Raw genomic sequence first — 288,358 nt, forward strand, 5'->3', positions numbered from 1 at the left:
GGACATTATGAGAAGGACATCTCTGGGTCAGAAAATGAGGCGAGTAAGTGCATCCTCAAGGGTTCCTGAAAATGTCAGGAAAACTAAATGCAAAACCTTTGGTGGAAGCAGTCGTTTCTGCTTTTAGGTTGCTTTGAAAATGACCTAAATGTCTCTATTTGGTGACCCAAGATGTTTAATTGTGTGTGTATTCTTCCCCCAGCCCAGGAAAAAAAAGTCATTGTGACACCCCTCATCTGTCCATAAATGTAACAAAATTAAAGCACACGTACTAGATAAACTTGGCAGAACTTGTAGCTGGAAAATGTCTTGCTTTGTTTTGTTAAAATTTTCACTGTCTCCAAAATTATTTTAGCTGCTGAGAAAAAGAATGTATAACTAATTAAAAACCAATTTCCAAAGGGTCTTTGAGCAACCGGTGTTGACAGCTGAGGAATCCAGTGATTTGTGTCTTCTAATCACATTTCTCACAAATCAGAATACAGTAGTTTCAGAGTGTAACAAATGACAAGTCTGTTATTACAGTTCACCTCGGCCATGGCTTTCTTTTCACTAGAATCAGCTGTTCACGTACTAATATCCTCACGAATGGAAACCAGGAGAGTTCATACTTTGAGAGATTAGGGAACCAGACATCTTTTTGGTGTGTGGGGCATCAATTAAAGCAGAGTAGCATCTAGGGTTGTAGTTCAAAAAAAGAAATAGAGGCAGTTTATGAACTTTAAAGGGGTTATGGAAGATTCAAAAGCAAATTTGTTACTCTAAGTGTCTAAATACAGTGAAGAACTCTGGAAAATCATCAGTCGAGCCTAAGAGAAAATAGTGTGGCATTAACTAAATCCACCTATTCCAACCAATCACATGTGCTTCAGATCTCTCCATGTTAAGGCAATATTAGAATTCCGTATTTCATATAATTCTCTATACCCATCATTTTCTTACTCTTCTACGTATTGATTTTTCTTTATTTTCCACTAGCACCTTTTATAATATAAACATGGTGACATATCTGCAATCAACATATAAATATCATTTCACTATGTTACATAATAACAACACATGAAGAGATAATACATGTAGAGAGCTGATACATAAAGTATAGGGACAATATTATTGTAAATATACATATAATCTAAATTCTGAGTTTTCCCAGCCTGTAAAACTTTATCTGAGCACCTATAATTTCTACTTTTTGTTTCTTTCTTCTTTTTATTTTACATGTCATTACCTTCTCAAATATCAAGACTTGGCATCTTCCAGGCCCCTATCCAAATGAACAGAGACTAGAATCTTTGAAGACGGGACTTTGTCCTAGTGTTTTCGGGCATCCTGTTAATCCATAAATTAGGAGGTGCTCAAAAAGGACTGTAAAGCATTCTCACATTTGTCAAGGCCAACGGACTCTGCAAAATAAGTCTCATTTGACTCCCCATTCCCTCCATGGTATTTACTGAGCACCACCTGAGGGTGTTAAATTAACGCATAATGCTGCAGGGAGCAGCAAAACAAATACTTTCCCTTTTCTGATGGGATTAGGTGGGGAACATTTTTTTTCTAGCTGAGCATGTGCATTCTTTCCAAGTACCAGCCATTACTTTCTATTGACACTTCATCTTTGGGTTCCATAATGTTAGACTTTATCTCTTTACACCTACACTATTGTCTGTCTCCTCAAACCTCTGTGCATCCATCCAGGTGCTGACCTCCAAGACCGCAGCACCCCAAAGTGACTTACATTTGCATTGTCTGAATGCAGAGTTCCATGAATATCAGCTCTTTTTAAGTCCAATGCCATATTACCCTTTACCTACTGGACCTTTTCCCTTGCCTTCTGGACTGGCATCTCAAAATCAACATATACAAAACTTCAGCATTAGCTTCCCCCCAAAATAAGATTCTGTTCTTTAACCCATTTCTTCTCTACCCAATGAGAAGCCATTGTAGACATTGTTTTCTCTTTGCTTAATGATGTTTGCTCAGTAATCGGGCAAATCTGCCAAGCCTCCCTTAAGAGTATCTAACACGCCTTACCTCTCCTTATGCTCACCCCACATAGTTCAAAGCTTCACTATACAAAAACTCAGTCAGCTAACACATTTCTGACTCTGTGGAACAATTTGTCTGAATCTTCTATAGGCTGCCACACACGTGCTCAGTCCTTTGCTGAACATGGACCATGTTTCTCAGTTCATCAAGGAATCCTTTGCCATAGTTAGCATAGGGTATTCTTCCTCATCTCACCTGAGACTCACCTATAGCACATGACCCTCTTCTCGCATGGCAGGCTCACCTGGAAAAAAAAGCAGTGCCTCGTGATGCCCGCCCCACACCCTCTAGCCAAGCTGTGCTTTGTTAATAGATGTTCACAGCACCTGGAATGTTCTTCCTGCATTTTCCTCTGATGGAATCACCCCCATCATTTAGAATCGTGCCATTCTTCATCACCTGTCCTGGCAAACATTCCCTCAAATGCCCAAGCAAGTGCTAAGGTCCTCCTTTCCCTGTCCTGTGATGAGATGTCCACTTTTGTTTTATACTCATGGCCACATGGTACTGCTTAGTCACTCTTCATCTCCTCTAATCCAATGTGCCGTGGCTGATCTGTGAGGGCACCGAGTTACTCCTGTGCACCTTCGGGGCCCAGCCTCTGCGGGATGTCTAGTCCTTAGGCCCCAGCCTGGGGCAGGATGTCTAGTCCTTGAAGCCCCAGCCTCTGCAGGATGTCTAATTCGTAGACCCCAGCCTGGGGCAGGATGTGCAGACCTTTGGGCCCCAGTCCCTGGCAGGATGTCTAGTCCAAGGAATACAGAACAACAGCATCAGTGAACCCCACCAGGGGCTTGGCATCTACATCTGTGATGGCCTTCAGCTTCCTGATTGCTGGGAATACCAGGGAATCGAGCGCAACCAGAGCTTTTGAAAAGCATTTGTATTATTTCTATGCAGGGGATTTCATAATAAGCACAATAATGCAGCAATAATCAGATATGCAAGAATTATGACCAGGCCCGACTACTCGGAAGCACCAGGCCCCTTTGCGTCTAGCGCCGCGCGCTCGGCACACGGAGGGACCCGCGTGCACATCCCGCTTTGGGGGGCCTCGGGAGGAGGGTCCCTGCGCAGGGCTCCTGGGCGCCTCTCCCTTCCCGGGTAGAGGGTTCCTGAGAGTGGTGAGCAAGGACAGTTTGCAGACGGAGGAAGCCCTGCATGCGCCCCTTTAAGGGCACGCTTCAAACTGGGGTAATATCCGCGTACACCCGCGACGGGCGCCCGGATGGGTCGCAGATCCGCGCGGTCAGCGCTCACGCGCGCTTCCCACCGACAGCGCCCATCGCGGGACCTCGCGCCCCGAGTGGCGTCTCGCGGGACCTCTGGCGACCTGGAGTCATCTCGCGGGATCTGGCGGGGGTCTCGCGGCGTCTGGGAGGCGGCGCCTGCGCAGTCGCTCGCTCGTCGCCGGCTCCTAGGGCGTGTCGGGCGAGCGGCCCCGTCGGAGTCGCCGAGGCGCGGCCTGGAGGCGCGAGCCTGGCCCGGGAGCCCCCTCTTCCCCTCCCCCGCCCGGGACCGAGGCCGCGTTCGCCCGCGCCTGCCTGCAGGGCCGCAGCTCCACCTGCCGCGCGCGCCGTTTCCCGCCCGCAGCCCCAGCCTCGGGGCTCCTGCTGGCTGGCTGAGCGCCCCGCAGACCCGCCCCTGGTCACAGCCCGCGAAGCCGCCCACACCCGTGCCCTTGGGATGGTATTGCACGTGCGCCGCCTGCCCTAGGGACAGTATTGCACACGCATCGTCTGCACTTGGGATAGTATTGCACGCTCATCCATGCCCTTGGGACTGTAGCACGCTCACCCCCTGCACTTGGGACAGTATTGCACACGCCCTACCTGCACCTAGGACAGTATTGCACATGCATCCCGTGCCTTTGGGACAGTATTGCATGCTCACCGCCTGCACTTGGGACGGTATTGCATACGCATCCTGTGCTCTTCAGGTAGAATTGCACACGCACCGCCTGCCCTTGGGACAGTATTGTACGTGCACCGCCTGCCCTTGGGATAGAAATGCACACGCATCGCCTGCCCTTGGGATAGAATTGCATGCGCACCGCCTGCCCTTGGAATAGTATTGCACATGGACGGCTTCAGACATGCTGTTATGATCTTACTGCAGTGATTCCTCTAAGCTCTGCCATCACAGAAGGTAAAGGGGAGCCAGGGACCCTAAACGAAAGCTCAGGCGAATGGTGTGGGGTGCAGGCAAGGAATTTCAAGGTCGGTCATGTTTTAGTTCCAGCTGAATTGGGAGCTTTATAAGGTTGCCACTGCCAAGGCCGTTTTAATCGCAGAGCAGTAAAGTCAGAGTTGGTAATGTTGCCCAGTAAAACCATTGATACGACAAAGGAGGGAATGTTCCTGTCGAGGCCAGCAGCATGACATTTCTGCTCGCAGCAAGGGCGGACGGCAGGAGAGGTACAGAGGACCTTTAGGATTTAACTCAGAAAGGCCTTCCTTATTCTCACCTACGCAGTTAAGGAAGCATAGAGTGAAAATAATGCGCAATCCAAAAAGGTGGTACATTTCCTCGTAAGGTTGGAACATTTAGGTATTGAAAACATAAAGCCTTACAGATAAATAGGGAGAAACACACATTTGCCTTACAGTCCTTTCTGACATCCAGACCAATAAACGTCCGAAAGGAAGAGGATTCTACCCCAAAGAGATGAGGGATGGATTGTGAGTCCAAACACAGGTCGTGAAATAATTTGTAAGGTAGGCAGACTTTGACAAAAATTGAAGCAGCAATGGCCCAACTCTGCCATTTCCTACATGGCTGAGAAATTAACACTGTCTGAGGAAATCAGGGAAGCCATTACCATCGGGTCCTTCTCCTAGAAGGCTGCAGGTGCCGGCTGGAGCAGGCTAAGGGAGAAGCAGGTATAGGCCTAAAGGAATTCAGTCGTGGCCTCCTCGGCTTTCGCCCGTGTCCCTTAATTTCTTTTAATTCTCTTTCAAAGGAGTGACTTAACTCTGGGTAAGGCTTTTCATTACCAAACTCAAATCAGTGCACAGTAGACATCATACCAGGCTTGGGATTTCCATCCCATGATGCCCAGTGACTCACCCACATAAAATCAAAGCACGGCGGGCCATGCCATGTCCAGGCCTTTGCTCATTTTTGGTGGTTCTGCAATCCACGTACCCCCTGAATCACACTCTGCTTATCCTGACGTCCCCCCGTCCCCCCGCAGTCATCTCTATCTTGTACCACACCCCTAATCCTTCACTCTGTCCTATCAACCCTTTCTGGGAACCAGCTGTGTGGATTTTCCTTCACTCAGCTGTGTCTCTTGTGTCCCATCAGGTGGCACCTGGGCCAGTGGACATTTGACCCTCGACCTCGGGCAGCTGGTCAAGGCTGACATTATCATGGGCACAGTCATCAGATTATTACGGTAGCTGGGTACACGTGGCACCGACAGATCACCCAGGGTAAGTGGACAGAAGGCTTACAGTGTGGTGCAAGGCACGCGGATGAAACATGCATACTGGTGCGTGGAGATTCGCTCCATAGGGCATCACGGAAATGAGCTACCAGCTCTGGGAATCTTGGGGCCGAGCTGTGGTTTTCAAAGTTATTTTAGCAGTATAGCCTGTCTGTGGGTAAGTGGGTGTGATTTGGGAGGGTGGCAGAAATTGGTGATGTCAGGGAGATGGACAGAGAGACTGGAGGGTGTGTGTGTACAGATGACAGATGGATCGTGTCTGCTTAAGGCTCACCAGCCGGATAGATAAACGCTCTGCTGTTCTTTGCCCAGATGTGACTTATTGACTGTGCTGGTCACCTTCTTAAGGCGCCTCTTTCATTTATGAAATGCGCCTAAGTGTTGGCTGTGAGTTGTGAATCTGAATTCAGACCAAGTGTATCTCTAGTTGTGATTCCAACTGGTGCACAGCTGTCTACAGTGCTTGCAGTGGTAGAAAATTGCCTCATGTTGCCATGTTTTGTCAGTAACGTGAAGTGGCTATTTAAGGTAGGTGACACGGAATGGGGCTCGTCTGCATGTGGGTTTCTGCGTCTGCCTGGAGGACTCTGGTATTTCCTGGCATTTGGGAATGAATGCAGTTGAGAAGGGGATACTCTGTCGCGGTGAACACAGTCCTGGGTTTGGATATGCGTGTGCTCGCAGGCACCCACTCCGTTAGGGGATGTGAGGTCCCCTGATCCACGGCTGCAGAGTGGGCCTCCTATGCCAAGGATGGTCTTGACACGCCTTGCATGTGGAGCAAGTTACCAGCTGCAGTAACCCTACCCCCACGGGGGGCCTTCCATAGGAAGGAAACGACATTCCACGTCCTGGAAGTGATCTTCGGGAAGCATAGGGAGTGATCTGAACAATTCTGTGACCATAATGACGATCCTGCCGGAACTTTTGAAATTAGACCAAAGAAATGACAGGGAAGAAACACATGCCTTTAGAAATTACATCAATCATTTAAAAAGAGGGGCTCAGACAGCCAATTAAACCAGTATTTAATAACTCCTCAGACCCCAAGCCAATGAAGCCCTTTATCAAAACTCATGGGAAAGATGCCACTATTGTAATGGCTGTGGACACGAGGTCACAGTGACCTGTTGGCTTCAGAAAGTGATCACAGGGGGACCTTTAATGGCGCTAAATTATCTGTATTCCTTTCTTTAATTGATTAGCATTTCCAATGGACAGCAGTACATCCCTTTGCAATATGTCCCTCTGCTTCCTTAAAACGAGTTTGCTGCCTTTGCATGAATGTGGCAAAAAGATTTCCACTGTATTTAGTCTGAAATATTTTTGAGAAAAAGAATGCTACATTGTTAGTAATTTTGAAGATAATTAATATATTAGAATTTAGGCTTTCTTTGAATTCAGTTGAGTACTTATTCTGGTTGGCTTATAGAAATTAATAAGGGCTTTTAGAGATCTTTAAAAATTCTGATTTCTAGAGAAGATATTTTATTCCTTATACTTTAAATGTTTTGGTTCCTTAAAAAATGTGTGTGTCTGTATAGTGATAGAAGATTCAAAACACAAACCTCCTGTGTATATGGTATGTTTCATTGTTTTCTGAGTGAACATGCGAGTCACAAAGAAAAGTTCTTTAAAGATGAGTTGAATTAATGGTCTTGGTTGATAGTTTATAGAAAACAACAAAAAATTATGCATCATTCTGCTCTTTTAAATTTTTAACAATATTTGATATATATTTCACAGAAAAAAATTAATTTCATGTAGTATGTTTAGCAAGATGCTTCTTGGAAAATTAGATATATTTAACAGTTGTTTTATAAATTGTTTTTGGCCTCCTCCCATCATAATGTCACATAACACTGCTGTGCCATTCTCATTCGTGCAAATTGCCAGTTTATTGTTTCCTGAAAACCAAAATCATTCAAAGTCCTATTTCCTATATTGGTTTGTCCTGATAATACACCAACAGCACAGACAATAGTCATTACGAATACAAAATAATAATAAATATAATTGTTCACAAAACCTAAGTTATGGCAGGCCCTGCCTAAATGGTAAGGGATTTGTTCTATCACCAAAGAAAAACTATGTAAAAACAAGCAAAGTCATGTGAAAATTTTTAAATGACAGTTTCAAATAGTAAATGAGTTAATCTCTTTATTCATTATAATTAGTCAAGAGATGCTTTTATTTTTCATTCCAATATCTTGAGATGTACAAATTTAAAAATCCATAGCTCAACAGTATGACTACTAAGCAAGTTAAAACAGACTCAATCTGTTGCTTCCACAAAGCAAATGAAATTAAAAGGGAAAAAAGGAGAAAAATGAAATAAAGAGCATAAGAATATGAATATGAATATGAATAAAGATTATCTCAAAGAGAAAGGAGTAGAAGGAAGAGATTAAAGACACAACTCAAAAGAAAAAAATACTGAACAGAAAAACAAACCCTTTAAAGGAAAAAAAAAGTGTGGCAAAACCAAACATTTCCCTTATTAAAATAAACATCTATGTGGTAGAAATAATCATTTATGGAGAAACTGTAAGACCAGCTTGTGCTCTCTGTGCAACGTTCAGACCTATTAAATAATCGAGATGTAGATTTAAGGAGAGAGTTATGTGTGTGGTGTGTAGCTTGTAGGATTTCTAGAGAGGAAAGCCAGCCATCTGTTTTGAGATGGGATTTGAAAAGCTGGAATTGAACTGTCCAGTGAGGCTGGTTTGCATAAGACTCTGGTAATACCAGCATCTATGAACAAACAAGTTTAAACTTTATGAGAATACTCGGATCTTCAGATTATCCCATCATCTGAAAAAGTAACTTTTTCTGGGAGCCAGGCTCCCTGTTAAATTCTGGTGAGTCATCTGCAGAACAGTCAATCCTGGTACATATCCTAGATTCCCAAGGTGGTCATGACATAATTTTTGCACTAACCAGATTACATTTCTGGGGAATATGTAGTGTCAGGAAAGAATGTCAGCATTACCTACTGGAATGTGTTCCCTTTGCTTTTTCTCGTAACTGATTAATTTCTTCTGAATTGGCTTTCCGAGTCTATGCTCAGAAGGCATTATTTTCGCAGCGATTCTTAACTTCTTAACTTCTTTACTTAATGAGCTCCTATTTGTTTGAAATTCTGGTTTGAAGCAAGGTTAGATGCCCATCTTCTTGCTCCATGAAGATGAAGATGTGATGTGCCTCACGAATATTTTGCAAGCTAATGAGGAACATCAAACAAATGGACAGATGTTTTGGGAAGGACTCAATTGCTCTAGAAACAAAATTTATCAATGTTTAAAATAGAGATCTTCGCCAATTATGTTCAAAATACACAGTTCAGAAGAATTTAATTCATACATTAAAAAAAAAAAGAAAATGCAACTTTACTTTTGTGGTGTGGGGTTTTGCTCATGGTGAGTTATTAGAAAAGCTGTTTGCATAAACCAGTGAGATAAGTTGCATGACATAAAATCAGCATTGCTGACATCTGCACAGAGAAACAGAATGAGAAAGAGAGACTGAGAGCATCTCTTGAATATTTATGAAGCTTGAAAGAGAAAGATCTGATTATTCTTTTCACTGACAAACAGACAGAAATATTAATATAGATAAAAGGTGACAGCCTGCAGATCTGCTCTCTTTTATACACTGGATAATTCTGTGAGGAAATTAACTCATATTTGTTGGGAAATTGAGTTAGATTATCTAATCAAGCTTTGATTCTTAAGACATAATATGACTTTAATACAATTTTCAAATGATGAATTAACTGGAAAATTGTAAAGTTACTTTTTTATTATTCAAACTTTGGCAGTACAACAGGTCACATATTCAGAGACTCTGCTAAATAAAATTCGTGATTCTTAAAATAACAATATCACACATTTGTTCATAAAAACGGAAGGTTTTGGGGTGACTGTAGATTTTTTATTGTTTGGTCCCATGGAGACTTAAATCTAGAGAGAAAGGGTTCTAGACATACCGATACTCTGGGTTGGCGATAGTTATATTGCTCTTTATTTACACAAAAGTATCTATTGTCCCTGGGAAATTGTGAATGGGCAGGTCATTGGTATAGAGTGGTAGTTGCCCTGGTGATAGGGGAAGCTTTCTGAGTGAGAAAGGGTCTCGGCACCAAGGGGCAAATGACCATCACACAGATGCACATGCACATACATGCACATGCCAGTTACATGCTTTAAATATTCAGCCTTTAAAGAGGGAAATCCCACCTTTGACAACAACATGGATGAACCCAGCCAACATTATCTTGAGTGAAATAAGCTGGTAACAGAAATAGAAATCCTCAGTAATCTGACCCACGTGCGGAATCTGTGATAGTCCAGCTCATATTTCAGTATTGTGTAATACTGTGTCTTATTTTTCTTAAAGTGTGTTATTCACTTGTTAGCTGTGTTATATACACACACACATGCATATATGCATATACACACATATATGCACATACATGCTACCCAAGAACATATACATACATGTTATATCTATATGGAATGCATATTGATTCATACATAGATATCATATATGCTTAGCTACACATTTGATTCTAATGCAAATTATCTTCTGAAAAATTAATGTAAATTTCTTATTTTTTTCTTTTATTGAAGTGTCTCTGATATACAATCTTACATCGATTTCAAATACACAGCACAGTGGTTCAACACTTACCCATATTATTAAATCCTCACCCCAACTAGTGCAGGTGCTCTCTTGGCCAAATAGGAGGATTTGGCTACAGAAGCACTGGCTATATTCTCTATGCTACATTACCATACCCGTGACCAATTTACAGTATGATTGAGGATTTTGTGCCCCTTTATCCCCCTCACACACCCCAACTCCTCCCCTGTGGTGACTGCCAGCCCCTTCTCAGTGTCTGTGAGTCTCCTGTTGTTTGTTTTCGTTCATTCTGTTTTTCTTTGTTTTTAGATTCCACACATAAGTGAAATCCCATGGTATTTGTGTTTCTCTGCCTGGCTTATTTCACTCAGAATGATACCCTCTCAGTCCATCCATGTTGTTGCAAATGGCAGGATTTCTTTCTTTTTATGGCTGAATAATATGCCATTGTGTACATGTACCACCTCTTCTTCATCCATTTATCTATTGATGGACACTGAGGTTGCTTCCACATCTTGGCTATTGTAAATAATGTGTTGATAAACATAGGGGTGCATGTATCTTTTCAAACCAGGGATTTTTAAACTGTTTCTTTTTAAAATGACACACATTTAAAATACTTGTTGCTGGTATAGAAATCCTTTACTTTGTAAGGCTGAACTCTTCTTACTAAATAAATACTCTGTTCCTAGGCTAATAAAAATATACCTCCAATGGTAAAATCCCTGGAAAATTGCTGAGAAATCAGGGGCAGAGAAGGTGGCAATAAGATCATAAGAAAACATTTTCCCCTTATGTGGGCAATGAATACAAGTTAAAATGTTTTGTCGCGGTATTGTAGGGAAATTAACAGATTGTGGTCATTTAACGACAAAAGAACAAGTTACTGGAGATGGAAGTTGGTTTTGTAAAGTCCGCAGAGTTCTAATAAAAAGCATGAAGGGTGGATCTGGAAGCCACTCACATGTGTTTTGTTTTCCCCATGAACACGTATCCACATTCTGAATTAATCTTTAGCTGGGTTACACATGATTGAATACAGAGCCACCAAGAACTAAGGTAACTTTTTATTCCTACTTAACTGTAATGTAGATGAGCGTAAAGATCACTTAATGATTCCTCCTTACGAGTACAAAACTGTCAGAAAGGGAGTAACTCATTGCTAAAGGGCAGTGGGGAGAGTGAATCCCTTTGGGAATGGAAGTAAATACATAAGCAGTTCAATTCCATGGACACCAGTCCTGTCATGCATATATTCATTTACAGCATTTAGAAGCCACATTCTGAGCACCTCCTTTTGGAAGCCACTTATGTAGATTTCTAGTTCACATAAAAAGACAAACAAACAAGGGATTGTTGTTTCTTTCTGTTTGTGTGACATGTGACTGAGAGTCTATACAGTCCCGAGGGAGAAGTGTTGTGTTTTATTTCTGCCTTTCCTGAATCATCTGTAGGATTTTTACCTTTAATGCAATAGCTAGGTGCCTAACTCTTGTCTGGTGAATATTACGTGTTTTTAAAAACATCCAATTATATTCACATTTCCAAATAATTTCACATCACTATATTAATATCCTGATGCTGAGCCCTTCATGTCTTCAACTGGACTTGAGGCATTTGTAAAGTTGTGGCATTTTGAATCATTTACACTGGAACTTTCTCTCAGTATGAAAATTATATTTTCCTTTCTGTCCTTCTTAAATAAGGCATTATAAAGATATAGCCAGAAAATATATCCTAATGTATTTGACAACTTGAACTTCAGTGCAAACCATTTTGCACTGAGACTGTATTTCAGTACTAAATAACAAAATTCATTTTTTCTGTCGTGTTTTTACTTGATAGTTTTCACATACTGCTTAACACAATGTCATTTACCAATTTATTAATTGTGTTTTTAAATGTTGTGAGTATAGTCTCCTGTTCTCATCTGAGTTCTTTCACACTACAGTCTCTGAGAAGGATTTTCCCCCAGAAACGACTGAACATTTTCCAAAAGGAAAGGCAGAAACCCTGCACTGATAAGTCATGTTCCCTATGTTTTGTCTTGTGTTCCCTTCAAAACCTTACCCACAAGCTTTTCAGGAAAGTGTCCAGCCATGCTAGCACCTAGAGACGTAGAAGGGAGGGATGCCTAATGTTCTGGAAGCTCATTATCATGCCTCTGCATGCCTGAATTCCAGCCCTCTGCCACGGTGTGTGACCTTTCCACAAAGAGGCTGTTCTCACTGGCGCTGATTTAATTGCACAGATGAACTTTAACTGCCGAAGGGTATTGTTCCAGACATTTGACGTGGGCATAGTTGCATCTCGTATCCTTTATTATAAAATATCTGATTAAACTTCAAAGCTGAGAGAATCTATTTGAGTTTTATGGTTTCCTCTGATACGATGCCAGAAGTTTCACCATCTTCTGCTTGCCCTGCTTTGCATTAGGATTTATACTATGGCAGCTAGTATCCTTTGATTTAGGAAGGTGTGCTTGCCACTTTAGACATATCCCTTTAGGTTTTGCTGAGCTATTGAAATCTAGTTGAAAAGATGGGAAAACTCCGTAAGAAGTGGGCTGTGACAGCCTGCAGTATGAAATAAGACACTTCAATGTTTTTCCTCGTTTTGAGGATCATTGGTGTATTGTCTTGGAGCCGATTGATGTTTGTATGTAGTTTAATTTTTTTTTCCTCTGGCAAAGGGAGAAACATCTAGAAAAAGAGGGCAGACAAGGGCTATCCTGAGAGATAAGTAAGAAATAGATTTCCATACATCTGTTCTTAGTACTGTTTATCATTACTGGTGACGCTTGGAGATTCCGAATACAGTTGTGTGACTGTAAGATGAGTGGAGCCATTTAAGTGCATACGCATTGGAGTCTGACATCATGAACCCGTCTTCTGAACACGCCCCCATAGCTGTCAGTGACATGCCGTAATGTAAAATTAAAGTCCATAGACTTTAAAGAGCTGCAGCTGTTATTGTGCGTGATGCCGTGGAGTGAGTAGAGGGTCTCCACCCTGAGCCCTGAAGATGCATGCCTTAGAATATGGCAGTTCAACAAAAAGGAAACATTGTCCCCACTGTGGAAGAAGGAGATAAGAAACCTTCAACTTTCTCTTCTCTTGATTTTGGAAGTGTGTTTCATTGTATATCCACAGCAGATGCGATCCTGAGATAGGATTTTGATTTCATGTTCTTGGAAGTTTCTCTTCTCCCATCTGCTTTGCAGAATGATTATACTTCTTTAGTCCATTTGGGGGATTGTTCATGTGTGTGTGTGTGTGTGCATGTGTGTGTGTGAGAGAGAGAGAGAGAGAGAGAGAGAGAGAGAAGGTATACCATGTTACAATCTGTTGAATCTATTGCCAAGATAAGGCAAAGCCATGTATATTTTCATGTTCACTAGAACCTTTCCTGCCAATACTTAAGAGACATCCTACATGTGTGAAGAATTTGGGGCAATACAGTCAGTAGGCTCACGTTTTACTGTTGAATGTAAAGTGGTGGGTGGCCTGTTTGTCAGAGAGATTTTCAAAAAGATGTTTCCACAGATGGAGAGTGATGGATAAACAAGCCCTGTAGAGTTGGAAATGGGAAGGAACCCAGAGATACTCATGTCCAGTTTTCAAGCAGAAAGCTGAAAGTGTAGACGTGATTTGCCCCCTTCTGGGTGCTGAGGCTGTTGCCTTACAAAGTGTGAGATTAAATTATAAATAATGGAGAAATGGTAACCTAACTGGCACGTGGGCGTCTAGGATGCAATGACCCTGTGTAGGTCAGAGAAAGGAGGCACAGAAATGGACCGAAGGCACAGAGGTACAGATTCTAGAAAGCCTCAGTGGACCTGAGTTTCAGCATAAGGCGCCTGCTGTTTCCTTTATCTGTTAGCTGTTAATGAGTTTTGCCTGGAAAATATAAAATACTTGAGATAAAGACAAGTTGATTAACTCATAGTGAGGAAGAATAGGTTAATAACATAATTATATCCTCTGTACTTAATTCAGGCGTCTATTGTGCATTTTCTTTCTTTTTGTAAAGTCATCTTAAATTTATGTGTCACCCTTCCCCTATTGTTTGGAAGTAATTAAAGGATCCTTCTCCTTAAGTAATTGAATGGGGAAAGAGGTTCCCAGGGAGAAAATTTCCTTGAATCGGGCGCCAAGTCTACAGATCAACCTGCAGAAAGGATGAGACGTCATGATCAAGGGCGTTTTGTTCAGAAATAGAAGGTGGGTCTAACATTTGTAAATCAATCAATGTGTGTGCAATTCCATTAACAGCACAGAAGTGAAAACCATGTAATAAACTTAGTAGATGCAGAAGACATATTTAAAAAATCTCAACAGAACTCACTGGGACAGTGAATAGGAAATTGTGGTGTATTCATGCAGTGGGGTATTAGTCACCCAAAAACCAAAGATCAGGTACTGATGTATGAACAGTGTGGGCAGCTTGCCCAGATGTTAGGCTGAGTGGAGGACACTAGACACAGAAGGGCACCTGTTTACATGCCGAACTTAAGTTTGTAGGACAAAGCTCCATAGCAAGCAGAAAACACGCATATGGTCATAGAAAACAGAACCAGGTTTCCCTGCTTGGAGGGACCCTAAGGGAATTCTTTCCAGAAATGGACATTGAGCGCCTTGACTGAAGTGATACATTCGCAGGGTTATCAAAATACCTAAGCACCCATGTACATATGGTCTGTGCATTTCCCCATGATTTTTTTTAAATTTCAGGGCATTATGAATAAGCAGATGTATATCCACGATTACAGGCACACTAGACATAAGAAGAAAATGAACCGAAACTACTGATCATAACCCCAAACCGCTCTCCTCAAACGTAAAGATCTTTGACATCCTCCAGTAAAATTCTCACCCTTTTCTTTCAACCAGAACGGTTTAATGCGAAAATGACATTTTTGACTATTTGCCTTCGAGCGCAATTATTCTTGAAGATGGGATACGTTTTTCCCTCCCCTTGAGGTGCTCTTCACACACTTGTATCATCTGCAGACTCTGGAAGTATGTATGGAGTGACATATGTCTTCTTAAAGGTGTGGCCCAGGATTTATGGGGAGGGAAGGAGGGAAGGCTCAATGCCTTCAATCTGTCTGGGGCAAGATTTGATTGTTCTGGGGTCACTGTCACTCGATAATGGTAATAGCGAGGCTCCCTGTCTCTTAGTTGGCCAGCACCCTTTATCATGCCCATGTCGGATGCCTCATCTCTGCCAGTGGGAACCATTTAATTAGCGTGCTCTGTCTGATACAAATCCTCTAACGAGTGAATCCCCTCTGGGACTGGAGGTTCTGGGAAATGAAGTTGGTTGTTACACAAACGTCTCATACACCGTGAGAAACAGAGCTGAGATGACAAAGAAGACGTCAGGATGGTATCTTGACTTAATTGTGACCAGCTTCCTTTAATGAGGAAGGTCACGTCTTCTGAATAAAGCTGTTACATTTGCATCGTCTCACCGTGTTCAACCCTCTGGCGTTCTTCTCTGTGTTGACATGACTCTCCTGCAATGACGTGTTCTCCGCTTCAATGTTCTTAAAGTAGTAAAATTATATTTTGTCGAAATACAGAGAAGATGGGCCAGGGTTAGATGTGTCTTCTTACTGTTTGGTGACACATCGGTGTGAATGCCTTGATGTCTCCTGTGCAATGTGGGACCACTACACAATGTCTCCTATGTAGTATACTGTGTCTACTGCCCAATAAAATAACTGGCTCAAAAAATTTCATGTATACCATCACTTGGATGAGTAGAGATAATGGTATTTGTTTAATGTGGAAGAAATCTGCCTTTCCTTCAGTCCCAACCTGTAAATTAGTAGAGAGAGAAAAAAACAACTACCTCTTTGACATGGTTTAAACATCTTAGTCTAATAATATAACTTAAATAGATTCTCTTATTATTGGTTAAACTTTTTTTGGGAAGAGCTCTAAAAACCCTCAGCCTTCTGTCCCTGATTCTGTCTCCAAAGTGTGGAGGAGGGATGTGTGTGCATTCATGGGGTATTAGATGCCATGGGAGCCCCTGGTGTCTGTGGCATTGCCCTTTGTCCATCGGGGACCGATTTGCTGTGCCTCTCTTCTGAATTCATGTCTCTAGGTGGTACTGTTCATGGTCCTTGCTGGCTGATGTGCAGTGACCCTGGGTACCGTTATGGTGGGAGACCCCAGCCTATTACGTTTACCCTCCATCATCTAACCTGGGACTTTTCTGACAGCTTCTATTCTGGGATCCTATGACCCTGCTTGGCCCTCGTGTGCTGGAAAATTCCTGTGGACCCCACATCATGCAGGTAGTAGCCTGAGGGTAAGGTTCCCCATCCACTGAAGACGTCTTTATTTTCCAACGAGTGCCTGGCTGAGACCTAGCTTTACCCTGCTTACGCATCTCCATGCCCTGCTCTGGAACCGTGTCTGCCCAGAACACAGGGTGTCTTTTTCTAGTTTACACCAAGTTCTTCCGAGTTGTCGGGTTTCCTCAAAGGGCAGCTGTGTGTTGTTAAGTGATGATTCGGTTCACATTATTTTCACAGTATTTGGAAATGTATATGACCTGCATGGATAGAAAGGGACATTACTCAGGTGCCTTGAAACATCTACTTTTCTATGTCGGCTGAACAGTCTATGTTGTTTATGAAATGCAGAAAGGTAGATAAACTATATCGCATCTCAGCATTCACCAAACTCTGTCTCAGATAACAGCCCCCAAGCAGAAGATGGCAGTTATTGTCACACGTAAAGGAATCTGTTAGAACCTCTCTTGCATTTGGCTTGACTCACTAAGGTTTGAAGTCAGATCAACATGCCATCTTCAGTTAAGGATAATAGGTGGTGGACGGGAGTGTGGACAGGAGCCTGTAATCGAGTTCAAGTAAAATTGAAATTTGTTATTTTTTATTTTCCTTTGGTCTTAGGCAAATATTTTTTAACCATAGTTTATACTTTTTTTTTGTATTTAAGAAAATCTGTTTATTATCCATATGAAAAGGTGTACCTAAACGGTGGTTCTCTTTCTTCCATATTTTAACTACATTACACACTACCCAAACACACATATGGTAGTAATATATTTTGAAACATTTTTGAGAAGTATTTGTTTTCCGTTTTCTACAATCATAACCTTGTTGACAGGCTTTAAATTCTGGAAGCAGGTCTCGAATTTGTAGTGAATGGAATACAGATGAAATGTCAGGTATTCAAGGACAAAGCTTGCCTATATATTTTTGTTTGCGGGAATAAAAAGAAAAAGACATTAGAAGCCGGCATTAATCAGAACTCTGAATAGTCCTGATACACTTTTCTCTGTTATTTTTAGTTGAAAGTATAATCAAAACTACCATCTCTACAGAAATGTACATATATATCAATTTTGATTAGCTTTTAGAATGAATTCTATTTAACTTGGTTGATATATTTTATTGACCTTGATGGAATCTAAACTAAAATGTTGTTTTCAAAGATAAAAAAAATAACTACAAAATATCTACTGTAGTGCTTAATTTGTGGCTTCACATAAGAGATTCAGCAAAGTCAAACTGCAGTTTAATAAAATATTGATAGAAACAATATTTTTGCTCCAAGTGGAGATTTTTATCCTATCCAGGAAAAATGTTTTCATTAAACTATTTCTCTCTGACTGAAAGAACTATGGTACTATTTTAAAATTACATTGTACATATACCATATATACTACAACTTGTCCAAAATAACATCTTCATAATCAGAAAAGAAACACATCTTGTGTTCTTTTTGTTTTGAGAAAATGTCAAACTGTTACATATACTCATATATCCATGCATATGTGTATATGTGTGTTCTTCTCTTTGATTCAGTTTCTTTGATTTAGTTTCATCTATCTGCTAATAGGAATAGCATTTCTTACACCTTTGTAATTGTAAAACAATTATTAATCTTCCCTTTGTTATACATGTAAGTTTAATTATTTTCACCAATTTTTACAATTGCTATAGAATCCTCAAATGGTGTAAACGGTGTGTGTCCATATCATTTAAAAGCAAAAATACACGTCCATAGAAAAACAACCGTCTTGTTCATACATTTCCAGTCCGACTGATTGGCTGTGGGTGGTTACATCAAATGACCTAAATGTGGTCTCCACACATCCTCATCTCTTAGTAAGGTTTTACCACGAATAAACAATGGTTTTTAAAAGAAGAAACAGATAAAAACTTTATTTGTTGTCATTTTATAAGTACGGCACGAATGAATTGATTGATTCACAAAATTATCGAGTACCTACTTTATGTCAGACCCAGGTCCACACACTAGATATACATCTCTTGGCATGAATCTCACCAAAGTTTTCTGCCAGCACATTTAAAAATTTTTCATGATGAGACACAGGCAGTAGGCTGTAAAAATAAGAAGTAAATTAAATAGTGAGTTAGAAAGTACTAAGCAAGGGTCCCTGTGGATGAGAAAGGCACAACAGAGTATGGACATAATGTGGCTGAACTGTACACTTAAAAGTTAGGAGGATAGTAAATTGAATGATACATGTATTTTACCACAATAAAAAAAAAGGAAAAGTGGGCTACATTGGAAAGAGCATTGCTTCAGGGTCCAATGTTAGATCAATGGCTTTTCTATTTCCCAACTATGCTTCAAAGCAAGACTTGAACAAACTGGTTGCACCTGACGTGAGAGAGGTCCGGAGCAAAGCTCCAGTACACACACAAACACATCCTGTGCCCGACAAGGTGGAATTTGCAAAGACTGGTGTCTGATGAACGATTGCTAACATGCAAAAGGGTCAAAAACTAACTATGACCAGTCATGTGGGGGGGAAAATGTGTGATAAGGGACAGACCAAGAAAAAAAGATAACAGAATTAATAGACAAAGACATTAAACAATTCCTTAGAAAAATATACTTAGAAATATACAGAAGTTTAACATGGTGGCCAAAAGTAACAGGATCAGAAAGAGGATCTAGAAAAATGTTAAAAAAAAAAAAAATCTTCTAGAGTCAAAAGATACACTATTTGAGATAAAGGCTGTGTTGGAAGGATGGACACATTAACAGCAGATGGGCACGGCAAAAGAAAAGGTTCGTGACATGAAAAAAACTATGTGAAATAAAACATCAATGTCACAGTGACTCATTAAAAAGAAAACTGATTACAACGGGACAACCTTAAGGAGAATAATCTGCATATAATGGAATTCCAGAGACAGTGGGAGGGAAACATGTACATAAATAATGCCATTTTTTCCCCCAAATTGAATGAAGCCTATAAACTCATAGCTCTAAAAAATGCCCAATGAATATGGCATGGGAGAACATTGAGGAAAATGAAAGCAGGGTGTATTTTAATCAAACTACTGTAAACCAGTATTAAAGGCACACTTTCAGAAGGAGCCAGTGTAAATACACATTACCTACAGAGATAAAAGGTAAGCGTGACCATACTTTTCTCGTTGGAGACAACAACACAAGCCAGGAAATCATGAAGTGCCGTCTTTCCAGAACTGAACATAACAGTCGTCCCAGAATTCTAAATTCAGTCGAAAATATCAGAAATGAAATTGAAACGGAGACTTGTTTAGACAAACACAAGCTGGAAAGTTTTAGCAGCAGATCAATAAGAAATGTAAAAGGATTCTTACCATGGCAGGACAGTTGTAATGAGGGGACATTGGGATCTACACAAAGGAATGAAGACTGTCAGAAATGATATGTGTGATAGTAGATATGAAGGGATGTGTTTTTCATAAAACTCTGGAAAAGATAGTTGATGAATTAAAGCAGCATAAAAACCATTCTATGGTTAGTTATTTTTATGTTTACACTGGGCATTGGTTAAGAAAGACAATATATGGGTCATGACCCAAGTTTCAATAAGTTGAAAAATGGTTTCAGTTGTACATGTTCCCCCAGTGACAATGGCATTAACCATCGATGACATGATGGTATCCAAACATCCAAATATTTGAAAACTAAGCAGTAGCTTCTAAATAATACATGTGTCAGTAAAGAAATCACAGAGAATTAGAGTGTTGAAGTGAATGAAAATATAAATAGGAAATCCTTAAAATTTTTAATCAAACGTTTAGCTCAACTGGACACAATGTAGTAACTTTAGAGAAGAAAGCCACGTTATTGCTCCGTTAAAAGGCCTTAAAAGGGTGACACGGAACCCAAGCACATTCATTAGGAAAATGAATCCAGAGTTTAGATTTAAATGAACAAATCTCCTGAAGGTTGCAGAGTTCACTCAAGAAGTGATAATAGCCATGTAGGGATTAATTAGATGTTGTTTTTAAAAGCCTTCCCACCAAGAGACCACGGGCCTCAGGTGGCTTCAGTGAGGAAGTCTCCTAAACATTTAAACAGATTAAAAAACAGAAATTCTACACAAACTGTTCCAAAAAGTGAAAGATTGAGGGTACATTTTAAATCTCATTTCCATGAGGTTAATGATACCCTGACACCAAAAACAGACCAAAGTAGTATAATTAGCAAAAAACACTACAGAAAAATTTCCCTCCTCATGCTCATTGCAAAGTTCTTTAAAAATGTTATCCGAATGAATCCGGTTCCATAGGCACATGCGTGATAGCATTGCGTGTGTGTCCAGTGAGACAGTATCTGCCTTTTTTTTGTAGTATTTTTATTTATTTTGGTATCGTTAATGTATAATAAGTATCTGCCCTTTAACTAGGGAGTTTTTATTCATTAACCTTAAGTGTCATTATTCACATAGTTAAATTTAAGTCTGCTTTCTGGAAGTGATATTGGACCACTTTTCATCCCAGAAAAGATGACAGCACGGGGATGCCATTTCTTTCCTCCTCTGATTATTGTTACAAAAATTGATGATACTTCCACGTGACATCATCATCATTGCTTTTAAAAGTATATGATCAATTAAAGACCTTATATTACAAGAAAAAGCTTTGTCCCGTGACCAGTTTCAGTGCCCTTTATTCCTTGGTGTCGATGAGAAGTCCCTCATGTATGACCTTCCTGGGCTTGAAGAATGTCCTTTAGCTTTTTTTGCAAGTGACAGTGAGGAAAGTTTTCAGCTTTTGTACGTCTGACATGGTCTTTCCTTCATCTTCTTCCCTTTCAGGTATTGAAATGTTGCTTTCTTGTATTTACATCTGTTTTGTTTTGTTTTGTTTTGTTTTGACATCTGAATTTCCGCTCAGCTTTTCATGTTTTAGAATTGGGTGCAGGAGTGCAATCGCTGGCTGGAGAATTTTTATGTTTGGTGCTGTAAAATTCTTGTCGGATAATTGCATCTCCGTGTGGGTGTCTGATGAGTGTCTTTTTCCTTCAGATTGTGAGTTTCCAGGTTACTGCTATGGCATGTTTTTTTTTTTTTTTTTACTGCGTCATGGACATTTTGGGTATTTTGAGCCTCTGGGTCCTATTTAAGAGGCAATCAGGCTGCTTAGAAAAGTTTGCAGATCCTGGCTGACTTCTGTGTTCAGGGAATCTGGCCTTTGTGTATACCATGCCCGTTTGCCTGCCCATTCTGTGCTGGTGGGACCCCCACGTTCTTGCAAGTGTCATGTCGCAATGACTTCTACTTCGTGGCTCATTCTGGACTTTATATATTGAAATATTTACGAAGACAGTTAGGTGCATGTGCCCAAATGGGTCACTAGCCTTAGAATGCTGCCCTTCACGAGAAGGCAACAGAGAAACTAATTGTATAGGAAATATCACACCTGATAATATAAAACGTGATGCTATCCATGCCCCAGAACTCAAGTTAAAGAGGCACCGCTCTGAATAAGGAACACTGAACTCTCCCGTGACCCTACTCTCTCTCTCTCTGTCACTCTGCTAGTCATTAATTTTCCCCAGCTCCACGTGGCCTGTCCCTCAGCTCCCCCTTCAACCCACCCTGAGGGCCACTTTCTTTCGTACTTGCAGAACTTCACACTCCGCCCACCCTATACACAGGGCAGCCCGTTCAAATAAAATGCTACTGTTTGTTAAAAATGTTCGCATAGACATGCTTCTGTTCATTCTCATTCCTCCAGGTTGTCTGAGGTTCAGAAGGCGAGGTATTGGCTAAGTCCTTTCCCAGGTAGAGTCCTCATGACCCAGGGAATCCACCTTTGCCTCTGTAGAATTATCACGTATTTAGGGAAGGTGGCTGGTCAGACCCCATGTTCTCCAAACTATGAAATCTCTTACTTTTCTTCTCCTATAAAATTTCAGGCAATACCTGGGTATTAACAGCCTGGGCACAGCACTGACTTTGTGGGTACCCAGGAAAGAGAGGGCAGCGAATCACAGGTACATCCTGGTGATCATGAGAAAGAGGGGTTTATTACTGACTATTCTAGAAGAAATATCAACAGATCTGAGTCTAATTATTTGCACTATGTTTATAAATGCATCTTTCTTTCATCTTAGATTATGAAAGTGTAAAAGGGAGAGAAAAACATGGTAGAAAGCATGCAGGCAGTATTCAGATCATGTTGCTGAAATGTGGTTGAAGTTTTCCCCTTTAGAAGTAATTACTTTACAAAGAAAGCCTCAAGGGCCCTCTGTGTTTCCGTCATAAAGCAAAACACATTTAATAAAAGGAGCCTGAAGGAGGCTTTCGGAACCATAATAATGAGCTTTCAAATGGGGGGGTTAGAATTTTTTGACTCATTAAACCCTATTTTGGATTCTATCTATTCTGTAGTCAGTACTTCACAATTTTGTTTTCTGTGATGAATTGAAACAATGTTTTTTTTTTTAAATTCACAAAGCATAAATAACACTGTGATGTGTGTTATAAACATTGAGAATTTGGAAATTGAAGAATGTTTCAGAGTACAGAATTGACTCAATGGCTTGATGGTATCTCAGATGTTAATAGGAAATAAGGAAAAGAAATACCGTCAATTTTGGTTGGGTGGAAGACACAAAGAAGGCATTTAAGAAATTTTCTGCATTTCTTAATTCTGAAGAATCTCCTGAAATATTTTATAGGTAAATGGCTTATACTGAGTCATGGTTAATTGAGAACAGGTTATATGAATAACATCAGGAATTAATGAATATCAGTTAGGATTTCAGGAAGTGAAATGCAATTCATCGCGGGTATGAATTGAGTCCAGCTTTGCTGGAATAACCTTTAGTTCTCACAGTGACTTGTGAATACTCTTAGGACAAAACTGAATTTACTGCTAAGAAGGTGGGTGCAGGACGGAAGAACATGCCCAGCTTTCCTGGAGAAGGAAGGTTGCTGCTGCAAGCATGGGAGAACTGACGGCTTCTGTGTTCAGCCTGCGAGGCTGTGTTCACAGAGCATGAAAGCGGATTTCCAAGACGTGCAATGCAAACGAACGAGGGTGATGCATTCAGTGGAACAGGCGACGGGGTGTATTTATTTTCAGTCACGAGTGTGCGGAGATGCCCAAGTGTCAAGAATGACTCTGAGGGCAGGGCTGTAGTTATGAGGAAGTTACCTAGAAACATGCCCATGAAGAGGAGGGAATATCTACATTCCTGGCCACATAGTGCTTGCCATCAACATCCATCAATTCATACCCGTGATGAATTGCATTTCGGTACAGTTACATATAAATTAAATACATTTAAATTAAATGCAATCACATTTAAATACAGTATGATCCTCACATGCTTCCTGTGTCCCCCACCATATGTGAATGAATCCAAGCCGAGTCTATAGAGTGACTTGGCACCTCTCACCCAGACATCACCAAGAGTGCCCATCAATGCCAAAATAAAGGTAGAACAACAAAAAACAAACAAACTGGAAGTCCTAAACCCAGTGGGGAAGTCCACCGGAACCATCTAATCCCTCAGGGTGGTTCAAAATTGACATGTTGATCCACGATGGTGGGTCAAAACGTTTCCCCAAATAATGTGCTTTCTCTTTGCCGTCAGTCTTTCTCCGGACATGGTGTGAGGATAAAGATAAGAAGCAGAATGCGGTGGGTGGGTGACCCGGGGACTTCGGGTTCAGACATGAAGGGAAGTGAACCAGGTACATCTCTTCAGGGCAGAGCCCCTTACCAAGCCTGATGAGTGACTTACCCACCAGCCACTTGCTCCCCTCCCTGCAGCCTCAGAGGAAAAGCCAGATTTCCACTTTCAAAAAGCTCAGAGCAAGGTCAGACTGGAAGAATGAAAATATCTGTAGAATTCTTACCATGGTCTATTCCAACTTTAATGCAGCTCCAAGCCAGATGGCACACAGGGACTCCCACAAATTCTTCTCTGAACTTCTTGCTCCCAGAACATCCTAAAAGATCTGTGCGAGTGACAAAGAACGCCCTTTGAAATGGCCATCAGTCACTCAGATGGGACTTAATAACTTCTGTTTCAAGCATGAAAATGAAGAAGTTGATCATTGAATTTGCTCAAAATGCTCATTCAGGTGATCTGTTGGCAGAGTCCCTTTGAAACTCATGTCCTTGAAAGTCTAACTACAAATGTTGGAGTCTGAGAACTTTTGCACTGAGGTGATTTCAAATTTGAATCAGAAGCTGGTGTACAGAAGAGTTGATTCTTTTCCAGCCTTACGTCTTAATGTGGCTCATTCCGGCACTGACGGCTTGCAGTCTCCACTGAGTTTTCCAGTATTCCAGTGTGTGCTAACACTTGCTGTCAGACATTAAAATAAATCTTTACTCCTTAAAGATTTGGGAATTCACCCACTGAAGTCCTCATTCTAGCTGGTAATTTATGTGTTTATTTTACTCCTTGGAGTGTAATCCAGTGATTTTAAGCAGCTGATTGGATAAATGTTTGCAGTGGGCATATAGATAAAAAATATACTGTAATTGAATATTTTGAAAATTTGATCCATGCTTTGGGATATTTAGCCATGTGTTTTATTAATACCTAGTTTCTGCTCATCTTCTGTTTAATGTTTATGCTGGCTTGTAACAGTTGAAGCCCCCTTTTGGATTTGAAATGAAATGTAGACTTCTCTACCTGTGTTAGCGACTCCATTTCATAATTATTCACACCAGAGTACTTATATACTATTGAGTAAAATCCTTTGTAGCTACATCATGAGAAAAAAAAGGTACCGTTCAATTAATCAAGTGACTTTGTTAGCATTATGGATTACAAGGATATCAAATGGAGCCATGGTATTTCCCATTCAATAAATATTTTTAGATACAATCCTGTCTTAAAATATCTTTCAAGGAAAGATTCTTGTTTATCTGTGAGTCCGTGTTTCTCTATTGAACCCAATGTTGTAAAGCCAAATATTTTAAAATTCACATAGTATACAGACTTGGAAGTAGTTTCATGGCCCTGAATTACTTCTTTGAGTTGTACTGTGTTGCTTGTCCACTTGGCCTTTTAGGGTGGCCAGTCCACAAGAAGGTACAATTCTAATACAAATATGGCTGTGTTACAGATAGTTTGGGTATGTGTTTTATAACCCCAGTAAGACCACCCTCACACCTATCTTAAATAACGTGTTTTTAGGGCCACAGCAAAAGCTTTGGTTGCCTTAATGTTCATTATGTACAGCCGTCAGAGTTGTGCCAGAGTGTTTCACATATTGATTGGGCAATAAAAAGTCACAGGATTTTATTAGTTAATTAATTCAGGAGCAAATGTAGTAATTCTGTGGTACATTTGGTTTCCCTTGAAACAGATATAAGGGAATAAAACACCAATAAACTTTGATGATCTTGTATGTAGGTAATCATCAATATTCAAATTAATGAATAGCTCCACTTACTATTTAAAAATGAGCATGCAGATAATTGCCGGTGGTTGTGTACATGCGCACACATCTGCATCTATATAGAGAGGTATATATGCTTTTGCACCTACTGGTTATAGTGTGTATGTATTTGTAAAGGAAACACCAACAGTCAGGTACATGCAACACTATCTTTTAATCAAGGGCATTTAAGTATAATTAATCCAAATCTGTTCACTGTAATACAACGAAAGAAGTCCTCACACCTTTCCTTGGCGTAACCATGCTCAGAGCTGAAACAGTCCTTACCTTATATAAGTCCTTTTATTGCGGAGTTGACAAAGCCATAGCCTCTGTTTATTTTTTCCATATTCATATTTCTGATTTGCAGAGCCTCCTGGCTTACACTTCATGTTTATTGATAAACCTCACTATTTGATTTGTCCCTGATGATTGACACCTGTGAAAATAGAGGAGATAATCTCTTGATTGTTTGGTATGTGCTACTCATAAACTTTAGAAGCAAAGACATCACATTTGTAGTTAACCCATAACATGACACAGAGAGAGAGAGAGAGAGATCCCCAGCCAAAAACAATGGTCATCAGGCATATGCTTCATCCTTTCTAGTCAAGGATTTTCTAGCATCTAATTAAGTTGTTTCCTCCCTTAGTATATAACCTGACTTCACGCCACAAAATTCAGTAATGCCTGTGGATGTAAACCTGTAAAACAGCAGAAAACCCCCCTGTCATTTGTTGTGTGCCAATACTTTAAATCGATACCAAGACCGTGCCTTAGCGTTTGTCTACGTGAGGGAATAGCTTAAAGACCACTATTTGCAGTTTCTTTGACAGGTGAATGAATGTGCTCTTGGACATGTAGAGTTGCATTTCCATCACAAAGTGCATCCTTTATCATTCGCTGCCATTATACAATCTGACCTCACTGCCTAACTGCTCCGGCTGCTTCTCCTTTTCCAGAAACATTCTTTCTCCTCTTGATTGTAAAGTTTATTTTGACCTTGCCCTGTGGGATCTAGGCTCTGTGTCTCTCCCTTAATGGAGCCTCTGCAAGCTCCTAGCACAGGTATGCCCTCTTCCAAACATATAGTAAAGTGTAGGGTTGGAAACAGTGAACACATGTGGATCATTTCGGGGGACATGAGACTAGATGACCTTGTATGTCAGAACTTTGTCTTAGACTATTTTCCCATCTTGTTTTAGCCCAGATACTGGAACAAAGTTTGCCTAGTTACTTACCTTTGACTTACAAGTTCATGATGTCGGGGGTGACCTATAATGGAAGGTTGGCCCCCCTTCCAGTGTGTTCAATTTAGTATAAAAACATAAATGTAAATCACTATCTCCCTTCCCTGGATCATTGTTCATGTGAATCTTGTTTGACTGTCATTTGAACTCCCCTTGAAATCTGTATATGCATTATTTCCAAGAGTCTGTTTTTAGTCTTTAATTATCTGGATCAGTTTATATTTGTTATAACCCTTAGAAATAAAACAACAGTAAAAAAAGAACAGTGCAGAGGAAGAAAGAGACAAGTGGCCTTAATTTCAAACACATCCAGACAACCAAAAACTAGGGCAACTTTCATCCTTTGAAGAGTTTGTTCACAGAAAACCTTGGCTGAAGGCTCCTAGTGGACCTGAGGCATCATAGACCAAATCTCAGTATATGTTTAACTATCTTTTCTCACTTAAAAAAAAAAACCAGAAAAAGGAAACTAAAAAAAAATAATAAGTGGTAACTATTATTAAGTTACACAGAGCAGGATGCATGAACATTATCAGACAAAAAGTTTCCTTATTGCACTGCAACAATGGTTTGTCAAGCACCTGAGTGCAGAGAGGAAAGATGAATAAAAATATTTTGGAACCAACATTATAAGACATGGCCTTGAGATTTTTTCCTTTATGCATTATAGGAAACATTGCATTTATTACAGTGCACAGGACATTTACTGCACTTATTACTGGAAACTAAATATTCATGAATGCATAGAAATCAACATAACGTCTTGTTGATATTTTGTCAAAAGAACTACAACAGTAACAAAAATCAGCTCACATGATACATTTATCCCTAAAATAAAAACAGCTACCCTGCAAAAAGAAGCTGCTCACCTCAAGAGAAAGCCTGATATCTAAGATGCCTTTGAAATACGCTTTAAGTCTGCAAATCACCAAAGAAAACCTTTCTGCTTTCACCAAAAATAGGTCGTTGATCCAGGATTTCACAATCTTGACCCTCTTGATACTTGGAAATAGATAATTCTTTGGTGTGGGGTGTTCTGTGCACTTTAGGACGTCTGGCACCCTCCCTGGTCTGCCCACTCGGAGCTCCACCCTAGTAGTGACTATGAAGAATGTCCCCACGCATTGCCAAGGGACCTGGGCACAGGAGCAAAAATGCCCCCAGTTGAGAGCCATCGCATGACTCAAACCAGTCCATGTTTCAAAATTGTGTTTCAAAATCCATTTTCTTGGTGTGAGCAGAATACAACTGGGTCCCATTCCTTCTTTTGTCGTTACTCTGGATAGATGTATTTATTCCCTCTTCAGTGTTCCCTCCTTTTATCCCTTTCTCTCTCTCTCCCTCCATTTCTCCCTTCTCTCTACAAAGAGTTTTGTGCAATTTCCAGGGCTCACAGAACACCCACAGTCTACACCAGAATCTTAAATAGATGGGATTGAATTCTGAAAATACTGACATTAATACGAGTCAACTAAACGTTTGTTTTACTGTCTGCCAAAATAAGGACGTTCCCCCTGTTCTCCCAGAGTTGTTTTCATTTTCAGTAGCATTGAGTTTGAAAGAGCACGCTGGCTTACGACATGCGTCACCGACACCCCCAGACAGCTGTGCCTTCCCACTGCGTGGCTCAGAAAGGAGGTTCTCAACTTCCAAGTCATTCTGGACCCCGACTGCTTGGTATGCTGTGACTGAAGACAAGAAAGTGTGCCCTTCATATTTAATAATAATGACTTTGCTATACATTACATATGTTATATAATATATAGTATATAAATAAATGGATTTAATTATAATTTAATTTATATATAAACTAATATGCCATGTGAGAGGTGTTCTTAGGCATTACACCACCATGTCCATGCTGCTATCCAATTACCATCATCTTACACCTTTGGGACACTTGAGGGTCAGATTTCTACCTATTCTGCATCAGAAATGTAAACAAAAGCAAACACTTTTCACGTGACAGGCTGCTACACATTCCGCATTCTTCCTTTTGCACACAAGCTGCCTGTCCCTTTGGCCTGAGAATGGCAGTCGCGTGGACTGTTGATCTTGTCAGCTCTGTAAAGAAGGAAAATGCCTTAGGTGGTGTGCTCAGGAGCCTTGGGACCATTACCCGGAGTTTTCCTCAGGGTTTCCCCAAAGAAGAACCCAAGAAAGTTATAAGGCCAGGGAGAAGTGGTCACAGAGGACCCAAGTAGACAACTCAGAAGAGATCTGAAGAATGAGCCACAATTAATAAACGTAAATGCAAAACGTGTGTGTATCAGGGGAGGCTCCTCATGAGACAAAACAGCTGTGAGTTTTCCTGAATATAGGGGAGAAGAGGTGAGTCTTTAGTATGTTTTTACTGGTGTGAAAACCATACGACATGGCAGCCCAAACCTGCCCCCAAAGACAGCCACATCCTAATCTCTAGAGCTGCACATGTGTTATGTTCCAGGGATATGCAAAACTGGGTGGCAGATGGAATTAGGACAGCCAACTGACCCTGTGATGGAAACATGACCCTGGAGTATCCAGGGGTCTCCTATACTCAGAGGCACCCTTAAAAGTGGAAGATGGCTGTAAAAGGGAACATAGAGTGGCGTTGTATGAGAAAAACACGGTTGACCTCAGCTGGCTTTGGAGAGAGAGGAGGGCCCGTGAGCCCGTGGTGGACGGTGGCCTGTAGGGGCTGCAGAAGATGAGAATACAATTTCTCTGCAGGTGTCTCCTAAAGGAATGAGGCCCTGCCCTCTCCTTCGCTTTAGCCTGGTGACACCTGTGTCCTATTTCTGAGCTATGTCACCATATGATAAAAATCTGTGTTCTGTTAAGCTACTAAATTTGTGGTCATTCGTTATAGTACCAAAGAACATACGGAAACCAAGTCTGGGGACTAGTGGGCAGAAAAGGGTCGTGTTTGATGAACCCCATGTTCAATGATGTGGATGTTTTCTTAGGGACCCCAGGTGACATAGAAGAGCTTAACCAGTCGATTGTGTTCACTTCCTCACAGTGAGCTGACAGGAGACGTGGGGAAACCCCTAGCCAACTTTAGGAATAATGATGGCAGCCTGAACTGACAAGTGCCTGGTGATGGGCACGAATGGGCCAGCCTGAGAGGCCCTGCTAAGAGAAGCTGACAGGGGATTATGAAAGGTGAGAATGCTTGCCTTCCTGAAGACACAGGACGCAGTATTTCCACTTTCAGTGTCACTGAAGCGGACACGCAGGAAAGGTGACCTGTCACCTGGGGAAGAAAAAAGGTTAATGTGGATGCATGGATAGGATTTTTTTTTAAATTGAAGTACACTAACCATCAGGAAAATGCAGGTCAAAACCACCATGAGATGTCACCTCACCTCACACCTGTTAGAATGGCCACGTTCCAAAACACATAGGAAGGTGCTGGGTGGGCTTACGTTTGTCAAGGTGCAGATAGATATTCGCTGGACAGGTAGGGGCACGTGGTTCCAACTTTTAGGAAGAAAGTGTACCAGACACCCAGGTTTGGCTGACCTCCAGCAGACAAATGCCCATCAAAGCTGCAGGACTGGAATATTTTGCCCCGGGAAAGTGTATGCTGGGTCCAGAAGATGAAGTAGTGGAAGGTGAAAGCCCAGCATGCACTGATGTTGGCAGGGGCAGAGGAAGAGGAAAGCAGAGAGGGCACATTTCGAAGGATGCAGGAGGGAGGGACAGTCAGGGATGTGGCTGCTAAGGCATCCGAGCATTTGAAGCAACAGGCGACAGTGAGCATTGGAACATGCCGTAGAAAGCTCAGACACTAGAGTGCTTTTACGTTGAGACGCCATCAGTGACCTGCTTTAGAATACACGTGTTTGTTCCCAGAGGAATCAGGATTGCAGCCAACAGAAAAAAAACATGTTCAAGGTGCAGAGGAAAGGAGAATCCATACACTGCTCTTCAGTTACCTTGGCATTGACCCTCTGTCTGTCTGCAGCAGGTGTAATGAATATAGATCCTCTAGACTGAATATACTTTCTCAGTACAGTACCATTAGGAACTGTACAATTAAAACACCCTATTGGGTAGCAGATAATCAGAACAGTGCAAGATGAAAAGATGTTACTCAACGTGATGTCTGTATAGGCGCCCACTATGTGCCACCCCCCAGTTGGCGATAGCGCCACGTTAGTGTCTGTAGATTAGGTGCTTCACTATTACCCTTTAAAAATTATGACTGTTACCAATCAGAGAATATACAGGTATGTAGTTCCAGGCATGTACAAGGTGAAAGAAATCGTACCGGCACAGTAATGAAGTGATCTTTACAGAGTTCTCACGTCTAATTTTACTAGAGAAAGAACACTCAAGTTTCAGATATCCTGCATCTAATAAACTGATCACTTGTTTTGGCATGAACCTAATTTCCTGCCAGATCACTGCATTCCCCTTTGGGGAATTTGTTATTTTCTTTTACCAAGAAAAGTAGAAACAGTAACAAATAGTTTAACTGATTTGTTTGTTTCTTTCTCAAGACTGAAGAACTTAGTCTCAATGTGTTGTGTCTCTCACCCTGAGTGTCAGTAAATGAATTCTCTATACACACATAATATGTACTATATATAATTTTATATGCATAAAAACCTTTACTTCTTTTAAAATTTAATTTCCATTGCATTTTTGTCTGTAGCCTCTGCATGCTGTCTGCATGAACTATCTTTGCAAGATGGCACATTCACCCCTGAAAAAGGAGTACCCTTTACTTTTTAAAAATATGCCGTATAGGAACCCATACATCTTGTAAGAACGTTAGTCAAGAACTTAAAACAGGTCCATTGTACACTTGACTCTTTTAAACATCAGCATGGTGGAATTCACCTAAAATGGTGCTTAATTATTGATGTCCTTTCTTCTTCTCTTTTTTTCTCCTGGACCTTTGACAAATGCAGTGTGCACACAGTAATTGACTGGCTAATGGAACAGAATGGACCCTCTGAAGTTCCTCATTTGTGCAAATGCATCCTTCTCTTGTCTGCCAACATGACTGTCTTTATTTACTTTCACCTCGAGTCGATAGAAGCACATGGTCTGTGAGCAGAATGTAAATTCAGACTCATTTCAGAAAGGACACTGTGTTCATCATGGGAATAAAAGACACACCCTTTTCTTCAGAGTTGGACTGAGTCTCTAGAAATTAATTGGTCTCTGTGTTGCAGATGAAAAGTAGAGAGATGGTGACACTTTTGGGTTGGGACCTCCCCCTCTGGAACCCGCTGCTCTTTGTTCATTTCACAGGTATTTGCAGAGTGGCCACGGCGTGCGGCCACGGATTCAGACCAAAGGTAATGGAGAGAGGGATTTCCTCTCCATTTCTATAGTCTGATGGTTTTTAATTTCTGGGAACAGACATTCAAAATGATCAGATATGTAACATAAAAAAATCAACTGGAGTAGGTGACATACAGCGAAATAAGATGATGAGACTGCTAGGTGTTTTTTGAAGACATTTGGGGTGTCGCTTCTCCCCTGTGGAGACAGAAAGCAATCCTACAGTCAGATGCCCCACAGAGAAGCAGCCTTAGTGTGTTCCGGGAGCTGGAGCCGCCGGTGACGACAACATGCCACGCTGGGGAGAGGGAATGAAGTTAAGAAGGAGCGGTAGGCAGGCTCATCACACAGATCCGTGCTTGTACGCAGATATAAGGGACTTGGGTTTTTTAGTGTAAATGATAGAAAGCCAGTGGTTAGTATTAAGCTTTGGGGTGTGATGATCTTAAACGTCCCTCAAAGGGAAGATGACAGGACACTCCCCCCACCACCAACATACAGGTTCAGCTGCAAGGAACTGTGCCTGCAGTTAACAGATGAGCTAGAAATACCCACCTCCCCTTCCCAGCAACTTCTGAAACTATGGGGAAGAGCATTTCTCCTTGGAGCATGGGTCGGGGCTCAGTAAACGGGAAGAGAGATCACAAGAAATCCTAACCTCAAATGCACAAGGCAGTGAGCAGCCCGCCTTGTTTAAATATATGCTTGAATGTGGGTTAAAGTAGTTAAGTCCCTAGCGATTATTCTGAGACTCCTCTGGGGCTGGAGGGTGTCAGTAATCTGCGTTTATCACGGGTTTCAGAGTTTGGTCCAGTAAATTAACATGGAGTCTGAGTCTGTGGTCAAACTCATAAAGACGTGAATTCAGTGCAGTTCAAATTCAATTCAAAAAGACGTGAAGGAAAAGCCAATGGAAAAAAAAAAAAAAGATATTTCAAATGTGGAATTTGCCAATGGGTCCTATGCACAATATAATTATGGAAGTGAAAAAATGATGAGAAGGGAAATACTTAAATATTTGAATATCAGAAGAAATTAGCCCGCTTTGCTAATACAGAGGGCTGGCAGCTCTAGTGAGGTTAAAGACTATGGCAGAGTGGGAGGATTGAAAATGTCCTTACCCGAGGCTATAGCAGAAGGAAGAAGAAATGGAACAGGGCATGGGGCTCACTCTCAAAAGCATCAATGAAGAGTTTTGCAGAACGGGTTAAAGATACAGACCTTAGTTCAAAATGTTGAACAAATCCAAGCATGATAAGTATAAACAGAGACCACAGGTTATACATTCAGCATGCCAAGGCAAAGAACACATCTTAAAAGGAGGAAAAGGTGTATGTGTAAAGAAAACAAAAACAAAGTGATTGGTTAATTTGGTGAAATTAAAAAAAAGGTCAATGAAGTTTAAAAATTAAACTTTCATGAATTGAGTTGCAGTGTTCCAAATGAAATAAATATACTGTATTTTGATGCAAATCATTGGACAAATGACATGTTTTGCACCGTGATACTACGAACACCCCATGTTTCCAAAAATTGTGTATGATATTTTGAGGGTCATTCTGTCCAAAGGTGTGATTGGGTGCCTAGCTTGCAAGTACTGGTTGACCTGGAGAGTTTAAACCACTTTGGTCTCTGACACTTAGTATATTGTTGAGGTGACACGAGGCAAGGGATGGATTGGGACATCAGTCAAATAAGGGATGCTGTCTAAAACTCCCTCTCAGGACTGGAGACCAGCATTTAGGAACTTAGTGGCATAAATAACCATAGAACATTGATTCAACCATTTTCCCTCCAAAGACATCATCTCACAAAACTAATTTAGCAATATCCTGGGAAGGCTATTCAAAACATTTTCACGTTAGAATGAATAAACAACTTGGCAAGACTGGTATCTAAATCATTTCATGATTCCAGTACCTTGATGGTATCATTCTACCTTTCTGAGAGTCATTTATGTTCAAAAGTACACTTTTCAATACTTCTATTGGTGAAATTGTCTGTATGTGTTTATTATTCAGTTCCTGTGGGGTAGACACTAGTGAGGGTTCATACCTATTATTTTCTTTTAATAAGCTCTCATAGTTTCCTTGCACGACCGTCTAATGTGCTGAGTATCTAATTATAATTAATTGATTCATGCTTTATTCAATACTTTTGGGAAGTCAGGGGTGAATATAAAACTGCTTTTGTGTGTGTTGTGTGTGTGTATGTTTGTACTAGTAGGAGTCATGGTAAAAGGGTAACTTCAGTGTATTCTGCTCTCTCTACCCCAGTGGACTAGGCTAAAAGGAAATTCAGTTCAAATTGTCAGGTTATTACCATAAACACATTTCCTAAAGTTCCCATGTCTACTTCTTTTCTCTCATCTATCAGTATTAGTTATTTGATAAGCTTTCCCTGAGTGTTTACAGCCCATGAAACATAATAGAGTTCAACAACTAAAAAAGGCTGTTCCTGAACCTAAAATGCAACCTTGTGATAATAAAGACCGTACATTGAATACATGAATGATGAGAGAGTAAAAAGCCTGTGGCAATCAAAACAAACTCTGTTTTAAATGAGATTTTTGCAGCCAGCTAGGGCTAATGGATGTAGTCTTTTCTCCCAGATCCATTATAAACTGCGTCTTTTAAAACATTATAGATACCAACTAGAGCCAAGCAGGAGGTCATTCCATCCAGAATGAGAAGAGGTCTTTGCGTCTAGAACACAGGCAGCATCACACAGTCACAAAAAATTCCTCTTTGATTCCCAAAGTCTGATGCAAAAATTGCCTACATAATTCACTTGGTAGTTTTCTAGCATTTACTAATAGAAAAAAAAAATCTGTATTGTTGACTTCTGTTGCTTATGGAGTAATTATTGTCAAAAATACTCCATCTGTTGATGTCCATTTTCACGAATGAAACTGAGCCACTGTTGACAGAATCTGTTTTAAATCTTTCTGGGCCTCACAGCATCGTGCTGTATGCATAGCAAACATCAGCACCTTACCGAACTTTATTTAACTTTTTATCAGAATGAAGACCTATGTCCTAAATCATATTTTGAAATGTTAGCAGTAACTGACTTCCTTTAATTTCCAGTGAAGCACTTAATTAGTATTTATTTTTTAAGATAGATGAAAAGATGTCTGAGGATTGGATGAGAGAAAAAGGAGTTTTCTATAGTCATGAAGATGAAAGCTTGCTGTGTTTGAAAAAAAGCATGTTTAAAGGTTTATTGTGATTCTGTTTAAAAAGAGTGTGAATAATGTTTAGTACGTGAAATGTGTGGAAACACGCTCAATGTTTAAATCCAACATTAGAATGAGTAAGTGCACCTCTCTGCATATTTTAGAAATTGGGGAAATTTCAAAAACATCTTCACTTCATTCTAGAAGATTAGTGAGGATGGCATACAGTCTAAGAATGTTTGTAGAAATGTCCTTCCTTTATATGTTAATATTTGAAATTTAAAAAAGACCTTTTGAAGTATCAATAGTTTTGATAGAATGTATGTGTTTATTTTTATTTTCCAATTCTGTGTCTCCATATCCAAATCACATCCATGATGTCATTTTTTTTCTTGGTTTTCCTCCTAAAGTCTGCAATATATTCTAAGTGAATTTAATACTTTTTAAGTCATCTTCACTTGTGGCCAATTTGAAAAATACACATGCTAGTGATTTCTTCTAATAACCCACAAAACTCATTGTTCTGCCAGACATGTATGTGATTTGAATATGCTGATGAGCTGTGGACACATTTAATGATGTATGATAATATTTCAGTCTTAGCTATGCAGTGTTTTTTTTATATCAGATCTGCATCCATCTGCAGAATATTTGCCTACATCAGCAATGGTCAGCCAGTCAACATTTAATGCAGTTTACACTTTCTCTATTTTTTTCTCTACTTGAACATTTAATATATGTAATGACTATTCAGAGAATCAACAGAATTAGCCAAACTTCAATTACAGTGACTATTTTCCACTTGTAAGAATTATTAAAATTTTTGTTCCGTGAATACTAATTTTAAAGTATAGAGAAAACATTCAACAGATAACCACAAACGTAAAATAATAAGGTTAGCTTTCTTTCTATTGCCATATTACCTAAATATCAAAAAGCATACAAATCAAGCGACTAACTGGATGGGTTGACATAAAGAGAACACACCCATATAATAGCCATCCAGTTCAATAAGTAGAATATTGACAGTACTCCAGAAATGTCTTCCCTATACCGCTGTCACTACTGACTGCATCCTCCCCAAAATCATCTTCAGTTAATGCTGCCTCTTCGTAGACCTTATACAAAGGGAACCATACGCTTTGCTTTGCTTTTTGTTGCATCTTTTACTCAAAATTTGTCAGCTGTGCAAACTGTTGCAACTGTGCATGATTTGTTTGATGTTGTTTTGTTTCATTTTTGCCTCAAGAGCCTACAATTTATTCATTCTATTAATACCATTGCTGTGTATTTGCATTGTATCTAGTTTGGAGCCATTATAAATAATGCTACTCTGTACTCAAATGCCGTGACTTTTATCTGTTGGAAACTTTATACATCTGATGCTATTTCGAATGATAATTTTGGGTGATTTAATTGGTTGTCCCTACTCTTGAAGGATGCTCCTGGGCAGTCCTACTCATTTATTGTTTTGTAGAGTCTCTGGCTTGTTGATTATCGTAAGTGTGTATCATCTAGTAATATTTTTTTTAAGAAACTTCAGATCTATAGACTAATTTCCCCTGCCATTTTGCAGGAAGTACATGCTCAAATATAATATTGAATATATGTGGAATTACCTTTTTCTGAGTGCTTGCATTCTGAGGAATATTTACAAGTTATCCTTTGTGAAATAAAGGAAGCCCCTCATTTTGCTAGTTTGATAAAATGCTTCTGTAAACTAGTCAGAGACTAAAGTTCCTTTGGGGACATTAATTGTTTTTTTAATGGGGGATTTTTAAGCATTTACAAAAGTTGGGAGAATAGTATAATAGACCGGAATATACTTATCACTTGCCTTCAATTATTATTGACTTAGGACCAGCCTGTTTCACCTTCACAACCCTTTACTGTTTCCACCCAGGCAGTGTCATGTATTTTAGCTAGCTATTAAAGGTCATTAATAAAGAGACTTTAAGGACTAACATATCTTCTTGCCTGTGTTGGGCTGTTTCATAGGTGAAATACTTTGTCTATGTGATATAAACATGCTCATTTTATTGTTAAATTTTCTTAAATCCGTGAGCTCCTGTTTCACAGTCAGTGCTGTTTCAGAGCTATTGATCACTTGTGCTTCATTTTTCCTTCCATGGCTGACCTCTGCAGTGTTGTCCATGATGCTGCCTTCTCCCTTGGCCAGCGTTTGACATTTTATTTACTATGTGGATTTTATCTGCCATTTCATTGCAAACCACATTTTCTTTGCTGCGCTTTCTGCCTTCCTTCTTTCTACTATATTTGCATTTAGCACGAGTTTTCTTTTAATTATTTTTGTCTTTTCTTTTCCCCTTTAAATATCTGTGCTAGTCGTCTCTCACATCATTTCCTATATGATATTGTGGATGTCCTTTCCAGCTTCCGTGTTTTTTTCCTTTTGAGCACCTGAATTGTTTAGAAGGGTGTATTTTATGATCCAAGCATGTGCCATGTTTTGCACTGACTTGGTGTTACCAATTTCTGATTTTACTACAGTGTTGTCATACCAGTTTTATAGTATTATTTTGTTGGTATGTGTTAGGGTTTACTGGTTAGTGAAGGGTATTTGTAAGTGTTCTAATACACAGTGTTCTATAAAATTCCATCAGTGCAATTGTTTTAATATATATTTTCTTAATACTTTTCTGCTTGTTGAACCATTTCAGCAAAATATATACTTAAGTCTAACACTGGTTTGGGATTTTCCTGTTTATTTACTTCCTTTTGCTGCACTGTGTGTGTGTGTGTGTGAGTGCATGCATAGTCAGGATTCTGGTGATTTTTTTTTCTTTTTTTACAAATTTCTGGGAGTTTTCTTGTTTGCCAGCTCTGCCCTTCTTTAATAGGCTTTGCAACGCACATCTGGTGAAATGGCAGCCCTCAGGCACTGACACCTCCTAAAAGGAGGTTACAGTTTCATTATTTACAATAATACGACTTCTCTGTCCAGAAGGCTTGCTGCATAATATCATAAATAACATGCAGAGCAGTACGTCTTCACAGAGTAATCGATGCTAGTTGGATGCAGATCTTGCATGCTGCATTGTGTCCATACGGCCTCATGAATACAGAAGCAGAGACAGTTACCAAGGCCAATAAGCTTTAAATGCCTAAAGAAGATGAAGTATGAGACTAGGGATTCAGGGAGATTAAAGTTGTCACTGTTTCTGTCCACAGAAGAGAATGCACACTCACATAGACACATTTACTTGTCCTAAATAAGGTCTCAATTGTGAATACAGACATATTGTACCATACCGTACACACACACACACACACACACACACACACACACACCTGTGCAAACACAGCCACAGAATTTCATATCACATAGTAATTTACAGGAAGATTTGCAAATGCTTAAATATTTAATATCTTAACGTGTCTCTGCTTAAATGAACACAACTTAGACCTAAATTGACTATAGACGCTAAGCACTGCTAAAAATCATCTGAGCTGCTCTGGCTGAGGATCATGGGCTCTGTTGCACATGAAACCCGCCCGTGGGGAAATGGCTGGAGGCCCCTCCCCAGGGGGAACCGCCTCTCCAGGACAGAGGTTCTCCCTTCCTGATGGCTGCACCCTGCCCTTCACACCTGTATTTTTTCTCCCTGTGCCACTTTGTCCTTTGTGCGCTGCCTAGGATCCGAAACAGCCTCACTGTTTTATAATTCAACAGCAACGGCTACTCAGGTCCTGAATTAACATGTGCCAGTTGGAAATTTGGCTGCAGAAACTCAAAGAAGAAAGAGAGAGAAATCCATGAGTGTAGTTGGAGATTTTTAACGAACCTCTTTCAGTAGCTGATAAACAGACGCACAAGCAGTAGAAGATTATAAAGGCATAAATACCACTAAGCAAATTAGCCAAATAGACTTAATTGTCATTTGTAAAGCCTTGCTTCCACAATTTTAGAATACACCTGCTTAGAAGGACGCATGAACGTTTCACCAAAACATAGCCCTGTATATGCTGGGGTATAAAGCAAATTTCAGTAACTTTCAAAGGAATAAAATCAAGCAGAGTTATTTCCTGTGAGGACACACACACAATCAGACTACTAGGAAATCCTAAATATTTGGAATAGAGAAAAAAAACTTGCGTTAACTCATACACATCAAAACATAAACACAATGGGAACTTGAAGGTATTTTTAGCTGAAAAAAATAATGAAAATGCCACAGAGCAAATTTTGTTTCAGAAGGAGTGGGTAAAACAGTGCCGAACGGAATAGTTTTAAATGCTATTAGTTATGTGAGAGTGGGGTTTGGAAGAGGAATAAACAGCGGATCTGTGGTATACACATGGCACTCACTGGTGTGAGACTTTATGAGATCAGAAGGTGATTGAAAGCCAGAGAGATGTTGCAGGATTGTAGCACAGAACCTGCTACAATTAAGAGGTCAGGTAACAAAGAGGGAAGTGACAGAGACAGAAATAGCAGCTGGGGTGAGAGAGAAAAGCCTGTATGCCCACACCCAACACCAGGAAACACCAAACTCAGTGTTGTCCTGAAGGCCAGTGACAAAGAGAGGCGAACTGTTTCCCGAGACAGACTGAGAACTGAAAATCGGATGCAACGCCGTGCGGTTATCAGTGACCTTTACACAAATAACTTCCAGAGAACGGGCGCAGCAAAATCCTGCCTGGAGTATCTGCAGGGGAGGCTGCGCTGGTAGAAGAATCCGAGGCGTATGAGCAGAGCCCCTGTTCTGGGGGGATTTCACGCGGCAGCTAGGTATACTGGGCATCTCCTTGGGGGGAAGGGCGTGAAGAGCATTTTTGTAAAGATGGGAAGTATGGCGAGTGTTTTTGAGGATGGGAAGGCTCCACTGGGGAATCGGTCCGGCGGTTGTATTCTAGGGAACATACAACGGATGACGCGAGCCCAGATGGAGGGACTGTGTTTGGAGGAGGGGTAGGATTCCAGGGGAGCAAACTGCGAAATGTGTGTCTGAGGGAACTGAGGGATCGCAAGCAAGCGCACCTACCTGTCCTGCACAAGTCCAGGAGGGGTAGATGGGTGGCCTGGAGATGCCGCAGAAGTGAATGCTGTTTAGAAATGATGGGGAACTTGCTGTGTGTGGCCAGCTGGAACTCTTATGGCTAAAGATCAGGAGGAGGAAGTTGTCGCACCGGGCTAATGAGAGATTGGTGCTCATTGCAAATAAAAACGTGTAGGAAATTAGGTTGGGGATGGAAATAAGTGGAGGCAAGATTTCAAAGAACTGAGGGGTAAGTGTGTCGAAAGGATAGGGACCTGCAGGTGAGTGTGAAGAAGGAGTTTGGTGTTAGAATCAGAGACCATGGCAGGAAATGAAGGCACACCTGATCTCCAGGGAGGGTTGTGGAGCATGAAGTGCCGAGAAGGTCCCCAGCGTTGGGTGGGGCGGTGGAAGAATTTTACAAGTCGAAGAGAGGAAGGAAATGGGTCGAACTGGAGGCCTATGGCACATTCTAGGGACTGGCATGCAGGCAATGTGCAGGACCCGTCTGGGAGGCAGGGCAGATTCACATGGGCCGTGGAGATCCCGGCCACACGTGGCCATCAAAGAACGCAGTAAACTACACTCAGAGAAAAATTACCAACAGCCCCAGTTTGAATTCATTCAACTCCTGCCACAGCGGGGGTCGTACAGTCCTAACAGTTCACATGTCCCTGCACGATATTGCTCAGTACCTTGTTCTGGCTTTCTTCTGAAACAGCCCATATTCCTGATTGATTACAGAGCCCCCAAACTGGGTTTTGTACACAAGAATTGCCTGATTTTTGTTTTCTTAGCATACATCATCTTTTTAAGCACATTTTTATTTTAGGATTCACAGGCTTTAATAAAAGAAGTCCACACCGTTTTATTATGTTTCAGATACCATCCAGTTTTCTTTCCAGTTTTGGTATATACCACCTGACAAAACAAAGGCCCAAAGGAAGGTCTCCTGTAGGCAGAGATGACGGTGCGCAGACCGCCGTGGAAAGCGCAGCTCCCTGTCCGTATATGTGCAGAAAGAAAGGCCGGCCCCCACCCTACATGGGTGTGGTACGATTTCCTGATCTTTCCACTAAGCTGACAATCCAGAGAATAGAAACTTACTCGATTTGGAGATGTTTGAGCAGAAAAAAGAGCATTTTGTGGGACCAAACCGGTCTGAAACATCCTTGGAAATGTTGCACAAATGGGAATTGTCACCTGCTGCCCCCAGGAGCTGCTGAGTTTTGCTGGGAACAGGTTCCCAAAAGTGCCAGGGGGGAGCAGTCTGTATCTCATCCCCTGGGGCCACACTTATCAGCACCACGGCGTCCACACCTTCCCAGCCGCCCGTGTGTAAGGCACTCTGATGGGCGTGCAAACAGGTTCTGGAATTCTGAAGTCAAGAGTTCATGGTGATGTAAATCAGAGAGGGAATGATTCTGTTTATAGTATGATTACCATTTTTACTAGCAATAAAGAAGGCAAATAAAAGCACAGTTGGTCATGATGAAAATTAAAATTTAAAGTGTTATGTCCTGATAGGACATATGCATGCATACAGACATGGCATATATATGTATATACACTCACACACATATACACCCGTGCGTGACTGTATGTATATGATTACATTTATGTTAACATTTACATTTACAGATATATTTAGAGATATAATTCAATTTACTTATAATTCATGATTTATACATCTTACGATTTACATTGATATTTAGCAAATTTTCTACCTCCTCAGAAGAGCAGATGATGTTAAAACAGAAAAAAATGATAGAATAAAAGCAAATTCCCATGGAAGAACTCAGCTGTTAGACTTCCCCGACCACGCTCAGGTTTCTCATTGTCTGAGAATCCTTTCACACTGATGTCATTATTGGCAGGGCTTCACTATACTCCCATGCATTAGGCAGAAGGCAAAAATGAGGAAATAAAGATCTCCCACGGATTAGTTCTTTTGATTCTTGTAGCATACACTTGGGTAAAGCTTTTCGATTTTTGCTAAGTCAGGTCTATACTGAAATCTCACATGTGTGTTTTAGTTTTTGGATTTTTCTTAACACGGTTACTCTACATTTTGACTCCATTTTAAATTAAGTGTGGTCTCCAGCTCAACTCGTGCTACTGTTACAATATTCTTTTACAACTGCCTCTGAAATAACGTGGTTAAGTATTGTTTTTCCCAGCACTTAGCATAAGCAACTATTAACGATTCAGGGCACGTAACAGAGGGACTCAAAGAATATGCTCAAACAGATGTCTAACTCCAAACTGGTAACTTATACAAGCATAGTTCTAGCTAAGAGCCACACAGAAGTCAGAGATAAGTAATAATCTAGCTAAAGAAATTCCGTAATGCTGGATATATGCGCGCACGCAAGCTTCATGGCCCTCACGCTTCTCCTTCCTGTGTCTTCTTTTAAGGCAGTAAGTTGTGAGACTGACTTTTCCACTTTCCAACTGAACTACACGGTTTTATTACTATCCCTGCGACACGATAAATTACCAAATATTATCAACATAATGTGACCAGTTTTGTGCCATGAATCTTTATGATAGAATTTTCCTCTCTGAAAATGCCCCAATTGGACCGAGAAATATATGGTTGGGTTTCTAATAGGATCAAGGCAAAAATATAAAAGCAAATGCACCTAATATCAACTATACACATAAATACAAATATTTCTAATAATATATAATACTGCTTCTCTGTTTTCATTTCATTGAGATAATTGATAAGTAAATCGAAAGGTGACTTGCACCTTAAGGGGAAGTCAAATTATCTTCTTACGACAAGTGTCGACTTTTCAAACTGGCTTATTACCATCTTCAGTAATCAAGGCACAGACCACTGCATTACATACTGGCAGTTTCGCTTTACTAGGTTTTCCGAGACGCTGTTAGGACTTTCTCACGTATTGCTTTTTAGTAAGTGCTTTGATGGCAGTTAATCCTCACGACACTTGTGATTTGATGTAAGACATGCATGCAGAATAATACCTGAGTGTGGAGAGTGATCGGGAAATAGGTCCTTTGCAGCGTCTTCCCAAACCATTATGCTGCACCGTCCACTGCACTTGGTTGACTGTAGATAGAGAAACAATTCGCCAGTGACTCTGACTCTTAATGGCAGAAATACTGTGTTCACCCTATACAAAGTGAGAAGCGGAAAATACGTCTATTGAAATTTCACTAAGCCACAAATTATTAACGATAAAAATATCAACAGGTAATATCCCGTGGCTTCTTACAGGATTCTGGGCATCGGTAGGAGCTTTCTCCAACCATTCTTGTCTGTTTCTCCTACTAACCCTGTATGTTAGATATCTCTGTTTTCCCATTTCACAGCTGAGGAAATCTAGACTTTGCATGTTCAAAAAACTGTATTCATTATTAAACAGATAGTGACTTCTGGGACAAGAGTGGAAAGTGACAGTAAAAACCAGGGTTTAAGAATAAATGGTTTTACATTGAGCTACTTTCCATTTGTAAAGAAAAGCACCCACTTTTTATTTAATATACCCATCACACAAGGCTTATTTTGATGATTAAACAGGGTAATAATTATACAGACCTTAGAACAATCATTAGACCTTGATAATCACCATCCTATTTTCTCTTATTAACATCAAGATTTTTTCCATAGCAAAGAGGACTCGCCCATCTCATAGAAAGTTTATAGTTTACAATAATCTTTGGTCTAAAGCACGTGCATTTAAAAATAGCAACAAAATTGATTTTGTTGTCTGTTGGAACAGATTGCTTCTACAAATTGTTTCTAAGGAGAATGAATCGGTCAGCTTAATTAGTAAGAGATAATATTTTCATCAACTTCCTGGAAGCTAATCCCATCTGAGATTTTGTTACAGGCTGACGACTTTATTATATGTGTCTCATAAGATACAAAAAACAGAGGAAGTCAGTCAGTCAGCTATGTAATTTTGAAATGATTTTATTATAAGAGACATTGAAAATTTGATATGTTGTTTAAAAACAAACAGTAAATATAATTGGATAGCATGCCAAAAGGAGATTCCTTCTCTTCCTTACTGCATTATTTTCTTCTGCCCTCAGTAACAATTTAATGTTTTTTTATGTCTTCTATACTATTGCTTAAAAAACCTGATTAAACCTTTCTCCAATGAATTTCTTCTAGATTTTCCCATAAACTCGCACAGAAAATCTGTGACTGAAAAAGAATCAGACTGTCACATTGTAAAAAAAAAAAAAAAATAGGTAACATGTCGTTAATCTAGTTACATAGTCACATACATAGTTCAGAGGTCGCTGGGATTGTGGGAAATACCATCAGCTATGCAGCTTGTCAACAGTCACTGCTGAGTATTTTACAGCCATCTACGGCCACGTTTGGAGCCACTTTCTTGTGTTTGCTGATGTCACCATGATGTGAGTTGAGCCTCCGCCTACAACTCAGGTCCGTCTGTTTTTACTCTTCCATTTTGTCAAACACACCTTTTGACATCACTTCTTCCTAAATGAACCAAAGCTACACTACATGCCTCTCCTTGTTGCACACGTCTTCCGTCACCATACACGCTTGCCCTCTGCCCATGTCCTTCCTTTTATTCATTTACATTTTTAAATTAATGTGGAAAAGATCTCGGCCATGTAAAATATGAACAACAATATAAAAATGCCCCTCTGACCAGCAACTAGATAATGAGATCCTTCATTATAAATTTTCAAAGTATATTTTTAAGACATCAAATGTACATCTACTAACTTGCCTACATACATGTTTTTCAACCTTCTCAGAGGTCACCACTTACTAGGTGTCGCTATATATTCATCTGTGTGCATTTTTATATACTGACTAAACACACGTGCCCTTGTGATGATAAAATTCTGGTGCGCATCACTTTGCCATACTTTGCCATTTGCATTTTTCACCCATCCACACAGCTACATATGGGTCTCGTTCTGTGCTCTTTACTATTGTAAAGCATTACATGGTACCAACAGCAAACAATTTGCCCAATATGTCACTAAGACATTTCTTATTTCTTTTGCAATATTAAAAAAATAATAATAACAAGGAATACTTTGCGGAGCACCCACCTTGTGCAGGAATGTGACTTTACCTAGTGATTATATAATTGGCCCTTGAACAACATGGGTTTGTATGTTGTTTTCTTCAATAAAAAAAACTTGCATGACTTTTTTTTTTTTTTCAATAGAATACATAAATAATCTATTGGAAAAGTGTTTGGAGATTTGTGCCAATTTGAGAAAAACATTTTTGTCACTTAAGATAATCTAGCCATAGATTCCCAGGATCAGGATAGTTAGAATCAATCCTGACACACAGGTTTAACCCTGTAATTTATAAGACCTAAGCAAGTTGGCATAAGATTTTCCAGGCTCCACGATCTCACATGAAAAAGGAGATAATGACATGAGTTCGCATCTATGGTTGTGAGGATTAAATTAATTCCTGTGCATGAAGATTGGTGGCACAGTGTACACGGTCCATGAAAGTTGACCCCTGCCTCTTGTTTCCTCTGTGTAAACCTTTGCTGAGGCCCTAAAAACCACCCTGGTGAGAAGCCCAAATCATCTTTTATTATTTCTCTTTTTGGGTATGAACTGACATAAAATATGATACTATTTTTGGGCGCACAGCAAAGTGGCTCAGTATTTGTGTATATTGCTAAGTGGTCACCCTGATAAGTCTAGTTAATGTGCATCATTCATAGTTACAATGTTTTTTTTTAAAAATTCCTCGTGATGTGGACTTTCAAATGTACTCTTAGCAAGTTTGGAATACACAACACGGTGTTATTCACCAGAGTGGCCATGTGGTTGCTTGTGTTCCCTGGACTTACTTATCTCCAAGGTAATGTTCTGAATCAGGGTTTGTGTCTGAGAGCCTAGTTGCCGTGAGGACATGTAATAAAATTGTAGAGCTTGTGCTCTCTCGGGCAGTTCAGCGTGAAGCATGTAGAGAATTTAGCCTTTGCACCTCAGTGGAGGCCAGTGCTGGCTTAACCATCTTCTTACTTACGATTTGTTCACATCCTTGGCCTCCCTTCAGCAACAACATTTATCATGTGCAGGAAGCAATACTCACAGGATTGTTGCTTTGGTTAACAAAAAAAAAGCCTACTTCAGACAAAGAGTCATGACTGGCTAATTTCCTAAGGGCTTTCCAAAGTAAATTTTATTTCCAACAATTTCATCGTGGGCTCTGTGCAAATCATAGGCCGATCTGTGCACAATAACATAGAAGATATGCTGAGTTAAAGCCTTTAAACATTTTTAAAAAACTTTTTGTTGTAGTGGTAGCATACACTCATGACGATCCTCTTAGAAATGTGTGATCAGGTAATCGGGAAGAAAGAAAATTCCTTTTCCCTCATCTCCCCATCCTACGTTCCCATGTAAACCATTTCAGTTATTATTATGTTTGTGTGCTTTGGGATATTTTCCAGGATGGTAGCCATGCCATCAACTCCTTGATGCTTGATTATATAAGCACCCCTGATTTCTCTGGAGTTTTTGAGTGTGTCAGGCATACAAAGGAATCTTTGCTAAGTCCTAGAATACCAGGGCCCAGCGTCATCTTCTATTTCCTCCAAGTCTAAGCCTCCATGTGTAGGATAGGACTATCTGGGTTGGCTACCATCTCTTGAAACCAGACCTCCAAACTCTTCTTAATCTCATTTTTTCTAAAGGAAATTGCTCACTCTCCCCGTGCCATTCACTAAACATAATTGTGCCAATGAGTTTAGCCTTCGGGACTTCAGAAACCTTGACTGCAGCATAAAGATTCTAGAATCTTGAAAACAAGACAGGAAACATACTGGCGAAACATGAAAGGAGAAATAAATAGCTCAACAAATTATGCTGCCACTGGAAGAGATTGACTTTGGGTTCTGAGCCAGGGACCTGTTACCACATTAAGGAAACGAGGAAGCCCTAATGCGTTCCTTAGAAGGCTTGCTGTTCTACATTTCGGTATTTTATTATTTAATCCAAATAGACACATGTCTAATGTTCTCCTGGGATCCAAATTTGCCAGCTACCAGTATTGCTGGGTGGTTCTAATTTTGTGTACATGTAGTTTCCTAAAGGCTTTACCCTTTCTTTGATACACTTCTGACTGGAATTACATGTATCTATTCAGTCTCTGAGTTGCAACCTGATTTGTTGATATGGTATAGAATTTTAATAGCCTTGGGTTATGTGAAATCTTACCTTGTTACCATGATTCTCTCCAGGTGCTGGAACTACTATATTTCATGATTTTATTTGCCAGATTTATTCGATGTTTGAGTGATGGTGGGAGTGAATGCAATATTTCTCTTTTTGTAATTCAAGTATTGATAAGATTTTCATTCATCTGGCCCAGTAAGTTTCAAAAGGAGGCAAAGGACCCCTTCCATTAAAACCACAGTTGAAAAATGCTCTTTGCATTTCAGCAGGACCTGGTGTTCTGTGGATGAGGCTATGGGATTGCACCTCATTCAATTTTAATGATTGGTAATGTCTAAACAACACCTTACTAGAGATTACTCTATGCTAAAATACTATTGGTTATTTTTTTCACTATTGCATAGAATCTGTTGAACACCTGTTGAAAAAAAAACATAGCAACTTCAAAATCTCTAATCACACCCCCAAGTTACATAAAGGTGCAGTATAAGTACATTCAGTTTTATAAGTGAGGTTTAAAAGTTGTTTATTTTCATGGACATAGTTTCTTCAGTTATAAGTGACTTATTTTGCTCATTCTCTTGGTTTGCTAGAGTATTTTTCACAAAGCATTTTTCCTATTGGCTTCTGTTTGTGTTTTGATTAGATGACTTTTAAAGGTATGGTGGCCACGATGCATATGACCAAGCTGTTTATATATATGAATATGCAATATATATAACCATATATAAATGATTTATGTTTTTTTGTTCTTAAATATATATAAAATACAAAAATACAAATATATAAGCATTTATACAGTTATGATTATACACTTACATCTGTAATAAGTAGTTTATATATACATGTTATCATGTGTATACATACACAAATACCTATATATCGCTGAGATAGTTACTGCTTAATGTCGATTGAGATCATATATAGAATTTGTAAGTTGTATATGAATAACAATTATATAAACACATGTATCAATATGATATCTTCAGCGTTTCATGTTGATTGAGACCAAGCTTTCATTTTTTTCGGGAAAACTGGATCATCTTGTATCTGGACTTTGGGAAATTCCCTTGCTTTCTTTCCAATAGTGAACATTACTGGTGTCCCACAATTGTTTCATCACAAAAACGAATCCTGCCCTGCTAATCTCCTTTTCTTCTCTCCCACCCCCTATGTTCTGGCTCTAAAGAACTGTTGAAAATTATTTCCATCTATGGATTTTTACTTGAACATACCTGATATTTTACTTTTTCTGATCATGATGTGTTTTTCTATGGTAATGTTACCTTCATCTGTATTATTCCCAGTGCAGAGAGGGTGTCCATCTCATTGACTGGTCTAGTTATCAGTCGTACTTGACTGTTCTGAGGTTCTCCCAGGGTACAAACCTCTGTTTCCCTTCTTAGAGGGGATTTGTTGGGCAATGTCTAATGTCCTGAGATCCAGGGCTTCATATGTTTTGTCTCCTGTTGTTGATGGAGTTGCTTCAGGCAGAGGGGTGGGTCAGGCCCCTGGAACACCAAAGGACCGAGGGGTTGATTGTCAGACGCAAGTGATAAAGCAGTTAAAATATCCTGTAAGTCCTTCATCCCCAAATGCTCTAGGAAGGTAAGGGACGGACAGAGACTTGACATGGACAAAACTCTGTCCAGCAGCTCAGAGCGCCTTCCTGGGGAAGAAGGTGGGCTGTTTCATGGGGGGAGGGACGGGTTTGTGAGGGCAGAAGGAACTTCACAGGGTGGGGAGGCGGGGTGGGAAGTGTGGCTGATGCAGCAAGGAGAGAGCGTGTCTTCCCCTGACATCAGTGTGTTCCTGGGGGGAAGGAGGCCCCAGAGAGGGCTGAGATGCTGGCTCACATCGAGACCGGCCGGAGGTCACGGCTGTGGGAAGGAGGGTGTCTTAACTGAAGTTTCACCAGCATTTTGTTTCCATAGAGGAGCGAGGAACACACACTCGGTTAATTATTTATGAGGCACTGGATGGGAACTTGGAGGGTGTGTATCTGGCCTTGTTGTAGGGAGAGGAGGGGATTCCTGAGTCTTACCTAAGTCCTAGGAGATGTTTCTGTGCATTGACCCCTTTCCTAGAACACAAAAACGTGGGGAATTTCTAAATCCCTGCTGTGTTCTAGGATCACGAGGCTGGTGTGAAATCAAACACTGTCCATTTCTAGAGTTGGCTATGAAGTATTTTGATACAGTATTTGCACATTAGACATTCAAGGAATAAGGATTTTTAAATTTTATGGGATGGGGTAAACTTGCATAGTTACTCGCAACTTTTTTTTTTACCCCATTTAAGATAAAAGCAATAAAAACCAAGCTTTTATGGAAGGCCACTTCTTTGCCCCAATTTCTCCTTTTCCACCAGCACTTTGCTGGAATTAATCTTAACTGTCAAGATGACAGTGGCCCAAGGCTTCTTGCTACTGCTTTATAACATAAGCCTATTTACAGTCCATAGCTTTCCACATGGAGGTCACTACACCAGGGCAAACATCTTGGAAATGCCAGATAATTGTAGTCACCTGGGTCTAGCTCCCTCTTTTCAAAACAAGATGTGACAATTAAACAGCATTTGGTATCCCCCATAGATTCAAGCCCACCAGAGCCATCACCAGAGGTCAGTGAATCAGTGGTCACCTACTTTAATGTGTCCGTGAGGCTGTAGCATGTCCTCTTTATTTTTAAGGATGTTTTCCTACGTAATTCTTCTATTGTGCAAATAAATCTCCAATAAAAACATAGGAAGAAGGGACTCTCATTAATATACCGGGAAGCACTTTCTGTGATTCTCAGCATGGATAGAACAAGTCTCGGCAGTTGAGGTTGTTAGAGGTTGGGTTTATTCTCCTCTATCCTTGCCCCGCCACAGCAAAGAATTGAAAGGCAGCATTGTAACAGTGAAGCAGGGTGGAAGTTTTATTTGAACGCACTCCAGGGGAGGAGCGGGCCAGAGTCAAGGTAGACAAGGCCCTGAACTTCTAGGCAGGAGGCCCTTGTACTGCATTGTGCCTAGGAGGCGCCTCTTTGACGGACAAGGTGGGGTCGTTTGATCGACGGATCCACCTGTATAGCCTCCCCCTCGGTGAGCATGGCCCTTCCCGCCGTGAGGTGGGGTTTTGCGGGTTCTTAGTCCTGTTGGTGTGTTCCCACACTGGGATCTGGCAGCAGGGGAACTTACCTCCCTGCAAAGCCTTCGTTCCCTTCACGTGGGACCCCCACCTGGGCAGAGTCTGGCTGGGTTTTCCCTTGAACCTTACCCGGGGGTCTTTCTCTTTGAACCTCATCTTCCCTTTCCCAGCTGCTCCTGTCTCTTTCTACCTAGTAAGTTTTGAAGGGAGGTGTCGAAAACATAGAACTTTTTTAAGGCCAAGAATCAAATTCTTACCAAGGCAGTCCTTGAAGTGGCTGGGATGTATGTGAAATCAATTGTTCAGTATTTAAAAATATGACCGAGTCACAGTTCTTAAATACGGGTTTTTTAAATGTGTTTTTTTCAGCTTGCACCGGTTCATGTCTGTCAAGATGCTGGCATCATTTTATTGATCTGAAATATACTACTTTAGAAAAATGAATTATTTAGGCAATGTGTTTTGATTTTCTGTTCCCATGAAAATAGGTTTTCTCTGAGTTTTTCCACCATGTCCTAGAATTACAATCATTTTATCTTTAAAGAGAAACAATCTTTATATCCTGAAATAATGGATGGATAACCAAGGCATACAATAGTTTGCCTCATTCTTCTTTCAGAAAATGAGTAAAATTACTGAAAATTGGCCTGTAATAGATAGTCCAGACTTTGACAGAAAAAGTCAACTCTGTTTCCTGTATAAATTCAGCATAGGACGGTGTTAAAGAACCTTCCGTAAAGCATTGGGTTGCATTTCTATAAGTATCATCACCATTTGAAAATGAAATGGTAAAAAAAAAAAGTAATGTTAATACTTGGATGGGACAGTGCAAATAAAATTATGTAAGCTAAATTAGTAGGCTTGGCAGGCACTGTGCAATGGCTGTCCAAAATACACTCCCCGCCCACATTTTTGTCTTTACAAAAGAAATACAGTAAAATATCTTCCCCCAAGTCACACAGCCATGTCCCCACGTTACCTCTAAAGAGGTGTAGTTGGTCAGGCAGAAAAATAGACATGAGCAGAGATGGACAGAGACTGGGGTCCCCCAAAACTGACCCAGGGGGTTAATCAGATGAAGCTAGAGCCAGAAATGACTCAGACAGTTGATCAGATGAAGCCACAGGGGCCAAGAGGGACTCAGGAAATGTCCGAGGTCTCCCCAGATAGCAAACATCAGAAGCACAGGCACAGTGCAGCCCATATCCTGTTTGACCAATCAGAACAAGCCTGGGGGGCCAACCGCTGTTGGTCAAGGACGTCTCTGCCCTGCCAAAAAGAAGCTCCACAGTAGGCAGCCGGGGCCTGGGGGCATTAGGTTGGGGCCGCTTTGTTACAGTGTAATAAACCTATTTGCTTTTTTGACATTGGTTTCAGTCTAACTTCCCTGGGACTCCTTATTAGTTGGAAGTATTGGAGTGGGTGTTTCTTGAATATTCTCTTCTTCCCTTTCACCTGGAAATCTCCAAATCTGAAAATTTAGGTCTACTCAGATATCTGTGTAAGTATAGACAGACAGACAGTATGTAGATAGATGACAGGTAGATAGCTATATAGATAGATGGTGTATGGATGGAAAGATAGATGAGATTCATGGACACATGCTGGAGGGAATGGATAACAAAATACGTAATTGATAGATATGAAAGATGGATGATACTTAGGATAGATGCTAGATATATATATATACTTTTCTCTCTCCATGTATACATACATACACATACAAAGACCATAGATAGACTCACATCTGTCTATACCATCACATTTTTTTTCTTGTCACTTTTGGGTAAATAAAGTTGACTCAAAGGTTGTATCATTTCGACTGTTTTTGAGGCTCTACGTCATTCCTTTCTGTCATGCACTTGCAAGGAACTTCTATCCCCGCCCATCCCCCACCGCCATTTCTTCAAAGGTTCTGTTCCTCATCTTGGCTGTCTGCACACCTCTGAGCCTGAAGTACTCAGAAAGCCTGGGAGCAAAGTGGCCTCCCCGTGGGCCTTCACGGCAGCCGATTCTGCAGGTGAATGTGCCTGCCTGCTGCCTTGTGAAGGTGCTTTCCACCTTGTGTCCGGGAACCCGGTATCTACCCCAGCAACTGTAACAGCGAAGAGGAGAAACAATAGGCCTGTCCTGCCAGACCCCTGGGGAAGCATCTCCTGGATGATGGCGGTGCGCAGGCCTGGTTGGGATTGCTTTTTTTCACAGCATGGAATTGCAATTTGCATTTACATCCAAAACAATTGTTTTTGGCATTTTCCTAATAATGTTGCCTAAGGGTTCCTGTTAATTCTGCAAGCCTTTTGTTTGCAAGGCCATCTTCTTCCCCCACTCAGCATGCAGAAAGCAGAAAGCTGACCCCACGCAAGGCAGAGATGGGAAGTGCTGGGCTTTTCCTGTCCACGAAGTACAGGCGGAAGGGGGCCCTGCTCCAGGAGCTTTGTCGGGCAATCCAATGACGGAAAAAGAGCACCGTCCACCTTCACATGTTAACGTTGTAAGATTTGTTCATCCCTTCTTCCAAAGTCTGCATAGTCCCCTCTGTTCTCTGCTATGCTAAGTGTGTATTTAAGGGACGTAAGTGCAGATAGTGTTGGTAGATTTTTCTCAGAACTAGGCTGCAGTGTTTTCTCTTCCCCTTCAGGGAAAAATAAGTGGGCTTTCTGTAATTCTCCCCACTGAACTTGCAGCGTTAATTCTTTTAGTACATTTCAGTCCCAATCTCAGTCTCAAGTGATTCTCAGCATCATTTAATAGTTTGAAGTGTTTTGCATGCTACGTGTGCTGCCCTGATGGTATTCTCTGTCGTGTCATCATTCCTATTTCTGCATGAACCTTCCAGAATTTATAGGCTTTTTTTGGTGTTCGTATGATGTCCAGAAAATTTAAATGGATAGGTTGAAGCGTGAGAATTATTCATCCTCCCTTTTAATTTCATTTACCTAAACGGGACTCCGTTACTCCTTTTCATCCTTAAAGCTTCTCCTGGAAATGCCTTTGCCATCCTGATTAGACATCGAAAAATTATAAATTCCGTTCAGGGAAAGACAATTCACTGCCAACATTTTAATACATCGATATGAGGTCCTCAAATGTGAGGCATCGATGCTACGGCTCCCTGCCCATCACAGCCTGCCCTCCTTGCTAATTCAGAGCACATCACACAGACAAGGTGACTTTGAGAGTCCGGTGACTCTGTCCTTACACCGGAAACCCATGTGTTACCTTCTACCTTCAGGACAGTAACTAAGTATTCAATTCTGTACTTTGGGAGTCCCATAGATTTTTACTACTAATGGAAATACATCAATTTTTATTCATGATCTGACGTTCATGTTGCTTAAATATTAAAGGACTTTGTATATATCCAAAGTGAAATTCATCGTTCATATCAGCTTGCAAAGAACGTTTATACTTTTGTTTTAATCTTAAAATTACTGACCATGCAGTGTGGTTTTTAATCAACTGAGTAATTGGTAAAACTGAGACCCACTGGATTTACCTTTGCTAAGTTTACAAATCTCAGAAGTGACACTAATTAAGGTCTGCAGAATGTATCCTACGGTTTCCCAATGGGCTAATTATTTCACAATCTTAATGTTTCCCATTTGTTTTTACTGTTAAAAATTACAGGGGGATTGAAAATGACAACACGTTTAAACCATTTAAACATTTGACATAAGGAAACAAATTGCTGTTATGACTACAAAATGAACCTCAATCACCAAATTACATTAGGAAAATTTACATAGGCCTATAAACATAAAGCGAATATTTGTATTTATATATGTATATGAGGATTCTTACATAAACAAAAGCTTCATGTAAAATTTGACTCACTTCCTCCCCAAATCAATTTCAACAAACCACATTCATCTGTGCATTGCCGCTCTTACATGAATGGGCAAATGCGTTGTCTGCTAATTCTGTAATTTACAGCTAGATCTTTAAAATACTTTTTCCCTACATCCCAGTGCCTCCAGAGCCTTTCTCATCAGTAGCATTTTTGTTTCTTTCATTAAATGGCATGGTTTCCCCTAAGTGAGCAGTGAGTCATAAGAATTAATGCGAATTAACAGGAGCTTCAGCATGAGGAAAAAAAAAAAAGCCATACTCATCTACAGGAAAATGGGATGTCCTTGAGAGGCAAAGAGAGAAATCGTTTCTTGAGTTTGTAAATGCCCATTTTTTTCTCCATGTCAAGCTGTTAGGGCAATTTCTTAACCTTTGTATATCTCTGGCGGATGAAAATAAGATACAGTATTAACTATCTGGGGTACATTAGTAACATACAATTATGGGGTCTCCTCAACTGGTAAGACCCAGAGTCTAGTGCCCTCAAATGGCTGTCACACACAGAAATGTCTTCTGTTGAACTCAGGGCAGAAATATTTTCTGGGGTCTGTATTCTGTGCCTAAAACTGCCATAACCACTGAAAAATATGCCACTCTCTTCTATCTGTCCATCTGTTGGTCTCTCCATCCTGCATTGTTAAATGTTTTGCTTCAAAATGGGTTTTATTATAGAATGTATGCATAGATTCAGTAAGGGTAAAAATAATCACGAATACATTTGGATTTTTAAAATACATGAAGCCCAGAGAAACTGAAGGGAAAACCTTAGACACGGTGTGTTCTGAGACCAGTGCTTAGAGTGGCCCTGACATTGGTTATCAGACCCCAGCTGTGTGTTGTGAGGTTTTGCACTGCTAGGTTGAGACACACAGAGCCAAATTCAGGATCACCAGGAAGAGAACGGTTGAATGGTTTAGCCACACCAGTCTCGCACATCAGCACAGATAGAAAATTAACATACCGACATGAAAAATTTGACTTACAAAATATAATCGGTGTCATGACCAGTTGCGGTTCATTTTAGGGGAACCACTATCCCCCTCATGCTGGAATATTTAAAAAATATAATTCACCTACATTCGTGGATGAAAGCATCAATTCAGAGGAACATTTATCAGTAAATGGCAAAATATATATATATCAATGAAATTCTGCAAATGTTCATGAATAGGAAATTGCAATTCAAAGGAGCTTCCTTACCAAGGGAGGAGACAGCAGGAAATCCTTACAATATTTAATTTACTTACAATAAATAATGTAAGGTAACATACTTACAATATTTAAGATGGGAAACATCTCCTGAAGTCTTCTGTCACCAACTGTATTCTGTATTGTGCTGCCTAGAAAAGGAAAGAAATAGGTTTATGAATTGCAGGAAAATTGTCATTATATATCAATGATGTGAGAGCCCAGAAAATCCACATGAATCTACAGGGAGGCGGTCAGATGACTGTGAGGGTTTAATTGTGCTGTGAGATACAGTATCCACTCAGAAAGGTCAGTTGCCCTCCCTGGAACAGGAGTAATCCTTTGGAAAATATGGAGAAGCATACGATTTATAGTGGCAATAACTAAACATGATTTCCTTGCATAAGAATAAATAAAGGTGGTGATTCTCTCCTGATTAAGCCACTGATTGAATAAAATTCAAATAAAAATGTCTAAAGGACATTTCACAGAAATTGATAAGCTGATTTAGAATTTATGTAGAAAAACAATGGCCTGAGATAAGCCAAGAGCCCTTCCTTTATTTGAAAAGACTAAAGTGGGCAATGTGTTCTATGCGATGCTTTGTTAATAAACCTGTGTTAATTAGAAGAACATGTGTGGACAGTGAGCAGCTAAATAGTTCAATGGAAACGAGTAAACCCATCTAGATATACGGGACCAGCATATCTTTCTCCTCTCATTTGTACATTTCCAGTTAATTAGGCCTGTACAAACATATGCACAAATTATGCTTGTAATCTTGTGAAAAAAAAGGAACCAATGAAAAATAATTACAGGTTTGTTAAGAACTTAGGGCCAAATATCAAAACGCGTAAACCTTGAGGAGACAGTATTTGAGAACAGCTATAATGCAGGTTTGTGAAATGCATGAAAAACCAAAACGAAAATGTACCTTGACAGATGGTAGCTCCACTTACCATGCTGAGCATTTAGTAATGTATATAATTTTCAAATCGCTGTGTTGTATACCTGAAACCAATATTACATGTCAACTGTATTAAAAAAAAAGCAACTAAAATATAAAAAGTTTGATTAAATTCAGTTGCACTGAAATAAAAAATTCTGTCTATCCACTGTTTAAATAAAGAGTGACAAATAAAGCATCCAATATGGAGAATATATTTTCAATATATTTTACCAGCAAATGAAAAATGTTAACAATACCCACGCACACATACACAAACACCCCTCGGTTTAAAAATGGGCAAAATCATAAATAAGTAGTTCAGAGATAATCATTTACAACTCAAAGATATGAAAGGTCTTTAAGTTCATTCATAAAAAAGAAACATAAATTTAAATAGCAATGAGACTTCACGCCTTAGCCATAAAGTTGGCCAAAACACTGTATTTGAAATATACTGAGTGAAGTTAAGGCTGTACATTTGTGTAAACTCTTACCCACATCTGGCCAGATTAAAAATTGTGGTTGTGCCTTCAGTGAGTAACTCATGGACCAAGACTTCTCCTTGAAGGCATATGTCATAGATACTCAGGATCAGAGAGACCCTGAGGCCCCTGGGGGGATGTGTGTAGCAACTTTTTGAAGACCAAAGTCCCAGAACATATACTTGCTTATTAAAAGCAGAAGGGATAGATAATCCGTGTCATATTAATACGAAGAAGTGGGGTATGGCAGTGAAGAATACTAACTGTGTAGTAACTGGGGTCATGTCTGAAAACATAATGTTCGAGGAAAGAAGCAAAGAAGGAAATGTACAACGTGGTTCTCTTGCTCAATGTTCCAAATCGGGCAAAGCTTCAGAATCTCTCTCTACTGATAGAAATGAGCTCTCCATCCAGGAGAGAGGTGTCCTCTGATGAGGAAGCCAGATAATTTGGTTGAAAAGAGGAAATGAGTGGCATGAATCCACTTAGCCCGTTTCTTTACTCACGGGTGTGCGGTGTGAGCAATTGCACAGGCACCCTCTTGTCAGACGGCTCACATACTTGGTTCCCGGTGCTGCTGCCTCTGTCTTGAAATTCTGAAAACTGAAGCTTTCAACTTGGTTTCAGAAGTGCAGTTCAGCCGGGAGATGAAACTTCTTCATGCTCAGAGGAGCTGTGTACTGCCTGCATTCCTGACAGTTGCTGGCTGCTTCCCTAGATGCACCAGTCATGGTGCCCTAGGAGCACGGAAGGCAGATGGACTCACAGGGGCCACGAATGGCCATCCGGTGTGGCGGTGCTTTCTCCTGGAACTACAAGTTGCTTCTAAGAAACCCAGATGTCACAGAACCCTGTCCTATCTTGTGTCCTTCTCGTGTTACTTACGGCAGGACTGCTCATGCTGCAGAAAGATGACACAGAAGTAAAGGGGGAGAACAAGGCAGCTGAAATTCCTTTCGGCTTCTTTGCTCCTTCCTCAGCAGCGAGCTGAAGGTAGAGCATGTTGGGAGCATATATGCATATTGGTAAGTAAAGAAAAATTCCTTGACGTGGCCTCCTGCCGTGCTTCCACTGCTCTCGGAAGAATGACACATTTATTTAGGCACGAGCTACAAAATCCATAATTTACAGGGTAAATCCTCTGATGCTGGAATGTCAACATAGCATTGCCCAGTATAAAAGCTAAAAATCATGACGATGACTAAGTATTTTAATTAGAATATTAAATAGCAAATTCAGAAAACGATGGCGAACTTTTCCTGAAAGGGTCACCTTTTCGGCGCTGTGAGTTATGAAGGCCGTGTTACAATAACTCACGTCCCCCTGTCGCACAGAGGCAGCCACGCAGCATACGTAAATGAGTTGGTAGGACTGTGTTTCAACAGAACTATTTACAAAATCAGACAGTTGCTGGGATCTGGTCCAAGTGACCCACGGATATGCCAAGGTAAAGAATCCACTATCATTCAGACAACAGAAGGGAACTCCTAAAACCTTAGGGTGTGTCTTAAGCATTCTTCAAAGCTCCATTTTTTTTCTAACCTAAGCATTTGCATGATGTTCAACATCATTGTAGATACCTGTTTGCCAGGATTTTGAATATTTAGGAGTTATAAATGAATAGGTGGGCTCACGTTGCTCTCATCTGGATCATTCAGTCTGCATATGGCTTGCAGGACAGAACAGAGAAAAACACCAACACTTGCTTGCATTTCTGATCCCTGTGGGTTATACTCTCCAAGAGCTGTTATCCTTAAAAACAGACTTCAGAATGCCACCCACAGTTATTGCCCATGGCCTGACATTCTCAAGCCCTCCAGCTGCAGAGTCTGGTCTTTTCCTACATTTGTCACTTTGGTTCATTAGAAATATTACAGTGGTGTATGAATACTTGATGCAAAGACTAGGATTTGGGATAATAAATCTCTGCACCAGCACAGCACTGTCTCTTTGCTACGGGCAAGAGTAAAACATGGATGTGTATAACTCGATCTGTGGGGGCATCAGTTTTTTTTTTCTTCCTCCTTTAAGAGTTCAGACCTGATGAAATGTCAATGCAGGAATTATGTTCTGACCTCCTGCAGGATTTACATTTCTTCTCATAGAACCTGCCAGTTCCTTCTTTCCTAAAGGTTTCTTGCTCTCCAAGGAAGTTTCTAGTTTAACCAGAAACTTCTCTACAATCCCTTCGGTGTGACAGCACGTGCTTTTTCTAAGCAGTATACATTTCTTCCAAGAGGGGCTTCTTGGGGCAGCTTACCGAGAAATTACCTGAAATGAGGTTTTTTTCCAACTCTGCAGAAGTTGGAAAACCTGTAGCAAGCATTCGCACACTTGCTAAAACATTTAAAGATGACGCTGAAATTGCCGTTAGTGCCTGTCAATCACCATTTAATGCACTGTGTAAAGGGAGGTAGGTGAATCCGTGTATGGTAAGATTTTTTGTTTTTGAATTCTTAGACATGATTTTTTTTTCAGTGCAAAGACCCAATAATATTAATAAGCTCTATAAAATAGAAATACATTTGAAAACAAGTTCTAATATCATGCTACAGTTTTAAAATGTAAATTTAAAATGTAAAACCACATATGCATATAAATATGTTAAATATAGATGTCTGTAGCCATATTTGAATTAAATTCAGTTGTGGTGGAATCTTAATTCTGTTGTTGTGTTTATATTTCATCTCTATTTCAATATTTTCATGCCGCAAAGCCTCCTTGGGGTTTTGCAATTCCAGGAATGGGTGTGGTATTCTGACAATGACCAGCATGTTGGCTTTTGAGGTAGCTTGTAACCACCAGCTACACAGATACATTGTATAGATTGGCAACCTCAAAAAGGTACACTAGATATTTTCAAATCACTAACAGGTATATAACACTTGCATTTGTCCCCAAAGACACCTTTTGTCTTAAGGTGTTTGTTCAGCTTCAGAGTAAACATTTCATTTTGCAATGAAATGTCCTGTCAACCAAAGAGAACAGGGTGAAGTTTAGATAGAGCACATTTTTTGTTTTTGATTTGGAAAATGTTTGAAAGACGTGCACTGCTAAAGTAATTAGTGTAATTTTAAAAAGCCATATACCCACCACTCAGAATTTCTAAAGGATCAAGTATGCTTTTGCTCTTTATCATTAAGTCAAATTATTATCGATCCATTAGAGGTACGCTAACATGTGCACGTTTCTGCAGATTACTTTATTATCCTTTTTGTTATGCTTTGATCTAGTCAATTCTTTCAGTCCTCAGGGGAGTACAGCCCTTGTATACAGACATGAATTTATTTATTCACTCCTCTTGCTGGATCTAAGCCATTTCCAGGCCTCTTGTACAACATGCCAAGCAAAACATTGTGCCCTTTTATGTACATTTATAAGCATTTCTTCGGGTTTTTTGGTAAAGTGCTCTTTATAAATATTCAACTCATTCATCTTCAGCAAATTACAATTTCCCTAATTTGTGAGTTGGAAATGGAATCTAAGGAATAGTAGCTGGATTCTCAAATCACCCAGAGAGCGAGGAGAAAAATTGAGTCCTTCCTTTTCACTGAAAAGTATTGCTGAGTAACAGGAGAGAAGAGGTCTCTGCCATTTTATTAGACAGGATCAAATTGCTCCCCACCAAATTGTTTATAAATCCCTCTCTTCTTCAGTTTTTCAACAAAGCATGCAATAGATATTTAAATATTTCTGAGCTAATGGCTGCAAAGTTCTGTTTCATTGTTTTAATCTTTCATTTCTTTCATTACTAGTGGACTCATATCTAACTGCATATATTTATTGATCTTTCACATTTTCCTCATGGGGGGAAATTAGCCTTGTTTATGACCAAGGGGTATGTGTCCCATCACCCAGTTTAATTTAATGGTTTTCTAAAAAATAAGTGAATGAAAAGGCAATTGGACAATTATATTTACTTTTATTTTCTAGCTCAATGTTAAAATTCCAGTAGGCACTCTGTTTGATTCACAGAAAAATCAGAGAGGTTTTTAAGACTATGAGAACAGGCGCTGAAAAATCTCATTTTGTTTTGTTGAATGCAGATGCAAGATAGATAGTATCTGCTTTTGAATGTGATTCCCTCATAGCTGTCAGTAAAGAATGTTTCCTATGCTTGAGAAATTCCTTGCAGGAATATGTCCCTTGTGCATATGCAAAACTTGTTACAAAGTAAGGTGCTGAGTATGATATGGAATATTCATATCCCAGGACGGAAGCTTTCAAACTGTGAGAAATACTGTTTTGTGTACCAATTACACAGTCTGAATGGCATACATTGAAGCTACTGATAGAGTAAAAAAAAAAAATTTTCTCAGAATGCAAATTAAAACCACAATAAAATATCACCTCATACCAGTAAGGATGGCTGCCATCCAAAAGACAAACAACAACAAATGTTGGCGAGGTTGTGGACAGAGGGGAACCCTCCTACACTGCTGGTGGGAATGTAAGTTAGTTCAACCATTGTGGAAAGCAGTATGGAGGTTCCTCAAAATGCTCAAAATAGACTTACCATTTGACCCAGGAATTCCACTTCTAGGAATTTACCCTAAGAATGCAGCACTCCAGTTTGAAAAAGACAGATGCACCCCTATGTTTATCGCAGCACTATTTACAATAGCCAAGAAATGGAAGCAACCTAAATGTCCATCAGTAGATGAACGGATAAAGAAGATGTGGTACATATACACGATGGAATATTACTCAGCCATAAGAAGAAAACAGATCCTACTATTCACAACAACATGGATGGAGCTGGAGGGTATTATGCTCAGTGAAATAAGCCAGGTGGAGAAAGACAAGTACCAAATGATTTCACTCATATGTGGAGTATAAGAGCAAAGAAAAACGGAAGGAACAAAACAGCAGCCGAATCACAGAACCCAAGAATGAACTAACAGGTACCAAAGGGAAAGGGGACTGGGGAGGGTGGGTGGGAAGGGAGGGATAAGGGCAGGGGCGGGGGGGAAGAAAGGGGGCCTTACGATTAGCATGTATAATGAGGGAGGGGGCACGGGGAGGGCTGTGCAACAGAGAGAAGACAAGTAGTGACTCTATAGCATCTTACTACACAGATGGGCAGTGACTGTAATGGGGTATGTGGGGGGGACTTGGTGATGGGGGGAGTCTACTAAACATAATGTTCCTCATGTAGTTGTAGATTAATGATACCAAAATTTTAAAAAATGGAGAGAAAAAAATAACATGCTACTAAAGAAATCACTTTGCAAACAATTGCTCATTTATGTGATACATCATTTAATCTCAATTTTCACTTGAGTTTGATGCTGCTCTGTGTGTGTGTGTGTGTGTGTGTGTGTGTGTGTGTGTGTGTGTGGTCCTAGCACTGTGCAGCAAATCACCAGTAATTAAGCTTGTAAGGACCATCACTGCATGTGCTAAAGATTGTATGGGTCAGGAATTCCCAAAGAATTCAGTGGGGATGGCTTGTCTCTGTGTGTGATGGTGGGGCCTCCTCTGGGAACTCACTCGCAGGTAGGTTTGCAGTGAATGCCGTGTCTGCCAGGGCCTCTCCGGGGCTCTCAGAAGGAACACTGTACAGGGCCTTCCCATGTCACTTCTTGGGCTTCCCCCCTGCATGGCGGCTGAGCCCCAGTAGCAAACCAGGGTCACACGGTATGACCTTCAGTGATGCAGCCTCAGCACGGACACAGTCCCACTTTGTCTCCATTCACAGCATCGCCCAGATTCAAGGGGAGCGATGGAGACCTCCTCTGTCTGGCAGGTGTCTTAGAGTCACTTTATGAGAAGCAGCTGTGGGATGGGAGAAATTCTCGTGGACATTCTTGACAAAGGCAGTGGGTCCCAATGTACATGTGTGTGGAGTTTTGAAAAACTGATTCCCGTGGGACATGTAAGTGACTGAAGTGTTCAAATTCCCTTTTGCTGTGTCCTCACATTACTCTGTTCAGGGAAAAAAAAAAATGCATGAGTAGATAACTCCTAAAACTATGAAATAGTGGTATTACATTAAAAGTTATATCAGAAGTTCTTCCAGGAAAGGATATTATGATAGAAATCTTGGGCCTACCCAATGTTTATTCATTACTTATTTTGTATTTTTATGTAGCCACAGGTGAAACGTACATGGAAGACGCTTCTTTATTCCAATGATACGTTTGTCTTAGCAGGTTATTGCCAATCTTGATATCAAACTCAGGGATCATTTTTCATGAAACAATATGGAGTAAGTGTGAAATGTTATCTCAGTAAGAAAATGGCCAGTGAATTTTCATAATGAAAAAAATGCAAGGAAAAAATACACAATGAACACTGACTTTAATAAAATGGTCTTTTTCGACTGGGATGCTTTTGCCTAACCTAGAAACAGCATCGATATGTTTCCAAAAAAAAAAAAAAAGAAAGAAATGCTACAAAAACAAAAGTGAAGTGGGATCACATCCAACTAAAAAGTTTCTGCACAGAAAAAGAAACCATCAACATGAGAAGCCAGCCTACTGAGTGGGAGAAAATATTTGCAAATCATATCCAATAGCAATTAAAATCCCAAACATACAAAGACCTTATACTACTCAAAAAAAAAAAAAATCCAGTTAAAAAATGGTAAAAGGATCTCAATAGACATTTTTCCAGAGAAGACATACAGATGGCCAACAGGCATGTGAAAAGATGCTCCACATCACTGATCACCAGGGAAATGCAAATCCAAACCATAATGAGCTCTCACCTCACACCAGTCAGAATGGCCACCATCCAAAAGACAAGAATGAACAAGTGTCGGCGAGACTGTGGAGGGGAGCCTCCTATGTTGTGGGTGGGAATGCAAATTGGTGCAACTGCTGTGGAAAGCAATATGGAGGGTCCTCAAAAAATTAGTAAGATTACCGTATGATCTGGAAATTCCAGTTCTGGGACTTTATCTGAAAACACTAGTTCAAAAAGATACCTGCACCCCCATGTCCTCTGCAATATTTGCAGAAGCAAAGATGTGGAAACAACCTAATAGTCATCAAAAGATAAAAGAATATAAGTAAGTGGCATATATGCCCAAAATACAGTATTTTCAGCCATAAAAAAGGGTGTAATTTTTTCCACTTGTGACATTGTCAGTAGACCCTTGAGGATATTATCCTAAGTGAAGTAAGTCAGAGAGAGAAAGACAAATACTGGGTGATCTCACTTATATGTGAAATTAAAACAAACTCAGATACAGAGAACAGATTGGTGGCTGCAGTGGTGGTGGGTGAAATGGGTGAAGGGGGTCAAAAGGTATAAAGTTTTAGTTACAAACAGGTAAATCCTGGGAAGTATAGTTAACAATATTCTTTGGCATATTTGAAAGTTGCTAAGAGAGTAGATCTTCTAAATCTTCATTATCAGAAAGTAAGCTTTTTTGTAACTATGTATGGTGATTGTTATTGACAGACTTACGGGGGTGAGCTTTTCTGCAATATGTACAATATCCTGGCCTTATGTTGTGTGCCCAAAACTATTATAATATTTTATGACAGACCTCAATAAAAATAAATGTAAATAAAATGTAAAATTTCAAACAATGTTCTCATTATCTAAGTGTGATAATCTCCTGCATGATGCTTTAAAGTGCCAGACACATAGTAACCCTAAAAATCACATTATTTCTTATTACTGCTTCTTTCTGTTGTCATTTGTGGCTTGAAGCCTGGTTCTTCGATTATAAAATAAATGATAATGAATTTCAAAGCATCAGAATTCAAAAACATGATTTCTTCAATGTAGCTATATCAGGATTCTTAAAAATATACTCTTTATCCTGAAGAATGTTTTATATAAGATATGACATTCAGTCCTTTAAAAAAAACCTACACCCATTTTTTTTTAACAGCTTTAGTGGACCAGTATGTAAATTCTACGTGGCTATGTTTGACGTATTTTGGAATATGCATGTAACTCCAAACTCCTCTGTGCATGTATAATTCAATCCTGGTAGTAAAACGTTACAATTTTATAAGTCATTTGCATTAACATGTTTGCTCAGTAAAGGTCACTGATTTAGATTTTGATCATTGTGCTCAGTCTTTGAAAATAATTAGCAACAAAGCAAAAAGACTAATTGTTTTCATTTTATTCACCAAATGTAGTACAGGAGACAAGAACTCCAGCCTGTGTGATGTCATGGCTCTAACCCTACAAAATGAACGCAAAGCCCGGGCCTTGGTGGTCCTGCTAGCCGGAGCAGAATTACTACTCTTCAAAAGCCATTTGTGATTTTTAATTCCTCAGATGAAATGTTATATCCCTGCTTTCAAGGAATCAAAAATAAACATTGATTGTGCAGTCTGTTCTTGAAGGCAATGGATGTTAGGTAGGGATATTAGCCTCACAGCTGACCTAACATATTATTTAAATACAAGGAAGCTCAGTGTTTGCAGAAACAATACCTTTTTATTTCCTCCACTCTTGATTCTGCTGTTTTCATCACGCTGTGTCACCCACATTCAGGAGCAACAGTCACCCAGCTGATTTGAGAAACATTGCCTGGTGCTTTCTTCTGCCTATTCCAGAAAAGAGGGTTGTCTCCTGTCCTGAGTTGCAGGGCTATTTAACACACATATGCATATAAATCTCTGTTTACTCATGAACACAAAATGTATGTGCACAAACACAATGAAACCAGCCTTCCTCATGTTACTAGCATGAATGGATGTGCAGATTTCACAGGATGTGAAAATCAGCTGTGAATTTGAAAATTGACATGAAGTTTTGCTAATTGCTCTGTGTGTGTGTGAGTGGTTTCTCTTATTATCGTTCTTTTACTCTTTAAATTGTGTTTGGTTCCGACATTCCCTTTTGATATATTGAATCTCAAGTCCCCTCTGCCATCTGATCAGAGCCGTCAGCTCCCTCAATGCAGCTAAATTGGAAATGGACGTGCTGCCAGGGATGGGGGAGATTTATTCAAGATTTCTAAATTGCATGGCCAAGAGAATGGTGCAAATACAATGGATCTTTTGCTACCTGCCACCCTGACCTTCGGAGAATTGATGCCTGTCTGCTTGGAAGCATTTCCTTTTCTATATGAATAAAGCTCTGTGTTGCTCCCCAATTTCACAATAATTAAATAAAGCCTGTGCTTCTGCCGGGTTCTGTAAGACACTTTGGACAAAAGGTCCTAAGAAAAGGATTGCGCTGCTTCCCAAAAGTCGGGAAGAATCAATCAGCCACCTGTCGTGAAGTGACAGTAGCACAGAGCCTGGCGTTTGTCACTGTCAATGTTAACAGGAGCCCAGAGCATGGATGTAAAAGTCCATTGTACCTGAAAACCACATCCTATAACCAGGAGATCCAAAGCAATATGAGTGACTCTTGCACCACGTCCCATCCAGTAAACTCAACTCCCTCGGCATTACCCAAAACATCTCCTCACTTCCAGGACGTGAGTAAGAAAGTACATACCTAAGTCGTAAAAATAACATGCAGCACACCAAAAAATGAGGGGGCCTCTATTCCGGCCGTCACTCTAAAGAATGCTTTGAGGAGCTCCTGGAATTTGTCAGGGAAGTCTGTTTGAAGATTACAAACTTTTGGAAGGGAAGTGCATGTCGTTGTGAACAATAATTAATGCTGTAACATGGGTGACCTTGATTTGCATTTATGATCCCAAATTCTCTTCTTCTGACCTTGACAAGCATGGGCGTTGCACAATTCAATTTTCCCATCTTTAAAGTTTCCCTTTTGCAAAGTCTTAGGGCAGATGAAGACAGGCAGGTCACGTAATCGTCTGGCATAGCATCATTAGTACAGATGGAAAAGCTGGTAGATGCTGTGGAGGTCCATGCCATCATTACAGCTGGGAAAGGCCATAGCACTGAACAGTGAGCTCACCTGCAGAAAGCAGTGGCCGGTTAGAGGCACAAGCCCTCTGAGTTGCACATACCAAGCCCGGACCTTACCATTATTTTACCAAAAGTAATGCACTGTGTGTGTAATAAAGACAACTTATAGCTACCTTCTCCTGAACTTCCATTGCTGAAGTAAAACTCTTAGTAAAGATATTCTTTCATAGGGAAAAGGCACTCAGAAAAAACAAAAGCATATCAAAGCTAAGCTTTTAAAAATAACTTGGATTAATTAAAAAAAAAACTTGTATTGGATGCTGACATTGAATCTTTGAATGCCTACCATCCTTCACGTAAGAATGATCGTTTATATGATGAAGGAATTTCTGAAAGGAAGCCTTCACTTAAGAATTTAAGATTTAGACCAGAATTGGATGCCAGTTACTATAGAATGTAAATTACTGACAAATAAAAAATATTTATTATTCGAAGAATGGACTCCCCAGTCAAATGCTTTGTAATGAAATAAATAACAGTCAGCAGATTGTATCCAGCAGAATCTGACTGCCTGGGCAACATTTGTTAGGTGGAATTTTAGCAAGGTGGGTATGGTAGGTAGAGTAATGCTCTTCCAACGATGTTACATCCTAATCCCGGGAACATGTGATCGTGTTTCCCCATGTGGTGAAGGGACAGGGACTTGCACATGTGATTCCTTTAAGGGCCCTGAGATGGGAGGATTGTCCTAGATTATCTACATGGATTCAGAGGTCCTTATCAAAAGGAGGCACACAGGTCAGGAAGACAGAGGGAGATGGGAAGATGGAAACAGGTGGAAATTATGTTGGATCATGAACCCATACATCCAGGCAGCTGCTAGAAGCTTTGGAGACCAGAAAACAGATTATCGTCTGGAGCCTGGAGAAGGAATATGGTGGTGCTGACCTGTGGTAGACTCACAACATCTGGAAATGTAAGAAAATAAGTGCGTGTTGTTTATGCCATAGAGTGTGGCATCTTGCGAAAGCAGCAGTCGGAAGCTAATACAGTGGTAAACATCGCCACTGGGCATAAGAGTGCAAAAGAATGAGCTTACAGTTTGTCCTGTGGCTTTGGATATTTTTGGGTGCAAGAATATAAAAGAACCCCTCTGGGACTAGGAACCACTAACATTGCGTTTCCTCCATGCAACCTTTAGCCACTCTTTGCTGTCCCATTCTTCCTCTGTGATCCAGCAATGGCTAAGTGGGACCAAAGAATGTCTGACAGACGTGGACAGGAGCATTACTGCCTCACGTGTACTATAGCCACGATTGTTTCAGCGAAGTGCAAACCGTGGAGATTGTTCATAGGAGAAGTTGTGTCCGTATCCAGTGATAGTTGCGTAGACCCAGTAGCAGTTGTCAGCAATACCCCTGTAGTGAGAGGCCCTTGAGTTTCAGTCCATAAGCGAGAATGCAGCATCTAAGTAGTATTTATTCAAAGGAGGAATGGAGGGATGAGAAGAGTCAATTAAATACTCAATTAATTAATTAAATGGAATATTAATAAGTGATAGGTCCCTCCTTTGACTTTTTCCCTTTACCTTTTTTTTTTTTTTGTATCCTACTGGAACCTTTTTATTTGAGTATCGCTGATATACAATCATACTGGTTTCAAGTATACAATACAGTGGTTCAGCCGTTACCCATATTATTAAATTGTCACCCCCACTAGTGTGGTTACTATCTGTCAACATAGGAAAATGTTACAGAACCATTGGCTGTACGCTTCATGCTGTAGTCCTGTCCCTGTGACCAACTGGTATGATGCAGGGGTTCTTGTTTGCAGAGGTAAAGAATGAACCTAGCAAACACTCATCGTAGGAGAACCAGGGAGAGGCTTTTATTTAGAGATAAAGTGAGAGGACATAGCCCCTGGCTCACGCCATGACATGAGATGCAGAAGTAAGCGTAACTTGTATGTGACACAGAATAACAAAGAACTCTCTCTGCCTGAAGTGGTTAAAATGATCACTCTTACTTCCCTCCACTGTCTGGAAGCATATTCCATGTAATGATCCTCCTGGCTTCTCTGTGACCTCACAGACCCACCCAAGTGAGTCATGGAGCAGCTTCAAAGACAGATGTTTCCAGATTGTCCTTCCAAAGCATCCTGTGGGTCGGAAACGAATGTCTTAGATTATAAATTTGATCTTAAGAACACCTGAAACTAGCCAGAGACAGTTCAAATCCTGCGTTCCCTTCTGTTGTTGGGGGCTGCAGTTCTGAAAAGCACAGGAGTCAGGGACTGGATGGCATGATGCCTCCAAACGGCTAAAAATGCTTCCTCTCTGTATCCTCTTCTGATGGGCAGCGCATCTCAGTTCCTGCTGACGCACTTGAAGTCAGCAACTGAATGAAAACATTCATCGCTGGGCAGGACGATGAGCTGGGTAATTCTAGGGCTGCTCTTGTGCAAATAAGTAGTTCATCTATACATGGATTATTGATTGAGAGCATCAGTCGTGGTTACTCCACGTGGGAAGTGCATATTTGAATGCGTCAAATCCTATGTGCTCTGTAAGGGACATTTCGTTCTGTAGAATAGACCGTCCGCCTACAGCTCACGAGGGCACGTGTTGAGTGAGGCTTCCTTTGGCACTTCCCCAATTATTTACAGAACGACAGACTCTCATGTTGCAGGCACGACTCCTCTTGAGAGTTCTTCCAGAGATGGAAAAGGGGATTGTAGATGTGGTACCATTTGTGCAGAAAGAGTAAAGAAACAGTACACGTTTTAAAGATTTAGTTTTCACTCCCCAAGTCCTGTGGGTCCAGAGAACAGCCTTAAGGGCTCACCTCCACCTCATTCCATCTTGTTTTACAAGAAGCTTCGTGTGCTGAGCTGAGAAGAAAAAATAAACTTGGCACACAGATGAGGATCAAAGTGTGATTTCTTGCTTTGCCTCTTATCAATGCTTTGGCCCTCCATGAATTATTGAAATGGCTGTTTAAATTATTTAAATGCCTATTTGAATGTCTATTTTAAATAATAAAGCATGTGTCGAAGCGGATTGTAAATCGCCGTGGGTAAAGACAGCCAATAGGTTTGAGCCTGAGAGGGCTTCTGTCTTTTAAAAGAGAATGAGCATAGTAGGGCAGTTGCTGCCGTGGGAGAACTGGCATTTCACATCCACGGAGATGTCTGGAGATCACTTGCCTGGCTAGACAAGGGGGTGGGGGCATGCAGCATTAATTGGGGTGCAGAATTTAAGGGGGTTCACAAAACTCAGTTATCAGGATAAATATTTTAAGGCAGCTTTTGCAGAAAGCAGAATCAGTGCGGAGAGGTCCACAGTGAGTGAAATTGCAAAACCGTAAATAAAAAGAGGGTTTGGCAGGGCTGGGAAGAGGGTGAGGAAATGGTATGAGGGACACTAAATGCAGGGACAGCATCCCTGGTTCATGGCACCTTATTGCTCAGTTCTGCCCCTTGGACGGCCGGACTGATGTTGGGGTGATTCCCTCAGACGTGAGCCTGCAACGTCACCATGCCTGCTGGTGCCCATCACCAATGCCTAAGCAGCAGGACCCTGAGTTACACTCAGACCCTTCCAAGTGTCACTGGGATTGTTAGGGGTTGAACTGTATCTTAAGATGCGTTGAAGTCCACACCCCTTGGTACCTGTGAAATGTGACCTGTTTTGGAAATAGGGTCTCTGCAGATATAATCTATTTAAGATGAGCTCATTAGGGTGGGGCCCTCATCCAACTGGGCTGGCGTCCTTATAAGAAGCGATTAGGACACATACGGAGGGAAGACCACTCAGAGATGCAGGGGAGATGGCCTGTGACATGGAGGCAGACACTGGAGTGATTTCTCTACCAGCCCAAGTATGCCAAGGGAGGCTGGCAAGCAGGACAGGCTTGAAAAGGCAAGTAAGGACTCTTCCCTACAGATTTCAAAGGCAGTGTGTTCCTACTCACACCTTGATTTTGGACTTCTGGCCTCTGGGAGGCCATTTCTCTTAAGTGTATAGGAGGGAGTACATTTCTCTTAAGTGTATAGGACTTTTTGTAGCAGCCTTAGGGAAATAAAACACGGGTGATCTCTCCTGGCTTTGGCCATGTGAAATGAACTTTACTCAAACTTGTGCTGTCCCTTTGCACATGCCCTTGCTCATCTTGGCTTTGCATCAGGCTTGTCTGTATCACTAGGCATCTACCTGAACCATCACCAGGAAGAAGAAACCTACTATTGTCGCAAAAAGAAGGAAATTACGTTAGCTTTTAAAAAGGCTTAATTGATTCCCGATTCTGCTGGTTAAATCTCCCTATAGAGAACTATGTGATGTATAAAACTGCATTGTTTCTATCAATCCTGGAGGTTAAAGATTATAGCACTGGGCTAATGGGTTTGCCTTCTGTTATAACACAATAGGCAATGTTGTTATGTTCTTCCTGTATAAGTTTCTTAACATTTGTTTTAGGTTAACTTTCTAATTAAGCAGTTTTTTTTTTAGGTCAGTGGCCATCGGTTTGGTGAGATTTTAGCTAGTTAAATCACGTTCAATAAACTATTCTGCTTCCAAGAATCCAATGTGGTGGCTGTTATAATCAGAGTATTACTAGTGAAATGCTAATGAGGCCTTTTCCTTTTAAAAGCGTGACCTTTTTTTATACCTAATCAAGAACAAGGCAGAAAGCTTTTATAGTGATTCTTTTTTTAGCTAACCTTCGATGTAAAAATACATCCTTTTCAGAGTACCTATTTTTAAGTCTCCCCTATCTCAAGTGTTTCAAGTCTAGATATTTCTAATACACACAACCCACAGGGGTTCATCCTTCATGTCCCCACACACAAGTTGGAAATGTCAGAGATTTGTGTTACCACCATACACCATTAATACTTGGATTAAATGACTTAATTTTAAGGCAATTGTTTGAGGAAGAAAGCAGAAGAGAAAGATAGACTCCAATAAAGAACATATATATGTTGATCTATTTCTGCATCAAGTTTGGATAAAGAACATATATATGTTGATCTATTTCTGCATCAAGTTTGGATAAAGAACATATATATGTTGATCTATTTCTGCATCAAGTTTGGAACAGAACCCCAAGTCCTATCTTCAATACAGGACTGTAACTATCCTATTAATGTATTAGTAAGCACTTATTTCATTTTAAATATTATAAGGTTTATTTTAAATAAATGATTATGAATAAATGAATGACTCCTGGGAAATGTTGGAGGCTTGGAAAGGCTGGTGGGAGAGGACATGAGACTGGAGCATTACTAGGCATGGCATGGCAGCCCTGCGTGTCATTTTTGTAGTACTGGTGAGTCAGGAAGGTATAGACGTGTCCTTCAGGAAGACCAGTCTGACTCATTCATATGGTGAGTGGCTTGAAGAGATGGCCAGAGAGGAGGCTGGCCAGATCAGTGAAGAAAAGATGGCCACAAAGCAGGTGGTAGGCTGAGATGTTTGACCCCTGGCATGGTCTCCGATATGAGTGAGTCACCCTGATGCTCTGGGATCCACTGGCTGGGGAGTCCCAGCATTTTGTAACCAGTGTTAGCAACAGATCGGCACTGAATTTCATTACTTTTATAAACAAGAGATGATGGAAGGCTATCCCTGTACATGTCAGTCTTATGTTTCAGACACCATCTGTGTCCATATGCAGGCGTCACTCCACATAAACCGTGGCTACTGTTAGCCCCATTTATGTATGTTCAGGTTCTTCTTTAACAAGTGGATTTTAATGCAATGTATTTCATTCTATCACTATAGCAGCTGCATTAAGCAAATTACTGAATATTTCAAGATCTGTGTTTTTCATACCAAGGTAACACTGATATTAAAGCTGTAAGATGGCATAGAAGATTACGCTCAATGCATATGTATACAAAATACTTAGCAGTTGTATGTGAAGCCAGTGGGTGTTCGATACATAATAAAGTCAAAGGCTGATCCCCTAGAAGGGAGTCTTAAGACAGACATCCCATTAATAGTTTTTAATGAAATGCTAACTGTAAGCCATGAAAATGCTTATGAATCAGAATTTCTGCTCCTTAGTTTTGTCATGCTTTATACGTGTGTGACTGTGTAGGAAACGGTTAACCTAGCAGACCTTGGTTGCTCAAATCCTACCTATTCCCAAAGTCTCCCAGATTAGCTCTGACGTGCTCCCGTGAGATAACCCCTGAGTCCTTGGTGTAGTCTGCCTGATAGGGGTGCCCTTGTAGACCTGGAACCTTGAGCAGGCTGGTGAGTTTACACTAACAGTGTGAGTTATGGTCAATGTGTGTTTCTCTTCGTTCTGTTTTGTGTTTAGTAACTGGTGGCTTTGGACCACACTGCATGAGTTTGGTGTTTGAGGAGATTAGAGATTGAGTAGCTAAGATCATCGAGCAGGGGCTCCTTGCATACACGACTGACCTCCCAGTAAGATCCATGACCACCAAGCCTTGGGTGAGTCTCCCTAGTTGAACTGTCAACACACTGTAAGTGTTGCCAGAATATGTATGGAATAATACTCATTCGGGTTGTTGCAAGAACTTACCATGGCCCTACAACTCTGCTGGGAGAGGGCAACACACCTGACTTCTCCCAGACTCGCACCCATGCTCCTTGGTCCTTTGCTGGTGCTGACCTGTACCCTTTCCCCGTCATAACCCGTAACTACACCTGGAACACCTTTCTGGGGTCACGAGTTCTTCTGGCAGAGCATCCTGCATGGGACCCTTATCACAACTCACCACCAGCCATCAATGTAGAGCCCACGTTTTCCGTGAAGTTTCTGGGGTCTCAGGGACAACCTGGCACTGATTCTAGGAAAATACTATGAGTGCCTTCTTGCGAGCATTCAAGAGTGTTAACTTTCATAGGGGGGTGTCTGTGAGCATTTGTCCGGACACAGGGGGGAGAAGGTGGTGGATTTTTATTAGTTCATTGGGGTAATCACATTCCCACATATATGTACAATCTGGAGGGAATTCGCCTTCACAAAATAGAAAATCCATTGTGCGGCAGCCCATGTGTTCCCTGCATAAGCACTAAGTTGTGTTCCAACTGCATCAATCCCCTTACTAACTTCTTGGGTATAGTGGGCGTCTCATTCTGCTCTATGTGCTGCGGATTAGAACCGACTGTGTATCGTGGTCAAATACGTGGAGTTGATGATAATTCGTCCCGCTAAGTAATATAAATACTTCTCTCCAGAAACTCCAAAAGGTAGTCACAAAGCGTTTCATTTTTCATAATGACTACTTAGCTTCTCTTTCCAAAATGGAAAAATCTCTAGGATTATGACTTGCAAATAATTTTTCTCTCTCCTGCCTCTCAATTCCAGTGATATATTACTTTATGGAGTTATGATATTTGGCATTACACGAGCAGGTCAGAAAAGATTTGATTTTTTTCTTTTGCTTGTATAATAGATACCATATAATACCGATCATGTTACTTCCCTTCCTGTTTTCCTGAGCCTGTAATGGCCCTCATCTAGGAAAGACTCAACTGACATTCACTTACGTGTTTCAAGGTGAAAATAACTCTCTATTGACTTCCTGTGGCAAGCAAACGCTGTACAAATGAAACCTCTAACACGTATAGACATTTGTTTTCCAAACCGTTTACAGGCAGAATTCATAAACACAAAAAGATCTGAAGTCAATGAAGGTTTTATTTCAATATTTATCTCAAGTCTTTTTCTATTAGTGTTGAAATACGATTGTTGGGCATCCTGTCAGCTAGATTTTAAAATAGCTAACTAAAGACAGGAACCCAATCTAACCATGATTAATAAAGGATGTTAAGGTAACGGCAACAGCTTTACTTTGAAAAACACAGTAATCGTCGGAGGGAACAGTCTTAATGGTCACGAATGAGAAGAGAAAGTATTTTGAAGTGTCTATGGTGACAGTGAATTAATTCAGATGAATTAATTTTAACATAACATGAACAATAATAATCCTTTTTTCCCTGTGCTTTATTCATTCCGTAAGAATCCACAATGGACGAGAAATAGATAATTCCATTAAAAACATTGTATTCTCTTTTTTCTGTTTTATTTCAAATCAAGTCAAGATTATCAGAAAGTATTAATACAGAACGTCGGTGTGTGAGTCCACTCAGGCCACCGTAACAAAGGACCGCAGATGCGGCAGGTTAAATAACAGATGTTTATGTCTCCCGGTCCTGGAGGCTGGACACCGAGGTCCATGTGGGGCAGGGATGGCCCTCCTGGGGGTGTGGACGCCGTCTCCTCCCTGTGTCCTCACGAGGTCGTCCCTGTGTGTATGTCCATGTCCTTGTCTTTTCTTCCAAGGACACGAGTCCTATGGGATGAGGACCCGCCTTGGTCACCTGCTTTTACCTTAATCTCCTCTTTAAAGACCCCCATCTCCAACTACAGTCACGTTCTGAGATCCTGGGACTTTGCTTGAACATATGAATTTTGCCAAAGTGGAGGTGGGGGTGCAATTCAGTCCATCAAAATGGATAAACCATATTGGATTTCATTTCAGAAGTCTCTGTCTTCTTACCTATTGGGCATTGTGATAAAAATTCAATTATTTTCCCTCCAAATGTAATAATTGCCTCTTCATATATATGTAAAAACTATATGAGGTGGGGATAGACATTGACCACCTCTTGACACATTTCAATGGGATACTGTGTCCCTTAGGAAAAGGAAATTGGGTTTAGAGTAAGAATTGCATCAGAAATGACATTCTTTTAGAACTTTGAATATCCAGCGAAATAACCAGGAATTGCTTTGAGATGAGCTAGATTAGGACGTATGTCACTAGATAAGAATATCTAGTATATATATTACACTAGCTGCAGACCCACATGTCGAACCACAGAATATCTTGTATGGAGAGAGCAATAGATGGTGGCTGACCTAGAGTTACAGGGTCACATGCCTCGTGGATGGACAGCTACATGCTTCATCTTTCCATTGAAAGTGGTTCTCAGCTGGGGTTACTCGGCCCGTCAGGAGAGAGTTGGAGCCAGCTTTCTGTCTCCCCTGCTCCCATCAGCCGGTCCCTCTGCTTTCTGGCTGGACGGCCCGGAATGACCCTTTCAAATGGTACAGTGACTCACTGTGTGCGGCGCTGGGCAGATCCTGGGTAGATTTTAAGTGTCAGTTCGCATACTTGCTGTAACAGGTAGATTGTATTTCAGAATTACTCCTGCTACCACGTTTTAAATAATGTAAAGGTAAAGGAGTTTAAATGTGTCCTGTAAAAGCATCTAACAGGACATTTCTGTTCCCTCCTGCCTCATTATTACGATGATTTATAGCGAGGACTCTAATCTCATGAATAATAAAAGCCTCAGCTAAAACTTCATTTCAATTAAAAACCAGGCACAAGTCCACGCGGAAAATACTAGGATTTTGGAAATGCCTTTTTAACTGTTTTTTTTTTCACAACTTAGTTCCCTGAGTTATGCTACTAAATAAACTCTGCTGATTTATTGATCATATTGGTTATAGATCAAATAACAAAAGGAGGTATTTTCATTTCTTTTGGAAAGCAGTGCTGGCTTTCATTTCTTCTCTTTACGATGGTGCTGGCATTTGATGGCCACATAAGGTGACGAACAAATATATATCTCTCTAATATATATAACATACAAAAACTCAGATATAAAACCAAATATATCCAGTATTTTTTAAAATGAAAGCTCCATAAAAATAATAAAAGTTGAAGTTGGCCAGTAGTAAGCAGGGGAAATTGAACAGGGCAATCGAGGAAGGACTTTCCAAATTAGCTCATATGGCAGAGAAGAAGTTAGGCAGAGCATTCCTGTGAATTAGAAGATTTGAAGATGTAAATAAAGTGTGTGTGGGGGTCATGGCAGAGGGAAAGAGTCTAAATGAAAATATGCATATGCATATAAATATATTTGGTTTCCTGTCCAAGGGGGGCTGGGTATGTGTCCGATTTCCTCTCTCTAAAACCATGCGTGTGGGTTGTCGTCGTCAAAGTGCCGTGTTGAGTTATGGGCATCCTGTGGCCCATGGGTCTAACTTTTGGTATTTCTGTTTGTCATGAGAAGAACCAGGCTCCGTTGCTGAGCCAAATTGCTGGAAGGGAGTGACTTAGGAGAGCCTCATTCCCAGGAAAGGCTGATGCATCTTTTATATTCCAGCACTTGGGACTCACCTGATTTCCTGCTGGTGCCATTTAAGATCCACTGTTTGGGAGAAGCACCACCTCTTACCCTGTGCATAGTCCCTCCACGTGGCAAATCCTTCAGAAGGTAGGGCCCTTGGCAGCAGTCTGCAAAGCCGTAAGCCCGTTCTGTCATGCTTGTCACGATAGCATCAAGCAACTCTGATATTTGCAAGCGGTCCCTGCACAGCGTCTAATCATCTTCAAGTCCAAACATAGATGCATGTCTTTCTTTTTGCAAAGGTGTTGAGAAACCCATGCCACTCATTTATGTTTACACTTTGTTTTGCAATCTACTGGGGGTCAGTTATGGCCCACTCAGGCAGGTATTTGCCCTCTAAAGAGACACAGGAGAAAACGGTTGTCAGAAGGCACAGTGCTGCATGCAACGTGTGAAGAAGACACCTTATGGGTCAGGCATTCATTGTTATTATTGACATTCATATTATTCTATTTAGGTGATAGACATACGTCCTGGAGGAGAAAAAAAAAAAAATCCTCCAGTCTTCCGTATGTGAGTTGAGGAAGTCAGATTGTCCTGAACTCAGAACCTGCCTTTTGAGCTTTTAACTCGGGATGTAACAGAGATTCTTTTCCAGTGTGCGGTTTTTGATCCGCTTGTACCAAAAACGGCCTGATTTCGACTGAAATTTAGGAAGACAAATTCAGGGTAATTGTGGTACAATTAGAAATCCACAAGTGTCCAAGATGTTGATTTGCCATATTCAAAGAGAGTGAGATTTCTAGTCTCAAACTTTTCAGTCTTTGGGCCTCAAAACCATGTGGTCATTGAGATACAGAAATAGAGATATAGATGGAGAAAGGGATCTATCTATCTATCTATCTATCTATCTATCTATCTATCTATCTATCTATCTATCATCTATCTGTCTATCTGTCTGCCTGCCTGCCTATCTATCTGTCTATCTGTCTATCTATCTATCTATCATCTGTCTGTCTGTCTGTCTGTCTGTCTGTCTATCTATCTATCTATCTATCTATCTATCTATCTATCTATCTATCTACCTATCTCCATTGCAGAATGGTCTGTGGGCCATTTTATATGCTCCGTCCTCATTACTTATAGAATCTATATTTACAGGGTCACTAACTCACCATTATTGACCTGAAAACCCCAAATCAACCGTGGCTTTTAGGTGGTCATTCTTAGACACATGCAGAAGAGCAAACAATGTGTCATTGTCATGGGAGTCTACGGATGACCTTGAACAAGTCACTCCCCCTCTTGTGGGAGATCAAACAGAATACTGCTCACACTTTCCTTACTGTAAAGGGCCTTTTGGGGGTCTACTGAGAACCCCCTATTTCTCGTGTCTCTGCTTTTTGGTGGTGCCTTTGCTGTTTAAAACATCCCCCAAGCACAGTGCCCAGGTGCTGCCTAGCCTTCCAAAGGGCAGCAGGGCCAGGATGTGCTCCAGGGAGAAATGCGTGCATGACACATGGTTCCTTCAGGCCTGAGTTACAGCGCTGTTGGCCGTGAATGCAACGTGGATGAATCAACTCTATATATTCAGTATCGTGTCTATAAAACAGAAGCACAAAGAAAAGAAGGTTGTGCAGTGATCGGCTGATGGGATTGCAATGACCAGAAGCTCCCAGGAACCTAACTCTGTATTTCCTGGGAAGCAACAGTTCAGGATTTGCTAATTCTCAGTGACTTTATGGAACGTCACTACAGTGCATAATGACCGTCGCCTGCAAATAGTTGTCTAAGTAATTCTTGCTTAACTAGTGTTTGTAACAGTTTCCTAGGCTTGCTATAGCATAAAACCACAGATTGGGGGCTTACGCAACAGAAATTTATGCTCCCCTTGTTCTGGAGGCTGGATTCCAGCTGTGGGCAAGGCTGGTCCTCCTGAAGCTCCCTCCTGGGTGTGCGGACACCGTCTCCTCCCTGCGTCCTAAGGGGTCATTCCTCTGTGGGTGTCTGTGTCCTCATCTCCTCTTAGAAGAACACCAGTCCTCTGGGATCAGGGCCCACCCTATGGCCTCATTTTACCTTCATCCCCTCTTTAAAGACCCCATCTCCAAATACAGCCCTGTTCTGAGGTCCTGGGGGTGAGGGCTTCCACGTGTGAATCTCAGGCGAGGACACAATTCAGTCCAAAACAGTATGTCTTACATTTCTCTTGGTCTTGCTCTTTGCTTTTTGGGAAAGATCCTAAGAAAGAGGAGTCCCTTGGTGGGGAGAGATGTATGGTTTTATTGTTCCTTGTCTCCTTTTTAGAGAGAGTCTGCATTAACCTCTGCTGAAAATGCTCAGAGATAGAGGTGCTGGGAAGATAGGTCTTTGAAGTCATGTGGATGTTAAAGACAATATTCAGAAAAGTCATAAAATTGCCACATCACTGTTTCATTGACCCTAAAGAATGCAGTAACCCTCCCGCCATTTCGAGTGTCCTCCTGCCTAGAATAATGCGCACTGTGGGCATGAAATAAAGCGTCCATCATAGACAAACATACACGCAGCACGGGAACTTTAAAACTAGAGGAACAATGTGTATAACATGTCCCCAGAGAGCCCCCAGTATAAAGGGGTGAGCATTTTAATTTAATTTACCTTGGGTCTGCAGGGGAATGAAAGCCACTGCAGGGAAATGAAAGAACAATTTCTTAAAAAATGATGAGTCTTTCTTCTATCTGGGGTTTTCCGTTTTTGGTTAGTATATTGCTTCTGTTTTTGTTTTTTAGGTAATGCTTCAGTCTGTGTCAACAGAGTATTACTCAGTATGTTCAGTGGCTTTAAGAAATTATAGTTTTTTATTTTACAGACTGTAGCATGATTGATGTCTGGCTCATTTCATGCAGGATTTAAAAGAAAAAAGTTCCCCTTATGTATACATGTGGCAGTTACTAATAAACCCTGTGATTATAAATGTGTATGTGCAGAGGCAATTCTGCCTTAATAGGTGACGCTGAGTGATGGTGATCAATACAGTGTTTGAAGGTAGCATTGGAAGATCATTTATTGAATGTTGGTTATGTCCCAGAGACATGGGGTGGGGGGGCAAACAACTATTCTAGTTTATGTGCTTACTCGTAAATGGTTTGACATACTGAGTCGCTGGACTTTACAAAGGTCACATTGAGTCAGTTCAGCAGTAGGGAGAATTTTTGCTGCCATTCTGAGGATAATTGGGACTGCTAACCTGATGCAGTAACTTCACAAATTGCTTTGGAAACATTTAAGTGCGGTCTTAGTATTTTCCCTCAAGTATGATTCTGTGATGAATGAAACGATCACATTAAGAGGAAGAAATACCCTTTTTGCTATTATGAGTAAGAATATATGAGCTTCTGATGACTTTAAAATGAGGTATCTGTAATGCTACCGTTGAACCTGAGAGTGGAATAGTATATTGAGGAAGGGGTTGAGATTTTACTCCTCCGTCTGGATTTTAAAATCTTAAGTGTGTACAGAATATTTAGAAAACTCTAGGTACAAGGTGTGAAATAGTAGAAAATATATGTGTTGGTCTTTTGACCTGGGTTCTTGGCATTGAGATCCTAAATCCCTTGTAATTTCCTAGGTGGTTAGAGCTCTAGGAGCATCTTTTATTCTAATATCTGCTCTTAGACCATTTTTTGTGCTAGTATTTGGTCTTTGATTTTGGTTCCTGGCCCCCATAACCTTAAACCCCTTGGGATGTCCTGAGTAACACGAGGTCTTTGGTTCTACCAAGGTGACTCTGGGGGGCTCCCAGATGGGGGCTGGTCACCAGAAAGAAAGACCAGTCCATGATCACAAGCTTGTCCTCTCTGTCCTCTGGAAAGGAACCGGGGGCTGGAGATTAAGGCAGTTATCAGGCAGGGTTACGTGACCAGCCCTCCGTACCACATCTCAACGGGACGGGCTTTGGGCAGCTCCTAGATTGCTGTGCCGCATCCCCATGCCAGGGGAGTGGCCCGCCCGTGAGAACAGAAACTCCCACATCAGGACCCTTTGGACTGTGTATCCCTTCAACTGGCTGTTCATCTGTGTCCTTTATCGTACCTTTTATTATATAATAAATTGGTAAGTGTTAGTAACTATTTTTCTGAGTTCTGTGAGCTGTCCTAGCCAATTAATTGAACCCGAGGAGGGGGTTTTGGGAACTGATTTATAGCTGGTTTGTCAGAAGTGCAGGTGACAATGTGGGACCTGAAATTGTAGGGGGGACGTCTTGTGGGACTGACGCCTTAATCTGTGGTTCCAGTACCAGGTCCCATTAGTGTCAGAATTGAATGGAATTACAGGACATCTAGCAGGTGTCACAAAGAATGGCTTGGTAGGGGACAAAAGCCCACACATTGGTGACTGGACCTGTCACAGGTGTTCTGTGTGAGTTGTAAAGGGGACACTCAGAAGTGTACTTTGCCTGTATGCCTACATGTATTTTACCATGTTTCTGCTCCTTCTGAGATATGGCTCTCTGTCCGTTCAGGTTTAAAGTGAAATGTACGTGGTCCATTATGGATGAGTAGATGGTTTTTGCATAGAAAAGGCCACATGTCCGAAGTATTAAAAACATAGGGGTGTATTTTGTTTCTTGGGGTCACAGGGTGATGTAACATTACTTTTTCTGGCCATCTGACAAATACATGAGTCAAACGCATCCATTTATAAAACTTTATTAGGAGCATTTTATAACTATATTACAACAGGCTCATCCTCCTTCCTGAACAGAATTAACAGAACTGGGGTCCCTCCAGAAATGCTTGATTTCTTGGTCTGAAAGCGTGTATCATCCAGAGAAATGTTAATTTCTGAGGGCAACTGTATGCCACCGAGAAGGAATTGTGGTTGCAAACCGTCTCTTTTCACGTTGTAGCTCAAAGAATCCAGTGCCTCCTAGAGACTCCCATCCACTCACCTTTTGGGAAAGATTGGTGTTCTGGCTGTTCAGTTATTCTCCCTGAGCGTGTCTGAGATAGCTGCATAAATAGGACTCAGGGTGCATGTGCTCTGATGATAATGCACTCGTCAACCGTGATGTGTGAATCGCCTGCAATAGGGGAAATGGAGTCTTGTGACCAGCACATGGCTTGTCCGGCAGCCAGACCGTTGTGCCGGACGTGGAGAGAGCCAAGCCCATTCTCACGTGGTGGGGAAGAAGTCTTACTCCCGCTGGAAGAAGTCTTCCTGGCTCCTGGCACTGCTCCTTCCCAGCCCGCACTCCGGGGAGCACAGTGAGTGTCCTGCTCAGGGCTGCCTGGGGCACCAGTCCTCTCCCACCAGAGCCGTGCTTTTTTGAGCACAGGCGGGCAGGACAGCTTTGTCTGCAGTTTTCACTCTGGACCTTAAACAATTCGCTCATCTTTACAACCTGACACCGTTGCAGCCCTACATAAGAATCCATCTTCTCACAGTAAACACATTCCGAGGTGGCCCCATGAATTAAAGTTTTTAACATGTGCAAGAAAAATGATTAAGGTTGGGCGTTGCAAAGGTAGTACAAATGATAAAATCCAGTGTCTTTATTTTTCCTGGTGTTCCAGTCGGTGCCCTGATATGTGTATCACACTAGTGAAAAGCTGCCTGATTTTGAAATACGCTTGTGTGTTTCAAAACTAGACGTTTGTATCATCTTGCGTTGTCTCTCAATGACCTTTTTATTGGCAGTTCACTTTTCCTCGGAAATTTAACCCCACTTGTAACCCCACTACTCCCAGCTCTGTTTTTAATTGCAGTTAGGCTGCTACGTGGAATTGGTATTGGGCCAACTTAATTTTGTTTCATTCAGATGATTCTGCTCATTGCTTTCCCCACCCAGATTTTCCAAACAGATTTCATCCTCAGGAGCACACACGTGCTGTCCTAAAAACAAAAATCAGTTTATTAAAATTAGCTGTTCTATTGGAAATGTTAGCAACCAGTCCACAAGCCATGTGATTTAGCACAAAGCACCTTTAAAAATGATAATTACTTACAGGCATTTTCATACGCCCGATGGGTTTAGAATCAAACTGCTTACTGGGGTTTCCATTTCGTTCTGGGTGGCAGGGGTGAAATGGGTGGAGGCTATAAAGTAGTACAAACCCCAAATTATAACATTAATTACTCATAGGATGGAAGTACACCAGAGACAATATGACCGATACTATCGTAGTACCTTGGTATGGTGACAGCGAGGAGCTGCACTTACTGTAGGTAGCGTTTAGTAGTGTATGAATTATCAAATCACGATTTTGTACATCTGAAGCCAGCATAATACTGTATATCAACTATATTCCGATTTTAAACATTTTGAAAAATAAATTTCATTCTGCCCCTAAATGGAATAGGTCTTCTATTACCACTTTTTAAGTCTACCTGCCCATCCAATTCGGAATATCACTGAGGCACAGACATACGATTGAATCGCAGACCCACGGTTCACAGCTGCCCGGCCACAATGCGGGATTTTAAATGCGGGAAGAGGTATCACCCACCCCCTCCACCACCCCGGACAAATAGAGCTTTCTCACCCTAATGACTTTTGGCCCCATTATGGCCAGAATAAGAATCGCTTTGACATCCCTATTAGTTTTTCTATATTTTTATTCATCCAGAGTTTAATCATTGGAGGCATTTCTGAACAATATGTTTTCCATGCCAGGAAGTGATCAATAGTTTCCAATTTCAGTTGTTTGTATATTGAGTTGCAAACCCCACGTAACCAAAGGTGTGAGCAACTTCCATTCTTGTACTAGAAATATGGTGTTCATCAACAAAGTGCATATATACATACATATCTCCAAAAATAGCTTTGTGTGCATATTTATGTATAATACACATGTGTATTTTTATAATGTTTGTAAAACTGTATTTTAGTGTAGCTTTGTTGTTTTCAAGACATAAAGAAATAATGAAAAGTAGAATTTAATGTTTTATAACATGGTTTAATGTGGCACCAGACACAAATTGTCATTTTAAATGACAGCTTCTTACCTTCAGAAACATTCAGAATAAAAACAGTCACTCTTGCTGTTTTAAAATACAAGACATTTTAAAATTAAAATACCATATCTAACAGTCAACTCGCGTTCATAGAGAGAAGAGTTATTAGCAAATTAATGGAACTTCATACCAATGGCTTTTCTATCACAAAGGAGAAGCATTTATTACCTAAAGCAGGGCTTCCTGCTTTTCCCCAAACCGACTATCATTCTGTAAAATCATGGGCTCTGGGTCAATGCTGAAGTCCTTAAAACATGTCAAGCAGTTGTAAGAGTAGCCCGCAATTAAACAGACACGTGATTAGCTTGGCACCGGAAGGAAAGACATCATTAACGATGCATCAGCTTCTACTGACTCCCAATTTTCAAAACAGATCACACATTTAATCATGAGCTGAGGCGCGCAGCCCACAGACAAAGGGTGACCGTTGTCGGATGAGCTGTCCAAGTACCTACCACTCAAATAACGGTTCAGAGACTATTGAAATGTAGCCACTAGAATTTATGTCTCTCTGGTCAAGGTTCAGAAATATGCCCAGAGACTGATTTAAAAAAAAATCTGAAAGCACTTAGTATGAGATCAAGGAAATAATGGCAGAATGATGCAAAGGTTTTCTTTATTATTTTAATATAGAGCTAAGGAAATTGAATAATTTTGGGAAAAAATATCTCTGCTATTTCAGTAATTAGTCACTCAGGCATATCCAAATATTAATGGATTTGTTTTAAATGTTAAACATTAAAATATCTTCAGGGTCGTGATCCTAGAATAAGCACATAGGAAACCTTCCTTTTCAGTCTGAGGTCTTTAGAAATCACATAAAAATGGGGATCTGCTCTGTAGGTAAGCTGAGTTGAAGACGGGGGCTTAGCTATGACCAAGAATGCCGTAATCAGGGTAGGCTCTTTGAGCTTCTAAGAAGAAAGGAGTCAGAAATGCCTTAGTCCTGGTGAGTCACACCCAGAGGGTCTTTCTGGACGTTCAGTGGGCCGTGCAGGGGATGTGAGATCTGCAGTATCATCTTCTGTATGTGTCGGTCAAATCTACTTCATTGATGTGCTGTTCAAATTTTTGAAACTATATTTAAAATATTTTTAATTACTGGGAAAATGAGATTGAAAGAAGCAATAATGGGTATTTTATGGATTTGCCTTTTCTCCCTATTTCCATCCATGTTTGCTTTAGAGTTTTGCTGTCCTCTTATTAGGCGCATAAACATTATAATCACTGTATTTTCTTGACATGTTCATCAGTTTACCCTTTGAAATATGCCACCTTGTCTCTCGTAATGTTTCTTGACTGTACTTGAATTGGCTCTATATCATATTAATGTGAAAATTCCACCTTTCTTTTGATTAGCTTTTATATGGTAAAAGTCTTTTCATTCTCTTTTTTCTTTTAGCCCAGGCCTTTATATTTGAAGTCCACCTCTTGTAGGTAGCATGCGATTGGATCTTTTCCTGTTAAAAGAAATTTTTATAATGTCTCACTTTTACTCAGAGTTGGTAGACCCTAACCAATATGGCAGGTGGCTACTTAGTTTTAAACTGAAATGTGTGAAAACCAAATACATTTTAAAATTCAGTATATTAGTCACATTAACCAAACTTCAAACACCCAGTTGACATACGTGGCTACCGCATTGGAAAGGACACCTACAGGCTATTTCCGTCATTGAATCAGGTTTCATTGGGTGGCACTGATAGAGAGTATATAAGAAACATTGTTGCTCCATTGGCATTCCATATGGAGACAATGTAACAGTTCTCATGTTGACATAAGTGCCAATAGATTAGTAACACAAAGATGATGACCCAAACTGGAAGGTTTTGAAGAATCTGTGAATAATACACATAAGACATCTGAAAAGAAAGGCTTATTTAACAAGATAAAACATTTATGCCCCATAAAGGAAAACACTGATCTTAAAATGTAATAAGAGCATCGATTATGGAATCTGCCCATGGTAGAATATAGTCTGCCATTTGGATTTTGCTTTTTTGATAATATTTGGAATAGTAGTGACGCAAAATATTCTGTATGCATTGTTACATATGAAACACACATTGGAATCCACTGCCAGGACCAACCAGGCTTCTGAATAATGATTCTGGTTATTTTTTACCTTCTAAATAGAACTACTCCACATTTCAATGTTTCTAGAAGGGATAGGGAATTCTTTACAATCAGAAATCTTTCATGTCAAATACAGAAATGTGCCTTGTGAATGTTTAAAACTTTAAAAAATGATGTTTAAAAAGTAATGAAAAGGTGTGTTACGTTAGCAGTGTCTGATTTCTCTGGAAGCTAAGATTCCAGAGAACAGATTGGATTTTTGAAGTTAACAATTATTTTTAAGGTAAGGGTGCATCAATTAGGTTTTAAGAATCCCTAGTTGCATCGGGGCATTTTCATGGTTCCCTCAGTAGGTCCTGAAATGCAGCTGGTGGCTTTGAGGTTTGGTAGGAGCAGAGGCTGGGTGATGTGGGATTTCGGCTGCAGCTGGCAGATCTGGGAAGATAGGTGTAGGTCAGACTGTTTAGAGGGAGTGGCTGTGAGAGGCAGACAGGGCGGTGGTCTGTATATCTCCTGTGCCCCTCGGCTGCTTCTATTTCATCTCCATCTCTGCGGTTTTCTGGTTGGCTCTGATACGACGGCCCCTCTCTTGAGGTCATGTTCAGCCCCATTGACCTGGTACGTGCTGTAGGGCCCCTCGGGACCTAAAAGCCCTCCTCAGCTGCTTAATGCTGTGCTCAGGGTGTCCATGGGACATTTGTATCTAGAATTGGTAGAAAATCCTCGCTAAGGAATCTTCAAATGCCCAAAGCCTCATTGGTAGGAAATCAACAGAATTTTCTGTAAGACCCTCTGATAGCCTGAGGGTCTTGGTCCTAGATTTTCTATTGTCCTTATTTATGGAAGCAACTCTCTGATTTCATATTTTACTTCTAATACATTAAGGTTGTTTATCTTATATTCAGTACTTTTAAAGTTTTAAAAAATACGTATTTTCTCTTTTTTACTGAAATATAGCTGATACCCAATATTATATTGGCATTAAGTATATAACACAGCTATTCAGCAGTTCCCCACATTATTAAATCTTCACCCCCACTAGTGCGGTTACTACCTCTGAACACGGGAAGATGTTACAGGATCATTGGCCATGTTGTCCACACTGTACCACCATCCCCGTGACCGGCTTACATTAGGACTGAGAACTCTGTGCCCTTTTATCCCCTTCACCCCCTCACTCATGCCACCCTCCCACCTCAACTCCACGGTAACCACCAGTCCCTTCTCAGCGTCTCTGAGTCTGTTACATTCAATACTTTTAATTCACATTTTCCCACAGTGAAGGCATTGATGTCTATCGTTGTTGCATTTAAAAATCTAAGTCAAGGTTGCCTCCCTCCGTACTGGAAAAATACATTTCCTAAAGCCTAGGAATGCATCTGTACCTTCCGTATCAAGGAATTTTGGAAATGGAAGGTAGTTTAGAGGTCATTTCAGTCGCCACTTGTATTTTAGTTGAAGGGAAATAAAACTGATCCACAAAGACTATGGAGTTTAGTTGGATCTTGATGCAACAAACAAGCCAATAATTTTTATATTCTGTGCAAATTAAGTCCAGTATGAGCAGTTATGATGGAAATTGTGTAACCACTGAGAAAACTTTGACAGATGTTGTAAAAACCAAAGCAACTTAAAACTACTTCTTTTAATAATGTTTAAACGTCTGAGTTTTCATAAAATACAGAGTATACATTTTAAATTACTAAGCCATATTTAATTTTAAATATGCCATATTTAATCGATTTTATTTGCTTTTCTCTGATTGAAATAGATGCAAAGTTATTGATACTGGGTAAGTTTCTACTTTAAGAAATAAAATTTTAAAATAAATTGAACTTTTGACATTTTTACTTATTTTTTCTCCATAGATGTCTGCACATGTCCGTTATGTGACCTATTTAATGTGTAGCACCTTTCACCAGACATGTGAATGCCTCAGTTAGTTCAGTACAGACAGAAATCCATTTTATAAGGCCTATGCATACACATCTCATTTTTTATTGACAGAAGTGCTCAGTGTATCCTTAATACTCATAGAAGTTAATAAAGAAAATAAGGAAACTTATTCTAAACTCAGACAGCAAAGCGTTTTTCCCTAGGATTTTGTTCAGGGCAACCAAAGTGAGGAGGTGGGGGGATGTTACATCCGGACCCCTCAAAGACGAAAGGCTACAATGGCCACATTTCTGTTGTCAGTCTTGCTGCTCCTGAAGCAACGTAGACTGTCATTCGTGACCAATAAAAATCAGAGTTGGGATAATTATACAAAACAAAACACTCCATGGGCTGTGGCTAATTAGCATCACAACTCTTGGCTAGTGGGCACCAAAGACCGTTTGCAGCATGCACAATTCACTTCCACACTTTTGGGAACTTTCTCAGGCTGGTGGAGGTGTTGGGTCACGTGTGAGCCATGAGCTGAGAAATAAACAAGCCCAGTACGTCCTTCAAGTCCCCTGTGACCTTCATATGGTCTTCACCATTTCAGGGTTTTCCCCACAAACAGCAGGAGATGATGTCCGAGTTCCCGTCAACACACCACGCACATGCACACTCCATCCCAAGGCAACCCTTCTGCAAGCCCAGGCCAGTGTCATCTACGTCACCACGTGTCTGGGGCTCTTGATAGCATTTAGGGAGGGGGTGTGAAGAGACTGGGAAGAGAAGGAGGTGTGTCGGTCAGCTCTTTCGCCGTTTGCATTAAATACTTCCTGTCCCTGTGACCTGCCTGCTGCAGAGGAAATCAGCAGTCATCCTATTTAATAGGACAGCTCTGGTGTCAGCTAATTAGAAATATTCTCATTAGGAGCAATCAACACATGCATTTTCTGTCTCTGAAAAGCGCGTCGCTTGTTTCAGTGTATAAAACCTCTCTATCAAGGATCTCTGCATCAATTACTGGACAGACGAGATAGCCATCGTCTGTTACTTTTCAGGGGTCCGCCCCTGCTGGTAGAATGAAGTGAACAATGTTGTTTTTTGCCCTATGAAGGTGATGATCGTCAATCCAGGAAACAGGCTTTCTTTGGGAAAAATTATTCCAAATAATGAGTATTATTAAGGGAGAAAGCAATCCCTTTATATTTATATTGTTATAAGATGTATTTAGCAATTCTTATAAACTCTGTTTCAAAGGAGAAAAGTGTATTTAACGTAAGTGGATATAATCTTCATAGATGTATAGGGCTAAATACTTGGATGATATTAAACAATCAAAAAAACCCTGTAAAATATTTTAGGCAATTTCTATCCACAAACATATTTTACTGGCCTTATCTTCTATCTTCAACTGCATCAAATCCTTTCAGAAAGAAGAAATTTGCCTTTAGGGTTTTTTTTTTTTTTTTCTGAGTGATTAGGAACCACCTTTTTATCTGATAGACTTCATACTAGAAAATTCTTGCATCAGTTGAATTTTGATAATTTTTAAGTCTTCCTAATGTCCTCTCACATTGTATAAAAAAATCAGTGCAACTTGTAATTATGTATTTTATGAAACCTTTACTATTTTGAAAGAAAATCAGGGTGGAAAATTTGGCATATCTCTTCCTCCAGAAAGTATTCCTAGATCACTGGCTTATTTTTTGCTTTATTGAAGTTGAATTCACATATTTGATAAATAAGTCATTAATGGTTGACCTTCCTCATAGTCATTCATTATTTGCAGCACAGAAATGTGAAGGAACTTTTATGGGGCATCAGAATCCAAATCGTGAATTGAAGTTGAAGGCATGATACAAATGTCTGATTTGTGATCATAAAGAACTCTGGAAATATCCCCAGTATCTCCAAATTTGCATTTCATCATGAGCCCTGCAAACTCTAATGTTATTCTGTGGGTCGGGGTTTACCCAAGAATCAGACCTTTTTCAGAAACGTCCCTGAAGTTCCTCATAGTATGACAATAATGCTCTAAAAACGACAGCATGTCAGCACTTGTCCTCAGGAACCTGTAGGCTCAGATTTGCTTTATTGTAGCTAATCAGTGACGTGAGGCATAGATACACTTACACATTTACTGGCCGATGAGCTACTTGGAGACCCAACTCCAAGCTGCATTTATGTTGCATTTGGAGAACAAGCCTCTAAGTGTTGCAAAGGGACTACCTGCTTTTTGATAACAAAACGCATTGCTTCATTTCGGTTACTATCGCTCTCCGATGATCTTGACTAAGAGGATGGAGGTTCCCAGCACACTCCCTTGGTGTGTCTGGATGGATACAGATACCACACACTGGGCATCGCCCTCCACCTGTGGGGTCTGCCCCTGCAAACGCACAACTCAGACATCATGAGGGGACATCAGACGAAGCCACAACGGAGGGACCTTCTACCTAATACCTGATCATGAGTCCCCCAGACTTTAAAGGTGGTGAAAAACAAGGAGAATCTGAGAAACAGCCAGGATACCGTCTGGCTGTGTGGTGGGGGATGAATCCCCAGGACTTCCTGACCAAGGGCAGCAGAGAGCATCCCTGCCTATGGAAGCTTTGTGCCGACCCCTTCACTCCACCCGAGCCCCCTGCACACATGCTGACAGGCAGCACAGGACTTTCCCATAGGCAATGGCGTGTTTTCCATGATAGGCCTTTTCTCAAAGATTCATTCCCAAAGAGATCATCTTTACCCTAAATCTATATAGTCCTTGTACCTTTCCTAACTAGCCCTAAATGTAATAAAATGTTCTGAAGACTACCCCTGCACAGCACGGTTAACTGTACAGAGGGTGACGATCCCATGAAGTTATATGAAATATGTCTCTTTGGTTCCGCGTGTCCGTGAGAACTTCTTGTGTCATTTGGCTCTGCCTTTACTTCTAGAGAACCCAGCTTATCCTCACAGCTAGGAGAGGACGTTGCTCATTAAACCACAGATGTGATCGGATAACAAAAACTAGAGACATCATTCCATTCAGACGACGTGGCAGCATATATCTGTTATACCTTCTCATTGGGGTGGACTTAGGACTTCTCATTTCTCCATGACTTGTGGAACACCACCTCCCAGTACAGCGGAATGTAAAGACACCTAAAGACTTCTCAATGTGTCACACAGCGGCCTTCCCTGCAAAACAGCCGGTCTCCGCATCTCAGATCCGTCCCCCTCCTGAAGAGGTCAGGCGACACCAGCTTCGCGGTGCTCCCTGTGTCCACCCTTCTGTTAAAGCCCACTTGGATACTGCTTTCTGAAGTTCACTTGTCTCTTCGCTAGTACTGAAGTTATTTGCAACTCTGATATTAGGCAATATTTTATTCATCACAGTTTTATTAGAGACATCAAAGTAAGGCCATTAGGAGGATGGAATCATAAATCCCAAGGATGATCAAATAAACTCTCCGTCTTCAATATCCTACAAGCGGAGACAGGATCTTTAAAGACGGAGGTGTGCATTTGCATTTTAAATACCTAGGTATGTAAGCTGCTCTCAATATGACAGGAATCAGGAAAAACACGAAAATGGAGAAGATCTCAAGCCCAGATAATCCGCCAGCTCCACGTGAATGAGCTCCCAACATATTCCTGATGATCTACAACCAGGATGGTTAAAATTGTTCTCCTTCCTGCAGAAAGACCGCCACTGAGTCCTGGACTCCTACCGATGGGTGTTAATGTGTATGTTTCATTAGGGGGCACAGTTAGACTTGGGGGTTTATGTTAACTATATTTCTATATCATTTTATAATGTATATAATATATAAAGAATATATATGTCTTATGACATCTAGTATATATTATACTTTTATTTAAATTTTCATTTAATCATTTTAATTAGTAATTCGATAAATTATTTTGATTAAGAAAGCAGCTTTGAACATTTTATGGTGATTCTTGCAGTCACTTCACTGGGGCAAGATTGGATGCTACGAAGACTGAGCATCAAGACAGTCAGCTGCTTTTTCGATAGTGGACTCCCTGTATCTTTTGGAAAACATTGCTCAATCAGGAATTATGCAGGCTGCGATCTTCTATCTGTATATATCTCATTTAAACAGTCACTCCATGCAGTGACCACCGAGTCACCTTGTGTCCAGAAAGCATCCTGATTTAAAGCCCCAGCCTAGATTGTATATTGAAATCTAGTATATTGGTAGGAAATTCGAGGTACAGTAAGGCCAGCAAATCAGGGGACAGGGCCATCTGTTACCCTGGGTCCTCAGGAGGTGGGGTGCACCAGCGCTCCACATGGAAGCGCCAGGCCTGGTCAGGAGGCAGAAGCCACAGGGGCATCTGGGCAGGGCCTTTGGTGTGGCTGTCGTGGGAAGGAACAGGTGCGGCAGCTTAGGATAGGCTGGTGTGCGTAATTCCTGTGGGCTCTGGGGCTCCGGGGCTCCACAGAGTTATTCCCTACCTGGCCCTGCAGGGATTAGGCAGGCAGGTAGGAGAACCCTTCAAGGAGAGGGTGAGGGTATAGGCTCTGTGGCGTGGGTGCGCAGCGGAAAAGCACAACCTTCACTGAATTCTTTGCCGTCTGTGCACATCGACCTGCCCTGGAAGGGGCAGTCCCTCCAGGACCAGCAAAGGCCCGAAGAGGCCGAGGCAGCAGAATAGAACTCAGCCTGATACGGGCAGCACACGTCACCCGTCACCCGTCACCTTAGACATGCACACAGCGAGGACCACAGCTGCCCACGGGTGCTGTCATGGCATCTGCCTCTTGCTTAGAAGGTCCCTCCTTGCCCAGAGAAACCAGTGTCCCCTGTAACCATCCCAGAGGTAAGGACCACCGGGCGCTGCAGGGCACCCGCCCCACACTGGAGTCTGACACTCAGGAGAGCTCAGAGCACGTGGCTGCCTTGGGGATTCCTATTCCTTGAGCTCCAAGCCGCAGGCAGCCTTCCAAGCAGGTGTCTGTTTTTACATAAACGATGCAGCGTGTAGCGGCGTGTCAAGGTTCCAGTGGAATAAATTCTCAAGTTAACTAAGGATCATATTTTTCACATGGGAAGAGAGCTTTGTTAACAAATGATAATACAGCCACATGGCTGGTCATACGGTATGAACCCTGAGACGGGTACAAAGAAGGGTAAGTCATGCTATCTGATACCACAGGAGTCATACATGTGATGTTCATTTGATGGGGTTGCCTACATTCATTTAATTTTATACTTTATTGAGACTTATATAGCTAACTCATTAGGATATAGTAATAGCAAATTAGGATATAAAAAAATAATAATACAACCTAGGGCGTACCACATGGCAGAACCTTCATTTACATAATAATTCATTTGATTCTACACTCACACAGTTCTCTGAGGGGGAACATAATATTTTCTCCACATAATGATATGTGGACATGCCACGAAAATACCAGAGCGGAAAGTTGAGTAGATTTTACACTTAGTTTATGAATTGTTTAAATATGAGTGCTGCAAAATCTGCTTATAACAAAAGTAGAATCCAAGACACAATACATATTTTTCAAATGAAAATCCCGTTTTAATTTCACTGAATGCAGATATCTATGTCATTTTAATGACAACAGCTCAGAAATAACACAGACTTGGAAATTTTTGTCCTGTAAGTACATTGGTCAGTTTTGGGACAGTTAACCATCTTAATTTTGAATTCCTAAATAAATGATGCATGAGGCATCTATACAGACACAAAATTTAAGAATGCTAGGTTAAGTTGTGATATATTTTTTTTGATATTTCAGAGTTAGAACATAGCATTAGGATTTGAAAAGATGCAGTGGATAAAAGTCATCTCAAATGTTTTGTGACATGTTATTTCGTGAATTAAGGTGGTCAGTAAGGTGGCTTACTGGTGTGGCAGAAAACACTATTTAAATACCAGAGACAGGAGATTTAGTGCTTATAAAATAGCTATAAAGGTGGAATAGCTGTAAAGGACCATCATCGCACATCTGACTCTCCAGTCCTGGAGTCAGCCAGCAGGTGCCTTTGGGATGGACCTTCTTCTTTCCCTTCTTCCCTCCTGTCTGTTTAGATTTTTCTTATTTAACAATCAATTTAGTGAATGGACTGGCATTTGTATGTCCATAAAAATAACAGTTTGGTGGATAAGCATTGTCTTCCATAACAAGCAGAATACAATGTGTTAAACTTAATACACTGTCAACAGCAATGAAGTAAACACATGACCTGTGTGGATTGAGTCTCTGCATCATGTGAATTACTATTGTCCCATCTAATGAATAGAAGTCATTACTATACTAGTAGGTTTAAAAAATGAAATTATATGTCTGCCTGTACTTCTCAGCATCTGACCACATACTAATGACGATAGACCTTCTATTTCCTGTGGCTCATTGTTTCTATTCCTATCTTTGGTCTCTAAGAGAAAAAGAAAAATGGTTAACCCCCAACCAGCCAAGTGAAATATATATAAAAAGACCAAAATAGAGTCTGGAGGGAAAAGGAGTTAGACGACACCAACTCCCACCATTGCTCCTAGCAGGAGGTGGCTCTCCCCACATGCAGAGAAACAGCACGTTGCAAATGATCTGGCTTCTCAGCCACCACTGAGTGATTCAGGATTCAGGCTTAATTAGGGGACGTCATGAACCTCTTCCTTCAACGTCATGGAAAAGCACCAGTTCAAACCCTTATTTCTGTAGTCATCAAATGGCACGTCCACATTGTCAGACTGTTTCAGGTCAAAGAAAGAAAAATGAAGAAAAGTTACAGTTGCACCAAAGACCCAAACTTACAAAAAAAACATGTGTTGTGGTGATCCAGGCAGAAGTGGTCTTCCAAGGGCGTCAGCTGAATCTCACGGTCCTTCACCTCACTTGTAATTTGTAGCCCATACTTGATGGAGGTCCTCCCCATGCGTGGTCTCTGTTAAAGAGGAAATCACACAGACCCCACAAATGTGGAGGTGGATCCCAAAGTAACGAACAAATGTCTTCCATGATGGAGAACCTGCTTTCTTTATTTCAGGGCTGTAATTATCCCCTCTAAGACTAACCATTTTAGGTTTTGGAAACCTAGGCAGCTCTTATCAGGGAAATTAAAACAAAAAGTAACTAAAAACAAATGATAGGAAAAAGAGAAAAAAAATGAGTGTCATATAGAAGTTCTAGGCCCATGTTTCCTGACACCCTAAATACTGAGAAAGTAGAATACTGCTCTGCAAATTCCTACCTATATGTAAAGAATGGAATGTGCACATACAGAAAGAATGCATATATACTTAAATTGTACCCTGTGACAATTTTTGTATTGTCAGCTTGTAAAAATTTCCTAAAATATTGATATGATTTATCCTTGTCTTTTATATCTATTTTAGTTTTATATCTGTTAACTAACTGTGAAACGTCAGCAAAGTATGATCCATTTTTTGTAAATAGTTTCATTGTGACCCAGGTCTAGCCATTCTTTATGTAATTTCTGGCTGTTCTCAAGATGTAACTACAAAGTCTGGTTGCTGCAGGAAGTATGACATGCAAATACTGAAGTATTTTTCTAATGGGCCCCTTGCAGAAGAAAAAATTCCCATACTTATGAGGGTGTCATATTTGCTTTTGAGTTTTATTTGGGGTCTTTTGCTATAGACATTTTAAAATTATTTTGCATATAGTTATATAAATGATTTTCTTTATGGCTACTGATATTTCTTTTCTGATTATCAAGGCTGCCCAGATATGATCAGCTACATATTACTCACCTTCTGCTCTGATCTGCTTAGTTCTATGTAGGCATAAATACTCAGGAGTATGGCTTTAAGAGCATTACGTATATGGAAATTTTATATATGTAATTCATACATATGTATATATATATGCATATATACTTAATACATATAATTATATGCTATATAATATGTATTTAAATGCAATTTTATATACCATATAATACATAATTAGCATAATATATGTCACACATATTATTCATCATACATATTTTATATTTATTTCATGATCCACACATATAAAATCATTAGTGCATATGATGTCTATCCTGAAAAACAGTATAAAGTAAAACTTGCTCAGTCAAGATTAGAAGGAAGCAGTGAAGACTTCCATTACTCGCAAAAGATGTGATCACCTACATGAGGAAAAAATATATATATGTGATTCAGATTTAATAAAAGAACCCAAAAGATAACTTACGAGAGAAAAGATTAACTTACAAGATCAACTTTAAAAATTCAGTGTATTTTTCAGTTCCACAATAATGAAGTTCTAAGTGCAAGGCAAATAATTTTCACTGTGACATCAATTTAAATGTATTAAAAATCTAGGCATTAACTAAGAACATACAGGGTCAGTAAAGAAAACTAATCAATAAGGAGGATTATCCAAATCTTGAAAAGCTTGATATACTGATGTCAGTTCTCCTCAGAACTGAATCACACCCTCTGAGCCCTAGCATACACTCTGTCAACATATCCCGAAGTTGATATGGATGACAGAAAACACAAAATAGCGAAGCCAACACTAAAGCGTAAGAATGGATAGAGCTGCCTTGCCGTGTAAATATTTTACAAAGCCATATGCACTATTAAAAACAATGTGTTAACGCTCCAAGACTGGCAGAGTTGTGACTCTATGGCAACTTAGTACACAGTTCAGGTGGTGTCACTGATCAGTGCAGACGGACTGCCCACTTAGTATCTGAGAAAGAAGCTCTGTCTGTATAAGAAAGAACAGTGCATCTTTACAGCCCTCTGCAGAGTGGCATTCTAGAGAGAGAAACCTACATGTCAAAAGGAAAGGTTGTATAAATAAATAGAAGAAAATACAGGAATACATCCAAGTGGTTTAGAGTTGTAGAAGCATTTCTATTTAAAATGCAAGGCGAAGGGTAAAAATTAACATTTTACCATCAAAATGTAAGATGGATAAGGGTACACATTAAAATGAGGAATTGATCGATTGATGGAACACTTTTACACTGTCTAGTTTCACCATCAAGAAAATAAGATTGGGATACATAAGAAACCCTGCATATTTATAAGGATAATACAGTGGTTAGAATAATGATGGGCAAAAGAATGAATGGGCAAATGACAGGAAATTCAAAATGCGTACTTTGAGGAAGATAAATCTGGAATGTATTCACCATGCTCGTAATGTCTCTGGGCTCAGAGTTAGACTGGTTAATGTGCATCCTGAATTGTTTACTTGATATGCCTACTCAGAGTCAATAATTGTGCCATTTTTAAGTAGGCAAAAATGATCAGGAAAAAGTCCAAAAAAGTTCCAAGATAACTGAAGAGAAAATTTATTTACTACTTTTTGCAGAAACCTCCTAATTAGAAGAAAAATACAAGGGTTAGGACAGAATTCTGAAAATATGCCAGTGGTAAAAGGCATGATTATGCCCATGTGCTTACAGTTGGTTTTCTGTATTAATCCTTTGGAATTTCAGTTTCTAAAAGTTGTTTAAAATTTTAGGGTAAGTACACATTTAAATATAAATATAAATGTAATTATACCTAGATACGTTATACATAGATAATACATGGATGGATAGATAGATGATGCAGTAGATAGAGATGAAACAATTAGATAGCTAGATAATGGTATAGATCTAGATAGGCAGAACATGGTTGGGCGGAAGGATAGCTAGCTAGCTGGATATATTTTTAGATGATAGGTATATAGGTTATAGATAGATGATAGATTAATACAACAATAGATCAATGAATCAGTAATTGTCAGAGTGAGTTGTTAGTGTTGGGGATCCCTGAGTTACCCCAGATACTTGTAGAATGCCTCTGTGTTAAATTCTATTTTCATAATTATATGAAGATGTTATTTTTGTTTGCTATCTCATTCCATCAACGGAGTTTTCCAGAAACAATGTGGCATGTGATGTTGAGATAAATTGAACACAGGAGCAGATGTGAGAATCCTCCTGTCTTCTATTTAAAACAGACGTTAAGGAGATTTACAAAAGGAAATAAAACACCAGCCAACCTTGCTGCCTTTTCTTATTTTGAAAATACAGTTATATTCATAATGTTGTAAATGATTAAATGTAATGGGATTTTATTGTTATGAGTTAAAAAAGATATATTTTTTCAGTTTAAGTCTTCATATAGTAACTATCAAGAGATACAGCCCTAATATAAAGGTTTTTAAGTTGAAATCTATAATTTTAAGTGAGTCAAATATTTTTAAAAATATTAATCACTGATTTTCTCTAACATGTGTCTATCATCTACCTATTTGTGCTGGTCTATAAATAATTTTTATAGATAAATAATAATGTAATATCTTTAGTATCTATATTGAAGTTTATATGTTGGTAATTGTGTCTGTAATGTCATAATGGGAGGAAATACATATAGTGGAATAGGACATGGGCTCTGGAATGCTGTCTTTGGTTTTCTATTCCAGTTTTGTCTCTAAGGTATGATTTTGGCTAATTTAATCCCTTTGGACCAGATGCCTCTCTGTAAAAGTATAGTAACAATGTATCAAAGTTTTGTAAGGATTAAACAATTGAACGTATTCAAAGCTCCTAGGATAATGCATGCAAATGTTTGCTACGATTATATTAATTTTCATGAAATGCTGGTAAAGCAAATCCTAGATCTGTTTAAATAACAGAAAATAAAATCCACCAGCACATGAAATTAAAACGTAGCCGACCGAAAAGACACAGTGAGGGGATGCATTACGAAGCAGTTTTTCATCCTTATGGTAATATTTTGGCATAAATGTCATCCCACAACTTTCTCTACTGGTCACATTCTCTACATCCCTCCCAGGCCAGCCATGTGCATTTCTCCAATCCGCATATTTTGATGTAATGATCGTAATTTTCTATCTTCTGGTTTCAACCGCAGGTAGGCATTAACACTCGTGTCCAGTAACTGTCACAGGATGCACTTGAGCATTAACAGGTGTGATTTGACTCCCGACTACCCGGATGGCCGGCCACTGCCCTAGATGTGGTACACCAGCTACCAGGTCACCAGCTCCGATTGGGCCACACCTCTCTGCTTGCCTGTCTCTTTCTCGGGCTGGCCGGCTCGCCACTGAGCCGCACGCCAGCCCTGTTTGTTCCCTAACAGCACAGGGGGCAGGGGGCACCTGTCCTGAGCAGACCTAAGATGTCTGGTCAGATTTAAACTGTTGGCTTGGCCAGTGTCCTTCATCACTCACATGAGAAAAAACTGCCACACAGTCCACCCCAAAAGGGTTTTTCCTTTGTAGACAAACCAACTTTTGCTCCTTTGACATGAACAGACATTAAACACAGACTGTTAACTGTGTTTGCACCGTGAAGCATTGGTCATCGTCTTTAGGAGACCCTTTACTTTGTCCCAGACGAAAATGGACATGTGTGGAAACGGAATCATGCATTTACAATATACAATAGAATAGTTACCCTGTATGGTAATATTATAGATATTATGTTACATTATATATTAAATATCTATAAATGTGTCCGTGTATCTAATCAATTTATTAGCTATTAGAAATACATATATAACAGTTCATATTAATATATTGGTATAATTTAATCACATATAATCTGTGAAAAGGCTAGACAGTATTTTAAATATTATTTTTATACAAAATAAGTCCATGCTATTTTGTTTTCTGAATAATTTAAAAACAACCACAGTCAGGGAAAGAACGCCATATATAGCAATTACATTATATTAACCAATAGCATATATATTAATGTATAAATGTATTTATATGTCACATATATTTAATATATTTTACATCTTACCAATATATTATACATATGTAATACACTGTAATTAATATCTGTCAGAAGGATACATTCCTTATTTTACAATTTATTTTTTATATGAAATAGATCCATGATGATTTGTTTTATCTGTGATTTAAGAATCAACGAAGGTCAGGAAAAAGGATCCCAAAGATTCCTAGGCACTCTGTTTACAAAGGTTTTGTTGACAACATCAGGGTGGTGTTAGAGCAAAGGACGGGATGACATATTCCCCGGGGATGCCCGCTGCGCCTGCCCATTGCACTCGGACGTGGTAAGCAGCTCTTCTGGGTTGTGACATAGGAGACATGGTATATGTGACCACAGCCTTTTTCCAGACAACAGCCAGAGCTGATTTTCCTCCAAGCACGCAGCCGTGCTATAACACAGGTCCCACACCTATAAGGAAATCCGTAGGCAGCTGTTCTGTTATTGTGGCAACTGGTACTATTTAAGTCAAACAGCCATGCAGACTGTGAATCAAAGATGAAGCACATATTCCACAACCCAAAACATTAAATCCCTGTAGAAAGTGCATTTTATGTTTACTTACGTAAGGACCTTCCATGTCATGCTTCATGCACTCCATCTGTCACTTAAAAGAAAATGAATGGTCCAAAAATATGGATTATGCAGTGGGTATCATGACTTATATTGTCCTATCATGTCCAGCTTTAAAGTAACTGAAAATTCTACTTTCTTCTCCAAAATAACATTCCAAAGGAATTAATAGTATTGCAAGGTCTCTGTGGTGTCAGGCTAAATAATTTCCCAATGTTGTCATGGAAATAGAGAAATGTAATTATGTTTCCTTGAAGCTGAGTGGCTCACTCCTACCTCCTTGCCAACAGAACCTCTTTCTCCTCATATTTGCGTCACTTCAACCGTGTGCAGTTTACTTGCAAGCTGCCTTCCTGTTCAGATGGTGGCAGGCAGAGGTGACATCGTTGCTGTGTGGCCTGTGGTCAGGGCTGTCTCCTACTGAGTGTTTCAAAAAAAAGGAACTTTTCCCAACAGCCTGATGGGAATGTCTTTGTTGCAAGGCAAGATCAGGATTGGTTAGGCTTGTTTTGGAGCCAAGGGGCAGAGAAATGAATTCAGCTTGGAAAGAAAGAGACAGACAGAGACACAGTTGGATAAAAGATAGATAGATGATAGGTAGATGGATGGATGATGATGATAATAGATGATAGGTAGATAATGATAGGTGTAGATGGATGATAGAAAAGATCCACAGGTAGGTAGATAGATGATGGATTGTTAGGCAGACAGAGATAGATGATCCATAAGTAGAAGATACTTTCCTCAAACCAAGAAGCATAACTGACTCCATCCAGTAGCTCCCAAAATGCTCCTTACAACCTTACTGTCTCCTGCTTACCTCTGGTCCCCTGGCACTTTCTCTGTGATGTAAGGAAAGCTCAGATATTCTCGTGCATCCCCTTGAATGTAAGCAGATAACCCAGCTGCAGTCATATACTCAGTTCTGAACCGGGCATTCAAGACAGACTGCGCGGAGCAGACGTGCTCCGGTCAGAAGCACACGACGGCAGCTTTGGGGTGCAGGATCTCCAGCGAAAACCACGGGGTCTCAGTTTGCGTGGTATCCCTTTGACAAAATCAAATCTCTGAAAACAGGTGGGGACAGGATGCTTGGCAGGTGGTGGTACCAGGTGAGGTCTACAGATCAAACACAGTGTGAGATTTGAGGTTCGAGAGGCTCTCTTGTTAACTTTTTCCAGGTGATCCCGGATGTTTGAATATAGCTTCAGAGGGGATCCTATTACTGCACTAAGGCTGGAAAACATGCTCTCATAGGCTCTTGGCATTTCCTCAGCCAACTTTCACATCCTGGCTTTCTGTAATAGTTCAAGTTTGAAATGCACTTTGAATGGTACTCTTTGTCTATAGGCTGCAAGAACAGAATCCCGGCAACCAGGACACTTACGGAGCACAGACACTCATTTCTCCCAGGTCTGGAGGCTGGACGTCCACGGTCACGGTGCTGGCAGCTTCGGTGTCCAGTGAGGGCCTGCTTCCTGGCTCACGGATGGAAGCTGTGTCCTCATGTGGAGAAATGAATAAGGGAGCCCTCTGGGGTGTCTGTCTAAGGGCACTAATCCCATTCCTGGGAGCACCACCCTTGGGACCGATCACTTCCCAAAGGTCCTACCTCCAAATACCATCACCTTGGCCATTGGGATTTACCATAAATTTGATGGGCCATAAATGTTTACTGTATAGCACCACTTTTTTCTAACTCTGTGGTAGTTCTGATGATGACCAGCAAACAGATCATGCCAATCTAAATTATTAGTTCATCATGAACATTCCGTTGAATTCCATTCTATTAAAATGTTTTACAAAATACCTGTTGGTTCTTATAGTTGTCAAATTAAACATCGCATTTATCAGGAAACACTTCAGAGTTTTAGAATAACAAGGACTAATCATCTTAGATCTTTATAGTTAGACTTCACAGATTTTCTTCATCTAAAAATGAAATTATGAGAAACGTATAGTAATCCACTGTTATGGAATCCAACAGTAGACTAGATTGTTTTTTCCAGAGCTGCTATAATATTCTCACATTGCCCATGCTTTATTTTATTTATTGATTATGTCCATTCTCTATAGCCCCTTGAGTGTAAGGCCCACAGATTAGATGTCTTTGACAATTTGGGTTACATCACTGATGTAATTTACAAGTACCTATAACAGTGTCAGGAATGGAGTACAAATTTGATGTTTATTCATTGTGTGAGGGAAAAGTTCAATAAAAGAAAAAAGCATACAATGAAAAATTATAGAGCATAGATTAATTCTATTTCCACCCAAATTGTAAGATATTCACTGATAGGTAAACACAATGCATATTTCTGTTTCACTGGCTACTCTTCATTTGCTCAAAATTTACGTAGAACTGTTGAGAACACAGAGAAAAAAGAAAGGAAAATGAATGGTATGATTAATAAGTAAGTGAGAGAAATGTCAATTTAAAGTACTAGTAAAGAAGATGATTATAAATTATAGATAAATAAGCTTCAATTAAGTGGACTTCTAGATAAACTATTGCCATATTTTCACAAAATTACATTGTGTATGTATTTAGATAAGGAAAGGCTTCCTTTTTAAGACTGTAATTTGCATCGCCGTGTCCTGCCGAGCTGTTTGTCATGTCCTGGGATGTGAGCACTGCGGGGAAAAAACTTGTCTCATCAAGTATGCTACTGAGATAATATGAGAACCAAAAAGTCTTTTATCCTGGCAACACTTGAGTGAATTAGGGAGGAAAAAAAAAGTAAGAATTAAAATAAGACTTGCCTCCTTCGTGCTGTTGAATATGAGCGTTGATGTTTCCAAGGAAACAGTTTCTGTCTTTAAAAGAGGAATAAAACTTTTCATCGTGAGAACGCTTATGTTAGGCTTTATCATTCCCTTCAAACTATTACACTGTCTTCTGGCTTCCATTCAAACTTGAAACAGTGGCCAGTCATGCAAAATATTCTTTTTACAAAGCAACTGTTTCTAAAATGTAGATTTTTTTTTTTTTTTAGAAGACACTAAAGGCTTACTTAATAACAGGATCCTGCTGTTTGCTGCTTTTCTTCATGTCTGGGAGGACCAAGTTTTCATGAAAAGCAATGGCTTGATGAAACACAGGAATATATAAAAGGAGATTAAATGAATCAACCAATTCATAACAAATTAGCTCACTGTCCAAGCCAATACATATCATAACTTGATTAAAAATACCAAATGATTAAAAAAAGAATATAAATATCACAAAATATGTGAATGGGGAAATGATGTTCTAAATATATCGGTCAGAGGTTCTTTTTTCTTTTTTTTTCTCTTTTTGCCATTTATAATGGGCTGATTTGACATTCTTCTTTACATTTAATTAATAGTAAATGTGACTGTCCCAGTGATGAGCTTTCGCTTGGCAATGATTTGACATGACACTGTCAGTTTCTATCAGGAAGAAATAAATCAGTCCTTGTGACCATGGGGCCCAGGGCATTTATAAAATGTGTAGGTTTGTGTAAAAATGGGCAGGTGGATGCTTTTATTTTTTATTGAGAGGAAGATGCATGTGAGTGAGAAACACATAAAAGTGTCTAGGGTGTTTTGTTCTAGTGGCACTTTATGTTGCATAATGTCAGTAATGAATGATTTTTGCTCAATGGTGAATTACCACAATAACTCCCGTTTGAACTACCCAGCCAGAGAAGTTGAGTCGATACATTGCATCCAAATGCCCTCTGGGTTCTCCAGAGAACTGGATCAAAGGCAGAGCTCAGGGTTGATCAGGAAGGCACACATTTGCCCAGCACTCGGGCAACTTTGTGGTCAATGAAGTCATTCCTGCAGCCACCCTTGGAGTGGAGGTGCCTTTTGCCAACCAGACATGTGTCCTCTGAAAGGGCTGAGGGGAGCTGACTTTGACATGAGCCCGGAGGGTTGTATTGGGTGGGATCCTGGGGATTCACCTGGTGCACCCTGCTCCCTGCGGCTTGTGATTACAGGAGAATAAACAGGCAGGCTTTGATGGAAAAAGGACTGTGTGTGCAAACGGGAAACGATTCAGGGGTAGGGAGGACATGAAGAGAAAATTGCAGGAGCTAACAGACCATAACCTGCTCACCCTGTGCTTCCCCTCCATCTGATATGTCTCAGCTTAAAGATCGTTAACATTGATATTCAAGCAAGCAAAAGAAAGGAAGCAAGGAAATTTGCCTTTCAAGCTCCTACGCAGCCCAGTACTAAAAAAAAAAAACAGCTGAGAAAACAATCTGAAATGGAATGGGGGTGGGGGAAGCATCGATACACTTAGAAGATAGGACACAAAACTAAGTTAAGTTTTCTGTGTTGGTCAAAAGATGTTGCATATCTAGATAGTGGTTCGGTTTGGTTAGCACAAAAACAGACAAGGTTCCATTTGGAAAATGCTTGGGAAAGTTGCCATGAGATACCTAATCCTGTTGGTATATTGGATGGATATTACGCTAATATTTAAAATAACAGGAAACTTAAGGGGAAAATGTGAAGGGAAGTAAAAAAGGAACACTCCGTAGTGGGATTTTTGTGTTGGGGATATGATTGAGACAGAAATACATATATAGAATATATTAGAGAGTTTAAGTAATGAGAGAGATGCTGTGTTGGAAGAAACTAAGAGATTGGAATTAGGGCTAGGATTAAAATGATGGTCAGTGAGCCTTGAGTGTAAATGATCTCTCTCTTACATATAAAAATACTAGTGGAAAAAGAAGATTTAAGGGAGCAAGGGAAATAGTGTTAATGATCACATTTTTATAGCAAAGAGTTTAAAAATATAGGATAAATCAAGAAATAGAGGTGTATGTCCACAATTTAAAGATTAGCATAATCCTGATAATGTAATAGTTAACCTTTCTGAGTTAGGTGCTGTGCAATCTGCTCAGTTCTTACAAAGATTATTTGTTTAACTTCTTTCAATAGCTTTGAGAATAAGTCAGTAACTTTATGCCCATTATAGGACACAGAACAGATTTACTCTAAAAGTTACCATGGTCAGTAGTGATTATATGATTTCAACTCCACTGTCTTACTTCAGTATCTTTATTATCATGTCAAATTGGCTTATGAGTGTGTTGGGCTTGTGTGTGCGCATGGGTGTGTTTCCAATTTCTATATTGGAAAATTATCAAACAAACTAGTAAAATAAGCATCCCATAGCACTAGATAGAAAACAGACCCTGAAACAGTCAATACAATCACTTAATGAAGCCAAAACATATGAGTAGCAATACATACAAGTTACCATTTTCATGTACTTAAGGAAGGAAAATGTTAGATTTCTGTTAACAGCTTAACATGCTCATAACCACTAGTACCATGACATAAAGCCCTGGAATGAGAACAATGCATATTAAGAAAGAACATGTTCAATAAGCCACGGTACATTCTGTCAAGGACATTGAGTAACATTATGCGAAAGGCAACTGTTGCATTCTTTATATTTTACATCTGATATGGGAAGTTGCTCTTTTGTGTGTCTATGCATGTAGTTGTTACATAGCTAAAGGGAAATGGTGCATTATACATTCACATTTAAATGGTAAATAACTGTGATCCTGGAATCAATAAAAACACTAAGAAACAATTTTAAAGGGTGACCATCCATAACAAAATTGGGTGAAGAGTTTCTAAGGGGGACAATTTTATAGTTTGTTATGCCATTTGGTACTTCTGAGTTCTCTCTCTTGAGTACTTTTTAGAATTTTAATTTTTTTGCTGGGCTGTAGTTGACATAGAATATAACATTAGTCTCAGTGGTATTACTTAATGATTCAGTGTTTGTATATACTGGGAAATGTTTGCTCAGTAAGTCTGGTTAACATCCATCACCACATGGTTATACATTTTTTTTCTGGCAGTGAAAACTTTTAAGATCTAAAACTCTTTCCAAGTTTCAAACATGCAATACGGTATTATTAGCTAAAGTCACCATGTACATTGCATCCCCAAGACTTATTTTATAACTGCAAGTTTGTACTTTTTGACTCCCTTCACCCATTAGATAAATACATTTTTATAAAATTCTTGACTTGGGTAATAAATCTTCCTCAGGAAACAGTGTTATACTGGATCAAAAGAATTTCTAGATAAGAATTTTATTTGGAAGATTGCTGAAACTTTTGAAAGTGAATCAGATAATAAGATATCCTAGATTCAGGGTTATATATATATTAAATTATGCTCTGCTGTGCCATGTTATGCTATGTATTAGAATAGTATATACGTTTTAATTCATTTTACTCTTCAGCTGTGTTGTTTTGCGCTTAATTAAGAGACATAAGACTTTGGTGCCTCCAAATCCATGATAGTAGACACCAATGTAAATATCCAGAGGCTGAGTCAGATACATAGGGGATATCAGTGCCTGATTTTTTCTGGAAAAGAGACTGCGCATGTACTCAGAGAAGTGTGTGGGCTAAGGTTGCCAATTCAGTACAGATGCATGGTTATTAAGTGGGTGATTGAATAATGGGAATAACTCTGTGAAAAGTAGCAAATGTTAGCACACAATCTAGAAGGCATTGCAGACTCGAAATGGGAACTGTCTAGAGTCAGGTGGGATTCCCCTGGACGTTTCATGTCCAGTTCACTGAATTTAACATTGGCAGAATGGATTTAAATACACTACATCCTGACTTTCTCACAAGCATATTTTTGGAAAACGGCTTTTTGACGCTTTTTTATCCTTTCAACAATAACTTATCGAACAACGTGCTATACTGAACAGTATCTTCAGAAGCTGAGAATCGGCAGGGTAAGGAAGGAATCAAGAGCCCTACCCTCCTGGAACACCACTCCAGACATGGCCATACACAACAGACTCGCAGATCTGCTAAAAAATAACCATGTGCGTGCAGCACACGTGCTGAGGACAAGGATGGGTAGAGCAGGGCATGGGGAGCCCTGGCAGGCAGGGGGGTGCCACAGACATGGAAGGTGCGATTGGAGCCTATCCTTGGAAGGGGGGGCCCTGGCCCAGCAGAACGCAGTGGGACAGGTGTGCTGGGTGGGCACCGTGGGGGTGAGGCAGAGATGGCAGTCCCTGGGGCCATTCGTCATAGCAGAGGGACTGACAGAGTGCTCACTTACACCGAGGCGTTACCATCCTGTAAGTCACCAGGCTCTCTGAATTGCGGTTTTATTATTTTATTAGTTATCAGTCATTGTTGTCTAAAGAAGGATGAACAGCAAGACTGGGCACAAAGTATCTCCAACACATATATGTTATACGTATAAAATATATAAAATCAAGTCATATTGTTCATTATATAACTATAATAGGTGTATATTTATGATAATGTATAGTTACATATACATTACATATTGCATTTATTATAGTATATATTATAGTAATACTTATATACTTTATATATCATCTATAATACATATATGCTATATACCATATATAATATATAACATACAACTATATATAATAAATAATACAAGCTCATATAATTGTATGTAATATGCTAATATAATAAAAGTATTATAACAAATACAATACATTATAAATATTACAAATATCATGTAATGTATGACATATATATATATGTATACATACACTTATATCTTAATTTTCTTTCCCTTATGTTCTTTGCATATCACAAAACAAAAACTTAATCCTTGTTCATGCATGGCAATTTCAGTTAACAGTTTGTTTTTTTGTTAAACAGACAACACAAGATTTATATTTCTCTTCCCCTTTGTGACAATAACTATTCTTCTTAAGTGTGGACAAGGAACTGTGTATTAGTTTTATTTCATCTCTTTCTATTAAGTTAATAGTGATGGTAAGGATTTATGACTATTGACTGAAATAAAATATTAAACTCTATTGCTCATGTTTAATAAAAGTGGTTCAATTTAAGCTTTCTGAAGAAAGCAATCCGCTTACATCTCTGCAAATATTTAAAGAAAAATGACTATGTACTAAATTTCCTTGGCTGAGATGCTGTTATCAAGGAAATTATTTTAACACATCAGTCATTCATGGAATATACAATTTTAAACTAAAGCATATTGGAGAATTAGCTACTTTCAGTAGTGCTTGGAAGATAATAACCCTTTGTATTGAATAAAACAGAACTAAGATTCCAGTGTAGTAAGGTGGTGTTTTTTGTACTGTGGTCTATTAGGTTATTTGCACCCCCCATTCTGCTAAAAACAGCATGAACTTTGGAATAAATGCACTGTTAAAGCATTATTCACCTCAAGAAAGGCAAAAATAATAAAATTAGAAAATGTAAAAATAAAAGAATTATAAAATTACAAATTTTTGTTGAAAAAACGTGATTATATATAGTATATAAGGGCATGTACTCAAATAATACTCAAATAAAGGCATGTAATTTTTTCATTGAAAGAAATTACAATTACTTTGACAGCTCAGTGCCCCAAATAATTTCAATGTGCCGTTTTAGAGGGGAGGAGATTATCATGTTTGTATAAATACTATTTTCTCTCCAAATCCAGTATCATTATTTTGTATCACATGCCATTCTGTACTCACTAAGAATCTTCTCTTTTGACATGAAAATACAGAAGTCTGGGTTTTTCTCAAATAAAATCAATTTGAAAAAGAATGGGAAGGGTAATCCTGATTACTTGGAAACAGAGAAATTAAACGAAATCAAAAAGTATAAAAGTACTTATATATTCCTTCTAAAGAACTTATCTTATTAGGGGTGTGTGTGTCTGTTTTAGCTTTATGTTTTATTGGCTTCCTCGTGGAAATAGCAACAATTTTAGCGTGCTTCCCAAAAGCTTATTCTAGTGAGCACTACAGCGGGATTTTAATTGAATCAACCTCATCTTTGAGGAAAAAATTCTAGCAGAGTGAAATATGCTGCTCTAAATTAACAGAATTTAAAGTAGGAATAAATAATACCCATTCTGCATATATATACATATGATCTGCATGGAAATGAGCTAAGGTTTAAAAATGGATGTGTTTCTTTAATTTAAAATTAATTATGATGAAAGGGATTGGCTTGGAAGTTTTCTAAATTTCACATCCACTTAACCTGAAACTCAGTAAAGCTATGTTTTCTTTCCAGCAGTGGGTTTGGAGCGAGAAGCCTGTCTTGGTTCATTTAACAAGCAGGCCCAGGGACTAGAACATTTTTTGATAATGTAGAGAACTTTCTTTTAGAAAGTTTCTGTTTTGTCTGGAAATGTTCATTTTCCACATCCCTGTTGGGGATCAATTCTTTGGTTGTAGAACAATCAGTTGTTCTAAGGGATTGTAGAGTTGGGCCATTTTCCTGTTTCCTAAGAAACTGAGAAACAGAACAAAACAAAACACAACACAACCAGTGAAGTTGGTTGTGGATGAATCGATGCGGGTTTGGAGGAGGGGAAATTTAAGGTCCTATATGTGCTCGTATTTTAGATTCACAGTAGGATCTTAGATATGATTATATCAACCTCGGTGCTACAGAGGTTATCAAAGCAAGTTAACGTACGTTTGTACTATTTTGAAATGAAAGCATAAAGATCATTACTTTTTCTCTAGGTGTGAGATTCAGGGTGCAGAGAAAGCGAGAGAGAGAGAGAGGCAGAGAGAGAGGGGAGAGACAGACGGATAAGGAGTTGAAAGTCTGTTAATAGAGTCTTTTTGTCCCCCTTCTCCAAAACTACTAATAAAAGAATTGATCCCCAACAGGGATGTGGATTAGAACTCTAGGAAATGCAGGGTGAGTGCAGGGAGAATGAAGGGAAGCTAACTTCAGGGCAGGGCTGCTGTTCCTAATTCTGAGGACAACCAGTCACGTCGTGGATGAATCATTCTCACTGCAGACCTTGGCAGTCACAGTTGATAAAGCACCATTGTCCCAGTGATTATTAACAACCACTGTTCTCCCTTAAAGGTTAAGTTGCAGTGTCTGTGCTCATCTGTAACGCCTATCAGACACTCCCACATCAAAGTTTCCAACACTTAAGGGCATACATTCAGGAGAAGGAATTGGACGCCCTCAATACTCCCTCAGACTGTACTATTTCTACACAAAAAGTTGTTAAAAAGAAACAGCCAGATAATATGCAAGGCCCTGTGTGTTGCACAAAAAGCCCACAGGTGAGTAGAATTTTAATAGATAGTTTATTTACAAAATACCTATCTAGTAAAGAGCATTTAGTAGATAGGTTTTTTTTTTTTTTAATTTACAAGCAATTGTTCTAAGGGATTGTTTGGCTGCCTGAACATGCCTGGCAACCATATGCAGGTGGTCACAAACGGAAGATCACATACAGGAAGGCTAGACATTCTGGCATAGATCAAACTGCTCTCTATGTCCATCACCTCTGTTCGGCTGTTGAGTTCCTCTGCAAAAAAGTAGATGTCCAGGAACATAAACGGTGCTATTTTCTACCCCAAATCCTTGTTTCGTGCACTGTTTTAAATGTTTACTTTTCATGAAGTACATATATTCACATCTAAACCAGAGCTTTCAGGGTCTCAAGTCAAAACAATGACCCCCAGACATCCCAGACATCACACGGAGAGATCCCGTTTGGAGAATTTCTGCTATGTTCCCACCCCAGTGCATGGAAGGGCCTCATGGTCTCACCAGGTGCGTGCCAGATGTTGGTCCAAGGGCAACCTCAAAGAATGAACAACCCCATAGAACTGAGCCATAAAAGACCAAAATGCATGCTCTTGGCTGTGTGAGACAGCATGCTGGCACACGGGACTAAGGTCCCAAACCCTGAAATCCATGGCGAAGAGAAGATCTGTACCTTTGCTCCTCCTTTTCGATTTTTCGTCTGTGTCATTCTGCTCAGTTTTCCTTCTCATTCTCTTCATTCCACTTCTAGCTTTTCATCTGAGTTAGGGTGGGACATACCACCGAAACATCAAGGAGAGCAGAAGATGCTTCTAATCAAGTGACAATTTCTCTTTTGTATACTAAGAATAGTTAATAGATGCAAAAAAAACCAAAAAAACCACAGAAGTCTGCTGGCTCTAGAGCTGGGTGTTTGGGAGTAGAAATCTCTGCATTGCAATTGGGAAAAAAATCCTTATTTCTGATACTTCTGTGTGTATTAAGCCCAGATGGCCGTAGCTTGCTCATTTTTGCTTAATGTTTTATGTAGAGTTATACACTCAACAAACTCTGTCAATTGGTTCAATTCACAAATGATGATAAATGATTAAACAGCCATATGAGGTCATTAGCAATCAGGACAGTCACTTTCACTAATTCACTGACTAATTTTTGACCCTCTGCCCATGCTCTGTTTACACATGTGAAGGCCTGCTTGAACATTAGGAATCAGAGGACCGCAGTATTCGGTGCTAAATGGATCCCTGACTTCAGTTCACCCTACACTCTAAAAGTGCAGTGTTTGGAACTAATTGCTTTCAGTGGTTACTGTAATCTGATTACACTTCTTAATGACAAACTAGAAATTGTTGATTTCAAGGAAGGATAATTAATATCAGTTCTGTCTTGTTCTGGCTTAAATTTCTGGTAGCTGCAATTTCTTGGCAATGTCAAAAATTCAGAAAAAAGTCGGTGACCCACACAGACCTCCCATGTGGAACACTAAGTCATCTTCTGAAAATTATTTCAGAGACACAGCGGGAACATGAAGGGGAAGGTTTTCTCGAATGTAAGATGGATGGTTGGTTAACAAATTCAGTGTTATTTGTAATCATTGGCAAATGCCAAGTAGCTCTCAAAAACAGTGGAGTTTACCTGTAATAGGCTGAAGGTTATATCAGCGTCTTATTCCAATGATAGTGTTCAGAAAACGGTGTTGCTCATGAAAATGTGCATAGGTGGTGTGACTACACTAAATATAATCATTTTGAGACTGCTCTCTTTAAGGATAAAACAGCAACTTACTCTCACAGGCTGGACTCCGAGGTCCAGGCGGGGACAGGGCTGGTTCCCCTGAGCCTCCCTCCTGACCTGTGGACGCTGTCTTCTCCCTGTGTCCTCAAAGGGTCACCCAGCTGCGTGTTTGCGTCTCCTGATCTCCTCTTAGAAGGACACCCGTCCTATGGGATCAAGGCCCACCCTAATGCCCACTTTAATCGCCTCTTTAATGACCCTGTCTCCAAACGTGGTCCCATTCTGAGGTCCTGGGGTCAGGGCTCCCTCACATGACCCCAGGGGCGGGGCACAGTGCAGGTTATAATCAATGACGGAAGTCTTACTGAATTTCCAGCTTTTGTGTTTTCTCCCAGAGAAAGGGCTCCGCTTAATATTTTAACACATTGTTCCTGTCATTAAAACACAAGACATAACAGGGAATTGAGAGGAGATTTCAAAGCAGGAATATAAACAGAAATATTGCTTATCAATTTTCTGACCATTGTTTACTATATTACATATATGTATATATATGTATGTTCTCACACACATGCATAAAATCAGTGCACATCATAAACTAAAATGAAAATGTGTGCTTTTATACTGTTGGTGACGTATCTGGTGTCTTTAAGTTCATATTCATCCATATATAAATGCTGTACCACTTTCAGGGTTCACAAATTCACTCCCTGCTGAGAAGGTGCAGAATAATTTCAAGTTTAATGCCATTTGATAGAAATCCTCCACACGTATGTTGTTTAAATTGCATGGGGAAGGATGAAAATCTAGCAGACTTAATCTCCTTTGAACCTAATTGACTTAAACTCCCAAGTTTAGGAAATTTAATATATTAAAGCGATGATTTAATGTTTCTCCATGTTTTCAGATGTTCATAGATGTCACTAGGAAAAAAAAATCAGTAATTTGTAATTAAATGAGTCTGAGACACACCATTTCATAGAAACAGTGACTATCAGACGTGCTTATTTGTTCTCAGGTTACCAGGCAGACTGCCTGCACGCCTCCTTAGGGATGGGGGATGGATGGAGTATGGTGCTTCTCCAGTGTGTGTGTCCCTGAGACCTTTTCCCCCGTAATGAACTTGCTGAGATTAGGTTCTGTGGGGCCCAGTTTGGAGAGCCTGTGCTATGGCTTCTCTTTGTGCATGTCGTGGTACATGCTCACCTGTGTGGCTGGGTCACGCACTGGTACACCTGTGTGAAAATGGAAACTGTATGGCTAGAACAAGAGAAGGGCTGACAAAAACATCCACATCGTCAGCAAAGCAGTTCTGTACGTGGTTGCCCCAGATACGCACTTCCTCCTTCCATGACTGGGCTTCACGCATTCCCGGGGAGCCCCTCCCTGTGCCCCCTCCCATCTGCCCTGGTGATAGGCATTGGAACCACGGTTCCCATCCTATTGCTCTAGGTAGATGGGCACCAATAGAAGCACAGGGTATTGACTGTTTACCGTGATCCCTGGAGTCAGGGCTTCAAAGAGGACCAACACCCATCTCACCCTCGGGCATTAATAAATGACTTGGGGATGTGGAACATAGTCAACATCCCATTGTTAGCCAAACGGGGAGCAAGTACTACATACCAGTTTTGCAGTATGACTCAAAGAAAAAAAAAAAACCAAGTATGTGTAATGTAAATGATCTCATTTGCACTGATCAGGACTCGAATTGGAAGACGTGTACATATTGATATACTGGAAGCCACTTCCATGATTCTTATTTGTGAGGATAAATTTAGATTTGTATTGAAGACTACTAAATGTGCATGCTTTCTCTGATTAGTGTGAACTTCTCTACCTGAAATTAGTCTAATCAACGGAAAATCAACTTGGTATAGCAAATAGAAATGCCTTATTTTCTAATTTCGAGCATAATAATCTCCCTGCTTGCATACTGATGAGAAGTTAATCAAACTGAGGAATCTGTGAGAGTTTATGACCCTATAAATATTAACACTGTGTAAGTTGATGTTTTATTTTTCAGAAATAAATTTCATATCTACTTCTTTGTGTATACCTGTCGATGGATAGCTCTTTTCCTGTAAGTATGAATATCTTCCATTTTCCATTGACCATATTTGACACATTTTGTATATCCAGCAGAAAGATGATTATTCATGAGAAATAGGGTGTGCAGTATTGATCAGAATTGAAAATGAAAGGTCAGAAAACATCACGTGTAATCACATTTTGGAGCCACATGTCTAAACATACATGAGTCTTAAATCTGTAGGCTTCACTGCATACCCAGATCAGAAAGCCAATCTATAACCTACATCTTTGCAAACGTCAGAGTCCATTGCCAGACAACTAAGATTTGCTCAAGACAAACTTCGAGCTGAGTTAGAGTATTACAATTTTTATATGCTAATAGGAAGTTGGACTTTTTGTTAAGATTGTTGGATAAAGTTACTTCATAACTTTATGCATTTCATCTACTCAAGACCTGTATTCTTTAATGCCATTTCTCCTGTTGTTCATTGGTGACTTTGATAGACTCTCAAATTTCAGTCCCTCCAGTTTAAAACCGAGGATAGCACTCAGTGTATGGCAACGGCCATTCAAATGCTTCCTAAAATACAATTTTACCACACTGCTCTCTTAAAATCATCATTAGATTGATTTCTTACAATGATGTATCTTTGTGTGTGTCTGGAAAAAATTCCAGGTTTACATGAGTAACCTGGAATTATTAAATATGTATCTGCAGAAATGTTAACTTAGATATCTGTGTCCATCTCCATCTCCCTGTCCATCCATGTCTATCTAACCTTTATCTGCAGTGAGATGATAAACAATCGAATAGTGTATGGATAGTGGAGAAGGGTAGTGCAGGGGAAGACTTCTGCTTTTTTCTTTATAATTGCCTGAGTTTTATGTTTATGCCAAAAAGGTATATAAGCTTTTATAATAAAAAAGAAAGGAAAGGGGGAAAAGCCCATTTAAAACAACTTATAATTGTTAATGTTAGTGGTTATCCATAAAATGTATAAAATAACTTCTGTTAAAATGGTTGGCAAATAAGGCATGGTCTATAGCCAGTTTATAAATTGGATGTCAACTTTAAATCAAGAATTTGCAGTGAGAAATGGCAACTTCATATGAATAACAGTGGTAGGATTTTACACTGCAATTGTGGTTTTATTTCCAGGAAATAAGAAAAATACATTTGCATTCAAAAGTATGATTTTTTTTATCCATAAAACTAGAAAACATGTAGAACAGTGATTATTTGTATAGGTGTTTTGATGGATTAATCAAAACACCTACAATTTTAAAACCATATATTATATATGGAGTATATATATCATATATATATATATATATATTTAAATATACAGATCACTTCCATTTCCTAACTCTAGCAAATGACCCAGTCGCCTTCATATTTTACAGAATTTTTAGAGTTCTGGTATGTGACTTAGTTACTCATACGTGGCAAAGTGCGGCTTGTGGAGCACTGGCTTCATGAGGCTGTCTTTTGTCTTCTTCTCATGAACCTTGGCTGCCATTCTTCACATCCCATTTTTCCTATACAGCAAGTTCCTGTACACCTGAAGCCGTGTGATAATCCATTTGAATCTCTCCTTCATTTCCCCCCCACCAACCCCCAACTTTTCCTTAGGACTCTTGACACGCAATTTAATTCTGTTAAGTTTGGTAAAAGTGAAAACTTTGGAAACATGCTTTGAGAGCTAATTTCCTGTGTGGAGTAGGTTCTAGATTAAGCTGCGTTATCAGATTCTGCTCGTATCGTTGAAAACTCATTAGCAGGCAGAATGGTTGTCCAACGTGCTTTCTATCTCCAGTAACCACGCGCCAATATTCCTCTTTACCTCTACCTTTGAGGCTACTTTAAGTGAATCCAGAACTCGATATACTCCTATACGAACTCAGTTTGGTAATTCTTTATTAATTTGGACTTGCAATGTATATTTTAAGTAGCTATTGACATTATTTCATGTATTGATTTTTCTTGAATTCCAGTATTTTAAAAATCACTGAAAGTTATAGGAATGCATGGCATAACTATCATACATTTACATGAAACCACATAATTATGGCGCTATCCCTGAAAATGGTACATTTCTGTAGAGTATTTGATCAATATATGTTTCTGGAGTCACTGAGTTACAGGAGACTGGAGAATATATAATATATAATAACGAAGATTGGGGAAATGAATGGTAATAGTAAAAAACTAAATATGAAATCTTCTCTTCATGAGCATATAAAACATGAAATGTTACATATATGGTGCAATTCTAATCCTTTGGACAGGAAAATACATACATATATATTAGGTCATGTGTATGGCTATGTGTATATTTGTGTGTATGTATATATGCATCCATTTTATATATGTGTTAACATAGGAATGTATATTATATACCATATACATATAATATATCAGATACTTTTATGCAGATATGGTAAATATATTTTCTTATATATTAATAATTATATAATTCCAGATTATATGATATATATAACATATAACCCATGTATACATATATACATGCAGAAATGTACAAACTCTATATTTTTCATGTTTTCATGTTTATACACACACACATATATACTTTTTCCTTTTAACTTTCCTTAGCATCCGCACCACTTATAGAACTACCAGAGAGAATCTTTCTAAAATTTTCTCAACACTTTACTTAAACAGAAAAATGCAGAGTATTTAAATACAAGAGTATTAGCTCAATTATTTAAACAGGAAATGAACCAACATTCTATAAAAATAACTTTCCTAGTACCATTTTCTTTTTCTTTCCAGGAAGAGAGGTTTATTAAGATGGGGATGCTTTCCTGGAAATCATGACTTTAGGGGAAATAGGTAAAAATCAGCCGAACAGTCAGCACAAATACTTACTAGAAACCTGTAAATGACAATTGATTTACTCTGTGTGAGCTTCATTTTTCTCACCTACCGCCTATGTTTATTACAAAAAAAAATAAAGCAAAAAGGAAATTTGATACAAAATTAGATAGTTCTAATTTTTTACAAACTCAAAACTGGTAATAGAAACAGTGTTCTTTTATTACAAAGACAGCGAGAGCAAGTCTTTTACACACGTCCCTGTGGGAGTTTTTCAACACATTTGTTCCCTTCTTTATTTACATTCTTTAAAAATAATGGTATCTTTGCATGACTTCTGTACTAAGAGACACTAAAAATTACATTCGGCGGGGAGGGATCGAGAATGCTAGCATTTGAAATATCAGGTATCTAGTGTCTTCTTATTTTTTTTGGATTGTCAGTTGATTTTCTCTTTATTAGGACTCTGGAAAGAGATTCTCTGTCCTAGACTGAGTAAATTACAAAATTAGAAAAAGCCTGTCAGTCTCTTTTACACTAGTCATTGAAGGGCTCTGCTGTGGTTCTGCTCAAAGGATTACAGATTTAGGGAGCTTTTATTAAATTGTTCAATTGCTTTCTCTATTTGGCCATTTACACAGCACTTAACAGATGGAGCTAAATTGTAGGAGATTGCCAGGTGAACTTTGACAGAGACTCATTTGCTCTTGAGCTGGACAAGCAGTTCAAATGTGAAGCTGAGAGGAAACATTTGCTAATAGACAGTGGAACACGTTTAAATAGGAACTTCTGTAATTAAATGTCTTTGGTTTGTTGAAGGAGAGAGCTAATGTCCCTGGAAGCTTGACCTCCAAGTGGATCGGTCAGCCTTCTACCAGAAAATATTTATTCAATTCAAACAGTTAAGGAGAAAATGTGAATTTCCTGGGACACACTGAAGCCAGCTGTCAACAAATCAGTGTTCAAAACACAAACCGTTGGCAGCGTGTACAATTGTGAAAATAGCTTTGCTGATATATTTATAGTTAATTGCAGTATCATATATCGCTATGAACTTTTCCAAGGGTCTGTCTGAACACTAAGGCATGATTTTTGTGAAGTTTTGAACCCAGAGCCAAGCGCATTCTATTAGGAAGCTTTATATCTAAGACTGAGAGACCCACAGATCACACGCTTGCATGGAGTACTTGTAAGAATATTGTGTTAACTGTCCTCATGTACGCAGGGGCCACTCATTCTGTACCCTAACATCTAGTCAAGGCACACACCGGGTGAGCCACATGGCAGATTCTAGTAAATAATTATAGAATCAGTGCCTGAGACATGCTCACTGCTTAACAGGAGCAAATACCCATTTCAAAATAATGGTTATCGTGACTTCAATAAAACATCTTCCCAGGGTTTTTTAAAAAATCATAATTTCTTGAAGAAGTCTTTGTGGTTTAAAGAAAAATCTCACACACAGCACAGTGACTAATTAATCATCCTGAGAGCATTCTTGAAATCTGGTAAGAGACCATGCAGGTCTCAGATGGCTGGGCTCTTTCGTTTGATAGCGGTGATCATGCACCCCGCGGATGTCAGTCACACTGTCAGCGTGTGTATGCCTTAGGCGGATACAGTGCTGTTTGTTAGGAAAGCTGGGGGCATAGAAAAAGAAGAAAGAAATGTGTACATGTGGGTGTCTTCTATGAAGATTTACGTCTGATAAGAGCTGGCACAGGTGTGGCATTGTAGAGAGGGATATGGCATGCGGGGTCTGGCTCTGTTTTCCAGTCCTGCCTCCCCCCCCACGGTCCTTCTGTGCAAAGACGAGAAATGAAGTCTCCTGGCTACATCACTGTTTGTCTAGTGGGGACGGTGACACCACACGCCTGGGGCTGCTGCCATTCTCTCCTCCTGGGGGAGCTTCTTGTCCAGGGGGCGCCCTGCTCTCTCCCCCTGAGTGTTTGCTCAGGCCTCCACGTACCTTGTATGGCTCTTATTGTCCTGGAACGCAGGTATCTGTGACCAGGCAAACTCCTGCAGGGCCAGCGATAGTGCCTGTCACTAGTCTTTAGTGACTCACTGGAAATAGCACAATAGTCCATACACAATGTAAGGCACCCTACATTTACGATGTGCCATAAACTATATTCCCTGTGGGTATTGTTCTCTATAACCACAGCTAATATATATATAGCTGTATAATATGCAAATGGGAAATACACATAAATATCTATTTATAAATAGCATAAATCAGTTTAACACAGTGTATATTCAGTGCATTTAATTATAAGCAGCTTGTAATTACGCATGATTAACAAAATGTTAAGTATATATAAGTGCAATTATGTATTACTGCATTAGGTGTTGAAAACATGTACAACCACATAACCATTTATAATGATGTATTCTTATAGAAGTATGCATTGTAATTTGCATGTAAATCAATTTAAATATTTGTACATTGTATTATATCACTTAAACCATGACAGCACATTTCTATTATATAGTGTATTTTAACCCTCACTAGAGTGCGTTGTACTGATGACCCATTCTCAGAAGTCTCACATTCGTCCAGTACAGTAAAATACTTAAGATGCTACATAGCATCTATACCAGCATCAGTCAACCATGTGGTATTTGGGGGCTAGATAAAATACACCTAATACTTCCTGTGGGTTGTTTTGTGTGTTTTTTGTACTTTTTTTGGCTTAGATATCATAGAAGATCTTACAGCCATATTGGAATCAAGAGATTTCTCTCAGTTACAATATAACTAGCATTCAGAAACAGCATGTTAAGCACTTATATTTCACCATTTCAACCATTTTAAAGTGTACAGTGGCCTTGACCACATTCACTGCGTGTACAACTATCTCCCCACTCCAGTCCCAGACCATCTCATCATCCCCAAAGGAAACGCCTCTCAATTAAGCTTTCTCCATCGCCCCTTCCTGTAGACCCATGACAAGTCTGGTATTGATAACAGGTGTTCGAACAGCTAGTTACCTGGGCATGAATGTTCATAGCAGCGCTATTCCAACAGCCCAAAGATGGAAGCACCCCCCACCCCAGTGCCTGTCAAAGGGTTGCTGGATATACAAAAAGTGGGAAATCCCTACAGTGGACTATGCAGTGTGTATTTTTCATTCATTCTTCATCCTACTTTGCTTTCTGACCTCCATCTCAGATGATATACCAGTGAGCAGACTCAGAAAACACAGTGTGAAGGTGTTAGAAAGACTTGGAGGTGGAAAGAAAGGACAAAGGACAAAGTCCACTTGGAGGACACGTGGATGTACATGGAGGGCACAGGGGGACGATGGAGGGGCAGTCAGCCCGTGTGGACAGTGAGGCATTCTCAGAGCCGCATTTAATGGTTTTACATGTGTTACAGCTCTGCCCAATAGGAGCATTTATTTATTGAATTCCAGACTCGTTCTCCGGCACATGTGGCAATTGCACGCAGACGATTGCTTTCCTGTAATGGAAACATCTCTCCAAGGGTGAAAGCTCGAGGATTTGCTGCAGAGAATGCCCAAATTTGACCTCATTCAGGGACATTTTAAATTCTACATGATTAGAGCTGATGACTCTAATGCTCTCAATCAAAAGCTGTGTAATAGCAATATTTCGATATGTCTGTTCTTCCATAATATAACATGTTTCATATTTTTTCTGTATATCCTATCATTTTTATTTATTTATTTATTTTGGTATCATTAATCTACAATTACATGAGCAACATTATGGTTACTAGACTCCCCCCATCAAGTCCCCCCCACAAACCCCATTACAGTCACTGTCCATCAGCATAGTGAGATGCTATAGAATCACTACTTGTCTTCTCTGTGTTGTACAGCCCTCCCCGTGTCCGCCCCCAACATTATATGTGCTAATTGTAATGCCCCTTTTTTTCCCTTATCCCTCCCTTCCCACCCATCCTCCCCAGTCCCTTTCCCTTTGGTAACTGTTAGTCCATTCTTGGGTTCTGTAAGTCTGCTGCTGTTTGAAACATGTTCTATTTTATCCACTTTTATCAAAATAATTTTGCAGTTTCATGATAATGAAGAGTAGATCTTGAACATGGTTTTTCTAAGGAATGGCCTGGAGTATTGACATATGTAGTTTAAAAGAAAAGCTGGACCTGTGGACTACTGAGAGTCCCCTTCCAAATAATGTAGAAATACAGACAGCTACCAGCTTTCCCTGCAGTTCCAAAATTACACGAGGACATAAAAACTTCCAGCTGCTGCAGATAGACACTCAAGGCTCCTTGTTTACTAGTAATTTTATTGTGAAGGGTTTAGGATCTGGCGATGTGGATGCCTGCCAGTCCAGAGATATGACACATGGAATTTCCCAAAGGAATCTGGCCAAGGGCCACTTCTCTGGAAACCACCTTAAAGATGTCTTGTTGAGGAGAACCCAGGTTAGGATAGACTGACATAAACTTACCCCTTAGGAGTTAAAAAAAACAACAAAATGAGTTAATATGAAAAAAATAAATGCTATGACTCACTGGATGGGTGATCATGGCAGCTGGTGGGTGAAGACCAGGAATGCTACTAAACCTTGTGCAATACCAGGAATCTCGGCAAAGAATGATCTCACCTGCAAGTGTCAATATTGCCACAGCTGAGGCCACCCACTCTGAAGGTCGAAACTTGGATGCCGAGTCAGTCATCATGTGGGTGCATTGATGGTGTGCAAATTAGTTTGGATCTGGGCGTTAAACTGAGGCTGGAGCCTGTTGCATAAGTGTGAACCTGGTCGCATGGGACCAGCCATGTGACCATCGCCTAATTCTTCCTGTATGTTTCTGGCTCCTGATGTCCAACAGAAGGGCCAGGTCCTGGGCTAGAATGAGCTGCCCGTCTCAGGGGTGCTCATTCCTGCACAAGTGCTTCAGCAGGATGGCACATTTGGGGAACACCGCCTCCCCACTCCTTCCCAAGGCAGATCTTAAGGCAAGTAGGAAGACTCCTCAGCCTAGGCCCTCTGTGTCACTTGCCAAGCAGCCGAGAGAGCAGAGAATGCCTGAGCTATGCTAACTGCAAAGACAGGGAGCTGGGTCAAGATGCTCGGGAGTCAACCCCTAGTCTGCAGGTACACCCCAAAACACAATAGAGTGTGGGGCTTGCCCAAGGGTAGGCAGCTTCGGACACCTCCTTGGGGACCATGGTTCCGAGTCACCTGAATCGCTCCATCCCTATGGCTGACCCTGCCTCTGTTTTCCCCAGGATTCTAGCCTAGTTTTCTGAAAGTTTTGTTAAGTAAGAGTTAACAAATAGGCGTGTCATATGCTTTCACAAACACAGTTCCAATGCTCATGTAAAGCTTACAGTCTTGGCACTGAGAAAACAACATATAAGCTCCATATTTGCTGTCGTTTTCACCAATTAGGAAAGCCAGCGTCTCAGTCCTATAGAGCTAATTTATTTCGGGGAATACAACCAGTTTTGGGGGGGCAACCAGGATGCCCATTTCTTCACAGGTAATTCATCCTGCTCTTCCACCTTAGAAGCTCATATGAAGAGCAAAGCGTCTTTATGATTCTTTGCTCATGCTTCGACAAGTATTAAATATAAAGAACTTTTGAGTCCAGGTGAAGACTGGGAGGATGGACTATAAAGTCAAAGGAGTATCATTTTTAGCAAAAGAAAAAATTTGCAATTTCCTACGGCCCACTGGTTTGATAAGGTCCTCAGAATTCTCCAGGGTTCTATGCTCCCTGCCTGATCGGTTGAGCCTGGGACTCAGACACCTCGACTCAGGAGGAAGAGATTTAAAATTCTCTTTCTACCTGCAAAAGAGCCTCTTTCGGGCCACTCATGGGATGACTCTGCCATATTCACAATCACTTTGTTTGAAGTTGATGAGATATAAGTCAAATTCTGTGAATGTCCCTATGTCCTTAACATCTGTGTAGGATTCTGTCCTATGCAAGACACTCTGTATTCATGGATGTGGCTGTTTTCCCCCAAACCACGTTGGAAGAGGATATCATTGCTGTCACACCACTGTCTATGGACCGTATGCATGCAGCCTGTTGACTGTTTTGCACAGACATGCTTTTATCTTCTTTCTTTCCTTTTTTTTTTTTTTTTTTTTTGCCTGTGGTTACTTTCTGCTGCATTAGCAGAGTATGTGATCTACTGGCCACAAAGACAAAATATTTACTACAAGAACAAAAAACAAACACAACTCCTGATAGTATGTCTGTGACTCAACACAACCTCTCTCCTACCAGTTTCATTGAGAATTGTGAAATATCTTGATCTTGAAGCTCTTGCATTCATTTGGGAAGTCAGCAGGCTTCATTCCACTCCACGTCTTGCTCACTGATCCCAAACTGAGCCGGGATCACTAATACTTGGGTGAGAATATTCCTCCCATTATAGGCATTTTAAACTCACACCCTTAAGAAAATCACAGTCTGGGTGTCATCATTTCACACCAAGATGCTTCCAGGAAATGTACAATTCATCCTAAACAGAATGCTCTCCTGACTCACTGTCGACCCAATTTTCTTGACATTTGTGTGTCAATTATTTTCTGTGCAACATAAATATGGTAACTCTCTTCACAGACAGTATGAATGTATATAAATCAATTTATTCAATCACTTGGGAATCCAGTAACATCAGATTGATTATAGAAGGTGACTGTGGGGAAAACGTTGAGGCCAAGGTCATGGCTTCCTAGGAAAGAAGAAATTATGGCTTGAAAGGAAAGGTGATTTTCTCTTCATGGTGGTGAGTCTGCTCATTGGGACAATGATGCTTATATCCTCGGTGTCATTATCCACTTTGCATGTTGAAAGAACATTTAATAACACACATGAGCTGATGGTATGATTTTGGTGGGAGTGAGAAAGGAAAGATACATGCAATTTCTGGAGAAAACAGTGGAGGAATTTTCCTGGGACCTCATGTCGCCAATGCCGTCTGTGTATGTGACACCCTGCTGCACACGGGGGTCTGTGTAGACTATTCCATAGGATGCGATTATTGTGAGCCATCTGGACCTCTGTGGAGGTTTCCTAAGGTACCTATTCATGGCTACATGGCATGGGAATGAGATACCGTTGAAGTCTGTGCCACTTCCATCTTCTATAAGTCTTACATATAATTGTAAGATACTGTGTTCACACCGGAATTTTCCAGAGCGTATCACATTTCTCAGTTCACTGCCTCCCCAGATTTCTCCCCTCTGTCCTTCCAGAATCCCACTGTAGGGTCTAGATCTGTGTTACTGCTTTGGATCATTTATACACACACGCTGTTCTATGTCCTAAGCCTTAGCCACTGTCACCCTTGATGCAGGACTGTTTGTCCTTCTGGACTGAAGCAGTAACCCTCAAATCAACTAAAAAATGTCAGAAGGTGAATATATGGTGTCTACTCACCTAATGGAAGATCAGAGGACAGGTGTCTGTGAAAGAGAATGATCGGGGGTAAGGAAACAAGCGTTGAAGGTCTCAACATTCTTAAAGATTATTTCATAGCAGCCTCCATACAAGGTAGTCTTGGGAAGAGGAAATGTGAAACGAGAATCCCACTGAGATGACATTGGGATGAATATCCTGTTGTAGGACTTTACCTGTTACGGTGACATCTTCTATCTTTTCTTCTGTAATACCCTTTTTCTGACTGAAGTTTTTGAAGTTGTCATACTCCCTTTTCTTGACTTGAGGTACTTTGGCTGCATTGAAAGCACATAAGATGGACAGATGTCCATTAGCACCCTTCCTACTTTTGAAATTAGTCCTTGTGTCATAACAGTATTGTTGCATACATCTCACTCTCCCCACCCTTTTACCTTTTACCCCAGGTCCATTCATGCTGCTCAACAACATGGTTTTCAAGGAAGGTGCCTGAGTGTTAGATGTGGTCTTCAGATGCTACCATGGGTAGAGTCTGCATATTTAACATTTTTATTTGTCTTGTGCTCTTAGAACGACTAAGAACATGGAGCGCTATTCACTCCAGCGCCATCACAGTCTCCCGTTTGGACCATCTGCAAATGTCCATCTGGGGAAAGGATGTGTCTGGGCCTGAGAGTTCATAATTCGTGCAAACTCGGGTCCCTTTGACTCTGCATTCTAGAATCTGTCCCCTGATCGTCCTGAACCCAAATCTAAGGAGTGGGAAACATGATTTGTACATCCCGCCACGCACACTAGCCTTGTCACATATGTCGATAGAAGTAAATAAATACACTTAGTCTTCATCGTTGTAAAAGACGAGATTCCACCCTCTTCCCCGTCCAATGTGGACGTAATAAAGAAAAGTGAGGATCCAGGTGGAATTAACCACAGGTCACATGGTTGGCTTGCCCTCATCAGTGCCTCTGAGTGCTATGATATGATGCGCTGTTCATTTGCAGGGCAGGGGGTTCAAGTCTTAGGCATTATTTCCACAAGAGCAATAAAATCAGGCATTTGTGTTGAGACAGATTCAGTTACAACGGGAAGCTCGTCTTTAGAACTCAGATGTTAAATCTTGGCTCCGTTCAGGGACAGAACCCAGCCATTCCCATGTGTGACGTTTGTCCAGAGCTTCATGGATTATCCTGGTGTATTTATTAGATATCCAGAATAAGTGTGCATCTTAGAAAAGCTATCTGGTAGAGCCTTGCAGGACATCCATTTCCTCATTTCCTGTAGACAAATTTTCAGCATCTCTAACACAGCAGACAGCTTGAATTCTCAAGCACAAACCTATTTCTGCATGAGTGTGCTTAATAAAAAAAAGCACACATATGTTGGTGACCCTTGAGCAATACCTGGTATGAGATGCATGGGTCCACACATGCATGGATTCTTTTTCCATCAATATATTGGAAGAATCTTTGGAGATTTGTGACCATTTGAAGAACATTTTCTTTTCTCTAGTTCACTGAACATAGGAATACAGTATAAAGTACAAAATATGTGTCAATTGACTGTCTATGTTTTCGACATGAGTCTTTGACTGCATAGCAATAGGCTCCCCGAAGCCCCACATTGTTCAGGAGGCAAGTGTATGTACTTCTCTCCTTAATATAAATAATATAGATAATATTATCATATCTCATTTGCACAGAACCAGCTACAATACATACCAAGGAGTTCAGTCACAACTGTCTTTTTGCCGTGTGCGTCAGTGTGTTCTGCATAAATCAGCAAGATGCCTCTTGATGTAACAGTAAACTTCAAAGAAATTTTACCCTTGACTGTGATAGGAAAAAAAATTTCAGAACAGAATTGGATTAAGATTTTTCAATTTCATTTTAATATGTCCTACTTTTTTTTTTTGGTATCAGTGTACCATTACATGAGCAACATTATGGTTACTAGGCTCCCCCCATCATCAAGTTCCCCCACATACCCCATTACAGTCACTGTCCATCAGCGTAGTAAGATGCTATAGAGTCACTACTTGTCTTCTCTGTGTTGTACAGCCCTCCCCGTGCGCATCCCCTGTACATTATGTGTGCTAATCATAATGCCCCCCTTTCCCACTGGGACTATATCAAGCTGAAAAGCTTCTGTGCAGCAAAGGACACCATCAATAGAACAAGAAGGTATCCTACAGTATGGAAGAATATATTCATAAATGACAGATCCGATAAAGGGTTGACATCCAAAATATATAAAGAGCTCATGCACCTCAACAAACAAAAAGCAAATAATCCAATTAAAAAACAGGCAGAGGAGCTGAATAGACAGTTCTCCAAAGAAGAAATTCAGATGGCCAACAGGCACATGAAAAGATGTTCCACATGGTTAATATGTCCTACTTTTAACATACTATCATTGCCTTTCCTCCATCAGTTACCTGAGGCTAACGTTCCTCCCACTGTGTTAGAATCCATCCATTAAGGAATGGACTGATAAACACTCTTTACATATCTGCCTCTTTTTAAATGGTCCAGATTTCCCAGCTTCTGAACTTAGCTAAACAAGAACAGGATTTACCCCAACATGAACAGTTGTGGGTGATGGCAATGTTCCTTCTCGAAGTAGTTGGAGGTGCATGACAGGCTGTGGGAAGGAGTCCACTCAGCACCCCGTGAGAGCTGATGTGAGATTCTGAGGAGTTGTGTGACCCACTCACCCAGGACAGCCCTTATTAAAAAGCAGCTGTATTATACTTACACCTGAAGTCAGTCATATTGAAATGCAATTTAGTACATATTCAAAACATGTCATTTGCTCATTCAATAGCTTGTCAGAGAGCTAGTAAACATGCTATTCAATGTGGGACACATATATTCTATAATTACACCCCAGTTAGATCCTGTTACTGTATATTTATATTTCAAATTAAAGTAATTTGTCAGAGCAAGATTAGAACACTACATTACACATTCTTCCCTGTACAAATCAAACATTTTGTCATTTGGTCACTGAATATTACAGTACTGATCTTTGAAAATATGTGCAGTTATTTTTAATTTAGAGAGAGAGAAGTCTGCACTAAAGGCCTTCATTGCTTTCAGCAAAAGCCCAAATTATATAGAAATTGGTTTCCAAGTTTAACAGTTAGTTCAACTACATTCTCATACTTATTTTTGGGATTCAGTTAATACTTTACAAAATAAACAGCATTTAATATTTAAAGAATTTTAGTTATGGGCAAAGTTGACTTATGTTGGTCATGTGACAGATAAGAAACTTTTGGAAGAATTGGTGTAATTTTAAGTAGCTCTAAACACGTCCCCATCCTGAGGACAGGTGAGGTCAATGCTCTGGGACATGTTCTCAGATATTGTTCATAGCAACATTCCAGACCTGGCCCTTACCCTGACTTTGGGAGACAGCAAATGCTTGGCAAAGGAAATGTCTTTCCCAAGGTTGGATTTGTAATGAGTAGTAGACGTTGACTGGGTCCCAGATCTGGATATGTTGCATAGAACAAAGGCTGTGAATTTAAGCATGTTCCCTGCTTTGAGAAGATACACTCAGGCGAAAAGCTCATGTACTCACAGTCTACCTCGTATGTGTCATTTTCTCTTTTCGTTGACTCAATTGAATGAGTTTGGCAGATCCCATTCACCCTAAAAATGAAATAAACAAAGCGTCCTTTATTCCTCACCCTTTCCTGAGCACTTGAGGGCCTGCAGAAGTGTGAATGCATTTTGATTGCTAAAAATAGTAGATGCTGTGAATTTACAGTCATCTAACTCCCCAGACCACTGGGTTCTTCCCTTTAGTCTAATACGGGGCTTTAACCTCGGAGCTGTGGACATGCTGGCCTGGATAGTCCATGATGTGGGGTGTGCTGTGCATGGTAGGGGGAGGAGCAGAGTCCCTGGGCTCCGCCCACATTGTGCTGGTAGCCCCACCCCTAAAAGTGACTGCCCAAACTGCCTGCAGGCCCCGCCACGTAGCCTGTAGGGGGAGGGCAGAATGTCACCTCATGTTTGCTGCTCAATTCCTTTGATATAAACCATCCCCCCTTCCCTATTTCTTTCTTTCCACTCTCCGTTTCTCTGCCTCTGCCCTAAATGCTGGTGCTCGTATAGATCCTGAAGTCCCCACGCTCTCTAAGCAAACGCTTCAACTTCTGGGACTATAGGTTACAGAGATTTAAGAAGAACATTCAGACGGACACATACAGAGATATAAATATAGATAGACACAGACGTAGAGACATGGTCATACTCACTACCACTCATTGATCTGGTGATTATAAATCCATCATTCACATCCTGAACTTACAGCTGACATACAACTTTGTTATTGTTACTTAAATATATATTTTTCTCTACAGTCTGTTATTCTCTACTTTGGTCTAGTGGCTGCTCCTCTTCCATTTGAACAGATGGATAAGTTCAAACTGTTGCATTTAAATTGAGAGTTAAACTATTCCTAGTCTAAATTTTTCTTAAAATGTTTCTCCCCCCATACCTATGTATACTTATACCATGGTCAAAATTCTCCTGAATTATTGTCCTGAACACAGTCTTACCATAAGAGTTTCTAGACGACTGGTGTTTGGAAAACAAATGTTATATTCCTTTATTTAAAAGCCTACATCCATGCTAATCCCCCACACAACACAAATAAAACTCATATTTTTGACATGAGAAATGGCCCAGAACACAGTTGAGTTTGTTTCAACTTGGTTTTCTGCACCCACTTATTTAGCAGAATGCCTGCAAGAGAGTAGACATTCTATAAACAGTACTGATTGCATGAGAGTTATATTTATTGATTGAAACTTGTCTGCAAAACAGCAGGTGGACAATCTTTTGTGTGTAGCCCTTCACACTGAAGGAGACCCTGTAAGAAACATTACAGAATCTGGTTCCAGTATGTGCAAAGAGTCTGGAGATGAAGACACACTGGTTCTAGAAGCAGGACTGCCATGGCCATGACTTTCATACTTTGAGGACAAGGTTCTTTCCTGACAGCCTTCCTAGCTCTGTTTCTGAATGATACACTCCCAACAGAGCAGCCCAACTCTGATGCCACTAAGACAAGGCTACATGCTTGCACAGGGGGCTGAAGCCAAGGGCAGTACACCAAACTGAGAACACCATTCGATGAATGAACTTCAGAGCCTCAAATTCTTGAACATAATACTGACATTTCCCTGCAAATTTGAAAGTGGACCAGAAGCAAGTCAGAAGTCAAAAATTTTATCGCATTAAGCCAGGCAAATTTTTCTTACTTGGTATAGAAATCAATGTTGAGTTTTTCACAACCCTCGCTGCATCGAAGCCGACGGATGTAAAAGCTCAGTTCGCCATTTTCTGTGATCTTCTTAGTGTCGTTCGCTGCTTTTAGCACACTGTACCAATCCCCTGGAATCTAGAAGAGAAAGTCCCTTTAAGAAACGTGGGTCAATCTTTTTATCTTTCCTCTGACCAATCATTGCCATTGGTCCTATTTTACCTCAAAAGAAAAAGCAAATGTGATTTTTAGCAAGCACTGTAGGTTTCTAGTCCCTACCTAGTAGAATGATATGAAATGAAAGAACAATACATATTCCAAGTAAAGCATGGACTCAGAACTTCTTGAAACAGCTATAATCTTGCCTTGGAGTTCCATGGCAACTCATAGCTATAACTTTGGTACATACATGTTTTTTTTTCACCTGCAAATTAAATGTAAAAATATAAATAGCTGAAAGAGAGGGTTTATTTAATCCTTATGGAGAGGCATAGACCAATGTGTGCATTAAACCTGATGCAGTCATACAAACAAAAGAGCGAGAAACAAACGTACACAATATGAAGACTTCCACCCAGATGACTGGATCCTGGCTACTGACGGGTAATCGTCCTCAGATGCAGGTTCGTGGTTTGCACAAACCAGACCGAATAAGAGGGTCAGCAGCAGAGCCCGCATCTTGACTGTGCCCGTTGTCCTTCTGCAGAAGCTGGGAGAGTGCCCGGTGTTGGACAGCATCTCTGTCTGTGCCGCTTCTTATAGGATTGGATGTGGGCGTGACACGTAATGAGCCAGTGGTTGTGAATCAGGAGACCGTGTTTACACGTGAAGTCTTCTTATCCTGTTTGGCAATGATGAGGTTTAATGGCATACTGTTGTTTTAATAATGAGAGTAGGTTTCAGGGAAGTTTAAGTTGGTCTGTATATTTGACATTTAGAATAAGTGACAGATCGTAATACATAGAGCTATTTAAAGGATACTGTGTGTGTGTGTGTGTGTGTGTGTGTGTGTGCCTTTGGGCCTCTTTCACTCAGGATTATTGTGATAGTGGCTATACTGTTGCTCATAGAGGCTGTTTCATTTTACCACTGATTAGTGTTCTATGGATCTGTCCCATATATGTCCATTGAAATACTGATGAATGCATATTCATGGACACGTCTCAGAGGTCTATCTCTTGGACACATACTCATGAGATACTTAACCACTCATGAGAAATAATAGCAGAGTATCCTTGAGATATTTTGTGATTCTGCAGACTCAGGCATAAGGAGACAAGACTTGACAACTTATGTTTGTATTGCACCCCCTTTGGGGTTTTTTCCCTCGCTCAGATGGCCATTTCTACACCTTGGACCCATATCTATCGTGAACCAGCGATGGTGCTTATCATCCCCTAGTATGTGAAATATTGAAGAATGAACCCACATTTACTTATAAGCAAACATCTCAGGGCTGTCCATGGGTAGGTTTCTCATGTGGACATGAGTGTATTTCATATATTTCATCTTTTGTTTCTGTTGATTGGGAGCAGAAGTGGGTATTTTCCCTTAATACTTAAGCAGACTCTAAAAGCTAACCAACCCTGTTTAGTGATTCCTTATTTCTGTTTGCATGACTGTGGATTTTTCACTTGTCGTCATGTATGAATTGCTGATGCAAGGGCCTCAAGCTTTTGAAGCACTATGACCCATGTTACACACCTGTCTTACCACCTGGAACATTAGCTGGAGTCATATATGTGAGGCACCGTCTCTGCAAATTGACCTCTAAATATTTCATCTGCTGTTGCATGTTAAAGTCATGAAACAGATGAGAGAAAGTGAGGATGTTGCAGAGAACCACACAGCCATGAAGAACACACTCCCCTGTGCAGGGTTTCAGGGCCAGAGATGTAACAGTGGGGAAAGACCATCGCAGGTCTGTGTGTGTCAACATTCATGAACTTCAGTCCATCCTCCATGAAGCTAGGTAACTGGTAAGACATCATTGAATTTAATGATATTGCATCCTTCCGTAGTTGCTTTGTCTCATTAAATGTCCCCCCTGCACTTTATATTCGTTCCAAATCCTTCTTGTTTAAAAGCCTTGTTATCATTTCCAAGTCCTTCTCCCGACTTCTCATTGGACCCTATATTCCCTGCCTAGAGGCTTGCTCCTTCTTATCAGTATTAATGCTTTTCCTTCAAAAGTGCTGTTTCATCCCCCTCTGTTACATCAGATCACTGTGTGTTGGTTTTCCTGAGGCTCAAAGCCGTTACTGAGATGTGTGTGTTTTTGTGTCAGGAGACCAAGCCCAAGCCCCTTTTCTGTAGTCCGAGCACCCTCTCCCACCTGTGTCGTGGCATCGGTGGGAAATTTATGTCACATCATAAAAGAACCACCTGTATCACCGTACCTCCCATTTTCCCTTCTCACCAAGACACTCCCAGGGAATGAACAATTCATGCTAAACAGACTGATCTGGCTCACTGTCGACCCGGTTTTTCTGGACAATTGTGTGTCGGTTCTTTCTGTGCGATACAAATACGGTATCTCTCTTTACAGACAATAGGAGTGTGCATAAATCAGTTTATTCAATCACTTAGCAATCTAGTAACAGAGAGCGTTTAGAGGGTGACTGGGGGAAAGCTTGGAGGCCAAGATGGTTTCCTAGGAAAGAAGAAATTATGACTTGACAGAAAAGGTGATTTTCTCTTCACGGCGATGAGTCTGTTCATTGGGACGATGATGCTTATATCGTTGGGGCCATTATCCACTTTGCATGTAGAAAAAACATATAATAACATAGGTGAGCTGATGGTATGATTTTGGTGGGAGTGACAAAGGAAAGATCCATGCAGTTTCTGGAGAGGACAGTGAAGGAATTTTCCTAGGGACGCATGTCACAAATATCATGTGCATATGTGACACCCTGGTGCACACAGGAGTCTGTGTAGACTGTTCTTTAGAATGCAATTATTGTGAGTCATCTGTATGTGGACCTGTGTGCAGGCTTCCTAAGGTACCTAATCATGGCTGCATGGCATGGGAATGACATACCGTGGACGCCTGTGTCACTTCATACTCTTTAATTCTTACATATAATTGTAAAAGACATGTGAGCACAGGATACTCTGTTCACAATGAAATTCTCCCGACTTTATCATATTTCTCAGTTCACTGCCTCCCCAGATTTTCCCCTTTGTCCTTCCAGAATCCCACTGTAGACTCTTGTTCAGTGTTATTTTTTTTGTTTGGATTTTTAAAACTGCATATTGCTCCAAATCCTAAGACTTAGCCATTGCCAGTCACAAGGTAGGATTCATTTGTCATCAGTAGTTAAAGCAGAAACCCCCAACACCAAAGTCTTTATCTACCAAGAAAATCATGGCACATCTTACCACATCTACTCACCTAACCGATGGTCAGAGGACAGGTGTCTGTGGAAGAGAATGACAGGGGTGAGGTTGGTCCCTGAAGTTTCTCAATATTATGTATTATTTCACACCAGCCTTTATAAAAGGTGGTTGTGGCAAGAGGAAATTTGAACCAAGAATCTCATTGGGGATCTGCTCATCCAGAAAAATGTTATACTCAAGGACTTTACCTTCTTTGATGACTTCTAGAATGTTTTCTGCTGTAATACCCTTGGACTCAGTGAAGACTTTGAATTCCTCATATTCCTCTTTGCTGATGTCCCGTCTTTTCACTGTATTTTGTAGCAGATCATGCAGAAGAGATGTCCATTAGATCCCTTCCTGTTTCTGAATGGACCTGCCTAGGTCAAAGCTACACGGTGTGGTCCCTGCCTCCCTCCCAGTCCCCCGTCCCGGCAGCAGTACCCACCAAGGAGCTCAGTGAACACCGTCTTCTTTCCGTCTGCAGTAGTATGATCACCATATATTTTCAAGATGTCCCGCAGCGAAAAACTCACCTGGAGATGGGTTTTACCCTGGACTGTGATAGGATGAAAAGAAATTCCAAAAATCATTGTGATTAACATTTGTAATTTCCTCTTAACTTGTCTTAGTTTTTACATAATGATTATGACCTTCATCAGTAATTTATCATTAATGTCCTCACACAGTGTTAGGACCTGTTAGGAAAGGAACCAATGTATAGATGCTCTTAGATATCCCCAAATATGAACAGTTGTGGGTGATGGCAACATGCCTTCCTGTAGTACTTGTAGGTATATGACAGGCTGTAGAAAGGATCCTTCTCTTACCAGCCCATGAGAGCTGATGTTACGTTTCAGGAATTTTGCAACCCAGAAATCCACTACATCCCTTATTGAAAAGCAATTCTATAAACTTAACATAAAAATTTCAGTGATTTTGAATTACAGGCTGGGACATAATTAAAACATACCATTTCCTTGTAAAATACGGAGTAAGAGAACTAGTATTTGGGTATCAGGATATAGAAGACACATGTATTCTGTAATTATATTCCAGTTAGAACTTGTTGCTGAGTATTAATCTTTAAAATAAAATTCATCAGAACAAGTTTACATTACATTATGCATTTTTCCCCATAAAGATCAAACTTCTAAGAATTTTGAATTCAGAAGTCACTGAATATTACAGTATTGATGTTTGAAGATTACATGCAGTTATTTTAAACTATAGAGATCAAAGTCAGCCCTAAACACCCTCATTGCTTTCAACCAAAGCTCAATATTATGTACAAATTGGTTTCCAAATATAACCGTTAATTCAGTTACATTCTCATACTTATCTTTAGGATTCAATTAACCAGGTCATACTTAAACACATTACATAATCAACAACACTTAATATTTAAAGAATTTTAGTTAAAGGCATAGTTGACCATGTTGGTTAAGTGAGAGACAGGAAAATTTATGGAAGAATTGGTATAATTCTAAGTAGCTTTGAGCCTGTCCCCGTCCTGAGGGCAGGTGAGGTCAGCGCTCTGGGGCGTGTTCTAAGGCATCGTCCATAGCACCATTCCAGACCTGGCTCCTCTCCTGCCTTTGGGTGACAATAAATGCTTGGCAAAGGAAATGTCTTTCCCAACGTTGCATTTGTAAAGAGTAGTAGACTTTGTCTGGGTTCCAGATCTGGATATGTTGCACAGAGCAAAGACCAGGAATTTGAATGTGTTCCCTGGTTCTAGAAGATAACCCTCAGGGGGAGAGATCATGTACTCACAGTCGGCCTCGTATATGCCATTTTCTGTTTTCCTTAATGCCAGTGTATGACTTTGGCATGTCCCATTCACCCTAAAAATGAAACAAAGCACCCTTTACTCCCCACTCTTTCCTTAGCACTTGAGGACCTGCAGAAGTGTGAATGCATTTTGATTGCTAAAAATAATAGGTGGTGTGAATTTATAGTCATCTAACGACCCACACCACTGGGTTTTTCCCTTTAGTCTAATACAGGGCTTTAACCTCGGAGCTGTGGGCATGTTGGCCTGGATAGTTCATGATGTGGGGTGCGCTGTGCATGGTGGGGGGAGGAGCAGAGTCCCCGGGCTTCGCCCCTGTGATGCCGGTGGCCCCGCCCCTAAAAGTGACTTCCCAAACTGCCTGCAGGCACCGCCAAGTAGCCTGCAGGGGGAGGGCAGAATGTCACCTCGTGTTCAGGTTTGCTGCTCAATTCCTTTGATATAAACCATCCACCTTTTCCATTTCTTTCTTTCTGCTGTCCGTTTCTCTGCCTCTGCCCTAAATGCTGGTGCTCGTATAGATTCTGAAGTCCCCAAGCTCTCTAAGCAAACGCTTCAACTTCTGGGAATACAGGCTATACTGAGTTAGCAAGAAAACCGAGAAATATGTAGTGATTAAAATAGAGACAGAGACATATATAAACATGGACAGAGATGTAAACATAATGCACACAGAAGCAACAATATCATGTTTATCCATCCATCATTCCTCTCAAACTTATAACTCACATACAACTGTATTATTTTATTAATTAACAGTTGTTCTTCTCCACCCTTTATGTTATTTCTCCATTGGTTGTATAGTTTCACTATTTTTACAGTTGGTCAATTTCAAACTTCAGCATTTAATTTGACAATTAAAGTTTCTATTCCTAGTCTAAATATTTCTTTCACTCATTTCCCTATTTACTTATTGCATTTCTAACATTCCCCTGATTTATTTTCTTGAGCACAGTCTCTACCTTATGAGTTGTATTTAGAAAATTCATTTTATGTTCCCCTATTTTTTTTGAGAGGGCACTTCTCATATTTATTGATCAAATGGTTGTTTACAACAATAAAATTCTGTATAGGGGACTCAATGCACAATCATTAATCAACCCCAAGCCTAACTCTCAACAGTCTCCAATCTTCTGAAGCATAACGAACAAGTTCTTACATAGTGAATAAGTTCTCACATGGTGAACAGTGCAAGGGCAGTCATCACAGAAACTTTCGGTTTTGATCATGCATCATGAACTATAAACAAGTCAGATATGATTATTCATTTGATTTTTATACTTGATTTATATGTGAATCCCACATTTCTACCTTTTTTTTTCTTTAATAAAATGCTGAAGTGGTAGGTAGATGCAAGATAAAAATAGAAAGCATAAGTTAGTGCTGTAAGAAGGCAAGTGTAGATGATCATTTTAAAACCTGCATTCATGCCGATTTCCCACATGATACATGTAAAATACGCATTTTTGACATGAAATGCCTTAGAACAAAGTCTGAGTGTTTGCTTCCAATGTCATGTTCTGCAACTCACTTGTTTAATACAATGTCTTCAATAGACTAGACATCCTAAAAACATTACTTATTGCATGAAAGATATATTTATTGATTGAAACTTGTGCCCAAAACGTTAGGTGGGTAATCTTTTGTGTGTAGCCCTTCACATTGAAGGGTGCCTGGCTTGGAGACACCTATTACACGGCAAGGATTTAATCTGTAAGAAACATTACAGAATCTGGTTCCAATAAGTACAGAAAGTCTGAAGAAGGAGACACACTGGTCCTCAGAGTAGGACTGCCATGGCCATGACTTTCATACTTTGAGGACAAGGTTCTTTCCTGACAGCCTTCCTAGCTCTGTTTATGAACAATACACTCCCAACAGAGCAGCCCAACTATGATGCCCTCTAAGACAAGAAGACAAGGCTACATGCTTGCGCAGGGGGCTGAAGCCAAGGATAGTACACCAAACTGAGAACACCATTCTATGAATGAAGTTCAGAGCCTCAAATTCTTGAACATAATACTGATATTTCCCTGCAAATTTGGAAGTGGACCTCAAGTCATAAGTCAACTGTTTTGCTGTGCAAAGTGTCGCTAATTGTGCTTACTTGCTATAAAAATCAGCGTTGATTGTTTCACAGATGTCACTACATTGAAGCCGACGAACATAAATCCTTAGAGGGCCATTTTCACGGATCATGTTGACATCATCCGCTGCTTTGAGCCCAGAGTACCAGTCTCCTGAGATCTAAAAAGAAAGTTCCTTTAAGAAATGTTAATCACTCCCCTTTTTCTTACCAGTGTCTACCGGAATCATTGCTTCTGTTTTACCTCAAAAGAAAAAAATACGTCTGATATTTATGGAGCGATGTAGGGTTCTACTCCCTAACTAGTATGTTGATATGAAATGAAAGAACAGTGTACAAAATAATGCACAGAATTGGAAGCTTCATGGAACATCCAAAACCGTGCCATGGAATTCCGTGGGAGCTCATAGCTATCATTTTGACATGTAAGTTTATTTCCCCTGCCAATGAGGTGGAAAAGTATAAATAGCTGAAAGACAGAATTGCTTAATCCTTCTGAAGATGCATAGACCAAAGTGTATATAAAAGCTGATGCACTCCTGTAACCTAGAGATGGAGAAGCACACACATGCAAGACCTCACCGCAAATAAGTTGATTCCTAGCGTCCATGGCTGATGGTTCCCAGATGTAGGTTCCTGGTCTGCACAAACCAGACCAAGCACAAGGGTCAGCAGCAGAACGTGCATCTTGATTGCGCCTGGCGTCCTTCTGCAGCGGCTGAGAGACTGCCGGGTGTTGGCGAGCTTCTCAGTTTGTGCCGCTTCTTATAGGATTGGACTGTGGGCGTGATGCCCGATGAGCCAATGGTGGTGAATCATGTGTCCTTGCTTGTGTACAAGTCTTCTTATAATATCCTCCTTGGCAATGATGACTATGCAGCTATTTTAACAATGAGACTAGTTTTATGAGAAGCTTAAGTTGTGGTCTGGATTTTTGACATTTATAATATGAGGGAGGTCATAATAGGCGATTCAAGGACAGTGTGTGCAAGCTTTCTGGCATCTTTCTCTCCACATTATTATTCTGCTGTTAGCTCTACTGTGGCTTGCAGTGCACGTACCCAATAACTGAGGAGTGGTGTTTTATGGATATAGCACATTTTTATTTATTGAGATATTGATGAATGCATACTCATGGACGAGTCTTTAAAGGTCTGTGCAGTTCTCTCTCTTGTGGGTATACTCCTGAGCATCCTACCCCTTGTGAGAAACATTAGCACGGTGTTCCCTGAGAAGATGTTGTCTGATTCTCTAGACTCAAACCTAAAGGGACAGGCTCAGCATCATATTTTAATATTGTACCTCTTCGGGGATATGTTTGTCTCACCCTGTTGGCCAATTCTGGACCTTGTACCCACGTGTTTGAGAGCAAAGCCCCATGTGCTTATAAGCAGACCTATCATTGCTGCCCACAGGCAGATTTCTCATATGGACACATACATATTCCATATATTTAATCTTTCATTTCTATTGATTTTCAGCAGGTGGGTGAGTTTTCATAAGGAGAGAATATGGAAGCCAGAATTACAAAATATTTTAAAAGATCACCCTCTAAGCCAGTCTGGAAAATCTCAGGACTTTTGCTAGAACATTTCTAAAAATTCACTGTGGATTTATTCCCTAACAGCTGTCTACCTACCCCAGTGATTTGTAAACGAGTGGTTAATGAGTTTAATTGTGATCAAAATACTCTGTTCCTCAGCTTCCCCATTTGAAGGGGGAAAATTCTCCATCCTATATAGATGTTGATTTGCTAGACCATCTTAACAAAGACATTGTTATAAATCTGAAAAATATCTTCACTGTTACATCTTTGCTTATTTGACATGACCAAAATAGTTAAAATTCAGGAACTCTTCAATTTTCATAGATTACATTTTCTCCCTTTACACAAAATGCGTCCTAAAACTGTAGAACGTTACCTAGTCTAATACATCTTAATAAAATGTCACTTGGTACTGGATTGAAACAGGTGCTAAAAAGGTAAATAACACCATTAGTGATTTCTGGTTTCTGTTTAAATGACTATGGATTTTCACTTGTCATGATGTATAAATTGCTGATATAAGAGCACCAAGCTTTAAAAGCAGCATGACCTGTGTCACATGCCTGTCTTACTACCTGGAACATGAGCTGGAGTCAGATATGTGAGGCACTGTATCTGCAAGTTGACCTCTAAATATTGCATCTGCTGTTGCACCTTAAAGTCATGAAATAGATGAGAGAAAGTCAGGATGTCACAGAGAACCACATAGCCATGAAGAATACACTCTCCTGTGCCAAATATCATGGCAAGAGATATAACAGTGGGGAAAGACCATCACAGGTCTGTGTGTGTCAACCTTCATATCAATTCACCTTCCATGAAGCTAACTGGTAAGACATCAGTGTAAAGTGTGTTGTCCGAGTGGCAAAACAATGTGTAGAAATATAGAAAACTACCATCTTTCCCACAGTTATAAAATTACATGGCAAGAGAAAAATTTCTGGCTGCTGTGTTCCTGATGGGAAATAGTCCTTCTTATGAAAGGTTTTAAGATAGAGATGTCAGGGACTAGCAATCCAGGGATATGACACATAGAATTTCCCAAGGAATTTTGGTCAAAGGCCACTTCTCTGGAGAGTGTCTTAAAGATTTTCACATTCTGTGGCATCTATGTGAAGATAATGCTGACATAAACTTACCCTTTAGGGTTAAAAAAATGAGTTTATATGAAAAGAAGCAAATCCAATAACTGTTATTGGACCATTCATGAGAAAAAAGCATTGTTTGTAAATGCTGGTTGTATGGTAATGATATGTCTCAACAAACTTTATGTCAAAGTGTATATCATGTAGCATGGAAAGAAATGTATAAACAACAATCTAGAAATGACATAGTAGAAAGAACAAAGGGTCTCTTGCCCTGATGATATGTATCTTATATCTATTGATTACTATTCTATAATTTGCACAATTAAATTCTATTCACCGGAAGTACCCACGGGGTCATGTATAATGGTTTCCTCACCACCATATGTACTTCATAGCTCATGGATGGCATTGAGCCTTCATGCCCTGCAGAAACATGAAACCTTCAGGCAGTGTTGTGTCTCCTAGCCTGCGATGGCATGCTCACCATAATCTTCTGATTTTATAGAAAAACCATAACCCCAAATTATGATCCTCTAAAATCATTAGAAGTCCTTTGAGGAAACTACAAGGTATAGAAATTTTCTGTTTAGGTGATTCCTCAAGCATCAAAATTCTTACTTTGGTATGTCCTATTATATTGTGGCATTTTCAATATTTTACATGTTATTGATAAGCAGAAAAACTTCTGCAATGTTGGAACTATTTAGGATGTTGCTCAAGTAAATGCACGTACACAGTAGGCTCCATTCTGCAAGGCATTCTTTGATACTCTTACTGGTTACTGCATTTTGTTGTCCTCACAGTCCACAGCCTACTTAATAAAGATAAGTAGAAGGTACTTAAAACAAGTATCTAAAAATAAAGTGCTTGGTACTTAAAATAAGTCAGTAAAACAAGGTGCTAGGTAATAGATACAAGCCACTGTTATTTGTAGGAATGTTCACACTGGGGAAATTTAATCAGCCTTGCTGATCCCTGCATCTAGATCTAGTGATATCTGGGACAAGATCCCATCTACATCTCTCATAGGCCTGTGCTCTCTACCCACCTCCTTGCAAAGAGGAGGATGAACGTTTCTCTCAAATTTCTGTACCTCATAGTTCCTGAAAGGACTTCAAATGCTTTTAGAGGGTCAAAATTTGGGGTTATGGTTTTTCCATAAAATCACAAGGTTCTGGTGAGCATGCCATCCCTGGCTGGGAGACACTATACTGCCTGACGGCTTCATGTTTCTGCAAGGCATGAAGGCTCAATGCCATCCATCAGCCATGAAGTACATATGGTGGTGAGAAGACCCTTATACTCTCAACTTCATATCTCAACTTCTTATCCAGCTCTTTTATAGTCACACTATAAAAACACTGAATGATTCAGCAACAGGACTTGGTGTTTTCAACTGCTTTCCCCCTGTTTTTTGTTCTAACGCAGCCCTTTCAAAAAGCTAGAAGTAAAAACAACTGCTATTTTTCACATCCAAACCATGTATAAAAATCTTATGCATATTTTAGAGCTTAATACCTTGAGATATTCTGGAGAAATGTAAACCACAGGTAAGCTGAACTCCTGGGATGTTAGTATCCACACATGTGTTGATCATGTTTGAAAAGAAGACAGAATAAAGATTAATTCTAAAAAGAAAATGAGATGTATAGCAGGTTTTAATTGGTCTCATGTCCTGTTATGCATCCAAGCAGTCTCTGGCTATGTTCCCTACCTCATTTATGTGCAATTGTGTAGTATCTGTCCTTGTGTGACTGTCTTATTTTTCATAGCACTGTGCTCTCCAGGTTCATCCATGTTGTGGTGTATGAAAGCGTTTCCTTCTTTTTGAAGGCTGAATGATAGTCCAGTTTATCTATATGCCCTTTTACTCTATTCATCATCCATTGATGGACATTTACATTGTTGACGTATCTTCACTGTTGTGAATGATCCTACAGTGACCATTTGAGATTACAATTTCCATTGAAATGGTGATTAGTTTGGTGGTTGTCATGAACTGGGGAGATGAAACTGGTGAGGTGGGTTTTTAGTCATGCAAGATACACTAAGTTCTAGAGGTGGGCTGTAAAATATACCATCTATTGGTAGCAATCCTGTATCTTGCCCACTTTTACATTTGAGAAGATGATTGGTCTCATGGAAAGTTTCTCTCCAGAAATTGCTAGGAGTTGGTTTGAGTAACTTATGTAAGATCTTTTTTTTCCATACAGATGTGTGTAGTTGTTAATTCATCATTAAAAATACCTTTCAATGATAAACCATGCAATTCTCTTGCTGTTCCTTCCTTTATCGCTGTCAAGAGTCCAGATAAAGAAGGAGAAAAGACAGAGGAAAGCAGGTCTAAATTAGATGTTTTTAAAAATTGATGATTAATCAAAGGAGGAATAAAAGACAGGAAAAGGAGAAATCAAAACAGAAACAGGTTATCATAATGGTAAGAAGAAAATCGAACTATTATTCACATGACGACTCTGGACAAATGTTAGGGATGCATTTTGTTTATTTGAATCTTATCTGTTTCCGACTGCTGCATATGTTGTGTTTTTTTAAATTTATGCATGAGGTAAACATTACTATGTGCAATTATATATGTTATCTTTTTTGTCAACTGTTTGGAGACCTATGTCATCTTTGCAAATACCAGGAATACCATTTAGACTCCTTATACAAGGAGGGAGAAACGGGGTTAATTAGCCATGCTGTGTTCCTTGAAGTGCAAGGACATAGAGCACATTTATTTGGTATCTCTAGGATTACCGGCAGCTGAGCGCTTTCATTCCTGTTGGAAGACCTCCTCCCCACTCATTCTTGAGGCAGATGTTAAGGCAAAGAAGACGTCCTTAGGAGGCAAATAAGAGCGAGCTTCAGTGTAGTCCCTTTGAGTCCCTTCCTTACTGAGTAGCCGGGAGAACAGAGAATATCCTGGGCCATTCTGGTTGCAGAGCCAGGCACAACTGTGCCAGGGTGCCGGGGAGTCAACCCCTAGGCTGCAGTTCTATGCCAGGGCAGAACAGAGTGTGGGGCTCCTCTGAGTGTGTGTGTGTGTGTGTGTAGTTTTTAGACTCACTTTAATCAGTCCATGTTTATTTGTTTATTTCTGAATGATACAGAATCAGGCAAAGAATGTTTCATTCTTTCCTTACTGAGAAGCAAAAGTGGTTGTAATCATTTCCAAACCGGGCGAGTATAAGATTCCACACTACAGACCAAAACATTCTTCTCCAAAGTGTCTTTCCTCGTGGACTGTGGAGAACTCTCTCACTCCACCCTCTGATCTCCGTAAAGGAGTAAGAAAAAGGGCACAGCACACTCACGGTGTTTTGAGGTGTACTTAAACGCATCCCTGCCTTCATACTGTGCACAATGCCATGCCTGCTCCTTGGGATCTGAAGTTCATGTGCTCATGGACATAGATTTTCTTTGACTCACCCTTTTCATTCCTACGTGTGCAGCTGTGCATTGTGAAAAGTCCAATGATTGCTTGTGTCAGATGATCCACCATCCCTTGTCCCTCCCCTTCCTGAGCTCACTGATCTGTGACAGATGTTTGCCATCAGCCTCCCTGGGACACCCAATCTCATCTTGTTGTTTTGTCGACTACATTTCCAAGGTCTTCTCTGAGTCTCTCAATGCCACACATTTCCTTGGTGTTTTGCCCCAGGGCATCTCCCTCTGCTGTAAATTTATCATCTCAACTAATAGCACCTCACATGATACCACCCATAATGCATTACCTCCCATTTTCCCTTCCCACCAAGGCAGTCCCCAAAATGCACAATTTATCCTAACCAGAATGGCCGCCTGGATGTCTGTCGATCCGATTTTCTGGACAACTGTGTGTGCGTTCTTTCTGTGCCACACAAATACAGTGTCTCTCTTTACAGACAGTATGAGTGTATATGAATCAATTTATTCAATCACTTAGGAATCTAGTAACAAAGAGGGTATAGGAGGTGACTGGGGGAAAGCATTGAGGCCAAGTCCGTGGCTTCCTAGGAAAGAAGAAATCATGACTTGGAAGAAAAGGTGATTTTCTCTTCATGGCGATGAGTCTGGTGCATTGGGACGATGATGCTTATATCCTTGGCGTCATTATCCACTTTGCATGTAGAAAAAAAATAAGTGAGCTGATAGTAATGGTATGATTTTGGCAAGAGTGAGAAATGAAAGATACACATGATTTCTAGAGAAAACAGTGGAGGAGTTTTCCTGGAAACTCATGCTGCAAACACCGTCTGTGTATGTGACACCCTGCTGCACATGGGGGTCTGTGTAGACTATTCCATAGGATGCAATTATTGTGAGCCATCTGGACCTCTGTGGAGGTTTTCCTAAGGTACCTATTCATGGCTACATGGCATGGGAATGAGATACCATGTAAGTCTGTGTCACTTCCATCTTCTGTAAGTCTTATGTATAATTGTGAAAGATGTGTGAGCCCAAGATACTGTTTTCACACTGGAATTTTCCAGAGCTTACACATTTCTCAGTTCACTGCCTCCCCAGATTTCTCCCCTTTGTCCTTCCAGAATCCCACTGTAGGGTCTAGATCTGTGTTACTGTTTTGGATGATTTAAACACACACACACACACACACACACACATCTGTGTCCTCAGTGTTAACCATTGTCACCCTTGATGTAGAACTGTTTTGTCCTTCTGTGCTGAAGAAGTAACCCTCAAATCAAAAAGTCTCAACCTACTAAACACATCAAGAGGTGTATATATGGTGTCTACTCACCTAATCGATGGTCAGAGGACAGGTGTCTGTGAAAGAGAATGATAGAGGGTGAGGAAACAAGCATTGAAGAACCTCTGAAATACTGAGGTTATTTCAGAGCAGCCTTTATAGAAGATGGTCAAGGGAAAAGGCAATTGGAACCAAGAATCCCAGTGAGAGGTGTTCCTTCCAGAGGGATGTCATGCCCTAGGACTTTACCTGTTTTGATGACATTTTGTGTGCTTTCTGTTGGAATACCCTCTTCCTCTGTGACTTGTTTGAATTCTTTGTAAGCATTTTCATTGGTCTCACGTGTCTTTCCTGCATTTCGCAGCAAACCATGCGGAGGAGATATCTATTAGAACCCTTATCATTTCATAATTTGGACCTATCTAACTCATAATTGTACTACCTGAAACACCCCTCTCTCCCCACCACTCATACTCCAGCTGCAGTCCATACCTAGGAGTTCAGTAATACGTGTCTTCTTGCCATCAGCATCAGTATTTTCAGCATAAATCACCAAAAAGTTACTTTGGGTAAATTTAAATTGGAAACGATTTTTCCCTTCATCTGTGGTAGGAAAAAAAATTCAAAACTCAATGTTAGTCACTTTTTTAAAGTTTCCTTTAAATTTTACTTCCTTTACATTTTATTGTAGTTGATATGCAATGCCATATTGGTTTCAAGTATGCAACACGGTGGTTAGCTTTCTACATTATTAAATGCTCAGCCCAGCTGATGAAGTTACCAGTGTTCATCTCAACACATTGTACTTTTATAGATTAAAAGCTACCAACTGTCCTTCGGTGGTAAGCTCTTAGCTAACGTTCCTCGCACTGTGGTACCAACAGTTAAGAAAGGAACTGAGGTAAAGACGCTTTTAGGTATCTGCCTCTTCTTAAATGGTACAGGTTTCTCAGCTTCCAAAGTTAGCTAAACAAGAACAGGATTTGCCCCAACATGAACAGTTGTGGGTGATGGCAATGTTCCTTCTCATAGTACTTGGAGGTGCATGACAGGCTGTGGGAAGCAGCCCACTCAGCACCCTGTGAGAGCTGATGTGAGATTCTGAGGAATTGTGTGACCCACTCACCCAGGACAGCCCTTATTAAAAAGCAGCTGTATTATACTTACACCTAAAGTCAGTCATATTGAAGTGCAGTTTAGTATACATTTGAAACATATCATTTCTTTGTGCAATAGGGCATAAGGGAGTTAGCAAGCAGGGTATTGGAATGTGGGAGATATATGTTCTGTAATTACATTCTGGTTAGATTCTATTGCTCTTTATATTTAAAATTTAAAAAAAAACTGTCAAAGATTAGAACACCACATTACACACTTTTATCCCCATAAAAATCAAACATTCCAACATTTGGTCACTGAATATTACAATATTGATGTTTGAAAGTTATGTGCAATTATTTTAAACTGTACAGAAAGAAGTCTAACCTAAGGGACTTCATTGCTTTCAACAAAAACTCAAATGATGTAGAGATTGGTTTCCAATTTTCCTGTTAGTTCAACTACATTCTCATACTTACCTTTGGGGTTCAGTTCACCAGGTCATGTTTAAATACTTTATGTAATAAGCAACATCTAATATTTAAAGAACTGTGGTTAAAGGCAAAGCTGACCATGTTGGTCAAGTGAAAGATAGGACATTTATTATAGAATTGCTATAATTTTAAGTAGGTTTAAACACATCCACGTCCTGAGGACAGATGAGGTCAATGCTCTGGGACGTGTTCTAAGGCATCGTCCATAGCAACATTCCAGACCTGGCCCTTATCCTGACTTTGAATGACAATAAATGCTTGGAAAAGGAAATGCCTTTCCCAAGTTTGCATTTGTAACGAGTAGTAGACATTGTCTGGGTTCCAGATCTGGATATTTTGCATAGAGCAAAGACCAGGAATTTAGACACATTGCATGGTTTGAGAAGATACCCTTGGGGGCAGAGATCATGTACTCACAGTCCGTGTTGTAAAAATCATTTTCAGCTCTAATTCCCACCGCTGCTTGCTTTTGGCATTCCTCATTCATCCTTAAAATTAAAGACAATGTTTTTTATTCCCTATGCTTTTGTTAACGCTTGAGGCCCTGCCAGAGGGACAGTGCATTTTGATTGCTAAGAACAGGAAATGCTGTAAATCGAATAATCTTGGAGACTCTCCACACCACTGGTGCTTTACTCTACTCCGGCACAGGCTTGCCAACGTCAGCCGTTGCTGACATGTTAGCCTGGATAATTCTTGTTGTTGGGGGGCTGTCCTTTCCACAGGAGGGTGTAGAGCAGAGCCCCTCATCTCAGCCCTCCCGATGCCCCTGTGCGCCACCCCTATATGTGATGAACCCAAACTGTCTCCCGACTCCGGTGGTGGATCAAGTCCAGAGACTCAAATTCTTGAACATAGTGTAGACATTTCACTGTAAATGCCTGACTGGACTGCATGGCACAAGTCCACATTTTTTGTGGCTCACGTTTAGGCAAATTTTACTTACTTGCTATAAAAATGAATTCTGACTGTGTCACAGTTATCCTCGCAGTCAATCAAACGTATGTATCCCCTCAATGGACCATTTTCACCAATCATTGTAGAGTCATCGGACGCTGTGAGAAGGGTGTACCAGACTCCTGCGATCTAAAACACAAAGTTCCCAAAGAAATGTTAGTCAGTCTCTTTTTTTGTGTGACTCGCACCCATCGTAATCATTGCTTCCACTTTACCTCAGAGGAAATAAAAATCTGATTTTACGGAGCAAAGCACAACCCCACTCTCTCGCTGGTAGAATGATAGGAAATGGAAATACTATTATTTGCTCAAATAACACATGGAATTGGGACCTTCTTGAAAGAGATAAGAATTCCGTGCCAGCTCATACCTATCATTTTGGCCTATTTTATTTTTCAACTGCATACAAATAGAATGGAAAAATATAAATAGCTGAAAGACAGGATTGCTTTATCCTCGTAGACCAAAGTGTGTAAAAGCCTAAACCGGTCGTATAAACTAGCCAGAGGCAAGCACAGTGGCGCACACAAGCAAGACTCCCCGAGAGCCCGACCCCTGGTACCGGTGGGTGACCGTCCCCAGACGTGGGTTCCTGATCTGCGCAAACCAGACCAAGCACGAGGGTGAGCAGCAGAGCCCGCATCTTGATTGTGCTTGGCGTCCTTCTGCAGAAGCTGGGAGATCACCGGGTGTTGGCAAGCATCTCAGTCTGTGCCCCTTTTTATAGGACTGGACTGTGGGCACGCCCCACAATGAGCCAATCATTGCCAGTCTTGCGTCCTTGCTTCTCACGCATTCTTATAATGTCCTGTTTGGCAGTGGTGTGCTTTTAGGACATTGTTTTATTTTAATAATGGTACTGTTTTAAAAGAAGCTTATGTTGGTGTGGATATTTGACCTTTAGCAAAGGAGACGGATCATAATACAGGAGAGGTGATTCAAGGACACTGTGTGTGTGCTTTCCGGCTCCTTTTTTCTCAGCATAATTTATTTTGATAGTAGCTATACTGTGGCTTGTATTGCACATTCCCAGTAACTAAGGAGTGCCATTCTGTGGATAGGTGGACTTTTTCTCCATGTAAATAATGACGAATGCATATCCATGGACATGTCTTTGCACAGACTGTGCAGTTTACTCTTGCGTGGGTGCCCAGCTGTGCTGTTGTTGATCAAACCTCTACAGTTTTACACCAACAGTGGAGGACAGTTTGATAGCTCCAGATCATCACTAATACCCCTTGTCTTTTACATTCTAGACATTGTGATAAGTATGTGGTGATATCGGGTTGTAGTTTTAATTTACATTTGTTCAATGAATAAAGTGGTGCAGCACCTTTTAATGTGTTCATCGGCCATCTGTGTATTTTCTTTGGTAAGGGTTCTCCAAATCATGTGTCCAGTATTGGATGAGTCCTTTTGCAGGTTGAAGTTTCCAAAAATTTCTCCCAGATTGTAGCATCTCTGTTCGCTGTCTTAATAGAATCCCTCAAAGATGCAAATATTTTCACTCTGTTAAAGGTCAGGTCACTAATGAATTGTTTTCACACAGTGACTATGCTTTAAGAAACAGTTGCCTAACCTGACATGAGTTTTTTCCTGTTATCCCAAGATTTGCTAGTGTTAGATTTCACAAATAAGCCTCTGTATTACTTTGAGTCATTTCCACATATGGGGCAAATATGGTTTGAAGGTGGAGCTCTTCTTTTTTTGCCTGTGGAATCCAATTTTCCATGAAGTTTTATTAAATATCCTATTTTCCACTGAATGTCAGTTGTGCATTTATCAAAGATCCATTGTTTATAAATTTCTGTACCTTCTCCAGGAATAGGATTTGTTCTGTTTTGTTCCTCCCTACCATTACTCATGTTTTGGGCACTATTAATTAGAGAGGATAGGAAGGTCACATGCCTTCATTTAGAAATAAAATAAAATAAGACTTAAGCTGCATAGAAAAAAATCTTTCTTATTTATTCATTTACAGGAGAGACCATATAAGGAGTTTCCCTTCATTTCTAGAACTTGGCAAGGAAAGAATAAAATTTCTTTCTATCTCTGTGTATGTATTAATGTCAAGGACATTGAAATTGCCAAAGAACATATTTTTTTCCCCTCATATTTTCACATATGTTTATTTTCATGCCTATCAATTTATCAGATAAATACCCTCACTATGTATTGTGCTTCTACTACAGAAAAGAAGAAACAATGGTATCCTTATGATTTCCAAGTCATCTGACTGAAAATTCAGTCCCATCTCCTTCAGGGCACATCTGAACCCCAGAACCTTTCTGTTTGTTGTGGGTTGAACTTCTGAGGATGGCTTGGCCTCAGGACTCCTCAGCCTGCACCCTGACTGTCCATTTGCCTTCATTCTCAGAACACATCAAAGTCCTTTGTTTAATATCATGGTCTTTTCTAACTGGCTCTCCACCTCTTGGTCCCAGAATGCTTTCCTTGCTGTCATTCACATACATCTCCGTGTACTGCCCTAGGGAATCTCTCATGCAGTGTCTAGGAGAGAAGGTTTTGTGTCTCAGTGTCCTCATCCATTTTCTGTTCAGCTCCCCGATTTGGGTAACTTCGAGCAGGGGTCTCATGCACCGACGTGGGGTTTCACCCATTATCACAGCAACCACGTCTTCCTCAGTACCGCACACATTCCCAGCTGGGCCTCCTGGAGTCTGATCCACTTTTGTTCCCTTAGAGTGTGTCCTGGTACCATCCAGGGGAGGAAGATCATTCTATCGGCCAACCAAGAGGAAAGTAAACAGTAGTTGTGTTAAGTGATGATGACAACAGTTTGCTCTTACCAGCCTCTGAATCCTCTTACTTTTTTTCCTAAAGAAACATGACATTCAGGTCCCAACTCTTTTCATTATTATTCATGAAAATGTGAGTGAAAAATGGTAGGGGATAGAGAACCTCCTACAGAGTCATGGACATCTTTTGACCCAGCAGACAGTTCTTAGGGGTCCTTAGCAGATCTGCCAGGCATGCTCTGGCTGAGAAATCTTGGATGATATGTGGTAACATTCCTCTCGCACAGAATCAAACCCCCGTGCCGGGCAGTAATTTCCGTAACCCGCCCTCGGTTCCAGCACCCCTCCCTTCCCCTGCTCCAGCCGCACAACTTATTGTCACTCAGAAGCTTGCCTCTCCCTGCAGTGTGGGAAACCTCCCAACACACCCTAACTCCTCTTCCTTCCCTCTGTATTTTACTTATAGGCAGTGTCCACTCACTGAAGAGTACATTTCACAATGTCATAGGCTTTATTTTTCCTTTTCATTGCATCCCTAGTGCCTGGAACTGGTTAACGAATGAGTCTGTGTGTGTCCTGGGGTTGGGGGTCGTTGTTGTTTCTTGGGTAAATTAAAGTCAGTGTTGCAAAGTGTGGACATTTCTGGGTGGGAGGAGACTCCAAAGTCCCTGCTGAGAACCTGGACTGAGAGCCGTGCCCAAGGGGCATTCAGTGACACCCACGGGAGTACCTCTTCAGTGCAAGGGGCAGGCGTTCTTCTCAGGTGCACAATGAAGCAGGGCTGGAGGAGGCGGGCTGCACAGGTCCAGGTGTGTGCACAAGGACGTAAGAATGTTGGTGGTCATATGTGAGATACATGAAGGAAACGGGAAATGGCCATAGTGGGTGCAGTAAAGAAGTGGAATGTGTAAATAAGGAAGAAAAGCATGCAAAATGTTGTTATGGAGTCCTCTCCCAGACACAGACCAAGGGGGGATACGTATTCTCTATTAAAAAGTTACCCAGGGTGTGCATTTCACCGTGTCCTGCAAAGGTGCATCTCTAGTGTGACCCACGGGAGGGTTGCCGTTGTCCCAGGCAGGGCCATGTCCTTTGGATCTACTCTCAAGTAGCAAAGAGCCCAGGCAAAGGGTAGATAAACCCTGAACACAAACAGGAGGAACATGTGCACCTCATGTCAGATTTCCTCACAAGAATCCGCTCCTCCTTGGAGCTGTTTGTGAGCCCGTGGTCACGCTTGAGAATCCCTCAGGTCCGTCCATGTGGACGGAAAGGGACCAAAAGCACATGTGACATGGTCCGTTGACCTCCCCAGTCCTTCTGGAAAATTCTGGAACTTTTAGTCATCCAAATGTGTATGATCAGGACAGGATATAATGTCCTAAAAATAGGAGACATGGAAGGGAAGCTTCCAGAAAGCAATGTCACCTTGTGTCTGTCCACTGATTACTTTTGCTTTTCTGAAAGTGTTTGGCATTTTCTTCTTTGGTTTTTGTTTGTTCCTTGTTTTACATCCCACATGTATGTTTGTTTTAATAGACGAGGGACGTTTGTTTCCTGCAGCCTTATTTTAATCCATGAGTGTCTGGACCTAGTCCTTTAGTAAAATGTTTGTTCTCTCTTAAGTAGGATTTGCTTTTTCCATCTACTCCCAACCACCTGAGTTATTGGTAAACATCAGTTTGTGCAGTTTGTTAACCATAATCAACCATGATTGACAACAGCAGATTTCATACCAGGTCTTCTCAAGCTGTCAATGTCAGCAAGACCCAGTTCTCTGCAGAAAAACAATTTTTCCCATTATTTTCAATATTAAAACATATTGTCCAAATGGTATAGTCTTCTATCCTAGCATGAATTGTATGGAAGGGTTTTCTGTGGGATTCCTATTATCTAGTGTTTTCTGGGCTCCATGATTATTGATTCTGTGTATGTGATGCACCCACAGCAGACAGGGTCTCCAAAGTCAGCGCAAGCCAGACAGCCTCAGTCACTGAGCCAGTGATAGTTTCCAGGGGAAGGAGACAGAAAGCACACAGGATAACCAGAAATTGCCAAAATAAGAACTGTTTCTAAGTTGTAGGGTGAAAATGCAGCCAGGTGGGCACATGGAGTGTCTGAGCATCTTATTTCATATGGAATAGGAAAGTGTTCACCCCGGGAAACATCTGCATGCAGGCTCTGGAGACCTTTGGAAGAACATGGTCAACGTGGATTTGTGGGAAGTCCAAGGTTGGAAGGGAGAAGAGAAATAAAAGCTGTTTGGTAAGGTGCACTTGTTTGTATTGGTCAAAATTCTGTGTTCACTTTAGTAAGGTATTCCCATTTATGGAAATTTTAAACAGGTTTGTTGTTTGTAATCTTGAAATGTTTAAAATTAAATTTTATACTCTGCAAGCCTTGATATATTCAAAATAGAAAATATTGGAAATTAAAATATTAAATTAGATCACCATAAATCACTATGAAGGGCGGGGAAGAAGAAAGAGGGCATTACGATTAGCATGTATAGTGCGTGGGGGGCACGGGGAGGGCTGTGCAACACAGAGAAGACAAGTAGTGATTTTACAGCATCTCACTACGCAGATGGACAGTGACTGTGATGGGGTATGTGGGGGTCTTGGTGAAGGGGGGGTCTAGTAACCATAATGTTGCTCAGGTAATTGTAGATTAATGATACCAAAAAAAAAAAAGAATCACTATGAATATTCTCTGGAAGTATTAATACAGAGATAAGAACAACAATGTGATACTCTGCATATTTTACTTATCTCATGTGTGTGTAGAGCAAGACTGCCTCCACTATATTAGTATATTTGTGTGTTAATGGAAATATACACATGTACAACAAACTAGCAGAAATAGAAATGAGGGAAACCACTCCTTTTGCAGCCATGCAGACAGACCAGGAGGGTATTATGCTCAGTGAAATAAGCCTGGTGGAGAAAGACAAATACCATACGATTGCACTTACGTCTGGAATCTAAAAACAAAGCAAAACAGAATGAACAAAACAGTAGCAGATTCATAGACACTGAGATGTGACTGGTGGTTACCATGGGGGTGGGTTAGGGTGGCTGGGTGTGAAGGGTGAGGGGGTAAACGGGCACAAAATTTCTCAGTCATAATATAAGTTGGTCACGGGGATGGTAGATCAGCATGGGGAATATAGCCTATGATTCTGTAACGTCTTCCTATATTGACACATAGTAACTGTACAAGTTGAAGTTAGGACATAATAATGTATGTAAGTGCTGAATCCCTATGTCATGTATTTGAAACTATAAATAATATATACAAATATAATATATATCAACTATATATATATAGAATATTCTGTATCAACTGAAACTATATGTAACATATACAAATATAATATTGTATATCAACTATACTTGAATCAAAAAATATATACACATATAATGAAGAGTTTATACCATCTGTCAAGAGTACCTAATCCTGGCCTGGAGCAAGTTGGGCCTGGATCATGTTTAATATGAACTCATACGACTGTGGACCAAAAGATGTCCTTGTCGCTGTGGGCATTTAGGTTCCTAACCTCACAAAGTAAGTAGGACGGTCTCGTCTCCCACAGCATCTCATGCAAAAAACTTTGTCTACATTGAGTGCTGCTTCTCTGCTGCTTGGAATTTCTCTCTAACAAAATCTCGTGGACCTGCAGCTTCTCTTTGAAAAATTCTGGGAGGTGGGTTCTACTTATTTAATAGCAAAGGACTGTAGATATTTTATGTTTCATCCTGTGTCAGATTGGGTAACACAACTATGATGTATGTGCCCCTTTCACACAAGTGTTCAATTGGTGGGCCTAATGTGATGTGTGGTGTTCCCTTACCTTCCATTCACTTCTGTATGGTTTGTGGTGACAACCCCTTTCCTTACAAACATGATGCACATGCATGCATATTAGTGGAACAGAGGAGTCAGCCAAGCACATGCACGGACTCTTTCTTTTATTCTTGAAAATTTTACATAATTTCAGCAGAAAGCAATGCATATAATTGTGTGTCAGTATTATACCCACATCGAGGATGACACATATCCATTTGGGGTAAATGTCATGGATTTGCCCTGTTTTTCCATTACCTGTGATGCACACGATGTTCCCCAGGGACTTCTTTCTTGGGCAAACTGCCTCCTCCCAATACAGTAAAAGTGTCCATGACCCTCTCCCCTCTCCTTGATGGGAGACCCTAACCCCCTGCTTCCCTTGACTCCTTTAGGACGTGTCCCTCTGATCCTCATGAAGATGGTGTCTTATGGAACAGCCATGCTATTAGTGTCACACTCTCCTGCATAGTTGCATTTTCCGTGGACATTTAAGCATGTTTTCAAAATTAAGTGATTTTCCAGACAGACACGTATGCAGTTTCTATATTAAATCAGTTTATTTAAGCTTTCAGAAATCCAGTGGCACCAAGCAGGACAGGAGTGGTTGTGACAGAGATGAGATGGGAAACGGAGCTCGCTTATGGGCAGAGAGAGGTGACGTAGTGCAGACGCAAGGGATGTTCTCTTCATCTTCTGGTCCTGATTCCACGGGGGAGACGTTGTACCGGTTCTCAGGGGCATTACTAAGGGGGAATAAAATAGGAGACGGGGTTCGTGTGCATTGACTGCATGACACAGTAAGGGGGGAGCCTCAGGAAGTGGGGCTGCAGGCCCTCCAGTTAATCCAGTGGGAACACACCGCTCCACACAACCGTGGTAGGAGAGGATCCATGCGAACTTTCCCAGATATGCACACGAGTCGGTGCCTTTCGTGACTGGGATCCATGCCAGAATTCTCCTGATATCAGAAAGCATGGACATGGCAATGGCCCTCTTAAAAATGAGTTCAGAGTGTGTGACTGAATCACGCCCCCTGCACGAATTCCAAACTGTGTGTCATCAAGATACTCCATTCATCCTGGGAGCTGACATTTCTCTTTGCTGTTTTTCTTGATGGCTCTCCCCAAGCCCTCTGCTCCAACCTAGATAAGGCACATCTTCGCCCAGATCAGTATCCTTTCTTGAGGCTATGTTACTTCAGACTCTTTGAAACAACTTCTGGGGAAATGGTGTTCTTAGGGAAAAGCCGTGGAAGGTACAGGTGTGACGGTGTGGCTGGAACCCTCCCACGTGTTTCTCCCCATGACGGGAAGTCAGCATGGCTGCTGAGACACTGTTGGGTTCACTTATCCAAGTATGGGTAGGGATACATGTGAACAACCATCCGGCAGGACGCACTGGGAAACTAAGCATGTCTCCATGCGTCCCCACCAGGTCCTGCCAATCTCTGACGACCGTCTTTTGCATAGTCCCGGCCTGGCCGTGCTTTCTCACCAAACCTGCTCATTACTAACCTGTTCATGCAGGTGCAGTTTCATCGGGCACAGGACCAATCTCAGGAGCTCACCCAGTAGGAACATGTTCTCTAGTGACATTAGGAAGTAGGACCAGAAACTTGCTTTTAAGAACATGGCCCTCCATGCAGTCTGCACCTGGGCTGACTGAGTTACTTGGCATAGCAGACTAGTAACAGGTCATGTTTACTTACACCACTGAGAGGTTGTGCATCCTGTTTTCATTAAATTGCAGGACAGTCGTCTGGAGAGAAAACAAAAGTATATGAGATAAAAAGGCATCACTCCATTTCGCATTCTTTCTGATGATATCTATATTTTTAAAAGGGACTTTATAGGTGATACATGGTGGGAGAGGAATTTGAAAATGAATTAGTTTGTTTCCCAGTGGTCGATGGCCATAACGGATATTTGATATATTCAGGAAAAAATAAGAGTCCGTTTACCAGAACTGATGATATTGACGATATTATCTTTTGGAATTCCCAGGTCTGCCGTTATCTTCCTGAACTTTGCCACGGCTTTCTCACTAATATCACTTTCTTTGCCTGAAATTCAGCATGCATAATGCAGAAATCTGTCAGTTAGAGCTGTGGAGAATTTCTGAAGCCAGAAATGGGGAAAATGAATGTAGAAACCCGGTCTTCACAGACTGTGATCGAACAGTAACCAGGGTGGACATTGAACACATCACCGTGCCCACTGCCTGCCTCTGGTGGGTAAGACAGGGAAACCCACACAGCTCAGTACCCGTGCCCTCTGCGAGCTCTGCCACTCACTCCACGGACACATGAGGAGCACCATGAATTTGGGGCCAGTCCATCTAGAATCCCTGCGATCTGCCCCATCTCTGCCTCCTTCCTAGACCCCATGTCTGACATTCATGCCTTGGTCTGGACCCAAGTAAACTGGGAGCTCGAATCTCAGGTGCAGGCAAACAGCAGCCTTGGCCCACAGGCAGGGGAGACAGCATCTTACTAGACCTCAGATCTACCCAACCTCGTCCAAATAGAGACCCTGCATCCCAGACTGCAGCCCACCCGTGCACACCCCTGTGTGGGTATTCGGTACTGGAAATTGTCAGTGTTCAGAAGAACAGTGATGGGAAGATTAATCATGAAGGTGAACTTTAAATGCTTTCCTGTCCCGGCGATAAAGAGTATATTTGTTAAATCCGCTGAGACATGAAGGAATTGAAATCAACTAAATAGAACTATGACTTGAAATTAGTTGCTTTGTCAATAACTGTTCCTAATAAAAGTTAAGTTTAAACCATTGTTATTTTTAATAAAGGGGCTTCACATCTCATTGATGATCCGATACATTGCCACCCCTCCCCTACGTCCTTCTTACCACTTTCCTCTGCCGACCACACCCCTCCGTGGACAGAAGGACCTGGGCCTTGCATACGGAATAAAGGATCCATGTGAGCACACACTGATTTTGTGATTTAGAAAAGGGACAATGGAGACATGATACTACAGTGACGGTGGCATATTGTAGGACAGAATCGTACCAAACAATGCAATCAGGTTCGTTTCCACGCCATCCACATCCTTGTTCTTTATCTCTGCGATCATAGCATTTTCATTCTTACAGACAATTTTGAATTCATTTTCACCGGAATCTGTGAGAGAAGAATACACAGACAGCTATGCATATACCACATACATACTTAAAGAGATATGTAAATATACGTAAATAGGTAAGGCAATAAATATCTGCCTGACTTAATTCTTTGGGATTCACTTCATCATGGCTTATTTGCCCCTTTGGCAACAAGAATTGTCTGTTGATCCCTGTGTCCCTGCAGCCGTGCTGTGGTGTCTCCATGGATGAGGGCAGTGACAAGAGTAGGGAGTCCTTTCTCCACAGCCACCTCCTCACTTCACATCATGCACTTACTAAAATGGTTTCCAACCCTGTCTTCTAGTGAAGCCAACATTTCTTTAAACAACAGCACATGTTTTTAAATGGCATAACATCGGTTCCAAGTTTAAAATTATTTGACTCTCCCTTGCTCAACCCATGAATTGATTTCTCTTGAAGATCAAAATCGACGTGTCATTCGCAACATTGCGTAACTGTTCCAGGGCCTGCCGTGCACCAGGCAGCCGAGGGAACACTGCGTAGTAATGGCACCTTTCCGCTGAGGCTGCATCTACGTGCGTTTCTTGACAAATGTGTGGCTGCCCCTACCACGTCAGTGTGGGACTATGACAGTTTCACTTGGGAGAATATGGAGGCCATGGCAGGTGGAACAATTACTTTACATCCCACCTTGTTGGGGCCCTACATCTCTCCAGCTGTGCCATCATTCTGCCGGGATTGCGGGGAAGGCAATATGCATTTTTATACCCTACTTTACCACCGAACCCTCTGACTTCACATTCTCTGGGTCAACTATAAATGACACCTCCCAGCTGTCCCTTATCAGGCAGTGTTTAAGTTACACTTTCAATTCTTCGGAGACCTAGAATTCAGATATATGGGGTTCCAGAAAGAAGGGGCCAAGATTCCAGCCCTGAGATGCTTTTACGAATAAAATAGTTGTACTTACAGGTAACCTGGTAAACATCATCTTCTATTTTTGTTCCCTCGGCCAGTTTTTGTACACATTCTCCATTTTCCCTTAAAAACAATACAGATTGTGGTGGATTGACAGCAATAATTACATTTCATCTGTCACTAGTAGTTTCTTTGTTTGACTCCCTGTGACCCTGTATCAGGCCTCATTTTAATGCCCATGAACCAAGTGCCATCAAAAGAGAAGAAATGAGTTATCCAGGATCATGTAACTTTCAAGTGAAGGATGTTTCATTCAGGTGGGGCTTGAGCAACTGCGTCAAAGACATGCTCTATAAGCAAAACAGGTCATTCTGCAAACAGAGACACCTTTCCAGACAGGGCTTAGTGGTGGTCACAACCCTGGCAAAGATCTTAGATGACAGAAGAGATGGGAATCATGAAAAGGGAAGAAAAAAATTAAGAATGTAATCAAATCCACCATCTTCATCTTCTAGAAAAACACGGTTAAGAAAATGAAACTCCAAGGCACATGTGTGTGTACAAAGGCAGTGTATGCACCCCCAGAGGGGGCACCAGCATGCACATGATATCCATATATGACAGGGAATTATACACATGCAATAAATATTATGATTATAAATTTATGTCGGTGTGTAACAAACACTGTGTGCCCCTGTGTGAGTATATGGCAAAAAAGTTGCTTTCGGAAAGTGGAAGGAAAGCGTACGACAATGTAAATGATAAAACAGGTAATAATCCAGCTGAAATTGGGCAAGTCACTGAATAGTCACTTTTGCAAAGAAAGGCCGTAGGAAACGGTACTCATGGTTTACTGTCTTTAGACACATGCACATTAAAACCACACTGAGATTCCATCTCCATTACACAAGCCTGGATAAAAGCATAAACGATGTCCATGCCAAGGTTTAGAATGCATGTGTGGAAACGGAGCATTTCATCAGTTGCCAGTGATAATGCAAAGGCTGAATCACTTAGAAATTCATTTGACAGCTATACTTAAATACACATGTGGACTCCGGTGGAGCCTCTGAACACTTAGCCCTGAAAACTGAAAATACTTGTTAACAGAGACATTAATACCGAGCTCTTCACACTGAAGTTACTCAAAATGACCACGACCTGATCCAATAGCTGGACGATGTCCACTTTCTGACATATACAAACAAAGTACTTGAACGTGGCCTAGTACAATGCTGCAAAGAGAACTTTCTGTGCTCACGGAAATGGGTTATGTTATGAGCGGGGCAGTGGTGAGACAGGTGTGTGCAAGACGTCAAACTCTTGAACTCTGCCCTTCGCTGAGATGCATATATTCCCATGTCAATGGCGGTTCAGTTAAGCTGATTTCAGAAAGATTGGAATATGTCAAGTCAATTAAACATGGAAGGACACAAAAACGGTAAAAATGACAAATCAAAGGAGAAAATGATATTTGTAAGAAAAAGTATTCTCAAACACCATAATTGAACCATAATCAGAAAGAAGTCTCTCACTGTCGCTTCTCCTCAATGTAATATGTGCCCATTTCTCCTGGGGGGAAAGATAAAACTGATGCATGGACTTAAAGAGCCTTCAGAAGGACCCCTAATTTTTCTTTTTCCGAATCTAACCTGGTACCATTCCCATCTGTTCTGCACTTACTGGTCCTCACCTTACTTGTCATTTCCTGAACACTTCCTTAAAATAACTGGGTGCCTCTGATGACGCCAACCCTTCTCTTTCTCATTTGTCTGATGATCCCAGTCCCCCTTCAGAGGCATCGTGTCCCTGTCCCTTGTGCTGTGACCCTCTTAGACCCCTCACACACCATTCCTCTGCTTTGATTTCCTCTTTCCCCTCATCCATACCAGGATGATAGAATGCATCATTGCTACGAGTCTATGTAACTGTATCCCTGGCTCTGTTTTGAGAAAGGAAGGTGGAAACCAGTTCATCTCCTCTTAGTCATTGGGGTTCTTAATGAAAACTACAAAGCCCTCAACCTCCATCAGGAATACTTGACGCTGTGAAGGCTGTGATGGCTTAGTCATGATGACGCTTTGCTCTGAGAAAGTTTGTGGGGATAGAGATTATGTGCGTCATCACCTGCTCACACTTTGAGGAGCTGCGTTCCTTTCAGGGTGAAGGCCCTTTACAAGTTCCACAGGACATATTCCAGTCAGCCCGCAGGAACCATAGGCGCTGAGGACCCCATACCCTTCTTGCTGTTCTCATCTCTGTTCTCCATTGAGGTGATTCTGAGGAGCACCCCTGACACTTTTCTCTCCAAAAAAATACTCAGGACATTTTGTAGAGGCTCTTTTAAATATGAACAACATATATAAGGCCCTCTAACACAAACCCCAGAGACTTGTGTTCTTGACCATAATCCAGATAGTTCTCTGTAGACCCGGAGTCAGACAGACCCACTGTCAGGTCCAGACATTCCCACACGTTTTGGCTCTATTGTTTTTACTCACTTGACAAAGAATTTGAAGAAGATTTTGCCATTTTGCATGTTCATTTCAATTTGACGGACATAAGCGTGGAATGGCCCCTCGTCCGTGATCTTCCCTTTGTTACTGGCTGCCATCTGAAGAGTGTTCAATTGAATTGAAATCTAAAGCAAAATTCCAGGAGTGATTTTAGTCAGTCTCTCTTAGTTTCCTTTGACCTCATCCATCATGAGTTTCCCTTCACTTTTGCATCAGTACATCACTTATGTAATTTTATTGAACAAAGAAGGATTTATAAGCTACTGTGGAAACCCACATCTGTGGTAAAGAAGAAATGAGATATTCCTGAAACAGTGTAAGCTCTGCTTCCAATTCTAGAAGCCCAGTCAGCACTGTTTTGGCTAATGCAACCTTCTCATCTAAAAGACGGTAGATATGAAAGAAGCCCTTTTATGGACATATCGGCCATGTGGAGACAATTGAAGACATATTCAGTAGACGTGTGTCAGAAGCCAGCTGAAGAGCATGTTGGAGTAGGAGGTAAATGTCTAGATGTAGGTGCACCTGTATTTGGATATATAAAACCCCAGCGTGCGTGCACACACACACACATACACACACACACACACACACACACACACACACACACACACACACACACACCTGATGCCTGACACCTTATACCAAAGCAGACATTCCTTCTTACCAGCATGTCATTCTGAGGTACAGGTTTCTGGTTTGCACAAACCAGACCGAGTACAAGGGTCAGCAGCAGAATCTGCATCTTCATGGTGCCTGTCGTCCTTCTGCTGAAGCTGGGGGACTGCCGGGTGTTGCAGGAGATCTGAAATGTGCACCAGTTTTTATAGGATTGTATGTGTGTGAAGAAACACATTATGAACCAATAGTCATCAATCAGGAGAGCTTGTTTACATAGAAGTCTTCTTTTAATATCCTGGTTGGCAGTGATGAGTACCCATGACATTCTCTTATTTGAGTAAGATTAGTTTTAAGTGAAATTTCAACTGGTCCAGACATGTGACCTTCAAAGTAAGTGATAGAGCAGAATACTGAGGAGGTAGTTCCAGGAGAGTAATACTTATTTCCTTTATATCTTGAATTCCAACATGGGAGAAGCAGTCCAAGGCTGTACCCCCAATCCCTGTGTTATTTCCTCAATATTGAGGGGGTACACTTAAACTTACCATTTAACACTCACCATGTTACTGCCTAGTTTAACAAAATTAATGTGGCATCTGTTGTATGAATCAGTTACCAAAGCAAACCTCTAATGGCTCTGTATTTAAGCTAAACAGTTGCCTAACCTGACATAAGACTTTTTCCTGTTATCCCTAGATTTTCTAGTGTTAGATTTTACAAACAAGCCTCTGTATTACTTTGAGTAATTCCCATATATGGGACAAGTATGGGTTGAAGGTGGAGCTCCTTTTTTTTTTTTTTTTGCCTATGGAATTCAATTTTCCATCAAGTTTTATTAAATATCCTATTTTTCAGTGAATCTCCATCATGCATTTATCAAAGATCCATTGTCTATAAATCCCTGTACCTTCTCCAGGAATAGGTTTTGTTCTGTTTTGTTCCTCCGTACCCATTACTCATGTTTCGGACACTATTACATAGAGAGGATAAGAAGGTTACATGCCTTCACTTAGGAATAAAATAAAATAAGATCTAGGCTGCACAGAAAAAATCTTCATTTGCATCATTGTATCTCCAAGCAAGGAAGAAAGCATGTGAGAAGTTCCCCTCATTTCTAGAACTTGTCAAGGAAAGAAGAAAATTTCTTGCTATCTCTGTGCATCTGTTATTGTTAAGGACATGGAAATAGCCAAAGAACATATTTTTTTTCTGTCGTATTTTCACATATGTTTATTTTAGAACCTATCAATTTATCAGATAAACACTCAGTACGTATTGTGCTTTTACTACAGAAAAGAAGAAACAATGGTATCCTTATGATTTCCAAGTCATCTCACTGAAAATTCAGTCCCGTCTCCTCCAGGGCACATCTGAGCCCCAGAACCTTTCCGTTTGTTGTGGGTTGAACTTCTGAGGATGGCTTGGCCTCAGGACTCCTCAGCCTGCACCTTGACTGTCCATTTGCCTTCATTCTCAGAACACATCAAAGTCCTTTGTTTAATATTATGGTCTTTTCTAACTGGCTCTCCACCTCTTGGCCCCAGAATGCTTTCCTTGCTGTCATTCACATACATCTCCGTGTACTGCCCTAGGGAATCTCTCATGCAGTGTCTAGGAGAGAAGGTTTTGTGTCTCAGTGTCCTCATCCATTTTCTGGTCAGCTCCCCGATTTGGGTAACTTCGAGCAGGGGTCTCATGCACCGACGTGGGGTTTCACCCATTATCACAGCAACCACGTCTTCCTCAGTACCGCACACATTCCCAGCTGGGCCTCCTGGAGTCTGACCCACTTTTGTTCCCTTAGAGTGTGTCCTGGTACCATCCAGGGGAGGAAGATCATTCTATCGGCCAAACAAGAGGAAATTAAACAGTAGTTGTGTTCAGTGATGATGGCAACAGTTTGCTCTTACCAGCCTCTGAATCCTCTTACTTTTTTTCCTAAAGGAACATGACATTCAGGTCCCAACTCTTTTCATTATTATTCATGAAAATGTGGGTGAAAAATGGTAGGGGATAGAGAACCTCCTACAGAGTCATGGACATCTTTTAACCCAGCAGACAGTTCTTAGGGGTCCTTAGCAGATCTGCCAGGCATGCTCTGGCTGAGAAATCTTGGATGATATGTGGTAACATTCCTCTCGCACAGAATCAAACCCCCGTGCCGGGCAGTAATTTCCGTAACCCGTCCTCGGTTCCAGCACCCCTCCCTTCCCCTGCTCCAGCCGCACAACTTATTGTCACTCAGAAGCTTGCCTCTCCCTGCAGTCTGGGAAACCTCCCAACACACCCTAACTCCTCTTCCTTCCCTCTGTATTTTACTTATACACAGTGTCCACTCACTAAAGAGGACATTTCACAACGTCATAGGCTTTATTTTTCCTTTTCATTGCATCCCTAGTGCCTGGAACTGGTTAACGAATGAGTCTGTGTGTGTCCTGGGGTTGGGGGTCGTTGTTGTTTCCTGGGTAAATTAAAGTCAGTGTTGCAAAGTGTGGACATTTCTGGGTGGGAGGAGACTCCAAAGTCCCTGCTGAGAACCTGGACTGAGAGCCGTGCCCAAGGGGCATTCAGTGACACCCACGGGAGTACCTCTTCAGTGCAAGGGGCAGGCGTTCTTCTCAGGTGCACAATGAAGCAGGGCTGGAGGAGGCGGGCTGCACAGGTCCAGGTGTGTGCACAAGGACGTAAGAATGTCGGTGGTCATATGTGAGATACATGAAGGAAACGGGAAATGGCCATAGTGGGTGCAGTAAAGAAGTGGAATGTGTAAATAAGGAAGAAAAGCATGCAAAATGTTGTTATGGAGTCCTCTCCCAGACATAGACCAAGGGGGGATACGTATTCTCTATTAAAAAGTTACCCAGGGTGTACATTTCACTGTGTCCTGCAAAGGTGCATCTCTAGTGTGACCCACAGGAGGGTTGCCGTTGTCCCAGGCAGGGCCATGTCCTTTGGATCTACTCTCAAGTAGCAAAGAGCCCAGGCAAAGGGTAGATAAACCCTGAACTCAAGCAGGAGAGGAACATGTGCACCTTACCTCAGATTTCCTCACGAAGATCTGCTCCTCCTTGGAGCTGTTTGCGAGCCCGTGGTTGCCCTTGAGAATCCCTCAGGCCCATCCATGTGGATGGAAGGGGACCAAAACCACATGTGACATGGTCCGTGACCTCCCCAGTCCTTCTGGAAAATTCTGGATACATTTAGGCTTCCAAATGTGTATGAACAGGATAGGATATAGTGTCGTACAAATAGGAGACATGGAAGGGAAGCTTCCAGAAAGCAATGTCACCTTGTCTCTGTCCACTGATTACTTTTGCTTTTCTGAAAGTGTCTTGGCATTTTTCCGTTGGTTTTTGTTTGTTCTTTGTTTCACATCCCACATGTGTGTTTGTTTTAAGAAATGAGGGTCTTTTATTTCCTGCAGCCTTATTTTAATCCACGAGTGTCTGGACATAGTCCTTTAGTAAAATGTTTATTCTCTGTTAAGTAGGATTTGCTTTTTCCATCTACTCCCAACCACCTGAGTGATTGGTAAACATCAGTTTGTGCAGTTTGTTAACCATAATCAACAACACCGAGTTTCATACCAGGCCTTCTCAAGCTGTCTGCACTCAACATCAGCAAGACCCAGTTCTCTGCAGAAAAACAATTTTCATTATTATTTTCAAAATTAAAAAATATTGTCCAATTGGTGTAAACTTTAATCCAAGCATGAATTATAAGGAAGGGTCTTCTGCGGGATTCCTACTACCTCGTGTTTTGTGTGGGCTCCATGAATTCTGATTCTGTGTATGTGATGCACCCACAGCAGACAGGGTCTCCAAAGTCAGCACAAACCAGACAGGCTCAGTCACTGTTACTTTTTCCAGGGGAAGGAGATAGAAAGCACACAAGATAACCAAAAATTGCCAAAATATGACCTGTTTCTAAGTTGTAGGGTGAAAGTGCAGCCAGGTAGGCACATGGAGTGTCTGGGGGTCCTATTTCAGAAGGAATAGGAAATTGGTCACCCCGGGAAAGGTCTGCATGCAAGCTCTGGAGAAAGTCGGAAGAACACGGTCAATGTGGATTTGTGGGAAGAGCATGCTCGGAAGTAAAAAATACAAGCTTTTCAGAAAGGTCCATTTGTTTGTATTGGTCAAAATTATAAATGTGTTCACTTTGATACGGTATTTCCATTTATGGAAATTTTAAACAGGTTTGTTGTTTATAATGTTGAAATAGTTAAAACTAAATTTAATACTCTGCAAGCTTTGGTACATTCGAAATAGAAATTACATGAAATTAAAATATTGAATTATATCACTCTAAATCAGTATATGAATATTCCCTGAAAGCATTAATACATAAATAAGAACCAAACATGTGATACTCTGCATATTTTATGTATGTCATATTTGTGTAGCACAAAGACTACCTCCAGTATATAGTATGTTTGTGTTTTTTGAAATATACACACATACAACAAACCACCAGAAATAGAAATCAGGAAAACAACTCCATTTACAGTTGAACCAAAAGGAATAAAATACCTAGGAATAAAGGTAAGCAGAGGAAGTGAAAGACCTGTATTCTAAAAACCAACACACTGATGAAAGAAATTGAAGAAAACACAAATGGAAATCTACCCCATGTTCTTTTATAGGATGATTTAATATTGTCAAAATGACCATCCTAACCAAAGAAACTCCATGTAATCCCTATCAAAATAGTAATGACATTTTTCAATGAACTAGAGAGAATAATCCCAAAATTTATATGGAATCACAAAATCTGTGCATAGCCAAAGCAATCCTGAGAAAACATGATAGGTGGAGGATTGCACTCCCTGACTTCAAGCTCTACTACAAAGCTACAGTAATAAGAACAGTATGGTACTAGCATAATAATGGACCCATAGATAAATGGAACAGAATAGAAGGCTCAGAAATGAACCCACACATTTGGGGTCAATTAGTATATGACTAAAGAGGCAAGAATATACAATGGGGAAAAGACAGCCTCTTCAATAACTGGTGTTGGGAGAACTGGACAGCTACATGCAAGAGAATGAAACTGCATTACTGTCTAAGTGCACATATAAAAGTAAACTTGAAATGGATTAGAGCGAAATATAAGACATGAAACTGTAAAAGTCCTAGAAGAAAACATGGGCAAAATCACTTGAACGTAAGCATGAGTAACTTTATTCTGAACACATCTCTTTGGGCAAGAGAAACAAAAGAAAAATAAACAGGTTGAATACATCAAACTAAAAATTTCTTAGCAGCAAAGGAAACCATCAACAAAACAGAAAGGAAACCTACAATGTGGAAGAATACATTCATAAATGAAATGATGCATCTAAAAAGGGGCTTATCCTCCAAAATATATTAAGAACTCAAAGAAATCAACTCCAACCTGATTAAAAATGGGCAGAAGATCTAGACAGAGCTTTCTCCAATGAAGAAACACAGAAGACCACCAAGCACATGAAAAGATGCTCCACATCAGTAAACATCAGGGAAATGCAAATCAAAATATCACCCCACAGCAGTCAGAGTAACCACTATATAAAGGACAAGAAATAACATGTGTTGACGAGGATGTGGAGAAAGGGGAACCCTCCTTCACTGCTGGTGGGAATATCGGTTGGTGCAACCACTGTGGAAACCAATTTGGATCTTTCTCAAGAGACTAAAAATGGAAATCCTATATGACCCACTAATGCCAGTTCTGGGAATGTACCTGAAGAAAACAAAATATCTGACTCAAAAAGATATATTCACCCATATGTTTATTGTCACATTATTTAAAATAGCCAAGATATGGAAGCAACCTAAGTGTCCATCAATAGATGAATGGGTAAAGATGTGAAACATATACACAGTGGAATATTATTCAGCTGTAAAAAAAAGAAAGAAATCTTGCCACTTGCAACAACATGGATGGAACTAGAGGGTATTATGCTCAGTGATATAAGCCTGGTGGAGAAAGATAAATACCATATGATTTCACTTATGTCTGGAATCTAAAAACAAAGCAAAACACAGTGAACAAAACAGCAGCAGACTCATAGACACTGAGATGTGACTGGTGATTACCACGGGGGAGGGTTAGGGCAGGTGGGTGGGAAGGGTGAGGGGGTAAAAGGGCACAAAAATTCTCAATCATAATATAAGTTGGTCACAGGGATGATAGGGCAGCATGGAGAATACAGCCAATGATTCTGTAACAGCTTCCTATGTTGACAGGTAGTAACTGCACTTGAAGTTAGGATACAATAATGTATCTTCCTGCTGAATCCATATGTCATATATTTGAAAAAATATATAATATGTACAAATATAATATTGTATATAAAATATATATATATATATGCACACTATGGTACATCAACTGAAACCATATGTAATATACACAAACAATATTGTATATCAACAATACTTCAATAAAAACATATCAAAATATATGTACAGACATATAATGAAGAGTTTATACAATCTGTCAAGAGTACCTAATGCTGGCCTGGAGCAAGTTGGGACAGGATCACGTTTAATATGAACTCATACGACTGTGGACCTGAAGATGTCCTTGTCACTGGGGGCCTTTAGTTTCCTGACCTCACAAAGTAAGCTGGACAGTCTCGTCTCCCACAGCATCTCATGTAAAAACTGTGTCTACATTAAATGCTCTTTCTTCTGTGCTGTTTGGAAGGATTCTCTAATGAAATCTTGTGGACCTGCAACATCTTTTTGCAGAGTTCTGGCAGGTGGATTCAATTTATTTAATAGGAAAGGACTGTACACATTTTCTATTTCATCGTGTGTCAGTTTGGGTAACACAACTATCATGTTTGAGCCCCTTTCATACAAGTTGGTTGGCCTAATGTTATCTGTGGTGTTCCCTCACCCTTCTCTTCACTTCTGTATGGTTTGTGGTTACAACCCCTTTTCCTTGCAAATAGGGTGCACAGGCACACACATTTGTGGAACAGAGATGCACATTTGTGGGACAGAGGAGTCAGCTGAACACATGCAGGGAATCTTTCTTTAATTCTTGAAATGTTTCTGTAATTTCAGTATATAATTGTGTGTCAGTATTATACCCACGTGTCCCCTCGATGATGATACATATGCATTTGGGGTTAATGTCATGGATTTGCCCAGGTGTTCCATTCCCTGTGATGCACACGATGTTCCCCAGGGACTTCTTTCTTGGGCAAACTGCCTCCTCCCAATACAGTAAAAGTGTCCATGACCCTCTCCTCTTTCCATGATGGCAGACCCTCTACTCCCTCTGCCCTTGACTCTTTAGGACGTGTCCATGTATTTTCCGTGGATATTTAAGCATGTTTTCTAAATTAAATGATTTTCCAGACAGACACGTATGCAGTTGCTATCTTAAATCAGTTTATTTAAGCTTTCAGAAATCCAACTGCACCAAGCAGGACAGGAGTGGTTGTGACAGAGATGAGATGGGAAACGGGGCTCGCTTATGGGCAGAGAGAGGTGACGTAGTGCAGACGCAAGGGATGTTCTCTTCATCTTCTGGTCCTGATTCCATGGGGGAGACGTTGTACCGGTTCTCAGGGGCATTACTAAGGGGGAATAAAACAGGAGATGGGGTTCGTGTGCATTGACTGCATGACACAGTAACGGGTGAGCCTCAGGAAGCGGGGCTGCAGGCCCTCCAGTTAATCCAGTGGGAACACATTGCTCCCCACGTCCATGGTAGGAGAGGATCCATGCGAACTTTCCCAGATATGCACACGACTCGGTGCCTTTCGTGACTGGGATCCATGCCAGAATTTCCCTGATATCAGAAAGCATGGACATGGCAATGGCCCTCTTAAAAATGAGTTCAGAGTGTGTGACTGAATCACGCCCCCTGCACGAATTCCAAACTGTGTGTCATCAAGATACTCCATTCATCCTGGGAGCTGACATTTTTCTTTGCTGTTTTTCTTGATGGCTCTCCCCAAGCCCTCTGCTCCAACCTAGATAAGGCACATCTTAGCCCAGATCAGTATCCTTTCTTGAGGCTATGTTACTTCAGACTCTTTGAAACAACTTCTGGGGAAATGGTGTTCTTAGGGAAAAGCCATGGAAGGTACAGGTGTGACGGTGTGGCTGGAACCCTCCCACGTGTTTCTCCCCATGACGGGAAGTCAGCATGGCTGCTGAGACACTGTTGGGTTCACTTATCCAAGTATGGGTAGGGATACATGTGAACAACCATCCGGCAGGACGCACTGGGAAACTAAGCATGTCTCCATGCGTCCCCACCAGGTCCTGCCAATCTCTGACGACCATCTTTTGCATAGTCCCGGCCTGGCCGTGCTTTCTCACCAACCTGCTCATTACTAACCTGTTCATGCAGGTGCAGTTTCATTGGGCACAGGACCAATCTCAGGAGCTCACCCAGTAGGAACATGTTCTCTAGTGACATTAGGAAGTAGGACCAGAAACTTGCTTTTAAGAACATGGCCCTCCATGCAGTCTGCACCTGGGCTGACTGAGTTACTTGGCATAGCAGACTAGTAACAGGTCATGTTTACTTACACCACTGAGAGGTTGTGCATCCTGTTTTCATTAAATCGCAGGACAGTCGTCTGGAGAGAAAACAAAAGTATATGAGATAAAAAGGCATCACTCCATTTCGCATTCTTTCTGACAATATCTGTATTTTTAAAAGGGACTTTATAGGTGATACATGGTGGGAGAGGAATTTGAAAATGAGTTAATTTGTTTCCCAGTGGTCGATGGCCATAACGGATATTTGATATATTCAGGAAAAAATAAGAGTCCGTTTACCAGAACTGATGATATTGACGATATTATCTTTTGGAATTCCCAGGTCTGCCGTTATCTTCCTGAACTTTGCCACGGCTTTCTCACTAATATCACTTTCTTTGCCTGAAATTCAGCATGCATAATGCAGAAATCTGTCAGTTAGAGATGTGGAGAATTTCTGAAGCCAGAAATGGGGAAAATGAATGTAGAAACCCGGTCTTCACAGACTGTGATCGAACAGTAACCAGGGTGGACATTGAACACATCACCGTGCCCACTGCCTGCCTCTGGTGGGTAAGACAGGGAAACCCACACAGCTCAGTACCCGTGCCCTCTGCGAGCTCTGCCACTCACTCCACGGACACATGAGGAGCACTGTGAATCTGGGGCCAGTCCATCTAGAATCCCTGTGATCTGCCCCATCTCTGCCTCCTTCCTAGACCCCATGTCTGACATTCATGCCTTGGTCTGGACCCAAGTAAACTGGGAGCTCGAATCTCCATCTTCCTAGACCTCAGATCTACCCAACCTCGTCCAAATAGAGACCCTGTATCCCAGACTGCAGCCCACCCGTGCACGCCCCAGTGTAATTGTCAGTGTTCATAAGAACAGTGATGGGAAGATTAATCGTGAAGGTGAATTTTAAATGCTTTCCTGTCCTGGCAATAGAATATATTTCTTAAATTCTCTAAGATTTGAAGGAATTGGGGTCAACTGAATAGAACCATGACTTGAAATAAGTTGCTGTCAATAACTGTTCCTAATAAAAGTTAAGTTTAAACCATTGTTAATTTTAATAAATGGGCTTCACATGTCATCGATGATCCGATACATTGCCGCCCCTCCCCTACGTCCTTCTTACCACTTTCCTCTGCCGACCACACCCCTCCGTGGACAGAAGGACCTGGGCCTTGCATACGGAATAAAGGATCCATGTGAGCACACACTGATTTTGTGATTTAGAAAAGGGACAGTGGAGACATGTACGACAGGGTCAGTGGTATATAGTAGGAGAGAATCATACCATACAATACAATTATGTTCGTTTCCACGCCTTCCGCATCCTTGTTATTTATCTCTGCGATCATAGCATTTTCATCCTTATAGAGAATTTTATATACATTTTCACCGGAATCTGTGGTAGAGGAATACATAGCTATACATATACCCACTCACATCCTTAAAGCGATATGTAAATATACATAAATAGGTAAGTCAATAAATATCTGCCTGACTTAATTCATTGGTTTTCGCTTCATCATGGCGTAAAAGCACCATTGGCAACAAGATTGTCTATGGATCCCTGTGTCCCTGCAGCCGTGCCGTGGTGTTACCATGGACGATGGCAGTGAGGACGGTAGGGAGGCCTTTCCCCACGGTCGCCTCACTTCACATCATGCCCTTACTAAAATGGTTTCCAGCCCTGTGTTCTAGTGAAGCCAAGGTTTCTTTAAACAACGGTACATGTTCTTAAATGGCATAAAACCAGTTCCAAGTTTAAAATTATTTGTATCTCCTTCACTCAAGCAATGAATTGATTTCTCTTGAAGATCAAATTCGACATGCCCTTCAAAATATTGCATAACTGTTTGAGGGCCTGCCACACCAGGCAGCCGAGGGAACACTTCATAGTAATGACGGCCTTTCCTCTGACGCTGCATCTATGGGCATCTCTTCACAAATGTGTGGCTGCCCCTACCAAGTCAGTGTGGTAATATGACAGTTTCACTTGGGAGGATATGCTGGCTATGGCAGGTGGAACAATTAATTTACATTCCACCTGGTTGAGGCCCTACATCTCTCCAGCTGTGCCATCATTCTGCCGGGATTGCAGGGAAGGCAATACGTATTTTTATACTTTGCATTACAACTGAACCCTCTGACTTCACATTCTCTGGGTCAACTATAAATGACATCTCACAGCTGTCCCTTATCAGGCAGTGTTTAAGTTACACTTTCAATTCTTTGGAGGCCTAGAATTCAGATATATGGAGTTCCAGAAAGAAGGGGCCAAGATTCCAGCCCTGAGATGCTTTTACGAATAAAATAGTTGTACTTACAGGTAACCTGGTAAACATTGTCTTCTACTTTTGTTCCCTCGGCCAGTTTTTGTACACATACTCCATTTTCCCTTAAAAACAAAACAGATTGCAGTGGATCGACAGCAATAATTACATTTCATCTGTCACTAGTAGTTTCTTTGTTTGACTCCCTGTGACCCTGTATCAGGCCTCATTTTAATGCCCATGAACCAGTGCCATCAAAAGAGAAGAAATGAGTTATCCAGGATCATGTAACTCTCAAGTGAAGGATGTTTCGTTCAGGTGGGGTTTGAGCAACTGTGTCAAAGACATGCTCTAGATGCAAAACAGGTCATTCTGCAAACAGAGAGACAGCTTTCCACACAGGGCTTAGTGGTAGTCACAACCCTGGCAAAGATCTTAGATGACAGAAGAGATAGGAATCACAAGAAGAAAGAAAAAACTTAAGAGTGTAATCAAATCCAACACCTTCATCTCCTAAAAAAACATGGTTAAGAAAATGTACCTCAAGGCACATGTATGTGTACAGAGGCAGTGTATGCACTCCCAGAAGGAGCACCCATATGCACATGATATTAGTATGTGATACAGGGAAATATACCCTTGCAATGAATGTTATGATTATAAATCTGTGTTGGTGTGTAACAAACACTATGTGCCTCTGTGTGAGTCTATGGCAAGAAAGTTGCATTTGGAAAGTGGAACGAATGCGTACTATAATGCAAATGATGAAACAGTTAATAATACAGCTGAAAGCGGGCAAGTCATTGAGCAGACAGTTCTCGAAATAATGGCCATAGGAAACAGTCCTCATGTTTTTTTGTCCTCAGAGACATGCAAAGTAAAAGCATACTGAGATTCCATTTCTGTTACACAAGCCTGGATAAAATCATAGATTATGTCAATGCCAAGGTTTACAATGGATGTGTTGAAAAGAACACCTCATCTGTTGTAAGTGATAATGAAAAGTCTCATTCACTTCGAAAATAATTTGACATTCTGCTATACTTCAATACACATGCGGACTCTAGTGCAGCCATTCAACACTGAAAACACATGGTAACTGAGACGCTGATACTGAGCTATTCACATGGAAGTTACTCGGAATGCCCACAACCTGATCCGATAGCTGGACGATGTCCACTTTCTGACATATACAAAGTACTTGAACGTGGCCTAGTACAATGCTGCAAAGAGAACTTTCTGTGCTCACGGAAATGGGTTTGTTTTGAGGGGAGCAGTGGTGAGACGGGTGTGTGCGTGGCCTCAAACTCATGAACGCCGCTCTTCACTGGGATGCATATCATCCCATGCCAATGACTGTTCAGTTCAGCTGATTTGAGAAAGATCAGAACATGTCAGTTAAACATGGAAGGACACAAAAACGGTAAATATGAGAAATCAAAGGAGAATATGATATTTGTAAGAAAAGCTATTCTTGAAGGCCATAATTCAAGCAGAATCAGGAAGAAGTTGTCACTGACTGGCTTCTCCCCAATGTAATACGTCCCCATTTCTCATGGGGGGAAAGATAAAACTGATACATGGACATAAAGAGCCTTCAGAAGGACCCCTAATTTTTCTTTTAACGAATCTCACCTGGAACCATCCCGTCTGTTCTGCACTTACTAACCCTGACCTTACTTGTCATTTCCTGAACACCTCTTTAAAATAACTGGGTGCCTCTGATGATGCCAACTCTTCTCTTTCCAGTGTCCTTTGTCTGATGATCCCAGTCCCCCTTCAGAGGCATCATGTCCCTGTCCCATGTGCTGTGACCCTCTTACACCCCTCACACACCATTCCTCTGCTTTGATGTCCTCTTTCCCCTCATCCATACCAGGATGATAGAATGCATTATTGCTACGAGTCTATGTAACTGTATCCCTGGCTCTGTTTTGACTAAGGAAGGTTGAAAACCAGTGTTCATCTTCTCTTAGTCATTGGGGTTCTTAATAGGGGGCTACTAGACACTCAACTTCCATCAGGAATACTTGATGCCATGAAGGCTGTGATGGCTTAGTCATGATGAAACTTTGCTCTGAGAAAGTTCATGGGGATAGAGATTATGTGCGTCACCACCTGCTCACACTTTGAGGAGCTGCATTCCTCTCAGGGTGAAGGTCCTTTACAAATTTGGCAGGACAGAGTCTGGTCGCGGTCAGAATCTGTAGGTGCTGAGGACCCCACACCCTCTTGCTGTTCTCATCTCTTTTCTCCCATGAGGTGCTTCTGAGGAGCACCATTGACACCTTTCCCTCCAAACAAATGCTCAGGGCATTTTCTAGAGGCTCTTCTTTAAATATTGACAACATATTTAAAGACCCTTCAGCACAAACCCCAGAGATTTGTGTTCTTGACCATAATCGGTATACTTCCCTGCTGACCCAGCATCAGACAGACCCTCTGTCAGGGCCAGGCATTCCCAGGCATTTTTGTTCTGTTATTTTTACTCACTTGACATAGAATGTGAAGAAGATTTTGCCGTTTTGTGGGTTCAGTTCAACTTGACGGGCATAAGCTTGGAATGGCCCCTCATTCGTTATCTTCCCTTTGTTAGAGGATGCGATCTGAAGAGTGTTCAATTGAATTGAAATCTAAAGCAAAATTCCAGGAGCGATTTTAGTCAGTCTCTCTTAGTTTCCTTTGACCTCATCCATCATGAGTTTCCCTTCACTTCTGCATCAGCACAACACTTGTGTAACTTTACTGAACAAAGATGGATTTATAAGATACTGTGAAAACCTACATCTGTGGTAAACAAGAAATGAGATATTCCTGAAACAGCATAAGCTCTGCTATCAATTCTAGAAGGCCAGTTAGCACTGTTTTGGCTAATGCAACCTTCTCATCTAAATGATAATAGATATGTAAAGAAGCCCTTTAATGGACATATCAGCCGTGTAGAGAAAATTCAAGACATATCCAGTAGGCGTGTATCAGAAGTCAGCCAAAGAGCATGTTGGAGTAGGAGGTAAATGTCTAGATGTAGGTGCACCTGTATTTTGATATATAAAACCCAGTGCGAGTGCGTACACACACACACACACACACACACACACATACACACACACACACACACACACACACACACACACACACAACAAACACCCAACACCTTATACCAAAGAAGAACTTCCTTCCTACCAGCACGTCGTTCTCAAGTACAGGTACCTGGTCTGCACAAACCAGACCGAGTACAAGGGTCAGCAGCAAAATCTGCATCTTCATGGTGCCTGTCGTCCTTCTGCTGAAGCTGGGAGACTGCCGGGTGTTGCAGGAGATCTGAAATGTGCACCAGTTTTTATAGGATTAGATATGTTTGAAGAAACACGTCGTGAACCTATAGTCATCAATCAGGAGACCTTGTTTACATAGAAGTCTTCTTTTAATATCCTGGTTGGCAGTGATGAGTACCCATGACATTCTCTTATTTGAGTAAGATTACTTTTAAGTGAAATTTCAACTGGTCCAGGCATTTGACCTTCAGAGTAAATGACAGAGCACAATACTGAGGAGGTAGTTCCAGGAGAGTAATACTTATTTCCTATTTATCTTGAATTCCAACATGGGATAAATAGTCTAAGGCTGTGCCCCCAAACCTGGTGTTATTTCCTTAATATTGAGGGGGTACACTTAAACTTATTGTCTAACACTCACCATGTTACTGCCTAGTTTAATAAAATTAATGTGGCATCTATCCCATGAATCAGTTACCAAGGCATTCCTCAAATGAATCTGTGTTTAGCTCAAAAAAATGTTTCCCACAAGAAAAGAGTCTTATTGGTTAACCCTATTCTCCAGGTAGGGTACATTCCCGTTTACCACTGTGTCACAGTCTGTGGAAACATCATGTTTTTAACCAGTTCAACACAGATGTATACATAAAGCCTTTGTAAAGTTCTACTCTTGTGTAGATACTTCGGTGTGCAATGGCCGATCAAAGGGCCTTGATTCGTTTTACACCAACAGTGGATGACAACTGTGTGGTCACTTTAAATCCTCCCAATACCCCCTGTCAGTCCTTTGCATTCTAGACTTTGTAATGATAAGTATGTAGTGGTATCTGGCTGTGGTACGCAGTGAGTAAGGTTGGGGAACTTCCTTTTCTGTGTTTCTCTGCCATCTGTATATTTTCATTGATAAAGTCGTGTGCCCGATATTGGTTGCTCTGTTTGTGTTCCTACGGTTCATCATCACTTCTTTATATATTTTGGATAGACTCCTTTTGCAGACAGAAGACTGGCAAATATTTTTCCCAGTCTATGGCTTCTCTATTCCTTCCGTTAATAGAGTCTCTCAAATATCCACATACATGCACTTTGATAAAGGTCATGTGATTTGTATATTGTTTTTCTCTCAGAGACCATGCTTTGCTGTCTTATCAAAGAAATAATTGCTTAACCTGACATTGGAGTTTTCTTGTCTATTTTCTTGTAGACGTTTTCTAGTGCTGGATTTACAAATAGGTCAGTGAATCACTTTGGGTCAGCTCTAGCATATGGAGCAAGTACAGGTTGAAGTCTGGGGTGTAATCCAGTTTTTCCAGCACGTGTTGGAAAAGTTGTTATTTTCCATAGGACTTGCTTTCTACTTTTCTAGAAGATCCTTTGTCTGTCTATTCCTGTACCTTCTCCAGGAGCAGTTTTGTTTTATTTCTGTCTACCCCTTCCACCTGTTTTGGACAATACTAAATAAAAGACACGATATAATGATCATATGACTTCCCTTAGGAATAAAATAAAACTTTGGCTGCAAAGAACAAAATAACTCCATTCCACATGCTTCCGATGACAGCTCAGCCAAACTTCTTCAGCTGTTAGATTTAATAGGAGACCTTAGACATGTCACCTAACCCCCTGACATGACTGTCACATCAAAAGACACCATTTATCACCTCCTTCCACCCCAAAGCTGCCTCTTGCATCGTTTTAACTAAGAGGACTTTCCATGCAAATGCCTAAAACCTCATTGGAAGAAACTCACATACATACTTCTTTCTCATTGTTCTGTTTTCCAAATAGCTTTTCAGCAATCTAATCTTTGATTATTTATTCATAGACTCAGATGTATATCCAGCCAGCAAGAAAACATGACAGTCATTCCCCTAATTTTTAGAAGTTCAAAAGGAAACAAGAAAATTTCCTGCTGTTTCTGTCCATCTGTTTATATTTAAGGCCATTGACAGAGCTGAACACCTTTTTTTATTTCCTCATAGGTCCATGATATTGATTTCCTTTGTAGCCAATTACCTGTGAAATATCCTAAAGAGATATTTGTTTTTATGGTAGAAGTGAAGAAACCATGGAACTCATGATTTCCACGTCATCTGTGTGAAAACACCCAAAGAACAGACATAGTCCCGCCCACTCCAGGGCACATCTGAGCCCCAAACTAGCCTGTGTGTTCGGTATCTGACCCTTGGGGGCAGCTTGTCTGATGGGCTCTTCTGCCTGCATCTACAAATGGCCACATGCCTTCATTCCCAGAACAGACAAACGCTGTTCAATATTATTCTTCCAAAATTCTTCTTCCAGCAAGTGTTGAAAAAGTTGTTTTGTCTTCTTTGATTGCTTACACATACTCCACTGCATTTTGTCCTAAAAGCAAGCTCCAGTTGTAAAAGCTTTAATATTGAAAAATTTCATGTCTCACAACGTCCTCATATTTTTTCTCGGTCACTTCCCTGATTTGGATAACTTTGAGCTGGGGTCTGAGCCTAGTTAACACCGTGTTTCCTGCATCACCACACTCTCCATGGCCCCTTTGGAACCTGTGATAATCTCCGGCACCTCTACCTGAGTCCGGTCCACAAATGTTCCCTTGAATGCATCCTAAGATCAGCTCTTCTTGGGAAGATCGTTCTATCTGCCAACAAAAGGGAAAATAACAGTTATTTTAAGAGATTGCTAGTTTGCTCTTTGGATCATCTTCATTGTCTTATTTATTTCCTCTAGGAACTCAGATGACCTTCAAAAACTAACTCTCCTTCATTGATGTTCATGGAAAAGTGGGTAAAAGAAGGTTACAGAGAAGCAGAGCTCTCCTATACCAACACGAACACCTCATAACCCAGCACATAATGCTTCGATATCCTGCATACCTGTGCCTTTTCTTTCCTTCTCAAACTGTCTGGGTTTCTGCAACTACATTCCACAATGCCTTTCTCAATAATGCAAGGGAACTTTCGATGCTGGTCATCAGAACTACCCTTTTTCCTCACAATATCCTGAGCAGGGTCCCAGTGGGCTTAGATTCTCAGAGGAGGTCGTGAACCCCAGGACTGCTTTTAGGGATCTGATCCTGTTGAAATTCCCTCCCACGCGGTTCCTCCGTGAGGAATGTGCTCAGGGACCTCTGGAGGACTTTGTTGAAGATACTGATTCATAGAACTGGCACTAAACCTGAAGCTCTGCATTGTGAGCAGGCACTCAGGAGATGTCCTTCTATCCATCTTTAAACCACACTTTCCAGTAGCAGGGGTGGACAGCAGTCTTCCCAAAGCTTGTCCTGTGTAATGAGCCCTCTGCAGTGGTCCTGTCTACACATGTAGGCTCTCAACTGGGACCTTTGGTTCGTGCAAATCTGGGCAAGGCATTCTAAAACTGTTTATAGGGGTTTGTATTAAGGTATTATTCATATACACTCTTATGAAGGTTTCACATGAAAAATCAATGTGTTTACTACATTTACCCGTATTATCAAGTCCCCACCCATACCCCAATGCAGTCACTGTCCATCAGGGCAGCAAGTTGCCGGAGATCCACTGTGTCCCTTCTCTGAGCTACACTGTTCTCCCCGTGATCCCCCCCACACACACCATGTGTGCTAAACATAATACCCCTCAAACCCTTCTCCCTTCCTCCCCACCCGCCCTCCCCCACCCTCCCCTTTGGTAACCACTAGTCCCTTCTTGGGTTCTGTGAGTCTGCTGCTATTTTGTTCCTTCAGTTTTGCTTCATTGTTACACTCCACAAATGAGGGAAATCATTTGGCATTTGTCTTTCTCCTCCTGGCTTATTTCACTGAGCATAATACCCTCCAGCTCCATCCATGTTGTTGCAAATGGTAGGATTTGTTTCTTTCTTTATGGCTGAGTAGTATTCCATTGTGTATATGTACCACCTCTTCTTTATCCATTCATCTACTGATGGACACTTAGGTTGCTTCCTAATATCTTGGCTATTGTAAAAATTGCTGTGATAAATATAGGGGTGCATATGTCTTTTTGAATCTGAGAAGTTGTATTCTTTGGGTAAATTCCTAGGAGTGGGATTCCCAGGTCAAATGATATTTCTATTTTTAGTTTTTTGAGGAACCTCCATACTGCTTTCCACAATGGCTGAACTAGCTGACATTCCCCCCAGCAGTGTAGGAGGGTTCCCCTTTCTCCACATCCTCGCCAGCATTTGTTGTTCCTAGTCTTTTCAATGCTGGCCATCCTAGCTGGTGTGAGGTGATGTCTCATTGTGGTTTTAATTTGCATTTCCCTGATGACTAGTGATGTGGAACGTCTTTTCATGTGTCTTCTGTAGGTGCTTCTGAGGAGCACCCCTGACACATTTCCCTCCAAGCAAATCCTCAGGCCGTTTTCTAGAGGCTCATCTTTAAGTATGAGCAATAGCTCCACCGCAGGGCCTCTCATTCTTGACCATAATCCAGATACTTCCCTGCAGATCCAGAGTCAGACCCTCTCTCAGGGTCGGGCATTTCACAGGTGTCTTTGTAATTTGTACCTGCTTGGCAGAAAATTGAAGGAGACGCTGCCAACTGCCCGGCCAAAATCAACTCCTTGAAGAGAAGCTCTGAATGGGCTCTTCTCCCTCAACTTCCTGTTACTGGATGGGGTAAATAATCGGTTCTGCGGACAACTGAAGCGAAGTTCCCATCAGAAATTCCCCTCAATCTCTTTTATTTTCTCAGACACCATCCATCGTGAATTTCCCTTCTAACTTTATTACCTAACTTTACTGAACAAAGAAGGATGTATAAGATTGCATGAAAGCCGTTTAGTGGTGATCTAGAAATGGAGATATTATGTGCACAGCGTACTGTCTGTTATGAAACTCAGAACACAGATCCAACACTTTTTGACTGATGCATCTCCTTTGCAAGTTCAGTTGACATGTATACAATGCCATTTAAAAGATAATACTGACCATTCAAGTCAAGTACAGTAGAAATGTCTATGGAGCCACTTAATAGATTCTGCATAGGAGGTAGATGGTTAGGCTTTGGTGCACATAAATTTGGATATAAATTTCAAAACCCCAGAAGGGACACACATACACACACACACATGACACAAACTCCTGAGGTCAGCTGGTCCCTCGGCCCTGAGGAGCTGAAATTAGAGTGTGACATCTGGTCAGTACAAAGTACAGCAAGGACAGGATTCAACAACAGTCTCTTCATGTCTTGGCATATGAAACTGGGCTCATATTCCTGAATATTGCATTCTCCATTGAGGAGCTCAGACTGCTTGCACTACCTCTGGGTGAGAGCCTGCATTTTTGCCTCTTTATAAAGGATTTGTTTGTCGAGGTGACCCTTGGTGAATCCATTTGTCATTGGTCAGAAGAGGCCACGTGGCCACATTTAAAACAAACCCTGAGTTAGGCAGTGATGTAACCCTGAAGACTGTTCAGATCTTGGGCACGTGGCTAATGTCTCCCTTTCCTTTACCAAACATATTCACAGCCAGGGAAAGAAGGCGTCTTTGGGTCAAGCCCGCGTGCCTTTTATGGTGTGGATATTGATTTGTTTTTAGAAGTAAACCCTGCCCTTCACCTTCTTCCCAGATGTGTTGCAAGGAAGTCACCTCTTTCTCCCAGCATTTCTGCACCGTCTCCCTTGTTGAAGGACAGAAACATCTGCAGTGTGACCTTTGAGAGATGCCAGCTCATGGACTTGTAAATGTCAAGATTCTGGCAAGGAAACATCTGGTCTTTTTTCTGTGCTCAGGAGTGGGCGAGGGAAAGAGGGGCTGACCACACTGCAGGCCCATTTAGGAGTAAGGCTCTGGAATATCCAGTGTCTGTCCCTCTGAGCTTATTATGGATATTAGATAATGTCATGTCTGTGAAAATCTCCTCAAAGAGTGCTTAACTCAGAGACACAGGTCATAAGTTATTACCTGTTAAGTAAACCAGTGAGTTAGTGCATAAAATAAGTCTTTTTGGAAACTGGTCCATTCCTGTAAAACCGAATGAATTTGCTGTTCATCTTTTCAACTTAGTAAACTGACACAGCAAGAGTAGACACATATGAAATGCTTTTCCAGAAGGAAGGAGTGGGCTCTTCTGGAATAAGAACAGATTGGAATGTCACAAACAACTAAGCACAGGTTTAAATACAATACCAAGACCAGGGGGTTGATGTGGTCTAAAAGCCTGTCTGTCGCAATAATCCCTCATGATAAGTTGAATTATGTCCCCCTCCAAATTCCCACATTGAGGTCCTCACCCCCGGTGATCCAGAATGGGGTCTTGTTTGGAAATAGGGTCATGAAGATGCCGTTATTTAAGATGAGCTTTTAAGGAAGGGGGCGGCCCCTGATGCCGTGTGGCTTGTGTCCTTATAATAGGGGGACTTTGGGCACATGTGCCCGTGGAGAGAACGCCAGGTAAAGATTGGACTTTTGCTGCCACAAGACAAGGGACATAGCAGAAGCTGCCCAGAGGAACTAAGAGAGCTTTGCTGGCCCCCTTCAAGGAGGCACAGTTCTCCCAACACCAAGATCTCAGACCTCTGGCCTCCGGGTCTGTGAGATCAAACGTTGCTATTGTTTTAAGCCGCCCAGTCTGCTTTATTTATTTTTCTGCCGTTAAAGCAAACTGATACATCACTCATGATTTCATTCTAGTGTTGACTTGGGACATTAAAATGAAGCCAGTGCCTTCAGCGTGTGGCCAAGCCAGCTGAGCTCATGGAAAACGCTCTTTCCTCTGGGGCTAAGATCTTAATAGGAGATGAGGACTCAGACCCCCAAAGAAGCCTCTTTGAAAGTACCGAGAGACTTCCTACAAATATCTAACCAACCTCAGTGAAATAAATGAGAACAAAAGAAATCCTTGTTTTGGCTTCCCCTGATGTTTTTCAGTAGAAATTTTAAAAGTTGATAGGTTAACATGATGGAATCAATTCATTTTCTCAAAGCAACCCTGTGGTCTCCTATAGTTTTGAAATGTTTTCTTCTTTCTTGACTGGGTGTACCAATTCAAAGGCTGATCTTATCCAGGAACACGCTCATGCACACCCCAGAATCCGGTTTAAAAAAGTACTTGGGTTCGTGTGCTCCCAGCTTGCCAACATATAAACTAGCCTTCGTAAATACCCCCCACCCTGGGAGCATATGAGATCCTTCTTTAACCAGCCCACTGTCGTGAAATCTTTACACTGCAAATACCTATCCAGCTGGTCATGTACACTATGTACATCTGGGCTTCTACATACAGAAAGTGCGATTTATTTCTTACCCCCTTAGAAGCATGTTTTGCCCCTTGAGAGGCAATTTTGCCCCCACTGAGAATACACATCCTAGAACTGTTCCTGCCAAGAAGTAATGACTTTGCTTCTACTTCCCATTCTGCCATTCAAAGGAGATTTGAGTACTTGCCTACTCTAGCCACTCATTGGTGCACTCAATAGTCATAGTTATTCTTATTGCTACTATTATTTTTTCTACTTTCAACTTTCATGCTGTTACAGAACAACTGGTGGAAGTCAAGTATGCAGGCCAAGGAGGTGCCAGGTTCAGATCTCCAAATGTGAACAGCAACACAACAGTTAAGCACCTTTCCTCATGCATTTTTCCCTCCAAACATTCTCTCCTCTCAGCCTCCTGTAAGCCCATTACACCATACAAGATCCCGCATCCATGTAGCAAGGAAACATGCGAGGCAAACATCTGAGACACCTCCAATGGCCATTTTAACTCCAACGCACATGGCGGATATTCGCCATAATAATAGGTATTAACAGCACTGGAATAGATATCCCATAGCTTCTGCAAATGTCCGAGGGTGCAGCTTCCTGCCTGGGGAAGCTCCGGTGTCTCTCCCATTACTCATGCATTTCAGGTGTTTGTTTTCATTTCATTAGCTGCTGCTTTATTTTGCTTTCAGCACATGTACGTCATTGCCTTGTGGACTTGGCCATCGCACTGCTGTGCTGATAGGCCACGGAGCAGGGCTCTTCATCCCAGTGTTTATTGTCAGTGAATTATGGATTGCTTTTTCTACCCCGAGTCATGACTCAGTATTTTCTAGCCCCATGTTTGAAGAGAAAGTCAGCACAGGTAAACCACAGGGGAAATGTGTGAAAGATCCTTCCTAGCAGGACTTGTGGGCATTCCAGGATGGTGTACCTTCCCAAACGGTAGCCACATGGCCACAGCAGTAGGTGACTAGCCCATTATCTTTGGAGTGAATGAGTGACTCCAGTTTTTTAAGTTAACCATGAGAAAGTATAGCAGAGAGCAATGGACAAAGTTATCTCCGTGGGTGCTACACAAAAACCGTGGATTTTCACAGGCATTAATACCAAGGGTTTGATGTACATTTATTAGGTCCCTACTGAGCCCAGGCCAGGGAAAGCCATTTGGTGTAGGCTTGTAGCAGAGAAAACAGCAACCCACACAGGTATCAATCCGCAACTTCTGTTCCCACAAGGAGATACAGGGAAGAAAGAAACCCTACAGTATGGAAGACGGCAGGTGTGGATGAGGGTCAAATGGGAACGTCACATGGCTTACACAGAGAGTGGCAAAAGGGCATTTAAGGAGACTCTCAAAAAGAAGAGATGAAAAACATTCACAATTATCTGAGTAAGATGACTCCAGAAAGAGGGACTAGTAACTCTTAATACCTTTTTAAAAATTTGATTTTGTTAAAATGCACAGAACTTGAAATTTACCATCTTAACCATTTGTAAAGGGAGAGTTCATTGGTGTGAAGGACATACATATTGCTGTGCAACCAATCTCCAACATTCTTTTCTTCTCAAACTGACACTCTATCCACATTAAACAGTAATTGCCCATTTCCCCCTCCTGCGGCCCCTGGTACTGACCATTCTGCTTTCTGTCTCTGTGCGCTTGAGTCTAGGGGCCTCATGTAAGTGGAATCCTACAGTATTTGCCTTTGTGTACCTGTCTTATTTGACTTAGCATCACGACGTTAGGGTCTATCCATATTGTAGTATGTGGCAGAATAGCCTTCCTTTGATGGCTGCATAATATTCCATTGGATTTATAGATCACGTCTTATTTATCCATTCATCGATCCATGGAGACTTGAGTTGCTCTCACCTTTTGGCTCTGGTGAATCATGCTGCTGTGGGCAAAATGAAATATGAATAACCAAAAAAAAAAAAGGATAAAAGAGAGGATACAGTAATGTAAGTCCTGAATAGTTTTCAAGGGTGAAGACTCTCAAATGTTGCAAAAGCGGTATTCCAAAAGGTGGTGGGTAATAAGCTTCCAATAAGATGCCACGCTAGAGACTCGAGAACCACCACCACACAGTCCCAGAAAAGCACGTGAGAAGAAATCCACTTGTAGATCTGAGTAAAATGGGAAAAACCAAACACTAAATGGAAGGCTTAATACATATAGAGAAAAAAATGTTAGCAAAGGGATGGACCACTAAATTCTCTGCAAGGAAACGGTGGAAGTCAGAGTGACAGAGTAACATGTTCTACTGTCAAGCTGACTTACTAAGTTGAAAGAAAGAAAGATATTTTCAGACAACCCAAATCTAAGAGAATCTGTCATAGAGAGTGGATACTTAGAGAAATGGAGGGAGCAGAAATGCACCTCAGTTGAAAGATAGAGAGGACACGGAGGGCTGAAAATCAAAATCAATGAAAACTGGCAAATACACCAGAAAACAATATGATCCTGAGATTAAAGAGTTGGTACTGATGTAACAGATTTCAAAAATGAGTATACGGCTGAACGCAACAATGATGTACTTGAAATGGACACAGTACAATTTTTCTAATGTCCTTGTATTATCTGTGAGTAAAAACTGAGTTAATAAGAGACTTTGATACATTAGTAACATAGTGACATCAGGAGGGATGTCATTATGAAATTATTAACAGTCAATATCTTTGGAGCTAATTGAAAAGAATGTAAAAGGTGGAAAAAAGATAATCATTGACAATGTGTGTTTGTACATACATACAACCTATGACATTGTATGTGTTTTTATATATAATGTGCCTATTTTGTATCTATATCACCTGTCTCTGTGCATATATACATGTACAGTGATGAAATGAATTAAAATGTGCTAGTACCTCTATGCAAGAAGCAGAATCAGACTGAATAAAAGGTGACCAATATATTGTACTTACTAGACTTGCTTCTTAGATGTAAAGGAGGCAGAAAAGACTGGGAAGGGATGTACCACGAAAATCATAAAAACATTCTGGGGAAATACTTCCTGGCTTCTGCAGCGTTCCTGTAAAGAGCAAGCTCGCTTGAGCTGGGCCACTGAAGTGTATACGATAGAAAATGAGGAAATATTTGCTTTCACTTCTTCTAGAAACATTTTCATACTCCATGGGGCTTAGATAGGTAGCCATTTGTTTCTCTAATGAGGGGAATAATTGTTCCAACGCAACAGGTTAATAAACTTCTCTTATCTCCCCCAAAAGCAAATGGGTACAGCCCAGACGTATCCCTTGAGGAAGCCCCACGGAAGACTTGTGTCCACTTCAGGGACATTTACACTGCAGGGAGGGGTGACCTCATGACCTACTGGCCATTTCTGCTTGGTAACAAAAAGACAGGGTGTTTTGGGCTCTTAGAGAGAGTTCATTTACACTCCAAAGGGCTGGAGTAAGAAGATCCTATGAGACCGGGCATCCTTCCCTGTATACACAGAGAAAGTATTGTCTTCCTGCTCTCAAGGCTGTAGGGTGTTAGGCTACCCCCCTTTGGACCATTGACCTGTTTGTCACTGCATCCCCACTGGGTGAGAATTAAGGGCAAAGGCCGAGCATGCCCTTATTATTTGCTCTGAGATTTTCAATAAGAAAGCCGTCTCTGAGCTGCAACACCTTTGTGCACAGGAGGATAGAATGAACCCAGACCCGACCAGCAAGAGATGTGAATAAGCGCCTTTGGTTCTAGTGATATCAGAGAAAATGACAAAAAACACAAGAGGGGGAAAAAAGGGACCCTGGATGAGAATGAGAGATGAAATATGCCAGGAAGGTACAAGAACAGAAAAGCTGGTGGACGAACACAAGATCCTGAAATCACCAGAGCAGATATTGACAGTGCTACGAACCCAGAGTTAGAGCTCAAGGTGTTCACAGGCCTCTTTCAGGACTCATAGAAAATTCCAGGGAAGTCTCAGTAAAGATGATAAGAAATTGGGAAGACACAATTCATCCACTTGAACGAATTCACGTATCTAAACAATTGCACAGAACAGCACAGGATACTTGGACCTTAAAAGGCAAATCACAATTTTCTGTCTGCTGAAGCTTGACATGTGAAAAATCATGAGTAAAATCATGCAGATATTACCAGTTAGGTAATGTGTCATATGCAAGAAGAGAACTAGAAAATGCTCCTATATTTGGAATTTGGAAATATCTTACAAAAAAAAAAAGAGAAGCATCAAGGAAAAATTAAATAGAAATTTGAGAATATTTCAAATGTAATGAAAAGCTCCATAATAAATCCTGGTCTAGTTGCATTACACATCTCTCTTTAGATTCTATATCCACCCTCTGAAACAGGTATAACAAGCCCTGAGTGACAGATAAGGAAATGGAGATACAGAAGATTTAGGTAACTTGGCCAAACACAGCCGTTTCATTGCAGTAAGACAAGCATAGCATAAAAAAGAAACACACCATTGCCAAGCCATTTAAGAAATAATTGGTTCTAGTTTCTCAGGGGGTTCCCTGTACACCATGATATCACATGCACACAAGAGAATTGTGGACACATGTACACGTTTTGGAAATGTGGGTTCTTACTCTTAGCAAAATAGGAAGCCATCCATGGGTTTTGAGCTGAGAAATGCCATGTTCTAACTAAACTTTAACAGGACTGTATAGATGATATATTGACAGTAGCTGGGCAGGGTGGATGGAGGGGGGCAGGGAAACCTCGCAGGAATCATGTTGAATGGAGCAAGGGGTGAGGATGTGGCCATTGATCTGAGTAACGATGGGTATCTCTGGTTTCTTCAAACATGTTGAAATGTCTGCTCCCTTCACGATCAGATGGAATGCACATCGTGGGAGGTAGAGAGTCAGTGGGCATTGCAAGATTTTGAAGGCTGGACATTTCTAGGGCTCAGAAGAGTAAACTGGGGAAGGTTTGGGGCGCACGGTGTTGAGCCTGCATCTGGACAGTATGACATGTGAGAAATACATGAGGCACTTTTATCTGCCACTTGGCTGACGTATCAGGCACCCATCCTCAGTGGCGGTTTACATAACTCAATATTTATTTTGCCCTCATGACCATGCTAACTGCAGCTGTCTAAGGCCCTGCTCCATGTTTTCAAGGGCCCAAGCTGAGGAAACAGCTCTTTATGTGGGATGTGCCCATTCTCATGGCAGAGGGAAAAAACAGGGGTTTCTCACACAATCACATGTGAAGTTTCATCCCAGAGGTGGCACATGGCATGTGCCTCCTGCAGACTGTCTCCTACAGGGAGAACTTGACATTACTTATCCATTGCATTTAATCCTGTGGAGGTCATTGAAATGTGGGTGCATCCTGGTCAGTCATGGACCAAACTTCTTCATACTACAGCTCACATAACCTTTATGGAAGCTTCATTCTGTCCTAGGCTTTGGAGTAGATTCAGGGGAGAATTGCAAAGGAGAGATAGGGGTACATGAATCCAGACAACTCTCTCAGAGCGTTTTGCAAGAAGAAAACAGAGATGTGGCATATTTGAACAAGAATAAGGAATGTGTGTGTGTGTGTGTGTGTGTGTGTGTGTGTGTGTGTGTGTGTGTTTTAGGAGGAATCATCAAAATAATCAGGAAAGAAAAAATCCAGTATAGCAAATACATATTTCTCAAACCACATCATTTTTGAAAACCTCACCAAAAAAATCTCTAAATCACAAGAGTGAATAATGAGTGACTCATAGGTGGTGATTTTTAAGTGGAAACATGCAGGGCAGCAGAAGTCAAGTAGGGACGTGCAGGTGGCACAGAGATACCAGGCTGTGTGGACGCTGGGACAGTGAAAGGCCTGGTCGGTGGCTCATGTGCCAGGCTGTTCTGCCAGCAGCATGTTGGCTTACATGAGGATGTCAGCTTCAAACTTACAACAGGATTTTTTCCTACTGTGGAACCTATAAAAAGAGCATCATTTCCCATTTCCATGAGAAACGTTGCCTTTATCTACTAAGTTCCTCTCAGGTCCATGGGGTTGGCCTGATACCAGTAAGAGCAGATGACGTACTGTTGCGTCTGCTTTGAGCACACGCACACTGACTCCCTTTTATGAATACCAGGATGTGAAAGTGTGTGCCAACCACTCTCTTCGAAGCCAAGACCAGGGCTGTTTATTTGATGAGGGGGGAAAGAGAAAACTTCAAAATCTGTAAAACTGTTCTTCTGTGTTGGGCATGAGGATCAAGCCAGAATGGGTTCATATTAGTATTAAACTTCCGCACAACCAGAATACTCCACATTTCCACCCCAGCGTATATATACAGGAAAAGAACAGTCCGGTGGGCATCATGTCCGTATCTCTGGGGGGCAGACAGCTGGACTTTGAACAACACTCGGTAAAGAGAACGGGACAAAGCTAACCTCCCTTCGTAACTCCCCAAGCTTCCCCTGCAGCCTATAGATTGTACTGAATATGAAAATCTCACGTGAAATAACCTCCAAAGAGCTCCTAGTAATCGACAGCTATTTTAAATCTCACTCCTGAGACACGATGTTCCACTCGAAGGAGGTTGACTTTCTGATCTTCGTTCCACAGATCTTCCTCCACCTTTCAAAACTTTTTTACAGAGACACCAAATGCTTGTTTGGGCTTATTCATAGTGATGCCTTAAAAAAAAATTTTTTTTAACTCCCTTTTTATCGTGATTCGAATAGCTTTTCAAATCTTCTTTCCTTAAGAAGTCACAAGTGGTCATTTTCCTACTATTTCCCACTTTCCTTCTGTTAGAAGTTGCATTTTTGGTGACTGTCTTCATCGTATAAAATAACTCTTGAACGTTCAGCATATGTCTTTTTTAAAAAATGAAACTTCACATATGTATGAAAATTTCCTATTAACCATTCCCTGTAAAATGTAATTTAATGAAACACTTTATTTTTTTAATTTTTTTAAATTTTGGTATCATTAATGCACAATTACTTGAACAATATTAAAGTTACTAGACTCCCCCTATTATCAAGTCCCCCCCACGTACCCCATTACAGTCACTGTCCATCAGCGTGGTGAGATGCTATAGAATCATTACTTGTCTTCTCTGTATATACTGCCTTCCCCATGTCCCCAACCCCCTACATTATGTGTGCTCATCGTAATGCCCCATTTTTCCCATTTTCCCCCATTATCCCTCCCTTCCCACCCATCCTCCCCAGTCCCTTTCCCTTTGATAACTGTTAGTCCATTCTTGGGTTCAGTGAGTCTGCTGCTGTTTCAAAACACTTTATTTTTACTTCACTTTCAGGTTATAAAAAGGAGCAGAATTATAAGATATAACTTTAAATGCATTTCCATGCACTGCTAGTAAAGAGAACAATATTATATAGAAATTACGATAAACTTAATCCAAATCATCAATATTATAGTATTCAACTCCAGGAAATAGGGGGGATACTCGGTTTTCTTTGTATAATACAGGTTTGTGTCGTTGATAGATTACAGATCTGTATGTAAAAGTTAAGTCCAAAGCCTAAGTCTAGTTGGTTTTCCATTTATAAAACACTTTTAGAGAAAGACGGTGAGTGGTGAGGACAGGTGTTTGAAAGGAGGGGTCACTGGTTGAACACGGTGGGTCATCTTCTGAAAGGGAGAAAATAAAAAACCCTTATTTTTTAAAATAAGTATTTTCAGAGAGGTTTCTTAATAATTTGTATGAAACAGAGTAAATAAAAACAGTTCCTGACTTCACCATCCAGTGTTCATGGAAAGCTTTGGTACAGGCTCAACTGCAAAGGATTTTTCTGTCTTTTCTATGTTCTCTCTTTTTCAGTCTTTTCTAGGCTGTGTACTAGCTTGCAAAGCATCTGTTTTTCACACTGTTGCTTGTGCAAAACTATTCCAAACAAAGTATCACGACCACTGGCTCCATCCAGATCGGGTGCTGGTAACGACCACTTACCGAGGTCCAGGGTCTTCCGGGGGCACGTCCCCACCAGCCGGCTCCCTCGGAGTTCTGACTGGCATTGCCCCACGGCCTCCGGCATCCTTTGCTCACCTCTCCAGGCACACCCCATCCAGCCCACCATCAGTGCGGCCAGACCCCGCATTTGAGCCCAGTGGTCCCGCTCTGCAGTGACCACAGTGGCTGTCCTCACTGGCCTCGTTCTTCTCTGCTTCCCCCACAAACCGTGCCCAGCAAAGGTGCCCCCCGTGTGTCTTCTGAAATGTGACTGGGCTCATATCTCAGCCGCAGTAAATAGCAAAGTCCGTGTGAATCTTAGGAGGTCACCCCTGCCCTGAGGGCCTCACGGTGTTGCCCTGTCCTCCCACCTGGAGTAACCCTCCTGTGTTCTGCCTCCCATCAAGCCCACAGCTCAGTCACCTGTCCCCCTGCGTTCCTTTGCACAGCACCCTAAATTGACTCATTTGCCTGCCTTTCCCACACAATGGAAACCACAGGAACTCTTCTGTGCTCCCCAAACACGTTCTCTTCAGCGTCTCTCTAAGTGGCCAGTAGACCTTTGCAGAAGACCACGTACAGTGTCTGCATTCCCCAGCCCAGGTTTCCAAGATGTCCCTCACCGTGTCCACAGGCTTCTCTCTGCCTTGTCTGGGTACATGCCAGGTACCTGCTAGGCCCCTGCCATCCCCATGCAGAAGGTGGCTCCTGGAAGCTTCTCAGGAATCTTACCAACGATGTTGTGGGTCGCCAAGAAGGACCACCTCACAGTGTATGCTTCCAGCTTCTAAAACTGCATCCTGTTTATCCTGAACCCCTCTCCTATTCTTATTCTTCCCTTAGCCTCATTTTACTTCTGTTAAAATTAAGAAGGATTCCCCAGGCCTCAGGCTTCTCTCCCAGGAAATCATAGGGCACTTAAAAAAAATCTTCTGCAAACATATATACTCTCTATTGATTTACTTCAATGATGTACCACTTTATACAGTCATGTATTTATTATTTCTTTTCCTTATGCTGGGTCTAATTGGCCCGTGTTCTAGCATCTTAAGGGAAAACAACATTGATTTTAATCCTTTTTAAAGACCTAATGTGAAAATAGAAAGCTGTAAATATGCCTCTAACTACCACTTGAGGCGCATCCCACACATTTTGATAAGTTGGGTTTTTAACACTGCTCGTAATTTCTTCTGTGACCCACGGGCTATGTAGAAATACCATTCCTTAAATTGCTGAATATTTGGATTTCTCAGTTGTTTTCAGTGAATTCTAATTTAATTCTGGTTTGGTCAAAGAATATACTGGATTGAATCTCAGCCTCCTGTGGCCCTTGTGAGGATGTTCCGTGGGCACTTGGAGAAAAGGTGTGTTCTACTCTTATTGGTACATGGTCTGTGGAGCTCAGTGACCCCAAGTCACTGGACGGGCTTAGTCACGTCATCTCTACTCTTATTGATGTTCTATCTATTTGCTCATCAATTTCTGAGAGAGGAGGGTTGAAAACAGATTCTGTAATTAAGGATTTGTCCATTTTTCACTTCAGATCTGTCAGAAGTGTGCACCATCTATTCTGAATCTCTGTTATTACATACAGTTTTCAGCACTTTTAATTTTCTAAGTGATTTGACCCATTTATCATTTACATTTATCTGGTTATAAATAGCTACTTCTGCTATTTTTAGGAGTGGTCTTTGTGTAGTCAATCTTTCTCATCCATTTGCTTTGAATTGAATGGGATTTTTATAATTAATATGCATCTCTTACAATAGCATGCTGTTGGACTTTGATTTTTACCCAATCTGGGTATGCCATAGCTGTATTCATACAAGTAGGTCATGTACACGGTTCATTTATTTTTTTGAGGTATAACGCACACAATGGATGGCATTCCATTTTCAATGCACAGCTCCCTGAGTTTGGAAAATTGTGTACAATGGCGTAACCATATGCTTCCCATCATCAAAACATAGAACATTCCCGTGACCCCAGAACATACCTCATGCATCCTTCACTCAAATCATTCTTCTTTTCCTATTCTAAGCAACCAGCGGTATGTTCTGTTGTTTTCTGTTGCTTTAAATTAGATTGCCCATTTCCAAACAACACATGCATGGACTGAGAGGGTGCGGTTCTGTGTTTCTTTGGCCCCACATATAGTTTTGAGACTTACCCACATTGCAGACAGTGTCAGTGTGTCAGTCATTCCTAAGATAAACTCCATTCTAATTATGTGTATGCACTACCTTTTGGGGGGCCCAGCTGTTAATGGTTTAATCTTGAGTCTCCCTGAACAAATATTGCTGTGCCTTTCGGTTTTACTTGAGCAAGAACCTAGGAGAGGGATTGCTGGGTGGCATGATGTTAATTTTTGAATAGACTTTATTTTTAGAGCAATTTTAGGTTCACAGCAAAATTGACAGGAAGGTACAGATTTCCCTATATGCTCCCTGTCCCCTGTTGCTACACAGCCTCCCCCATTATCAGCATCCCTACCAGAGGGGATATTCGTTACAACCGGTGGACCTAAAATCATGCAGCAGCATCTGCAAACCTGCATAGTCTACATTAGGGTCACTCCTGGCGGTGTACTCCCTACGGGTTGGGACAAGTGCGTAATATTCCCACCATCACAGTGTCATACAGAATAGTTTCACCGCCCAAAACATCCACTGGGCCCCACCTATCCATCCCTCCCTGCCCCAGTCCCTGGCGGCCACTGACCCTTTTATTGTCTCCATAGATTTGCCTTTGCCAGAATATCATAGAGTTGGAGTCACACAGCGTGTAGCCTGTATGGCAACTTTATTTCTAGTTGCCAAAACTTAGAAGCAGCCAAGACATCCTCTCAGTAGGCGAATGGATACACAGGCTGTGGTCCACCCAGACAGTGGAATATTATTCAGAGCTAAACAGAAATGACCTATGAAGCCATGAAATGACATGGAGGACATTTAAATGCATTAAAAAAGAAATCCTATGTACTCTTAGTCTATTCAAATCAGCAGTAATTGACATCTTAATTAATATTCTCTGGAGCGATCTTCCAATAAGAAAACATGGTAGGTCTTTCAATCTTGTTAATTTTTATAGATACACATCCTATACAATGTCATATATAAATGTATCTGAAAAATATAGATTATAATCTGTTCACATGTCTGTAAAAATTATAAAATTTTTAGGTTTTATTTACTTATCTAGGTACCTGTCATCAATCTATGTATCATTTATCTGTATCGATCCATATATATCTATGTAGATCCATATATCTCCATCCATCTATTTATCTTTCTATCATCTATTTATCCTTTATTTACCTAGATGATCTTTAATTTTTATCCAGCTCACTTCAAATACTTTAATGTTTAGTATTCTTGTTTTTTCACACAGACGTGCATCTCAAAATGCCAACTGATGTGCCCGTAAATTACATCCTAAGATTCAAAGCTGTCACTTCTCATCACCATTGCTTATAGACTATTCGTCAGATTAGAAAACAATGACCGTTTTGCAAATTAAGCTGACCAGTCAGCCCTCACCTGTAAGTCCAAAGGCCAATCTTCTCCTTCTGCTAATGCCTCAAAGCAAGACAGGATTTGAGTTCTCGTGGCCACATCTGTTGTTGAGATTCATCTTAATTTTTTAGGGTATATCTGCCCTCCAGTTACCTTTATGTACAATTTTCAGAATTAATCTCTACAACCTGGTTGCTGTCATCTCTCCAGGTCCTTGGTGGTGTTTCCCTAAATGTATTTGCAGACCACGTCCATTTCCAGGGCTCACAACTTACAGCCAAGATGCACCTCAGCAACATGATGTCTCCTGATGTCATTTTCCTTCCTTTCACTGGCAGCTGGACTTCTTGACTCATCTGCATCTCACACCTCGACTTCCTCATCTGCCATCCACACCTTAGCCCCCTTACAAGCATCCATCCTTACCTGTCTCACCTCCAAGCATCTCTTGCTCAAAACCACAAATGTTTGCCATCAACAGTTCAGCTTGGAGTATTGAATTATCATGTTGAACCAGTCCCAGCAACGACAGATGTATTCTGAGTTTCTCTGCGAGGCACACACCTGCTATGATACCTGGCTTTCATGCTGTCTGTGCACTCGCCCGCATGCTGTGGAGCAGAGCACACCGGCTCCTTGGCTTATTAGCACCCACATCAGTGAGATTTCATGTCTCAAACTCCCTTGACAAGGGGCACGCAGCACTGATGAGTCACCAGTCTTTCTTCCCTGATTTATGCGCCAAGTCAGATGTAGTATCTTACTCTTTACTGTCAGTCACATAGCCATTTATGTTTATGCATCCTGCAAAAAAATGTATCAGCATAGAAATGAAATGATTATTTTCTTCAGCACTTGCCTACAACCCTTGAGGGGTCAGATTTCTTACTGGAGTCCCCATGCCTGGAATAAGACTGTATTAACTAACAGCTCACATTTTCTTGATAATGGGAATGATAAGGATGGAATGTGTTGCAGAGATATTTGTGTGCTATAATGGTTCGCCAGAACAAAAATACACACCATGCGGATGGCAATCTGAAATCAGGAAAGGGGAAAGGGGACACTAAGTATCATAATTATCTAATTATCATTGCAGCTAGGTAAAGCACATCGATACTTTGGGGCAATGGCAACTGAAATCTACACCCGATTGTTCATGTGAAGGTGAACTTCAGCCAGGGCAAAACCCAACTTGCACACTGTGATACCCTTTAAATTTTCCTGCTCCGAATTCACACTGAAAAGCTGTCGGCAGCTGTTGAGATAACCTGCCTCATTTGGCCACTGATTCATAACCTCAGTAAGGAATCTGTAAGCTGTGACCATACTGGGTAAGCTTAGGCATTTTAGAGTGAATGATAATATCAGTAGCAGACTACACAGAAGAGAGGCAGGCAGAAATTGTAAATAATACTGAGGGCCTCATCTTAAAAGATCGAGGGAAGTGTATGGATGTCTCCCCAGTAGACATCCCCAGTAGAATATAATGCTCTTCATGACGAGGATGTTGACTTACACAGAAAAAGGGTTGCAGGGTCTTAAAGACAATACATTTCATACACTACTTGCTAAACTACCTGCTCACGTCTAATAAAGGAGGTCATGTCCATGAAGAGAAAAACAAGGCCAACCTACAATAACTCAAGAAAGAGATGGCAAGAAAATAAGAGTGTGAGTCAAACATGAACGAAACTCAGTAATAAAAAAAGAAAAAGTCACAGGAATCGAGATTAAATGAAAATCAGGGAAGAACACCAATTGACAGGGGAAAAAATGGAGAGAGGGTCAGTGTATGAAAAATACAGTCACTTAAATAGAAATCAAAAGGCCTAGAAAAGGAGAGAGATGTCAGGAAGTCTGCTATATGTATAATTGGAGTTGAGAAAACAAACTAAAGCTATACTGTGTATCAATTACAGATTAAATTTTAGAAATGTGTTTCGTAGCCCTTGAAATCACTATAGGAAAACACTCATGTGAGGGATAATTAATCAGTCATAAGTTAGAAAGAAATACTGAATGCAGTAGAAAGTATCTTTGGTTAAAGTATTAGTCTGATTTATAAGGATTAACATTTAGACTGGCCTCAATTGCCCCATAATAATATTAATTGCCATATGAGAGCTTAGGATAAAGCAAGATGAAAGAACAAAGTGGGCACCAAATATTTTTGCATCCAGCCCCACTGTGTCTTGAGTGTAAAGATAACAGGAAAATTATTTTCAGTAAAGGACATTTCTTACGGACACTTTCAGAGGACATATTTCAGTCAGAAATTAAATGGTCAAAGGAAAATACATGGAAACATTTCTAAATATGAAAACTTGAAAATGCAAAGCAACATTAGTAGATCACAAAGGGAAAGAATAAAAATTAATCATAGATGAATCACAAAATATCTTGAATACATTCCAAGTAAAATCCTGATTTTTAAATGGGGAAAATGCAAAAATACATCACCTAATGAAAACCAAAATCAACTAAGAAAAAAAAAAGATGACACCAAATTAAGTGTTTAACCCAAAAGGCACCATATGCTTACAGAGGAAATAAGAAATATCCACTGAAATGACAGAGATCACAGAAATGCTATTCTCACTACCAGTGTCAATATTTCCCATTGTGTGGAAAGAATTAGCCGTGTTAACAGCCAGTACAGAGGCAAGAGAGTATAAGGAACTATACCTCAATAGCAAAAAACCCGACAGCCCAATTAAAAAATGGTCAAAGGACTTGAGTAGACGTGTCTCCAGAGAGGACACAAATGATCTCCGGGGCCATGAGAAGGTGAACATCATTATCATCAAGGAAATGCAAATCAGAACCCCAAAACAATGGGACAGCACCTCATACCTGTGAGGGCAGCCTTTATGATAAGAAATAATACAACAAGTGCTGGTGAGGATGTGGACAAACTAGAATCCTTGTACGCAGGTGGTAGAAATGTAAAGCAGCTTTTAAGGAAAACAGGGTGGAGATTCATTGCTAATTAAACCTGGAGCTGCACACTTCTGGGTATTTGCCCAAAGGAATGAAAACAGGGTCTCAAAGAGATTATTTGTCGTCCCATGCTCACTGCACCATTACTTACAATAGCCAGGATGTAGAAACCACCTGAATGTCCATTGATGGTTGAGTGGATAAAGAAGACATGATTTGTGTATACACACAAATCTCCACACACAAATTCTGGCTACTTAGTCTAGCACCAGGTTCATGAAAGTAAATCCATAGCAAGGATGTATGAAAAATGCAGAGGGGAAATACATGTGGAGAAAAGGAATAATAGAGGGAAACAGAGTTCTCCAAATTGCTCTGCAGAGATTCAAATACAGTACTCTTGGCAGGATCTGATTTACATAATCAAACAGGACATGAATCATATCCAAGAAGAATCTTAAGAGGCCTGAGGAATAGGGCAACGTGAACTGCCACAGGTCAATACAGAAATGGAAGGTCAAGTCAAGTGGTACAGAAAACTGTGGAAGACGTATAAACAAAAAAAAAATGCGGTGAAAAATCCATCAACGCTGAGAAGGAAAGGTGTGAGGGAACCCCTCAAAATTAAATGGAAAAACAGCCAAGTCTTAAAAGTAATTGTAGAAATAAAAATAATCATATTTTTGTTCCTATAGAAAAGACTGAAACAACTCTAAAGTATGCACTGTGAAATTACCAAAAGGCAAGAGTTTAAAAATAACAAAAATATACAAATGAGCATTCAAGTGAAAAACACCAACTCTCGAACAAAGGGATGAGACAGACTTCTTCCAAAATTCTTCTTAGTGATGCCATTTGTAAGAGAAGGAAATATCTTTAAAGTTCTAAGAATAACATAAACTTCCCTTTTTGTTAAGCAAGCCAAGTTGTCCACCAATAAACTAAATTTAACATCAAGTAAAATCTTAGTCTTGCAGTACCACATACATTACACCAATTTATATATAATATAAATGTTCATAGACAAAGATACAGAACTCAAAACCTATATATTGTCCTACAACCAATCAATGATAGCCAAGCTATTCTAAGTAATCTTCCTATTTCCCTTGCAAAAAAATATAAAGGAATAAAGGAACAAATCTTGGTGCTTTGGACATTAATTCTTACAGAGCAACTCACAGACATTGTAATGTTTCTCTTTTTCCAAATTATTCTCCTGAAGTACAATATATGTTCATGGAAAATACCTACAAAATTTAGTATGTCAGAAATCTGTGTCTACCAGGGTGAGTCACAGCATCGATGCCACGATGGCATGGAAGCAAACGTTCAATTATTTTCACAAGTGATTTCCTTTTAGAAGACCTAAAAGGGGAAACAATACCACGTGCAGCCCAGTCTGAATATCAGCTTGGTCCCACAGACGCGGCTAACGGCGTGACGTGCATCTGCGGTCATGGCTGCCACCAAAATCTTTCAAGATCGAGAAACGTGCACAGGTGTAGTGCCACATGTATAATGTGTCCTGCAGGCCAAGAATCTTAAGCAACTTACCACTGGGTAGAACTGGAAATATATATATTTTTTTCTTTTTTTTTTTTCCAAAAAGTTCCATGTTTAGCAATGTTGCCTACAAATCACCCTACGAAGTACATCCCCTCTGCGTTAACAGCCACCTGGGCTCAGCGAGGCAGAAAGTCTCATTGCCTCCCTCTTAACAACAAACACACCACAGTTCGCTGTGTCTGTGCCGTCCTACGTCTAATCCCTAAAATACTCAGTTTTCCAAGGGACTGGACGACAGTCGCCATCAGGTCGTCCATCCTACAACAATGAGTAGGGTCTGTGCTCTCATGTTCTGGTGCACCTGCATGATTCTTCCTTGAGTTTCTGAAGATCACTGAGCCATGCTACGGATTTGGGGGCATCTCTTCGTGTGAATGCTGATCTGTGCTTTTGTTATTGTGACGCTAACCCCCCAAGGGACACTCCAGCAAGTATGGCTGTACGCAGGCTACTTTAAAAAGCGCCCACTAAATAATTTGTCCTCTACCACATCACACATGGGAACCTCAGTCCCCTCCCCTTGAAGCAGGACCGACTGGGTATGGCAGAAAGGAAAATGCTGTGTAGCCAGTTTTCATCAAGCTCCTGCAGAGCCCATGTGTGTGAGGGGCACCCACGGGGATGCAGTCCATCAGCAGCCAGCCCCCATTCCGTGCCCCGATCCCCGGTGACTGCACACCACATTCAAGTGTTCTAGTCAGCCCTCCCAGGGGCGTGCCGGCTTGAGTCGACTCCATCCAGGTGATGGGCATGTAAGCGGAAAAGCCATCTTTTACGTAGATTCTCCATCCCCTACCTGTCTCAGCCAGTCCCAGCAGAGACAAGCCACCCCCAGGGTGCCGTGTCCAAATTTCCTCCATCACACAAAATCCATGATCAAAAATAAGCAAGCCATCTGCCATGGACTCAGAGACCACATGTGTCCAACTCTGTCACAGGACATCACCCATGAAGTGTGAGAAGGGCCACAGGGGGCTCTGGGACTTGGTAGCCAGCAGCCTCTATGGACAGAACAAGGCTGTGCCTTCTCTAAGAAACATCAGTGGAAAATAATCACCAAACATTGTCAGGCCACATGGGAGCTCCTGATGAGTGGCCCAAAGGCAAGACATCAGAGTGCCTGTGACCTCATCAGTGATGTCACAGAGGCGACGGTCAGCAGGTGTGAAGATGACCCCTTGAGCCACAAAGCTGAGCAGATCAGGGCTCCGTGTTTGGGGACCCACGCTCAGAGATACAACCCAGGACACTTGAAAGCTAGCACCTTGCCTGTGTGTAACAACTTACTCCACAGACGGAGATCGGGTAGGGGTACGTGGGAATGAATAAGCTGTCAGGCAAAAATAGATCCTCCATAAATAGGAGTACACATTTATTCTCATGTCATACATACTCATATTTGTAAATGAACACAATATCTTCATATAGGATTGTGTGAAGTATAAAGTTACTTTTCTGGGACTAATAAAACTAAATGGCGAGGGCTTTTATGACATAGAATTGCTAACAGTCACCGTAACATGTGGCCCTTTATTTACTTTCCCCTATTGCTTTTGTCCAAAGCCTAACTTTACATCCCCTTTCTCAAAAATTCAACATCACTGCAATCATGTAGAATAGAATCTAATGGAAATGGGATGATTTTCATTTTGAGAACATTGTTTTAGTTAGGGAAAAAAACCCACCTCACTCTCAGTATAATGTCCTAAGCTGTGTTTCAAGAAGGCTGAAATTAAATGGTTTCTGTGTATGACTGTTACACATTACTATTTCTTAGGCAAATATTTGTTATGTTGAGAACAGAGTTCTTTATACATATTTGCTTTGTCAAAGTAAATCACGGTGTGACAACATCATAAGACAAGGCTGGTTATAGGTGATTTCTGGGAAATGGTTTTCTCTTATTTTTAATCTCTTGTGATATCCATTCATATTTTAGTCATTTCACATAGCAATATAATCAACATATAACAATAATATTTTAAAATAAATAGTAATATGTATATGTAACAATGCACAAATAACAAATACTTCTAATAAACATATAAATAATATATACTGTATGCATAATACACACATGCACACCTTCCAGTTAACATTATAATTAAGTGAATGAAGGTATGTGTAGGTGTTCTGTGAACTATACAATTTCAAAGAAGCTTAACTGATGTCATAGAAGAACAGCCTCTCTTTACAGCCACTATTATTTAGCACCTGAAGTAGTAGATGAACTTGGGAAGCATGGAAAATGAGCACTTTCAGTTACAGAAAATTTTCTCTAAACAGTGGTCCTCGCTCATGGATTTTTTAATCAGAAAAAGTGGGTTAACGAATGTGCAAAAACAGCCTGATCAGAAACCGAAAGACGTTGACCTTCTAGTCCAAAAGCAATGTTGTGAAGCTTGAATTGGGTAAGAGGTATTTAAAGTGTACGGGCCTGATGTTATCCTATTCCAGGCACTGCTCTCCATGTTTCTCCTCAATCTTCAGAAACAATCGTGTCTTTCTCAGGATTACTGTTCCCCTTTAAAATGTAGCCAAATGATTGCAAAATGAACTTCACTGGAAAATGGACACCCCCGTATGTAGACACGGCTGTGTGATCTGGGTTTGGCTCATTATTTGCACCAATAAAAATATTGTTTGATTTGATGCATACAGTGTGAAAACTCGGCATAGTTATCTTTTAAGTGCCCATGTGATCAAGTATTGGATCACGTCAGGGTGGCATTTGCATTTCTTATCTCCCATCTATCTGTGATTTTGAAACATGGTGTGTTCTCTTAAGGAGCATGGTGACTAAGAAAAGTAGAAAGAGAGGCAATGCATAATGTGTAATTTCTGTTTACCTGCAGGACATTGTATGTGAAACAAAAGAATAAAAGTAACCACAACAAAGCATCTTTACGTCTCCAACAAGTATTTTTTTCTTTTTTCCTAAACATCTCGTGTTTCATCCTTCATACTAAATAACATAAGACAGCAGCGGTGTGCCATTGAAGTAGGATATAAGGTTAGGCTTTAATAGGACTGTTTGGCCTCCTTCTAAGGTTAAAAACACAGCCCTGGGACAGACCTTCACTGTCCTCAAATCCGGGCTGGCAGTGGATCCTGGGTCCATGTTCTGTGCCAAATGGTGTCCAGAAGGTGCCTTGGGAACTAGACGCAGAGGACAGGCCTGAGGGGACCCTGGAGCGGCGTTGTGGATTTGCAGTTCAGGCTTGGGCCTGAATTTTCTCGGATACTGGTGCATAAACTCCCATCTCTGGCTTTAGTCAGATCTAACAGACACTGCCTTTGCACATGAATGGACTCTTACAGGGAGGCATTTTGTCCTCTGATGCCATCGTAGATGGTTGTCAGGACCTCTAATCCGTCCCCTTCCTCACAAAGCCACGCTTATTAGTTCCCCTGAATAAATTCTTCTTTACACTTAGCCACCCCCGTGGGGGAAAAAGCAACACAAAGTCATTCTGACTAGCCTTCAGTATCACAGACGCCCCGGGACCTGCCTGTGAATATGGCCCCTCATCCTGCACCATTTCATTAAGCAATTACATGACTGTCCTTCCCTCCATATTAACATGTTCTGTTAAAAAAAAAAAATGCACTCATTGCCATGGTAATAGCCAAGATCCTTTGTAGTTCTTGCATTTGTTCTCTAATGCAAACCACATCTATTTTTTGCTCAATCATATCTTTATAGCAAAATGCAACTGCTCATAGATGTTGATTTAGTAGAGGGGACCATCTGGAGCAAGAATGCCCACCGAGGATAGAGACTCCTGGGGAAGCGGACGCCTGCCTTGAAGGTTCGTTGCTGAAAGATGAGAATCTGACTAGCAAAAAGGCAAGAGGTAAAAAGGATCCATCCTGCAAAACCAAATGAGGGCCCCACACTTGCTCTTCTCCTGTACAAGACAGGCAAAACCCAAACAAAACCAAAAACATCAATTAAGAAAGGTTCAGGTCGCTTTATGAACATAAGGTGCCTGTCAACAGAAAAAAAAAACCTCAGAAGCCATAGAAAGCTCCTTGTCTGGGCCCCATAAATAACAAGGTTACTGTCAGAATAAAATCAGCAAAAATCAACATTGGTCAGCCACTGCAAATGCTTCCCACAATGCCTAACAAAAGTGAGAAAGCCTGGGACCCAGAGAGAGAATATTCAAGAAAGGTCATCCATCAAGGGTATGGTGCTCAGAAGGGCTTCCAAAGAAAACACCAGCCCCTTCCAGAAAGAGACACTACTCACCACCTAGTGTCCTGATTGGCCTATACCTTGTGTTCACAAGGGTTACATGTACGATCTTGATGTTTAGTACTTCATATATTTTTTTAGCTATTCTCCTGTTTTTCTCCCAGAACTAGATGTTTGTATACTTCTGTTTTCTCCTAATATCCATTCCCTTGAGCTGTGGATAAACTGATGGTGATCCATGTCTTTTCATTCCTACGTTCAAAGCATTTCTAGTTCTAAAGCTTTGATTGTGTTCTTTTTTGCCAGTACACAGATGACTTTCGAGAGTCTCGCGGCCTTAGGCGAGTGTCTTTTAAAGATTCAGACCTGGGTTTCTCTGTTCTTTGTAGGATAATTCCAACGCAGTGTGGTTTTGTGGTCTTGAATCTTTTGCTATTGTCAGTTAAAGAGGCTCCTTTGTTTTGCTCTTGGTTATTTATTTTATGATCTTATGTTTGACCTTCAGATGTGGCATCGGCATCCCACGTGGGACTCGCTTTCCCCTGGAGATGTTTGCTCTGGCTTCTGCTCAGAGCAAAATTAAATACTCACCTCGGGCCAGTTTTGTTCTTGCCAAAGGTTCCACCTCACATACGGCTCTCAGGTCCTGCTTCCACATGATGTTTGAGAGCACCAAGCTCGAACCTCCAGAAGCCCTGTCTGAGGGTGGCATTTACGTCCAAAAAGCAGCCATGCAGAAAACCTGAACATTTGTCTTTGATCCCTGCCCGCATGTTTGGTTTTAATTCACTGCATTCTGTTTTTATTTGTTTCTGCTCTTTGGATTTAGCATCGTTTGGGGTTCTTGGAATTTCGCTTCCTTTCTGGAAGTTTTATTTTCATTCTTTAAGTATTAAAGAACATTTAACAGGATTGTAACAGATTTTTAATTGTCCAGTATAATACTGTGGCCCATACAGACTCGTACAGTATTCCTGTACAATGTGGTACAGAAGATCTCTGGAATTTGTTCATCTTGCTTAACTAGAGTTTATGCCCACTGATTTCTACCCATTTTCCCTCCCTCTCAGCCCTGAAAACCACCATTTCAAACTTTAAGTCCATGAATTTAACTATTTTGGATTCCACATCAAGTGGGATCATGCACCGTGCATCTTTCCATGACTGCTTTATTCCACTTGGCGTCAAGCCCTCAAGATTCATGCCTGTTATCGCATATTGCAGAACTTTCTTCTTTCTAAAAGCTGAATAGTATTCCATTGTGTATATACAGCACCTTAGTTTTATCTATTCATCTGTCAGAGGACATATTAGGTCATTTTCCGTACCTCAGCTAATAATGCTACACTGAACTTGCGTGTGCAAATACTTCTTCAATATGCCATTTCAATTCTTTTGCATATTATATACCTTGGGGTTTTCCTCGATGTTTTAGGAAACCTACCCATTCTTAAATGGGATACATAAACAGAAATGTTTGCAGTGTCCAGTTGTCCTGCCTCAGAGGACGTTTGTACACTCGGAGTCCTTTAACACATCAGTCATAATGCTGTGTGGACCACCCTTCAAACAAACACACCTGATGTCAAGATTCATATCATTCCCTAGTCCTCCTCTGAGTACACAAGTCAGACTCCTTGATGTTCTGCACAAAGGACTCTGTGATCTCTCCCTTCCACAAATTCTGTCTTGTACTCTGCCTATATCAGCACACTAGCCTCTGGCCATGTTGGACCATGTAGAATCCCTGAAATGCACAGTCCACTCCAAGTGTCTTTTTTTTAAACTCTCTTGAAGTCTCTCTGTTTAGCCAGCTTTTCAGTCTCTGTCAAGCTTTGGTAGAGAAGCATCAAACCCATTCCATTTGTCATCTTCTCTTACAACGAGGCACGGCCACACAATGGAGTTCTAGCCAATGGCAGATGGGTGAATGCTTACAAGACTGTAATCAGTACCCGCCTCCAGTATCACCCTGCCCTTTCTCCTCTTTCCCTACCTGTGAGTTGAGCCCACCATCACGAACAGCATGGATGCTGTGTACTCTAGACTGGGTTTCCTGAAGAGTCATCCTCTGTGGAGTCTTCAGGGACCAGTGATTCTGGTCAGTTTCCTCTGAAGATCAGTGAAACCATCCCACTTCAAAAGCGGGGATCTGGCCCTTACCTGGAGATGAGGGAGAAAATTTAGAGCAGGCTCCCATGTACTGGGACCCTGATATGTGACAAGCACACCTGAATGAGGAACATTAGAGCTCAGCTACGGTCACTCCAGGTGGGGCTTAGTGCCTCCCCTCACCAAACGGTGCCCAGGTCATGGAAACAGCCACTCAGAGCATCCCCGGAAATGCTCCAATGTGTGCATTCACCTGGTTACCAACACCTACAGGTATCAGGGTGCATTTTCTGGGGAACGTCCCTATGGAAGGGCTGTGGAGTGCCTCCACCCTAATGCCCAAGAGACCTCCAGGCTTCACCCATGTACAGGTTCATTACTGGAAATGGGTATCCTGGGAGCTGCTTCTGTAAAGGGTGGGGTGTGTCATCGAGTTTGAAAAGTACTGACCGAGCAACATATCTGATACTCACATAATCCTTAAAACAGCACCACCACCCTCATCTCCGTCATCATTTCATCATACATATTATCTGTCAGTGAGTGTTGATGACATGCTTCATGTGTCAAAGGGGACAGATCCTACCTCACAGCTCTGCCATGTCCTGTGTTCATTCATGTCACTTTCTTCCCCTGCCTATTGAGATGGACCAGTAGGGAACCTAAGATTATCGAACTACTGGGCAGGCAGCCACCTTAAAGCCCAGTCCAGTTTCGTTCCATAAACATTCACAGAAAACGAAGTAAATAGAGAAGTTCAGAGATTCAGCCTCCACCCCCCAGCCACGCAGGGGTGAAAGTCATTAATGCCATGTTCTTTGATGCACCTCCGTTGCTTTGCCTGCTAAGCCATATTCAGTGAGTTCCGTTAGGACTGTCACGTAGCGTGGGCTCCTTACAAGGACTCAATGATCTGTAGTATCCAATGTTACTTGTCAAATACACCACTGGGAGAAGGCTCTGGAAAGGTGAGCTCCTCTGCATGGGAAACGTCCCTGACCTGCGTCATGTCTCATGGAGGTGCTCCGGAGTTCACCCCGTTGGTGACCATTCACCTCACTGGCATAAACCAACTGAAAAATGAGCTCTTTCTTGCTGCCTCATCCATCAGCACTTCCCTAGAGCCTTCAGTCCACGGTGATCAAACGCCCTGAGCTCAGGGCTGCTCACGGCTGCAGCCTTACGTGCAAACTTCCGTCTTACCACTGCTCAGCACGAAGGGCTTTCTGACATTCTCAAAACCAGAAGCAGAGATTCCTCTCCAGGTCAGTCTGTGTCCTTACGTGGAGGGAACTTCTCTGTCCATGTAGATGGACGGTCATACATTGAATCAGCTTCCTGACCTATAACACTCTGGGGGCAGAGACAATCTCCCAGGAGCTGCTTTCCTGAGAATGGTTATTATAATTTTTTTTCCAAAATCCTGATGTCATAAAGGGCAACAGCCGGGCACAATTAAACAAGCCACAGGAGAAAGCAGGCTTTGAGGACCTGTCATTATTTCACTGAAATACAGTTCTGTTTTCTTTACAAGAAGGAAGATTGGATGAACATGGGTTAGAATTTACTGAGGACTGTGCTGGTGAACTAGACCTGCTATAACAAAATACCACAGACCAGGGAGCTTAAAAAACACACACTTATGTCCCCCATCCTGGTGGCTGGACTCTGAGGTCCGGGTGCGGGCAGGGCCGGGCCTCCTGAGTGTCCCCCCTGGGTGTGTGAGCACCATCTCCTCCCCTGTCCTCACGGGGTCACCCCCTGTGCATGTCTGTCTCGTCTTCTCCTCTTCTCGTAAGCTCACCAGATCCAGTGGAATCAACCTCACCCTATGACCTCATTTCACCCTAATTGCCTCTTGAAAGACCCTGTCCCCAAATACAGCCCCATGCTGAGGTCCTCGTCGGGGGGCTCAGAGCACCAACACAGAAATTATGGGGAGACACCATTCATTCCCCCGTTGGTCGGTGTGAGCTCCGTCAGTTTAAAAGCTGGGCATATGGCGGTAAAAGTAGACGAGAGAACATTCCAGCAGGAGGGATTTCAAAGTCAACCAGGCATACGCACATCAGAGGAGAGAGCGGGCAGTGCTGCAGAGAAAATAAACAGGAGCGCGTGCTCAAGTGTAACCGAGGAGATGGCCATAAAATATTAGGATAGCTAACAAAGGATGCGTTGTCTCCGATTGGGACTTTCCCGGGGAAGCCCCAGGAAGAGATGGGGCCCCCATGCAAGTCCTTGTGCAGAAGTATAATAGGCAAAGGAAGAACATTTGACTCAGTGGGGGGAAGTCCTTGCGATGGATCAGGAAGATAAGGGTGGGACAGAGAAGTACACCGTTCTGACCTTCTTGGTTAGATAAGGCGTGCTTACAGTTTGGAATGATTTCAGGTGTGGGGTGAAGGCATTTGTGGTTTTAAGTAGGGGATCATGCTCTGATGTATATTTTAAAAGGATCCTTCTGTCGACTGTATAGAAAATGGAATGACTGGGTAGAGTAAGAGCAGAGGTCGGCTGAGTGTTGCAAAGAAGTGTAACATAAGATATCCCATTAGTTCCCAGTTTAATAACTGGGTGATAGAGTTACTAAGTCAGGAACAAAACCTGCAGGAAAGGACACATTGTGGAAAGGCGGTGAAAAGAGCCGAGACTTCTGTTGGGAAAGATAATTTTGAGCCACTGATCTCACGTACAAGATATAGTGTGTAACAGTGAATGAGGTATCTTTTCATGCTTTATCAGACTCTTCAGATTTCAACTTGGTCGCATGATCTTACATCCAAGGGTCATAATGTTCAGCGACACCCATTATTATCGTTTGGCAGTTCTCAGAAATAGTACCACAATTTTTCATTTCTGACCAAAGGTGAGCAGCATTAAAAACTAAAAGGATATATAATGTCTGGAAACGTATATGGAAATAATAAATTCAAATTTAAGACAGAGATAGGAAACTTGAAATGGAAGCCAAAATTGGATGTCTACTCCTTTCTTTGGTCTTTCTTTTTTTTAACATATATATAGTGTAGGTTTTATTTTTTTGAAGTATATTTGGCATACAACACTGTATAAATAAATGTAAGGTCTACAGTATATTGACTCTATACACTTACATATTGTAATATGATTGACACTGTAGCCGTAGTTCCCACATCTAACCAGTGGGCTGCCTTGACAGTTAATGGGGTTCTTTCAAATTACAAGTTTTTTCTGTTGTACTTTTTTTTCTAGTTTCTACTGAGACAGGAGCCCTTTGTGTTATAATGCAGATGTTCTCAGGTATTTGATTCTTACAAAATTTAAAATTTGTGCCTCAGCAAAAATATCCTAATACCTGTTTTAATCTATTCTCTTGGAAGCATGAAGAGATGAGTTGGGAATTGGGAACATCCCCTGGAGTTCACGTATTCATTGATTCACTCATGTGTCAGGAAATATTTATTGAGAACCAACTCAATTTATTTGTTAGTAAGTTAATAGAACCACAGTTGACACTGATATCCTAGTCGTCGTAACAAATATAAAAAGCCCAAGGCACGTTCTTCTTTTTCAACCCCTACACAGTCCTGTTTCAGTCAACAAGATTGCAGAATTCTTAGGTTTAAAACATATATTCTTGTCCTATAATGTGTCCAGAATGTGAACACTAAAGTGTGGGGAATTGATTCCTCTAATGCTCACGGATCGTCAATATCTTACAATCGTTCTGTTCTTTATCGATGTGTGTGAACTCCCTCATCCTAACACAACCTACCTCTACGTGAGGATTTCAGTGTTTTAAAAAACACTGATTAAAAATAAGTTGTGCCTCTAAACAACTGTATTACCTATTAGATTCCTATAATCGTTTTCAGTGAATTGAATTTTAGCAAAATACAGTGCACCATATAAAATGTACCCGCCTGCCAATTTCTCCACTTAGGAATCATTTTTTTTAACTGTTTATAGTGAATAAATATAAGAAATGGGTTTTTTCCCCTAAATATGCCAGTAAGAATGGAATCCTGAAAACAGACATTCATATAGTTTTTTTTTCCATCTAATTCTCAGAATGATAAATAAGTCATCATCTTTAGACTCATACCCGAAAAGGGGGAAAGAATCTTAAAGTCTCTTATTTAAAGAAATGTCATTTTCAAGTCATATGCAGAATGTTAGTCCTACCACAGTGCTCAGTCAATGACCTTGGGTAAGTCCTTCTTCTTTCAAATGCCTCATTTTCCTAGAAAATAAGATGATCACAATGGTCGCTTTCAGTGCGATGAAGTTATGCTTCATGCAGAAGAGGAATAAAGCTAATGGACCCAGAGAAATGCTATTTATTTCAGGAACTAAAAGCAGCTGAGCATGAAAATAATGTTCCTGCATTAACATTTTATTATCTGCACACACCAGGTTGCTTCGCATGCCTGTCAATTAACAGAAATCTGGAAGTTAATGAAACAATACTTGTGCAGGGCTGGTGACTCTCCAGTTTAATTATTGCATTAAAAAATTCACGTGAGAAATAGTTAACCTACTTTGTTTAGTAAGATCCTTCTTTCCACACAGGTGGTTATCTTTATTTCCTTTGTTCGTTTTTAGCATCTCAGGTTCTGCAGGGAGGGCACAGGGGCAAGGAGCACCCACTGGCTGGACATCTTCGTGATGAGCAATGTCACAGGGAAGTCGATGTCAGGACTGTTTATTGGAATAACTTGGCTAAGAGTCAGATTACACATGGGTGCTTGAACACAAAGCCCTTTTATGGAAGTAAATTTTAGGTTCTATCTCAACTATGCAAGTCTCTATCTGGAATGTACACATACATTTCTTATAAGCCTTTAATTTTAATTTATCCATGTGTCCAACTGCAGTGTTCTCCATACCTGAGTGTGGCTGGCTAACACACGGTTGGTTGCTGATGATTGATTACCTAATCCATTCTGGCAGGTCAGCCTCATGGCTCTTAATGTCACCTCCACGTTGTGACACATTCATACAGACTAAAGCAGGTAGCACGATAATGCTGGCGTCACTCCAAATCCACGGTTCAGTCCTTAAAATGGACCATGATTTATTGATGAAAAATTACCTAGGCAAAACAATAAGTACATTCAGCTCTACTATCACCCCAGTTAAAATTGTTTATATCCATGTTTTCAACATGAGAAATTTTAGATAATGTTCTAATTCTGACCCTTTTTACATCTGAATTCAGATATCATTTCCACATCTGCACATTGCAGTTATTCAATAAGGAAGTTAATTACCTGTTTTAAATTTTTTATAGTAATGTGGTTGCTTCTCTGTTTTCCCAAACTTCCTAGCCATTCATAAATGTGTTAACTAAATTCAAAGGTGTCCTGCCATCTACGTGCACGAGTTAGTGGTCCATTAATGAGTAGGGGCTTATGAATAAAGAAAACACACTGTGTGCCCACATAGTTTGACCTTGAGTGCCCTTCTGCATTTGCAGATAAGCCACCGTTTCATCATCCCATTGTTTCGATTGGATGGTTTCTGTCAGGCGATTGAAGACCGTTCAGCTGCGTCCATCCCAGAGGAAGGCAGGTGGACAGGCGAGATTATACGGCTCCCAATCTCTCTCTTACCTTTACTCAGGTCTAGTGTGGAGAGGAGGCATGTGAGGTTATGAAGAGTGATATTCATCCCACTCAAGTCGCCATACTTACGTCCTATGTGCTAGTCATGGAACACCTTACTAAAGTGAAGTGTGAGCAATTTGAATTAGCAAACACACGTTACATTAAGCCATGTGGTATTTTGTAAAACGGTGTGGCTAAGTGAGCAACCTATAATCCCAAATGTTCAATCTTCACTCTTGTGCATTTCTTAACCTATTTCCGACCTGCATCTGCTTAAAGCCTCCCCAACACAATGTGGTCTGCGATTTGATGTGGATCTTTCTGGGGACAGACTTGCCAAATTTAAGATTTTTGCTTCTCTTCTCTACAGTCGATTTTATTGATCACTTTGTATAATCTTTTTTAAAATAACACACTAGAACAATGGCTCTCAGATGTTAATGTGTGAAAGAATAATAGGGGAAGCTTGTGAGAACACAGATTCCTACCAAAGGATGTGATTCAGACAGGCCAGGGTGGGGCCCATACGTTTTAATTTGTAATATGTCCCCGGGTTTATTCCTCTGCACATTTGAAAGCCCCTCTTGGATTAGCAAAGCGCTGTAATAGAATTCTGGGGTGGGGAACGCATATCTTATTAAAAACTTCATCCCTAGAGATTATCACCACTGGGAATGCAACAAATATTAGCTTATTCAGGTACATGAATGAAACAACTTACTAAATGTATGGACAGAGAAAAAGTTGACTTTTGTTGGACAATTTGTTATTTTAAAACATTATTTCCACGTGTTTGGCTCAAGGTAGAATGGAAGCATTGACCATGAATTTAGGGACACATGATTTTGCCATACTATGAATACAGAAAAGCAAAATAAAAATAAAAAGCTAAGAAAATGCAATGTGTCTTTATTCTATAACATCCTTTCTTTAAAATTTTCGAGTTATCGTTAACGAAAGAACAGGATGGAATGCTTATGACTTTGCTATTCCAGGTGCGATTTTGTAGGGCAAAGTCCTGTCTGCACACCCTTAGGCATTCTTTTTGAAAAATCATTTGTTTAAACCTTTTTTCCTTTCTCTGAAGCTAAGAATTTTGACGTGACATATATTTGGACTAGGAGCATGACATTCAAAAAAAATTCTGTACACTCACCCATTTGGAAGGTTTCATAGCCTATAAAAATGTAGGATTCATTTCCGTGTCTTATTTTTGATTATGTAAAGTTTCTGATATTATATTAACTTGGGTCAACTAAGTATAGAAACACTGCAATCTGGTGTTTAAGATGTAAGTAGTGAGGAATAATTTGACCTCCTCACAGTCTGTGTGACGTATATGTTAAATTAACAGAGAACAGAAACAACCACGATTTATCTGTCTGGTTTGGCATTTGGCCAGGTTCATACTTTCTCCATGGTTTGATTATAGGAAAAATTGACCCAGAGCTGGAAAAATCTCCCCAATCTGCCTTGAAGAAGTAAAAGTTGTCAATGGGATTCCTACACACACACACTAACCCACACACACCTCTTTCAGTCCTCTGCTGTCCTCCACAATCCTCAATTTCGAACTTCAGTTGCTGAGGGTCAAGTGATTTATTGATGGCAGCATGGCTAAGACACATGTAATTTTCCAGTTTCCATTTTACTTCGTTCTGCCACTGGCTCTTGCAAATTGCATAAGAAATGCGAAAACATTGAGCACTGTTTCTATTCAGTGTACCTCCCGTTCAGCAGTATCGAGTCTGGTATTAGAGAGGGGTTTTTTTTCCTTTGCTTTTTGATGAGAATTACCTTCTAATTCCAAGTAACGGGTTATAAATGGAGGAGACCTTGGACATTTATACGTGGACATTTTTAATGATCTCACTATCACAGTTAAGAAATCAATAACGTGATGTATTCATGAACTACGTCTTGGCAAAGAAGGAATGCATATTCCTTCTGTTCGGGTTGTCTAGCACATTGGTTTTTGATATCAGCAATACACGCCATGCACATATTTTATCTCCTTTAGTTGCCACAGAAACCCAACGATGTCGATTCCAGTTAGAGACAGCATATAGTATGCTCATCTATGAAGTTTCTAAAATTGGCCATCATGCTACTCTTCTACTTTAAAACTTTAGAGAGAGAATGAATATGGCCACTGTTGTTCATTTTGCCTCCTACCACTAAGTATCATTAATCACCTTTTCTCTCCCTAGAAGATAAAAGCTGAATATGTACAAGTCACCAAATTACTTGTAAAATTCCAACACGTATGTGTGTATGTCTGCTCTCCGGGCATCTCAGCATTAATAGGTCTAGAGGCACCATCACTATCCCTTCATTGAACCGGAGCTGATGTCATAAATTCTCCCAAAGGATCCTAGGTAGCTGGTTGAGAAATTCCTTTCAGATTTGTAAAACCTCAAATGCACACCCAATGTATTTGTAGGTGACAGTGTAAGTATGTATAATAAACCATCCACCAGACAGAAAGAGCTCTGTGCTTAATAAATGATACAAAGCTTTTATAACTCGCTTCCAGTAGAGGCAGGAAAGGAACATGTTAGCACAACGTGAAGGGTCAATAAGAGATGCAGAGCAGAACTTCCCAGCCTGCCTGAGGAAAGAGAAGGAGCCTGCAGACAAAAAAGCCAAGGACTTGTGAGTGTGGCGTCTCCATCTGGCCAAAGGCAGGAGAGGCAGGCGTCCACGCGCACACGGCCGCATTGTGAACTTGGTGCATTTTGGAGTCATTCAGGAAAGTCACTACTTTGTGGATCCGTAGTAAGGGCCATTCTGCCAGCCTCCAAGCCAGAGCGCCGAGGGCACCTGCATCCTTGGCTTACTTACGGAATTCTAGACTGGTTCGGGACCTCTGCACCCGTGGCGCCTCATGCTTTCTGTCCTTTCATTGCTGCTGCTTAAAATCCTTATAGCTAAAAGGAACCACAGGAAAAAACACACCATTTCCAATTTTTGGCTAAGAAGATAATGCTTTGATACCCACTGTAGTGGGTGAACAATAGTTTCTCAGACCCTCAGGACACATTCAACAGAATAAGCTTCTCCCAGCGCCGAGCAGTTGGCGATGTACTGGGCAAGAGGCAGACATTGCAGAGAATCAGCCGAGCTCACTTCCACAGCCACAGTACAGCTCCCTGTGTCCCCATCATCCCACACTGGGGACCTGTGCTTCGTAACGGGCCTTGGCAATGCAGCCACAATGCCAGCAAGGAGTCAGGTGTGCGCTGCCTTCAGCACTGAGGTCTAGGTGCTCCTGCCGTCTTGTCACGTAGCAGGTGGCAGTGCCCAAGGGGAGGGTCGGCCCGTCCACGCCCAGTCCTCCTGCCGTGGCCGCATCCACAAGGCACGGGGCCTTGTTCTGTCCTCCACTGGACCCTCTTTATCTTGTATTCATTAATAAAAGCCCACCATGCTTGGAGTTAACGATGCCGGCAAAGTGGACCAATGGTCAAATATTCAGGCCTCCATCACATTTGCAGAAAAGCTAAAGAACCACAGCTGAACAAAGTCTTCCACCAGAAGAGGGAACAGAGAAAGAGGTGAAGGGACAGGAAATCAAAGCGCTCACTAGGATGACTTCTTTCAAATATGGTCACATTATCATGTTTTCAAGACATACGTGATTGCATAAAGTCTATCGCAGAGGAAAATTCAGGTGAGCCCGTCTGTGCTAAATTAACAAGCTCTGTATCCCTTTGCAATAACAAAGTGAACTTGATATGTCCCTTGATGTAGAAAGAAAGCATCACCTGCCTTGCGTATAAAATGATATTCCAGGAAATAAAAGCAGATGAAAGGAAGTGAACAAATCAGAAAGTTAATTAAAATACATCCACACTGTGAAGTGACCATCAGGCTGCCACAATGAACTCTTTGTGGAAGACAAGGGTGGTTGTGGTGGTTTAAACGGCCGTCAGCGATTCTGCAATGTGTAACTCGAAACGGCTCTGTGTGTACCATCCAAGGGAATTACACAAACACGGTTGCAAAATGACCTTCCCACTTTAATGTGGGAAACCGACAGTTTCCTCTGACTCTGCAAGCTCGCATATGCTAAGATCCTGCATCCGTACCCCTCTCAGTATTTACCCAAGGGAGATGAAAATATGCAAAGGACGTTTGTACAAGAATGCTTACCGCAGTTTTATTCATAATAGTCCAGTATTAGAAACAGCCCGCCTTTTCGCCAAAGGGGAACGCATGTAAAGTGTCATGTATTTGTGCAATGGATGGCTACTTAGTAATAAAAAGATACGGATTACAGATATACCCAGTAACATTGAGAAACCTTTAAAAAACATAAAGATGCTAGAAGAAGCCAGACACAAAAGTGAACACAGAACATTTATACAAAGTTTGAGAAAAAGCAAAGTTAATCCTACCATGAAAAACATCAGACAGTTGCTGGCGGAGGCATGAATCAGTGGGGAGTTCCATGGCGGAGCTGACGACCGGTGAGCTTTGCACCTGCAGGAGGTTTATGTTGAACTGGTGGGTGTCTTCATCAGGACCCATAAGCAGGGAACCGAGGATCATGTATTCCACTTATGTGTGTGCATTTTACTGAAAGTAAAATAAAAAGCCATAAGCAAATATCAGTAATATGCATGCTAACAGGTATAGCAACGAAAGGCTTCTTATCTACTTTGATACTACTTATTTTTAAATATATACACCTGTAAAAAGACGGCTTGATGAACGGAATTAGGCGTGAACAGATGAGTAGCTCTGTGATAGACCCACTAAAATAACACAGACCCTCTGTGGATGTTGTATGGCTGGTCCTGCTACTGTTTGTTCAGCTTTCCTGGATGTTTGAGAGCGTTACCATGCCATGTAGGGAAAATAAATCATTTAATCACACAGCTGTGTCTTAGAGAAAGCTAAAGCATGGCTCTTCAAGAGAGGCAAGGAAATAGAAAAAGAACGGGCACAAATTACCTAAAGATAACAGAAACACTGAACCTAATGGTTTTTGAGGGGGTACCTGTGGCTTGTTGCTTTTAAGGAATCTCCAAAAAATGCATATTGATGAATATGGTTTCTGTGGCTTTTGGCACTTCATATTTATTGTAGTGGAGGAAATATTTTTGACTTCTAACCGCAAAGAAAAATGTAATCTGTATTTAATGGGGATTGTATTGCAAGAAAGATTTGTATTTCTTTCCTCTGCCCAGATACGTAAATGCATCAACTATAGCCCTACCATTCTTCCAGCTCTTTTGTGCATGCAAAAAAATATATACTATTACCATGAGTGCCCATCCCTATTTGGTGAGCTCTCAGACCTTCCCTAAAAGAATGAGATATATTATTGAACAATTTCCACAATTAGGTCAAGTCTTATGGTGTAGAAGATAACCGAGTAACAAACATACAGTCTCCAATTAAAAGACATTTGCATCACCTTTCTTCATTAGTATGATAATGAGTAATTTAGCTAATCGTTTTGCAAAGAAATGATCACAAAAAGTACCAATCACTTAGTGACCTGCTATGAGGATAAACTTTTAAGTTCACCTTCATTGTCTTCTCCGGAATATTGAAACAGGAAATGCAACGCGCTTTAAATCTTTGTTCCAAGATCCTTTCTAGATAAGAAAGAATACTGATCTTAGCAGTATACTTCATATCATAAATGTTACTGCAGCATAAAGACATATCCCCTGGGATCATGAACAGAGAAAGCCCTATCAGCCGTTGTATTTAATATCATTCACTGGGGGAGAAGTATTTTGAGAGTGGGATATGTCATTTCTAGGTAGAAAGTAGTCCTCAGGAAGGTGAATCCGTCTGCTCTCTTTAAGGATCTTATCTTTGTCTCAGAAACTCAGATATATTGGTGGTGAGTCTATTTCATTTAATATGCCGGCAATTAAAAACTTTATCTTTCTGGAGAGCCTTTCATTTCTGGAAAAGGTATGACTTAGTAACTCATAGCCTGCTTGCAAATTTTTAGATAGATTTGATCCGATGTTATAAATTTTATGTTCTCCTGTGGTTTTAATGCCTTGATGAGTTCCTTTAGTGTAATTTTAGCTTTTTTTGAGTTTTGGTTTAGAAGCCTGGAATTCTCTACTTCCCCTACATTGCCACTTTATCTCAGTTATTACTTATTCTATATTCTCCTCTGCTAATTTGTAAATTCCCCTGTTCTTTGCTATCATTTGATAATCCGTTTTCCTCTGCAAGTACGTTTTAAAAAATACTATTTACAAACAAAATCCCAGTGACTTATTATGTATAGCTGGTATTTCTCTAGAACTGTCAGCCCCTACTCTCTTTCCCATCAATAAAATTACTTTTATAATTATTAACTTCTTTCCCTGCCGGCCCCTAAATGATCAGGGTCCATTTTAGGCATCGTAGTCCATCCATTATTACAATTTCCTTACCATACACAGTTCTTGCTTTGAAGAAGTCTCTTTTCCCAGTGGCTTAACTCATTCACAGGTGAGAAACTTCGGTGTTTGGATTTTCCATTCTTCACTATTTCATTCTCTCTCTTTGAGACATGCTCACATTTGATTATCCAGGCCATTTGATCAGTGTTCACAGTGGAACTCCTTTCAATCAATACAGTGACATTTTATTAGAAAGTTCTTAACTTGCTTGGAAAATAACTTTATGGGGGAAACTCCTTCAATGCTGCTCTGGTTATCTGATAATCCCTGCAGAATATGTGGGTTTGATATGATGCTTGCTTCCCTCTTCTCTAACCTCTGTTGATACTTTTTATTGAGAACATTGTGTTGAAAAATGACATTCAGTAAACTGAACTAAGCATTTAAAATTCCACCTTTAAAGCTCCAATCTGTGTGTTTCACTACATTCTTTGCTCAGACTCCGGTACCTCTGAGGCTCTGTAGGTTGTGCTCAGCATCCAAGAACAACCCAAGAGTGTATTAGGACAAAGAGAGGGGTCTTGGTTGGATCTTTATTTTCTGCAGGTGCATATTTTGTATCTAAAGTCCACTTAGCATCGATCCATCACTGGTTGGGCCATGGATGGACTGTGGGGGAAGCATGGCAAACACTTCAGTGTAACACACATAATCTTTTGGGAAGGCGTTGAATATAAACCCAAACAGATCAGAGTCCTTAAAGGTAGATGGAAGTATTTGATGTCTGTCATTCTACTTCCCAAATTCATACAGAGCACTTTATAATTATATTTTGAAACATGCGAAACAGAAGAACACGTTCTCCTAAAAAAAAAGAAAAGAAACCGAATTTATGATAATCAGGCATGTCAGCATCCATATGTCAAATACGAAAGCCGTAACTTCTTAGCAGAAATGGTAAATCCACACTCAGATTCATTCACACTCACTTTTTACAGATGGAATCAACAGCTTTTTTTTTGTAATTGCCGCTATTTGGAAGCTCTATGATATCTTGCCTAAAACAACCCTTTTCATGCTTGTCAAGATGAACTAATAAGGGTTCCTTTGTGTGTGGGAAACAAATACATGCGTTGCCTCTTCCAAACTCCGAATGCCATTTTATTACTGACAGTGCATGTTTCAGAGATCCTGCATAGTCCCTGCTGGAGAAATTAAATGAATAAAAGCTAAAAGAAAGTACTTTCCACAGCACAAAACCTGCAGTTGTAATATCTGTAGATCAAAGACATAATGCGTAAGTCCAGAGTGAGGGGTCAGACCAGACATGGACACAGGCTCTTCAAAGACTTTGCATTTCTCATTCAGGAAATTCAGATGCCAAATACAGACATCTCCATCTCAGAGCACTGGCCGATGGCCTCTTTTTATAAGAAGGTCAAGTAATCTTGCAACATTTTACATGCCAAAAACCTTTTTGGCAATTTGATGATTTCCCAGAATATTATAATATTCAACTTGCCCAGCTTGAATTTCTATAGAATACCTGAATGTTTGCAATTGACTGTTAGGAGTTTTTGATGTGAAAAAGGGCATAACTCTCTACTCCCATTGGATAAGAATCAATAGAGACCATTTGGAAAATACAGGAGAGCAAGGTCTTTGGCAACTGTTGACAAGAATATCAAGCAATTTTCAGTGTGATACTGGAAATTACAGTTAATAGTGACATTCTCTGAGATGCGAATGCATCTGATTTTCATCCAAAGAGAGGAATGCGAACATGAAAACGCAGGAAATAAGAACAGACATGATGGAATGGGTGGGACTTTGAAAGCAATGAAGGAATTTATGCCGATGTTCAAAATTTTAGGGCTACAGGTTGGTTCCAAAGTGCCATTTGACACAAAAAACCCTACTGTGGAATTATGTAAAGCTTTATTCAAAACCAGCCTTAAAACCTTCTAGGTGTGTGGAAGGGAATAAATGCTTGGATCTTTCTGGCACTTAATCTTTTTGTCAGCATATCAGAGATATTTTGGACGTTTTGGAGCGCTTGGTCCAAAAATTGTCATGCCAGTCAATTTAGATTAATTGAACAGAATGTTCACAAAGAGCCTGAGAGACACTATGTGCATTCAATTAATGGGGGTTCCAAGGGGCATGTAGACATGCATATTTATTCAGCAATGTTGCAAATCAGCTTGGATACCAAAATGTCTATGTTATGAGACAATTGAAGAGAAGTTGAGTAATTAAGGTGTCCTTTAATCCTTAATAAAGCTATCACTCCACTGTATGTCTCTGTAGGATAGAACTACACATCCTGAAGAGAGAAGATACCCTAGTGATGTGGCTGCAGACCCCCCACCCACGTCATTGACTGAAGACCATCGTGAGTGAGGTACCATGCTCTCGAAATGCTCTTTATGGCTGGAACCTTAGAAATGTACTGGGGACGATTTTTAGAAACCATGTTATCAAACCCTACTTAGCAATGTCTTCTTACAGGAATTATAACTTGTGAATTTAAAGATGTGCCCAGGCAGACTTAGAACTTAGCGTTCATCAGAAATTTGAGTGTGTTAAAGAAAACTGTCCCCTCATAATTTCCATCTAAATGTTTTATTTTGGTGTTTCACAGTGTGTACGTGGATCCCACTCAAGGTAAGTAATATAACAAAGAAAGAGGAAAACAGGATTTGGTTCATTAAATTCATTGTTAATCCATTCCAGCGTTTTTTTGAGGAACCTTGACTGTTCAAGATCTGCTCAGTCTCTAGTAAGTTTTCTATTAAAATTTTCAGCCATCCATGAGTTGTTTGATTGTGACCTTAGGGCATTTGGGGGTGTTTATCCTCAACAGAATAGCATTTCATAATATTCTGGCCCTACCACTCATTGGGGATTTTAGTAAACAACCTCACTTAACCCAGATGGCCACACTTCCTCCTGGTAACTGTATATAACCGACTGCCCAGTTATACATTAACATTATAAGCAGACAGAGAAATAGCTAACACACCTCAATTCTGTGACCCTGCAGTTTAAAAAAATGGCACAGATGAACGTTAATCTGATGAATGCCTGCAGTTCTGAAACTTATTTAATACTCACATTCCTCCTTGTGACCCAAACATTCCTTTGGGGGTCACTGGATCCTGTAGCCTCCAAAGATGTGTTTTGACCTAATACAAACCCTAGCAAATAAATGCTTATTTTGTTTTATTTCCTGATTTTCTGTGTCCACTGCCTGTACGTGGAAGGCTGGCGTTTGATAAGTAGTAGCATGGGAGTTTATATACCACAGGTGTTCAAGGATTCAATAAATACATCTTTGCATTTTTGTAAATTCTTATATGTACTTGTGATTGTTTAAAGGACATAAAATACAGTAAATTGCAGCTAAAATGTGCCCCATTACAGAATTCAAAACTCCCATTTACACACTCACACAGCACACATTTATGCATATATGTGCATTTGGTTATTTTTAACTCTATTATGGAAGGAACGTGTCCTCGAATAGGAGCTTGAAGAGTTGAAGGCATTAAAAAGATTTTAAAACGAGCAGGACCGTAAAATGTGTGTATAAATTAATGTTCTCCATGAGAGTGAATTATTTTAATGAAGAATGAATTAGCTCATTCACCAGGAATCTGAAAGCACAAATTAATATCTGTTAATAGCCAATTTAATATCCAATGATTGCTGTTTTAATAAAACAATGCAACTATTTTAACTGCCATATAAACCATTCAGCTCTCCGCGTCTTTTCTCTGATATATTGAGCTAGGCTATTCATGAAGGAAGTGATTTTATTGAACACTTTATTCTCTGATGTGCTCTTACTCTAGCAATCTTAATAATCCATAAGAGTGCTGTAACTCCCTCAAATGTGCCTGGATATCATGTTTCAGAGGAACGTCCTTGCCTATGATCCCATCAGGATGATTTGTATCTTTTGTGTTTTACTTGTCTGTGTGCTTTGCAAGAGATTGCACCTAGTGGGAACAGCAAAAGGGAGAACTTCCCATGTACCACCCTATGTACTTTCAAGGGTCCACCTCCGTAGTGACATGGATATTCACACTGCTGTGCGACAGATCTTGGGAACATTTCCATCATGCAGATCTGAAGCTCTGTAGCCATTGAATACGACTTTCTTTGCCCTCGTCTCAGCCCTTGGAATACACCCTCTTCTTCAAGTCCTGTGACTCTGATGGCTCTGGACGCTTCACAGGAGTGGAGTTCTACTGAACTCCTCCATGACTGGCTGATTTGGCTTAGCACCGTGTCCCCGAAGTCCATTCGTGTGGTAGCAGGTGTCAGGGTTTGCTTGTTTAAGGCTGCAGAGTGTTTTGGATGGCACCCACAGCCAAGGGCAACAAGCAAAAACTGACAGGTGGGATCCCGTCAAACTTAAAGACATTTGACATTTGCACATGAAAAGAGACAGTGTAGTGAAAAGACAGCCTGTGTAGTGGGAGAAAATAACTGCCACTCATATAACTAAAAAAGGGTTATTGTTAAGATTATATGAGAAACTTCTACAACTCAACTACAACAACCAGATACATATACATGTATATATATATATATATATATATATATATATATATATATACACGTATGTATACATATGTGTATATATATATGAAGTGATTAAATAAACAAGCAAAGGGCTTGAATACACATTTCACCCAAAAAGACCTCCAGGGACCAACAAGCATAAGAAAATATGCTTCTTACGTGTCATCACAAGGGAAATGTTAAGAGTCACAGTGAGTTACACCTGCCGCCCATCAGGACGGCTACTGTAAAAAAATAGATAAATAAAACACCCAGCAGGATGACTACAATAAAAATATAAATAACAAATGTTGGTGAGGGTGTGATTCTAGAACCCTTGCACACTGTCCATGGGAACATAAAATGGTGCAGACATTAAGGAAAACAGTAAACAGTGTGGAGGATCTCAAAACCTTATGTTTCAAAATTAAATTAAGAAGAACTTAATTACTGTACGGCCCAGCAATCTCACTTATGGAAATAACAACTCAAAGAAACAAGATCTTGAATATAGATTTGCACACCCTTGTTTATCACAGCATTATTTACAATATTCAAGAGGTGGAATCACCCCAAATGCCCACTGAAAGATGAATGGGTTAAGAAGGACATTATGTACATTCGCTGGACTATTATGCAGTCCTCAGACTTAATTTATTCTGAGATTTCTTCCCATGGTTTAAGTCCAGTTGATGACGGAAAGTGAATATTTTAAAAGCTAGCTGCAAAGATTTGAATAATGGTTATACCTCTGAGACTGATACAATTTTTGTAAAATAGGAGGTACAAACAAACAATAAAAACTGACTCAGGTAGAATAAGGAGTGTGGGAAAAAATCAAGTTAAACCTTAAATCTGAAAGTAAAATGAAGAAGTCAGCTCATTAGAAAAGAACATTTATCATCTACAATAGGATTTGATAGATGCTTTTGTATTAATTTCCTGTGTGCACAATTTATTCAGAGTCAACTTTTTCCATAGACTTTTATATGAAATGCTTTCCTGTGTCAATATACGTATCACTGATCATGTATTATTTATACCTCTACTTTTGTTTAATGTTAACCATTCACATCTTTGCCTGTATTTATATAGGCATGTACACATCTGTCTATATATTTTCTGAAGTGATAACTGAATGTTCCTTGTGAAAATAGTTTCCCTCCATTTAATAATTCTGTGTGCCTTTTTATAGTCATGTGAGTTACTTTGTATTTTTTCTTCTTTTTTAATAAATAGGCCACATGACTCATCTGTACTATGTGTGCACATGTGAGTGGGATTGAATGCAATGGTGTATGTGAACACACTATGAAACCTATAAATCCATAAGCCATGCATACTCATGGATGGAGAATATGAAGTGCTCATATGCTGAGTAACTGTCTTGTAAGAGTCATGAGGAACACCTAGTCTTCCCACATGTAATTTCACTCCCTACATCACCATGAAGAAGTCATTCTCAGCACGGCATCTTGCCATTGTATTTGTATCAGGCTAGTACAAGTGTTGGATACAATACCTTCCAAACTGTAGCATTGGTTAAGTATGGCAACAGTCATTCAGGAATATGACTTCTAGGGTATCCGTAATGAATGTGCGTCCACGAGTGCATGTGAAGTAACTCCCCGCATGACCAAAAGCACTCATGCTTCTTGAGAATACAAAGCCCCCAATTTTCATAGCTTCCATAAATTCTTGCCTTGAAATCACAGCCGTTATTTAAAACATCAAGGTAGTGAGTACCAAATTTAATCATAGTTGGATAAAGTAAAATATTAGCATTAAGAAGCATTTGCTTCCTGTAAGGCAGACAAGCTCTATAAAGCTCTTAGTATCCGTTGTTAAAGTATTTTAAATCGTTGGATCAATATGAACCTTTGAGCCTCTAATTTTCAATTAGAAGTAACACTAACTTACTGCAATAACAGAACTAATTTCAAAATAGAGCGTCTAATCCTATAATGGTCACATGCAGTACCAAACTCAATGTAAGTAGGCGTTCAGAGGAAAAAAGAGTTTGAAATCGCATTTTTGTGGGCATTGTAATAGAAATCTAAAATGTTTCAAAATTCTGGCAGAATACCAAGTTTAGACTTAATTCCATTTAAAATATTCCCCTGAATAAATCAAACTCTAAGGGAGCTATTCAAACTAGTTCTTTAAAAGATAAACAGAATTGGGCGATTTAGGTAGAAAACAGCTGTACCATATTTGGCCGCATGTCATCATTGTGCTTACGTGCACTATCAATATGGACTCAGTTACTAGAAATAATGGAAATTGTAAATACCTCACTCCAGTAATTCGGTATGCTTGCACGATTTTTTATGCTTTATTAACCAAAAGGAGCTTATGCTCTTGTATATGAAGGTGTTATTCACTTACAATTGAGAAAGCTCAGGTCTACCCTCATGTGGAGATTATTTGGATGGAGAAAAGGTGCTAGGTCTCAGAATAAATGGAGAAAGGAGTAAGCAATGTGGGGGCACAGAATCCTGTGGGCAATGCTCATTAAGAGGTTTATTCCACAGTAAAGAAGAAAAATGGCATCTCTTATGAAAAGCAAAGACTCCTCAGGCATTCATCCTTGATCTAGTTCGGCCTGCAGGGCCACAAGGAAGGCAGTTCATCTCTGAACTTTAAGTTACTTGGCTTTTTTGGGGTCCAAATGCATCCTGACAGTGTCCATTTCATTGCCAAACCATGCTATGGCGCTGTCACCGCTTTCAGGTGAAGTTATCCGTGGACAGAAGAGTGCATAAAGGGAAATGTTGAATATTATCCCGCATCGAGACAAAACCTCCCGTCCAGCTTATATCTGAATTCTACCCGTTCCTAACGTTTTGTTTCGGGAGTGTTCATTTGACAGAAGACAGAACATGGCACAGAACATTCCCGTTTTTAAATAGTTCATGATAGATTCTGAGCAGAACGACTGTCCTGTAATGAGGCATCGTAACAACAGTTACCATGACTTCCTAAACTCCAAACACTAGGAGAGATTATTTCCCTGAACGATAGCCCTGAATTGCAGATGGAGGGATATTTAGGATGCTAGGGGCATATTGCCTCACAGGGTCCCAGGGACCTGAGCCCAGGGGAACTTGAAAGACCAAGGATATAATAGGAATTTTATGACTGGATGGAAAAACTGTGAGCAGAAAGGTCATCCATAAATGCAGTAACCCAGGGCGATTGCCACTCATACTAGGACATAATCAGTCTGTGTCAATCAAATCTTTCTAAAATAAATGTGCCGTAAGCATACCCATTTAATGCTCATTTCATACAAGGTTAGTGCCTACACCTCACACAGACGCCTACTCATCCTTGCCTCTCATACCCCACCTTTAATCTATTTAATCAGTTCCTGTGACCGTGCAGCCACCAGATGCCACAAACCTGACCCTCTCTGTCTCCACCTCAGCGCTCTCCCAGTTACACATATGTGGAAGCCTCCGCTACATGGGTCTCCCCGCTTCCAGTGATGCGTGTAACGGACTGCACTGTGTCCCCCTAAAATCCCTGTGTGGAAGCCCTAACCCCCAGAGTGGCTGTATTTGGAGACAGCCCTTTAGGGAAGCAATGAAGGTAAAATGAGGTCATAGGGTGAGCCCTGATCTCATCGGCCTGGTGGCCTTTTAAGAAGTGGAGATCTAGGGGACAGACATGCACAGAGGGACGAGCCCAGGTGGACACAGGGAGAAGACGGTCCGCATGCCTGGGAAGGCGGCCTCGGGAAAACCAGCCCTGCCTGGACCTGGACCTCAGAGTCCATCCCACTGAACTGTGAGAGATTCAAGTCCCTTCTTTAAGCCGCCCCATCTGTGGTCCTTGGCTACGGTGACGGAAGCAAACTAATAAAGCATCTCCTTCCTATCCACTGCTTTCCTAAAAGCCAGAGTATCTCATAAAATTATCCATTAAAACCTGGCCATCCTGCCTGTTATGTGGTGTGGTGGCCTCTTATCACAGGCAGAGTGTAATCGGATGCTCAATATCACCTGCAAGGTTTTGTATGATCTGCTTCCCACGTTCACCTTCTGTGTTCACGCCAATCCTACCTGCCGCAGGAATTCTTCGATTTTTGTTGCTGAGTCTCATGACATTTTGGCTCACTTAAAAAAGAAAAAAACACATCTAATGAGCTTCCCCGAGCACTTTACCAGAAGAGAGCCCCTTCAAAGCCTGCCGCCTCTATGTTGTTCTGCCGTCATACCCGTGGTCTGTTTCACTGCATGTGGCTCTGAGGTGTATTCATGTTCGTTTCCTCCTCATTTTCATTCTGATCTCAAGGAAGGAGAGACCAAGGCAAGGACTCAAGTGACATGTTTTAGGAGCAAGCCCAGCATGCTGGGGTCAGGAAAAGGGTACCAGGCCTGGGAACACGTGGAGCGATGCCTCGCAAAAAACCCATGCTGCCTTCTCGGTCATTTGCTTCTCAAAGAGCCTCGGAGCACCTTGGCCAGTGGCTCCGCGGATGTGTTGACCCCGTGTGACAGAAGAGAAACGCGTGTCCTGTTTCAGCTACGACAGCCAACCCCGTGGACAGCCTGCGTGCGAGGGATGGAAAACAGAAGAGAACGGCTCTGGGTCATCAATGCACAGATATTCATCATCCCGCCGGGCAGAGAGCCTGCCTACCCGCCATCCCTTCCTCACTCAGGAAAAAACAGTTACTATTCCTGCCAAGTCTCTCCAGTTCCCTGACGAGTCAGATCACCTCCCTGGACCCAGAACAGCAGCAAACACACAGTCCCCTCCTGGTCTACAGTCAGAACCTGCAGGCAGTCCAGCAGCCAGCCTGGAGGCTCTCCGCGAACTACTAGGTTACACAGCGGGGCCGAGACACAGTCAGGGGGTCCCGACCCCCAACCCCCACCCCAAAGCCTAGGATCCGTGAGAGCAGGCATGTGTCTGAATGCCTGAATCAATGGAGAGGCTCGTGTGTTCCTGTATCCACCAGACACTGGTGGGCACTGTACAGGTTCCCTGTCGCTGCTGTAACAAATGACGCCAAACGTAGGTGCTTGAAACACAGATTTATTATCTTAACAGTTCCGGGGGTCCAAGGGGCTTGGCTCCTCCCAGCTGCCCGGGTTCCCTTGCTGCAGATCCCCTCCCAGCTGGCGCTCACATTTCTTCAGTCTCTCCATCCCTGTTTCCCTTGTAAATCCCTTGAGGTCCTGCGACTGGTTGCACCTGTACCACCCAGGCTGAGGTTCCCATCTCAAGACTCCCCATTTAATCCATCTGTAGTGTCTCTTGTGGCATGAAACATACTCACGTGGTTCCAGGGACTAGAATGTAGACACCTTTGGGAAGAGAATAGGCATTTTCTGCTCCACCACAACACCGACCCCATCAAGTCCCCGGAAAGGAGAAGGGACATCACACCACCCAGCCCATGCGTGTCCTACCCCCTGCTTCCCGCGAATGGCTGCCCTGGACACATCACATCTGACCCCCTGATGGTTTCTCGGGAAACCAGAGGCATGCAGGACAGAGCCGACCTCTCTGGCTCTCAGAACTGGACACGCCATTCTCTGAGAATAGGGTTTTGGGACAGAGGGGCCATCGCCGTCCAAACCCGAGGTTTCAGCTTAGATTCTGGATGGTTCCAAAGTGTCAGAGGAGGAAACGTGCATCTGGGCAGGTGTCTCCTTTGGAAAGAAGGATTCAGCAGAAAAATATCCAAAGAGCTACATGCACACATTTTGGGTCCTGTGCCCTCAAGCCGCCAAGAATGTAAACCTCAGGGGCACAAGGCCTGCGTCATTATTTACGACTGTCTCCCCTGAGCTGATATTCCTCATCATTAGTAGGCACTCGGTAATTATGGAAATAAATACAATAGAGTCAAAACCTCTAAAACAAGGAGGTGTAGAAGATTGAGTTGTACCTCCTTACAGATTATTTTCCTCAATGCAGAATAAGAAAAAAAAAAAGGTGGTGGTTTGCAACACGAAAACATAGCATGTTTCTTTTTTAATTTCTGCTATTGCTCCTTACATTTTTAAAGGGAAACTACACTAATTTATCCAAAAATGGTAGCTCTTCCAGGAGAGAGACAACCCACCCAGGAAGCACATGTGGAGAGCGCCAATCACCATGGACTGGGAATCGCTGAAGCCAACAGGAAGATGTGCTAAAGGAAAAAGTTTTGGTGCATGACTGTGAATTACTATTATTAATTCCTCTGTGAAACTGCAATGTTTATTGGAACTGCCCTTCATAGAAGACATTTCCTGACTTGAGATCCACGGCTGATCGCAGTCTGCTCTCAGGAGTTTAGCCAGCATGCCACAATGTTTCTTTTCATATGGAAATGACAAAATATCACAGGGAAATGGAATGCCTGGCAGAAAAGTGCCCAAGAGAATTCATGGAAGAAAATAAACCCATTTTTAACTGAATGTTCCCAGTCATACACGTGCACGATTCCAAGGATATCAGTAGCCATTCTCAGTGAGCCCTTGTCTCAGTGATTGTGTTTTGATGGGTAAGTGATTTCTGTTATTTTCTTCCCCTGTGTGCATTTTGGTTCCGATATTTTCAAATCTCCAAATCCCTTGTAAAATCCACTTCCTTTTCTGGGTCTCAAATGGAGATGCACAGACACAGTGACCATGTTTAAGATAGCGACATATTGGAGGGACCCCGTTTATAACATGAGGCTCGTGATTCGGGGTGATGGCATTGTGGTAATACCAAGTCTGGACTCTACCTCTGAGCTCTGGAATAATTCACATGGAATTATTTTCCTAAGGAATTCACGAAAAGCAAGATGTAGGCCAAAGTTCATTGATGAACTCAGCTCTCTGAGATACTCTGGACCTTCGGGTCCTTCGGAACTTTCATTCAACATCGGGAAGTGTCTGAGAACGTATGTAAAAATATATGTCTCATGCGGTGTTTCACACACAAATGAATACACGAAATATTTGTAAATGGTCCACTGTAAAAAAAAAAAAAAAAAGGGGTTCAAAAGATCACAAGAAGGGAGTGTGTGGGAAATCAGTCTAACAAAATCCAAAGGATGATTTCAAGGAAAAGGCAATTCTGGTGAACATTGGCCTGGGGGATTGTTTGTTTCAAAACTTACAGGTGTATTTTTCATATTTAAATATTCTAGAAGCCTATTTATTAATGTAAATATTAGTGTTTTAGTATTTATTGAAGCAATATGTACGTTATTGGTATTGAACATATGCTGCCTATCCTGTGTTTTCTTGGCTCATATAAAAATGACCAGGATCAGGTTTGGGAAGATGGGATGCAGAGACCCATGCCCTGTGTAGGCAGTTCACCACACACTCTTCAACAGCATCTTTGGAGTAAACTGGTGCCTAAAACCCAAAGCTGCAGGGCCAGTTACCTCAATGGCAAAGGGATGGGTCCTAAGCACAGAGAGAGACACGGCATGCTCAGCTCTCACAGGGAATGCCCAGTGGGGACCTGATGCAGGTGTTCCTCTAATCTGCAAAGTCACATTCCAGAGAGCAGCCCCTGACTTAGGAGAACAGACATCATCATGGATGTATACGATAACAGCGACCAGAAAGCTGAGAAATGAACCTCTGGTTTCCTTATAACTCAGAACTTGCTGGGCGAGGCACGTAAGCCATTGACAGGATTGGGGTTTGCATTGTGTCCTGTCATTTCAGCCAGGGACAGAAACATAAAGCCGAGTTTACATGGCTTTATGTTCCCCAGGGTCGGCGTGTGGGAGCACATTGCTGAGACTTCAGAGTTGCTGAGAATCTCAGTGTATGGTAGCTTTCAGCTGCTGTGATGGAACACCCCACAGACGGGCTGGCTTAGGAACCACAGACATCTATTTCTACAGTTCTGGAGGCTGCAAGTCCAAGACAGAGACGCTGGTAGACTCCATGCCTGGTGAGGCCCTGTTCCCTGGTCCACGGACGACTGTCCTCTCCCTGTGTCCTCACACAGCAGGAGGGGTTAGGCAGCGCTCTGAGGTCTCCGTCACAACACCCTGATCCCATCACAGGGTCTGCCCCTGCCCTCCTGCCCTGGTCTCCTCCCAAAGGCCCCACCTCCTCCTAACACCATCACTTGGTGTTCAGGTTTCAACATGTGAATTCTGGGGCAGCACAAACATTCAGAGCACAGTACTTAGTAACAGTGACTTCCTGGGATCCCAGAAGGTTCCTGATCCTTGTGAGCAAGGCCAGGTCTGCTGGTCTGCAAATCTATCTAAAAGGTGAAAGGCTATCATGCGAAATGCAGGTGGCCCACGGGAGGACCTCCGGGGCGATCTGCTCTGAGATATCCTGCTCGTCATGGCCTAGACTGAAGTGTCCAATGGACAAAGTGAAAACTCACAGCAGATGAGTACCTGGGACAGTAAGTCATGTGATAACATCAAAGACAGTCCCTTACATAAAATGTTCCTAATATTTCTGAATTCTGTAGAGGATGGTGCACCTTTTCCACAGCACAATTAATGAACAAGTCCAGTTGATGAAGGATTTGAATTTCTGACGAGCTCCAGAGAATGTTGCTGGTCCAAGGATCATAGTTAGAGAACCCTTGGTTTGATAAATGGGGAAGTCTAAATTTTGAGCAATTTTTAAAGTAATAAAAATGAAATTTGATCCAACTAATGTATTAATTTATCCCAGAGATGATGAGATACAACTTACTGCCTAAGCTGGGTAAATTCATAGTGACTGCTAAATGAAAACAACATTAACAGACATCGATACTGTTTTACTTCAGGAAACATCCTTACTAAACACATCACATCTACTGAATAGTATCAAATGAGCACCCTCTCAAATGGAATTGAAATATTAGTGTTGTGTCTTGGAGGAAATTGTCAAAAAATACATATGGTAGCTTTCTGTTCTTATAGTGTCAGGCAGCAATACGTTCCTAATGCAGAACAAATACTGAGAAAAAGCAATATTTAGCATCATTGTAAACGGATGTTTTGAAAGTCAAATGAAATTGCCAGCAGTCAAAGCTTTTTTTTTTTTTCATTTGCAAAGCATGTTAGCTGAGTAAACAGCCATTCTTCTGTGACAGGACAATTAGCTGGTAGTTTATGTGCAGAGCAAAACTCTGTTGCAAATGGCACACAAGTTCTGCTGGGGAGCAAGTGTGCCCACCCCACATCTGGTCCTGAGCGGGGTAGCCTAGCATTATCCTCAATGTCGTGTGGTGGCTCCTTTGCTAAGTAAGTTTCCTAAAGACTTCCCATAACATAATTAGTCTTCCAATCACATCTGATCTCGAAATTAAGCTAAACATCGCATCCTATTTTTTAAAACCAGAGTAGTTAAAATCATTCTCTGAAATTTGGAGTATGTCCATAGTAGTCCTTCCCAGTTAATAAAGGAAATCACCTTCTGTGTAATATACAAATTTTGCTTTAGATCAAAAGCTGGTCCCTGGTTTGCATGCTTCTGCGTCACACCAGCTGTCTGTACTTGGGCCCTGGTTGCTGGGGATGCCTCAGGCATGCCTAAGGGGCCTCACTGTCGTTGATAAATACCATTTCTCAGTGATCTGACACTACCCTGGCTTGATTACTTGATGACAGTGCCCCATGTATGTGTGTATTGACCCATGTGAAACATACGTGCTAGCGCTTAACAAATGCAGAGAAACAGCTGCAGGTATGAACTCTTTCTTCCTTCCTTTTTTTATGAAACTAAATTCTGTCCCCTTAATAGAAAACTAAAACTATTTTAAGGAAGATTCCATCCAAATGGCATGTAGCCTCCAGAAAACACTGCCATCCTCCCAGTGGTTGCAGCCCATTTCCTCCTCAATAGCTGCATTCTCGGAAGGCAGGTGTGTATGTGCTCACGTGTTTCTGTTTTAAAAGAATGATTACTGTATTGAATGAGTCTCCTCGGAGGTAGAAACCGGTATTTCCTGTACTAGCAGCTAAAATGTTGATGAAACACGAAGAATGTAAAAACAATATCATCGCTGCTTCTGGGATGAGTCAGATAGATAACATGCTTTGTTATTATTCCTACAAATCATGTTTCAATTAAGGGGCGAAGATGCTGTTTTTCTTCCAGCGCAAGTACAGAAAGGCAAGCATATTAGGGAAGGTCTTAATTTGGTTCTCCCTGCAAACCATACAGAGTCAAGGCATTCATTTTATAAATATATTCATTTATCAGAATTCAATTTTATAAATAAGTAAATAGAGAAATTACCACAGAATCTACCATCCCAAGAACTAGTCAAGCTGCTAAGGGGTAGGTTTTCATATCAGTCCTTTAGCTGGTGCACCTCTTGTATCTAGGAGAGGTGAGTCTCAGATGGCCTCAGCCCGGGAGCAAGGAGAGAGGGCTGTGTGTCTGCTGACTCCCTGGCCGTCACTCCCGGAGGGCTGTGTCCGGGGCATCCACTGGCTTAGACACATCCGGCTTGCCCATCCTGTGGCCAGCCCTGACTTCCTGGGCAGGAAAACAACCACCATCAAAAACCCCACAAACGGACAAAACCACCAGGCAAAGGATTACATGATTTACTGTGACATACATTGTCTTGTAGGGTTGCGTGTCCAGCCCTGAGGGCTTCGTGTCAATCAAGACTGTATTTTCAATCTGGTGCTCTAGCTTTATTTTACTGATTCCTTTTTATTCTTTGAATCTCAGAAAAAAACAAAGCCATCCTCACTGATAATTTGTTTAGAGATTTGCAGCGAGCATGGCAGAGGACACCAGCGTGGACGGATAAACTCAAGCAAAAGACTAAGAAATGCAAATCGAAACCACAGTGAGGGTTCATCTGAAAGACAAGAGAGAAGACGCTTTGGTGAGGATGTGGAGAAAAGGGAGCCCTCGTGTACTGTTGGCAGGAATGTAAACTGCGGCAGCCACTGTGGAAAACAGTCTGGAGGATCCTCAAAAACTTAAAAAGAGAAATACCATGCAATCCAGGAATTCCACTTCTGTGTGTATATATTCCAAGAAAATTTAAGCATTATGTGGAAGAGATATCTGAACGTTCATTTTCACTGCAGCATTATTGATGGTAGTCAAATCATGGGAACAGCTGAAGCAACCACTGATAGTTAAAGAAGACGTGGTCCATACACACAGTGGAGTATTATTCAGCCGTAAAAAATAAGGAAATCCTGCCATTTGCAAAAACATAGATGGACCTTGAGGACATTATATTATACTGAGTGAAACAAGTCAGGCAGAGAAAATCAAATATGTGGGATCTTATCTGTGGAATCTATAAAAAGAAAAATTCATACAAGCAGAGAGTAAATTGGTGGTTGCCAGCCATAGGAGGTGGGGGTTGGGCTGCAGGTGGTCAATAGCTGCAAGCTCCCAGTTATTAAGACAAATAAGTCCCAGGGATATAATGGGCTGCAGTGCTGACTGTAGTTAACAATACTGTATTGTATATTTGAAAGTTGCAAAAAGTAGATCTTAAAAGTTCTCAGCGCAAGAAAAAAAACGTACGTGGTGATGTTAACTAAACATGCAGTTGTCATGTTGTAAAATTTACACATGTTGTACGCCTTAACTTATGCAGTATTACATTTCAATTATCTATCAATAAGACTGGAAGAATGTAAATAGAAGTTTAAAAAAGGAAAAGTAGTAAGAAGAACCAAATAATAGTAAAACTCACTGTAAAATAAACCAGACAAATAGGTTTTTTAATGGTGGGATAAGAGATCGGTACCACCACTTAGGAATACTGTTTGGCAACCTTTACAGATGCTAAACATCTTCAGACGCAAAACTCCCACCCCGGGAGGTATGCCCAGTACAAACATGCAGGGTGTTTGTAAAGATGCGTCCTCGGACCACATGGGGCAGACGTGGCTGCTGACCAATATTCTATCGCTTTGTTAAGTGTATGGTTGTGCATCTTTACTGGTTTGGTTTCCTATTCAGTTGTGGGATATCTTCCCAGTTCTTACAGTCCTGCCATCCCAGGAGGGGCTCTGCATCCTAGGCGGGGGGCTCTGCACCCCAGCTGGGGCTCTACTTCCCAGGAGGGACTCTGCATCCCAGGAGGGGCTCTGCATCCCAGGAAGGAAGCTCTGCATCCCAGGAGGGGGTCTATGCTTCTCAGGAATGGGGCTCTGCATCCCAGGTGGGGGCTGTGCATCCCAGGAGGGAGGCTCTGCATCCCAGGTGGGGGGCTCTGCATGCCAGAAGGGGACTCTGCATCCCAGAAAGGGAGCTCTGTATCCCAGGAGGGGGTCTCTGCTTCTCAGGAATGGGGCTCTGCATCCCAGGTGGCAGGGGTGCTGCATCCCAGGTGGGGGTGGAGACTGTACCTCCCAGAGGGGATCTCTGCATCCCTTCTCAGAGCCAACACTTCAAGGCATCTTCTCTTTACATTAACATTTTCCCTTGCACCCGAAGAATGTGTGCCCTAAAACATTTAAGAGTTCAGGCTCTTCCCTCCATGTCTTCCTCCTCCTCTCTTTGTCCCAGAAGATCCCCTGTGACCGTCTTCATTCTGCTTCAACCACCCGTAAATCTGGGGGTGCATGTGTTTAATCCCCTCCGCCCTGGTTTGGGGTCTGCACACATGCCAGCTTCTGTGTGATGTCCTGACACAAACCATCCTCTGTTTCCAGGTAGTGAACTCTTCATTGTAATTTATATGTTGTCAGTTGTGATTTTAGCAGTTGCTGCTTCATGTTATGAGTATTTACTGGAGCTGGACTATGTCTGAGGCCATTTGTCTTAGGAAGGGGGTCATGGACACAAGTAAGACAAGTTCCCTTCATTCTTGGAGATTTTAGTGGAGATGTCAGAAAACAAGCAAACGCGTACCTTAAATAGAAGTATTCTATTTTAGAAAAAAATACTATCTTGCATCTTACACATTTCTTAACATACCCCTGTTTGGTTCACACCTTTTTAAGTTTTAACTAACCTAACGTGTAACAGATGCCACATTCCTAAGTCTAGGATGCTTTCTTGTATATGAAGCTCCAACAATATTTTATATTGGACGTATTTTTACATTTTACACTATACGTATTTCCAGATTAGTATCTCAAAGGCAGTGATTAACAAAGAAAAAAATAATGACTTTATAACTGAAACTGCATTGAAATGTATATATTCATTTCCTGTAAAAATCAAATTGATTGAATTTACTGTACCATGAAATGTCAGTAATGCTGTTATGATTCAATACCAGGATATGATGCTGTTTGTTTTTGGAGTAAAAAAGTCAAATAATACTATGGCTTAGATTGTCTTCCACTGCGTCCTGTGAAGATATTTAAATTATGAAAATAGTGCATTTCACATTTCAGTTAAGGATGGGAAATGTAAACATCTGTTTAAATTTTTTTTTTATTACTTAAAGGACCAGTTGTATGAATTTTGTCCTGTTACATAATTTCTCAACAGTGAAAATCAATCAACCCCAATTGCATCCACTTTGATAACAGAATGAAGAAAAAAGAAATCCCAAAATGTCAGGTACAGGCTATCAATATCCTAATAAAGCCATGTAAAGTTTAAAGTAGTATTTTTAGGTAAGACCCAAGGACACATAGATAATTATGTATGTGAATTTGTACCATATCTAGCTTCTGTGTCATGTTCTGTAGAAGGAGGGAGACAGGGTCCAATTACTTTCAGAATTATATTTGGACACCTCTCGGTTGTTTAAGAGTCAATGTGTGTGTTCTGCTGTTGTCTGATTATTGCTGGGCATATTCAAGCTCATTGCTATCACTACAAGGCTTTGATATTTGGATTACTCTCTCTGTCCTTTCTCATCTGGATTAAAGATTTCAAAAAGTTCTGTTGTTAAAACTTTAACCAGAAGTTTTTCTTCTGCTGCTGAAATCACTTTTTTTAGTTCACCCTTTACAAAAAGTTCTCTAATCTAGAATGATTAGTGCAAGTTTATTCTCTGCATTCATTTATTGCTTTGGAAACTGAGCCATTCATCTTTATAACAAAAAAGGTATCCTCTATTTGAGAGGAGAAAAGTAAAGAAAGAACAAATTAGTATTTAAAAAAACAAACGTTAAGAATTCCTGAACTTATTTCTAGAAGTTATGGCTAATCCTAGGAAGCTAATCCCAGGAAGAAAAGGACTTGGAGTTAACTGGGAAGTGTCAGGACAAAGATACCCAATGTCATTTTAGGTCATTTGTGAAGTCCTTGCATTTCAGAGGTGATAGAACTACCTCATGCGTGCATTAGCAATAAAAAGCAGCATAACAACTCCTAAGAGTGATCGAAAGTTCAGGAGCTATTCTCCTGTGGGCACTTATTAAAAATGTAAGTGAAGTTGGGTCAGTGAAATTTCTGGAGGGCTTGCTGATGGATGAATGTTTACAAGTGTGTGTTTGTTTTTGTTATTTAATTCTATATTGTACATTTAGAATGGTACAAGAGCTGGGCCACAGCGTTTATTCAGATGCCCAGAAGTGTCCTGACTTACTAATTATGTGTGTATAAATCTTATTATCGTAATGTATCTGTGTGCCTTCATGACATTCTTCAGGGAACCCAGTTAACGTAATACTTTCTTACCTGAACTCTCTTCAGCGCTTTAATTTCCATTAGTTGTAATTTGTTCTTACTTTGCATTGGTCACTGGGTTTTAGCATCCGTCACCACTTGCTACATATCTGAGAAGTGGCTGCATAAATAATGTAGAATTTAATTCAGAGAAAATGTATCTCCATTAGGTTTAAATCCACACTCTGCATATGAAGTTTAGGGGGCATCCTTTAGCTAAAGGCTTTATTGACTTGCCTTATAAAATGAACATAGAAGATCCCACATCCTAAGATTCTTGTGAGAATACAGTGATGTAATAGGACTTCAACACGCACTCCGGTTCGCGCTTCATTATAATCATGAATCAAGGTACGGAAGCACCAAATACCACTGTTATTCTGTTGTATGACTGGAATGAATGAAGGCATCACAAATCAAATAATGCAACACCAGCCACATACCCAGGTGCAAATGAGAGGCTTTGAATTTTAAGCCAAGGGACTTCTCATTTATTTTTTCAAATTAATGATACCATAGAGTAGAATTTCTTCTTTAGCAAAATAGCTGCTTATAAGATTTTCCCACTTGGACTACTGGAAAAAAATCTATCACCCAATGGCACAAACTGTCCCCCTTAAAATACATAAGTCATCAGAGTCTCTTTCCAGTGGAATGATTTTCAGTCCCCAGATTTGTTTGCAGATTATATCCACAGCTGTGGCCTTTATTCTTAGTGGGAGTTTTTCCTAGTGAATCGATGGTGCTGAATCTGACATACCACCTCTACTGCCCTCTGCCTGCCCCGTGGCATCGTGGTCAGTGGCTAACAGGAAAGCCACTCTCCCAGTCGCGAGATTCTGTACTGTGACGCAGGCAGGTCACTCAGATGCTGCTCCCCACCCCCCATCAGGATATAGGGAAAGTAATCAGTGTACTCAGCAATTGTCGGGAGAAATACATCACGTGACATGGGTAAATGATTTAACCATGGGAAGCACATTACAAATATTCAGTAAATATTCCTGTTGTGAACACACATTACAAAAGACATTAGTGTGTAAGGGAAAACACATCATTCTGATGTAAAATTCAGGATGCCTGAGAAGTAAGATAGCAGGCATCCTGGGGCACCCTCGAGCCAGGAGAGGACAACATTCAAGGTATTTAATAAAGTATTCAGGAAGCCCTCGGTATTTTTCTGCATTATACATGTAATTCTAACCCATACAGCAGAAACCCAGCCCCTGGATGGCAGACATTAATGACAGCTTCTTTGTGTGTACGAGTTTTCTGTTATAATGTTGTCCTGTTGAAAATATCACTGGGATTAAACTTGTGATTATAATTAAAATATCTTCTTCATATTTAGTTTTTTGGAAGCTTGGCTCTAGACACACACACACACTTACAGGATTGCTGGGATTAGAGTAAAGATAGAAATCCAATTAATTTTTCCTGATTTAATGGCTCGAAAAGAGAAGCATTTAAAGCAAAATTCAAGCAATGCTCGGTATGTCTGTAGCAAATGTAAAAAGTAAAACCTATGTCAGTGTTACCACCAAGGATGAGGGGGAAAACCTGGTTGTGTATGTTGAAAATTCCTTACCCCATAATATTATTTGAAGACAGAATCTGATCAAAGTGATATATTATAAAAAAGCAATGCCAATGCATAAAAAATGACAGATTCTTAGAATGGATATAAAAAACAAAGCCTGATATGCTGTGTGCAACAAAACCAGTTTAAACATTAACACACAGAACAGTTAGTAGTAGAAGATTGTTTAACGACAAAACTTACAAACACGAAATGGCAGATTCTTGGAAGTGGCTGCATTCATGTCAGGTGAAGTCTTCAAAGGAAGAAATGTATTCCTCATGCTTGCAGAGTAAAAACAGACCTTACATCAGGATTAAGGCATTGACATAAAAAAGAAAAAGAAATTCCGCCATTTCCAGCGTCATGGATGGACCTAGAGGGCATTATGCTGAGCAAAAGTCAGACAGAGATACACAAATACCATATGATTTCACTTATTTGTGGAAACTAAGAACAAAGCAAAGCAGAAGGAGCAAAACAGCAGCAGACCCATAGACCCTGAGAAGTGACTGGTGGGTACTAAGGGAAGCAGTTGGGGTGGGTATGTGAAGAGGGGGATAAAGGGGCACAAAAATTCTCAATCACCATTTAAGTTGGTCACAGAGATGATAGCACAGCATGGAGAACATACCAATGATTCTGTAACATCTTCCTGTGTTGACAGATAGTAACCACACTAGAGGGGGTGAGCATTTAATAATACAGGGGACTGTTGAACCATGGTGTTGTACATCGGAAACCAAAGTAAGATTGCAAATCAATGATACTTCAATTAAAACAAAAGATAAAGGCATTGATTCTCCAAGAAGACATAAAAATCCTAATGTGTATCTATACCTAAAAAAAAGTGTTCCTAAGACTATGCAACTGAAAGGAGACATAGATTAATCTGCAATTATATTTGGACAATTCAATATTCCTGTCTCAACAATCAACTGAGCTAGTAGGCGGAAATCAATAGGGCAATAGATAATCTCAGTAAAACCATTAGACAACTTGGCCTTCTTGACAACTTTCAAAACGTCGCCCTAGAAAAGTGCAGAATACACAGTGAGATCCAGTTTGCAGAGGACACTCCCTCTCATAATGTTCTGGGCCATAAAAAAAAAAAGATTATTCAACAATTTAAGAGACTAGAAATCCACACAAATAATGATGTCAGGCTGTAGTAATACACTAAGGATGGATGATGGAAAGATATGTAGAATTCCCTAAACTTTTGGAAATTAAACAATAATTTTCTAAATAACCTGTGGACCAAAGAGGAAGTTTCACATAAAAATAAAGAACAGAATAATAACAATAATAAAAAAACACACACACACATATACACACCACAACATGATTTATGTGGTGGAGCTAAAACAGTGCTTGGAGGAAAATTTATAACATTGAATAAAAATAATAATAAATTGGTTGGACAAGCCTAAGATTTCCCAAACCCAGTAAGAAACCCACAGAAAAAAACATCATTTTGTTCTTGTATCACACATATTTAATTCATGTTGGTGAAGATTTTGACAGAAAGCAACCACAGTAGTTATCAGGAGATACCGTGCACTTGACGTATGACAAGGTGACATTGTCCACACTGGGCTTCTTCGCATTTTCTTACATCACTTCATATTCTTGTGCCTTTAGAATGAGCTGGACACAAACACTGTAGTCTAAGAAAATGCTTCCCATTCTTCAGAGGGTACATTTTATCCATTCTCATAAGAAGAGAGGATTGAAGCCTCCAGAATATAATTCAGGGAACCACCAGGGATGCTAAACAGAGGTGTGTGGGTTCAAGTTCCCCATTTCATCCCAGTGGTCCTTTTTCCTCTGTCACAATCAGTACTGAAGTTTCGTTTGGTTTTACGAGGTAGAGACTTACCCATTGTAGACGCTTACCCATTGTCGTCTCAGACGTAGTTATCTGCTCCTCACAGTGAACCATTCCCTCAAGTGGAAACTGTTTTCCCAATGGAAGCATTTGTGAACTTTGCTGTTTCTGGGCAATTCAGTTCTGAAGGGGAAGGAACTTGGACCTTTTACAAAACACCATGAGCACATCTGGGCTTTACTTAACTATAGCTGTATGTTCCACTCTGACAATATTCCTGATGCATATTTACCCGCACAAGTTGTCTTGCACCCCTGTTTTTGTAACTTTTCCAAAATAATTCCAATCATATGAAAAGAATGATGTGAAACTCATTTTTATCAGATGACAGATTCATGCTGTTTTACTTTATCCAGAGTATTAAGAGGCAGGAAAATACAACATTTATTCTTATATTTGTCTTTGTCTATAAAATATTTTTTGTATTGCCTGTCTTTTCTTGGTGACCTACCTTTTAGCTTGATGTAACTTTGTGGGGTATTTTAGCAGTCACATCTGGCCATGTGATTTACTAAACATCTACTTAAGAAGCCCTTCTATTACATCAGCAATTCATTTTTCCTATTATTCTACTGTAAACCAGTAGTCTTCCCTTAGTATTGTAGATTCTCACAATTTATTTGCTAGACTTATTTTCCCCCCAACAGTACCAATACAAGAGTTTTCAAGGCACACCTTCTGTTGGAGAGATGTATTCATAATTATACCTAAGCAGAAAAAAGCATTGCTGATGTTCAAGTTCAAATTTTATCTGCCACAACCCATGTATGGATCAGCTCATTTTGGGAAATCAGTAAAAGACATAAATAACAACAAGAAAAAAGCTTAAATAGTATGTTGTGTGTAATGATTAATGGGAAGCAGACAACTTTGGGAGAAAGAAAGCTCTTATAGAATCATTCAGTAATTTTTTTTCCTCCAAAGATCTGAAATTGCATTGGTAACACCTGTTAATTGGGTTTAAGGTCATTAGCAAACTACAGCAAAGGAATAATAGTTTGTAAACATTGTGAAACTAATTTTATACAGCCCGGGTAAAGGAAATAGCCCAGCAGGGCTTGGGGAAGACACAATATCACCACCCATAAATATTTACAATATCCTCAGCCTGTCTTTTGACCCTCACTGGTGGGTGAGGTGTTAATTAGCTCGATCGTGGTGATCATTTCACCATGCAAGCATCACATTGCACACCTTTCAGAAATACAGTTTCTTCCTGTCCATTATGACTCCGTAACGCTGGGAGAGAAAGGGGAAAGAAAACACACATGATTTGGATTTTGTCTTATTTCACGTTTTCAGGAATGTTACCCTGGAATGTCCTGTGCATCGTGGAATTGAAAGTAGGGTGCTCTGTTTCTTGCTGATTTTAATAGCGGGGAGCTTGGGTCTGGCTAATCTCAGAACGGGGAGAACAGAAGGGTGCTTGTCAGCCCCTTGCAGGGCTTACTCTGCAGGGCCGAGCCAGTGGTGTTCAGGGACACGCGGCTTTCTTCTCCCTCCAGGAACAATCTCACAGCCCACGGTGTCTTACTGTCAGGGACGTCTTCACGTTTAGCCTCAGAAACATTTCCTGAGGGTTATCTCATTACACTTTGAACTCTTTTGGGGTAATGCCTTATCTCTCCCTGGAAAATCAGAACATGATCAAGGTCACCCGTTAAACCTTATCATTTCAGACATGAAATGAACTGTGTTTGCTTTGACAGCATCTGTTTAACTTTAATGAATAAACGTAGTTATTTGTTACCCTAGCAGGAATGGATTTCTATATTGTATGCCTCCTTCATTGTGTACCATTTTTCCTCACTTTAAGACCATCTTGAGATGCCATTCATTAAGCTTGTTTAAAGGACATCATGTAGTTACTACTATAAACAATACTGTTAACTGCCTGTCAAACATTTCATAGTGAAATACAACAGAACTTGATACTGAATATATATCTATTGTGTAATCATAAATATATACATTCAACATAATTCAATTAAATATCAATTTCAATGTATTAAATTTAACTTTAATTGAACCTGTAATTAAATAAAAAATTTTATTAAACGTATGTACAACAATAACATGTATATATAAATATATATCATTTACAAGCACATGTTTATTATGCACACCCATATATGTACTTGTACACAGTGTATAATATATAAACATAAATATACAAAATACTATATATTATTAGAAAATGCATGAAGAGTACAAGATAGGATTTCCCGGTCTGAGAGTATTCATATTTCTCCCATTAGTCTTCTAGCTTTGTAGATTCAGAGAACTAAACCCCACGTGTTCATGAGAGGTCAGTTTACACAAGGAAATGTCCATGTCTACCAACTGTCCTGTGAGCAAGCTTTCTTCTATAAAAAGCAAAAATAACATAGACATCACTACCAATCCAAGCTGCCCTGGTAAGGGAATTCTTTATTTTGTAGGTTTATGTTTCAGTTAAGAACATCAGAAATGTAATAAGTGTCCCTGAAAAAAGGCATCCTTTAAAGTGTATTTGTGGTTGAGTGGAAACAATTTAAAAATGTATATGTTTAGGAAAAAAAGATCCCCTAAAAATACATCAGATCATGAACCAAGCAGTAACATAGACCATTTTTAAGAATAATTACTATGTTCTTTTAAAGCATTCTTTGGATATTCTGTCTAAAAAAGCAATATTCGCTTAGTGCCAAGGACATGTCATACTTACTTCATATGAACTTTTACAGTTAGTTTGTTCCTGATACATTGAAATGCAGGACCAGAGAGCCAATGAGCATTAGCACTTTGATGTTTTCCCATGTGGGAAATCACTGTAGCTGGCATAAGACAGGTCTGCACTTTTATTTTAAATTTTTAATCATCTGTCATAATTAGAATCATCTCAGAACTCGGCGTCGTATGAGACTGAATTTCACTGTTCAAAGAGGACAAGGGAGAGACTTAAATTTCCTTTAAAAACTTTTTTATTGGTTTGTTAGACCCAAGTAACAAATGCTCAAAGTAGAAAAATTAAACATAGCAAATGTCAGCAAAAAATTTGCTGGTAACACGCAGCATAGAGTTTCACCTTTAGAAGTGCTGCCCTGAATATTCTTCTCTGCCTTTCTATGAACTTGGACATGAACAAATGCAATTATAAATAACCCAGTAAATAGAGTGCTCTGTATTATATCTGCTTGTCACTTGTCTGTCTATGCCATCATCTATCTATCTACCTATCATCTGTCGTCTATCTACCATCTGTTTATAATAGACCATCTGTTATTATCTCCCTATCTACACCATCTATCATCTGCCTGTCTATAATCTATCATCTGTCTCTCTGTGTATCTATTAGTTCTGTCTGTCTATCTGCCTGTCTATCTATCTATCTATCTATCTATCTATCTATCTATCTATCATCTATCTATCTATCATCTATCTATCATCTATCTATCTATCTATCTATCTATCTATCTATCTATCTATCTATCATCTATCTATCTATCATCTATCTATCTATCTATCTATCTATCTATCCTCTATCTATCATCTATCTAATCTATTTATCTAATTCTCAGTGGGATAGCTTAAATACAGCTTTTTCCCTTTGAAGCTTCTGTTAATTGTAACAAGGTAATGTACTAAAAAGTGTAATTACGATTTTGGTGGTCAGTGCATACCCATGTTTTTGACATGTCCCCCTGCAAATACCCATCTTTATATCCATTCTTAATTTGAGAACTTACTCCTGTGCACGTGCATTCTAGATAAGGCCAACCCATAATGGTGGAAATCCTTTCTAAATTGTGCTCCTAAATGAAGTCATTCTCTTGTAAACAAGCGACTCCCTTTATATTTCTGCTTTATTTGCTCACTGCTGTCCTCATGTTCCTAGTAATTCATGCATAAAATTAGGAATAAAAGTTCTTTATAGTGACTTCCGAATCTTTGTATTTTTATATCTACTCAATTTTAGACTCTCAGAATTTATCATCTATTCTACCAAAACAGACTTCCTTCTTTCGTATCTCAAGTATTCCCACACACTATTGTTCCTTTTATGTTTGTAAAATATAATTTTATCCCATCGTAATCTCTTGGTCAAAATTATTGGATGTTTTCCTATTATTCTGAAACAAAATTTATCCTTATGTGGATTCATGTTTTTTCCAAATGTGTCATTTTTCTAATTAAGTTTATATAACTTATGTGTAGAATTTTTAATAATAATACCTTATTCATGGAACAGAGTTTTTGAAACACTGTTCATGGCACATTGGGGCTCATTTACCTCTTGGTTATTGGCTATTTGTCATTTTAGTCCCCGTCTTGACAAGTCAGGGTCTGGGCCGACTGTTGCCTCCAGCCAGTAAAGCTTGTGGTTATCAATAGGCTGATCCATTCAGACCAGTCTGGTGGAGAAATACTGTCCTTGGCTACATGTGCCAAGTGGGGACAGTGAGTTTATAAGTATTGATTTAGGAACAAGTTGTGCAGATTTCATAACCACCAGAAGCACAGTAACTTAAGTAAGATAAGAAGCCTTGTATTTCTTATGTGAGGGTCCAAGACGGAGGTGGAGACCGGTGGTGTTGATACCCAGGCTCTTCTGTACAGCCGCTCTGCCCTCCTCCACGCTTTGATTCTGTGCATATCCTGCAGTGCTCACGCATTTCCCCCATTCCTGCCAGGAGGACACCAGCCAGGGCAGAGAGGGCTGCGCACACATCCTTGAAGGCCACCTGGGACCTTCTTGGATGCCTTTGGTTCACACCCTGTCGTCCAGACACGACCCATACCCTGTTGCAAGGAAAGCTGGAAAATGGTCTTTCCAGCAGTCTGGACTCCAGCCTAAAACACTGGAAGATTTTTGCTGTGTTTTCTTTTCTTGTGTTTCCCTAAATAAACAAAAAAAAAAGATTAAGGATACCGTCCGTAGCTCTACCATAACTGCCAGCGACTCAGGATGTAAAATATCAGAGGAAGGGTCTCAAGTGAATAAACCAAGGACTTAAGGTGTTGGGATCTGAGAAAAATCTTGAATTTACTTTAGTAAAAATAAGTCTGGAAAGTGTTTTCATAGTTTTATGAAGAAGTCACAGAACTACCTTTTTTTTAAAAAAAAATAGACTTTTTTATAAACATTGAAGTATTTACCAAGCAAAGTCACACATTCTATGTCTCTCTCTATATAATCTCTGGAGGATACTTGGGACGTACTGCCGTGGAAGGTAGATTTTGTGACTTCTTGAATCTATTGATGGCAAACTAATTTGGCTTTGATAACAGCACATACGCTCATATACTTAGTGTTGCATATTACAGGGCGTTACAATAGGGCGCTTGGACGTTGTTCAGCACAGACTTCCAGAACTGCACGGAAGCATGGACACAAATGTAAGAACAGGTTGGAAGTCAGCAAATACCCCCATGCCACCCAGGGATGCCAGACAGCTGCAGCTGTCTATCAGAGTTAATACTTCCCTGTGACTTTCTTCCTGGGTAACCGTAGAAATACAACCTTGTTTCTCAGTGGAAGGTTTCCCTTCTCTCAGGAAAGATTAATCAAAGTGACTTATTTTGATTCCGTAAGTCAAAGATTACAGAGTTCCTGAAAAATAACAGGACATCTCCTTGGACTAAACCTTTAAAAGTCCATGATGTTTTGATGTTCTACTGGTAAAACAGTTTTAAAATTAAGCTCATTGAATATTCCCTGTTACTAGATGCCCCTCCATAAAGTAAAATTTGTAAGATGTCACAGACAACTAACAGCCTGTATTTGGGGTAGAGCGTTAAGGGGTTCCTTTAGAAGAAATCTGCAGATGCTCTCTGTCCCAAAACATACTTTTGAACATATGCACATTTTCCACATACTTTAAAGGGGCTTACAGACAAATCCACGGGTAAGCATCTCTTCTTAAAATCAGTTTTAAACTCTATGGTAACAGGTTCTGAGTTAAGAATTTTTGTAAAACAAAATTGCCTACAAGTACTTAAATGCTATTTTTTAAATGTTTTTCTTTTCCTCAGTCGTGTCTCCATGGCAAGAATTTCTTCTCTCATTCAGAATCAGTGAGCTTCCCTCTCAAACTCCGCCTTAATTTCGTTCATCATAATGAGGGATCAGCATCATTTATTTCAGCTCTGTTGTGTACATTCGCTGGTATCTCCAATTCCAGAGAGCCAGGTGACCAGGTACCAAGTAATGTGGAAGCCGGTGAGGCTATATAAATGATCAAACTACTTTCAATAGGCAAAGTTCCTTGTTTTATGTAAACAATAATTGTAATGGGAAAAAGTGAATCTTAAAAGGCTACAGACTGTATGATTCCAACTCTGATAATCTGGAAACGGCAAATCGCAGGATATGGTAAACAGCAGTTTGCCAGGGTTGGGGGAAGGGAGGAATGAATGGGTGGCACCCAGATAATTTTTAGGGTGGTGAAACCACTCTGGATGATGCTATAATGGTGAATATGTTTGTGCAAACCCTTAGAATGTTCAACACCAAAAGTGACCCTAATGTGAGCTACTGAGTTTTGGTGATGATTGTGCATTATTGTGGGATCGTCCACTGTAACACATGTCCATCTGGTAGGGATCCTGATAATGGGGGAGGCTGTGCATGTGGGGGGTGGTGAGGCTCTATGGGAAATCTGTACCTTTATTCCAAAATCGCTTTGAACCTATAACTGCTCTAAAAATTAAGTCTTTCTGGTAGGGATGCTGATAATGGGAGAGACTGTGCATGGGTAGGGGTGAGACTATCTGAGAAATCTACAACTTTCTTCTAAATTTACTGTGAACCTGTAACTGCTTTAAAAATTCACGTCTTTGAAAAAATAAGATTGTAAGAGTGTAAAGTTTCAGTATGAGAGGCCAGCGCGGCAGGTGTCCGTGTGTCCTCCCACTAAGAGTTACCTTTAATTGAGGTCAGCCCAGCTTAATGCTTTATGTCTCAGAGGGAGAGAGAAGGAATTCAGGGTGGAAAATGTCTTGTCTTCCCATTTGTATCTTACAGAGTCTCTACCAGAACAATTCATGTCCGACCTCCTGAGATGTGTCTGCTTAATGGGTTACAGTTTTTGTTTCTCATCTAAGACCTTCTATTTCTCTATCTAACAGGTCTACCTCTTGCTACCTCTATGCAGTCATCACACAGGGATTTTATCACCTTAAAACAGATACAAGGATAGAAGCCTAGTTACCAAAACGAACCAATGGCCATGAATTAATTGCTTCCTATGTGCTCTTCAACTCCGAGCACTTCACAGGCCTTCTTTCACTGGACTGTGCTTCTGCAATTTTTAAAATTTATTTGAATAATCACTCTGCGTGTATTCTGAAGCTATATAATCAGGTGCATACCAATATGGGATTAGTCTGTTGCCCATTACATACCAGCTTTTGGCTGTAGATTTAATGGTATATCTTTCCACTCTTTTTTTCTTTTTTTTTTATTAAGGTATGATTGATATACACTCTTGTGAAGGTTTCACATGAAAAAACAATGTGTTTACTACATTTACCCATATTATCAAGTCCCCACCCACACCCCAATGCAGTCACTGTCCATCAGTGCAGCAAGTTGCCAGAGATCCACTATGTCCCTTCTCTGAGCTTCACTGTTCTCCCCGTGACCCCCACACCATGTGTACTAAACATAATGCCCCTCAATCCCCCTCTCCCTCCCTCCCCACCCGCCCTCCCACACCCCTCCCCTGTGGTAACCACTAATCCCTTCTTGGAGTCTGTGAATCTGCTGCTGTTTTGTTCTTTCAGTTTTGCTTCATTGTTATGCTCCACAAATGAGGGAAATCGTTTGGTACTTGTCTTTCTCCACCTGGCTTATTTCACTGAGCATAATACCCTCCAGCTCCATCCATGTTGTTGCAAATGGTAGGATTTGTTTATTTCTTATGGCTGAATAGTATTCCATTGTGTATATGTACCACCTCTTCTTTATCCATTCATCTACTGATGGACACTTAGGTTGCTTCCATTTCTTGGCTATTGTAAATAGTGCAGCGATAAAGATAGGGGTGCATATGTCTTTTTGAATCTGAGAAGTTGTATTCTTTGGGTAAATTCCAAGGAGTGGGATTCTGGGGTCAAATGGTATTTCTATTTTGAGTTTTTTGAGGAACCTCCATACTGCTTTCCACAATGGTTGAACTAATTTACATTCCCACCAGCAGTGTAGGAGGGTTCTCCTTTCTCCACATCCTCGCCAACATTTGTTGTTCTTAGTCTTTTCTGTGTTGGCCATCCTTACTGGTGTGAGGTGATATCTCATTGGGGTTTTAATTTGCATTTCCCTGATGATTAGTGATGTGGAGCATCTTCTCATGTGTCTGTTGGCCATCTGAATTCCTTCTTTGGAGAACTCTCTCTTCATATTATCCTCTGCTCATTTGTTAAGCCGGTTATTTGCTTTTTGGGTGTTGAGGTGTGTAAGTTCTTTATATATTTTGGATGTTAATCCCTTGTCGGATATGACATTTACAAATATATTCGCCCATACTGTAGGATGCCTTTTTGTTTTGTTGATGGTATCCTTTGCCATAAAGAAACTTTTTAGTTTGATGTATACATATGCATATATGACTTGTATATACACAATTGTAAAACCTGAAACCTTCTATTCTGTCACAAATGAAGATTTGTATTCATGACCTCTGGCTTTAAACTTTTGAAGACTTGAGTTGAAGAAGTCATAGATAGCCAAAGATTTAAGAAGTAGAAGTCACATAACTAACACAAATGAGTTTGACAAATGAACCAGTTGAAGATTAGTTGTCTGACAGCAAAGATGTGAGCTCTACCCTGAAACATCCAATAACGGGATATAAACAAAGACTGTTTTTCAGGAAAGCTTTTCCAGGTTGCTTTTTTTCTTCTGTTTAGGAAACCTCTTTGAACATAATGACTTTGACTGAAGTGATGTTGAAATGACATTGTCAGTATCACTATAAAATTATACAGTTTAATTTGCTTTGCTCATGCATTTTACCTACTACATAATCTCTGCTTCATGAATCATATGCCTCTCTTTTCTCTTCCGAGGTTCATTACAAAGTAACCAAACCTAAAATACAATTTTAAGCCAGTGGACATAGTTCATCATCTTTTGAATGATGGTACATATTGTATATCCTGCCTCTTTCAAAATAAAGATATCAATAAAATGGAATAGTGTAGTTTTTATGGAAGACCACTAAATTAAATTAGGAAAGTCTGTCATAGGCATTATTTTGTATGAAAAACACAAATATATATGTTCATTATAAAACCTTAACTATAGGAAATAATATCCCTATAGTTTTCCCATTTTATAGGTACAGAATTAAAATCCAGAAAAAGTAAATGGCTTTTTAAGGGTGAAACAGCTAGTTAATGTTAAGGCCAGACACTGAGATGAAATTATTAACCCTCATGTACCAATTTTCCATGAATGAGGTATTTAAATTTCAAGTGTTTCATAGCTGACTTTGATGTTTGCTACGTACAACTGTGTTTATCAATTCAGAAATTCCATCTGTCAAATGTGTGGAATTAGTTTTTTGAATTTAGACAATTATAAGCAACCTTAAAATTGGTATTACAAATCATTATTATATTTTATATCACATGGGCTCTATTTTTGTGTGATTAAACTAAATTTAGTAATTCATATATTGTGAGATGCACAGGTAAACTCTTGATCCTTTTCATTATAAGAAAATTATGTCCAAAATGCTGAGAATAATTCTAGAATGCAAATACTTTAAAAAAGAACCTCTCAAAAATCTTAGCTTGAAAATAAACATAGTGAATACATTTTCAAGGCACAAACAGTCAAACATTTGTACCATATTAAAAATGCATATTTGTTCTTGTCAACACACTTGTATTTCAAGATCTAGGATCCTGGGATGTCTCATTAGCAAAAACTGCATGCAATCAACTCTAAAATAAGCCAGGGTCTTCTGGAAACTACAGTCAGTATGTCACTTCCAAATTCAAAATACCTGGCAATCATGAGAATGAGGATCAGAGAAGATTTTCAGGCAACTGACCTGAACTCTAAAAACGAGAAGGATTTTCAGTACAGGTGATCAGAAAACATATGCCCTGTAAAGGGAGGTCACGATTAGATACAGTACAAAAAATATAAAGTTTGATTAAAACCTTTGTACCAGCAAGGATATACCATCTTAACACATCTGTTAATATTTTAAGGAATTGCAAAAATACCTTATTATATGTATCACCCCATATAGTATATAAATACTCATATATAATATGTACAGATATATATACTTAAAAATAAATGTATATACTTATATATACTTAATATATAAATATGCATTCTTATATAAAGTAAATACATATTTATAAATAAGATCTGTATATGCATATAATATATATATTATATACAGTACCTATGCTGTCTACAATATGTATTTATATATATACACATGCAGATTTTGTTTATGGAGGAACATAATAAATCTTTTTCAAGATGATAGTAATCCAAAATATTAGGCCATAGAGAAAGCAACTGAGATTTTCTGCATCCCCAGCCAGAAATGAGGTTACTTTGACATTCTTCCAAGATTCAGGTTATAGAATAATCTCTCATGGGCTTTCCAGGTTATCACATAATTATGGCCCATAAAAGCTCCTCAGTAAGTCTTTGGGAAGTCTTTGAGGTTCATAGGGACACGTAAAATTAATGCGTACATAATGGATCCTGTTATTATAACTAGATTCTTTTCTCTTTAATAGGTTTAAAAGGAAGTCCATTAAGACAATTCCTGCTTCAAATAACTATATTGTAAATTTCATTGTTTAAAAATTCAGGCAAATGGACTATTTTTATGATTTCAGCCAAATATATTCATGTGGCCATTTCATTTCATTTTTTTATTGAAGAATAATTGACTAGACATTTACATTAGTTTCAGGTGTACAACACAGTGATTTGATGTTGATATATATTACAAAATGGTTCACCACAATAAGTCTAGTTACCATCTGTCACCACACAGAGTTGTTGTAATATTATTGACTATATTCCCTATGCTGTGATTTTTATCCCCCTGACTTATTTATTTTATTTCTGGAAATGTGCAGTATGATTTCACTTTCTGTGTCTGACCCATTTTACTTAGCATAGTACCATCTAGGTCCATCTATGTTATTGCAAATGGCAGGATTTCATTCTTTATATGGCTGAGTAATATTCCATTATATATACATACTATATATTCTTTATCCAAAAAGACGGAAAAGTAACAAATGTTGTTAAGGATGTGGAGAAGAGGGAACCCTCCTAAACTGTTGATGGGAATGAATGGTGCAGCCACTATGGAAAACAATAAGGAGGTTCCTCAGAAAAATTAGAAATACTAACTACCGTATGACCTAGCATTCCACATCTGAGTATTTATCCAAAGGAAACAAAAAACACAAATTTAAAATGTGGCCATTTGTAAAACTGTTAACTGCCAGTGAACATTTTTGCAATGTACGGCAGGAGCTGCAGATGTCAAATTATGTTGTTGGAAACACACTTTTATTTATATATTGAGGAGTGAGTAGGATTAACTAAACTCATTTTTCATCTTCTGTCAACGTCATGTTTTTTCTGGGTTGGTGAACATTTCTTCAATTTATCTTATCTACACAGTACATGAGAGTTCGTAGCCAAGTGCATTGAGGCCGCGATAGGCTCCGTACCAGTTGTTAAAAAGCAGCCCTATGTTCTTTCTTAATATTCTAAAGTATTTCTAGTCTTGAGGATCAGAGCAAAAAAACACCATTTAACTTAATCATCTGTGCAGAATAAGCAGACCTTTTGCCAAGAGCGTGTAATACAACCTTAAAATTGTGTCTGAATATGAAGGCCAGCATTTGGAAAGAGTAGTTATATGTGCTGGTTATTTCTGAATTTGCCTTGAATTGAGAGTCTTAAAGCATTTATAGTTCAAAAAGTATTCTTGTTGGAATTAGATCAATATTTTTAAATGCTTTTATCAAGGGAAAGACAAAATTCTTCTATCCCTAGGCACTAAACTGTGTGCTGTCAGGTAAAAACATACTAATTTTTTCTGTATCATGCATACAAAGGACTTGGGAAGACATAGTTCCTTTGTGGGTATTTACTGTCCCATTTCTACATCATAGCTGCTTAAAAACAGGCCCTCCTTGGCTCCGGTTACCATCATGAGATGATGGAATATGTTGGTCGTTCCTCTCCACGATCCTTCCAAACTCCTGCACACAACTCAGATACCCATGGGTGCGGTGGGAATAGAAAGATCACACGTTTCCATCTGGGGTGTGATGGCTACCTTTATGTGACAGTGTGGCTGGGTCATGGGGTATCAGATACTGGGCTAAATACCAAATATCAATGAAGGTATTTTTAGATGAGATGAACATTTGAATCAGTGGATTGAGCAAGAGAGATGGGCTTCCCCAATGTGGGTGGGTCTTGTCCTATCAGCTGAAGGTTTGAATAGAACAAAATGTCAGAGGAAGGGAGAATTCATTCTTTCTCTACTCCTGACTTCTTGCAAACTGGTCATTGATTTTCTCCTGCCTTTGGACTTGAACTTGGACTGGAAATATAAGATCTGGGTCATCAGCTTGCCAGCTGGAAATCTTGAGACTTCTCAGCTTCCATAATCACGAGTCAATTTTATATACATATATATATATATATTTCTAATAGACTGATGATATATAAACACACAGATAGATAGATATTGCTTTACTTACCTATATTTCCTATTGGTTCTTCTTCTCAAGAGAATTCAAGCTAATATGACTTATACAAGGAAAACTTTAGGATCCAGTTTTCTTAAACTAATAAAGGAAATATTCCTATATCTTCCCAGACATAAATGTAGATAAAAAAAGTCCAGTTTATAACTCAGTCTGGAAACTAAATCCATTTCACATATAAGTACAAATAATGTTTTGTGTGTTTCTAATACACACTGAATTTTCAAGGAAGGCATTTTAACTATGTACATTTAGGAAAAATGGTATTTTGCTTAAAATTCTTTACTAGGAAAAGCTTTCTTTCAAGATGAAATGATAGCAAATTCTACCTGAGTTGCATGTAAATTCTATTTGAAGTAATGATTCTTTCTGTACCCTAAGACTCCAAAGGAGCTAATACAAAGTCTCTTGATAATTGTTTGATACTAATTTGAGTCCTGGTGCCTCTTGAGAACATTTCTGCGTTTGAAATACAAGCCATGCTCGGTGGATAAAGGCACACATTTGACTGTGATTCTCTCTCATTTTATTTTTCCTTAGCATGGGAAACATGTGGGGAGATAGTTCCTTCCCTCAATACAAGAATTTAGGAAAAAAATAGAAACTTGATGATGATGAGATTTTTTTCTTCATTTTTATTTCTCCCTTTCTGCTACCTTCAAACACCCGATGTTTCCATTCTCCATTATTTCTATGAGGTTTTGTATTTTGGAAATGTAAATAGCATCCACACTTTGTAACTGTTGACGATTATAGGACACCCTACAGAAAATGACAGTCGTGCCGTTTCAGATAACTAAAACTTCCACAATGTATTCTTGCTTAAAACTTCCCTGTCTCACCTAAGTGGCAGAATCAGATGAGTTTTGAGCACATAGTAGGAACTTGACCCAGGAGATGAATATACCATATGTTTTTGTGCAACTTCAGGAAGGCTATTATCTGAAGAGGTGTCCTTAAAGCAACCTGTGATTTATGAATTCCTCCAAACGGATATTTCAACAAGAACAACAACAAAAGAACAGACTGTCCTTTGAAAAACAGCTGTTCTGACCAGACTCAGCAAGGGTCAAAACAGTTCCCAATTCTGAATCACCTTGTGTACCCATCTTGAGTTAAAATGCTAGAAAATGACATTGAAAACAGAATTGCCTTCAATGAGTTGCAGCATCTCCCTGTGAAAGGTGAACAGGTGCCGAGCGAGTAACAGAGATACGGGAGATGGAGGATATTATCTGAGAAGCTGAAGGGAAGAGCGATTGAAGCCACGTGCAGAATAGAATAGATTGTCCTCTGCATTCCCGTCCCTGGTCCCACCTTGTTCAGGCAACACAGGGACAGAGAAAGGATTTCCACACACACTGCCCAAGAACCACTGTTCTGGGCTCCAAAGTACCTGGAGTGCCTTTCTGCGTTGCTCCCGTTTCTAACGAATGAGCAAGCGCCCAGCTCTAAAATGCCGTGAAGAACTGGCGTCTAATAGGACAGTAGTTACCAGCTGCCCCAGATCCCAGGGTGTGAAGATTTTCTGCCTTCCTGTGGCCTCTGGGAAGTCTCTGAGGGTAGCAGAGGACTGCAGAGAAACCAAGAGAGAAGCAGGTCCGGGTAAAGGAAGCTCAGACCAAGCATGGTGGGACGAACCACTCAGTAGGGATGGGGGAACGCATCAGATGTCAAAGTAATGTATGCAGGGGTGTGGCAGTGCAGACAGAAACCATGAGCTACCTGTGGCATGACTCAATCCATCACTGTCGTGTCTGAATTACTTCCGTTTTAAAAATCCTGATTAAAAAAACAGTGACAAGGGAAGTGGAGAATACACTTAATAACACGTGGAACTTAAAGTGGTCATCATCACCATGAACTGTCATAACAGAGGGAGTCAGTTAGGCACTGGGTTCCTTGCACTTTGGATAAACAGTTTTCCAGATTGCACATCATCGTTGAAACATCTTTGATAGCCCAAGCCTAGATATTGCTATTTCCTTCCTAATTTAGTGATTAAGGGAGGAGTAATATTCATAGAATGCAGATGATTTACTTAGAACAAAACCCATCCATTCATCCGATAGCTGTTCGTTAGTGAAACCCACTCAGTGCTACACAATGTTCTGCACCCTGTTGGATTCAGCATCAGATAAAACCATCGTGGAGCTTGGGGTCACTATTATTGACAACAGGCAACTGGGCAAGCAGACGTCACAGGAAAAGTCAGGAGTTGGGTTTAAATATATTATTTTCAGGTGACCTTTCACCTTGTCAAGTTGAATCCACCCTGGCACAGGTGTGTCCTGCATTTAGCACAAGAGAACAATTTGGGGGCCATTAGGAAAAATGTTGAGATAGTGCTAACGCATGTGGCTCTTTGATGTCAAAAATATCATCGAGAACTCCCCCTGCATTTTTAAAACTAAGTTTTATCCAGTTTTCGTTCTTGACAAACAGTTGGAGATATGGCAGCATATATGTTATATTGCATTTAATGAGTTCTTATAGTGTATACATATATATAGTGACATCATGTACAATTTAACCATTTTAACCATTTAAAAAGTACTGTTCAGTGACATTTAAAACCTTTTCCAGGTCGTTCAAACATCACCTCTATCCAATTCCAGAACTTTTTCATTACCCCAAAAGGAAACCCCGTACCCATGAGCTCTCTCCCTCACCCTTCTCCCCCTGCCCCTGGAGCCACTCATCAGCTTTGTACCTGTGAAGAATTTGCTTTTTCTGCACCTCATGTAAATGGCATCATACACTATGTGGGCTTTTGTGCCCTCAGCATGTTTTTTGAGGTTAGTCTGTGTTGTAGCATGTATCTGAACTTCATTCCCTTATGCGACAGTACAATTTTGATACAAACCTATAGACAGACCACTGGTGGTATCCCAGCAACTCCAAAAACGGACATGCGTCCTGGGAGATCCAAAATTGAAGTAGATATCGGCAGTATTTTGTCAAACCTTAAACAAGGTTGTACCCCACCAACCTGTCTTGTTATGCGTCCCCGTGTACCCTTTGGCTTCTGTGTTGTGATCTTGTTCCAGATTTATCAAAGGGCCAAGAAGATTAAGTCTCAGTTAATGAAACTGTCCGATTGGTTCATCCCAGCTTCCTAGAGAATTTTCTCTTATTTAATAACTTACCACCGTCGGGCTCAGCCAACTCACCAGATACGACTTTAAGCAGAACGTTACAGAACTTCCATCCCCCATGGAATCAGCATTTTAATTAGCCATTTTAATCCTCAGTGGAGAATTGTCAATGCATTTTCCTAGCTTAGGGAGACAGTCGATGGATGGATAAACCTCCTAGAACGCACCTGTGCTAGAAGGACAGGCATGCTGGGGAAATATCTTGGGGCTCCTTTTTAATTAGCTTCTGAAACCCTTGAATTAAGGTTATGGTAGTTGCATTTCACTTACGTTGTTAGGAGAACAGGTCTGTTTAAAATGCAGAAACACGGTGTGTCTTGGGATGGGACAGGTGCTTAACGGAAGCTCTTCAGTGGATGCCTTCCAACAGGCGACACTGGTCCTCAAACACATCCCCTCGCTGTGGTCCAGCTGCATAATAGTTTTATCTTTTTCTGACTGCTGAGCTAATCATTCCAATCAGTACGAGCCTTTACTAATTTGGTGGGGAAGGGACAGTCAGCGTTCAGTTTCAAAGGAGGACATGCAGATGAAATGCCCTGGATTTGTAGCAAATGCTTGGAAGTATAAACACTCTTACAGGTAATTTTCCAGGGAATGTCATCTTCTTGTTTTTCTCTTTGAACACAAGTGTAGCCGTACGTTTCAGTGAATGCACAGCAGTGAAAAGCTGGGAACAATCTCTTAGCAATGGTTTAGTGTTTCCTGGTAATGTCTACAAATATGTCCAAGATTGTGGGGTAAATAGGTTTTCATTACCAGGTAGGACTGAAAGCACCCGAGTGTCGATACACAACTTTCATGCCCCACCAGTAATATTTGGAGAAACATAAATATTTGGAGAAATATTTGGAGAAAAATAACATGTATGTTATATTGCATTTACTGAATTTTTATAATTTTTATAGTGTGTACATATATATAGTGACATCATACACATCATGTACAATTTAACCATTTTAATCATTTAAAAAGTACAGTTCGGTGACATTTAAAACATTTTCCATGTTGTTCAAACATCACCTCTATCCAATTCCAGAGTCTGTGGGGTGGCGGGGGGGCAGGGGAAGTTCTGTGGTGTGAATCTTTCTGTTGGGGCAGTTTTAACCGAGTGAAGGCTGCAAGAAAATGATTGAGAAGTTATAATTCAAACATCCGTGTATTGTGGTCCAGAATTAATGGTCATGTGCATCTGCAGTGCGTGTATAATCTCTGTGTTTCTCACTTACGATATCAAGATGAACTTAATATGGAAACATTCATTGTTATGGAATCGGCTCTGCTTTTCTCCTCAATGAATTTTATGGTGAAATAGTAACGGCTCAAGAGTGCTCAGAACACAAACACAGACCTCGTTGATGTAGCCCAGCATGGAACACCTTTCAACTTCCCATACAATGAAGAAATTAGACATTGTAACTCTGGGGAGAGGAAATCCCAGGGCAAAATACCTCTGAAACCAAAATCAGTCAAAGGCAGAAATAAAGTTTAAATCCTGTTTATTGCTTACAAACTGCCGTCCGGGGTCGTCTCTTTCCTGCTCCGGTAGAAACAAGACCTCCCTTTAAACTCTCAGGTTCAGAAAAGTCCTTGGTTGGCTGGGTAATTACCCATTGATATGGAGATGAACCGGTCTCCACCCCAGAGAGATGCCTTTTTACATGCAGATGCACTCAAACCAGGCGAGATATTCTGGAAATATTACGATTTTACCCACAGACATTCACAGCAACCCTGGCATCTGTCTTGACCTCTCTCACGCACTGACCCTTCTTATCACTCCAAAAAGGACCCTATTCTGAGTGTTTCGGTGATTCCTGCCCACTGTGACGGACCTCTGGGTTCTATCCAGATTAAGGATATGAACCATAAACCTGTAATGCATACAGTGTTTTCAGGATCCTGGTATATGTCATCCACTCATTTAATTTGATGTATCTCCAGGCATGTAAATTCCAGTTCATACTTATATGAGAGAATTGCATTCTGAGCTCAGAAAAATGTCCTATAATATTGTTTTATAGATCACTACCCAGTACGACATTCTGGTCTGATGGAAATGTTCTAATTATTGCTCTCAATACAATAGCCTCTACCTGTGTGTGGCTGTGAGGCACACTTTGATGCGCCTAGAATAACTGAGAAACTGAATTTTAATTTTACTTAATGTAAATTGATTTGCATCTGAATTGGCATCTATGGCTAGTGGGTGTCTTCTAGAACAGGGTGGTTTTAGATGCTATTTTATAGTTTTACATCTCACATTGTTATCTTTTGCCTTGTTGACTAACCGTGTATCTGTTCATAACTGGTCTGTCTCTGGCCTCCCCATTCTGTCCCACTGGTCTGCTTTTTGATCCTCCTTCCCAGCTTTAATGGGTCTTAATTTAATATGTCTTTACATCCAATAAGAAGGTAACACTCTAGCACAGAGCTTCTAAAACCCTTGGCATTTCCTGAGCTATAAGGAGTGTTTTTTGTTAATTGTGGCAATCCTCTTTCAACACTTCCTGACCAACAGCCAATAATATAATGAAACGTACCTATGTAATGAAACCTCCATCGAAACCCATAAATAATAGGGTTCAGAGATTGTACACAAACACACACACATTTTATAGGTTCTGTTTCCTGACCAGCTTTGACAAACACAAGCGGGAAGGCATGACCGTCTGCCTGTCAGTAATCTAAGCGGCCAAAATCACCCGTGAGCTCTTCCCTCAGTCACTGAGAAATACGATCACGATGGTAAACTGTTAACCATGTCCTTTTTATTTTTTTTCATCTGGAAAAGATTGCTTAGAATGGACTGTTTAAATTCAACGCTGTGGTCTTTTATTAAATTGTCTTTCATTTCCCTATGTGAGCTTTCCCGATCTGATCACACATTTACGGTTTTTGAGCAATTTCCACTCTGTTCCTGTTCGAAGGACCCATATTGCACCTGAATTCTCTCACTGTTGATTATCCCTTAACAAACTTCACCCTGTCGTGCACTGCCTTGAACAGCTGTTGGCCCACGTGTCAGCATTCTGCCATCAGGATGCAAAGTAAGCCATCCTGAGAGTAATACCATCATGGATTATTTCCTATCGCTAGTAAAAGGGAACTTCTGAAAGTCTGTGGCAGTCCCAGAGGGAAAAATATGGTTTTGTTTTTGGGGCTGGCATGAATTATTAAATATGCCAACAGCAGGGTACCTTTAAAATTCGTTCTACTGGTTTAGAAATATTTCATCAGTTATAGAATATGCTGTCTTGAGCAGGTCAAGTGTCTAAAGTATCTTATGGCCTCTGTTGAGTGATATTGTGTGTCAAGATCTTAAGCACTGAGTGGCCACAGAGCCAGTGAGTTTAACATAATATTCAGTACTCGCCAAGGCTATTTTTCATGCAGGTATGAGAAACTAAACTCAAAGCAGTGAAGGGGAAAAAAAAAATTGGGAGCAAGTATCAACTTCTGTGTTAGAAATTCCAGGAACAATGCTGGTTATCCAACAAAACATACAAGAATCTTTCAAACAGCTGCCCTGCCGTCCTTTGTATCATCTTCATGAATGGTCCTTTCCTTCTCTGGGTGGGGGGCAGGTTGAGAAGGAGCTCAAGGTAAAGGAAATCCAGTGAAGATAGATCTTTCTCCAATTTCTCAGCAAAATTCTTGGGATAAGTCAATGGATCTACTTTCATGTTAGTGATTGAAAAGGGATGTGGTGCCTCTGTTGGGGCATCCTTGGGGTCTGGATAACCCCAGGGCCTCTGAAGTAGAGACAGCACTATGCAGAGGTCAGAAACTCAATGAAGATGGTGTGTGCAGGTCAAAACTCAGATAATTTCACTGGAAGCTGAGATGTTGAAAACGATGGCTGTCCAATTGGGACAAAATCTGTGTGATTATTGCTGAATATTGTTGAAGTATGCATGCGGGACATATATAGTCTGTGTAAAAGCTAGCACTAAGCCTGTTATATGCAACATAAAAATTGAACACGCGACTGTGGTGAGTATTTGTGGGGCTGTTCCAGAAACAACCCTTTGTCTGCTGACTGAGGGGACGGGATTTTGTTCACTGTTCGTTTGCTCTTGGTTATAATGTTCCCGTATGCAGGTATATCCTTATACACTATATCCTCGTGTTTGTGGAGGGTCTCTGTGTTTCATAAATTCACCTAACTGTCTCAAATCTCATGCCCGTGGCATTTCTTACTCAACATTACAGTTATAAACACAATTTCATGAAAGAACGATTAAGCGATATTCACCCACACTGTATGAATAGAAGGAGCTTTATCTGTTCCCCAGGAGTTGAACATCTTGATTGTGTTTAGTGTTACTTTCCTAAAAAAATCAGAAATGAGTGCTGGCTGGAGGATCCTTGTCCAGCTCTCCTGCTGCATTTCATCAAGAGAAAGTATGGTCCAAAGCATCCTATTAGGTTTGGCAATGCTGGGTCCCAGTGGACACGTTTAAATCGAATCAGTATAGCCCCAAAGTATTTGGACCCCACTGTGCTGTGTCCTCACGGATACCTGTTTCCGTGAGAATTTTTTTCTAGCATGTTGCTGGAAACATGTACCTTCTTATTGTACTTATTTCCAATGCCTGTGGAAGATAGCAACCTTTTATATACCGGCTGGTCAGGTGTGTTTCAATGAAAGGTCTATTCATGCCTGGACATGTCTTTCCTATTGTTTTTTCTTTTTTTAAACTTCACTTGATTCTTTATGCACTATGCACCTTCATATGTTTTCACTCACAAATGTTGCAAAACTCTACTTCTGGACAGGGATATTTTGAAATTTTTAAACATCTTTATTGGGTATAAATGATTGAATTTCTGTTGTTTTTGAATTCCTCAGTCACCCCTTTCCAATGACTATTTATGTCTTTAAAACACCTTCACCTACCATAATATCATCCCTATAGTTTTCTATATTCTTTCCTAAGAAATCTCAATATCCACAATCATAAAGGTTCTCACAGGAATAACTCCTTTTTATATATCAGACACTTCCATCAGTTAGTCAGTGACAAAATTGGAAATACCATTTCAACTTTCAAAATGATGCCATTTTGCCTTCTTTGACTTTGAAGCTCAAGGCAACATTTTGCAAGAATTACTTGTAGAAAGCAAATAGCTCTGAAAAGTAGTGATCTGGCCAAAATGGAAGGGTTAATGTATTTGCACTGCCTGGCAAGGCTTTTATTTTGGTCAAAACTATTTCTCTTTATCTAAAACCTTCTCTGCTACGGTTTAAAAGGAAAAATATGCATCTAGTTTAAAATTAAAAATGTAGCATTGGAGAAGCCACATGAATAGAGGGCATATCAAATATGTCACTGTACACAACTCATTGTTTAGATGCATAAACAGCTTTTAATGTGTATATACTTATGTTCATACATACAACCTGTCTATTTATCTATCTATCTATCTGTTTATCATCTATCTATCTATCTATCATCTATCTGTTTATCTATCATCTATCTATCTATCTATCTATCTATCATCTATCTATCTGTCTTCTATCTGTCCATCTTTGGAGAGATTGGAGAAGTATAAAATAATAGTAGCACTGATTTCTCTAGATGATGGGATATTTTTTTCTTTTTTCTGAGTTTCCTGCACTTTCATCATTTCCAAAATAAGTTTATCTAACTTGGAAGTCATAAATATTTAATTTCAAATATAAATATTTACTTACATACAAATAGTATGATTTTGGATTTTACTGAGGGTCTCTGTGGCAAGTGGCATGGGAAGCAGGGTGCTCTCCTCTGTAAGAGCAGTTTGGGAAGTTCTCCCCCTTGTGTGTTTGTACAAAGGCTGGGATAACACCTGGTACTGGAGGGGAGATCTGCAGTAGGGAAGAAAGAAGAGCAACAAGCCATAAGGGGACCTCTCCAGTAGCAATCTTTGTCTCCCTATTAAAGTATGCTTATGCAGAGAGAAATCATGATGCTTAAAGATACACACAGTCAAAGACGCTTTATACCAAAAGAGTAAGAGAAAAAGGTCAGCTCTCTTCACAACATACAATGGTTCTTGGTCCCAGAAAGAAGGCAGGGTGAATAAGACAAGATATTTCAAAACAAAGTCTCAACTCTAGTTGATGGTGGCTGCCCTTTAGCGACATGAATTCACATAAACTATTTTCCCTCATTAAAGTAACGTCTGATTCTAAAATATTATCAGCTCATGAGAATTTCCACAAAAATTTCCAGGTTTTTCAGCAGTAAATCGAAAAGTTTGCAGGTTTTGCTACCAATGCCATGGAAGGGGACAAAAATAGCACAAGTGATTATTTTTCCTGAACATTGTCATTGAGGAATGACTTCCCCTGCACATCCCCTCCCCACCACACACCATCACCATCTCCACCACCACCAAAAACAAATATGAAAAGTGCATCGTATACACAGTACTGGCCACATTTCCTCCAGGACATGATCCATTCTCAGGTCATAAATCTCATTTTGCATTAAAACAATGGATAATGTCACAGCGTAAAAATAACTGACTTTTGCTCCTATTGTAAACATTTGGCGCTCTAACAGTAGGCAGGCGCATATTTGATATCTTGGAAAGTGCATTCATTTGACATAGTTAAACAAGTTAGGAGGCTTCTGCTGGCGGGCACCCCTAAGCCATTATCTGGACGTAATTAAAGGACATAATAGGAAGGGTATTGATTGGGGATTGGACAGATCCATTTGCAGTGAGGGATGGCTTGCCGTTACAATACTGCATTCCCTCTAGCAGGACAAGTAAAGATGACACAGAAGCATGTCCATCTTAAGCGATTCAACTCCTCCTTAAAGGAACTGGGGGACTTATTTGTACATAAGTTCTTTTCTGTGTGTGAAAATGTTTATTCTGCAATAGGGGATGTATCTAGTCTTATCCTTCCCAAGAGGGAAAGACAGAAAAGGTACCTGTGTTGGGTCCAGGTTCTCATCATTACAACAAGATTATAAGAAGATTTTAGGAAATTCCATCAAACATTTCATAGTTTTGTCTTTGGAGAGTTTCATTAACATTCACTTATAATTTCTCCTCTATTAGTTTCCTTGAAGTTTTATCAGCTTTTCTCTTCTCAAAGTCCCTCTTCAGGGATTCTCACAAAATGAGTCTGCTTGCTGTCAAGTGCCATATTTCAAGCTCAGCACTGCTAACGCTTTGGACCAGGTAACTCTGTTGGGGTTTTGGGGAGGGGGAGCTGTGCTGAGCATTGTACGGTATTGGGCAGCATCCCAGTCCAAGTGTGATGACCTGAAGTACCGCTCAACCTTGATGGACGTCCCTGGCGCAAAATCTCCCCGGCTGAGTTCCACTGGACTCATTTACTAAGAGGTGTAGACGTAATCACTTCCTGCTAATTCTGTCTCCACATTATCTACAGTTACTCACTTCCTTCCAGCTCCATGACAACTATCGGTGACAGACCAGCACCTTACAGCTTGTAAGCCAAACCCCACCAGATGCATGATTTTGTACGTAGTTTGATTGGCATACAGCCATGACCGTCCATGGATGCCATGCCTGTGGGTCACTGGCTGCTTGCTTGCAGGCTACAGCTCCACAGGTGAACATTTTTTGCTGCACACGCTAGGGCCTGCAAAAGCTAAAATATTTGCTTTCTATTTGGCCCCTCTTCAGAAATAAAAATAAATATTGCAGACCTCTGGTCTGCATCATCTCCAGGGTCTCCTACACTCACTCTTGCTGCGTTCCTCTCTGTGTGTAATAGAACTTCTGGAGCAATATGTTTCTTTTAAAAATATCAATAGGATTATTTTACTGTGGTACCTAGAACTGAGAAGTCTCCTTAGCTCCTTGCTGTCCTGTCACCAGTGACTCAGTCTGGAACTGCTCCCAGGTCTTACCCACCCTGGGTCTTCCACGATGCCATTTTCTCTCCCTCGAGTACGGTTTGCCTTCGTCTTTGAATCCCTCTTGCTCATCCTTCAAGTCTTAAATGAAACAGTATTTCTGTATGTTTTTCTTTTTTAAATCACAGTGTCCGCCTGTATCAATTAAATGCTTCTCCCCATGAATGATTCTCAGTGGCACTCTGTCCACCAGATTCTCAGTTGCAGACACATGCATCCACTTTGGGGGATGGGCTAGCGGAGCGTTTGCTTGGTTGCAGCAGGACAGCGCCCCCCTGCAGGGCTTCCCTGATTGGGAAGCACCTACTTCTGCACACAGGTTGCCTCTGCCACACCAGGAAGTGGTCGTTCTGTCACCAGCCTCAGCACCCGGCGGCATCTACCCCCACCCAACTGTACAATGGCAGAACGGCTCTGTACTCAGCACAAGCGGTGCTTGTGTTCAACAGGAAATCATAGGCTTGGTCCCAGCCCACAGAGAGACAGAAACCTGGAGTGTTCTGTGCATGTCACTATAGGGAGGAAGAACTCTCATTTCAGAGAAATGACACACGTACACAAGGAATAAGCCAATAAATAAGGAACGATATACAGTAGGAGGAAGGGGATTTCACCCACAGCAACACAAGGGAAAAGGAGAATGGGTTTTCTGTTCAAAAGAAGGATGGGATGACACACATTCACCCTCACCATCGCCACTGTCAGGGGACAGTTTCTGTATCGACAGTGTTAATTCTCAAGTCTATACTTACAGGACATTCATACTTCTCAAAGGAGACGTTAGTGTAGAATTGTCCTCTTCCCCCAAATGAACAGTAGTGCCTGGAAGATATAAATACGTGCATATGTATTTACACACTATATAGCATATGGATTTGCTGTTAGATGAGGAAATGAAGTGTCCCTTTTGTATGGCAACCATCCGTGCTATCGCCTCCTGTACAAGCTGATGCTGTAATAGATTCAGAGCATTATAAAAATGTAATATAAAGAGTGTTTCAGAAAGGGGAGAAGGAGGGGGAGATGAGTTGCATGATGTTTTAACACAGCTGCTAAAAGGGGGAAAAATTTGACACAGAGACTTAAAGGACACCATTACACATCAGGCATTACTAATATTTCTATTTAATCATCAGGCAAGGGTGAGACAAGTTCAGGTATCAAATGAGGAGAATAGACGGTTTGATGCTGATGACTCCATAAGAATTAAAAAGAAAATAAAAGAGAGAAAGGTCTCAAAACACCCACAGTGGACTACCACCGTCCATTGTATCTCAGACAGCTTTGAGGAGAGATCTGTTCGGGTCCACAAATTGAAAAGGCCGTTTCAAGCAGAGTGTAGCTCCACAGTCATCTGAATTCTGTATCTGACCCTGTCACTTTCTTCTTAAAATGTGCCCGTGGTGCTTTGCAGGTTTCCCGGGAGAAGCCCAGCACCTTCACAGGACCAAAGCCCCTTGTGATTGAAGCCCCTGCTTATCGCTCAGAATAACCTCGTTTCTGTCCCTAATCCCACGCGTCCAGCCCAGTCCCCCTCCAATTTCCCACAGGAATTCATGCACCTGTCTACTCCCCACTTAACCAGTTTTGCTGAGGCTGCCCCCACTCCATGTACATGCACACCGTTTCCACCCTCTCCATCTACCAAAATCTCATTAACGAGTCAAGGTGTAGCTCAGCGGTTCGTCTCCACACAGCGTCTCCTGGCCCTGCCAGGCTCGATGGGATTTCAGGGTACTAGAGAACGTAGTTAGGAGCTCTCTGTGTATAGTTCTTACCCACTGTGTCCTAAGCATCTTCTACTTGGCTGTCTCCCATCCAGGATGAGGGATCGTGTCCATATTCAACTAATATTTAAGCATCCAGAGCCCAGTTCAGTGTTACACAGAATAAAAAATAACTTACTTCTGGAATGATCCCGTCAATGAATGCGTGGATATTGGCTTGCATTAGTACCAGACTCCTTTTTATTCTTCGTCTAGAATTCATATGCCTCTGATACAGAGCAGTTGGTGCTCTATAATTTCTAAGAGATGAATGAATGAGCTTCTCCTTTGTATAAATTATTTTCACCAAGAATCTCTGATACTCACCGTAACCTGTATTAGGGCTGAGTTCAGTATAAGAGGCTGCTGAATATGGGCTGAATTTAGAAAAATGAATAACTAGACAGACAGACAGATAGATAGATAGGTAGGTAGATAGATAGATAGATAATCAGATGTTTGATAGATAATCAGATGTTTGATAGATAAATAGATAGATAGATAGATAATCAGATGTTTGATTGATAATCAGATGTTTGATAGATAAATAGATAGATAGATAGATAATCAGATGTTTGATTGATAATCAGATGTTTGATAGATAAATAGATAGATAGATAGATAATCAGATGTTTGATAGATAGGTAGATATGGCTGGCGTAGGTTGGTTCGTCAGTGCCTGATTCAACAGCCACTCACAATACAAACTAGATGTGCGGTAGAGTACGTGTCTGACTGATGCATTTCCAAATGAATTATAAGGTTTCTACGTCATCCTAATGATCTGTGCTGTTCCTTCCACATCGATAAATGACACGGTATCAATCAATCTGTCCACCAATACATATTTTGATCTGACATCTCTAGGCCAGATACAGTATCAGAGGGAGACAACGGGGTGATAAAAAATCACAAACACGGTTGCTGCCCTGATGAAGAAGGTCGCTTACCAGGAGAGAAGTCCACTCCATAAGTAATATATCTAGAAATTGTTATTAGGATGTACTGAAGTTGATGGTGGGGGTGGGGGTGGGGGTCAAGGTGGTGATGGTAGAGATGCTAATGATAATCATACAGCCACGTGGTGTTCAATGGCTGATCTTCATCCACTCAGAAATCGCTGCCTGATTCATCTTCATTCGTGGAGACCATGCGTGGCCAGACTCAAGAGAACATTCCACGTTAGCTTCCTTCTGTGTTGTAGGAGACGGAAAGTCTCTCCTGTCACACATCCCATGACCTATTCGACATGCCATTATTTGGGAGAAGATCGTTTTTGTAGTTGATCCGACATCTGCAGGCTGCTCTGTCCTTCATGCACGTGGACAAGAATGTCACGAAGCGTTGGTTTATCAGCACACGTCAGCTGAGCTATTACATGGTTCCCCCAATCCATAAAATACTGTTTTTGTAAACAGTAAAATTTTCTGTGGTTAACGTGTAACATAGGTATTTATTACTGGAAGTGGTCACTCGAAGTCCACGAGGTTTTTGAGGACAAGTCCTTGAGAGCTGGTAGACAACATTTTACCTGCAGTTAACAACATGGTATGGTGCACTTAAAACTTTGTTAGGAGGGTAGATCTCATGTTACGTGCTTTTACTAAGACACACAAGGAAACCTGCAGGTGATGAATCTGCTTATTACTTACATGTAAGTAATGATGCATCCTGGTGTAGGCATATGTTCATACTCATCAACCTGTATGTATTAAACATGTGAAGGTCGTTTTGTACATCAGTTAAACCACAATAAAGCTGTTAAACGCCGTTCAAAGGAACATATGTATGACCACTATTTCACTGACTTAAGAAAAAAAGACAGTCAAGTAGAACTAATGAAATTGTAACACATTTATCAAACAACATGGAAAACACTCCATTTCATGCTCTCTGCAGACATTCTCTTTAAATGCTGAAATGCTCATAAACATATGTGGATCTATTAAACTGATACCTGTTTCAATGAATGTAGGTCTCCAAGTGTATTCAAATTCCTTTTTATTGGGATTCTAAAAAGACAATAACAGAACTTCTTCATATAAGAGATCTGACTATATAGTGGAGTAGAGAGATAACAGTATTCTGGACAAAGCAGTATAATTTATGCTTGCTTCATTTAATTTCCCCGTCAAGTTTTCTCTCATTGCAGTGTGTATCTACATTATTTGTGGGTAGATCTTTTTGGACTTTCCACTAAAAAATTCCTCTTTGATGTTACCAGCACACCTTTCTGTATCTGGAACTTGATATTTTAGATGATGCTTTGAAAACATTAATTTACTGAGAGGCCTTTCCTTCTACTCAAGTTTTCCCAGAATGGCAGGTGCATCTGATTCATTTGGAATATCCGATTTGAACCCAGTAACAGAATTACCAGAGGATCCCACGAGTGGTTAATGTGTTCATGAACATGTGAATTCTGTAATGGGAGAACTCCCTGTCCAGATAATTCCTCAATCCCTGTGTCTCGTCAGAGTGAATACCAACCTTCTACATGTCACCACAAAACATCGTAACAGCTAATCAATTCTATTCTTGCAAACACACTCCACTGCTGTATAAAAATGAGGTTGCCAAGCAAAGTAAATATTTAATTAACAAACAGCTAATCAGATTCTCCAGTGCTTTTTCCCACTTAGAGTTAAGCAACTCCATCTAATATAAGGCCATGTCCATTAATATTTTAGAATCCCTTCAGCATTTTTCATTTCAATTTTCAGTCTCATTATATTTTACTGACCATCATCTCAAAATTGATTTTGACTGTGTTACGGGTGGAGATATATAAAACTTTTAAATGTACTTAGAATTTGAAATCATGTCATCATAAGCCTGGAATTGATTATTGTATTTAATACATCGTCAGTATTAGAGTTTAACTGCATTAAAACTATATTTCATTTGGTTTCTCATAAATTTTCATTAAGACTTCAATAAACATAGTCTAGCTCTTAGACACTAAATGCAATGTATTGTTGCTAATTAAGGAGGAACAAGTATTTCTAAAATAGGAAAAACGACCTCAATTTCTCTTTTTCAAAAGCAGACAACATGGCAAACTATGAATGCAAAACTTGAATTGCATATGTAACATTTCCACATTTTTTTCAAATAGGGTCACCTTGATTTATGAAAAGTATAGAGCATTTTTTAGCCTTGTTATTTGTACTCCCTAAAATGAAATTAATGAACACCAGTCCCACATGTTGGGTAGTGACCTAAAAGCAATATTCAACTGCGGCACGACAGTATGTTTCTAAACGTCCACTGCAGCTCATCTTTATTTTTGAGAAATCCCCCAACTTTTATTTTAAAATAAATAAAACAAGCTTATTCTACACAAAATTAAAAAAGCATAAGATTAATGCACATGAAATTCAGAATGGTTTTACTTCTGAAAAATTACTTCTGGAAAATTAAAGAAAAGGAGGTGGTGGCTGAAAACTAATATACATTGATATGTATATATATTGATACATATATATTAATACATATATATATATAGGAGGTGGTGGCTGGGAACTAATATACATTGATATGTATATATATTGATATATATATTAATACATATACATAGATAGTATATGTATATTATACACACACTTATATGTATTATATGTCTATATATAAACAACTGTACTATGTATATATGCACAAACATATTTGTACATATGTCTGTGCTTACACATACATTTGTTTATGCATGCATATGCACAAATATACACACAATATGAAGTGTAATGGCAGCTAATTTACATGTAATAAATTGAAATGGTGTGTATGTGAGTGATTCCTATTTTATTCTCTGTCCTTTTCATAGAAAATTTACAGACATGTTTATTATAGGCATCAAACACTCAGGAAACATGGCTTTGCTTTTCTGCATGTGTTTGCTTTCAAATGCACAGAGAGAGAGAACACGTCTACGTGATACTGAGTGGCAATGATAAAGATAGGGAGAAAAAGGTACCTATTTTGAGAAAAATAATCAATGTAAAGAAATATGTGTGCATGGTGGGTAAGACTTCCACGTAAAGGAGGCCCTCAAAGGACAAGAATTTCTCCCAAAGGAAAAAAGAAATGAAAGTTCCTTCAGCCGTTTCCTATGGAAATCATATAAACATTCAACGAATCTTGGATATTTTAATGTAAAGTCAAGTTAGATTAAGAAGTTTGACCACCGGCTGCTGGTAAGATGTCTCAGCGTGGAGCCCAGTCCAAAGCATATTTTAAATAAGTTCGGCAGACACAATGGATCTAACTAGAGATGACTGCGCAGAAGTTAAAGCAAACACTTGTGCAAAATCAAGTGCATGTGTTGTGATAAAAATCCAGACACCTTTGGAGGAAGCTCTGTGGGCAAGGAGGGCGAGTACGACCCTCAGACTGGCACGGTTCCCCCGGTGAGCCGAGCCATATCAGCAGGTCTCTCTAGTCCTGGCAGCTTCCAGCCCACCGGGGTCCCTTCCTGTCATGCCTGGCTGGCCCCTGAGGGCTTCATGGAGGGGATTTTTACTAACTGTCACTTGCTTGCTGGCTCTCACAGCTGGACCCATCAGGACTTGGTTGCCACCTGCAGCTTAGCAGAAGAGCGTGAGCTCCTGGGAACACACATTTGTGTTTCCGGCTGACCTGGTCAGGATGGCCCGTGCTTGCCCCCAGCTGCCTGCTAGGAAGCCTTATAGACTTCCCCATCCTGCTCGGTTTTCCTTTCTTGTTACCCAGAGTGTGGAGAGTCCCAACTTTCTGCTCTGCGGGTAGACCAGTTAATCCTCCTGCCGGTGCTGATGGTGGCCTTTCCTGATACTCAGGTCAGAGTTTAAACATGGGAAGAAGGGAGAATGGTGGAGAAAAAAGGAGGGAAGGAGACAGAGAAGGGAAAAGACAGAAAGAAAGAATGGGACACGAAGATATAGAAAGAGAGGAGATGAGACAAAAAGAGAGATGACTTTATGGAGAAAGGGAGGTATCAGGGAAAGATGTACCCAAACAGCATCAGGCAAGATTCCTACACAACAGCTTTCCAGGATTGAAAATGATGATCCCCACATCACTGTCCTCCACGGTTAAGGAGAATCACGTTGGTGTCTCCCGTAGCTCACGACATTCTCGACTGTCCTCATAGGGCTGTGCTTTCAAACAGTGCCCGTTTGCTATAACTCAGGAATGTGGGAGGTGGCTCGCGATTCCTGTGTCCATGGGGAGCTTCATCGTGACATCCGGTGGCAGGGGCTTCTGGACAGGTCAGCACAGAATCCCAGGAAGGACACATTAGCAGTACCACAGCCACGTCGGCCAAAGTCCAGCACACATGACATTTGTCCCACAGTCATAGGCCACTGGTCAGACATCCACCAAGGTGTCCCTGATTCAGGGTAAGGGAAACAGACGTGTGCAGATCTCCTGGCCATCAGCGTGTAGGCATGAAGGACACCCTCACTTCAGCTGAACTTGTGATCAAGACACCCCAAGACAGAAATCGCTTGGAAGGACATTATGTATTCATCTCCTAGGGCTGCTTGAACAAAATACCACAAACTGAGTTGCTTAAAAAGCCAGCCTGTCACAGTTGTGGAGGCTCCAAATCCACATTCAGCGTGTCGCAGGGCCTGCTTCCTGCGCAGGGTCCAGGGGAGGCTCCTTCCTGCCTCTTGCAGAGTCTGGGGGCTCCAGGTGGCCCTGGGTGTGTGGCCGCATCCCTCCCGTCTCTGCCTCCATCTCCGTGTCATTTCTCCTCTGTGTCTCTCTCTCTCCTCTTCTCTGTCTTATAAGGCCTCCTGTCATTGGATTTAGGGCCACCCTATCCCAGGATCACCTCATCTCGATCCTCCATCTCAATCCATCTACAAAAACCCTGTTTCCTAAGAAGGTCAGATTCTGAGATGCGGTAGGACTTCAGATAGCCTGCACTTGGGACTGGCTTCTCCAGTGGGGGTCTGGGAGGCAATCTTGCAGGACTGAGCCCTTCCCCTGTGGGATCCAGCACCATCTCTAGGTGGACGGAGTCAGAACTGAGTTGCATTGTGGGACATCCTGCTGGTGTCTGAAAATTGCCTATTGTTGTGGGGAGCCCCCTCTCCCCCAAGCACACACACACATTGGAATGGGGTCCAGGAACTCAAAAGACTGTCTCTTTCTGAATGAACAAACACTTAACAAGACTTGCCCAATGAATATATCGTTACAGAATCACTGTGAAGCTACATTCATTCAGACAGCATTGTAGTGTTACAAGATTGTTAAAAATACTCTAAGACATGAACATACTGAGACCAGTTTTAGGACTCAGCGGGATTCCAAGTAATTGTGAAAAGCAGGACTCTTCACCCCTTCACCTGCATTTGATATTTCACCCCCAAAAAACTGCAAGAAAACAAAATACCAGTTTGCTATAAAATATGAGTATGTTGTGACAGGCAGGGCTGAAAAATGCACAATAAGGTCTCTGCCCCCTGGTGCTCCAGAACCCTGTGCAATTCAATCCCCTTGAGTATGGATGAGACTGTGGCTACGGTGGCATTTGTTTCTTATGATCAGGATACTAAACAGTGTGCTTTGAGTTCATCAAAAGAAAAATCGCTCTGGGTTGGCCTGGAGGAATCAGGTGAGCCCCTAACAGAGAGGACAGCAGGGTGAAGCAGGCAACTGTGTTGTGGACAAAGGAAGGGTAGCTTCTAGGGACTGAGAGTCCCTCTGACCACGGTTCTACAAGCACTGGATAGGAACACCCAAAACCTCCAGATAACGCAGTCTGGCCAACAACTGGATTCAATCCCTGTGACAGTCTGAGCACAGGACCCGCTTTATCCTGGACTCCTGTTCAGAGAGACTGTGAGATAACAAATGTGTGCTGTCTTAAGCTGTTCCCCGTAGAATCCTTTCTTCCTCAGCAATAGAAATCCAGTGCAGGCATCGTGAGGTTATACTAGAATCAGACTATAAAAATAGCAGTCCGGGTCCCCTTTCATGACATTTTAGCCTTAAAGTGATAAAATATGTCATGAAGATTGCAAAGCTGTCTAAAGGGGAAAACATCAGCCTCGTATGTTGGAAAGTGGACTTGCAACTAGAAAATCCCCTACATGACACGACCACAGCTGTGTCATCTTATCCAAGAGTCTATGTTATGCTCACACACAGCAGCATGACTATAATCTCTCCATAGAGAGGACTAAGTCGTTGGTATGATGTCTTCCCATCAAAGAGCATGTTGGCACAATTTTCAGGACGTTTGTATGTCATGCTCTTGACAAAAAGAAAACTCGAAAAGATTCACCTTAAGTACGCCACATTCACCCTATGTACTCATCCAGTTTCTGTGAGCCTCCCTTCCAAATCCATCTCCCGTCTCTTGCAAAAGTTTGCCTTTGTATCTGAACCAACTGATGTCCGTCACGGCCAGAAGCCCAGCTCTGCAAATCAAAAATTATTTTCAGTATTTAAGGGTTCGGTCCACTCATGGTGTTGGCATTGGTATGGAAAGGACCTATTTGCAACGAGAAAACAAAATACATTTGCCACGGACTGTGGATGTATTAATTCTGTCCTTGGAATAATCAGGCATCGCTTGAACAACTTCTGTCTCTACTTGCTTTGGCCTGGCGTGCTCTCACAAGCCTGTTTTGTTCTCGGCAGGCTTCCCTGTACCGCCGACATCAGACAGATCGCTGTCCCTGGCTGGACAAGGAAAGCAGGTGCCCAGCCATCTGTCGTCAGACTCTCCTGGCAAGCCACCGACGTAAGCTTATCACACATGAAATAGACCTCAGCCACGGGCAAACGCTCTGTGACCCAAATCCTATCAAAAAGGCAGAATTATCCGCAAACAATCTAAAAAAATGTGTTTGTCGGTCGTGTTGGCAGAAGACAGCGGTCAGCGGAAGAACCAGGTACGTGTAATTAATTAAAACTTAACCCGGCAAGGGGGCTGCTCAATTCTGAGACATCTGCGTCTGATGAAGTCGACTTGACAGGGACTTAAAATCTGGCCACGGTTCAGACGCATCTGAATTGCTTATCACTAGGTTCGCATTGCACACAAGGCTTGGAATGATTTGTTTAAATGACTTGATGTTGTTGTGTACTTGCGTTCAATGGTCTCCCTTTTACTAAGGCTCCTGGCTTGCCTCCTACGTGTAAAACGTCAAGTTCTTTGTCTCACGTAGCCAAGTCTGTGCAATGAGACAACTGACACAAAAAAAGCAGTATTCACTTTCTAAGGAAATCACAGCAAATTGTATGATTATCAGAATCCAATCATGGTGGGAGAAAACTGATGCCTCATAGGAGTTTAGAATCATGTTTTATAATGTGCTTCTTTCATTGTTTTCTAATATATGCATCATGGACATAAATTCTACTATCTACCAATTTATCAGTTTTCCAAAAACTTAGCAGGTGATAGTACGTGTCACTGTCAGTTTGTTAAAATTAAATGTATCCAGAGATTCTGCCCATGGTGATTTTTTGCTTGAAGAATCAGTTATTTCCATGGGTGTTGGTTTTCTGAGTGATGATATATGTGTGTAATTACATTGTAATTGCATCTTTCTCGCCTAATTGCATTGTGCTAAAAGAACTTATCTGTAGGATGCACATCTGACGTGATTTGTGGGGGGGGGGCAAATTTGTAAAATACTCCCACTTTTTCAACAGAAGAATGGGATCTCTGGGCAAACGATAGAAAGCCCACCAGGGACACTCTTGTAGATGGGAAAGGCAAGAGAGAGTGCACACTGGGGCGCTGTCTCCCTGGAAGGTGCTTAGTAGGACTTGTTAGGGAATTTGGATATTGGTGAGCAATTTGGGGAGGGGCTAAGGAAGTCAGGTTTACTTGCGGTTGGGTATTGTTGGAAAGTGGGTATATTTCTCTCACTGAGAATCTCAATAGTTCTTATCTCTAGGGAGCATAGAGAGTTCATTGGTAATTCGTAAATAAAACATCGTTGATAAAGCAGAAACTGGTAGGGAATCAGACAGAAGGGGGTGTTTTGGGTTCTGTGGTCTGGACAGTGTTCCTGGTTCATCCGTGTTCAGACGTTGTTACGAGGCATCCTACCTTAGGGTGAATTCATCACAGTCACAGAGCGTCCTGGTGTAATCTTTAGGACTCCGTTATTTGATTTCTCTGCTTTCTCTATTTGCGAAATCTCTCATTTTTCCCTGGCCTTTTATCCTGCAAATAAGAGGCATGTTTGTGAGATTACATCAAAACCATGGAACCACCTCCTAACTTAAGGTTACCTGTGCCCTGCAACATACCTCAATCCTGGAGCGACAATCCTAGCACGTGCTCAGGTTGGACTCTACCCCCTCTGAACACCTGTGGGGAATAACTGTGGGCACCCCAGGCCCCATACACCCAAGAAACAGCCTCCTCTGCTCTGTATGCGGCGAGTGAGGTATAAACCTTCACTGTGCTCCGGTTCTGAGATTTGGAGGTCATCCGTTTTTGCACGTACCCTGCTCCCAGGAAACTGGGAAATGGTAAAACTCCCCAGGTCTCCCTATTGTAAACTGAGGGGTTCCCAGGTGCTGGATGGCCAAGGGCAACCAGGGACGGAAAGCCGTCAGGTACAGGCTGTTGTCACAGATTTGCCTCTTTATCCAACTCCAAGAGGTGAGTAGGCGACTCTTTCCACCTCATTTTGAGTAACCAAGTATCAAGAAGTAACATCATCACATCTTGATTTAGTGAAAAAAAAGTAAATTTCACTGTATTTATTGCCCTAGAATATGCCTTTTATTCCCACTTGGATAGGTATTTTTAACTTCAGGTGAAATTTTACTTTCTGCTTAGCTGTCAGAAAGATGGGAAGTACATTGAGAACAGAGGATGATCTGCCAAGAAACTGGCTAAAAAGAAGCCAGACAGTTAATCACACATCTTTAAAGCCAGTATTTTGTGCAGCTGGGTCAACATTGAGAGTGAATTTGGCAAGTGAAAGAAATTGGCAAGTGAAAATCAGTGAGAAAAGCCAGTGGCCCCAAGAAAATTATTTCTGGTGTCTTATAAATTGTTGTGATTTATAAAAGCATTGCATGTAAATAAGCAGTATGAATAGAAAAGACATTCTAATGAGCAGAAATAGAGAATGAGGTCGATAAATGGGAAAAAAATCAGTAATAACATCATGCTTTTAAAATCTGTGTAGTTCAAGAAAGCACAGACCTCTGAAGGCCCGTAAGGACAGCCACTCACAGGTCTGAATACGTCACATGTCTTTGGACTATTCCGTGGAATAATAATTTGAGGCTGTGTGCTGATGTTATGATAATATTTTCCAACCATCCCTTTAGTACTCTTAAAATTACTTCTCCTTTAAAAATTTTACAATGTTAGAGCAGAAATGAAATTTAAATGTGACCTGCTGTAACCCCAGGGGGAAAATATGTTCCAAGCCTGGGGCAAATTACCTTTGAAGCCAAAATCAGTCAAAGGGAGGAATAAAGTGCGAGAAACCCATTTATTGCTTACAAGCAGTTGTCCACTGCTGCTCACCTATGTCTCATGACCCAGCTGCAAAAAGGGACCCCACCCAGCCTCTCTGGTCCCAGATATACCCTCGCTTCCCCATGTAATCATCTGTTGATACAGAGATGGACTAAGGCCAGGTGAGAGATTCTGGAAATATTTAAGTTTTACCCACACCCGCCCCAGAGTGCCTCAGTGTGACATGTGTTTAGGAGATAGAGGGACATGAAGCAGTTAATATATGTGGCAGATAGAGAGACAATGCAGGTGTTTCCTTTCCAAAGTCAGTATCATTTCTACACATGCTGCAGTTAAATGGATACATTTCCTTTCACTACTTTTGTAATTCTGTAACCCAGAAATATCACTATTACCATTTTACCAACAAACGCTGAATTTAAGACGTTGATCTTCCTCAGCATTACCTACCACCATGTGCATTCTCTGACTAGTATCTTGCATTTCCCTCATTCATTTTATTTTAGTAGGTATTTTTAAGTACCAATACAAGGTATAAAATTCAAAAGGACCAGGGCAAGCAGATGCATAGCCCAGTAGCAAACAACATTTCTGTTCTGTTGGGTAGCAAACAACTGTTCTGGGGTACCTGTTTGTCAAAGATCATTGATTATAGGCTTCAGGAGAGTTTGTTCATACACACAGATGTGTTTGTGTCAGTCTGTCTTCCTCCAGCATGTCTCCTCTATTTATTGAGTTGGTGTAAGTTTTCCAAGAGGCCCATCTCCCAATGGTTGGCAGAAACACTGCACGCCTTTGATATTTAAATTGATAAGAGTCCTAGGGCCTTTCAGGCTAAGCCTGTTGTTTGGGGGAAAGACAATCACCTTTCCTGGGTTTACCAAACACCTGCTCTGTGAGGTCAGATGGCACATAAACCATCTACTCTGTGGCGAGGCAGGGTGGAGAAAGATCTCACATTACAGGTGGTTTTCTAGGGTGCTTCCTAACACCTGCAGCTGAAATTCCTGGGCTTGCAAAATGTGTCCCCTCTGCTTAGAAGCGTCTGGACATACCCTGTGCTTCCTCACAACTACCCTTCTTCTTTGCCTTTCCATCATCAAACCACTTGTAAAAATGATATTATTCCTACAAAGCTGGTTTTTCCCTGTCAACCCTCCCTAGAACTGTCCCCATGTGTGGCAGGAAGGAAAAAAGGGAAACTGTTGAAAAGGAATTGATATGTTGCACACTGTATCCCCACATTCACTAAAGCATGCCCATTACACTGTCCTTCCCCTGCTGAAGAATTTGCAATATATTTGGGAATTGGTATTCTAAGCTTTAAAACGTTTTTCCAGGGAAATTCAATTACTAATGTTCTGATGATTTATCTTTTGTAAAAGGAACCATGAAAGTGCAAATATCAATAACTTTGTGAAGTACAGGGGAAAAATGTTTGGAGAATCCCGGTGTGTTTAGAAGGAGACCTTTCATCCTGTATTGCACATATATTCTCTCTGCACTGAGCAAATGTGAAGTGAGGAGTCATCGATCTTAGGTAATCATTGTTTTAAGAGCCTATTTGGCCTCTGTTTGTGTAATGTTGCTGGGAATTACTAGAGTATTTTAAAACGTTAGGGATTTTAAAACATGTTGAAGTGATTTTATTTTACTGGTGTATCTCCTCTGGGTTCTGTCCCCTGCAATTTTCACAACTGAATAGAAACAGACTTATTATTATCAGATCTATGCAACCATCACACTGGGAAAGCAGGACTGATCTCTCAGGCAGCTTAAGAATATTCAAATACTTGGTAAAAATGGTACCATACACATAGTTAGGTAGTTTTCATTATATCTATCAGCCTGCGATAAAATAGAACTAAATTCCGGTTAAATTCCCCATGAGTGATTTGGAAATGAACATAAAGTATGACACAGCAGGATGAATTACAGGTACACGTAATCCATCAGTGGGTCTTAGCCATTTAATGTCTAGGCTTTTAAAAAGCCTCACAAGTCTCTCTACTCCATGATCCCATTGTTTTAAATGCTTAACACAACACCACGTGATATCAATATGGTTTATACAAATCCCGTTATATACAGCCACCTATTATCCAAGAACATTACCATGAAAACCCCATGGGGAAAGAACAGTCTCTTCAATAAATGGTGTTGGAAAAGCCAGACAAACACACACAGAACAATGAAATAGGACCCATCTCACACCCATCCCAAGAACTGACTCAAAATGATCAAAGACTTAAACGTTAAGACCTGACACTTGAAGAAATCCTACAAGAAAACCTAGGGAAGAGGCTTCCCAACATGAGTCTTGGCAATGAATTTTGAACCAATGACACCAGAAACTCAAACAACAAAAGGGTAAGTGAGCAAATGAGACTCACTGGGCTCAGACGCTCCTGCCCAGCCCGGGACACCATCCACTCGATGGAAAGGAAGCCTGCAGAGTGGGGGAAAATTTTACAAGCAGTTTGTCAGATGAATAGTTAACATTCAAGATACATAAAGAACTGAGTCAACTTAAATAACAAAAAAAAAAAAACAACTAAAAATGGGCAGAAAGAGCAAAGAAGGCAATTGAGTGAAGGGAATAGAGGCACCCATTTTCTCTTAGTGTGATCTCCTGCCCAGAATGTCTGAACTGGCTGTTCCCAGGGCTGGGGACCCTGGATATGGGCCTGAACTACAGTGGATGAATTCCAGGCAGTGACCCACAGGCAGGCCTTCATCCTTAGATGGCTGCTCACAAGCAACGCTGTGAAATGGAGCGCGTGCTCTGCGTCCTGTTGGAAGGGGCAGAATATGCACCTGGTGGCCTCTGGAGACCGCCTGCTGCTCTTCAGTTCTTTTACCAGGTCCATTCATCTTATATTCCTCAGGGCATTGTCTTTACCTGCTCCGTCTTCCCCAAGATTGTCAATATTTCAACTCAGAATTTAACAATCATTAGATTTATTTTTTATTCATGTATATGACCAAGAAAATCAGGCTCCAAAAGAATGCAGGATTGTCAATCCCCAGGGACCTATGTCCATGGAACTCACTCTCATGAGTCGATCATGTTGCAAGGCACGGTTGACTTTAAGTTACATGAACCTTTGTGGGCCTGAGCTTATCAGGCCAGACCAAGGAAGAGGACATTCTTCCTTGCAAGAGTGATGCAAAGCATGAAGGAATGCCCCAAGGGAGAGATGCTCCATGGACCGCTTTGAAGACAGACAGGATCAAGCAGGAAGGATGTATGGTTGGTTGTTCATAGCCGAGCACAGCCCCTTGATGAAGACCAGTAAGGAAGTGGGGACCTGTATCCTACGACCACAACCTCACGGTAAAAGCCAGCAAGGAAATGGGGACCTGTGTCCTATAACCACAAGGAACTCAGTCTTGCCACTTCCCCTTAAACCTGGAAAAAGGATTCTGAGCTCAAAAGGAGAACAGGCCAATGCATCAGATCCAGTCTTCAGAGCTCTGAGTAGAACGTACACCTGCTATGCCAACTTTATGACTTGGACGGTGAGCTAGTACCTGGGTGTTGTTCCAAGCCGCTCCATCTGTGGTAATTTGTGATGTAATAAAAAGTGAAGACAGGATTTAATGATTTTTGTATCATATGATCCTTAGGGAAAATCTTAGTAATAATAAGGAAGAAAGAATCCTTGTGACAAAGTCTTTCTGGTCACATTAGGATCCTTTTCATTAAGAAAAAGAAATCCATATCCACATCAAAATATGATTACCGTTTCTTTTCCAAAACGTAGATAATCTCCCCTGCATGCTCAAGAAATTCTGCATTTGCTGAGGACAGGGGAGTTTCTTTTTCAGATCCAAAATACTGTGTAACCACAAACAGATTTTATGAAATATTTATAATTGGCTTCATTTTATCAGGAAATTGGAAACCTGATCCCACTCATAACACTTTAAAAATTTAAACTGTACCACAGATAGATGACAAAGACTCTCTACCACAGAGAAACATTAAAAAGTTGGACTTTCCATTTCTCTAAGGTGATTTCATCTACAGCATCATACATAGTAACATTAAATCTTAATGATTCAGTGTCCATTTTTCAGACACTTAGCATATATATAGACTAGGGTTTTAGTGTTTGTAGGGTGATTCCTTCAAATGACATTGTTTTATCAGCAAAATTAACTCAGTAATTGGTGAAAGTATGGTTAAACTGATCCATTCTTGAATACTCACCACATTCCTGTTAACTCCTGGGAATCTACATCTTTAAATTACATATGCATGTATTTCCAGTAGGAGATGTTACAGAGAACAAGCATTATCCTTTAGATGGCAATTCTACCAATTTGAGAAAAATCATCCCATTTCCGTTAGCATGACTGATCCCTTCAGCTCACATTTATATGCTTGAGAAATGTCCAAACCAGGTCATTATTTGCAAGCTGTAATTTGGAGGGCTTCTCACTTGATATTTGAGAATTGTCAAAGAATTATGGTTAAGAAAGCAATATACGTGCTTCTAAAATGTCGCTAATGACTAGATAGGTCTATGAAGATCTATAGTTCTTATTGATGGGATTCAAAGATACAATAATTTCTAAGACATGTTCACTTCCTAAGGTCACCCAGAGGCTGAGGAGAACGCAGTGAATTAATAGAATGCCTTCTCTGTTTCTGAGCTTTCTGAGGCAAACCTAGTCCTGCAGGGAACACCCAGGTAAAGAGAGTCCATTTCTCTTACTGTCACTTTACCCACATCCCAGGGGAACACACAGAAGAATAATGGCCAGAACAGCTTCAAGTTAAGAGAAACAAGTCATCTCATGATACAGTTCAAAGGGGTGGAAAAATGCGACTCCGAATGTTCCTTTGAAGTGACCACCGTGGCGATTTCCTCTTCTGCCCTCCCAGACACATTTCCTGATGCGATTTACTGTCCTCCAATTCATCTTATAAATCTGTGCACATTGCCTGGAGTGAAGAAGAGGTCCTTCACCGAATGCAAGGCACAAAACGTTAACTCGTGGCCACAGAGTTCCAGACTCTTGGAAACAGCCCAGTGAACTGCAAAATACAGGTCAAAACATGAATGTTCTTCCACTCCCCACAGACCAGCTAGAGAAACCGTGACCCAGCATGGCACAGGATGGTCAGAATGGACCCGTGCATTGGGTGCGTGGGGAACATAGCAGATTAGTTTAACGTGAGGGGGCCAAAAGACAAGGGCCAAGCAGCACAGCCCCACCCCTGGGTGCCAGATGGGAGTTAGCATTTCTGAAGGATGACTTCTTGGTAAAAGGGTAACTCCAGAAGCCTGATGCTCCATGATCTTCTACCCATAAGCAGGGGAAACGCTACGAAAGGTAGTCCGTGCAAGGAACTGAATTCCCAAAAATAAATTTCCAGCCACTTGGGTGAGGTGTGAACGCTAAATGCAGAAATGCGGTTGTTAAAAATACATGTGTATTATTTTGCGTAGGACTTCTAGTTCTGAAGCTCCTGCCCAATGACACCAGCATTCCCTTTAAACCCTTCCTTCCCTGAATTGTGTTCCGATTATTTTAAAGTCAAATGTCACGAACCTCCTCTGACCGTTTTTACATATGAACGTGTCCCTGAGGACGACCACGGGCATTAAATTCCATCACAAAACACACTCGATGGTCGTTTCCAAATCGCTGATGTGTAGAAAAACTAGTACTAGATTTACGGGGGAGACATCTTTATAAATAGTGACGTGCAAATGACTGCAGAATTGATGCTCAAGGTGACGTGGAGCCCACCCTTGGGCTTCCCCCAGAGGTTCGCCTCTGCTGAAGGTGTCTAATACTCTGCTGGTAATTAGGGATCGATCCCAGCTGTCAATGGCCATCCTGCCACACGTCCACGTCCCTGCGCAGAAAATGAGAAATGTATCCAGTCAGAATCCATCCAGAAGCCAAATCCCAAGGTAGACGTTTTGTTTACATAATGCCTGTGGGGCACAGAAATTGATTAGAAATTTAAAGGTGACGATCACTTTTGAAAGTAAATTACATTGATAAGGAATCTGATAATTTGTCTCACACACTGGTTTCTCTCTGAGAATTGATGTCCTCTTTCTGAAGGGAAATAAAGGCCTGCCTTTCGAGGGGAACTGGGCAACCTCACTCCTACCATCTGTAATGTGGGCGGTGGGGGGAGGGAGTCGGTGGTCTGCGCGTGCAAGACAGGAAGTTGGAAAGTAGGGCTTGCACGTTTTGCATTCCTAGTCGAATTACACCACGCTCTGTCATGTGTTTGGGTTTTTTTGCCTCCCTTTCTTCTTCCCTTAATAATAACACTTAAAAGCATTATCAACCATTCTTCTTGCCATGTTGAATTTTCTACAGTATTGTAGGTGAGATGACACTACTGGATTCTTGCACTCCATCCCGTCATCCATTCTCCAATATGCATTAACAGTCGATTATGTGTAAGGATCATGCCAGAGACTAGGAAAATGTCTTTGAAATAGGTGACCTTTGTAAATAGTCATCTACTTCAAATTCTGGTAGTCAGAGAAACATAGACGCGATGCCTACCACCCACATTCCATACCAGCTCTAAGAGACCTGTGTCTCGTGTGGAATGAGGTACAGAACTCACCATGGCCGAGACCTTCTGGAGTAGTCAGGGAGGTCAAAAGAGACCGTGCAGGCTCGTATTATTTTGGTGTTCAGATCTCGTGACAGCATTTGAGGGAAGGGTGAGCAGACATGGGTAAATGCACAACTACATGGTGTAGTGTCTTAATTGTCCTTCCTTCCGTGTCTTCTGAGTCTGTGCTGCTAGAACACCCTTTCCCCAAGTGATGCACAAAGCAGGGGTCATGGAGCTTCTGTTCGGCAGTTTAGGCCACCGTGCCAAAATGCCACAGATGGGGTGGCTTGTTCTAGTAAGGGCAGTACTCCCATCACAGGGGGCCCCGCACTCCTGCCCGCACCTAAAGCCCCCCTTCCCAAAGGGTCGCCTCCAGGCCCCATGGCTGAGGGCTTTAGAGCTTCAACAGAGGAATGCTGTGTGGACGCAGTTCAATCGCTGGCAGTGGTGGAGAACTCAGCCCTGAATCTGAAACTCTTCACCACCAAAAGATGAGTCAACCTTGGGGCACAGCACTGTATTTTTAGAAAGAAGGACACCTTTTAGCCAAATGACTTGATGCTGATAAAAAAAAAAAAAAAGGAACATAAAGACTTCAGGCATGTAAAGACATAGCCAGACTCTATATCGACAGGCAAGGATGTATGAGATTGGCCCAAAAGCACTTTAAACAATTAATTTGAAGGAAACAACTGGTAGCACCTTCCTCCTTGTGCCAGAGGGCATCTGTGAAGATCTGTCATGCCAAGTGGTACCATTCAGAGACCATAGCAATGCAGAAACTGGGAGTTTAGGGCCAAACTGTCAGTGTCTCTGGAAATAATGTCTTTTTTTTCTATGTCAGTCACTGACACCGGTAAGAATCAAAATTCTGTGACTAACATACGAGACATACAAGCCAAAAAGCCGATGGGTCACTCTATGTAGGTGATGGTTGCAATCCTTTGCTTGCAGAATCTCCATAAGGAGACACATGTGCATGAAGGAGAAAGGAAATTGATGCCAGACTCTCCCGTCGAGGGGCGGCTCTCCCATCCAGAGTATCGGGGGGATGCTCATTGCACGTACTCCAGGGACCATACATTTCAACTCGCCAAATGACTCAGGGCCTCTGAAAAGCCCTCGGGGCTACGGGATGCATCCCAGCATTGAGACTCACTCCAGTGTCTTCACTTCACCAGGACCCAGCATGGCCTGGGTTTTCTGGCCCAGAGTGGCTGAGGGCCTGGGGCCCCTCACACCAGCTTGACAGGGCTGATGACTCCATTTCCAAGACCTTTGGGAGCTGAGCCCCTCCCTGTCACTTAGCGACCTTAAAATCTACGATGAACAGAGAAGGAATCATTGACACCGAATAACTTCGGAGTGGCTACAACTCAGGCTTTTTTTTTCCTCTCCCCTAGAGTCAGTTGCTAAATATTTACCAGCATATTGCTGCATAAAACTCAAGTGTTCTATTCATTACTTGGAAGTTACAAAGCCGAGGCCATCACCTTGTATTTTGCTCATATGTGACTAGTTTTCTTCTGTCTGTATGGCTTAGAATTTCATGTCGATCGTGGTGCAGGAGGCAGAGACAGAATGTTTAATATGGGCCCGTCATGCAATCTGCCGTCATAAAAACGGCATCTGCCTCCTGAACAGACTTGACACGTGTCTCCTCACCGCTGCCCACGCCACTGAGCATAACCGCAGACCTTAGAAATAGTGCACAAGACGCCAAAGGAGAAGCTGAAACAGGAAAAGCAGAGGGTCATCTGGGTTAGGATCTCAGAATTGGGGGGAACAACATTGCAGGAGGTGTCTCACGGTGCCATGCCCAGCAGAAAATGAATGCTTCGAGCCACTGTTTCCTGGCTCCAGGAAACCACCCTTCCCTCCTGAGTCATTCTGACCACCCCAGGCAAGCCCAGCACCCCCAGCAAAGGGGACGGGTGTAGAGTCCTGGCAGCAACACATGGCTGGGGGGAAGCACCCTCCATCCCTGCTGGCCCTGGGACTTCCTTCTTACTCCAAAAACATCGAGAGTCAAATCCCACCCCCCACAAAATGATTTATAGGTTTTCATGAAATGCCTGTGGAATCCCAGCAGGATATTTTTTTGTAGACCTAGACAAACTTATCCTAAAATTTAGATGGCAAGGCAAAGATCGTAGAATACCTGAAACCATTTGAAAAACAAGAATAAACTAAGATGCATCATGCTATCTTATATATTATGTCTGTGTCTTGCCACAGTCCCACAGCAGTCACGTCAAGGTTTTAGTGAGGGGATACACTTTGCTCGGTGGAACGCAGTTGTGAACCCAGAGATAAACCTGCACAACCCATAGTTCAACTGATCTTTGCCAATCTGCAAAAGTAATTTAATGGAGGAAAGATTGCTTTTCAGCAAATGACGGAAATAAACAAAACCCTCAATCAATTCCCAAATCTTGCACAGAAAATTAATACAAAGTTGGTCATTGACTCACATGTAGAAGAAGTGTTATTTTGTTTTCTGTTTTTTTTTTAACAAAAACACCAGAATCAAGGGCTAAGTTGAGACTGGTGACACTTAACCAGAAAAACCACAAAAACACATCCCTTACGGGAAACCCTGATGAGGTAACCTCATGAAAATTAAAAACTTTTGCTGTTTCAAAGCTCAAGTAAAGACAATGGGTGGATTAACTACATACTGTAAGAAAATATTTTCAAACTCCACATCTGATGGAGGATTAGTATCTAAAATACATCAAGAACACTCAACACCCAACAATAAAATGAAAACCCACAAAGCGTTTTCACGGCCAGGAAACACTCTTTATGATACCATACGGATGGATACATGTCATGTACATTTTTCAAAACCCATAAAAAGTGCAACATCAAGAGAGAACCCTGACATAACCCATAGTCTTTTGTTTATGATACTGTACCTAGTTTGACTCATCAATTGTAAGAAGCAGAGCACACTATCACAAGATGCTAATAACAGGAACCTTTTGGGAAAGAGGAGGAGCGTATAGGAATTCTCCATCCTTTCTGCAATTTTTCTGTAAACTTAATGCTGCTCTGGAGAATGAAGCATTTTTTTTTCTAAGAGTGAAAAAATAAATCCACCACAGCAGCCAGATTTTGCTCAAATCACCACAGACTTGGGGGGGAATATTCCTCTGTATTCGGCATTTGCAAAATGCTGCCTTCCAACCAAAGACAGATCCCACGGCAGCGGATTCCTTCCTGTGGCAGTTTTGAGAAGCCCTCAGAGGGACCAGGTGTGGTGCTGCTCTGACCGCTCACCGCAGCCTGAGGCTTGTCTGGGGCTGCACCACCCCCACTGGGACCTTCATGCATATGCAGTAAATCCCCTTCCTCCCTAGGGACGACCGGGAGGGCAGACCCAGGGTCAAGGCAATACTGCACAGGCTTCTCTTCCAACGGTGGCCGTTGGCTCCCCACTGCAGCTTGCACGCAGGCAGCCTGACCGCCATCTGTGCAGAACGCCGGCTTACGTTTGCAGTGCTCTTTGATTTTGTGTCTCTGTTGCCCCCTGGGATGCTGAGGACAGAGCTAACCTCTGCATTTTCAAAGACAAAAGGGAGTCCTTGGTCCTGGCCACAGCCACCAGGCCCTCGGGAACTTACTGAAGACCTAACGGGCTGGGTCACTCACTGGCTGCGTCTCTCCTGGGCACGGAGGATACCCTCTTGCGATTTGAATGCTGACTCCTTCAAACTTATTTCTGGAAGGAAACAGATCACGACTGGTATTAAAATTACCCCCAGAACCCGCTGGTAGCAAGAGGCACCCTGATTGGAAAGGAATGCTTGCAACCTCATAGTAATGCTGGAAAGGCATAGGCAACTGGCATTTATGTGAAAAAATGTGGAATTGGTGCATAGAATCTTCTAAGTACTACAAACATTTATTTTTCTTATCAGGAGCCTAAGAGGGTAAAAGTTAAAATGCAATGAACATGTTCAGTTTTATGATTTACACATACATACAAGACTTCAGAAACGATTATTGTGATGTTCCTTTAGATAAGGCATGAATACATCTATTTTTTGTTGTTGTTCAAGTTAATAGTTGAGGCGTTTTATCCAGAGGGATTTTTCTTTCTTTCACATTTCCTAGGTCAAACTAGAGATTTTCGTCTTTAGAGACGTAGCTCACAGTTTAATATTCCGAGTCATTCTTTCCTCACAGCAATTTGGGTGAGAACCTTTACATGGAACCAAGTCCAAAGGCAATAATATAAATGTTAAACAAACAAAGAGATCTCCCCTTGGGTGGAATATCATCTCTGCATTTGATTTTCAGGAGGAAGAGACTAGAGACCACTGTGAGGAATTCTTCTGTGTACCATTACCCTCCAAAAAAATATTATATATATATGCAAAATAAGTTGAATTAAATGCATGTACAAACCCATTACCCACATCGTTTTTTTAGAACAAAAATGTAGAGCAGTCTGATGACAAAGAGGAGAAAAAATATGGAAAATAATAATGCCCATTAATGTTGAACTAGAACATAAACTTCAGAACCCTTACATGTTTGCATGCCATAAATATACCCTCGGTAGAAGTAATACCTTAGCTCCAACTTCATCTTCTGCTTGGTTTCTTCTAGAACACAGTGGGGAAATGGTTTCTTCAAACTCAAACACAGCCTCTGTCCCAAATGCAACTGAGACTTAGAAAAACATCATTCGCCAGGGATATAGTGGGCTTTTATAGTCTGGACTGTGTGCCCTCCAAATTCATATGTTGAAGTCCGAACCCCCAGGACATCAGAGTGGGACTGTATTTGGATAAAGGTCTTTAAAGTGGTGATTTAGGTAAAAGGAGGTCACAGGGTGGGCCCTGACCACATAGGACTGGTGTCCTTACAGGAGGAGGAGATGAGGACAGACACACACCCAGGGATGCTCACATGAGGACACTGGAGAAGATGTGGGCATGTGAAGGCTCAGGATGACCAGCCCTGCCCACACCTGGATCTCGGGGTGCAGCCTCCAGATGGAGTAGATCAACAGGAATGTCTTGTTGAAGCCCCCCATCTGTGGTCCTCTGTTATGGCAGCTCTAGAAAATGGATTCAGGGGCTGTCCCCCATCCTCAATCAAAGATAACACCTCTAGGCATGGCAGGGTGGTTATTAGGAGAGAGCAAAGGCATCGTCTAACATAGAAACTATTTCAGAGGCACACACGCACCTACTAGTGACTTCCACTAAAGGGGAGCTTCCTCTAATGGAGAAGCCATCCCCTTTCTATGGTATTGATTTTTCACCAAATCGAAAGGAATTCGTGAGGTCTTCGGGAAGATCTGGTCCTGTCTCTTCCTTCTTCACAGATTCTGGAGTGGAACCTGCTTGTCCATGTACAAAACACTCCTCTCTCCTGTCTGTGCAGCCCTCAAACCAGATGCTACCCACTGTGTTCCTTCCTCTGACGACAGCCGGTGGTCTTGTGATTGCCCTTTTGTTTTTTATTTGATTTTTGATTAAACCGTTTATTCTGAGATAATTCTAGATTCAGACACAGTGGTAAGAAGTAAATGCAGAGATCTCATGTGCACTTCACATGGGTCTCTCTTGTCAATCATGCTGTAATATCACCACCAGAATATTGGCATGAATACAGTCAAGGTAGCGACCACCTCCATCCGTCAAACGACAGTCATGTTATGGCTTTATAGCCACAGCTGCCTTGTCCTCTTTACCTTCCCAAGCCCTCCTAAGTCCCTGGAAACGACTCATCTGTTCTCCGTTTCCATATATATATTTCATTTCAAGACTGTATTATAGTTGGAATCGCACGATATGTAATTTTGGGGATTGACTTTTTCCAGCCAGGAATTCTCAACTTGACGCAGCTGTCACTAGCTCGTTCCTTTTTATGGTTATATAATATTCCACTTTACATGGCTGTATCCGTTGTTTCCCTGAAGAACTTCGTGGTTCTTGGCACATTGGGGCTGAATGATTAATGCTCCTGGGGTTTATGTACAAGAGTTTGTGTAGACATACATTTTCACTTCTGTGAAATAAGTGTCCAAAATTTCTGGGTTGTATAGGAGCAACTTGTTTATTTTACTTAAGGAGTTACTCCGCTGTTTTCCACAAAGGCAATCCCATTTGCATTCCCATAGAAATGTGTGAGAGATCCAGTTTCCATACATCCACCCCAGCATTTGCTATTGTCACTAATATTTTTTTGCATTCTGGTTATTCTCATAGGTGTGTAGTGAGAACACATTTCTCTAACTCCTGATGGCACCAGACATCATCTGTCTGCCTCTCTGCTTTCCATCCAATATCAGTCATGAGTCTGTTTCTAGTTCCATTGTACGATCTCTTTTATGGTTGAGTTTGGAGAATTTCTTATATATATTGTAGCTATGAGTCCTTTGACATATGGCTTACATATTTTCTCAGCCATTGTATTTTTAATGTCACTTTCTTGCTCCTTTAATTGGTGGTTCACACAAGGAGCATTTGGAGACCCTACTTTTCTGCAATTTAATCTTTTAAGACTCATCATATTGTGAGGAGAAATATTCTATATTCTATATGAGTTCTTACTTGTTATCCTTTTTTTAATAAGCAGTTTCACTCCATGGCTTGAGTACATTATTGTACAACACTTTACATTATTTTCATGGTTAAGGATATTCGTGAATAAGGATATCCAGGATTTTTCTGTGATTCAAGTTGCTGTAATTATATTCTTTCATGATGTGATATAGATCTTCACTTGGACAAATTAAAGTAAAAATACCAAATTTACAGTATTTTATTCTTACACTTCATATGACTGAGCAGACATTTTCTGAAAAATAGGCCTTCAATATATGTATTCTATAGAATGTTTCCCTAGTACTAACACAGAACACAAAATCACAGTGCCCATCTCGGTAGATGAAAAATAATTAACATTTTATACTGT

At 40.8% G+C, this 288,358-nt stretch overlaps 4 protein-coding genes and 3 long non-coding RNA genes across 12 annotated transcripts; 1 reads left to right on the top strand and 6 right to left on the bottom strand.

The window, feature by feature from the left end:
* The first annotated feature begins 3,653 nt into the window (after positions 1 to 3,653).
* Positions 3,654 to 181,657, top strand: LOC118935974 (uncharacterized). Of its 5 annotated transcripts, none has more exons than XR_008995396.1 (3): positions 3,654 to 3,735; positions 5,356 to 5,483; positions 24,043 to 24,413. It is a non-coding gene; the product is annotated as an uncharacterized LOC118935974 (long non-coding RNA). The 5 variants fall into 5 exon arrangements; XR_008995394.1 differs by lacking the exons at positions 3,654 to 3,735; positions 24,043 to 24,413 and adding exons at positions 3,854 to 4,194; positions 181,464 to 181,657; XR_008995395.1 differs by lacking the exons at positions 3,654 to 3,735; positions 24,043 to 24,413 and adding exons at positions 3,854 to 4,194; positions 32,001 to 32,597.
* LOC130682093 (uncharacterized) lies at positions 48,742 to 58,323 on the bottom strand. 2 transcript variants are annotated; one of them, XR_008995397.1, is made up of 3 exons: positions 58,217 to 58,323; positions 55,988 to 56,052; positions 48,742 to 49,238 (listed from the first exon to the last, which is right to left on the bottom strand). It is a non-coding gene; the product is annotated as an uncharacterized LOC130682093 (long non-coding RNA). The 2 variants fall into 2 exon arrangements; XR_008995398.1 differs by having other exon boundaries at positions 57,893 to 58,323.
* Positions 123,809 to 130,625, bottom strand: LOC130682091 (lipocalin Cav p 2.0101-like). Its single transcript, XM_057496218.1, has 7 exons — positions 130,433 to 130,625; positions 129,876 to 130,015; positions 128,186 to 128,256; positions 126,319 to 126,429; positions 124,816 to 124,917; positions 124,622 to 124,647; positions 123,809 to 124,020 (listed from the first exon to the last, which is right to left on the bottom strand). The coding sequence occupies exons 1-6, from the start codon at positions 130,613 to 130,615 to the stop codon at positions 124,622 to 124,624; spliced, it is 633 nt and encodes a 210-aa protein (XP_057352201.1). The 5' UTR covers positions 130,616 to 130,625; the 3' UTR covers positions 123,809 to 124,020.
* LOC118935978 (female-specific lacrimal gland protein-like) lies at positions 132,436 to 137,858 on the bottom strand. The gene is made up of 7 exons (XM_057496219.1): positions 137,722 to 137,858; positions 137,161 to 137,300; positions 135,035 to 135,105; positions 133,707 to 133,817; positions 133,468 to 133,569; positions 133,275 to 133,300; positions 132,436 to 132,636 (listed from the first exon to the last, which is right to left on the bottom strand). Exons 1-6 carry the CDS (start codon positions 137,824 to 137,826, stop codon positions 133,275 to 133,277), a joined length of 555 nt encoding a protein of 184 aa, XP_057352202.1. The 5' UTR covers positions 137,827 to 137,858; the 3' UTR covers positions 132,436 to 132,636.
* On the bottom strand, positions 154,157 to 160,927 carry LOC130682090 (odorant-binding protein-like). The gene is made up of 7 exons (XM_057496217.1): positions 160,829 to 160,927; positions 160,147 to 160,286; positions 157,698 to 157,768; positions 156,654 to 156,764; positions 155,584 to 155,685; positions 155,332 to 155,381; positions 154,157 to 154,366 (listed from the first exon to the last, which is right to left on the bottom strand). The coding sequence occupies exons 1-6, from the start codon at positions 160,910 to 160,912 to the stop codon at positions 155,362 to 155,364; spliced, it is 528 nt and encodes a 175-aa protein (XP_057352200.1). The 5' UTR covers positions 160,913 to 160,927; the 3' UTR covers positions 154,157 to 154,366; positions 155,332 to 155,361.
* LOC130682092 (odorant-binding protein-like) lies at positions 168,152 to 174,896 on the bottom strand. Its single transcript, XM_057496220.1, has 7 exons — positions 174,746 to 174,896; positions 174,056 to 174,195; positions 171,617 to 171,687; positions 170,581 to 170,691; positions 169,578 to 169,679; positions 169,326 to 169,375; positions 168,152 to 168,361 (listed from the first exon to the last, which is right to left on the bottom strand). The coding sequence occupies exons 1-6, from the start codon at positions 174,827 to 174,829 to the stop codon at positions 169,356 to 169,358; spliced, it is 528 nt and encodes a 175-aa protein (XP_057352203.1). The 5' UTR covers positions 174,830 to 174,896; the 3' UTR covers positions 168,152 to 168,361; positions 169,326 to 169,355.
* A 7,774-nt stretch (positions 181,658 to 189,431) lies between the features above and the next one.
* Positions 189,432 to 214,366, bottom strand: LOC130682077 (uncharacterized). The gene is made up of 3 exons (XR_008995390.1): positions 214,265 to 214,366; positions 204,161 to 204,327; positions 189,432 to 189,617 (listed from the first exon to the last, which is right to left on the bottom strand). It is a non-coding gene; the product is annotated as an uncharacterized LOC130682077 (long non-coding RNA).
* Positions 214,367 to 288,358: the final 73,992 nt, after the last annotated feature.

This window comes from Manis pentadactyla, chromosome Y (assembly GCF_030020395.1).
Source record: "Manis pentadactyla isolate mManPen7 chromosome Y, mManPen7.hap1, whole genome shotgun sequence".
Taxonomy (NCBI): Eukaryota; Metazoa; Chordata; class Mammalia; order Pholidota; family Manidae; genus Manis; species Manis pentadactyla.

Excerpts from the sequence above, each read along its gene's own strand:
- LOC130682090 (XM_057496217.1), bottom strand. The coding sequence starts at position 160,912 with ATGAAGATGCAGATTCTGCTGCTGACCCTTGTACTCGGTCTGGTTTGT. Across the intron at positions 157,769-160,146 it reads TTCTTCAAATTCTTTGTCAA|GGAAAATGGAGAATGTGTAC; the intron begins GTGAGTAAAAAC and ends ATTGTTTTTAAG. Across the intron at positions 155,686-156,653 it reads GAACCTGATTGCATTGTTTG|GCAAAGAAAGTGATATTAGT; the intron begins GTACGATTCTGT and ends GCTGAATTTCAG.
- LOC130682091 (XM_057496218.1), bottom strand. The coding sequence starts at position 130,615 with ATGCTGTCCAACACCGGGCACTCTCCCAGCTTCTGCAGAAGGACAACG. Across the intron at positions 130,016-130,432 it reads GGTGGAAGTCTTCATATTGT|ATTCCAGGGGATTGGTACAG; the intron begins GTACGTTTGTTT and ends TTTCTCTTCTAG. Across the intron at positions 128,257-129,875 it reads AACATTGATTTCTATACCAA|GGTGAATGGGATCTGCCAAA; the intron begins GTAAGAAAAATT and ends TTTCATTTTTAG.
- LOC130682092 (XM_057496220.1), bottom strand. The coding sequence starts at position 174,829 with ATGAAGATGCAGATTTTGCTGCTGACCCTTGTACTCGGTCTGGTTTGT. Across the intron at positions 171,688-174,055 it reads TTCTTCACATTCTATGTCAA|GGAAAATGGAGTATGTGTAC; the intron begins GTGAGTAAAAAT and ends TTTGTTTTTAAG. Across the intron at positions 169,680-170,580 it reads GAACATAATTGTATTGTATG|GCAAAGAAAGTGATATTAGT; the intron begins GTATGATTCTCT and ends GCTGAATTTCAG.
- LOC118935978 (XM_057496219.1), bottom strand. The coding sequence starts at position 137,826 with ATGCACGTTCTGCTGCTGACCCTTGTGCTTGGTCTGGTTTGTGCAGAC. Across the intron at positions 135,106-137,160 it reads AACGCTGATTTTTATAGCAA|GGTGAATGGGACATGCCAAA; the intron begins GTAAGCACAATT and ends TTTCATTTTTAG. Across the intron at positions 133,301-133,467 it reads TCTAGAAGTCATCAAAGAAG|ACACCTGTCCTCTGACCATC; the intron begins GTAAAGTCCTTG and ends TCTCTTCCACAG.